The sequence below is a fragment of the Phacochoerus africanus genome, chromosome X, assembly GCF_016906955.1.
Source record: "Phacochoerus africanus isolate WHEZ1 chromosome X, ROS_Pafr_v1, whole genome shotgun sequence".
NCBI lineage: Eukaryota > Metazoa > Chordata > Mammalia > Artiodactyla > Suidae > Phacochoerus > Phacochoerus africanus.
This window is the reverse complement of record NC_062560.1, coordinates 55,621,150-55,877,526: the sequence shown is the minus strand read 5'-3', so window position 1 is coordinate 55,877,526 and position 256,377 is coordinate 55,621,150. Positions and strand designations below refer to the sequence as shown.

Sequence of the window (256,377 nt, the reverse complement as noted above, 5' to 3'; positions counted from 1 at the left end):
AGAGGGAAGTTTATAGCGATACAAGCCTACCTCAGAAAAAAGAAAAGTCTGAAATAAACAATCTAAAGTAACTAGAAAAAGAACAAACAAAACCCAGAGTTAGTAGAAGGGTATAATAAATTAGAGCTGAAATAAATGAAATACAGACAAAAAGCAATAGAAAAGATCAATGAAACTAATAGCTGATTCTTTGAACAGACACAAAATCATTAAAACTTTAGCCATATTTATCAAACCAGAGAGAGGGGGTCTAAATAAATATAATCAGAAATGGAAGTGGAGATGTTACAACTGTTAGTACAGAAATACAAAGAATCATAAGAGATTACTACATATAATTATATGTCAATAAAATGGATGGCCTAAAAAATGGATAAATTCCTAGAAACATAGTCTCATAAGACTGAATCAGGAAGAAATGAAAAACATAAAGATCCAAGTAGTGGAATTAAAACTGTATTGAAAAGCCTCCTAACAAATAAAAGTTTAGCACTAAATGATTTTACAGGTAAATTCTACCAAACATTTTAAAAATTTACCACCTCTCCTTCTCAAACTATTCCAAAAAATTCAGGAGGCAGCAATGCCTCCAATCTCATTCTATAAGGCCAGCATTACTCTGATAACAAAACTCAACAAGGAACAACATTAAAAAAGAAAATTATAGGCCTACATCATTGATGAATATAAATGCAAAAATCCTCAATGAAATATTAAAAAACCAAATTCAAAAATAAATTAAAAAATTCATACACCTTGAGCCTTTATCCCAGGAATGCAAGTATTTTTCAATAGGCAAAAGTAAATCAATATGATATACAAATTGAAGAATAAAAATCATATGATCACCTCAATAGATGTCTAAAAAAACCTTTTGACAAAATTTAACATCTGTTTATGATAAAAACTTTCCAGAAAATGGTATAAAGGGAATATACTGCAACAATAAAATGGCCTTATATACCACTACAGCCAACATTATACTCAACTGTGAGGACCAGAAAACATTTGCTTTAAGATCAGGAACAAGATAAGTTGGCCCACTCTCACCATTTTTATTCACATAGTATTGGAAGTTCTAGCCACAGCAATCGTACAAGAAAAAGAAATTAAAGTAATCCAAATTGGAAAGGAAGAAGTAAAACTTCTTGCAGATGACATCATGCTATATATAGAAAACCCTAAAGACCCCACCAAAACCAAAAACTATTATAAGTGATAAATGAAAAAATTTGTAGGATACACAGCTAATATACAGAACTCTATAGCATTTCTATACATTAAAAACCATCTATAAGAAAGAGAAATTAACAAACAATCCCACTTACAATTGCATCAAAAAGAATAAAATACCTAGGAATAAATTTAACTAGGGCAGTTAAAGATGTGTACTCTGGAAATGAAGACATTGATAAAAGGAATTGAAGACAGCACACAAAAAATGGAAAGATATAATTTGTTCATGGATTGGAAGAATTAATATTTTTAAAATGTCCATACCACAAAAACAAAGCTACAGGTAAAATGCAATCCCTATCAAAATACAAATGTGGTTTTCATAGAAGTAGAACGAATTTTAAAATTTATATGGAACCATGAAAGGTCCTGAATAGCCAATGTGATTTTGAGAAAGAAGAACTAAGCCAGAGATAGAATGTTCCCTGATTTAAAACTATACTACAAAGTTATAGTAATTAAAACAATAAGATATTGGCAAAAAAAAGACACATAGATCAAAAGGACAGAATAGAGACCCCAGAAATAAGCCAATGCTTATATGGTTAATTAATTTATGACAAGGGAGATAAGAATATATAATGGGGAAAGACAGCCTCAACAATAAATGGTGTTGGGAAAACTGGACAGCTGTATTTAAAAGAATCACACTGGATAACTTCTTACACAATATACAAAAATAAATTAAAAATGGATTAACAATTTAAGTGTAAGACCTGAAACCATAGAACACCTAAAAGAAAACACAAGCAGTATGCTCTTTGACATCAGTCTTAGCAACATTTTTTTTCAGATATGCCTCCTCAGGCAAAAGCAACAAAAGAAAGTAAACAAATGGTACTACATGGGACTAATAAGTGCTTGCACAATGAAGGAAATTATAAGCAATGAAATAGCAACCTACCAAATGGAAGAAGATATTTGCAAATAATATCTCTTCAATAAGAGCTTAATATACAAAATGTATAAAGAATTCATACAACCAAATAACAATCCCCAAACTTTATGATTAAAAAATGGTCAGAAGTCCTGAATAGGCATTTCTCCAAAGAAAACGTATAGATGTACAACAGATATATGAAAAGATGATTATTTCATTAATAATCAAGGAAATGCATCAAACCCACAATATCACCACACCCCTATTAGAAAGGGTATCTTCAAAGAGACAACAAACAATAATACTTGGTGATGATATGGAGAAAAGGAAACCCTCATGCACTGCTGGTGGGAATGTAAATTGTCACAGCCAATATGGAAAATAGCATGGAGGATCCTCGAAAAATTAAAAATAGAATTACCAGCATTTCTACCTCTGGATATTTACATGAAGTAAGCAAAACCTCCGATTTAAAAAGAATATGGGAGTTCCCGTCGTGGCACAGTGGTTAACGAATCCGACTAGGAACCATGAGGTTGCGGGTTCAATCCCTGCCCTTGCTCAGTGGGTTAACGATCCGGCATTGCCGTGAGCTGTGGTGTAGGTTGCAGACGTGGCTCGGATCCCGTGTTGCTGTGGCTCTGGTGTAGGCCGGTGGCTACAGCTCCGATTGGACCCCTAGCCTGGGAACCTCCATATGCTGTGGGAGCGGCCCAAGAAATAGCAAAAAAAAAATAATAATAATAAAATAAAAAAATAAAAATAAAAAATAAAAAGAATATGCACCCCTATGATCATTGTAGCATTATTTACAATAACCAAGCTATGGAAGCAATTTAAGTGTCCATCAAAATAGGCGAATGGTTAAAAAAAGTGTGATACACACACACAATGGAATATTATTCTGCTGTAAAAAAGAATTAAATATTGCCTTTTGAGACAATACAGATGGACCTGGGAAGCATTATGTAAAGTGAAATAAGTCAGACTAAGACAAATATTGTAAATTACACTTGTGTATCTAAAAAGCTAAAAAATAAGGCGTTCCCATTGTGGAAACAAATCTGACCAGCGTCATGAGGATACAAGTTTTATCCCTGGCCTCGCTCAAAGGGTTAAGGATTTGGCATTGCCGTGAGTTGTGGTGTAGGTTGCAGACACGGCTCGGATCTGACATTGCTGTGGCATAGGCCAGTGGCTATAGCTCTGATTCAAAATCTTTCTTTCTTTCTGCCAGGTAAATTTTCCAGGTATGACACCATATTCTTCTCACTAAAGCTGCACTCCACTCCTCAAGAGGACTTCAACATTACTATTTGAAAAATATCAGGCACCCCATCTACTGGGAAGACTGGAAAACTGCCGCAATTGCTTTCAAGCAATTTAAGCTGGCTATAAGGCTCACAGATAGAGACATGCTCTAGAAAGTGAAAAAAGTTTGTGGACATTCATGAATTGTATCTGCTGCCTCTTTTAAACATAAGACAAGACACCATAAAACACCTAGAAGAGAACATAGGCAAAACATTCTTTGACATCAACCATACAAAAGTTTTCTTAAGTCAGTTTCCCAAAGCAATAGAAATAAAAACAAATATAAACCAGTGGGACATAATCAAACTTACAAGCTTTTGTGCAGCAAAGGGAACCATTAAAAAAATAACAAGCCACAGAAGAAGAGAAAATATTTTCGTCTTTTTAATACTATTTTTTTTGTCTTTCTGCCATTTCTTGGGCTGCTCCTGCGGCATATGGAGGTTCCCAGGCTAGGGGTCCAATCGGAGCTGTAGCCACCGGCCTACACCAGAGCCACAGCAACACGGGATCCGAGCCACGTCTGCAACCTACACCACAGCTCACGGCAATGCCAGATCGTTAACCCACTGAGCAAGGGCAGGGATTGAACCCGCAACCTCATGGTTCCTAGTCAGATTCGTTAACCACTGCACCACAACGGGAACTCCGAGAAAATATTTTCAAATGATGCAACTGACAAAGGCTTAATCTCGATGCTATAAAATTTGGTTGTGATGATTGTTATACACCTATAAATGTAATAAAATTCCTTGAGTAATTAAAAATAATAAAATAAAATAAAATATATAAACAAATTATACAACTGTACAGCAAAAAAAAAAAAAAAAAAACCCAAACAACCCAATTGAAAAATGGAAATAAACATTTCTCCAAAGAAGACATATGGATGGCCAAAAGACACATGAAAAAATGCTCAACATCACTAATTATCAGAGAAATACAAATCAAAACTACAATAAGGTACTACCTCACACAGGTCAGAATGGCCACCATTAGTAAGTCTACAAATAACAAATGCTAGAGAGGGAGTGGAGAAAAGGGAACCCTCCTACACTGTTGGTGGGAATGTAAATTGGTACAACAACTGTAGAAAACAGTACAGATGTACCTCTGAAAACTAAATATAGAACTACCATATCATCTACCAACCCCACTCTTGGGCATATATCTGGACTAAACTTTCACTGAAAAAGATACATGCATGCCTATGTTCATTGCATTACTATTCGCAATAGCCAAGACATGGATAAAACCTAAATGTCCTTTGACAGATGAATGGATTTAGATGATGTGGTACATATATACAATGCAATGTTACTCAGCCATAAAAAAAAACTAATGCCATTTGCAACAACATGGATGGACCTATAGATTCTCATACTAAGTGAAGTAAGCCAAAAGGGAAAAGACAAATACCATATGATATCATTTCTTTGTGGAATTTAAAATATGGAACAGATGATCATATCTAAAAAAAAAAAAAAACAGAAACAGATCATGGCCTAGAAGAACAGACTTGGGGTTCCCAATGGGGAAAGAGGAGGTAGTGGGATGGATTGGCATTTTGGGTGGTTTTTTTGGATGCAAACTGTTATATTTGGAAGGATGGACAATGGGATCATACTGTACAGCATGGGGAAATTTGTGTGATTGGGTCACTTTTTTCTACAACAGAACTTGATTAAACATTATAAATCAACTATACTTTAATAATAATAGTTAAAAAAAAGATGTGGTACATATACACAATGGAATACTACTCAGCCATAAAAAGAACAAACTAATGCCATTTGCAATGACATGGATGGAACTAAAGACTCTCATACTAAGTGAAGTAAGTCAGAATGAGAAAGACAAATACCATACGATATCACATATCTGGAATCTAGTATATGGCACAAATGAACCTATCTGCAGAAAAGAAACCAACTCATGGACATGGAGAACAGACTTGTGGTTGCCAAGAGGGAGAGGGAAGGAGTGGGAAGGACTGGGAATTTGGGGTTATTAGATGCAAACTATTGCATTTGGAGTGGATAAGCAATGAAATCCTGCTTTATAGTACAGGGCACTGTATATCTAATCAGTTGTGATGGAACATGATGGAGGACAATGTGAGAAAAAGAATGTATATATATGTAAGACTGGGTCACTTTGCTGTACAGCAGAAATTGACAGAACATTGTAAATCAACTATAATAAAAACTTTTTTAAAAGAAGAGAATTAGGGGCAATTTTATTTTTAAACCACTCTTCTAATTTGTATTATCTGTCCCTGCAGTTTTGAGTTCTAGTATGGTCAAAGTGTTTCTGATACTTTGAGATTTGGTTTCCTCATGTGAAATGAGGATGAGGATAGTTACTTCATACAATAAGGATTACAAAAAATGAGTAATAAAGTGCCTAGAAAAGGGAGCAGAATATAGTAGGTCCTCAATATATGTAAAGGGTACAACAGACACCACCAGGAGTTTGATTTCTTAAAAAATAAGATTAACAGTGAGGCAAAGCTGTAGACATGAGAGCATTGACAAGCTCTTCAGATAGCAGCTGTGCTCAGAAATATGAAACCAAACTATCTTTGTAACTAGTGTACTAGCGTTTTCCAGTTACAGTTCAATTTTATCCATATAAACAAGAATAAAATTTATCAGGGAAGTTCCCATTGTAGCTCAGCAGTAATGAGTCTAATATCCATGGGGATGCATGTTTCATCCCTGGCTTCTCTCAGTGGGTTAAAGGATCTGGCATTGCCATGAGCTGTGGTGTAGGTCACAGGTGTAGCTCAGATCTGGCATTGCTGTGGCTCTGGCATAGGCTGACAGCTCCAATTTGACCCCTAGGAACTTCCATATGCTTCAGGTATGGCCCTAAAAAGAAAAAAAAAAGGCCATTTCCTTTGTAATTTCCATGTTTACTATCTGACTTGCATTTTATTCTCTTCAAAATAATTTCCTGTGCATATAGAAAATTGAAAAAAATTTCCCCTGAATTTGTTCAAAGCTCCAAAGCCAACTAAAACACCTATTTATAAGAATAAATATTTTCTTGGCAAATAAGAGGTACATGTAAAAGAAAAATTTGACTGCTCTGAGCAAGCAGACTTAATGTCTAATTATTACTGTGAAAGTTTCCCTCTTAATAATACTAAGGTAGAAGAGAAATTAATGGCTTAGCACACATAAACTTGAATTTACCTTTCAAAGCTTTAAACTAGTTTTTAAGAGAAATGTTGGTCCTCTGCCCTAAAACCTACATAGGTGTGTAAGTGTTGAATGTTTTTTGTTTGTTTTGTTTTACAATGAAAACTTCTTGAAGCAAAGATAGTAGGAATGTCTTTTCATTCAAAAGAACAGTCACTGAGTGCCAGAGACTGACAAAACCAACTCTAAGAGAAACCAGAACTGATCCTGTCTCCAAAGAACACTCAAACTAACTAAAAAAATTGATTAGAAGTGGCTCTAAGAAATGTTAAAATGTAATTATACAGAGGATGCTCATATCAATTATTGTCCAAGTTGAGACACTTTTGAGAATGAAAGAGTATTGCTAATAATTATGTCAGGACAACAGGAACAAACTGAGGATGTCCCAGGCAAAGGTAGATATGTGTTGGTCCTTCAAGTTACTTGAAATTTTTCCATTGACTTACAGAAGTAGGACTGCTTGATTATATCAGTAGGTTGGGAGATGGGGGAGGTGGTTGAAGAAATTAGGAATAATTCAAGAAAAATATAATATATAGAAAAATTTTCTGATTTATTAATTAACTAAAATTTACTTAGTGCTGATTGTGCCAGGAAACATGTTAGCAGCTGGGACATAAAAACAGACATGAATTATAATCTCATGGTGCTTATAGAGGTGGTGGTGGGAATGGAGATAGACAATAATCAAATAATTATTTAATTCATAATGAAAAATTGTGACAAGTGATTAACTCTTAAAAAGTATAGGGATGTATGAGTTGAGCCTTAAAGGAAAGAGTAACAATTGCTGGATAGGGAAGAATTTTTAAATTATATGTATATATATAATATATATAATATATTATATAATATTTAAATTATATATTATAATTATATAATTATATATAATTTTATATAATCAAAAAATCATATATATATATATATATATATATAGCTCAGAAGTAATAAGCCTGACTGGTATCTGTGGGGTATAACTATATAATATATAATTAATTATATATTAATTCCATAATACAATATATACTTTTATATAAAATTTTAAAATTATATATAGATAAATATATATAGAGAGAAGATGAAGATGATATTCACATGTCATGCTTAATATTACTGGTTAGGATGGCTAAAGGAAAATAATTACTTTTGCTGAAAATGAAGGTGACTGGGAGGAAAAGTTTCAAAGATGATGTTCTAGTTGTTCTTTATAACAGGTGTTGAAAAGAGATTTTTATCTTCCATTGTACTGATTGAAAAAAAAAATCAAGAATATTGGCATATTTTGGAAAATCACATTAGCCAGAAGAAATTATAGGACTGGAGGTAATTTGTTTTAATTAGTTAATGGCTTTATCACCAGATAGCCATGTGTTACAGGTACAGAGCTTTTCTATAATTTGCTTAAGAATGTAATTAAACAAATGATTGCAAACTTGCATTCAAATCTAAAACAGCAAAGAAACAAATGCAGGGGAAAGCTGTTAAGAGTGACAAGGGGAAGAGGCAAGATGGCAGAAGAGTGGGGGATGTGCTCTCCCTCTCCCACAAACACAACAAAAAAACCACCTCTACCATAAAACAACTCGCACAGAACAACTGAATGCTGGCAGAAGAACTTAAACCTCTAAAAATGGCAAGAATATCTTGACATAACTGGGTAAAATAAGAGAAAAGAGGAGAGAGCAAGATGGGGAATCAGGACCACACTGGCACTCCTGAGAGGGAACTGTGAAGGAAAAAAGGGAAACTACACCCTGGAAAGTCACCTGACGGAAAAATCAACTGAGTCAGAGAGATCTCCAGACTCCAAGAAAAGTGCAGCAGCAGGTCTGATATCTAAAAAGCAGAGTAAGAGCTGCACAGATCATCTGAACCACTGGCACAGACGCCAGTAACTGAGATGCTCTGGTGGGGGCTGGGCACCGAGACCTAGGCCCTTGAGGTTAGTCCCTGGAAGTGGCCTAGGGTTGACAGTGTGGAGACAGCCTGAGGGATTAGGAAGTGGTGTGTCATGGGTGGAGGGACCAATCCCCTAAGGGCTGGGGAGTGGAAAGCCACAATAGAGGAAACCTGGGAGAAGGTCTGGGCATGCAGGAGAGATAAGGCTCCAGTGTTGGGGAGGGGAGAGGAGGATGGGCAGGTCACCATAGAATACTCCTTATGCCCCAGCCTGCACACTTGCCCACCAGCTGGCAGAGAGCAGATCTTCCCAGAGCATCCCCCTCCCCCACCCCACATGTGCCTGGCCAGAAGCCACCTGCTATCCCGGCAGATTGGCCTCACCACCCTCGGGAAGCCATCCACCACCACGGATTCCTCCAGCCAGCCTTCCTGCACACAGGAAGTGCCCCACTCCTGTGGAGCAAGCCACATAGCACTGCTTGCCCTCAGGAAGAGCTCCACAGCCCAGGAGTGCCAAGGCAAACCCTTCCCAGGCATGGGAAATGTGCTTCCAATGCAGTGCACACCTGCCAGTCCTGCCCATCCTTGGGAAGTGCTCCTTTGCCTCAGACCAAGCAGGTTAGCACTGCTGGCCCTTGGGAAGTGCTGCACTCCCATGGAGCAAGCCTCTCAGCACCATCCAACTTGGGGAAGAGCGCTGCATCCCAGGAGCACCAGGGCAAGCCCTGCCCAGCCACAAGAAGTGCATGTACACTGCAGTGCACACCTGCCAGTCCTACCCACACTTGGGAAGTGCTCCTTCACCTCGGAGCAAGCAAGTTAGCCCCACCAGCCCTCAGGAAGCGCTGCACTCCTGCTTGCTTTGCCTCCCAGCACCGTCTGCCCTCAGGAAGACCTCCATGGCCCAGGAATGCCAGGGCAAGCCCTGCCCAGCCACAGGGAATACACCTCCAACATGAAAAAGAAAAACACAAGCAAAATGAAGAAGCTTAGAAGCCATTCACAGTTAAAGCAACAGGAGAACTCACCTAAAGCAGTCAACAATGAAACAGACCTCTGCAGTCTCATAGACTTTGAGTTCAAAAGGGAAATAGTGAAAATACTGAAGGAATTAAGAGAAGATATGAACAGACTCCCTCAAAAAGGAACTAGAAAATATAAGGAGAAGCCAAGAAAAACTAGAACATTCATTTGCAGAGATACAAACAGAGCTAAGTGCAGTAAAAACCAGAATGAATGATGCAGAAGAACGAATCAGTGATATGGAAAATAGAATAATGGAAATCACCCAATCAGGTCAGCAGACAGAAAACCAAATCAAAAAACCTGAAAGCAATATAAGACACCTATGGGATAATACAAAGCAGGCCAATCTATGCATCATAGGAATTCCAGAAGGAGTAGAAAAAGATAAGGGAATGGAAAATATATTTGAAGAAATTATCAATGGAAACTTCCCAAATCTAAAGGATACTGAGTTCAAGATACAGGAAGCACAGAGGGCCGCAAACAAGTTGAACCCAAATAGACCCACACCAAGACACATCATAATAAAAATGGCAAAAATTAATGATAAAGAGAGGATCCTAAAGGCAGCAAGAGAAAAGCAAAATGTTACCTAAAAGGGAACTCCCACAAGGCTATCAGCTGATTTCTCTACAGAAACTCTACAGGCCAGGAGGGAATGGCAAGAGATATTTAAAACTCTGAAAGGAAAAAATCTGCAACCTAGAATATCCAGTGAGATTTAGAATAGAAAGGGAAATAAAAAATTTCTCCAACAAAAAAAAAGCTAAAAGAGTACAGCAAAATGAAACCCATTCTAGAAGAAATACTGAAAGGGTGTCTCTAAGTTAAAAAAAAAAAAAAAAGAGGGAGTTCTTGTCGTGGCTCAGCGGTTATCGAATCCGACCAGGAACCATGAGATTGCGGGTTCGATCCCTGGCCTTGCTCAGTGGGTTAAGGATCCGGCATTGCCATGAGCTGTAGTGTAGGCTGCAGATGCGGCTCGGATCCTGTGTTGCTGAGGCTCTGGTGTAGGCCAGCGGCTATGGCTCTGATTCGACCCCTAGCATGGGAACCTCCATATGCCAAGGGAGCAGCCCCAGAAATGGCAAAAAAAACAAACAAAAAAAAAAGAGGAAGAATTGAGGAAACCACAGAGAGCAGTCACTCAAATAAGCCAGCATACAGATCTGATCATGAAGATGTTTAAAATAAAACAAAATTTTAAAAAAGACATCAAAATCATAAAACGTGGGCAAGGGAAGTAAGGAAATGAATAGATTATTTTTTTTCTTATTTCTTGTTTTAAATTTTATTATGGTAATGAAGTGTTGGGACATACAGGACTATGGGGTTAAGACACACAATAATAGGAAGGGGTTAACATACTTAAAAAACAGGGCAAGCACAAATCAAAACCTAGCATAGCATTCTCAAATAATGAAAAGAAAAGTACTCAAGCAGAAAATAATTGGAGACCATCCAACCAAAAAAGAAAAGAAGAATGGAGAATCATAGAATCAACTGGAACATGAGGTTAAAAATGGCAATAAATAAACATCTATCAATTATCAGCTTAAATGTCAATGGACTGAATGCACCAATCAAAAGACACGGAGTGGCTGATTGGATAAAAAAGCAAAAACCTTCAATCTGCTCCCTACAAGAAACTCAACTTAGGGCAAAGGACACATATAGATTGAAAGTGAGAGGATGGGAAAAGATATTTCATGCCAATGGAAACGACAGGAAACCAGGAATTGCAATACCTATATCAGACAAAATATACTTTAAAACAAAGGCCATAAAGAAAGACAAAGAAGGACACTATTTAATGGTTAAAGGATCCACTCAAGAAGAGGATATTACAATTGTCAACATATATGCCCCAAATATGAGCACCCAGATACATACAACAAATATTAACAGACATAAAGAGAGAAATTGATGGGAATACAATCATAGTAGGAGACTTTAATACCCCACTCACATCAATGGACAGATCCTCCAAATGGAAAATCAATAAGGCAACAGAGTTCTTAAAGGAAACAATAGAAAAGTTAGACTTCATTGACATCTTCAGTACACTACATCCAAAAAAATCAGAATACACATTCTTCTCAAGTGCACATGGAACGTTTTCAAGGATTGATCACATCCTAGGGCACAAAGCTAACCTCAACAAATTTAGGGAGCATAGAAATTATTTCAAGTGTCTTCTCTGACCACAATGGCATGAAACTAGAAATCAACCACAGGAAAAGAAAAGAGAAAAAACCTACTACATGGAGACTAAACAACATGCTACTAAAAAACCAATGGGTCACTGAGGAAATCAAGAAGGAAATTAAAAAATACCTTGAGACAAATATAATGAAGGCACAACCTCTCAAAATCTATGGGATGCCACAAAAGCAGTGCTTAGAGGGAAATTCATAGCAATAGAGGCCTTCCTCAAAAAAGAAAGATCACAAATTGACAACTTAACCCAACACCTAAATGAATCAGAAAAAGAAGAATAAAAAAGACCTAAAGTCAGCAGAAGGAAGGAAATTATAGAGATCAAAAAGGAAATCAATAAAATAGAGATTCAAAAAAATATAGAAAATTAATAAAACCAAGAGCTGGTTCTTTGAAAAGGTAAACAAAAGTGACAAACCTCTGGCTGGACTCACTAAGAAGAGGAGAAAAAGAGCCCAAATAAAAAAAAAGGAAATGAAAAAGGAGAAATCACAACAGATACAGCAGAAATACAAAAAAACATGTGAGAATACTATGAACAACTGTATGCCAACAAATTCGACAATCTGGAAGAAATGGACAGCTTTCTAGAGACTTACAGCCTGTAGAATCAAGAAGAAATAGACCAACTGAACAGAGTGATCACTAGAAATGAAATTGAATACATCAGAAAAACACCCCCTACAAATAAAAGTCCAGGACCAGATGGCTTCACAGGCAAATTCTACCAAACCTACATAGAGGAAATGGTGCCCATTCTCCTTAAGCTTTTACAAAAGGTAGAAGAAAAAGGAACACTCCCAAAGATATTCTATGATGCCACCATCACCCTAATTCCAAAACCAGAAAAGATACCAACAAAAAAGAGTACTATCAGCCAATATCTTTGATGAATATAGATATGAAAATTCTCAACAAAACTTTAGCCATCTGAATCCAACAACGTATCAAAAAGATCGTACACCATGACCAGGTGCGATTCATCCCAGGTTCACAAGGATGGTTCTACATACACAAATCAATAAACATCATACACATTAACAAAAGAAAAGTCAAAAACCATATGATCATCTGAATACATGCATAAAAAGCATTTAACAAAGTCCAACATTCATTTATGATGAAAACTCTTGCCAAAGTGGGTATAGAGGGAACATTCCTGAATATAATCAAAGCCATTTATGACAAACTCACAGCAAATATCATACTCATCAGAGAAAAATTAAAAGCCTTCCCACTAAAATCTGGAACAAGACAGGGATGCCTACTCTCACCACCACTGTTCAACATAGTATTGGAAGTCCTAGCCACAACAGTCAGACATACAAAAGAAAAGTCATCCAAGACGGAATAGAAGAGGTAAAACTATCACTGTATGCAGACAAGATCCATTAACAATGAAATATTAGAAAAGGAATAGAGAAATATAATACCCTGTAAAATTGCACCCCAAAAAATCAAATACCTGGGAATACACCTGACCAAGGAGGTAAAGGACTTATATGCTGAGAACTATAGAACATTAACCAAAGACATTAATGAAGATGTAAAGAAATGGATAGATATCCCATGTTCCTGGATTGGAAAAATCAATATTGTAAAAATGGCCATGCTACCCAAAGCAATCTATAGATTCAATGCAATCCCTATCCAATTACCCAGGACATTTTTCACAGAACTAGAACAAACAATCCAAATATCTATATGGAACCACAAAAGACCCAGAATTGCCAAAACAATCCTGGGGAACAAAAACCAAGCAGGGGGCATAACTCTTCCAGACCTCAGGCAATATTACAAAGCCACAGTCATCAAGACAGTGTGGTACTGGTACCAAAACAGACAGACAGACCAATGGAACAGAATAGAGAACCCAGAAATAAACCCTGACACCTAGGGTCAATTAATCTTTGACAAGGGAGGCAAGAACATCAAATGGGAAAAAGAAAGTCTATTCAGCAAGCACTGCTGGGAAACCTGGACAGCTGCATGCAAAGCAATGAAACTAGAACACACCCTCACACCATGCACAAAAATAACCTCCAAATGGATGAAAGACTTAAATATGAGACAAGACACCACCAAAATCCTGGAAGAGAACATAGGCAAAACACTCTCGGACATCAACCTCATGAATATTTTCTCAGGTCAGTCTCCCAAAGCAACAGAAATAAGAGCAAAAATAAACCAATGGGCCCTAATCAAACTGACAAGCTGTTGCACAGCAAAGGAAACCCCCCCCCCAAAAAAAAACCCAAAAAGACAACTTACAGAATGGGAGAAAATAGTTTCAAATGATGCAATGGACAAGGGCTTAATCTCTAGAATATACAAGCAACTTATACAACTCAACAGCAAAAAAGCCAACCACCCAATGGAAAAATGGGCAAAGGACCTGAACAGACATTTCTCCAAGGAAGATATACAGATGGCCAACAAGCACATGGAAAAAATGCTCCACATCCCTGATTATTAGAGAAATGCAAATCAAAACTACCATGAGATACCACCTCACACCAGTCAGAATGGCCATCATGAATAAGTCCACAAATAACAAGTGCTTGAGCAGGTGGGGAGAAAAGGGAACCCTCTCGCCCTGTTGGTGGGAATGTAAATTGGTACAGCCACTATGGAGAACAGTTTGGAGATACCTTAGAAAGCCATCCATAGAACTACCACATGACCATGCAATCCCACTCTTGGACATATATCAGGACAAAAGTTTCCTTAAAAAAGACACATGCACCCGCATGTTCACTGCAGCTCTATTCACAATAGCCAAGACATGGAAACAACCCAAGTCCGTTGACAGATGATTGGATTAGGAAGAAGTGGTATATATACACAATGGAATACTCCTCAGCCATAGAAAAGAACAACATAATGCCATTTGCACCAACACGATGGAACTGGAGACTCTCATCCTGAGTGACATAAGTGAGAAAGACAAAGACGAATACCATATGATATCACTCATATCTGGAATCTAATATACAGCACAAATGAACCTTTCCGCAGAAAAGCAAATCATGGACTTGGAGAATAGACTTGTGGCTGCCCAGGGGGAGAGGGAGGGAGTGGGAGGGATTGGGAACTTGAGGTCAATGGATGCAAACTATTGCTCTTAGAATGGGTTTACAATGAGATCCTGCTGTGTAGTGCTGAAAATTATGTCTAGATACTTACAACGCAGTATGACAATGGGAGAAAAATTTATGTATACACGTATGTGTAACTGGTCCCCATGCTGTACAGTGGGGATAAAAAAGTGTGTTGGGGGAAATAACAATAAAAAATAAATCAAAAAACAAAAAAGTGACAAGGAATTTCCTCCAAAGTGAAAAATATGTTTTCTTTATATTTCAGTCTGCCAAGTCCACTTTCCTTCTCTAATCTTTTCCAATCCTTTTATTATGAAATAAAATTCATTTGTTTTACTTTTACACAGAATAATTTTCCAATATAAAATCAGGTTCTGCTACAAACCCCAGTTCATCTTTTCCATAATCTGCTAAACAACAATCTCTATAGAGACAGAAACATCTGGCTATGTCTACTGAGCCAAAACCATTGGAAGTATTCAAAAATATCCAATAACCAGAGATATCAAACAGTAGCCAAATCAAGAACAGAAGAGTAAATTATCAATAATCTACATGTGGGTAAACCACTTTGTTATTTTTGGAGCTGTTAAATCTGAAGCTGTGCCCTGAGAAGAATGTTCTGACAGACTTAGGGATTTCTAGTTAGACAACTAACTGCCCACTCCTTTCCCTTCTAGCAATTTTTTCATAATAGGTATTCTCAAAGTAAATACCCATATCAAATTAAAAAAAACCCATAGAAATACAATGGATCATAAGAGACTACTATGAATACCTATAAGCCAATAAAATGGACAACCTGGAAGAAATGGACAAATTCTTAGAAATGTAAATTCTCCCAAAACTGAATCAGAAATAAATAGAAAATGTGAACAGAATAATTATCAGCAGCAAAATTGGATCAGTAATTAAAAAACTCCCAACCAACAAAAGTCAATGACTAAAAGGCTTCACAGATGTATTCTACCAAACATTTAAAGAAGAGTTAATTCCTATCCTTCTCAAATCATTTGAAAAGAATTACAGAGGAAGGAATACTTCTGAACTCATTCTAAGAAGCCAGCCTCACCCTGATACCAAAACCAGACAAAGATGTTACAAAAAAGAAAATTATAGATCAATATCACTGATGAGCATAGGTGCAAAACTCTCAATAAAATATTAGCAAGCTAAATGTAACAATACATTAAAAAGATCATACACCATGAATAAGTAGGATTTATCCCATGGATGCAAAGATTTTTCAATATCCCCAAATCAATCAGTGTTATACACAAAATTAAAAAATTGAATAAAAACATATGATTATCTCAATAGGTATAGAAAAAGCTATTGTCAAGATTCAACACATATTTATAATAAAAACTCTCCAGAAAGGGGGCATAGAGTGAATGTACCTCCACATAATAGAGGCCAGATATGATAAACCCACAGATAACATCATACTCAATGGTGAAAAGCTGAAAGAATTTCTTTCAAGATAAGGAATAAGAAAAAGGTGCCAGTTTTTGCCACTTTTATTCACATAATATTGGAAGTTCTAGCCACAGCAATGACACAGGAAAAAATAAATAAAAGGAATCCAAACTGGCACGGAAGAAGAAAACAGTCACTGTTTATAGATAACATGATAGTACAGACAGAAAATCCTAAAGATGTTACAATAAAAATACTAGAGGTAATAAATGAATTTGGAAAAGTTGTAGAATATATGTTAATGCACATAAATCTCTTGCATTTCTATATACTAAAAGTGAACTGTCAGAAGAGAAATTAATGAAACAATCCTACTTATCATTGCATCAAAAATAATAAAATACCTAGGAATAACCCTACCTATGGAGGTAAAAGACATGTAGGTAAAAGAAAAGTATAAGACAATGATGAAATAAATTGAAGATAACACAAACAGATGAAAAGATATATTCTTCTTCAATTGGAAGAATCAATATTGTTAAAATGATGATACTGCCCGAGGCAATCTACAGATTCATGGCAATCCTTATCAAAATACCAAGGGCATTTTTCATAGAACTAGAAAAAGTAACTTTAAAATTTGTATGGAAACACAATAGACCGTGAATAGCCAAAACAGTCTTGAGTAAGGAAAGTTGGAAGAATCATGTTCCCTGTCTTCAGACTATATTATGAATCTACAAAACACTATGGTATAGGCTCAAAAGCAGACACATAGATCAATGGAATACAATAGAGAATGCAGAATTAAGCCCACACACTTATGGTCAATTAATCTGACATAGGAGGCAAGACAATGCAATGGAGAAAAGATCATCCTTTAGAGAAGCGATTCTAGGAAAAATGGACAGCTATGTATAATAGATAAAATTAGAACACTCTCTAACACTATATACAAAAATAAACTCAAAATGGATTAAAGTCCTAAATGTAAGACTGGAAACCATAAAACTCCTAGAGGAAAACATAGGCAGAACACACTTTGAAATAAATTGCAGTGATGTGTTTTTGGATTTGTCTCCTAAAGCAAAGGAAATAAAAGTGAAAATAAACAAATCAGACCGAATTGGACTTAAAAGTTTTTTCACAGCAAAGGAAACCATTGACAAAATGAAAAAACACCTACTGAGTGGGAGAAAATATTTGCAAATGATATGACTGCTAAGGGGTTTATATCTAACATATAGAAACAGCTCATATACCTCAACATAAAAATAAAACCAAACTACCCTATTTTAAAAATGGGCAGGAGAACCAAATAGACATTTTTCCAAAGAGGAAGTGTAAGTGGCAAACAAGCACACACGCAAAAAACCATGTTCAACATCATTAATCATCAGGGAAATGAAAACCAAGACCACAATGAGATATCACCTCACACCTGTCAGAATGGCTATCATCAAAAAGAACACAAATAACAAACGTTGGCAAGGATGTGGAAAAAGGAAATCCTGGTACACTATTTGTGGGAATACAAATTGGTGTAGCCACTGTGGAAACAGTATGGAGTTTTCCCCCAAAAAAATTAAAAAAACTAAAAATACCACTACCATTTGCCAAAGAAAATTCACTCCTGCAACTAGTTGAAAAAGACAAATTCACCCCATTTTTTAGGGCCACACCTGTGGTATATGGAGGTTCCCAGGCTAGGGGTCAAATCAGAGCTGCAGCTGTGGGCTTAGACCACAGCCACAACAATGCCAGATCTGAGCCACGACTGTGGTCTACACTGCAGCTCATGGCAATGTCGGATTCTTAATCCACTGAGCAGGGCCAAGGATCCAACTTGCATCCTCATGGATACTAGTTGGGTTCTTAACACACTGAACCACAATGGGAACTCCACCCCCATGTTCATAGTGGCATTATTTGCATTTCCCAAGATATGTAACCAACTTAAAAGTCCATCAACAGATGAGCGGATAAAGAAGATTTGGTGTGTATATATAAATACATACTCATAGAATTCTGAAGTTTGGCTGATCAAAATTATAAAAATGATTTTGTCACAAGACATGTTTCTACAATATTTTCTTAGCCTCTTTGCTTCTATTTTCTATGCTGAAAACTCCATCTTGTCCTGCTTTACTTTACCCCATCTTCCTGCTTGAAAAACAGTCGCAGTGCTGGCAAATGACTTAAGCTTACGAACAAAGACCTAAAGGCCTGTTATTCACATGATCAACTGAATGAGGACATAATGCATTGGTCTAGGCACACCAGACCTGTGCAGATAGCCATGCTATTTGCACAGCATGATATATCCTCTAAAGAATAAGAGGAAGATAAACCTCAGGGCCCCAAGGAGTTTATGAGGAGTCGTTAGCAGTATATGCATTAGCAAGGAGAACTGAGGTGCAAACCTAGGCATGCCAGGTTGCTGCAGATAGGCAAGCCATCTGCAGAAGCACAGTGGTGATTCTCTAGATGTTATGCATAGATAGCTGACACCAAGCTTCCTTAATGCTAATGATTGTTAAGTGCCTAAAGATCAGAATAAAAACTTAACCAGCTAGCGGCTATATGACTTTTGAAATAATAGTAAAAGAACCATATGCTGCACCTGCAGCCCTCTCCTCACTTGAGGTAATCCTAAAGAGCACAATAAAGCAGTGTGACTTCTTGAGGCAGGGCTCTTGGTCCCTGAGACCTTGAGTCCCCCAGTTCCCACATTTAATTAAAATAAATGTCTCTGTGTCTTGTTTTATGTTAAATTTTTCCTTAAGTTTCATGGCACCATTCTTTAGCCCTAACCTGCTGAGCTGCTCTTAGCACTATTTCACTTTTTATCAGTTATATATGGCCCTGACTTTCACCTAAGTGATGGTGAGTTGTGTTAAAATAATTTATTGTGAGTCACTCATTATTTAGGGGTTATTTACTTTAAAATATGACTATAATTGACTTTGTATTTCAGTAAACATTAATGCTAATTGCTAGGAAAGCACTTTTTTCATAGTAGAGTTTAAAAATAGTGAAAACAATGTACAGCAACAACTCTCCAAATCTCATGTATTTACATTTATGCCATAAGATCTTTTGATAATTTAAATACTACCTATGGGTAACATCAACAGGAATGGTAGAAAAAGGAACTCCAAAAACTACTTGTTGATAAAAGCAATGAGAAAAAAACAGAAATTGTTAAAGTCAACTCTTCCCAAATTCTGGAAATTAACAAAAGTCTTGCAATAAGCCAGGGAGTGTTTATTCTCAATCAAAACCAAAGCCAAAACACAAAAATAAACTGGCTAAACCATGGTAAAAAGAAAATGTGACTTTTTAATTTTCCCTATTCCCATCTCCTCTCTCCAGATTCATAGAGGCCTTAAAGCTAACAGCTTCACAATTACAGTAGTCATTAGAGACAACGGTCCAGAAGACAATATATGGATTAGAATGTTTAGAGGTCCTCCAAAGTACCATCCCCTTGGATTCATCATTATCTGATCTGTCTGGCATCATTATCTGATCTGATCTGTCTTCTCTGGCAATCTTGACTCATAAGGCTTGCTTTATTTGGCCTAACTTACTGCTTGGCATTGTGAAATCATTTTCCCTTGATATCAAAAATATTTAGAGGCTATTTAACATTGCAGAGTTCTTTAGTTATAATAACTGTTAAGGCAAACAAGAAGCTAACAAAAAAAACTTATGTCAGAAAATAGATGTCCATATGGGACATTGAAAACTCCCATGTATTCCTGAGGATATAGAAAGAGATGTGCATGTGCAGGGTTGTGTGTGTGCTGGGAAAAGAGACACTTACCGCTCACCTCTGACTGACCCTAATGCTTTGTGCAGAAGGAAGTGAAGGTTAAGGCAAAGTTATTAAAAACCTCATAGAGTTTTAAAAGTGTGTCCCAACATGCACACAACATCCCTCGGCAAAGGGAGGGAAATTTATTTCAAGACATTTAAGAAAATCTCTGTTGAACCTTTAGTTAACAACTAAGCTATTTCAAGCAGAGACCTCAGTGATTATTGATTATATACAACAAAGAATACAAACTTTACAGAATTCTTCATAAGCACTAAATAAAAAACCCTGAGAAGAGGAGAACACCTTATTTTCAAAATGGCCACATTATATCTTTTAAAATGTCTGGTTTTCAACAAAAAAACTATGACATTCAAAGAAACAAGAAAGCATGGCCTAAGTGATGCAAGCAAGATTGGTGGAATACAAAGTCCCTGCTTATATTCCCCACCCCCTCAGCGACAATAATTTGACAACCATCCATGAACAAAAATACCTTTGTGGGAGCTTTGGGATTCAGAGAGGATATTGTGAAAATTCGGTGGAGCCCAAGGCTGATGAGGGCCATTTTGAGAAAGCAGATCTGTACACACATGGGCTGATTCACCAACCATGTCTACAGCTACAGACATGGAAATAGCTCTATCCTGCTGTGGACATCACTATGGCCAAGTTTGACCTGGACCTGCCACCATTACCATACACCAAGGAACCCAGGAGGACTCACATTTGCCCATGCCTCAAGCAACAGGCCTACAGAACTTGTTTCTGGTTGTGGATCCCAAAGTGGCCCATGACCTGATTTCAGCTCCTTCAGCCATTTACTGGGAGCCCTTGCAGACAAGTCATTGAGTTGAGTCCAAGTGTAGATCCTGAATCAGTCCTGCAACTGGGCTTCAGGTCCTCCCAGCATCAGTCTGGTAGCAGTCCTCCCAGGAACCCATGGGGAGACATGCCCATTTTTGCCTCCTAATATTCTAAAATGGTCCTAAAACTCTGCTCCTGCCCTTCTAGCCATTATCTGGAAGCAGTTCTACCATCCCAGAGTCCTGACAGGAGACATACTTGTCTTCATCCCCAAAGCTGTAACTCAGCTCCAGGCCCTCCCAGCTATTGTTAGGGAGCACCTCTGGTGCCCCTGGCATCAGGCCAAACAACCTTGGTCCAACAGTAGAACCTAAAACAATCCTCTAATTCAGTTCCATCCCTATCCAAGCTTCATTCCATGAGCAGTCAGGCCTTCCCAGGGACCCAACACCTGTATATGCACCCAAAGGGAAGCCAGTAGACTACAGTTCAATTGTGGATTCTGAAAATGTCCTATAATTCATTACAGTCCCTCTCAATAGCAATCAGGGAGCACTCTTGCCTGCCAAGAGAATTTGTGGGAGCCACATCCATCTGTGCCTCTGGAGCCAGGCCTGTAGACCTGTCTTGGCTGTGGCCTCTGAAGTAACTCTAGGATTCAATTTTGGCCCATAAAAGCCACAGTCTAGGGTCAGTCCTGCCTGCCAAGTGATCCGTCCAGTGACCTGGCAGGAATCCTACTAGGGATCTGGAAGGAGCCAAACCTGTCCATAAACCTGGTAATAGGCACACTGTCTGCAGACACTACATGGATCATAAGGTGGATCCTTGTCTCAGTGTAAATCTTACTAAACAAAGTCATGAAGGTAGTAATATTCAACAGCTAGACAGGATTCATGCCCAGCTGAGCCTCTGGTAAAAGGACCACCAGCTGGGGACCAAACTGCAGACTAATAAATAGACACATAATCCAGCTCCAACCTAGCTTGATTGCAGTTCTAGAGGTAAATCCATAAATCTGAGGAACAATGGGAAAAAGACCTTACCTGCCAAAAACAGTCTGTGAAACCCAGGAGAGGTGTCTGCCTCTTCAAATGTACACATAAATGCAAGCCTACATGGATCACAAAACCAACAAAGAAAAAGCTCTAGTAATTGACCCAAAATAAATGGAATCTGAGTTGCCTGAAAAAGAAATAAAAATAATCTTCCTAAAGAAAATCAATGAAATGTAAGACAACACAGAAATGAGGAAAACAATCTATTAACAAAAAGAGAAGTCCAATAAAGAAATAGAAACCATAAAAAAACAACAAAACAGAAACCCTGGAGCTGAAAAATACAATGACAGATTTGAAAAATTCAAAAGAAAGGTTCAACAAAAGACTCATTCATGTAGAAGAAAGAATCAGCAGACTCAAAGTTCATTTGAAATCGTCCAGTTGGAGGAACAAAAAGAATGAAGGAGAATGAAGAACTCCTACTTGAATTATGGGAATAGTATTAAGTGAATTAACATTTATATCATAGGACTCCCAGGAGAAGCACAAAAAGAGCAGAAAGCATATTAAAATAAATAGTAACTGCTAAGTTCCCAAATCTTGAGGTAGAGATATGGATTTTCAAGTACATTAAACCCAAAGGACCCCAAATAAGGTCAACCCAAAGACTACCCTGAGACACATTATAATCAAAATGTTAAAAGTCAAAGATAGAATTTTGAAAGCAACAAGAGAAAAATGACTCATCATATACAAGGGAACCCTCATAAGTTTATGAGGAGATTTCTAGCAGAAAACTTGCAGGATAGAAGGGAATAGAATTATATATTAAAGGTGCTGAAAAAAATTGCAAACCAAGGAACTATACCTGGAAAAACCATACTTCAAAGATGAAGAGATAAAGACATTCCCTGACAAAAAAAGGTGAGGAAATTAGTCACCAGTAGTCCTGACTTGCAAGCAACACAAAGAGAGTTCTTCAAGTTGAAATGAAATGATGCTAAGTAACAACATGAAAACATATGGAAGTATAAAACTCACTAGTAAAGGTAAATATATGATCAAATTCAGAATATACTAATACTTGTTTTGAAGAAAGAATGATCTAAAATTCCAAAATTTGATGAAAAACTTTAATCAAATTTAAGATCAATGAGCTCAAAATTGGATAAAACATCCACACATAGATATAACATAATGAAACTGTGAAAAGTCAATGGCAATCAGATGCAACAAGAGAGAAGCAGATCATCAAGTACAAGGAATACTCAATAAGACTAATAGAAATTCCTCATCAGAAACCATGGAGCCAAACGGCAGTGGGAAGCGAAATTCAAAGTACTCAAGAAAAAATACTGTGGATTACAAATTTTACATCCAGCAAAACTATTCTTTAAAATTAAGAGAAATTAAGAAATTCCAGGGAGTTCCAGTCATGGCGCAGCAGAAATGAATCGACTAGGAACCATGAGGTTGCTGGTTCGATCCCTGGCCTTGCTCAGTGGGTTAAGGATCTGGCATTGCCATGAGCTGTGGCGTAGGTTAGATATGTGGCTCAGACCCTGCATTGCTTTGGCTGTGGAGTAGGCTGGCAGCTATAGCTCTGATTAGACCTCTAGCCTGGGAACCTCCATATGCTGCAGGAGCAGCCCTAAAAACCAAAAAACAGAAAAATGCAAAAATTCCCATACAGGGATTTCCCATTGTGCTGCAGTGGAGACAAATCTGACTAGTATCCATGAGGATTTGGGTTTGACGCCTGGCCTCGCTTAGAGTGTCAGGGATCCAGCATTGCCATGAGCTGTGGTGTAGGTTTGGGATGTGCCTTGGATCCTACATTGCTGTGGCTGTGGCATAGCCCAGCATCTTTAGCTCCAATTCAACCCCTAGCCTGGGAACTTCCATATGCTGCAGGTGCAGCCCTAAAAGGCAAAAAAAAAACAAAAATAAAAAAAAAAGAAATTCCAATACAAATAACTGAGACAATTTGTCACTAGAAGACCTGCCCTGCCAGAAATACTAAGCAGTTCAAAAACAGACACTAAATGGTATCTTGAATACACATGAAGAGTTAACCTGTACCTTAAAGATATCCAAAAAGGTAAATATTAAAGAAAATACATAAATATTTTTGGTTTGTAATTATTTTATTTCCGCTGAATTTAAAAGACCATTGCCCAAATGCAATAATTATTAAATTGTGTTGATGTGCTCATGACATAATTTGAATGTGAAATAGCACAAAGAACAAGAAGGGGAGGAATCAGAGCTATATAAGAGCAAGATATTTGTGCACTATTGTAATTAATTTGGCACTAATGCGAAGTAGATTGTTACAAGTTGTTTATTGTAACACTGAGAGAAATCTCTAGGAAAATAACAAAAGTAGAAAAGAGAGGAGTTCCCTGGTTGCCTAGTGGTTAAGGATTCAGTGTTGTCACTATGGTAGCTTAAATTTGATCCCCAGCCTTGGAAATCCTGCATATCCTTGGAACAGCCAAAAAAATAGTAAAGGAGAGAACAAAGAAATTAAAATGATATACTATAAAGTAGCTAAACCTCAAAAAATTAGTAATGGAGTAATATAATAATAAAAAACCCCATATAACTCATATAGAGAATGAACAGGAGTTCCCATTGTGGTGCAGCAGAAACCATTCTTTCTAGTATCCATGAGAAAGCAGGTGTGATCCCTGGCCTCTCTCAGTGGGTTAAGGATCTGGTATTGCTGTGAGCTGTGGTGTAGGTTGCAGATGTGGCTTGGATCTGGTGTTGCTTTGGCTGTGGTGTAGGCCAGGGGCTACAGCTCCTATTTAAGCCTTAGCCTGGGAACTACCATATGCCCTGGGTGTGACCCTAAGAAGACAAATAAATAAATTAAATAAATAAATAAATAAATAAATAAATAAATAAATAAAGAACAAACTGACAGAAGTAAGTCCTTTTTTTTGCTGTATTTAAATTTTTTGGTATAAAAATATATACAAAGATTCTCACTTTTTCATTTCCTAGTCTCCCTACCTTTCTAACATAATGGGCAATACTACTACCAGTTTCCCAATCCCTTTAAGAGGTGTTCCAAACTATGCAGCATACATGTGTATAGATGTCATCCTACTAAGTCAAATGGTAGCATTCTATATTCACTCTTTTGCCAACCCTCTGGCTCTTGATTCTATATTACTTATTATAAAATGATTAAGAGATTTTTTATTTTTAAAAATTTTATTAGAGTATTGTTGACTTACAATTATTTGTTTTTTAGGTGTATAGCAAAGTGAATCATTTATAATTGTGCATATACCCATTCCTTTTCAGATTCTTTTATCACATAGATTATTATAGAGTACTGAGTAGATTTCTCTGTGCTATACAGTAGGTTCCTGTTACCTATTTTATATATAGTGGTGTGGTTAATCAAAATGTCCTAATTTATCCCCACACCAGGACATTTTTCTTTTGGTAACAAGTTTGGTTTCAAAATATTTGAGTCTGTTTCTGCATTGTATATATGTATTTTTGTATCATTTTTATTAGATTTCACATATTAGTGATCTCATGTGATACTTGTCTTTCTCTCTGACTTACTTCACTTAGGATAATAATTTCTGTGTCCATCTATGTTGCTGCAAATGGCTTTATTTCATTATTTTTATGGCTGCGAAATATTCCATTGTATATATGTACCACATCCTTATCCATTACTCTGTCAATGGACATTTGGATTGCTTCCATGTCTTGGCTATTGTAAATAGTGCTGCAACGAACATTGGGGTGCATGCATCTTGTCAAATTACGGTTTTCTCTGATTATATGCCTAGGAGTGGGATTTCTGGATAATATGGTAGTTATATATTTAGATTTTTAAGAAACCTCCATACTATTCACCATAGTGGCTGCAACAGCTTACATTCCCACCAACAGTGTAGGAGGGATCATTTTCCCCCACACCTTCTCCAGAATTTATTGTTTGTAGACTTTTTGATGATGACTATTCTGACAGGTGTGAGGTGATAACATTGTAGTTTTGATTTGTAATTATCATTATTTCTCTAATAATTGGTGATGTTGAACATCTTTTCATGTATTTTTTGGCCATTTGTCTATCTTCTTTAGAGAAATGTCTATTTAAGTCCTGTGCCCATTTTTTGACTGTTTGTTTTTTTTATTTATGTAAAGCTGCATGTAGTTGCATGTAAAATTGACTATAAGTAAAAGTTTTACATGTAGCTGTCAAGATTTCTGAGCATCACTTATTGAAGAGATGGTTTTTTCTCCATTGTATATTACTGCCTCCTTTGTTGTAGATTAGTTGACCATATGAGTGTGGGTTTACTTCTGGGCTTTTTATGTTGTTCCACTGATCTATATTTCTGTTTTTGGGGCCAGTACCATAATGTTTTGATTACTGTAGCTTTGTCCTATAGTCTTAGTTCAGGGAGTCTGATTCCTCTAGCTCAATTTTTCTTCATTAGGATTGCTTTGGCTCTTCAGTTTCTTTTGTGTTTCCATACAAATTAAAATTTTTTTGTTGTTGTAGTTCTGTGAAAAGTGCCTTGGTAATTTTTTAGAGGATTGCCCTGAATCTGTAGATTGCCTTGGATAGTATAGTGATTTTTGACAATATTGATTCTTCCAATCCAAGAGCATGGTATACCTTTCCATCTGTTTGTATCACCTTCAATTGCCTTTATCAATATCTTACAGTTCCAGACTATAGGTCTTTTGCCTCTTTAGGTAGGTTTATTCTTAGGTATTTTATTTTCTGATGGGTTGGTCAATGGGATTATTTCCCTAATTTCTCTTTCTGATCTTTAATAATTCTCATTGTATAGGAATGCAAAATATTCCTGTGTATTAACTTTGTATCCTGCAACATTATCAAATTAATTGATGAGCTGTTTTCTGGTAGTGTCGTTAGGATTTTCTCTGTGTAGTATCATGTCATCAGCAGTGGCAGTTTTTCTTTTTTCCAATTGGATTCCTTTTATTTCATTTCCTTTTCTTCTCTTATTTCTGTGGATAGTCTTCCAAGACTATGTTGAATAACAGTGGTGAGAGTGGATCTCCTTGTCTTTCTCCTGATCTTGTCAGAAATTCTTTCAGCTTTTCACCATGGAGAATGATGTTAGCTATGGGTTTGTCATATATGGCCTTTATTATGTTGAGATAGGCTCCCTCTATGCCCATTTTTCTTGAAAGTTTTCATTAAAAATGGGTGCTGAATTTTGTCAAAATCTTTTCTGAATCTATTGAGATGATCATATTGTTATTATTCTTTAATATATTTATATGGTACATCACATTGATTTGCAGATACTGAAAATTTCTTGTGTTTCTGGTATAAATCCCACTTTGAAAAAAGTGTATGAACCTTTTAATGTATTGTTGGATTTGGTGTGCTGGTATTTTGTTAAGAATTTTTGCACCTATGTTCATCAATAATATTATCCTATAATTTTTTTTGTATGTTTTATCTTCAGGTTTGGTATCAGGGTAATGGTGTCCTCAAAGAATGTGCTTGGGAGTGTTTCTTCCTCTGCACTTCTTTGGAAGAGTTTCAGAGGAATAGGTGTTAACTCTTCTATAAATGTTTAATAGAATTGGCCAGTGAAGCCATCTGGTCTTGGATTTTTGTCTTTTAGAAATTTTTAAATTATAGTTTCACTTTCAGGACTTTTGATTTGTCTATGTCTATTTTATATTTCTTTCTTGTTCAGTCTTAATATCGTACCTTTCTAAGAATTTGTCCATTTTTTTTCTTGGTTGTCCATTTTATTGGCATATTGTTGCTTTTAGTAATCTCTTATGATCCTTTGTATATCTGTAGTGTCAGTTGAAATTTCTCCTTTTTTTTTTTTTTTTTTTACAATTTTCTTGACTTGAGCCTTCCTTTTGTCTCTATTTCACTTGTTTCTGCTCTGATCTTTATGATTTGTTTCCTCCTACTAACTTTGGATTTTTCTTATTCTTCTTTCTCTAGTTGCTTTAGATGTAAGGTGAGATTGTTTCTTTAGGATTGTTCTTGTTTACTGAAGTGACATTGTATTACTATAAACTTCCCTATTAGAACTGCTTTTGCTGCATCCTATAGGTTTTGGATCATCGTGTTTTCAGTGTCTTTTATTTTTAGGTATTTTTAAATTTCATCTTTGTTTTCTTCAGTGATCCATTTTTTTTTGTTTGTTTAGTAGTACATTGTTTTGTCTCCATGTGTGTGAGGTTTTTCAGGTTTTTTCCTTGTGGTTTTAGTTTCATAGTGTTGTGGTCAAAGTAATTTATGGTATGATTTCAAATTTAAAAGTTTACTGAGGCTTGTTTGTGGTCCAGCATGTGATCTATCCTGGATTATGCCCTTGAGAAGAATGTGTATTCTGTGCTTTTGAATGGAATGTTTTATAAATATCAATTAAGTCCAACTGATCTAATGCTTCATTTAAGGCCTGTGTTTCTTTATTGATTTTCTATTTGGATGACTTATCTATTGATATGAGTGGGGTGCTAAAATCCCCCAATATTTTTTATTACTGTTGATTTCTCCTTTTATGGCTATTAGCATTTGCCTTATATAGTGTGGTACTTCTATGTTGGGTACACATCTATTTACAATTGTTATATCTTCTTCTTGGATTGATCACTTGATCATTAGGTACTGTCCTTTATCACTTATTTCATTCTTTAGATAAAGTCTATTTTATCTTATATCAATATTGCTGGTACAGCTTTATTTTACTTCATTTTTTTAATGGCCACACTCATGGTTTATTGAAGTTTCCAGGTAGGGGATTGAATCCAATCTGTAGCTGTGACCTATAACACAGCTTGGCCACTCCAGATCCTTTAACCCACTGCACCAGGCTTGGGACTGAACTTGTGCCCCCACAGCCATCTAGGCCACTGCCATTGCGTTCTTGACCTACTGTGCCATAGTGAGAACTCTGATCCAGCATTATTTTGATTTCCATTTGTATGGAATATCTTTTTCCATCATCTTACCTTCAGCCTGTATGTGTCCGTAGATCTGAAGTGGGTTTCTTGTAGAAAGCATATGTATGGGTCTTGCTTTTTTATCTATTCAGCTAGTCTATATTTTTGGTTGGAGCATTTAATCCATTTACATTTAAGGTAATTATCTACATATATTTACTTATTGACATTCTCTTAATTATTTTAGATTGTTATTGCTGGACTTTTTCCTCTCCCTTCCTCTTTTGTTCTCTTCTCTTGTGATTTGTTGACAGTATTTGATGCTGTATTTGGATTCGTTTTTCTTTTATATAAATGTATCTATTGTAGGTTTTTGGTTTGGAGACCCCATAAGTTTTTATATAGCAATATATATATTTGTTTATTCATTTATTTATTATTTTTTATTTTTTTCATTATAGCTGGTTTACAGTGTTCTGTCAACTTTAAGTTGCAGGTCTCAATTTCAAGTGAATTTTCAATATTCTGCATTAGTCCTCTCTTCTTTTCATGATTGCCCTTTTTGATATCATATTTGTATGGGGATGATTTCCTTCTTTTATGTTTGTCTTTATTATTGAGCTTTCCTTTTTGTAATTTCCTTGTATCTAATTTTGGCTTTTTTTTCTGCCTAGAGAAGTTCCTTTAGCTTTTATTGTAAAGCTGGTTTGGTGTCACTATATTCTTTTAGTTTTGCCTTTCTGTAGAGCTTTTAATTTCTCCATTGAATCTGAATGAGAGCCTTGTTGAGTAGAGAATTTTTGGTTTTTCCCTTTCATCACTTTAAATAAACCATGCTATTTCCTCTGGCCTGCCGAGTTTCTGCTGAAAAAAATCAGCTGATAATTTCATAGGGTTTCCCTTGTATGTTATTTGTTGCTTTTCCCTTGCTGATCTTAATATTTTTCCTTGTATTTAATTTTTGTCATTTTTATTAATGTGTCCTAGCATGTTCCTCCTTAGGTTTATCCTATATGTGATTCTCTGCACTTCCTGGATTGAATATTTCCTTTACCATATTAGGACAATTTTCCACTTCAATCTCTTCAAATATTTTCTCAAGCCCTTTCTCTCTTCTCCTTCTGAAACCCCAATGATGCAAATGTTGGTACTTTGCATGTTGTCCTAGAGGGCTCTTAGACAGTCCTCTTTTCTTTTTATTACTTTTTCTTTATTCTCTTCCACTTCAGTGATTTCCACCACTCTCTTTCCCCCTCACTTTTTTATTCTTCTGTTTCAGTTATTCTGCTATTGATTCCTTCTAGTGTATTTTTCATTTCAGATATTGTATTATTCATCTTTGTTTGTTTAATCTTTAAATCTTCTAGCTCTTTGTTAATCATTTCTCATAACTTTTTGTTGTTGTTGTGCCCATGGCATGTGGAAGTTCCCAAGCTATGAATTGAACCTGCACCACAGCAGTGACCTGAGCTTTTGCAGTGGCAACATCAGATCCTTAACCCACTACACCACAAACTAACTCCCATTCCTTTAACTTATTTATCTGTGCCTTTGTTCTTTTTCCAAGATCTTGAATCATCCTTACTTATCATTACTCTGATTTCTTTTTCAGGTAGATTTGTTATCTCCTTGTAATTTAATTTTTTTGTGGCTTTTTATCTTGTTTTTTTATCTAAGACACATTTCTTTGTCATCTCATTTTGTCTAACTTCCTGTGTTTGTGGTCTCCTTTCAGTAGGAGCTCCTTTTAGCTCCTCTTGCTTCAGGTGTTTATCCCCTGCTGAGTGGAACAGGGTCTTGTCCCTCTAGTGGGCATGGCTATGTCAAGATTTTTGTGTAAAGGTGGCTGTGGCCTCAGTACAACTTTAGGCAACCTGTCTGGGGTTAAATTTTTTTGGTACAAGAGCTGTTTTTTGTTTGGATGACTGCTACCTCTTTCCTCAGTGTATATTGGACCTTATCCCCTTGATAGAAAATGTGACTGATGTGTGGTGACCAGAGCCTGCACTTGATATAGAATGGGACCTCTTATTTTCTCTGTGCTGGCCGTAGTACTATAAGAGACAGGGTCTACACCCTATTTGTTGGAGCAGGAACCTCCCAAGTCTGTTTCTGAGCAGAATTTCTGATCTGCAGTGTGAGGTAGGAGGGATTGTAGCATTTCCACCAGGGGAGGAGCCACTGAGTATTCCTCTTCTGGAGGTGTTCACCTTGAGTGTGCTCCATTGTGTCACCTTTTACCCATTGTCTGGGCTCACAAAGTAAAGCATTCTTGGTACTATTCTTGGCCTCACATTAACCATAGGTATGTCAGTAATTTTCCATCTTTTGACTTCCCAACTATTTATGTATTTTAAAACTTATAGTGTGTCTCATGTATATAATGTATAGTGGGATCATGATTTTTTAATTCATTTTGCCAATCTGTGTCTTTTAAATGGAGGGTTTAATTTGTTTACTTTTAACTTAATTACTGATAATAAAAGACATCTTGTAGGATAAAGATGGTGGAGTAGGACAAGGAGTTCACCTCTTCTGACAGATGCATTAACAAATAGAACAATTCTCACAGGACATTAACTGAACACTAACATAACTTAAACACCTGAAAGGACAAGAAGAATATCCATGCAACTGGGTGGGACAAAAGAGAAAAAAAAATAAAACAGGCAGAATTGAGTCAGACATCATTAATGGAAAGACTAACTCAGCAGAATATCAACAAGTAAATAGATTGTTTCAACGTCATTATAAATAACTGAAATCTATAGGATTTCACCCAACATTCTTCATGTACACATTCTTCTCAAGTGTACATGAAACATTTTCCAGGATATGCCATATGTGAGACCATAAATGTCTAAGTAAATTTAAAGTATTGAAATCATATAAGGTATGTTCTCTGTGCAATGGAATAAAATAAAAAATAAGTAGCAAAAAGAAATTTGGGAAATTCAAATGTCTATGGAAATTAATCAAATACTCCTAAATAACCAATGATTTAAATTAGAAACCATGAAGGATATTAGAAAATACTTTGATATGAATCCAAAAAATGGCAACATTCCAAAAGTGTGGAAAGTAACATATGTCTTTTCTATCAAAGGAAAACTTGGTTACTCCATTTTGCTCCAGTTTTGGCTGAAACGCCTTCCTGTGACTCCCCTCCCTTTCCCTATTCTCCCAGTAACAATTTGTTTCAAATTAGCCAACTGAGAAGTATGTGCACCCTGACCTGACCAATAGGAAGGGGACAGGTATATCACCTGCGTTAGGGATAAATAGGGAGGGTCTTTTCTTCTTTGCATGTGCTTTTTCAGTACCCATGCCCTTCTGCAGGAGTAAAGAGCCTTGCTGAGATCTCCCCATGTTCATGTGTCTCATTTTCCAATACTGGTGATCCAAGCCATCTCCCCAACAGATTTGGGAGCTTGTCTGGGATTTGGGGTCCACTGGACTGCAGACTCTCGAGGAGGAGAGATGTGTCCCACAGCCCTGTTGTGGTGGCCCTGAATTGAGAAGTCTGTGCCTGTGATCTTCAAACCTGTGGAGGGTTCTCAACAATGCAGTAAATCTCATGACAACCAGGCAACTTCCCTTAATGGACCAGGCTAGGAAAGATCATGGGGGTGAATGAGTATCTCCTTGGTGGTTGGGGAAGGGGGTCAGTAAGCCTCAAAGGGTCTTGGGTGAGACCTTGGGTCTCTGGTGATACCAGTGATTTGGGGTGAAATTGTAAAATCAGAGCATGATCCTCAAAGGTCTCAGGTAAGACTGGTGGTCTTGGGTGAGACCGGTGATTTTGGGAGAAATTAAAAGATCAGAACATGATCCTGGGAAATGGAAAGTTAGTCTTCCCAACTTGTACCTCCCGTTGGAGGATCAAATAGGAGGGACCAAATTCCTCCAGACAGTTCCTCCAGATTAATGTTAAAGTATCGGTGTGATAATCTATGGACGAAGGACAAAAAGAAGGGAAGAATGATTAAATATCATTGTTTTATCTGGACACAGACACCTATTCTCGCCCCATCCATCTTCTGGCCAAAGTTTGGATCGGGCAAGGATTGGGTCTGTCAGCTTCTCATTCAGTTTGTCCAGGACAAGTCACGGGGGTCTCCAGAGGAAATTTATTATGCTTTCTGATGCTGCCACCTTACAATCCCCAAAATGGCACTGGCCCCCCTCCAGCCACAGCTGCCACTGCTGTCACTGCCATGGGAGGGGGAGGGGTGCAGAGCTCACCACCCAGGTGCAAGGGCGCTGCCTCTGCCTGTGGAGTTAACATGGGAAGGGGAGGGGGCAGAGCCTCACACATGCACAAGCTCCCCAGCAAGGGGTTGTTAGTGAGGAAACTAAGTTTCCCAACAAGGACCCCAGCTGGGACAAAAACAATGCTGTCCACTGGGGGCATATCATGGACTTGAGAAATCTCATAATTCAGGCAATTAGGGATGCTGTGCCTCAGACTCAAATATATCTAAGGCATTTGAAGTAGAGCAAGGTAAAGGAGAGTCCCCCACGTGGTGCAGTGGAAGTGAATCTGACAAGGAACCATGAGGTTGTAGGTTCAGTCCCCAGCCTCGCTCAGTGAGTTAAAGGATATGGCATTGCCATGAGCTGTGGTGTAGGTCACAGATGCAGCTTGGATCTGGTGTTGCTGTGGCTCTGGCATAGGCCGGTGGCTACAGCTCTGATTAGACCCCTTGCCCAGGAACCTCCATATGCCACAAGTGCAGCCCTCAAAAGACAAAATAATAAGTTTAAAAAAAAGAGGATTGGAAAGATAAACCATTAGAGAACTTACTAAGAAAGACATAAAAGCTATATATGAGAAGGAATGAGTAATGGGATTCTATTTTATCAAGGGAAAATAAGAGTAAGTGTCTTCTAGCTTGTTGTTTTTAATGGAAAATAGGGGACAAACTAATTGATACAGAAAGTGCTGGAAAGTTTGTGGGAAGTAGACATTGAGAGAAGGGTTATACATTGTCAGAACTAAGTTTAAAATAAGTTTAATTCAGTAAATTAATTTTAAAATAAGCTGGTACATAACTTGAACTTGGCTTTTCTTTGTTAAGAAAAGAAACTTTCCTTGGAATGCTACTTTGATAATGTAAGGGAAAATGATCCAACAAAAAGGTCAAAAGGAGATGCCCCAGCCATGATGACTAAGCAAAATCCAGCCAAACTGCCCCTAACCAATCAACTACCTCTAACCACCCCTCCCCTACACATTTGCTTCTGTAAAACTCACTCCTATGTCAATTACTTCACCGGTTCTCACTCTGGTCCACCAAGCATGGACCTGGAAGAACTAGCCCATAAAAGCCTTGTGAAACCCCTCTTCGGGGCTCAGACTTCGGAGAGCGATCTCCTCTGAGCCTGCCGGCGTAATAAACCTGAGTTCTCCAACTCTCCGAGTGCTTGCTTGGTTTCTCGCTGGGTGAAAGAGCTGCTGGAGCTGGTACACTGTGGCCACAGAGCCGCTGGAGCTGGTACACTCCGGCCTTGGGCTGCTGGCAGCTGCCATAACAATAACAGATTATATAATGTTCTTCTAAGCGATCTCTTGTATTTGCTTTTGAGATCTCTTGTAACTTTGGTTAAGTAAAAAGTATTATCCACAGCGACCTATGATTGTATCTGACCAAATTAAACAAAAAATTTATTTATAAACACTATCAAATTCTAATTAAAGTACTTTTAACTCAGCTAACTGTAAAATACTTCACAGGATCATTGAGGCATTCAAAAAAACGTTAAATTTACTAGGATTATTTGGAATGTTTAAAATACATAGAGAGCATTATCAAATGAGTGATAAGCCTCAGATTATATAGATGAATAGATGCTTTTAATATAGATATTATAGAACTTTTACAGTTTCTAAAATTTGGATATATACTGGTACTATGATATATTTCTTTTTTTTTTTTTAGTTATTTCAAATTGTTATATGTCACAACAGTTACCAAGTTGTGGTAACTATTACCAAGTTGTGGTAACTTGGTAACACAACAGTTACCAAGTCAATTTGCATGGCAATCAGATTTAAAATGTGCCTTAAGTCTTTTGTCACAGTTAGTTAATGGCTTTGCAAAAATGTTTCCTTTTCTAGAAGATCTATAGAAAGAATTTTTTTAAGAAATACAAGTTTATGACATCCAGACCTTAATGTTGAGCTAAGTAAGAAATTAAAAAAAATTCTAAAAGGGAAATTGATGATTTCATGAACAGTTAAACAAAATGGATTGGTTACATTGGACTGCATGAACTGGTAAATATGATTATAATTTTATGGTTTCTATTTGAAATAATACTGGCTTTTAATCTGTTTTTTCCAGGTATAAAGAAATTCTCCCCAAGAAGCAATTTGGTAAAATATACCTTTGTAAGCAGAACTGAAACATTTCTCTCTTCTCTACTTGATTTCTTCAGAGAATGGAAATTCTCAGGTTCCCAGAAGCTTTATCAGGTAATTAGGAAGGCCACCTTGTATATAGCCTGTAAAAACATCAAGGTATCTGAGATCTTTAAAAGTTTAGTCTAAGATTCCTCATAAAGTTCTAACAAAGCCAATTAAAAAAAAAAAGCCTATATGATCAATTTTATTCACATAAATCATCAGGCAAAGGTTGTTGACACCAGACTTAATTGGCAAATAAATTAGTCTTGGTTTGGCTAATATTTGATAAAAATGAGAGTAATTTTAGAGAGAAAGAGATGTTTCAAGGAACACTTGCTAATTCTGTTAATCTCATTCTTTTAATTGTGGTCAGTATCACTAAGACTTACCTCCTAGATAGTACTTTGCTATTATGTTATATTGCTACAAAGTTTAACTGAGCTTCTAAAAGAACATTCTAAGCTTGTTTCTAAAGTTTATCTCAGTAATCCATTTTTGGACAAAGATCAGATGCCTCAAAGCCTGCAACAAGGGGACTATGCATACTAAAAAGGACATAATACAAAAGGATTATTTCCAAGCTTGTAGAGGAAGACCCCTATCCCTTACTATGGAGCCAGGAGGAGGTACAACAACTTAGGGATTTAAGAGAGGTGCTGATGGGTGCCCCTCTTCTGGCTCTACCATCCTTTTGAAAAACTTTTTCATTTATTTGTAAGCATGGGCCAAGGAATTGCTCTAGATGTCCTCATACAGAAACATGGGGGAAGCCACCAGCTGGTGGCCTTCCTTTCCTGTCTTCTGGACCCTGTCACCAGAGGATGGCTGAGTACATACAGTCAGTAGCCACCACTATCCTATTAACTGAAGGAAACAGAAAACTCACCTTTGGAGAAAGGCTGACTGTGAGGATAAAAACAGGATATGGGGACACAAATGCCTGGTTGAAATGGATAAAATATTCTGCGGACACACTGCACAAAGGCAGCTGCTACAACTTGTGCCACAGGGAGACTGGAGGCCCAAGTGATTCCCTTTCCTCTGGGACGGTCATCAGACCGACAGGGTCTTGAATGTGTGATGGCCCTCTTCCAAGACAAAACAGCTTGAAATAATGAGTCCAGTTGGATTTTGTACTGCTATTCCCTGAGGTCAAAATTTCTGTGGGTCAGCCCCTGAGAACTGTTCAGCAGCCAAATGAAAACATCAACTTCTTGTGCCTAAAATGACAAGAGGCAAAGGCAACTTTCTTAGGCAACATGACCAGGTGAAGTGAAAGCCAGTCCTGCATCACCCTAACAATAAATCCCAGTTCCAAATGCCCAGAGCAGTTGTCTAGTGGTATTGTGGGAGTCCACTAATTGTCATCCTTCTGGAAAATCAAATGACAGCTGTACTTTGGTGCAATTGGCCATCCCTTTCACCCTGGCATTTAGTCCCCAATATCAAATTCAGCCAATCCTGAGGAAATGAGACATCACCTCCCCACCCAGAGGGGCGTCCTTTGACCCCCAGTTCTATATTGACTCAGTAGGTGTTCCAAACAAATTTAAGGCAAGAAATCAGGTAGCTGCTGGGTTTGAATCTGCTCTCTTTTGGTGGTCAACCATAAATAAAAATGTTGATTGGATAAAGTACATCTATTACAATCAACAAAAATTCATTAATTACAATAGAGATGCCATTAAATTAATAGCTGAACAGCTATGGCCAACTAGTCAAATGGCATGGGAAAATTGACTTACTTTAGACATGATGCTGGCAGAAAAGGGTAGAGTCTGTGTAATTATTGGTATCCAGTGCTATACATTCATTCCCAACAACACACCCCAGATGGCACCATCACCAAGGCCCTACACAGGTTAATGACCTTAGCAGATGAGCTTTCAGAGAATTCTGGTATTAATGACCCCCTCAGAGATCTTTTAGAAAATTGGTTTAAAAAAATGGGACTAATAGCTTCAATCTTGACCCCTCTAATTGCTGTAGCTATTGTCCATGTCTTAGTTGCATGTTGTATGATTCATTGGGGCAGGGGACTTATTCAAAGATTAATAGAAACTGCCCTAACAAAGCAACTGGGATGCCCTCCCCACAAAGCCAATATACTCATGATGGACAAAATAGAACATGAGAGCCAAACAATGCTCAAAGAGTTTGAAGCAAAGAATATTTGATACAGAAATAAAAGGAGGGAATTGTGGAAAGGAACATGATGTCTTTTCTATCAAAGGAAATCTTGGTTACTCCATTTTGCTCGGTTTTGGCTGAAACATCTTCCTGTGGCCCCCTGCTCCTCTTTCCCTTTTCTCCCAGAAACAATTTGTTTCAAATTAGCCAACTGAGAAGTATGTGCACCCTGACCTGACCAATGGGAAGGGGACAGGTACATTACCTGCATTAGGGATAAATAGGGAGGGTCTTTGCTTCTTTGCATGTGCTTTTTGAATACCCACATCCTTCTGCAGAAGTAAAGAGCCTTGTTGAAGTCTTCCTGTGTTCATGTGTCTCATTTTCTGATACTGACAATCTGAGCCATCTCCCCAAAAAACTAATGGGATGCAGCAAAAGCAGTACTTAGAAAAATTTCACCTTAAATGCCTACATTAAAAAATAAGAAATATCTCAAATTAATAACTAAATAGTCCACTAAAGAAACTAGAAAAAAGAACTAAACCCCAAGTAAGATGCAAGAAATAATTAAGAAGGAAATAAATCAATAGAATAAAATAATCTGAAAAACTAAATGTAAATTCTTTAAAGAGGTCAACAAAATTGACAAAATATGGCTAGATTTACCAAGAAAAAAAGAATAAACTCAAATTTCTAAGGGCAAGAATGAAGGAGATATTACTGCTAATCATGCAAAAATAAAAATGATTTTAAGAAATTCTATGAACAATAGTTTGCCAAGAAATTAGATAATTTAGATGAAATTAACAAATTCCTAGAAAGATATAACTCCTAAAACTGATTCAAGATCAAATTGAATATCTTAATAGATCTATAACTAGTAGAAAGATTGAATTATTAATCATTTAAAAGCTCATATAGAAAAATCAACTCAGATATCTCCACTAGTAAATACTACCAAATGTCTTAAGGACTCTTCCAAAAAATAGAATAGAAGGAAATACTTCCCAAATATGGGACTGGTATTACTCTGATACCCAAAGCAGACAGAGATTTCCAAGAAAAGGAAATTACATACCAATGATTTTTTTATGAATACAGATGCAAAAATCCCCAACAAAGTACTAATAAAATGAATCCAAGACATAAAAAAATGCACACTATGAAAAATGGGAATCATCTCAGGGATCTACAGTTTATTCAACATATGAAAATCAATCAATGTAATATACCATATTGATTAAAGGACAAAAGTTACAGGATAATATCATAGACATATAGAAAAAACATTTGATAAAATTTAACATTCTTTCACGTTAAAATTAAACAAAATAGGAAAAGATGGATGTTTCCTCAGTTGATAAAGGAAATCTAAGAAAACCCCACAGCTAACATCATATGTAATGGTGATAGGCTAAAAACTTCCCCTAAGACAATGAAGAAAACAAATATGAATACTTATGCTAATTCTCTTCAACATTTTTATTAAAATTATAGCCAAGAAAGTTATGCAAGCAAGAGAAAGAAAAGACATCCAAGCTGAAAAGGAAAAAATAAAACTATTTCCACTTGCAGAGGGTGTACTTTGTAGAAAAATCTAAGGAATCCTTGAATGACTGATAACAACTAACAAATTCAGCAATGTTGCAGGATATGAGATCAGCACATAAACATTTTATTTCCATATACTAACAATGAAAAATCTCAAAATGAAATTAAGAAAATTCTGTTTATAATAGCTTCAAAAATAATAAAATACTTAGGAATAAATTTAATGAGTAAGTGCAAGACATGGACGTATAAAATTACACAACTTCATAGAAAGAAATTAAAGACATAAATAAATGAAAAGACATCATATTTTCATGGATTGGAAGACTTAAGATTGTTAAGATACTACTAAAAGGATCTACAGACCCAAAGCAATTCCTACAGACCCAAAACAAACACATGAGTATATTTTGCAGAAACTTATCAGCTAATACTAAAATTTATATGGGAATGCAAGCTTGAATAATTAAAACAATGTGAAAAAAACATAAAGATCTGTTATTAAAAAGCTATAAGTCCTAATTATACTTATTAGCTGTGAAAATATTAGAAATTTACTTAGGCTCTCTGAGCTTCACTTTTAATACATCTAAAGTGGGGATAATATTATCTCATGGCAGAGATTAAGTAAAACAACACACGTAGTGAACTTTACAAATTACAAGTTAGTTTAAAATTTGCATAAATATTTATGAGATACTTGATATAGGCCATGTATTATCTGTTATACAAAGATGCATAAATAGTCCCTGACTTCAAAAACTATAAAAAATTAATGAATCATTATAAGTAGTGTGGCAGAGTGCAAAGAGCTATAGTCAGAGATCTATGTTCAAGTCTTATTAGTTCTACAATTTCTCAGTCAAAATATCTTATACAATTCCTGAAGTTTCATTAAGCTTTAGTTTCTTGATGTTAGGTAGAGATAATGATAATTTCCCTATATTATGAAGATGATTCTTATGAAGGTAATATGATATAAACTGTAAAAATAAAACCATTTTTTCATGAAAGCTAGATAGCATATTCTGACCTACCTACCTACACAAAACTACAAACCTATACCAAACTGTCACCCTGTCTTCACATACATAAAAGCAGTAGGTATAGTTATTGATATTGACACTGTATATTCAATATTTTTTATAAAAGGAGGTTTATTGAGATATAATTCACATACCTTACAATAAATTTATTCAAATTATTCAATTTAATGACTTTGGTATATTCGCTGATATGAGCAAACATCATCAGTCAATTTTAGAATATTTTGTCACCTTAAAAAGAAACTCCACAGATTGGAAGACAATATTAAGACATAAATACTCCTCAAAGTGATCTACAGATTTAAGGCAATCCCTATCAAAATTCCAATGGCTTTTTGTGGCCATGCCCATGGCATGTGGAAGTCCCTGACCCAGGTATTAACCCTGAGCCACAACAGTGACAATGAGCCACAGCAGTGACAATGCTGAATACTTAGCCACTAGGCCACCAGGGAACTCTCTTTTCCCCCAACAGCATTTTTTTCTTGCAAAAATCTTTTCTAACATTTATATGGAATCTCAAGGTACCCAGAGTAGCCAAAACAAACTTGACAAAGAAGAAAACTGTTAGAGGTATCATATTTCCTGATTTCAAAACTTATTACAAAGTTTTAGTAGTAAAAACAATGTGGGAGCTCCCTTGTGGCACAGTGGATTAAGGATCCAACATTGTCACTGCAGTGCCTTGGGTTGCTGCTGTGGTACAGGTTCAATCCCTGGCTTGGGAGCTTCCACATGCTGTAGGTGTGACCAAAAAGTTAAAAATTAAAAGCAAACAGAAAAACATATGGCACTGGGATAAAGACAGACATATAGGCCAATGGAATACAACAGACAGCCTAGAAATAAACCCTAACATATCTCATCAAATTATTTTCTACAAGGCAGCCAAGTCCATTCAATGGGATAAAAGACAGTCTTTCTATCAAATGGTATTGGAGAAACTGGATATCTACATACAAAAGAATGAAATTGTACCCCTACCAAATGACTTATACAAATGTTAGCTCAAAGTGGACCCAAATGTAAAAGCTAAAACCATAAAACTCTTAGGATAAATTACAGGAGAAAAGCATTTGATATTTGACAATGATATCTTGGATATGACACAAAAAGAATAGGCATCAAAAGTAGAAATAAATATATTGGAGTATATGAAACTTAAAAACTTCTGAGCATCAGAGGACACATTCAATAGAGTGAGAAATAACCTATGGAATGGAATAAAATATTTGCAAAACACATATCTGAAAAGATTTTAATAGCCATAATATATAAAAATTCCTAAAGCTCTGCAAAAATAACAACTAAAAATGGACAAAAGATGTGAATAGACATTTCCCCAAAGATACGGACATGGCCAATAAGCACAAAAAAAAGATGCTCAACATCACTAACCATTAAGGAAATGCAAATCAAAATTATAATGAAATACCACCTTACACTCATCAGGATAGACACTATTTTAAAAAAATACAGAAAATAGTAACTATTGACAAGGATGTGGATAAATTGCAACCATATGCACTATTTCTGGGAATGTAAAATGGTGCGGCTACCCTGGAAAACAGTATGGAGGCTTCTCAAAAAATGAACAATAAAATTATCATATGATCCAGCAATTCCACTTCTGGATATATACCCCCCAAAACTGAAAGCAGGGTCTCAAATCATATTTATACACCCATGTTTATTGCAGCATTCTCACAATAGCCAAAAGGTGGAAGCAATCCAAACATCCAACAGTGGATGAATGGATAAACATGCTGTGGTATACCCATACAATGGAATATTTGACCTTAGCAGGGAAGAAAATTCTGACACCTGTGACAACATAGATGCAACTTGAAGGCATATGCTAAATGAAACAAGACAGTCACAAAAAGACAAATACTGCGTGATTCCACCTACATAAGGTATCTATTTTATTTTTCATTTTTGGCCAACCCGCAACATGAGGAGTTCCTGGGCCAGGGATCTGATTCAAGCCACAGTTGTGACCTACACTGTAGCTGCAGCAACACTGGATCCTTTAATCTGCTGTGCCTGGCCTGGGATGGAACCTGCATCCTGGAGACACGGAGATGCCATTGATCCCCCAGCACCACAGTGAGACATCCAAGATACCTAAAGTTGACAAACTTTTAGGAACAGAAATTAGAATGGTGATTTCCGGGGACTATGGGAAGGGGGAAAAAGGGATTTGTAGTTCAACTGATATAGATTCAGTTCTGCAAGATGAAGAATTTCTAGAGATCTATTGCACAACAATGTGTTTATGAGTAATAGAACTTAATATCTAAAATTGGGTAAGATGGTAAATTTTATGTTATTTTTAATATAAATAAATAAATGAATACATAAATATTCCCAATGCATATGGCTTTTTATGACAGGATGAGGAGATAGTCTGTTTAAAATTAAAAAAATGGTTAAGATGGTAAAATTTGTGTAATATGCATTTAACCACAACTAAATATAAACATTATACCCTGAAGCTTTTGCCTTTCACACACCTATCCCCAAATCCTCACCCCCAAACCCTAAATATTCTCTAATCAACTTTCTATCTCTATATATTTTCCTTACTTTCATATGAATATGATCACATAACATCTGGTCTTCATTGCATAGCTTCTTTCATTTAGTGTAATATTTTTGACTCATCCATGCCATAACATGCATCAATACATCATCCTTTCTATGGTTGAATATGTGTGGATATTCATATTTCATTGTTGTATGTAACACATTTTGCTTACCCACCTGCTAATGGACATGAGTTGTTGCCAATTTTTGGCTATTAAACATAATACTACTATAAATATTCACATACATGTGTCTGTGTGAACATGTTTTCATTTCTCTGGTATAAATATATGAATGGAGTTGCAGAGTTACATGGTAATTCTATGTTTAATCACATGTAAACATGCCATACTATTTTCCAAAGTGACTGCACCTTTTAACATTCCCAAAGGCAGTGTATAGTCTGTATTTTTGCCTTTTATCAGATTAATTTCTTTCTATTCCAAATTTGTTGAGTGTTTCTGATTTTAAAAAAAGTCTTTGATTTTGTCAAGTGCTTTTTCAAGCACTCAAGTCTATTGAGATGATCATGTGATTTTAGCTTTTTTATTTTATTGATATGATGTATCATATTAATCAATTTTTTATGTTAAACCAAATCTAAAATCTGGATAAATCACAATTAATCATAGTGTATTACTCTTTAAAAATATTTCTGGATTTTGTTTGCTGGTATTTTGTTGAGGATTTTTCTGTCCATATTCCTAAGAGACATTCATCTGTAGTTTTCTTCTTTTCTTTTTCTCTTTTTATAGCCATACCTGCAGCATATGGAATTTTCTGTGCCAGAGGTTAAATCAGAACTGCAGCTTCAGGCCTATGCCACAACCACAGCAACACCAGATCTGAACTGCCTCTGTGAGATAGACCATAGCTTGTGGCAATGCTGGATCCTAAATCCACTGAGTGAGGCCAGGGATTGAACCTGCATCCTCATGGAGACTTCTGTGTTCTTAACCTATTGAGGCACAATAGGAACTCCTGGTCTGTAGTTTTCTTTTCTTGTGAAGTGTTTATTTATGAGGGTGATACTGGTCTCATAAATCGGGTTGTAAATTGTTCCTTTCTCTTCTTTTTTTTTTTGGAAGTTTGTAGATAATTGGTTTTAATTCTTCTTTGAGTGTCTGATAAAATTTATCCATGAAGCCATCTGCGCCTGGTGTTTTTGTCATGGTTAGTTACTATTATGATGATATTTGATATTAATATTATTATTGCTGATGAAATCTCTTCACTTGTTAAATTCTATTTAAATGGTCTTTTTTTTAGCTGGTTTTTGTAATTGGTGTCTTTGTAGAAATTTGTTCATTTAATATGTCATCTGATTTTTGCAACTACAATTGTCATAAGATTCCTTTATAATCCATTTTTATTTCTATAAAATTGACTGCAATAGTCTCTCTTTCATTGTTGATTCTAGTAATTTGAGTATTTCTTGGTTAAACTAGCCAGGGTGTTGGTAATTTTTTTGTTCTTTACAAAGAATCAGCTTTTGGTCTCACTGATTTTCTCTATTGTTATTCTATTATTTATTTCATTAATTTCCACTATAGTCTTTATCAAATAATTTCCTTTCTTTTTCCTGATTTTGGTTTAGTTTGTCATTTTTTTCTTCAGTGTCTTAGGTAGAAAGTTAGATTATTGATATGAGATTTTTCCCAAGAGCATTTATGGGTAAAATATCCCCTCTAAACGTTGTTTTAGTTGCATCCTATAGGTTTTGGTATATTGTTTCTTCCTTTTCATTCACCTCAAAGCAATTTCTGATTCCTTTTTATTTCTTCTTTGACTCATTGGTTAAGAGTATGCTGTTGAATTTCCACTTATTTGAGGGTTTCCCATTTTTTTTCTTGTTATTGATTTCTAATTTCATTCCTTTGTGGTCAGAGAACATATTTTATATTATTGTTTACGGCCACAAATATAGTCTATTCTGAAGAATGTTCTATATGCATTTGAAAAGAATGTACTTTATGTTGTTGAGTGAAATATTATATTATCTGCTAGGTCTACTTCACTTTTTATGTTGATCTTCTATTTATTATTGATGTCCTATTTAGTTCTTCCATCCTTACTGAAAATAAGGTGGATTTTTCTATTCTTCTTTCATTTTTGTTTATGATTTATGTATATTCATGTTCTACTGTTATATCTTCCCTATATATTGATCATCTCATCATTATAAAATATCCCTTTTTATCTCTAGTAACTGTTTTTTTAAAAGTCTGTATTTTGTTGTATTATTATAGCCAATCAAATTTACCTGTGGTGCAGTTTGCCTGAAATATATTTTGCATTTTTTTACTTTAAAACTCTTTGTGTCTTTGATTTTAAAGTGTGTTTCTTTTTGTCCAGAAATAGTTGGATTATGTATTTTTATCTGGTCTAACCATCTCTCCCTTTTGATAGAATTGCTTAATTCATACACATTTAATGCTTATTGATATAGTTGTATTTATATTTGCTATTTTACCTTTTGTTTTCTATATGTCATGTCTTTTTTCTTTATTCCTCCTTTACTGCTTCCTTTTGCATTTACTGAAAGTTTTTAAATGTAGCATTTAAATATCATTAATGATTTTTCACAATTAAATACTACTATATATAAAATAGGTAAAAAGGACTTACTGTATAGCATAGGGACATTTATGTAATAAATAATGCAATGTGTAATAATCTATATAGGAAAATAATCTTAAAAGGAATGGATATATGCATGTCTTTAATTTATGTTCTTTTTTGTATACCTGATATTAACACAACTTTGTAAGTCAATTATATTCTAATAAAATTGAAAAAATAAAAAATATCTAAAAACTGAAATTGCATTTTTACTGGCTATTCTAGGACTTAAGATACACATCTTAACTTATCAGAATATACTTCAGATTTAAACTAGCTTATACCCAGTGATATATAGAAACTTTACTCCTATACGGCTCTATTTCCTTTTCCTCTCTTTTTTGGGGGTATCATTGTTATATATATTACATTTGTAAATTTTATAAACTCAACTATACATTACTATAATTATTACTTTACCATCTGTATTTATTTCCTTTTATCCCACCCATCTCCTTTGTACTGTTATTGGTGAATACACTACACATATTTTATATTTGTACTTGTTATGGGCCCACTGATACATTCTATACATATTATCTATACTTTTACATTTTATTTTTATTTTTTTTATTTTTATAATTTTTTTATTTTCCCACTGTACAGCAAGGGGGTCAGGTTATCCTTACATGTATACATTAAAATTACATTTTTCCCCCACCCTTTCTTCTGTTGCAACATGAGTATCTAGACAAAGTTCTCAATGCTATTCAGCAGGATCTCCTTGTAAATCTATTCTAAGTTGTGTCTGATAAGCCCAAGCTCCCCATCCCTCCCACTCCCTCCCCCTCCCATCAGGCAGCCACAAGTCTCTTCTCCAAGTCCATGATTTTCTTTTCTGAGGAGATGTTCATTTGTGCTGGATATTAGATTCCAGTTATGAGTGATATCATATGGTATTTGTCTTTGTCTTTCTGGCTCATTTCACTCAGGATGAGATTCTCTAGTTCCATCCATGTTGCTGCAAATGGCATTATGTCGTTCTTTTTTATGGCTGAGTAGTATTCCATTGTGTATATATACCACCTCTTCTGAATCCACTCATCCGTCGATGGACATTTGGGTTGTTTCCATGTCTTGGCTATTGTGAATAGTGCTGCAATGAACCTGCGGGTGCACGTGTCTCCTTTAAGTAGAGTTTTGTCTGGTTAGATGCCCAAGAGTGGGATTGCGGGGTCATATGGAAGTTCTCTGTATAGATTTCTAAGGTATCTCCAGACTGTTCTCCATAGTGGCTGGACCAGTTTACATTCCCACCAACAGTGCAGGAGGGTTCCCTTTTCTCCACACCCCGTCCAGCACTTGTTATTTGTGGATTTATTAATGATGGCCATTCTGACTGGTGTGAGGTGATATCTCATGGTAGTTTTGATTTGCATTTCTCTTATAATCAGCAATGTTGAGCATTTTTTCATGTGTTTGTTGGCCATGTGTATATCTTCTTTGGAGAAATGTCTATTCAGGTCTTTTGCCCATTTTTCCATTGATTGATTGGCTTTTTTGCTGTTGGGTACTTTTACATTTTAAATCAGGCACAAGAAGACTGGAGGAAAGTATATAGTGTCTTTTACAATTACATAATTACATTTTCTGTTGCCCTTTGTTCATGTAGATTCAAATTACCTTTGTGGATCATTTGCTTTCAACCCGAAGAATTTCCATTAGTATTTCTTATAAGTTTTTTTTCCCTAGCAACAAATTCTCTAAGTTTTTGTTCACCTGAGAAAGTTTTTTTGTTTTCCTTCATTTTTAAATGATAGCTTTATTGGATATAAAATTGCCAGTTATGGTTTTTATTTAATCTATTTAAATATGTGATACCATTATCTCTTACCTTATTTGTTTCTGCTAAGTCAGTCATAAGGCTTTTTGTTCTGATGTGTCATTTTTCTCTTGATGCTTTCAACATTTTCTGCCTTGACATTCAGCAATTTTAGTATGATGTGTTAGTTTATGAGTCCTTCTTAGAACTTATTGAACTTTTGTATTTGTACGTTATCATCTTTCAATAATTTGTAAAAATTTCAGCCATTATTTCTTTGAATATTTTTCTTCTTCTTTATATTCTGTCTCCTCTCTTTCTAGTAGTCCCATTGTGTTCATATGGTGTGCTTAATGGTGTCCTGCATTTCTCCTCTGTCCATTTTTCTTTATTTTTTTGGCTTGCATTTTTTCTATTGATCTATTCTAAAGTTTGCTAATTTTTCTTCTGCTAGTTCAAACCTGTTGTGCTCCTTTAGTGAATTTTTATTATAGTTATTTTATATTTAACCTCTACAGTTTTTATTTTATTCTTTTAAAAAAATTCTATCTTTATCTATATTCTCTATTTGTTGCATTATACCTTCCTCTACTTTTTAAATCATGTTTTCCTTAATTATATGAACACATAAAAATGTGTTAGTTTCCTGTGACTGCTGAAACAAAGTACCACAAACAGAATCACTTAATAGAAATTCATGGTCTACAATTATAGTCTGGAAGTCTGAGATTAAGGTATTAGCAGGGCCATGCTTTCTCTGAAGGTGCTATGAATGTATCTGTCCTGGACCTATCCTCCTCCTCCTCCTACTCTGGTAGTTCCTTGGTTTGTGGCAGCATGACTCCAATCTTCACATGAAATTCTCTTTGTCTGTCTCTTTGTCCAAATTTCCCTTTATATAGGGACATGAGTCATATTGGATTTGGGGTGTATTCTACTATAGTATGATCTCATCTTAACTAATTTCATATTTAATGACCCTATTTCCAAATAGTCACATTATGAAGTAGTGAGAGACTTCAATATATAACTTTGGGGGGAATGTAATTCAACTCATAATAAATGGTTACTTTGAAATATTTTTCTGTTAAATTCAACATCTGATTGTTTTAACTGGCAGTTTCTTGATTGTGTGTTTGTGTGTGTGTGTGTGTGTGTGTGTGTGTGTGTGTTTGGGACACAATTTTTGTATGCCTAATTTCTGTTGCCAACTGGACATTTTAGATAATATATTGTGGCAACTCTGGATTCTGGTGTCCTCTCTAGGGGCTTTTATTTGTATTTCCTTATATATTTTTAAATGACTGGCTGGATTATTTTGTTGAAGTCTATCCCCTCACTCCAAATGTCAAGTCTCTAGTGTTATTCCTTAGGTAGACACAGCTTTTGGTATACCCACAGTCACCCTGGGATAGTAGTGGTACTAGCAGGGTTCTCTTTTCCTCTTTTCCTGACTACACCCAGTCGTTAGACTCCACTAATTGCTGGCTGATTGTCTTATTGTTTTCAACAGCTCCCTGAGGTATAAATTGCTTTACAAATCCAGTCAAGTTGTAGCTCTTTTGATGGAATAGTGCCTGAGGTTGATATTTGTTCTCATACTATCAGGCCTTTTAGCTGTCTTACCCCATTTTCCTCCTCATGAAATTATTGGCCTATAGGTTAGCTTATATTTTTATTAGGTGTGCTATAGCAGACAGGAAGTTAGGCATGAGCAGAGAAAGGGGGCATGGAGTTGGATGGCAGGAAATTACACATCATGCAAACAGCAAGGTCCTTGGGCAGACAAAGAAAATCTGGAACCTCCAGACTGACAGGAAATCACACATTTTGGGGTGATAATTGCCCTGGAGGCAGACAAAGAAAGGTGGAAAAGGACTAAAATTTCCAGTGTCCAAATGTAACCTGTTATTCATTATGCCCTTATTATAATAAAATTATAATAAAATTAGCTATGCAGATAAGAAGTACCCATAATAACTGATGCCATGACACTTCTGAGAAACACTGAATGATAAAAAATTCCTCCTCCCTTTGGGAAGGTGGATCTGGGATGAAAATTAAGAAATATGACCCCCAAACCCCACCTTCCCAGTGAATAACCCACCATACAATTAAATACCCCTCATAACTGGTATGACAGAAAAACACAAGGCAGCTGCTTGGCCTCTCTGCCCACCTCCCTTTAAGAGGTATATTTCTCACTTAAATAACCCCTCACTTTCCTCAATTTCCTTGTTTTGATTCCTTCTATGATGAGACAAGTACTTAATCTTTGGGAACAGATCTACATATTTTCTTCTAATTATCTTTCACCAACCACCACTGTTGTTGAGATTACCTTCAGGTTTAAACTTGTCCTCACTTTGTTGAAAATGAAGTTAGTTCCTTTAGGAAAAAAATGCAAGCCATCTGTTTTATGGCAATATCTCTGTGCCAGGGCTCTAGAACTGGGGTGGGGAACAATGGTAAACTTCTTTTGAAATGACATTCTCACTCTAATAGCTGAGTACTTAGTGAAGGCAGGGCAGGAGACTGAGGTCTTTTTGGCTTGCCCCTCCTCCTGTGGACACTACCTCCTGAGCTGCCGAATGGCTATCAGAGTTCCCTTATTCTTAGTGCATCATTTCCAGGTAAAGCTTCTGTTCCATGAGTGGGTTGGGTAGGAGAGCCCACATCTTTTCTATTGTACTTGCCTAGGACTTAGCCTCAACAAATGGATAGCTGGGGACAGGATGGGGAGAACTGAGGTCCTGCTTTTCCCAGGAGGAAAGCCCTCTTACTGGAAACCAGGGAAGAGGGAGACCTGTTTTTAGTTGCAGAGTCTGGAGGAGCCTCTGCTTCATTGAGCTGATTGGGGTGGAGGAGAGAGAGAGCAATCTTGGATCAAATATCATAGAATCTCTCACCTTTCTTAATAAATTTTTATAGATTTTCTTGGATAGATTTTTTCTTAATTTACAGTTTGCTCTTTGGACCATTTCTAGAGATTTGAAATGGTTGTTTTTAAAAAGTTTTCACAGTTTCACTGGGAAGGTCAGCAAAGCTCCTCACACTATTATGCTGGAAATTGATTTCTTGAATATTCAATGTTGGTTCACATTTATTAAAATGGCTATTTTCTTACATATCTGGAGACCATGCTAAAATATCTAGTAGAACTCCTTCAGTATCTATCCTTTTTGTATGTTAACAACAAAGTATATCCAATGAACTTGCTGTATAAATGGCAATTATACTTTTCAAGCAATAGAATCATAACTCCTGCAGCTAATAATTTGGACTTACGATTGATTTTTTTTGTGACTGTTAGGAGCTGACCTTTTAATATTTTGAGTCAATATTTTACTCAAAAGAGTCAAAATAATTGTAGAAAATTAAAGCAGGCTTAGATCTCAAGGATATCTATTTAGGAACAGAGGTAGATTAGAATCCAGGTGTCTAGATGTTCAGCCTTTTGCCCTTTGTAGGGGAACATAATGCATCAATCAATAATGAACAGATTGTACGTGCTTGAGAGTTTATGAAATGTTTTTATTTGTGGTGTGTGATCTTCAGAACTCAGGAAGGGGGTCTGAGCAGTATACTATTATTATTATTTTGCATTTTAGGGTGCACCCATGGCATATGGAGGTTCCCAGGCTAGGGGTCCAACCAGAGCTACAGCTGCCAACATATGCCACAGCCACAGCAATGCAGGATCCAAACGGCATCTGTGACCTACACCATGGCTCATGGCAACACTGGATCCTTAACTCACTGAGCGAGGCCAAGGATTGAACCCACATCCTCTTGGATCCTAGTCAGGTTCATTAACCACTGAGCTAGGACAGGAAATCCTACTATTATTTTTATTTCACAGATGAGGAAACTGCACTTCAAATTCCCAAATCACAGGTAAAATGACTTACATGGTTATCTAACTCCAATATCCTGTTATTTCCATTATACCAGCTTCAAGTGAAGTGCCCCAGTTGGAGCACAAGCTCTCAACCTTGAGACTCAGAGACTAAGATAATATTAATTCAGAGGCATGAACTGAATTAAGAAATTTGACACTTGAGGCAAGGTTTTTAACCATATTCTCTCCTAAGTCCCTGCCACTTATGACCTGATGCTTGTCTCTTCTTTCCTTCTATCCTTCCTCCAATTGATATTTCATGTTTTTCTATGTCTCCTTTGTTACATAAAAATAGAGTCATTAAGGCAATGCAGCAGTGGGAGATTGGTGTCAAGTCAGAAAGCATGCTCTGGGCTTCTTTATGATACCTACTTGTGCTCAAGCCCTTTATCTACTTGAGGAAACAAAATATTAAAGTATGTTATATTCAGGAAAAAAATCTTGGGATGCAGCATATTTTCCTTGTAATATGGTGTAAATATACTACAAAGGATGAATTCATCTTGAACCTAGTCAGTTAAGTATATTTCTTACATATCACACTTTGCTATACAATCAAAAACTAATACACAGTTTGTGAAATGCTTAAAAAACATTGCAAATGGCTGAATAAAAAATAATTCAGCCTGTAATGTACACATGAATTCTTTGCTTTCCTTAACTTGATGTTTGAATTATTTTTAATCATATAGACCTTTATTTCAACTTTTGACTCTACCACTTTCTACTTGTGTAACCTGCAGCTTTGGGCTCATATAAGAATAATAAAACTTACACCAAAGTGTTATTTTTAGAAGAAAATGAGATAATATATAAGAAGGAACTATTGCATTGACTAGAACACTGTAGACATTCAGTAGATGTTCTTTTTCTTTTCTTTTATAATCACAGTGAAGAAATTAGTAACCACATAGCTCTCAAAACAATTCAATCTATTCCATGGTATTGATTCTATGTAGGAAAACATTCAGAAAAGACAAATCAGTGAGAGGATTGCAATGATCAGAGAAGTCTTCCTGAAGAAGGTGGAATTTGAGTTTGTCTCAAAGGGATGGTCCAGCATATCTCAAAACCCTTCATTAGAGGACTAGAATTATGAAAAATGAGGCCAGGGTGTTCTACTATGTAACTAAAGTAATATTAATCATTTATCAATTTTTAAAACTATTAAGATAACACTATCTCAACTTGAAATTTTTCTTTCCACACATTTCTTTACTTCTTTGACACTTGCTACAGCTTCTCTAAACTAAAATACAGAAAATATAAAAATAAATTTAGCACAATCACAGAGTCAGCTATTTTACATTTAATAAAGCTATTTTGTGATATTCTACAAAGAGAATTATGGCTTTGGGTGCTCTGCTATCTGAACACATTTGAGACTCATTGGGATGGGTGAAAAAGATGAAGGAGGTGGGGAAAAAACATAAAGAAAGCATAAGAATAAGTATCCAATGGTACAGTGAGCAGATCCACCTGGAGTGGACAGTATCTGTCATGGATTAATTAAAAAATAATGGTTAGGTAATACTAAAATATAGCACTATCCTGAGTTATTTATTTATTTATTTATTTATTTATTTATTTATTTATTTATGGCTGAACTTATGGCATAATTCCTGTGCCATGCCACAGCAGCAGCCCAAGCCAGTTGTGCCACAATAGAACTCCAATGAGTATAGTAATTTATAATTTGCAGATGTTACACATATTTGAGTTCATCTTCATAACACTTTTGTGAAATAAAGAGGCTGGTAGTCATGTTATCATCAATAATCACATCTTCTAATGATTGAGCACTTACTATGTACCAGCTAGACACTTTATATATACTATCTTTAATACTCACAACAATGCTGTAATATAAGTGTTATTATCCTAATTCCACAGTTGAGGCTCAGAAAATATAAGTTATTTCCCTAGGCCATATATCTAAAAAAGAGCTGATGCTTAAATTTGCATCTCAGGACTGTCTGATCCCAGCTCCACTTGACTATTATAACAGCATGAAAATTAGAGAGGAAAGAAGTAAAAAGGGAGGGTGCAGTAACAAGTGCATGACATTATAGAATATGTAACAACCCTAAGGTTGGATTGTACAGAAAATAAACTAAATTATTTTTTAAGTCCATTTTATAAAAAAAGCTTCAGCTCTATCAATCCTGAAAATCAACAGACCCTATTTTGGAAAGACCAATTTTCATTTTGAAGTATTTTGGAGACACTAGTTTCACTTTAGAACTCATGATTTGGAGTCATATATTTGACTGCAAATGGGAGAAATAAAAAGCTTTCTGCATTAACATTATTTACCATTTATTTGCATATTTCTTCCTGTGGGGATGCCAGTAACCAACACAAGCTCCCTGTGCAATGGGAATGTTTAAAGTTATTCAAAGGTGAAGCAGAAGGAGTTTCCATGACTGGCTCTCTACCAAGGAATTTCCTTTATTTAAGGAGAGGTCCAGAGATGGCCAAAATGACAAAATAGCATGAAGGCCTGTCTCAGAACTTTATTCCCTCTTGAAAGGATAAAACATTAGGGTGCTCATTCAGAGGGATCAACTTGTTTACCTGTGGGAAAAGGCTTGGATTATCAACAAATACTATTGAGGGAGGAGATAAACTCTCACACTAGAGTTTAGACTAGAGAAAGGGCTTAGCTCCAAAGGGAATTATGTCACCTGTCATAGAATTTTGACCTTCAAAATGAAGGGAAGCTTTGTCACTTCTTTCCTACTGGAGGTATACTTAAGACACAGAGGGACAGGTTAAAGTCTTCTGAGAAGACTGAGAAGGTGACACTGAGCCTAGAAACTAAAGCTCATACAACTTTATTCATAGGAGAGTTCCTCTATTCTGTACCTAAAGCCAATTAATGCATATTGTATGATTAAAACAACTCATTTTTTTAAAATTTAAAAAGTGTAAATAAGTACCCTTGAAACATTTTATTTTAAGGGAAATGGTTTCTTTTGCAAAAACAAGGAAGACATTTTTTATTTATAGAAAAATTCTAGGTTAAAAGCATTTGAAAGCAAAATAAAAACACTTATAAAGCACCTATTATATAAGGTTCTAGGGCCTTACTACTCAAATGTGGCCCATCCACCAACAATATAGGTTTCATTTGGGAGCCCATTAAAATGCTGAACTCCAGACCTATTAAATCAGAAAATATATTTTAACAAAATTCCTAGGTAAATTCAAGAAATACAAGTTTAGTCTTGCAAAATGTTTGTCTAAGCGTGTCTTTTGACTACTTTCATCAGAATAATCTGGGTTATTGATTTAAAAATTAAGGCTCTTATTTGCTATCCCAGACCTACTAAATCACATCTCTGAGTGGGACCTGGGAGTGTGCATTATGAACAAATGTAATAGGACAGTATATCTCAAACTTGAACATACCTCAGAATTACTTGGAGGGCCTGTTAAGGCACAGATTACTAATATGTACCCCCAGAGTTCTCTGAATCAGTCTGGAGTGGGTCTGGAAAGTTTGCATTTCTAACATGTTGACAGAGGTTGACACTACTGGTACAAGGACCACTATGGAAGAACCACTGCATGAACATAATTTTAACAAATGAGAAATAAAATAATTTCTGCCATATCAGTAAACTAAAGGTGTCATAGTCATCAGCAATTTCAACCACCTCCAAGGGTGAGCAGGTGAGCCTAGAGCCTAGAGCCTGGAAAGGAAAAAATAATACCTATGATGTAGCAGTCATTAGACTATAGCCACTCCCACCTGGGCACCTGAGGAAACTCAGGATGTGAAAATATAGGATACTGTCCCCAGATAGCTGAGGTGCATATCAAAGGATTGATTTCACTGAGCCCAGACCTTGCATCTTCCCATACATAAAAAAGTACTAAATTCTTTAACCTGAGGGGTCTAGTTTTCTGTTACCAACAGAAACTATCCTTTGTTCCTATTACCAGCCATTTGTTGCTAAACTCCTATATATTCTAGCTCCCCTCTCACCACCTAGAAGTGTTTTTTTCAGGGTTACCTGAGGTGCTGTGGGCTTAAGTCCTCATTTTGCTCCCAATAAAATTAACTCTAAACTTTTAGGTTTTGCGTATATATATATATTTTTTGTCTTTTGTCTTTTTGTTGTTGTTGTTGTTGTTGTTGCTATTTCTTGGGCCGCTCCTGCAGCATATGGAGGTTCCCAGGCTAGGGGTCCAATAGGAGCTGTAGCCACCGGCCTACGCTAGAGCCACAGCAACGCGGGATCCGAGCCACGTGTGCAACCTACACCACAGCTCACGGCAACGACGGATAGTTAACCCATTGAGGAAGGGCAGGGACCGAACCCGCAACCTCATGGTTCCTAGTCGGATTCATTAACCACTGCGCCACGACGGGAACTCCTGCGTATATTTTTTAATCAACACAAGTTTAGTTATCTGGTTATCCAGTTTAGATTAGTAAGACCAATTAGAAGGGGAATAGTCAGAGGCATCATACCAACTGCAGCAAGAAGCCACATCTGAGAATGGCAGGAAATAACTATAAAAAAGACACATAAGAAATAAACAAATATACTTTCTGAGACTATTGAATGTAATGCCAAGAACCTTATGTGTCTCACTCCCACTCCTCTCCCATGACTAACAGTCTCCTAGTCCTTGAGGGTTATCATTATATCTTATGATAGTAATGTGACATGAGAGAGGTTAATAATGACCTTGGGTCATCCATAAGATGTTTAATTCTGTTTACTGTTTAAGCAGGTCTAGAATTGTATAATATATTTTAGAAATATTTCAATGGAGAGTCCACTTTTAAACACTAATGCTTAAGTTGTCTGATAAAATCACTTTTGGAAACAAATCTAAAATGCTGAAGGATAAATGAGGATTATCTAACACTGGTAATACAAAGGTGATAGTGACAATATTTAACATTTAAAAAAATTTATTTTTTCATGTAATACAATAATAAGTTTAGACACATTTTCACCATTTCTTAGAGGATGACTATCTAATCTAAGATTCAGCTAAGTGAGTCAAATTGAGATCATACAGGTAGTTAACTTGCAGTAGGACTAGCTTTGAATTTAGGTCTATCTGATTCTATTTCTCTATATTATTCTATTTTCTTTACAGAGGAAAACAAGTTCAGGCTGAGAAGCTGGATATGTAGACAGTTCTCCTGGGTTTCTGCAGGCCATACTCCTTGTAGAGCTTCCTGTAAGACAGGTATCCAAACTTTATTAGCATGAGCAGTTTCTTTCACTTACAGAAACCACAAGAATTCCCTTAATGTTTCATGTGCCATAACTTAAAATATTCCATTTCTTTATCCTTTACCTTTTTGCATTTCACTGTTACCCAGAGCCACTCCCAACTCTTCCTTCACCTAAGCTGTCTTTCCCATGGCTCCAATTCTTCAGTGAAATCACAAAGGGGTTAGTGGGGATAGGAGAGGCAATCAGAGTCAAGGAGAGAGAAAACTTTAAAGGCCTGTGTAGCTCTTTATCCTCTCCCATTACCCTATTTATCCAGTGCTTGGACTGATTTTCATATTCCTCACAACTTCATCATGCTGCTATGATAAGTGCATCAAACATTGAAGTTGGTTGTCCTCTGGAGTGCAGGTGCTCATTTATCTATCCAAGAATTCAGGCCCTACCATTCACACATATGCACACATTCAGTTGTTCTGATAGGGCTAAATGAGTTGGATGCTTTGGCATAGGAACTATTTATTTATTTATTTATTTATGTACATATTATTTTTATGACCTCAAGTGCAGTGTATGGATGTTTCTGGGCTGAGGGTTGCATCAAAGCTGCAGCTGCAGCAACACAAAGGCCATGGCAATGCCAGAATCTGAGCCACATCTGTGACCTATGCTGTAGCTTTCAGCAACACTGGATCCTTAACCCACTGGGCCAGGCCAGGAATTGAACCTGCATCCTTACAGATACAATGTTGAGTCCTTAACCTGCTGAACCACAATAGGAACTCCAGAATAAGAACTCTTTAATTCTCTGTTTCTTGTAGTTATTGGCAGTTGGTATTTTTCAAAACCTCCAAAAGAGAGGTGTGCTTGCTTCATTCAGAATGGGCAACTGAGATGAATAATTATTTTCTTCCATAGTGAGTCTCAAAAGAAAGAAACTGGGAAAAATAAAGGAAGCAGAGGTTTTGTGTGCAGCATACCTAGATAATATTCTTATCACTGACACTCACAATTGATGACTTAGAACATCATTTCTTTTACCTGAGTTATAAAATGAAATAATGATGCCTGTTATTATTACCTCACAAAGTGGTTATGATAGTCTGATGTGATAACAAATATGCAAATGCTCTGAAAAGTATAAAGGAAATATGTGGATATAACTTTTGCTTGCTAACACAAGTCTATATTCCTGACATTTCACATGTTTCTATGTAATCACTGTTATTACCCAACAGAGTAATGCAAAGTGTTCATATCTATTTTACCTAACTTGCAACTTAGATTAGAATAGTGGCAGGCATAATTTGAAAGAATTATAAGTGTGGTCAAAATATTATAGTTCAAGATTTTAATTACAGAGGGAGAGGTATCAAAATCCTGTGCTCATCATCTCTCAGAGGCACACTGAATTAGAGAGAGATATATATAAAACAGTTTCCTTGGGGGAAAAACAAAAACTAGTGAAGTGACCCAATCACATTGGGCAAATAAGGGGAAAAAACACATTAAAGCAGATAGTAAAGGCTAATAATCTTGCCCTTAAACCCCACCCCTGGTGAGGCAACTTTCAATCAGGAGAAAACTCAAAGCCCAGAGTTTCTCCCTGAGGAGAATTTTAAGACCAACTCCTGGAGTTCCCATTTTGGCTCAGTAGGTTAAGGACCTGAAATAGTGAGGATGTGGTTTTGCCAATAACTATAAGAAACAGAGAATTAAAGAGTTCTTATTCTGGAGTTCCTGTTGTGGTTCAGCAGGTTAAGGACTCAACATTGTACATGTGAGGATGCAGGTTCAATTCCTGGCTTTGCTCAGTGGGTTAAGGATCCAGTGTTGCCATGGCTGTGGCTTAGGCCTACAGCTGCAGCTCCAATTTGACCCCTAGCCCAGGAACTTCCAAGTGCTACAGATGCAGTTGTAAAAAGAAAAAAATAAAGAGACCAACTCCTGATCCATTAGCCCCCAAAACATTAACTTTGGAAACTCATGCCCATGAGACATGTTACTGTAGTGAACTGAGAAATGACTCTTAAAATGTTTATGCACAGATTCACCTGCCCCAGGAAGTGGCCCTCTGAAAATTGCCCAGACCTTATATTAGAGAAACTCATTTGATAATTTTAAAGCTTTGGTTTGAAGAGCAGGAGCCTGCTGGAATACTTTCTGGGGATGGAAGCTGGTGAGAATTTCCTTCCTGCTCTACATCTGCCTTTATAAATCCATCAGGCATCATCTTTTAATTTTTCTCTCTAGTGAGTGCCATCTTTTTGCTCTAGCTTGTAGACACCATCTTCCATTCTCTCCCTCTGCCTTGCTAAATCTGGTTGGTGTCATTTTTTTCTTCTTTTTAAAATTAATTTTTCTTTTTATTCCTCTCTCCTTTCTCTCTCTCTCGCTCTTTGTAAGTACCATGTTTGTACTCCCTTCTAACTAACTCCTCTCAGTGGGCACCATTTTCACACTCTCCCACTACTGTGCTCCATAACACCACTATCTAACAGAGGGAGGCTTCTACAGGCATCTAGTACCCCTGTTTACACCCGGTGACCTGTTTCTTTCAGCTGCCACCCAGGGGACACACCTTGATTACCTGATTATGAGGGACAAGGGGCATGTTTTCCTGGGTTCCATGGGTTTGTAAAAATTGGAAAGACAGTTCTAGGCAGGCTACAATCCCCAGATCACTACACAGGCAGCAGACTGAAACTTATACTCCAGGCCTTTCTCTGAAAGAGGCCTACTTGAATGTTCATGGGCAGGCTTCTGGTTTGGTACACTTATAACAGCTTGTGGAGGTATTCTCAGAGAATGCAGGCTATTGGATCCAATTTTTGCACTTTCCTTCTGCCTTAGTCCAACTTGCTGATATCTTCCAGAACAGAGCTTATACCCTATACTGGTGCCCTGTTTTTTGTGGCTGCTTCCAGAAGACACATATATATTGCCTGGTCCTGGTGCCTCTGCAGTTTACATTTGTAAGTCTCACAGGACAGTAAGCAATTGCAAAAGTGTTCTCAAACAGCTACCACCCTAGGGGCAATAGTCCAAGGAGCTCAGTCTTAGTGTGAAAGCGGCCTATTAGTTTACCTGCCAGCCCAATGTAAGCTTTCTATTAAACGTGCATGTAAGGGCTGAATATAAATCATTCCCAAGATGTTGGAGGGAGGAACTATCTTCATGCTCTCCCTCTGCCCTGATACAGATGCTCAGCATCTTTCAGAGAGAAGTTTTGTATATGTCTAGTGCCCCAGTTTTTATGTCTGGTGCCCTGGTTTTTCTGGATGCTTCCTAAGGGGTAACCCTTGATCACCTGGCTCTGGTGGCCATGGGACTTGGTTCCTGATTCCCACAGGACTGTAACCAATAAAAGAAACAGTTGTTGGCAGGCATCAGCCCCAGGGAACTGCACAGAGATTGAAACCTCCAAGCCTTTCTGTGAAAGAGTCCTACTTACTTGTTCTGAAGCTTCAGCTGTAGGGGAAGGCATCTGGCTTGGTACACACCTTGACTATGGAGGTGTTCTCAGGGAATGTAGGCTGGGGACACCATCTTTGCACTCTCCTTTAGCCTCACTACAGTTCATTGGTATCTCCAAGAAAGGAGACTGGACTCCTAATTTTTCAGACCCACCCAGGGAATACTTCTAGATTGCCTGGCTCTGGTGGCTTGTGGGATATATGCTTCAAGTCCCACAGAACTGTATGCATTTGCATTCTTCAGAAGCTACTGACTGAGGATCTGGTTTCCAATCAATTTGAATCTAGATATGGACTGAAATTCTCCACATTCAGACACTAACAGGTCTTGGCATACCCTCAACTATTGAAAGCCACTAAAATAAAACAGGCTAATTAGAAAACCACAAAGGCTTGAGACATAAACAAAAGCTAGGGCAAGGATGAATGATAAGTTTCATTTCCAACACAAGGCTAGTACTTCAAGACTGAGAGAGGTGGTAGTTTCATCTATGGCATAATTTGACACAGAAAATCAAGCAAAACAAAGAAACAGAGGCATATTCTTCATATGAAAGAACAAGATAAAACCTCAGAAAGCCTTAATGAAAAGGAGATAATTATTTACCTAATAGAATTCAAAACAATGGTCATTAAAAAAGCTCAACAAACTCAGTGGAAGAATGGATTAATATAGTGAGAACTTCAACAAAGAGAATATATGAGAGTATCAAACATAAGTCACAGAGCTGAAGAATACAATAACTGAACTGAAAAATGCATTAGAGGGATCCAATTGCAGAATAAATGAAAGAGAAAAAAAGCTCAATGAACTTGAAGACTGTGCAGTGAAAGTCATATAATCAGAGCAGAAAAAAGAAAGAATGGAAAAGAGCAAAGATAGCCTAAGGGACTACTGGGACAATATCAAGTGGATCAACATTTAAATAATGGGAGTTCCAGAAGGGGGAGAGAGAGAGAATGGCATAAAACTTATTTGAAGAAGTAATGGCGGAAAATATCCCTAAATTAGGGAATGAAACAGACATACAAATCCAGGAATCCTCAAAAGTTCCAAAAATGATGAATCTCCCAAGCACACACCAATACATATTATAATTAAAATGTCAAAAATTAAAGACAAGGAGAGAATCTTAAAAGCACCAAGAAGAGGAAAAACTTGTATTACATAATAGAACCCCCATATGAATATCAGCAGATTTTTCAGCAGAAACTTTGTAGGTCAGAAGGAAGTGGTATGATATATTTGGAGTGCTGAAAGAAAAAAAAAAATAAGCTTCATGACAAGAATACTTTCCTCAACAAAGTCATAATTTAAAAATAAAAAAGTGATATTTTTCCAGACATGCAAAAAAAAAAAAAAAACTTCCTTACCACTAAAATGGCATTATGAGAAATTTTAAAAAGAATTTCTTTAAGCTAAAGATAAAAATTGCTAATTAGTAATAATAAAAAATATGAAAGTGTAAATCTCAATGGTAAAAGTAAATATATAGTAAAGGTAATGAATTAATCACTTATACAGCTAGTATGAAGATTAAAAGACAAAAATAATAAAATAACTGTAGTTATAATAATTAGTTAAAGAACACACAAGATAAAAAGTTGAAAAGTGTGACATCAAACATATAAAATGTGGGAGGGCATAAAAATTTAGCAATTTAGAATATGTTGTTCAAATTTAAGTTGTAATCGACTTAAAGTAGAGTGCAGACTGTTAATGCAAATTGTTATACGTAAACCTCAATGTAACCACAAAAACAAAAACCTATAGTAGATACACAAGAGATAACAAAGAATCTAAGCATACCACTTAAAATAGTCATAAAACCACAAAGGAAGAGGGTAGGAGAAAAGAAAGGAACACATAAACTACAAAATAGCCAAAAATTTTTCAAAAAATATTAGTAAGTACATGCCTATCAATAATTACTTATGATATTCCTTCTGTGGTGAAATGGGGTTGGTGGTGACTCTGCAGCACCAGGACATAGGTTACATCCTCAGCCCAGCATAGGGGGTTAAAGGATCTGGCACTGCTGCAGCTGCAATGTAGGTCAAAACTTCAGCTCAGGGAGTTCTTGTCATGGTGCAGTGGAAACAAATCCAACTAGGAACCGTGAGGTTGTGGGTTTGATCCCTGGCCTTGCTCAGTGGGTTAAGGATCTGGCACTGCTGTGAGCTGTGATGTAGGTTGCAGAAGAGGCTCAGATCTGGCCTTGCTGTGGCTCTAGTGTAGGCCACAGCTACAGCTCCATTGGAACTCTGGTCTGGGAACCTCCATATGCCATGGGTGTGGCCCTAAAAAAAGGACAAAGGACAAAACAAACAAACAAACAAAAAACAAAAAAAAAACTGCAGCTCAGATCTGATTCCTGGCTCCGAAACTCCATATGATGTGAGGGAGGTGGTCAAAAAAGAAAAAAAAATATGATGCTTTAAATGTAAATGGCTTGAGTTCTCCAATTAAAAGACATAGAGTAGATAAGGAGATAAAAAGAAGACATATCTACATGTTACCTGCAAGAAAGTCACTTCAGATGTACAGACACTTACAGACTGAAAGTGAAATGATGGAAAAATATCCAAAAATGAATGGAAATGAAAAGTAAGCTGGGTCAGATATATTTATACCAGAAAAAATAAACTTTAAAACAAAGATTATAAGAGGAGATGAAAAAGGGCACTGCCTAATAATAAAGAGGTCAATCCAACAAGAGGATATAACATCTGTAATTATTGATGCACCCAACATAAGAACAGCTAAATACATAAAACACATATCAACAGACTGAAATAGAGAAATAGACAGCAATAAAATAATATTAGGAAAATTTAATGCACAACTTATATTAATGGATAGATCATCCACACAGAAATTCATGAAGAAAACATTAATCTTAAATGACACATTAGATCAGATGGACTTACACATAGACAGAACATTCCACCCAAAGGCAGTGAAATATAAATTTTTCTCAAGTCCACCTGAAACATTCTCTGGGATAGATCATATGTTAGGCCACAAAAGAGATCTTAACATATTTAAGAATATTGAAATCATGTAAAGCAGTTTTTCCAACCACAATGGTATAAAACTGGAAATTAATTACAAGAATAAAAATGGAAAATTCACAAATATATGGAGATTAAGCAACATGCTACTGAAAAACCAATGAGTCACCAAAGAAATCAAAGGGAAATAACTAAATAAGAGACACATAAGAATGTAAATGCATCCTAAGAAGGAGGTCCATAGTGATAAAAGCCTATCTCAAGTAATTTTAAAAATCTCAAATAACAACCCAAATTAACAGCTTAATGAAATAGAAAAGATTAAAATTTTGACCCAAAGATAGTAGAAAGAAGGAAATAACAATGGTCAGAGCAGAAATAAATAAAATAAAAACTTAAAAGACATCAGGGAAAAAAAATCAATGAGACCATGGTTGGTTCTTTGAAAAGATTTAAAAGGGGGGAAAGAACTCAAAAAATAAAATCAGAAATGAAAGAGGATACATTAAAATTGATACCAAAGAAATGAAAAAGGATCATAAGAAACTGCTTTGAACAATTATTAGTAATCAAATTGGACAATTTAGAGAAAAATGGAAAATTACTAGAGACTTACAACTCACTGAGATTAAATTATGAAGAAATAGAAAATCTGAACAGACTGATTACTACTAAGGAGAAGGAATGAGTAACATAAAACTTCCCAACAAATGAAAGTCTAAACCTAGATGGCCTCACTGGTGAGTTCTACCAAATATGCAATGAAAAATTAAAAATAACTTTCCAAAATGTACAGAAAAGGGACTTTCAAACTCTTTTTATGAGGTCAGCATCACCCTGAAACAAAAGCAGACAATGACATCACAGGAAAGAAAAATACAGGCCAATATCTCTGATGAATGTAGATGAAAAAATCCTCAACAAAATGTTAGCTAACTGATCATACGCCATGATCAAGTGGAATTTATTTCAAGGATGCAAGATGGTTCAACATCTGCAAATCAACCTATGTGATATACCACATTAACAAATTGAAGAAAAATAAATAAAATAAAATAAAATAAAATAAAATAAAATAAAATAAAATAAAATTAAATTAAATTAAATTGAGTTCCTATTGTGTTAATTACAAGAATAAAAATGGAAAATTCACAAATATATGGAGATTAAGCAACATGCTACTGAAAAACCAATGAGTCACCAAAGAAATCAAAGGGAAATAACTAAATAAGAGACACATAAGAATGTAAATGCATCCTAAGAAGGAGGTCCATAGTGATATTGGTGCAACATATTGTGGTGCAACAGAAGCGAATCCAACTAGGAACCATGAGGTTGTGGGTTTGATCCCTGGCCTCAGGGTGTTAAGGATCTGGCAATGCTATGAACTGTGGTGTAGGTTGCAGACTCAGTTCAGATCTGGCATTACTGTGGCTGTGGTGTAGTCTGGCAGCTACAGCTCTGATTAGACCCCTAGCCTGGGAACATTCATATGCTGTGGGCATGGCCCTAAAAAGACAAAAGACAATAAAATATAAAATAAAATAAAATATAAAATAAGAATCTAGTAATAAAAAAATTAAGAAAAAGCCTATGACCATTTCAATAAATGCACTTTCAAAAGTGCATAAAAAGATTTTGACAACATTTACATCTATTTATGATAAAAATTTTCAACCAAGTTGGTATAGAGGGACATACTTCAACATAATAAAGGCCATGTATAACAAGCCCACAGCTCACATCATATTTAATGATGAAAATTTGAAAGATCTTCCTCTAAAACTAGGAACATAATAATGATGCCACTCTCGTCACTTTTATTCAACATAGTATTTGAAGTCCTATAGAGTTTAATTAGGCAAAAAAAGATATAAAAGGCATACAAATTGGAAATCAAGATGTAGTTACCAGTCCTTGCAACTAGCATGAAAAATTTATATATAGAAAAGACTAAAGATGACATAGAACCCGCTAGAACTGACATATGAATTTACAGAAGTTGCGAAAGACACAATCAATATTTTAAAAATCTGTTATATTTCTATACACTTATAAAAGACTATCAGAGAAAGAAATTAAGATAATTCCATTTACAATTTCCTCAAAAAGAAAAAAGTATATAGGAATAATTTTAACTAAAGAGGCAGAAGACCCACACACTGAAAACTTCCAGACATTGATAAATGATAAAAGAAAGTGAACAAGATGAAATTAAATGAAAATAGATAACATGCTTGTTGGTAGGAAAATTTGTAGTTAAGATGTGCATACTACCCAAAGCAATCTACAGATTCAATGTAATTCTTATCAAAATCCCAGTGGCATTTTTCATGGAAGTAAATCAAACTATCCTAAAATTTGTATGGAACCACAAAAGACCCTGAATATCCAAAGTAATTTGTGGGAAAGAAGAAAAAAGTTGGAGGCATCACACGATTTGAAATTATATTACAAAGCTCTAGTAATCAAAATTGTATGATATTGACATAAAACAGACATATAGATAAATGGAACAAATAGAAAGCCAAGAATATATAATGTGTAAATGCCCACCTAGTCAATAAATAATGCCTGCAAAAGTAGGCAACCATATGTATAAGTAAGAAACTGGACCACTGCCTTACACTACTCATGAAAGTTAACTCAAAAATAGATTAACAATTTGAATGTAAGACCTGAAGCCGGAAAAGATCTAGAAGAAAACATTGACTGTAAGCTACTTGAAATAAGTCTTAGGAATAATCTTTTGGATTTGACACACACAAAAAAAGGCAATGGAAACAAAAATATACAAGTGGGACTAAAACAAAACTAAAAAAAAAATGCACATGAGAGGAAATCATCAACAAAATTAAAAAGTGACCTACTAAATGGGAGAAAATATTTGCAAGTCACATATTTGATAAGTAGCTAAAACAAATCAATACTTAAAAAAACAATATCATTAACATATAAGTAGAGGATATGAATAGATATTTTTCCAAAGAAGATACACAAAAGGCCAACAGGTACATATGAAGGTGCTCAATATTGTATTATCAAGGGAATGCAAATCAGAACCAAAAGAAGATATCACCTCACATCTATTGCAATGTATCACCAAAATGACAAATAGGAAGTGTTGGTGAAGAAGTAGAAAAAAAGGAATTCTTGTTAATTGTTGATGGAAATGTAAATTGGTACATAAACTATGAAAAATATTATGGATGTTTTTTAAAAATTGAAAAAGGAAGTACTGTGCAATTCTACTTCTGAATATTTACTTAAACAAAACCCTAACCTGAAAATATATGTGCACCCTCATATTCACTGCAGCACTATTTACAATAGTCAAGATATGGACCTGACCTACTGTTCATTAATGGATGAATTGATAAATAAGATATAGATAATGAAATATTCAGCCATAAAATGAATGAAATCTTGCCATTTGGATCAACGTGGAAGAACATTTATGACATCATATTAAGTGAAATAGTCACACAGTGATGGGTAAATACCATATGATCTCACTTATTACTTAAAAATGTAAGCTTATACATAAAGAGAAAAGATTGGTTGTTGTCAGAGGTGTATGGTGGGTGAAATGGGTGGGTGTCTAGAGGTACAAACTTCCAGTTAAAAAGCAAGTCAAATTGAGGAGTTCCCATCGTGGCGCAGTGGTTAATGAATCCGACTAGGAACCATGAGGTTGCGGGTTCAATCCCTGGCCTTGCTCAGTGGGTTAATAATCTGGCATTGCCGTGAGCTGTGGTGTAGGTTGCAGACGTGGCTCAGATCCCACGTTGCTGTGGCTCTGGTGCAGGCCAGAGACTATAGCTCTGATTAGACCCCTAGCCTGGGAACCTCCATATGCTGTGGGAGCGGCCCCAGAAATAGCAAAAAGACAAAAAAAAAAAAAAAAAAAAGCAAGTCAAATTGAAAAACTTATGGTCTCTGGAGGAGACAGTTTGGGGGGTGGGGGATGTGTTTGGGCTGTGGGATGGAAATCCTGTGAAATCAGATTGTTATGATCATTATACAACTACAGATGTGATAAATTCATTTGAGTAATAAAAGCAAGTCAAGGTATATAATGTGCAGCATGGTGAGTAGGGTTAATAATATTGTTCTGCTGTTTGAAAGTTGCTAAGAGAGTAAATATTAAAAGTTCTAATCACAAGAAAAAATCTGTAAATTTGAATGTTAATGGATATTATCTATGATCCATTTAATCATAGATCATTTTGCAATATATACAAATATGAAATCATTATATTGTATATGTGCAACTAATGTTGTCAATTATACTTCAAGTTTTTAAGAAGACTATAGTTGAAATATACTATAGACTGCCTGCAGGCTGAGAGATGCTGAGGCAAAACTTTCTTTGTGTAATTAAGGCCATCAAAAGTGTCTCTGTATTAGGGAAATTTTTCAAATCCTCATGCATGCCAAAGGCAGAATACAAACTGAGAATAGACCATAGAAGACCAAAAGCCTTCACCTCTGGTTCATCTCTGTGCTCAGTACAAGGGGAAAGTAAAGGGTAAGGCAGAGCTGTATACAGCCTGGGTAACTGCTAAGGGAGTGCCCAGTACTGAGTCAGTTTGCAAAGACTGAGATAAATGTTTTATTTATTTATTTATTTATTTATTTATTTATTTTATTTTTAAATCTTGGAGTTCAAGGAAATCTTTGGGGAAATTCAAGCTGAACATAAGCTAAAGTAACAGAGACTTTGATAACCTAACATTACATGGAATATAGTCTTTGGTTTGGAAAATTGAATAAAGAGACAATTTCAGCTTTCAACAAACAAAAACAGCAAACCCTAGACACAATTTCTGATTTACAGTTAGCACAGTATAATATACAAATTATAGTGCATTCACTGGAGAAAAATGAACAGAAACCATCCTTAAGGAAGTCTAGAGGTAGGATTTAAGATTTTTAAATCAACTGTCTTAAATATGCTCATTGAGCTAAAGGTAAGTTATGCACAAAGAAGTAAAAGGATCAGGGAATTACAAATAAAAAAAAAAGAGGTAGAATTTTTTTTAAAGAAAAAGTCTGGAGCTGAAAAATACAACTAAAAGGAAAAAAATCACTGGAGGTGTTTATCAGCACATTTCAGCAGGACAAAGAAAGGATTAGAGAACTTGAAGACAGGGAAATTAAATTCATTGATTCTGAGAACCAGAAAGAAAAAAGAATAAAGAACTTGAAGAGAAATTATGGGAACTGTGTAACTTCATCAAACATACCAACATACACATTATGAAAATCTCAGATGAAGAAGAGAGAGAGAGAAGGGTAGAAAGAATATATGCATAAATGCTGGCTGAAATTTACCCTAATTTTATGAAATATATTAATCTACCCATCCAAGAAGGCTGACAACTCTAAGAATGATGAGCTCAAAGAGATCCACACCAAGCACATAATCCAACTTATGAAAGATAAAGAGAATCTTGGAAGTAACAAGAGAGCTGCAACTTCTCACATACAGGGTTCTTAGTAATATTAGTAGCTAATCAGAAAACAAGGAGTCTAGAAGATAGTAAGATGGCATATTTAAAGTGATGAAAGAAAGAAAAAAGACTATCCTCAGAAAATCATCTGGCAAAACCATCCTTCAAAAATGAAGGAGAAATTAAGATGTCCCAGATAAACGAAACCTAAAGGTATTTGTTTCCAGTAGACTAGAGTGTCCTAAAAGGAATGATAGCATTTTTCACTTTGAAATAAAAAGAAGATAGTAGGTTGAAGCCATATGAAGAAATAATATTCAGCAAAGTTACCACATAGGTAAATGTAAAATGCAGTATTTTTTTTTGTTTTTACTTTTTCTTTTTTTTTATAGCCGCAGCTGCACCATATTGAAGTTCCTTGGATAGGGGCCAAATCAGAGCTTCAGCTGAGGCCTAAACCACAGCCATGGCAACACAAAATCTTAACCCACTGAACAAAGCCGGGGATCAAACCCTCATCCTCACAGAGAAAATGTTGTGTTCTCAACACACTGAGCCACAACTGAACTCCAAAGCCAGTCTTATTTCAATTTTTGTTTGAATCTGCACCATTTATTTCCTACATATTTAAAAGAAAAAAGCATAATAATAATTATAAACCTAAGACATTGGGTACAAAATATATATAAAGGTATAACTTGTGTCAACAATAATATAAAGAGGAGGCATAGATGTATAGAACTAAAGTTTTTGTATGCTATTAGAGCTAAGCAGATGTCAGCTGTTATCAATTTAAAATATTAATTTTAATATATGTGGCAATCACTAATAACATCTAAAAAATACAAAGGAGGAAGTGAGAAGTGGATCATAGTGATCCACCTCAAAATCTCGATTAAACAAAAGGAGGGTAGAAAGGATGGAGGAAATGCAGGACAAGAAGGTATAACATACATAGAGAGAAAAAAAGCAAAAATGATAAAAGTAATACTTCCTTATTAGTGACTAATTTTAGTTGCAAATGGTTTAAACTATTTAATCAAAAGGCTGAGACAGACATATTGGATAAAAAGACATGATGCAGCTACATGTTTACTGCAGGAGATTCACCTTAGATCCAAAGACAGGAATAGGGTGACAGTAAAGGGACAGAAAAATATATTTTATGTAAATAATAACCAAAATATAGGTGTAATGAGTATAGTACTCCTAAACAAAATAGACTTTAGGTGGAAGCATATTACAAGAGACAAAGATGGATATTATACACTGATAAGAGTAATTATACACTTATAAATATATATGTACCAATAAAAGAGCTTCAAAATATATGAACCAAACATTTACATAAATGAAGGGAGAAATATACAGTTGTACAGTAATAATTAGAGATTTTAATGCTCTAATAATGGAAATACAACCAGAGAGAAGATTATTAAGGAAACAGAGGGCTTGAACAACATTATAAACTAATTGGGGGGGAGAAGAAAGACGGCATGGGAGTAAGAGATCATGTTCAACTTCTCCCACAAAGACATCAAAAAAACACATCTACATGTAAAATGACCCACACAGAACATTAACTGAATGCTGGCAGAAGACCTTAAACCTTCAAAAAGGGCAAGAAACTCTTGATATAACTGAGTAGAATAAAAGAAAAAAGAGAGAGAGAGAAGGAATCAGGATGGCACCAGCATTCCCAAGAGGGAGCAGTGAAGGAGAAAAGGAACCCACATCCTGTGAAGCCACCTAACTGATAGAAAGATTGGCCAAGTCAGCAGGACCTCAAAGTCTCTGAGAAAAGCAGAGCAGCTTGACTGAGAACAGCAAAGCAGAGTGAGAGCTGCAGATATCATCTAAACCACCATCCCGGACACCATGGCCTGAGATGCTTGGGCAGGGGCTGGATGCTGAGACTCAGGCTCTGGAGATCTACCCCAGGGAGGGGACTGGGGCTGGCTGTGTGGGGACAGCCTGAGGAGCTAAGGAGCAGTGCACCACTGGCAGGAGTGGTATGCCATGGGCTGAGGAGGGGAGCACCACAGCAGAGGGACCCCAGGAGAAGGCCTGGACCCAAAGGAGAGGCCCAGCACCATTGTTGGAGAGGGTGAGGGGCAGACAGCCATAGGAAACTCCCTGCACAAGAGTGTTCACATGCCAGAGGGTGGGGCGGCTCTGGAGCAGGCTGCAGGCAGTGAGAAGCCTCTTGCTCCTTTAGGGGAGATTGGACATTCCTTGTGTAGGCTACAGATGGCCTGGTACCTCTTGTGTAGGCTAAGGGCATCAGGGGGATAAGTGCAACGTGGTGCCTCTTGCATGATCTACAGGTGGCAGAACAGACCTTGGCAGTCATCTCAGAGGCCAGAGGGAGGCTTGGCTTTCCACCACTGGGGGCCTGTGTGTGGGCTCCACCTGCAACCCCAGTCACCTCAGGGGTTGGAAAAAAAGAAAATAGATGGCACTGCAATCAAGCACCATATGCTGTTGCTCTCACTCCCCTGGGAACACACCCACCCTCCACCTGCCACTGCCAAATCTCTGGGCAGTGCCAAGACACTTGGTCACTGTCCCCTCCCAAGACCATACAACTAGGAGCAGCTGGTACAGCACCTCCTTCATGGGCTAAGCGGTACAGGGTACTTCTTTCGTGGCCTGCAGGCAGCAGGGGAAAACCACCACAGTTATCTCTGGCTACAGAGATGGGAGTGGCTCACCACAACTAGGGGTCTGTGAACAGACACCACTTGCAGTCCCATTCACTTCAAGGGCACCACAGAAGAGGGCATTGTGACTGAACACCAACTGCTGGTGTCCTCCCACCACTGGGAACACACCCACACAGCTGCTGCCACTGCCAAACGTTGCAGGCAGTACCCACATGCCTGATCTCTGTCACTTCCCAGGATCCTGAATCTAGGAAAATCCTGTACAACACCTCCTATGTGGGCTAAGTGAGATGGGTTGCTAAATGCATGGTCTCCAGGTGGTGGGGGCAAACCACCACAGTTATCACTGACTCTGGAGATGATAATGGCCAACTACGACTAGGGGTCCCTGAACAGGCACCGCCTGAGGTTCCAATCACCTCAGAGGAGGGCATTGCAATCAAACACAAGCTGTTGTTGCTCTCACTCCCCTGGTAACTCATGCACCTTGCTGCTGCTTCTGCCAAATTTGGTCACTTTGAAGATCTGCCTAAAGCTTATTACCAATTCCCAGGGCCCTGCAACTAGGAGTAGCCTCTGTCACCATCCTGTAGGACCTTTCAGCTGTTGAGAGCCCAACAACCAGACACTGACTGCTGGCCCTACCCATTGCCTCTTTCTCCCTGAAAACACACTGAGCATCCTGGGAATAACAGCCTGCTGACACTGAAGAAAGAGACAGCAAATATTCAAACTCCCAAACCAAAAATAAGTAGTAACTTCCCCCCAAAATAAAAATGGGCATTCCTGCATAGAAATAGGCCTACAAGACTACAGTTTGGCTTCCCCAAACTCACTGAAAAAGAAAAGCACAAGCAAGATGAAGATGCTCAGAAACCATTCCTAGTTAAAGCAATAGGAGAATTCACCTAAAGCAATCAACAATGAAACAGACCCCTGCAGTCTGACAGACATTGAATTCAAAAGGGAGATAGTGAAGATACTGAAGGAAATAACACAGGATATGAACAGTAATGAAAATTCCCTCATAAAAGAACTAGAAAATATAAGGAGCCAAGAACAACTAGAAAATTATTTTGCAGAGATACAAACTGAGCTAAAGGCAATAGACCAGAATGAATAATGCAGGGGAATGAATTAGATTCACGGAAGATAGAATAATGGAAATCACCCAATCACGACAGCAGACAGAAAACCAAATGTAAAAACATGAAAGCAATATAAAAGACCTATGGGATAATAGAAAGTGGCCAATCTACACACAATAGGTATTACGGAAGGAAAAGAAAAAGAAAAGGGGATTAAAAATGTATTTGAAGAAATTACGGCTGAAAACTTTCCAAAACTAATGGATACTGATAATAAGATACAGGAAGCACAGAGGGCCCCAAACAAGTTGAACCCAAACAGGCTCACACCAAGACATATTATAATAAAAATGGCAAATGTTGAAGAGAGGATTCTAAAGGCAGCAAGATAAAAGCAAAGTGTTAATTATAAGGGAAACCCCATAAGGCTAACAGCTGATTTCTCTACAGAAACACTATGGGCCAGAAAGGAGTTGCAAGGTATACATAAAGTGCTGAATGGAAAAAATTTGCAACCTAGAATACTCTACCCAGTAAGAATGTCATTTAAAATAGAAGGAGAAATAAAGAATTTCTCCAACAAACAAAAGCTAAAAGAGTACAGAAATACAAAACCCATTCTAAAAGAAATACAGAAAGGGCTTCTCTAAATTAAAAAAAGAAAAAGAAAAAAAGAAGAATTAGCATGGAGGAAACCACAATTGGAATGCAGTCACTTAAATAAGCTACCATACAGATCTAAACATGAAGCTGTCTTTTTTTTAAAAAGACATCAAAATCATACAATGTGGGGAAGGAAAGTAAGAAAATGCAGATCCTTTTTTCATTTTAATGATGTGTTTGAGCCTATATGACTATCAGGTTAAGCAAGCAGATGTAGGAAGGGGTTAACATACTTAAAAAACAGGGCAAGCACAAATCAAAACCAAACATTACAATCACAAAAATGGAAAAGAAAAGTACTCAAGCATAAAATAAATGGAAACCATCCAACCAACAAAAAAGAAAAGAAGAGACACATAGAATCAACTGGAAAACAAGGTTTAAAATGGTAATAAATACATATCTATCGATAGTCACCAAATATCAATGGAATTAATGTTTCAATCAAAAGACACGGAGTGACAGATTGGATAAAAACACAAAAAGCTTCAAAGCGCTGTCTACAAGCCACTCACCTTAGGGCAAAGGACACTTATAGATAGAAAGTGAGGGGATGGGAAAAGATAATCCATGCCAATGGACAAGACTGGAAAGCAATAGAAGCAATACTCATATCAGACAAAATAGACTTTAAAACAAAGGCCATAAAGAAAGACAAAGGTCACTATTTAATGGTTAAAGGATCCATTCAAGAAGAGGATATTACCATTGTCAATATATATGCCCCTAATATAGGAGCACCCAGATACATCCAACAAATACTAACAGACATAAAAGGAGAAATTGATGGGAATACAATCATAGTAGGAAAGTTTAACACTCCAGTAACATCAATGGAGAGATCCTCTAGACAGAAAATCAATAAGGCAACAGAGATCCTAAAGGACACAATAGAAAAGTTAGATTTAATTGACATTTTCAGGACATTACATTCATAAAAATCAGAATACACATTCTTCTCAAGTGCACATGGAACATTCTCAAGAATTGATCACATATTGGGGTATAATTCTAACTTCAACAAATTTAAGAGTATAGAAATTATTTCAAATATCTTTTCTGGCCACAATGGCATTAAACTAGAAATCAACCACAGTAAAAGAAATGAGAAGAACCTACTACATGGAGACTAAAAACATGCTACTAAAAAACCAATGGGTCAATGAGGAATCAAGAAGGAAATTAAAAAATTCCTCAAGACAAACGTTAATGAAGACACAACTACTCAGAATCTGAGGGATGCCACAAAAGCAGTGCTTAGAGGGAAATTCATAGCAATACATGCCTTCCTCAAAAAAGAAGCAAAATCTCTAACAACGTAACCCACCACCTTAATGAATTAGAAAAAGAACAACAAACAAAACCTAAAGTAAGCAGAAGGAAGGAAATCATAAAGATCAAAGAGGAAATCAATAAAATAGAGATTAAAAAAATTGAAAAAAAATCAATAAAACCAAGAGCTGGTTCTTTGAAAAGGTAAACAAAATTGACATACCTCTGGCTAGACTCGCCAAGAAGAGAAGAAAAAGAATCCAAATAAAGTAAGAAATGAAAAAGTAGTCAAAAAGGATACTATGGAAATACAAAAAACCATGAGAATGCTATCAACCATTATATGCCAATAAATTTGATGACCTAGAACAAATAGAAAACTTTCTAGAGACTTGCAGCCTGCCAAAACTGAATCAAGAAGAGATACATCCACTGAACATACTGATCACTCAAAATGAAATTGAATACATATAAACACACTCCCTACAAATAAAAGTCCAGGACTAGATGTCTTCAGAGGGAAATTCCACCAAACATTCAAAGAGGAAATTATACCCATCCTGCTTAATTTTTTCCAGAAGGTTGAAGAAGAAGGAACACTCCCAAAGACATTCTATGATGCCATCCTCACCATAATTCCAAAACCAAAGATACCACCAAAAAAGAAAACTATATGCCAATATATTTGATGAATATAGATGCAAAAATTCTCAACAAAATTTTAGCCATCTGAATCCAACAATATATGAAAAATATCATACAACATGACCAGGTTGGATTCATCCCAGGCACACAGGATGGTTCAACATATGCAAATCGATCAATGTCATACACCACATTAACAAAAGAAAAGTCAAAACCACATGAATATCTCAATAGATGCAGAGAAATCTTTTGACAAAGTCCAACATCCATTCATGATACAAACTCTTACTAAAGTGGGTATAGAGGGAACATACCTTAACATAAGAAAAGCCATTTATGACAAACCCACAGCAAATATAATACTCATGGAGAAAAGCTGAAAGCCTTCCTACTAAAATCTGGAACAAGACAAGGATGCCCACTCTAACCACTGTTATTCAACATAGAATTGGAAATCCTCACCACAGAAATCAGACAAACAGAAGAAATAAAAGGCATCCATATAGGAAGAGAAGAGATAAAACTGTCACTGTATGCAGACGACATGATAGTATACATAGAAAACCCTAAGGACTCAACCCCAAAACTACTTGAACTGATCAACAAATTCAGCAAAATAGCAAGATATAAGATTAATATTCAGAAATCAGTTGCATTTCTGTATACTAACAATGAAATATTAGAAAAGGAATACAAAAATACAGTACCCTTTAAAATTGCACCCCCAAAAATCAAATACCTGGGAATACACCTGACCAAGGAGGTAAAGTCTTATATGCCAAGAACTATAAAATATTAATCAAGGAAATTAAAGAAGATGTAAAGAAATGGATAGATATTCCACGTTCATGGATTGGAAAAATTAATATTGTAAAAATGGCCATACTACCCAAAGCAATCTATAGATGCAGTGCAATCCCTATCAAATTACCCATGACATTTTTCACAGAACTAGAACAAACAATCCAAACATTTATATGGAACCACAAAAGACCCAGAATTGCCAAAGCAATCCTGAGGAACAAAAACCAAGCAGGGGGCATAACTCTTCCAGACTTCAAGCAATATTACAAAGCCACAGTCATCAAGACACTGCAGTACTGGTATCAAAACACACATACAGACCAATGGAACAGAATAGAGAACCCAGAAATAAACCCAGACACCTATGGTCAATTAATCTTTGACAAGGGAGGCAAGAACTCAAAATGGGAAAAAGATAGTCTTTTCAGGAAGTATTGCCTGGAAACCTGGTTTCATATCAGTGAAACTTGAACACACCATCATGCCATGCATAAAAATAAACTCAAAATGGCTTAAAGACTTAAATGTAAGACAAGACACCATGTTTATTTTTATTTTTATTGTCAATATACTAGAAAGTGGATCTGAATAAATATTGCTGTGTTTTTTGTCAGTCAGACACCAGTCAGACACCCATCCCTGAATAACAAATGCTAGAGGGAATGTGGAGAAAAGGGAACCCACCTGCACTGTTGGTGGGAATGTAAGCTGGTAGAACCACTATGGAGAACAGTATGGAGGTACCTTAGAAAACTAAATATAGAACTCCATATGACCCAGCAATCCTACTCTTGGGCATATATCCAGACAAAACCTTGCTTGAAAAAGACATGTGGACCCAAATGTTCATTGCAGCACTATTCACAATAGCCAAGATATGGAAACAACCCAAATGTCCACAAACAAATAATTGGATTAGGAAGATGTGTTATCTATACACAATGGAATACTGCTAAGCCATAAAAAAGAGCAAAATAATGCCATTTGCAGAAACATGGATGGAACTAGGGACTCTCATCCTGACTGAAGTAAGTCAGAAAGAGAAAAACAATTACCATATGGTATCACCTATATCTGGTATCTAATATATGGCACAAATGAACCTTTTCACAGAAAAGAAACTCATGGACTTGGAGAATTGATTTATAGTTGCCAAGGGGGAGGGGGAGGGAGTGGTATTTATGGGGAGCTTGGGGTTAATGAATGCAAACTATTGCTTTCAGAATGGATTAGCAATGAGATCCTGATGTGTAGCACTGGGAACTATGTCTAGTCACTTATGATGGAGCATGATAATGGGAAAAAAAAGAATGTATACAGGTATGTGTAACTGGATCACCATGCTGAACAGTAGAAAAAAAATGTATTGGGGAAATAATAAATTTTTTTTCAAAATAAAATAAAAAGTAAACTAATTAGATTACATAGACATATATAGAAGACTCTCAACCAAGAAAAGTTCATGACTAGATGGCGTCAACTGGTCATATGTACAAAATATTCAAAAAGAATTAATTTCAGCATTTCTCAAGCTCTTAAAAATAGAACACTTCCTAATGTACTCTATGAGGCCAATATTTCCCTGACACCAAGGCCTGACAAAAATTGCAAGAAAAGATTATACCCCAATATTACTTGTCCATAGAAAAGCAAAAATCTTTAACAAAATACTGGTAAATCAAACCTAACATCATATTACAGTAATTATATGCCAGCAATGAACAATATAAAAATAAATTAATAAAATGATTCATTTGCAATAGCATCCAAATGAATCAAAAACATATGAATAAATTTAACCAAGGAGTAAAAAACTTATGGTGAAAGCTAAAAATCATTGCTGAACAAAATTAAATAATACCTAAATAAATGGAACAATATCCTTTATTCATGGAATAGAAGACAATATTGTTGAGATGGCAATGCCACCTAAATTGATTTAGAGATTCAATAGAATGTCTATCAAAATTCCAAATTTCATTTTTGCAGATATGAAAAAGCTGATGCTAAAATTCATATGGAAATGCAAATGGACCTTAATAGTTAAAACATTGTGAGTATTGGACAATGTAAATTTACAAATGAATATATAAAGACAATATGTTATATATACACCTTGGAATATTAGTCATACTTCAAAAAAGGGGAAAATTTGCCATTTAGAACAACATGAATGAACCTTAAAGTCCCATGTTAAGTGACATAAGCCAATAACAAAAGGACAAATACTGAATGATTCAACTTATCTGAGGAATCTAAAACAGTCAATCTCGTAAGAGTAGAGAATATAGTAGTAGCTGGTTGGGAAAGGGGGAAATTGGAAATTATTTTTCAATGGTAAATTTTCTCTTATGCAAGTTGAGTAAGTTCTAGAGTTGTACTGCATGACATAGTTCCTATAGTTAATGATAAGTATTGTTCACTTCAAAATACATTAAGAAGATAGATCTCATATTACTTTTTCTTCCAAAAAATAAACAAACCCCAACCACCCACAAAAAAAAGAATAGTTTTTTCGATGTGATTGATATATTTGCTACCTTGAAGTGTTGTGATATATATGCTTAAGTCCAAATTCATCAGGATAATAAACTAAATGTGTTAAAAAAATTTGTGTATCAATTATACCTAAAAATGCTAAAGACAAACACACACAATGATATGCACACACACACACACACACAGAATTTACATTTCTTGATTTTAAACCTTGATACAAAGACATTGTTATCAAAATAGGGTGGTAATGGTATAAGGGTAAGCATATTCATGGATGGACTAGAAATGAGAACCTAGAAATAAACCCATTTACCTAAGGCCAAATGATTTTTTATTTATTTTTTATTATAATTGATTTACAACATTATGTCAATTTCCACTGTACAGCAAAGTGACCCAGTTATACATACATATATATCTGTATACTCACACACACAATGTTATGTCAATTTCCACAGTACAGCAAAGTGACCCAGTTATACATATATGGGTATACTCACACACACACACACACACACAAACATATACACACACACACACATTCTTCTTCTAATATTATCTTACATCACGTTCCATCACAAGTGATTGGATAGTTCCCTATGCTATATAGCAGGACCTCATTGCTTATCAACTCCAAATGCAGTAGTCTGCATCTAATAACCCCAAACTCCCAGACTCACACCCACTACCTCCTCCTTGGCAACCACAAGTGTGTTCTCCATGTATATGAGTTTGTTTCTGTTCTGTGGATAGGTTCATTTCTGCCATATTTTAGATTCCACTTGTAAGTGAGGTCACATGGTATTTGTCTTTCTCTTTCTGACTTACTTCGCTTAGTATGAGAATCTCTAGGTCCATCCAGATTGTTGCAATGGCATTATTTTGTTCTTTCCTTATTGCGAGTAATGTTCCATTGTGTATGTGTACCATATCTTAATCCATTCATCTGTCAATGGACATATAAGTTGTTTCAATGTCTTGGCTATTGTGAATAGTGCTGCTATGAACATACAGGTGCATGTAACTTTTTATGTTTATTATTTTTAATTTTTTTATTTTTTCGGTCTTTCTAGGACTGCATCTCATGGCATATGGAGGTTCCCAGGCTAGGGGTCCAATCAGAGCTGTAGCTGCTGGCCTATGCCATAGCCACAGCAACACAGGATCTGAGCCACGTCTGTGACCCACACCACAGCTCATGGCAAAGCTGGATCCTTAACCCACTGAGCAAGGTCAGGGATTGAACCTGAAACCTCATGGTTCCTAGTTGGAGTCATTAACCACTGTGCCACAACAGGAACTCCTGCATGTATCTTTTTGAATGAACGTTTTTTTTCTGGATACATGTTCAGATATTTGCTAGATCATATGGTAGTTCTATATTTAGTCTTCTGAGGTACCTCCATACTGTTTTCCACAGTGGTTTTACCAATCAACATTTCCACCAACAGTGTAGAAGGGTTAGCTTTTCTCCACACCATATCCAGCATTTGGTATTTGTAGACTTATTAATGACAGCCATTCTGACCAGTGTGAGGTGGTACCTCATTGTATATTTGATTTCTATTTCTCTAATAATCAGGGATGTTGAACATATTTTCATGTGCATGTTGGCCATCCATCCACATGTCTTCTTTAGAGAAATGTCTATTTAGGTCTTCTGACCATTTTTCAATTGTGTTGTTAGGGCTTTTTTTTCTGTTATGTTGTATAAGTTGTTTGTATATTTTGGAGATTAATCCCTTGTCAATTGCATTATTTGAAACTATTTTCTCCCATTCCATAGGTTGTCTTTTTGTTTCTTTTTTTATGATTTCCTTTGATGTACAAAAGCTTCTAGGTTTCATTGGTCCAATTGGTTTATTTATTTATTTTTTATTTCTGTTGCATTGGGAGACTGATATAAGACAATATTTTTATGGTTGCTGTCAGAGAATGTTTTGCTGATGTTCTCTTCTAGGTTTATGATGTTTTGTCTTATGTTTAAATCTTTAAGCCATTTTGAGTTTATTTTCTGTATGGTATGAGGGTGTGTTCTAATTTCATTGATTTGCAGTCAGGTGTCCAGTTTTTCCAGCATCACTTGCTAAAAAGTCTGTCTTTTTCCCATTTTATATTCTTGCCTCCTTTGTCAAAGTTTCATTGACCATAGATGTCTGGGTTTATTTCTGGGTTCTCTATCCTGTTCTATCAGTCTGTATGATGTTTTGCTATCAGTACCACATTGTCTTGATAACTGTAGCTTTGTAATACTGTCTGAAGTCTGACAGTTATGCATCCTCCTTGGTTTTTTTTTCCCCTCAGGATTTCTTTGTCAATACTTGGTCTTTTATGGTTCCATATAAATTTTTGGATTGTTTGTTCTAGTTCTGTGAAAAATGTCATGGGTAATTTGATAGGGATAACATTAAATCAGTAGGTTGCTTTGGGTAGTATGGTCATTTTGATGGTATTAATTCTTCCAAACAAGAAGCATGGAATATCTTTCCATTTATTTAAATCCATTTATTAAATTCCTTGATAAAATTTGATATTTCTCAGCATGTAAGTCTTTCACCTCCTTGGTCAGCTTTATTCCAAGGTATTTAATTATTTGGGTTATGAATTTAAATGCTATTGCATTTTTATATTCATTTTCTAATATTTCATTGTTAGTATAGAGAAATGCAATCAATTTATGAATGTTAATATTGTATCCTAATAGTTTCCTGAATTCATAGATCAAATCGAGTAGTTTTTGTGTGGAGTCCTTAGGGTTTTCTATATATACAATCATGTCATCTGCATATAGTGACAATTTTTCCACTCTCCTTCCAACTTGGATAACTTTTCTTTTGTTTGTCTCACTGCCATGGCTAGGAATTCCAGTACTATGTTTAATAAAAGTTATGAGAGTGGGTATCTTGTCTTGTTCCAGCTTTTAGCAGGAAGGCTTTCAGCTTTGCTTCATTGAGTATTTTTGTGTATGCATGTTTGTTTTTTTTATGATTTTTATTTTTTCTGTTATAACTGGTTTACAGTGTTTTGTCAATTTTCTACTGTACAGCAAAGTGATCCAGTCTCACACACACACATAAATATATACATATATATAATATATATTCTTTTTCCTCACATTATCCTCCATCATGTTCCATTACAAGTGACTAGGTATAGTTTCCTGTGCTATACAGCAGGATCTCACTGCTTATCCACTCCAAATGCAATAGTTTGCATCTATTAACCCCAGACTCCACATTCATCCCACTCCCTTCCCCTCCACCTTGGCAACCACAAGTCTGTTCTCCAAGTCTGTGAGTTTCTTTTCTGTGGAAAGTTTCATTTATGCCATATATTAGTTTCCAATAATAAGCGATATCACATGGTATTTATTTTTCTTTTTCTGACTTACTTTATAGTATGAGAGTCTATAGCTCCATCCATGTTGCTGCAAATGTCATTATTTCATTTTTTATGGCTGGCTGAGTAGTATTCTGTTGTGTATATATACCACTTCTTCTTCACCCATTCATCTCTCGACGGACACTTAGGTTGTTTCCTCCATTGAGTATGATATTGGCTGTGGTTTTGTCATAAATGGCTTTTATTATGTTAGGGCGTGTACCATCTGTATTCAATTTGGTATTTTTTTTTCATGAATGGTGAATGGGTATTGGATTTTGTCAATTGCATTTTCTTCATTTATTGAGGTCATCATATGATTATTGACTTACCTTGTTAATGTGGTCTATGACGTTGACTGCTTTGTGTGTGTTGAACCAGTCTTGAGAACGTGGAATGAATCCACTTGGTCGTGGTGTATGATCTTTTTTTATGTGTTGTTGGAATCAGTTGTCTAAAATTTTGTTGAGAGTTTTTGTGTCTATATTCATCAAAGACATTGGCCTTTAATTTTCTTTTTTGGTAGTGTCTTTTCCTGGTTTTATATTAGAATGATGGTGGCTTTATAAAATGTCTTTAAGAGTATTCCTCCTTCTTAAACCTTTTCAAAAAGTTTAAGAAGGATGGGCATGAGTAAATCTTTGTATGTTTGGTAGAACTTTCCTGTTAAGCCATGGTACCAGACTTTTATTAGTAGGGAGTGTTTTTATTCTATATTCAACATCATTTCTACTGATTGGTCTGTTCAATTGATCTATTTCTTCTTGATTCAGTTTTGGCAGGCTATATGTCTCTAGAAAGTTTTCCATTTCTACTAAGTTGCCAAATTTGTTGGCATATAATTGTTCATAGTGTTCTCATGGTTTTTTTTTTTTTTTTTTTTTTGTATTTCTGAAGTATCCATTGAGATGTCCCATTTTTCATTTTTTAAAATTTTGCTCATTTTGTTTCTTTTGCTCTTCTTCTTGGTGAGTCTGGCCAGAGGTGTGTCAATTTTGCTTACCCTTTCAAAAGAGCCAGCTCTTGGTTTTTATAATTTTTTTTTCTACTGTTTATTGAATTCTATTTTATTGAATCCTCTCTGATCTTTATAATTTCTTTCCTTCTATTGACTTTGGGGTTTTTTTTATTCTTCCTTTCTAATTCCTTTATGTGGTAGGTTCAGTTGTTGATTTGAGATTTTTCTTCTTTTTTAAGAAAGGCCTGAGGACAAGATGGTGGAGGAGTAGGGGGACACGCTCGCCCTCTCCCACAAACACAACAAAAAAAAGCATATCTACAGAATAAATGACTCGCACAGAACAGCAACCAATCGCTGGCAGAAGAACCTAAACTCCAATAATGGCAAGAAGTTCGTGACATTATGGGGCAGAATGGGAGAAAAGAGGAGAGTGAGAGAAGGTGAATCCGAGCGGGATGGGCGCTCCCAAAAGGGAACTGCGAAGGAGAAAGAGATCCCGAACCCTGGAATGTCACCTACATGGGGGAAAGATCAAACGAACCGGAGGAATCTCCAGATGCAGAGAAGAGTGTAGCAGTAAGTTGGAGTATGGAAAAGCCGATCAAGAACTGAACGGACCATCTGAACTATGGGCACAGTCAACAAAAACTGAGATGCCTGGGTGGGGGCTGGGCACCGAGACCTAGGCTCCAGAGGTTCGGCCCTGGGCTGGGGGGGTGGGGCAGAGCGGAAACTGCTTGGGAGGTCTAGAAACCATTTGACGGGGCAGAGACTGCCTGGGAGACTAGAAAACAAAGTTGTCGCAGAGGAAGGGAGCAATACTCTAGGGGCAGGTAAGTGGAAAGCTGCATCAGAGGGAACCTGGGAGAAGAGCCTGGTCTGCGCCCATGCTGGAGAGGGGAGAGAAGAAGGGGTGGGTCCCCATAGAATACCCCCCACACGACAGCAAGCTTACAGGCCCACTAGCTAGCTGAAAGCTGTGCTTCTTAGTGCATCCCCTCCCCCCACCCCTGCCACCCCCTACACTGTCACCGGACCTGGGGCTGCCTGCCATCCAGGAGGGCTGGCCTCAACAATTGCCTGAAGCCTACCACCACAGGGGCTGTCCCTGCACAGGCCTGCTTGCCCTTTGGAGGGGCTACAATTCCGCAGAGTAACACCAAACACCAACAGCCCTTGAGAAAATGCCGGCAGCCCAGAAAAGCTAGAACAAGCCTAGCCAGGCAGTGAATAGATCTGCCTAATTCCTGGACGGTTTTTCTGGGTCAGGCTCCCCTGGGGAGGAGCCTCTTTGGTTTCCAATGGCCCTGCTACCTGCCCTAGCCCCCAGGGGGTGCCCTAGTGGATCAGCTGCATAGGACTGCCAGCTCCAGGTGGGACCCCCTGCAGCCCAGAAAAGCTGCAACAAGCTCAGCCAAGTCAGGAAAAGATCTCAGACGGTCTTTCTGAGTCGGGCTGCCCTGGGGAGGAGCCTCTTGGGTTTCCAGTGGCCCTGCTACCCGCCCAAACCCCCAGGGGGTGCCCCAATCCTGCGGAATAGCTGCTCAGCACCACCAGCCCCCGAGAAGAGCCCCTGCAGCCCAGAAAAGCTGCAACAAGCTTGGCCAGACTGTGAAAAGATCCGCCTACATTCGCAGGCCATCCTTCTGAGTTGGGCTGCCCTAGGGAAGAGCCCCTTAGGTTCTCAGTGACCCAGATAGCTGCTCCAGCCCCCAGGGGGTGCTGCACTCCTGAGGAACAGCTGCCCAACACCGCCAACCCCCTGCAAGAAACCCACAGCCTAAAAACACCAGAGCAAGCTCTGCATGACCAAGTGAAATCTGCTACCATCGTGGTGTGGACCTCCCAGTCCTGTCTGCCCTCAGGAAGTCCTCCTTTGCTTCAAAGAGACCCTGTTAGCCCCATCAACACTCCAGAAAAGCCACACTGCCTCAAAAAAGATTGACCAACAACGCCAGCCCTCAGGAAATATTCCACGGCAGTGACAAGGCAAACACTGCCCGATCACGGAGAGTACAACTCCCTCAGGAGAAAGAAAACAACAAGCAAGATGAAGAAGCTGAGAAACCACCCCCAGTCAAACCAACAGGAGAACTCACCTAAAACAGTCAACAATGAAAAAGATCTCGGCAGTCTGACAGACCTGGAGTTCAAAAGAGAAATAGTAAAATACTGAAGGAATTAACAGAAGATATGAACAGTAATGCAGATACCCTCAGAAAGGAACTAGAAAATATAAGGAGGAGCCAAGAAAAACTAGAACATTCATTGGCAGAGATGCAAACTGAACAAAGGGCAGTAAAAACCAGAATGAATAATGCAGAACGAATCAGTGATATGGAAGATAGAATAATGGAAATCACTCAATCCGGTCAACAGACAGAAAACCGAATCCAAAAACTGGAAAGCAATATAAGAGACCTATGGGATAATATAAAGCGGGTCAATCTACGCATAATAGGAATTCCAGAAGGAGTAGAAAAAGATAAGGGGATGGAAAATATATTTGAAGAAATTATCACTGGAAACTTCCCAAATCTAAAGGATACTGGGTTCAAGATACAGGAAGCACAGAGGGCCCCAAACAAACTGAACCCAAACAGACCCACACCAAGACACATCATAATAAAAATGGCAAAAGTTAGTGATAAAGAGAGGATCCTAAAGGCAGCAAGAGAAAAACAGAATGTTACCTACAAGGGAATCCCCATAAGAATATCAGCTGATTTCTCTACAGAAACACTACAGGCCAGGAGGGAATGGCAAGAGATATTGAAAGTGCTAAAAGGAAAAAATATGCTACCTAGAATACTCTATCCAGCAAGAATATCATTTAAAATAGAAGGGGAAATAAAAATTTTTTCCAACAAACAAAAACTCAAAGAATACTGCAGCACAAAACCCAGGTTAAAGGAAATATTGAAAGGGCTTCTCTAAACCAAAAAGAAAGGAAGGAAAGGGAAGAAAAAAGAAAAGAAAAAAAAAAGAAGAAGAAGAGGAAGAACTAGGACTGAGGAAACCACAATCAGAGAGCAGTCACTCAAATAAGCCAGCATACAGATTTAATCATGAACAGGCCTCAAACAAAATAAAATTAAAAAGAAAAAAATAAAAAAGAGTCATCAAAGCCATAAAATGTGGGCAAGGGATGTTAGGAAGTAAATAACCCTTTTTGTTTGTTTGTTTGTATGTTTCTCTTCTTAATTTTAATATAGTAATGAAGTGTTTGAACTTACAGGACCATCAGGCTAAAACACACAATTATGGGAAGGGGTTAGCATACTTAAAAAACAGGGCAACCACAAGCCAAAACCCAATATTGCATTTGCAAAAAATGAAAAAAAAATACACCCAAGCAGATAATAACAGGAGACCATCCCACCAAAAAAAAGGAAGGAAGAATGGAGAACTATAGAATCAACTGGAACACGTGCTTCAAAATGGCAATAAATAATCATCTATCAATTATCACCTTAAATATCAATGGACTGAACGCCCCAATCAAAAGACACAGAGGGGCTGAGTGGATAAAAAGGCAAAAACCTTCAATATGCTGCCTACAAGAAACTCACCTTAGGACAAAAGATACATATAGATTGAAAGTGAAAGGGTGGGGAAAATATTTCACACCAATAGAGATGACAGAAAGGCAGGAGTCACAACACTCATATCAGACAAAATAGACTTTAAAACAAAAGACATAAAGAAAGACAAAGAAGGACACTACTTAATGATTAAGGGATCCATCCAAGGAGAGGATGTTACTATCGTCAACATATATGCCCCAAATACAGGAGCACCCAGATACATACAACAAATATTAACAGACATAAAGGGAGATATTGATGAGAATACAATCAGAGTAGGAGACCTTAATACCCCCCTCACATCAATGGACAGATCCTCTAGACAGAAAACCAATAAAGCAACAGAGATCCTAAAGGAAACAATAGAAATGTTAGACTTCATTGATATCTTCAGGACACTACATCCAAAAAAAGCAGAGTACACATTCTTCTCAAATGCTCATGGAACATTCTCAAGAATCGACCACATATTGGGACACAAAGCTAATCTCAATAAATTTAGGAGCATAGAAATTATCTCAAGTATCTTCTCTGACCACAATGCCATGAAATTAGAAACCAACCATGGGAAAAGGAAAGAGAAAAAACCTACTGCATGGAGACTAAACAACATGCTACTAAAAAACCCAATACGTCAATGAGGAAATCAAGAAGGAAATTAAAAACTACCTTGAAACAAATGATAATGAAGACACAACCGCTCAAAACCTATGGGATGCTGCGAAAGCAGTGCTCAGAGGGAAATTCATGGCAATACAGGCCTTTCTCAAAACAGAAGAAAGATCCCAAATTGACAACTTAACCCTCCACCTAAATCAATTAGAAAAAGAAGAACAAAAGAGTCCTAAAGTCAGCAGAAGGAAGGAAATTATAAAGATCAAAGAAGAAATCAATAAAATAGAGACTCAAAAAACAATAGAGAAAATTAATGAAACCAAGAGCTGGTTCTTTGAAAAGGTGAACAAAATTGACAAACCCCTGGCCAGACTCACTAAAAAGAGGAGAGAAAGAACCCAAATAACCAAAATTAGAAAGGAAAAAGGAGAAATCACAACGGATACTGCAGAAATACAAAAAAACATAAGAGAATACTATGAACAACTCTATGGCAACAAGTTTAACAATCTGGAAGAAATGGACAACTTTCTAGAATCTTACAGCCTGCCAAAACTGAATCAAGAAGAAACAGACCAACTGAACAGACCAATCACTAGAAATGAAATTGAAGAGGTCATAAAATCACTCCCTACAAATAAAAGTCCAGGACCAGATGGCTTCACAGGTGAATTCTATCAAACATATAAAGAGGAATTGGTGCCCATCCTCCTGAAACTCTTTCAAAAGGTGGAAGAAGAAGGAATACTCCCAAAGACATTCTATGATGCCACCATCACCCTCATTCCAAAACCAGACAGAGATACCACCAAAAAAGAAAACTATCGCCCAATATCATTGATGAATATAGATGCAAAAATTCTCAACAAAATCTTAGCCAACCGAATCCAACAACATACCAAAAAAATTATACACCATGACCAGGTGTGGTTCATCCCAGGTTCACGAGGATGGTTGAACATATGCAAATCAATCAGCATCATACACCACATTAACAAAAAACAAAGTAAAAAATCATATGATCATCTCAATAGATGCAGAAAAAGCATTTGACAAAGTCCAACATCCATTCGTGATCAAGACCCTCGCCAAAGTGGGTATAGAGGGAACATTCCTGAATATAATCAAAGCCATTTATGAGAAACCCACAGCAAATATAATCCTCAATGGGGAAAAACTGAAAGCCTTCTCACTCAAATCTGCAACAAGACAGGGATGCCCACTCTCACCACTGCTCTTCAACATCGTTTTGGAAGTCCTAGCCACAGCAATTAGACAAACAAGAGAAATAAAAGGCATCCATATAGGAAGAGAAGAGATACACCTGTCACTGTATGCAGATGACATGATACTAGACATAGAAAACCCGAAGGACTCAACACCAAAACTCCTTGAACTGATTCATAAATTCAGCAAAGTAGCAGGATATAAGATGAACATTCAGAAGTCAGTCGCACTTCTGTATACCAGCAATGAAATATATTAGAAAAGGAATACAAAAAACACAATACCTTTTAAAATTGCACCTCACAAAATCAAATACCTTGGAATACACCTGACCAAGGCGGTAAAGGAGCTATATGCCGAGAACTATAAAACTTTAATCAAAGAAATCAAAGAAGTTGTAAAGAAATTGAAAGATATTCCATGTTCCTGGATTGGGAAAATCAATATTGTAAAAATGGCCATACTACCCAAAGCAATCTACAGAGTCAATGCAATCCCTATCCAATTACCCAGGACATTTTTCACAGAACTAGAACAAACAATCCAAACATTTATATGGAACCACAAAAGACCCAGAATCGCCAAAGCAATCCTGAGAAACAAAAACCAAGCAGGAGGCATAACTCTCCCAGACCTCAAGAAATACTACAAAGCCACAGTCATCAAGACAGTGTGGTACTGGTATCAAAACAGACAGACAGACCAATGGAACAGAATAGAGAACCCAGAAATAAACCCAGACACCTATGGTCAATTAATCTTTGACAAGGGAGGCAAGAACATCAAATGGGAAAAAGAAAGTCTATTCAGCAAGCCTTGCTGGGAAACCTGGACAGCTGCATGCAAAGCAATGAAACTAGAACACACCCTCACACCATGCACAACAATAACCTCCAAATGGCTGAAAGACTTAAATATACGACAGGACACCATCAAACTCCTAGAAGAAAACATAGGCAAAACACTCTCTGACATCAACAGCATGAATATGTTCTCAGGTCAGTCTCCCAAAGCAATAGAAATGAGAGCAAAAATACACCCATGGGACCTCATCAAACTGAAAAGCTTTTGCACAGCAAAGGAAACCCAAAAGAAAACAAAAAGACAACTTTCAGAATGGGAGAAAATAGTTTCAAATGATGCAACCGACAAGGGCTTAATCTCTAGAATATATAAACAACTTATACAACCCAACAGCAAAAAAGCCAATCAATCAATGGAAAAATAGGCAAAAGACCTGAATAGACTGTTCTCCAAAGAAGATATACAGATGGCCAACAAACACATGAAAAAATGCTCAACATCGCTGGTTATAAGAGAACTGCAAATCAAAACTACCATGAGATATCACCTCACACCAGTCAGAATGGCCATCATTAATAAATCCACAAATAACAAGTGCTGGACGGGGTGTGGAGAAAAGGGAACCCTCCTGCACTGTTGGTGGGAATGTAAACTGGTCCAGCCACTATGGAGAACAGTTTGGAGATACCTTAGAAATCTATACAGAGAACTTCCATATGACCCTGCAATCCCACTCTTGGGCATCTAACCAGACAAAACTCTACTTAAAAGAGACACATGCACCCGCATGTTCATTGCAGCACTCTTCACAATAGCCAAGACATGGAAACAACCCAAATGTCCATCGACAGATGATTGGATTAGGAAAAGGTGGTATATATACACAATGGAATACTACTCAGCCATAAAAAAGAACGACATAATGCCATTTGCAGCAACATGGATGGAGCTAGAGAACCTCATACTGAGTGAAATGAGCCAGAAAGACAAAGACAAATACCATATGATATCACTCATAACTGGAATCTAATATCCAGCACAAATGAACATCTCCTCAGAAAAGAAAATCATGGACTTGGAGAAGAGACTTGTGGCTGCCTGATGGGAGGGGGAGGAAGTGGGAGGGATTGGGAGCTTGGGCTTATCAGACACAACTTAGAATAGATTTACAAGGAGATCCCGCTGAGTAGCATTGAGAACTTTGTCTAGATACTCATGTTGCAACAGAAGAAAGGGTGGGGGAAAAATGTAATTGTAATGTATACATGTAAGGATAACCTGACCCCCTTGCTGTACAGTGGGAAAATAAAAAAAAAAAAAGAAATAAAAGAAAAGCATTGCATGCCTCCCAACTAAGGGACCTTCTACAAAGTACCAGATGAGTACTCTTCGAAATTCTCATTTACATCAAAAAGAAGGGCCAAGAACTATTGAGAAAATACTGTGAAGTAGATCATGGTGTCTTATATGAGCCCTGGAAGGAAAACACAAAAAGGACATTAGGTAAAAGCTAATGTCTGGTCTTGACTTAATAACAATGTATCCTTTTAATTTATTAATCTCAAGAAATAAGTCATGTTAATATTCTATGTTAATAACAGGGATAATACAGTGTGGGTATATGGAAACTGAACTATCTACATGATTTTTCTGTGAAAATTAAGTCTACAGTAAATACTAAAACATTAAAATGTTGGGAATTTCAAAATCAAAAAAAAAAAAAAAGAAAGGCCTGTATTGCTATAAACTGCTTTTTTTGGTATCTCATAGATTTTGAATGCTTGTATTTTTACTAATATTTGCCTACAGATATTTTTAAATTTCCATTTTCATTTCCTCATTAACCAATTGGTTTTTCAATAGCATGTTGTTTAATCTCATGTAGCCAGTTTATTTTCCATTTTTTCCCTTTGATTTCTACTCTTGGCATTGTGGTTAGAAAAGATGCTTGAAATGATTTCTATACACTTTAATTTGTTGAAGTTATTTTTGTTCCCCAGTATGTGGTCAGTCTTTGAGAATGTTCCACGTCCACTTGACTTCCATTTAGGATCTCTGTTACCTTTTTCATATTACTATCCTTACTATTATTGTGTTCTGATCAATTTCTCCTATATCTCTTAGTATTTGTTGTATGTATTTGGGTGTTCCTATATTAGGGGAATATATATTGATGAGTGTAATATCCTCTTCTTGAATTGATCCTTTTATTAATAAATAGTATCCTTCATTTTAAAGTATATTTCATCTGACATCAATATTGCTCTCCCTCTTTCCTGTCTTTTCCATTCTAATGAAATATCTTTTCCATACCCTCACTCTCTTTTTTAATATGATTTTTATTTTTCCATTATACTTCATTTACAGTGTTCTGTAAATTTCTATAGTAAAGTGACCGAGTCATTCATACACACACACACACATATATATATATTTTTTCACATTATCCTCCATCATGTTTCATCACAAGTGACTAGATAATGACTAGATAAAATTCCCTGTGCTATACAGCAGGATATCATTGCTTATCCACTCCAAATGCAAAATTTTCCATCTATTAACCCCAGGCTCCCAGTCTATCCCACTCCCTCCTCCTCCCCCTTTGCAACCACAAATCTGTTCTCCAAGTCCATGAGTTTCTTTTCTATGGAAAGATTCATTTCTGCTATATGTCAGATTCTAGACATGTGATATCATATGGTGTTTGGCTTTCTTTTTCTGACCTACTTTACTTAGTATGAGAGTCTCTAGTTCCATCCATGTTGCTGCAAAAGGCATTATTTTGTTCTTTTTTATGGCTGAGATGTATACCATTGTGTACACATACCACTTCTACATTCATTCATCAAAAAGAAAAAAAGGAAAACACAAGCACATAGTAACAAAGGGTTGGCTTTGGTTTTTGTTTTTCTCTCTTATTTCTCCCTACATTATTGTTTTTTGAATTTCAGTGTCTTGGCTATTGTGAATAGAGCTGCAGTGAACATAGGAGTGCATGTATCTTTTTCAATGAAATGTTTATCTGGATATATACCCAGGATACAGATCGCTGGATCCTATGGTAGTTCTATATTTAGTTTTCTGAGGACCTTCCATACTGTTTTCCATAGTGGTAGTACCAATTTACATTCCCACCAAAAGCACAGGAGGGTACCCTTTTCTCCACATTTTCTCCAGCATTTGTTATTTGTTGACTTGTTAAAGATGGCCATTCTGACTGATGTGAGGTGGTACCTCATAGAAGTTTTGATTTGCATTTCTCTTAGAATTAGTGATGTTGAGGATTTTTTCTTGTGCTTGTTGCCCATCTGTAGTCTTCTTTGGAGAAATGTCTATTCAGGTCTTTTTCCCATTTTTCAATTGGGTTGTTGTTCTTTTGCTGTTGAGATGTATAAGTTGTTTGCATGTTTTAGAGATGAAGCCCTTGTCAGTTGCATCATTCGAAACTATTTTCTCCCATTCTGTAGGTTGTCCTTTTTTTTAATGGCTTCCTTCTTTGTGCAAAAGCTTGTTGATTCATTTAGTCCCAGTGTTTTATTTTTGCTTTTATTTCTGTTACCTTAGGAGAGTGACCTAAGAAAACATTCATAAGGTTTATGTCAGAGAATGTTTTGCCTAATGTTCTCTTCTAGGAGTTTGATGGTATCTTATGTTTAAGTCTTTGAGCCATTTCGAGTTTATTTTTGTGCATGGTGTAAGGGTGTGTTCCAATTTTACCGATTTACATGTGGCTGTCCAGTTTTCCCAGCACCACTTGCTGAAGAGATTCTTTTTTCCCATTTTATATTCTTTCATCTTTTGTTGAAGATTAATTGAGTGTAGGTGTCTGGGTTTATTTCTGGGTTCTCTATTCTCTTCACATACATTGGTCTGTATGTCTGTTTTGGTATCAGTACCACACTATCTTGCTTATTGTAGCTTTGTAATATTGTGTGAATTCTGGGAGAGTTATGCCTCCTGCTTGGTTGTTGTTCCTCAGGAATTCTTTGGCAATTCTGAGTCTTTTATGATTCCATAGGAATTTTTGGATTGTTTGTTCTACTTGTATGAAAAATGTCATGGGTAATTTGATAGGGATTGCATTGAATCTATAGATTGGTTTGGGTAGTATGGCCATTTTTATGATATTAATTCCTCCAACCCAGGAGCATGGAATATCTTTCCATTTCTTTAAATACTCTTTAATTTCCTTGATTATTGTTTTATAGTTCTCACCATACAGGTTCTTCAGCTCCTTGGTTAGGTTTATTCCTAGGTATTTCATTTTTGGGTGCAATTTTAAAAGGTATTGTATTTTTGTATTCCTCTTCTAAAATTTTAGTGTTAGTATAGAGAAATGAAACCTATTTCTGAATGTTAATCCTGTATTCTGCTACTTTGGCTGAATTTGTTGAACAGTTCGGGTAGTTTTTTGTGGAGTCCTTAGGGTTTTCTATATATACATATGTCTCTGTATAGAGACAATTTTACCTATTCTCTTTCAATCTGGATACATTTTATATCCTTTGTTTGTCTGATTGCTGTAGCTACATATTCCAATATTATGTTGAATAAAAGTGGTTAGATAGGCATTCTTATCTTATTCCATATTTTAGCAGGAAGGCTTTCAGCTTTTCTCCATTGAGTATTATATTTCCTGTGAGTTTGTTATAAACGAACCTGTTATGTTCCTTCTATATCCACTTTGGTAAGAGTTTTTATCATGAATGATGTTAGACTTTGTCAAATGCTTTTTCTTCATCTATTGAGATTATCATGTGGTTTTGAATTTTTTTTTGTTAATATCTCCTCACTTTCAATTTACATCTGTCCTTTGCCCTAATGTGAGTCTCTTGTAGGTAGCATATTATAGGCTTTTGTTTTTTAATCCAGTCTCTGTCACCCTATGTCTTTTGATTTGAGCATTTAGTCTATTGACATATAAGGTAATTATTGATATATATGTATTTATTGCCATCTTAAACCTTATTTTCCAGTTGATTCTATGTTTATCCTTTGTTCCTTTTTTTCATTTTTTGGTTGGATGATTTCTTTTTATGCTTGAGTCCTCTTAATTTTAGTTTTTGTGAATGTAATATTTGGTTTTGATTTGTGGTTGCCTTGTTTTTCAAATATATCAATCCCTTCCTATTTCTGCCTTCTTTAGCCTGATTGTCATAGAGGCTCAAACACACTCTGAAGAAAAAGATTCTAGATTTTTCTGACATTCCTTTCCCACAGTTTGTGATTTTGACATCCTTTTTTTTTTTTTAACATTTTAATGTTTGTCTTTTGGCTGTTCCTTATGTTTATTATAACTTTTACAGTAGCTTTTTTTCATTTTAAATCAGTATACTGGATTATTTAAGTGATTACTTTCCAATTGTGATATCCTCCATACTATTTCTTCTTATTTCTTTTGTATTTAGAGGAGCACTTTCAGCATTCCTTTAAAGTGGGTTCAATATTGCTATAACCTTTTAGTTTTTAAGAAATTCTGTAGTTCTTCTTTGATTTTAAATGATATTTTTGCTGGGTAGAGTATTCTAGGCTGAAAAATTTTCCCTTTTAGAAATTCAAATATATCTTGCCACTCTCTTATGGCCTTTAGTGTTTCTATAGAGAAATCAGCCTATAGCCTTATGAGGGTACCTTTTCAATTATCTATTATTTTTTCTCTTGCTGCCTTTAGGATCCTCTCCTTATCTTTTAGCTTTTGCCATTTTTATTATACTATGTCTAGGCGTGGGCCTGTTTGGGTTCAACTTGTTTGTGGCCCTCTGTAGTTCCTATAACTTGATATCTGTTTTCTTTAGATTTGGAAATTTTCAGCCATATTTCTTCACATATATTTTCATCCCCCTTTTCTTTTTATTCTCCTTCTGGATTGCATAGTTTGGCCCACTTTACGTTATCCTACAGATCTGTTATGTTGCTTTCATGTTTCTTCATTTGGTTTCCTGTTTTCTCTCTTGATTTGGTGATTTCCATTATTCTATCTTCCAAGTCACTAATTCATTCCCTTGCATTATTCATTCTGCTCTTCAGTGCCTTTAACTCAGCTTGAGTCTCTGCAAATTAATTTTCTAATTTTTCTTGGCTCCTTATAATTTCTTGTTCCTTTCTCAAGTAGTCTGCATTACTGGTCATATCCACTCTTAATTCCCTCATAACTACTTTTAAGCCCTTCAGTATTTTCACTATCTTCTCTTTAAACTCAGTGTCTTTTAGACTGCAGAGGTCTGTTTCATTGTTTGCTCCTTCAGGGGAATCCTCCAGTTTTTTTAACTGGGAAGGGTCCATGAGCTTCTTCATTTTGCTTATATTTCTCTTATTCTATGAGTTTAAGGAAAACAAGTACTATATCTTGGGGGCTATTTATATGAAAGAGCTTTCCTGGGGTTTTTGTGATTTTTTTTTTTTTGCATGAGGAATTCTTTTGGATTGGATGCTTGCTGTTTCTTTCTTTGGTTTGTTCAAGCTATCATCCCATTCATATGGAGTGTTCTAGTGTATGGCTTATGCATGCTTCCAGAGAGATGGAGGCAATGGGCAGGGCCTATAGCCATTGCCTGGTTTCTGGGCCCTTGAAAGTGATGAGGACATGTGGGGAGATGGCACATACTGGTCCTTGTTGCAGGGACCTGCGAAGAGTCAGTGAGTCTCAGGCAATTGTAGGCAGTGCTCAGAGTCTTTGGAAGTGGAAACAGTAGTGCATATGAGTTCCCAGGGGAGTGAGAACAACAATGGGTGGTTCATGGTTGCAGTGACCTCCTCTGCAATGACCCCTGAGGTGATCTCTGGTGTAGTGCCTGTTCACAGACTCATAGTGGAGGCCATCCACATCCTCCTCAGGTGTCTGAGATGGCTGAAGTGGTTTGTCCCCACTGCCTTTAGACTACTCAACAGGTGCCCCACTGCTCAAGAACCCATGAATGTGCAGAGAAAGATATTCCTATGGCAGTACTGCCCTTGTCCTCTTGCCCTCCCCAACAATGGCACTTTGTTTCTCCTGCAGGCCCAGGAGTCATTCCATTCTCCCTTGACTATGAAGCTCTGTTCCCCAGCCTGTATCACTCTGTTCCCTAGCCACTCAGGCTGTCCCTTTACAACCGACTCTAGTCCTCTCCTCAGAACTGACCTCTGGAGCCTGAGTGTCAGTGCCCAGTCCCCTCCCAAATGTTTCTGACTGTGATGTGCATGGGTAGTGGTACTGATGGTTTGTGTGGATCTCTCTCTGCTTTGCCCTCTGCAGTCTGCCTGCTGGTTCTGTCCTGATTCCCTTTTTTCCCCTCAACTCCTTCTCTTTTATTCTTTTGTTTTACCCAGACATGTGGAAAGTTTCTTGCCATTTTGAAGGTTTATAGTCTTCTGCCAGCATTCAGTAGATATTACCTGTAAATCACTCTACATGTACTTTTTTTATTGATGTGTTTGTGGGAGAAAGTGAGCACCATGGTTTACTCCTCTGTCATCTTCATCCTATTTATGGCCAACTGATTTTTGACAAGATTGAAAAGACTATTTGATTCATAAAAATTGTTGCTTTAACAATTTTTCCTGGGACAACTGGATATCAACATGAAACAATATGAAACAAAATGAAGGTTGACCCATAATTTATATCATATAAAAAATTACCAAAAAATGGTCATTGGCCAAAATGTGAAATCTGTAGAATGCTTGTGTTTATTGTCACTTTTACAATGGATTTTTGTTTGTTTGTTTGTTAGGTTTTTTTTTTTAAGATCTCTGTAGTGGTTTATGTCTTTCCTTTGTTCCTTTCTGATTTTGGTTGGATGATTTCCTTTTATTTTATTCTTGTGTCCTCTTCATTTTAGTTCTTGTGAATGTATTTTTGGTTTTGATTTGTAGTTGTCCTATTTTATCTGCTTGTTTTTACCTGATAGTCATATAGGCTCCAACACTACGTTAAAAAAAAGGGTCTAGATTTTGTGACATTCTTTCTCCACAGTTTATGATTATGATGTCCTTTTTTAGCATCTTCATTATTTATCCATTTGCTGTTCCTCATGTTTATCATCACTTTATTTTTTTCCCTATTAGATCTGTCTAATCTAATTTAAATTTGGCTCATTTAAGTGATTACTTTCCCATTATGATTTCCTCAATCCTATATTTTATTACTTCTTTTGTATTTAGAGGAGTCCTTAGAGCATTTCTTTTAGATTGGGTTTAGTATTGCTATATTCTTTTAGTTTTTGTTTGTTGGAGGAATTCTTTATTCTCCATCAATTTTAAATGGTGTTCTTACTAGGTAGAGTATTCTAGGCTACAAATTTTTTGCTTTTTTATTTTTTTTATTTTCATTTTTTAGGGTCATACCCATGGAACATGGGAGTTCCCAGGCTAGGGGTTGAATCAGAGCTACAGCTACCAGCTTACACAAAGTCACAGCAACACAAGATCTGAGCTGCCTCTGTGAACTACATCAGAGATCACAGCACCACCAAATCCTTAACCCAATAAGCAAGGCAAAGAATCTAACCCACATCCTCACAGATCCTAGTCGGGTTTGTTAACTGCTGAGCCAGGAAGGGAACTCCCAAAAGTTTCCCTTTTAGAACTTTGAATATGTCTTGCTGCTATCTTCTGGCATGTAGTGTTTCTTTTGTTTACTTTAAGATTTTTATTTTTTCCATTATAGTTGATTTACAAAGTTTTGTCAATTTCTGCTGTACAGTAAAGTGACCCACTCATACACACACAGAGACATGCATGCACATGCACACACACACACACACACACATACACACACACACACACACCCTCCTCTTCTCACGTTATCCTCCATCATGTTCCATCACAAGTGACTAGATATAGTTGCCTGTGCTATACAGCAGGATCTCATTGCTTATCGACTCCAAATGCAAGAGTTTGCATCTACTAACCACAAACTCCCAGTCCATCCTACTCCCTCTCCCTGTCCCTTGGCCACCACAAGTCTGTTCTCCAAGGCCATGAGTTTGTTTTCTTTCTGTAGCTTGGTTTATTTGTACCATATATTAGATACAAATATAGATTATAGATATAAGTGATATATAGGGATATATATCTTTCTCTTTCTGTCTTACTTATTTAATATGAGAGTCTTTAATTCAATCCACGTTGCTGTAAATGACATTATTTTATTCTTTTTTATGGCTGAGTAGTGTATCATTGTTTATACCACATCTTCTTGATCCATTCATCTGTCAATGGACATTTAGGTTGTTTCTATGTCTTGGCTATTGTGAATAGTACTTCAATGAAAATAGGGGTGCATTTATTTTTTAAATGAAAGTTTTTTTCTGAATATATACCCAGGATTGGGATTTCTGTGTCAGATGATAGTTCTATATCTAGTTTGCTGAGGTATCTCCTTGCTGTTTTCCATAGTACAAATTTACATTCCCACCAACAGTGAAGGAGGTTACCCTTATTTCTACATGCATTTGTTATTTGTTGACATTTTATATGATGGCCATTCTGGCTGGTATGAGGTTTTACATAATTGTAGTTATGATTTGCATTTCTATAATTTTTTTCATTATTATTATTATTTTTAATTTTTAAATAATTATTTCCCCAATACAATTTTTTTTCTACTGTACAGCATGGTGACCTGGTTCCACATACATGTATACATTCTATTTTTGCACATTCTTGTCCTCCATCATAAGTGACTAGACATAGTTCAAAGTATTACACAACAGGATCTCATTGCTAAACCATTCCAAAGACAATAGTTTGTATCTATTAACCACAAGGTCCCAATCCATCCCACTCCATCCCCCCTCCCTCTTGGCAACCACAAGTCTATTCTCCAAGTCATTGAGTTTCTTTTCTGTGGAAAGGTTCATTTGTGCCATATATTAGATTCCAGATAGAAGTGATATCATATGGTATATTTCTTTCTCTTTCTGACTTCACTCAGGGTGAGAATCTCTAGTTCCATCTATGTTGCTGCAAATGGCAAAATTTCATTCTTTTTTATGGCTAAGTAGTATTCCGTTGTGTATATATACCACGTCTTCCTAATCCAATAGTCTCTCAATGGACATTTGGGTTGTTTCCATGTCTTGGCTATTGTGAATAGAGCTGCAATGAACCTGCGGTGCATGTGTCTTTTTTAAGGAAAGTTTTGTCTGGATATATGCCCAAGAGTGGGATTCCTGGGTCATATGGCAGTTCTATGTATAGATTTCTAAGGTATCTCCATACTGATCTCAATAGTGGTCATACCAGGTTACATTTCCACCAACAGTGCAAGAGGGTTCCTTTTTTCCACACCCCCTTAAGCACCTGTTATTTGTGGACTTATTAATGATGGCCATCCTGACTGGTGTGAGGTGGTATCTCCTGGTAGTTTTGATTTGCATTGCTCTAATAATCAGGGATGTGGAACATTTTTTTATGTGCTTGTTGGACATTTGTATATCTTCCTTGGAGAAATGTCTATTCAGGTCCTTTGCCCATTTTTCCATTGGGTGGTTGGCCTTTTTGCTGTTGAGTTGTATAAGTTGCTTGTATATTCTAGAGATGAAGCCCTTGTCAGTTTCATCATTTGAAACTATATTCTCCCATTCTGTAAGTTGTCTTTTTGTCTTCTTTTGGGTTTCCTTTGCTATGTGAAATCTTGTCAGTTTAATTAGGTCCCATTGGTTTATTTTTGCTCTTATTTCTGTTGCTTTGGGAGACTGGCCTGAGAAAATATAGACCAATGGAACAGAATAAAGAACCCATAAATAAACCCAGACACCTATGGTTAATTAATCTTTGACAAAGGTAGCAGGAACATAAAAGTGGAAAAAAGTATTTTCAGCAAGTATTGTTGGGAAACCTGGACAGCTGTCTGCAAATCAATGAAACTAGAACACACCCTCTCACCATGCACCAAAATAAACTCAAAAATGGCTTAAAGACTTAAATATAAGACAAGACACCATCAAACTCCTGGAAGAGGGCATAAGCAAAACATTCCCTGACATCAACCTTATGAATATTTTCTCAGGTCAGTCTCACGTTTCTCTAATATTTAGTGATGTTAAGCATATTTTCATGTTCCTGTTGGCCATCTGTATATCTTTGGAGAATTTTCTATTCCAGTCTTTTGCCCATTTATCATTTTTTGCTGTTGAATATATAATTCTTTGTATATTTTAGAGATGTAGCCCTTGTGTGTTGCATGATTTGAAACTATTTTCTCCCATTCAGTATGTTGTTAATCTTTTTGTTTTATTTATGGTTTCCTTTGCTGTGCAAAAGCTTGTATGTTTGATTAGGTCTCTTTGGTTTATTTTTGTTTTTATTTCTGTTGCCTTGGGAGACTGACCTAAGAAAACATATGTATTGTTGATGTCAGAGAGTGTTTTGCTTATGTTCTCTTCTAGGAGATTTATGGTGTCTTGTCTTACATTTAAGCCTTTAAGCCATTTTGTGTTTATTTTTGTGCATGGCGTGCATGTATTCTGGTTTCATTGATTTACATGCAGCTGCCCAGTTTTCCCGTGACGACCTTCTGAAGAGACTTTTTTCCCCCCATTTTATAGTCTTCCCTGTTTGTCAAAGATTAATTGAACATAGGTGTCTGAGTTTCTTTCTGGGTTATCTATTTTGTTACATTGGTCTATATGTCTGTTTTAGTACCAGTACCAAACTGTTTTGGTTTCTGTAGCTTTATACTATTGCCTGAAGTCTGGGAGAGTTATGCCTCTTGCTTCTTTGGGTTTTTTTTCCCCTCAGGATTGCTTTGGCAATTCTGGGTCTTTTATGGTTCAATATAATTTTTTGGATTGTTTTGTCTAGTTCTGTGAAAAATATCATGTGTAATTTGATATGGATTGCATTGACTCTATAGATTGCTTTGGGGAGTATAGCCATTTTAATGATATTACTTCTAATCCAGGAGCATAGAATATCTTTCCATTTATTTGAATCCTCTTTAATTTCCTGGAATAAAGTTTTATACTTCTCAGCATATAAGTCTTTCACCAATTTAGTCAAATTTATTCTTAGGTATAAAGGATAACTAAGAATAGTATGGGTGGGTGGGATTTTTTAAAGTTTTTGTATTTTAATATTCCTTTTATAATATTTCATTTTTAGTATACAGAAATGCAGCATATTTCAGAATGTTAATCTTGTATCCTGCTACTTGATCAGTTTGCATAGTTTTTGTGTGAAATTCTTAGGTCATTCTATGTATAGTATCATCTCATCTGCATGCAGTGATAATTTTTCCTCTTCCCTCCCAATTTGCATACATTTTATTTCTTCTGTTTGTCTTATTGCTGTGGCTTGAATGTGCAACACTATGTTGAATAAAAGTGGTGAGAGTGGGCATCCTTGTCTTGTTCCAGATTTTAATGGGAAGACTTTCAATTTCTCTCCTTTGAGTATTACATTGGTTGTGGATTTTTTTATAAATGGCTTTTCCTTTGTTAAGGTATGGTTCCTATTACCCACTTTTGTAAGAATTTTTACATGAATGGATGTTGGATTTTGTCAGATACTTTTTCTGCATCTATCGAGATGATCATGTGGTTTTTCACTCTTCTTTTTTTAATGTGGTACAGGATGTTGATTGATTTGTGTATGTTGAACCATTCTTTTGAACTTGGGATGATTCCCAATTGGTCGTGTTCTATGGCCTTTTTTATATGTTACTGGATTTGGTTGGATAAAATTTTGTTGAGAATTTTTGTATCTATATTCATCAAAGATATTGGCATATAATTTTCTTTTTTATTAGTATCTCCATGTGGTTTTGGTATTAGGGTGATGGTGGCTTCATAGAATGTCTTTGGGAATTATTCCTTCTTTTTCAAATTTGGAAAAGTTTAAGAAGAATGAATATAAGTTCTTCTTTGTATGTTTGGTAGAATTCACATGTGAAGCCATGTGGTCCTGGACTTCTGTTTGTACAGAGTATTTTTATTACCCATTCAATTTCATTTCTAGTGATCAGTTTGTTAAACTGATCTATTTCTTCTTGATTCAGTTTTTACAGTCTGTATGTCTCTAGAAGGTTGTCCATTTCTTCTAGGTTTTCAACTTTGTAGGCATATAATTGTTTATAGCATCCTTATGGTTTTTTTGTATCTCTGCAGTATCCTTTGAGGTTTTTCCTTTTTCATCATTTTTTAAATTATTCAATGAATTTTATTACATTTATACTTGTACAACCATCATCACAACCAAATTTTATAGCATTTCCATTCCAAACTCCCAACCCATCCCCCAACGCCACAACCTGTCTCATTTGGAAACCATAAGCTATCAAAGTCTGTGAGTAAGTACCTGTTCTGCAAAGTTCATTGTGTTCTTTTTTAGATTCCACATGTAAGTGATAGCATATGATGTTGGTGTCTCACTGTCTGACTAACTTCACTTAGCATGATAAATTCTAGGTCAATCCATGTTGCTGTAAATGCCATTATTTCTTTCCTTTTAATGGCTAATATTCCATTGTGTATATGTACCACATCTTCTTGATCCATTCATCTGTCGATGGACATTAGGTTGTTTCCAAGTCTTGGCTATCATATAATGTGCTTCAATGAACACATTTCGAGTCATGGTTTTCTCTGGATAGATGCCCAGGAGTGGGATTGCTGGATCAAATGGTGGTTCTATTTTTAGTTTTCTGAGGAATCTCCATACTGTTTTCCACAGTGGTTGCACCAATTTACATCCCCACCAACAGTGTAATAGGGTTCCCTTTTCCACACACCCTCTCTAGCATTTATTGTTTGTGGACTTTTGGATGATGGCCATTCTGGCTGTTGTAAGTGCCACCGTATCATGGTTTTATTTGCTTTTCTCTAATAATGAGTGATGTTGAACATCTTTTCATGTGTTTTTTGGCCGTCTGTGTGTCTTCTTTGGAGAATTGTCTGTTTAGATCTTCTGCCCATTTTTTGATGTGTTTGTTTGTTTGTTTGTTTGATATTGAGCTGCAGGAGGTGTTTATAAATTTTGGAGATTAACCCCTTGTCAGTTGCCACATTTGCAAATATTTTCTCCCATTCTGTGAGTTGACTTTTCATTTTGTTTAGGGTTTCTGTTGCTGTGCAGAAATGTGCATGTTTAATTAAGTCCCATTTGTTTATTTTGGTTTTTATCATCGTTACTCTAGGAAGTGGATCTGAAAAGATATTGCTGTGGTTTATATCAGAGGGTTTTTGGCCTATGTTTTCCTCTAAGAGTTTGATAGTATCTGGTCTTATATTTGGGTCATTAATCCATTTTGAGTTTATTTTTGTGTATGGTGATAGGAAGTGTTCTAATTTAATTCTTTTACATGTGGTTGTCCAGTTTTCCAAGCATCACTTATTGAAGGAGTTGTCTTCTCCATTGTATATTCTTGCCTCCTTTGTCATAGATTAGTTGCCTGTAGGTTTGTGGGTTTAATTGGGTTTTCTATCCTGTTCCACTGATCTATATTTCTATCTTTGTGCAAGTACCATTCACTTTTGATGACTGTAGATTTGTAGTATAGTCTGAAGTCAGGGAGCCTTGATTCCTCCAGCTCTGTTTTTCCTTCTCATGATGGCTTAAGCTAATCTCAGTCTTTTGTGCTTTCAAACAAGCTTGAAAATATTTTGTTCAAGTTCTGTGAAAAATGTCCTTGGTAATTTGATAGGGATTGCATTGAATCTGTAGATTGCCTTGGGTAGTATCATCATTTTGATAATATTGGTTCCTCCAATCCAAGAGTATGGTATGTCTTTCCATCTGTTTGTGTCATCTTTGATTTCTTTCATCAGCATCTTATAGTATTCAGAGTACAGGTCTTTTGTCTCTTTAGGTATGTTTACTCCTAGGTATTTTATTGTTTTAGATGCAATGGTAAATGGGATTGTTTCCCTAATTTCTCTTTCTGATCTTTCATTGTTAGTATATAGAAATGCTGTTGATTTCTGTGTATTAATTTTGTATCCTGTGACTTTGCCAAATTCATGGATGAGCTCTAATGGTTTTCTGGTAGTGTCTTTAGGATTTTCTAGGTATAGTATCATGTCATCTGCAAATAGTGATAGTTTTACTTCTTCCTTTCCCATTTAGATTCCTTTTATTTCTTTTACTTCTCTGATTGCCATCGCTAGGACTTCCTAATCTATGTTGAAGTGTAGTGGTTTGAGTGGACATCCTTTTCTTGTTCCTGATCTCAGCGGGAATTCTTTCTGCTCTTCACCATTGAGAATGATGTTATCTCTGGCTTTGCCATTTATGACCTTTATTATGTTGAGATAGATTCCCTCTATGCCCACTTTCTGAAGGATTTTTATCAGAAATGGGTGTTGGATTTTGTCAAAGGCTTTTTCTGCATCTATTGAGCGGATCATATGGTTTTTACTCTACAGTTTGTTAATGTGGTGTACCACACTGATTGATTTGCAGATACTGAAGAACCCTTGCATCACCGGGATAAATCCTGCTTGATCACGATGTACAATCCTTTTACTGTATTGTTGGATGTGGTTTGCTAGTATTATGTTGAGGATTTTTGCATCTATGTTCATCAGTGAAATTGGCCTGTAATTGTTTTTTTTTGTGTGTGGTGTCTTTGTCTGGTTTTGGTATCAGGGTGATGTTGGCCTCATAGAATGAGTTTGGGAGTGTTCTTTTTCGCTCCAATTTTTTTGGGGAATACTTTCAGAAGGATAGGTGTTAGCTCGTCTCTAAATGTTTGATAGAAATTACTTGTGAAGCCATCTTGTCCTAGACTTTTGTGTGTTGGAAGTTTTAAAATCACAGTTTCAATTCCAGTACTTGTGATTGGTCCATTCTTCTTTTCTATTTTGCCTTGGTTTAATGTTGGGAGATTGTACTTTTCTAAGAATTTGTCCATTTCTTCTAGGTTTTCCATTTTATTGGCATATTGTTGCATATAGCAGTCTCTTATGACCGTTTGTATTTCTGTGATGTCCATTGTAACTTCTCCTTTTTCGTTTCTAATTTTACTGATTTGAGTCCTCTCTCTTTTTTTTCTTGATGAGTCTGGCTAAGGGTTTATCAATTTTGTTGATCTTTTCAAAGAACCAGCTTTTCATTTCATTGATCTTTTCTATGGTTTTTATATAGAGTCTCTCTCTCTCTCTCTCTCTCTCTCTCTCTCTCTCTATATATATATATATATATATATATATATATATATATATACACACAAGATTGTTTTAAGTTGTTGGTTTCTTCATTGCAAGTGCATCTCCCTTGTCCTGTATTTGTACCCCCCTCTTCCCACAATTTCTGATTTTGGTAGCATATTTGTGTGTGGATGATTTCCTACCTTTACTGTATATATGCCTTTACTGTTGAACCTTGTAATTTGTGGTATTTTTCTTTTCTGTTGTGGCCTTTATTTTCTGCCTAGAGAAGTTCCTTTAGTACTTGTTGTAAAGCTGGTTTAGCGTTGCTCTATTCTCTTAGCTTTTGCTTATCTGTAAAGCTTTTGATTTCTCCTTCAAATCTGAATGAGAGCCTTGCTGGGTAGAGTAATCTTGGTTAGAGGTTTTTTTCCTTTCATCACGTTAAGTATATCATGCCACTCTCTTCTGGCCTGCAGAGTTTCTACTGAAAAATTTTCTGATAACCTTATTGGGGTTCCCTTGTATGTTATTTCCTTTCCCTAGCTCCTTTCAATATTTCCGCTCTGTCTTTAATTTTGGTCAGTTTGATTAATGTGTGTCTTGAGGTTTTCCTCCTTGGGTTTATTTTATATAGTACTCATTGTGCTTCCAGGATTTGAGTGAGTGGTTCCTTTCCCATGTTAGGGAAGTTTTCAGCTATTATTTCTTTGAACATTTTTTCTGTACCTTGCTCTCTCTTCTTCTGGCACTGCTATAATACGGATGATGGTGCGTGTGTTTAACATTGTCCAAGAGTTCTCTTAGACTGTCTTCTTTTCTTTTCAATCTTCTTTCTCTTTTCTGTTCCACATCAGTGATTTCTACTAGTTTTTCCTCCACCTCACTTATTCATTCTTCTGTCTCCTGTATTCTGCTGTTGGTTGCTTCTAATGAATTTTTTAATTTCAGTTATTGTATTTTGCATCTCTGCTTGCTTAAGTTTTCAATCTTGTATTTCTTTTCTCAGTTATTGCTGTAAATTATCAATCTCAGTCTATTTCCAATGTCTTATATCATCTTCAGCATCATCAGTCTAAAGTCTTTTTCATGGGGGCTGATAATCTCCAGATCACTTGGCTGTTTTTATTGTTTTTTTTTTCTTGTTCCCTTATCTGACTAGAGTTGTAGCCTCTCTTACTTCAGATGTCTGCCCCCTAGACTGAAGTTGGTACCAGGGCTTGCCTTAGGCTTCCTGATGGGAGGGACTGGTGCTTGCCCACTGGTATGTGGGGCTTATTTCTATCCCTCTGGCGGGTGGGGCTTTGTTTCTGGGTGAGATTAGAGGCAGCTGTGTGCCTGGGGGGTACTCTAGGCAGCCTGTTTATTGATGGGTAGCACTCTGATCCAACCTGGATTATTGTTTGGCCTGGAGCTTCTCAGTGGTGATGGGTGGGGCCAGATTTTCCTAAAATGGCCACATCTAGAGGAACACATGCTGATGAATATACCTGAGAACTTTGCCTCCAATGTCCTTCCCTCAGAATGAGCCACAATCACCCCCTGTTTTCCCAAGAGATCCTCCAAGAACTGCAGTCAGATCTGACCCAGATTCCTATGGAGATTTTGCTTTACCTTGGGACCCAGTACACATGAAAACCTATGTGTGCTTTTCAGGAATGTTGTCTCCTTTACCCCCACTCCTGTGGAGATCCTGCACACAAGCCCCATGGCCTTCAATGCCAGTTGCTCCAGGGGATCTTTCCCCCAATCCCAAATCCCCAGGCATCAGGAACTGACGTGGGGCTCAGAACTCTCACTCCTGTAGGTGAATCTCTGTGATGCAGTTACTTTCCAGTCTGTGGTCTTCCCACCTGTCTGGTATGGAGTTGCTTATATCATGCAATTGCCCCTCCTACCATCATATTGTGGCCTCTTCTTTGTCTTCTGAAATAGGATATCTTTATGAAAGTTTTTGAAAACTTCAACCATTTGGTTGAAGGTTGTTTACCATTTGGTTGTAATTCTGTTGTTTTTATGAGAGAAGGTGAGCTCTAGTCCTCATGGTGAAGACCTTTGAATTCACACACTCACCACGGGCATCAAGGACCAGTCTGACTTCACTCATTTTGCTGATGTAAATTCCCCAGCCACAGTTGATTGATCCAAGTCACAATGTGTCACAGGTGGGCCAATTAGCCCTTCTCTTCAGGACTAATCATCTGGGCTGCACACAGATTCCATGTGCCAGCAGCAGCCCTCTGCCCCATCCCACTAGCACTGCAGAGCCCCAAGAGTGTTCAATGTGGAGCTCTGCCAGTCTGCCACAAGAGCCAGGGAGTGCTCCCTTTTCATTTATTTCTTTTCTTTGAGTATTTCTCCCTTCTTCTTGATAAGTGTGGCCAGAGGGGTGTCAATTTTATTTACCCTTTCAAATAATCAGCTCTTGGTTTTAGATTTTTTTCTATTGTTTTTTGAATCTCTAATTTATTGATCTTATCTCTGATCTTTATGATTTACTTCCTTCTGCTGACTCTAGGTTTTTTTCTTCTTTTTCTAATTCTTTTGGGTGGTGGGTTATGTTGTCAATTTGAGATTTTTATTCTTTTTGGAGGAAGGCCTGTATTGCTATGAACCTTCCTCTAAGCACTGCTTTTGCATCATCCCATAGTTTTTGAATGGTAGTGTTTTCATTATCATTTGTCTCTAAGTATTTTTAAATTTTCTTTTGATTTCCCCGTTAACCCATTGGTTTTTTAGTAGCATGTTGTTTAGCCTCCATGTAGTCAGTTTTTTCTCATTGCTTTTCCTGTGGTTGATTTCTAGATTCATGCCGTTGTGGTCAGAGAAGATACTTAAAGTAATTTCTATACTTTTATAATGGTTGAATTAGTTTTGGGCGCCCATATGTTGTCAGTCCTTGAGAATGTTCCATATGCCTTTGAAAACAAGGCATATTCTGATTCTTTTGGATATAATGTCCTGAAAAAGTATTTTAAATCTAAGATTTCTATTATGTCATTTAGGATCTCTGTTGCCTTATTGATTTTCTGTCTAGAGGATCTGTCCATTGATGTGAGAGGGGGCTTTAATTTTCCTGCTGTCATTGTCTTCCCATTAATTTCTCCTTTTATATCTGTTAGTATTTGTTGTAGGTATCTGGGTATTCCTATATTAGGGGTATATATACTGACAATTGTAATATCCTCTTCTTGAGTGGATCCTTTTTTCATTAAATAGTGTCCTTTTTGTCTTTATGGCCTTCATTTTAAAGTATATTTTGTCTGAAATGAGTATTGCAACTCCTGCTTCCCTGTCTTTTTGATTCACATGAAATCTATTTTTCCATCCCTCATTTTAATTTTACATCTGTCCCTTGCCCTAAAGTGAGTCTCTTAAAAAGTGAGTCTCTTGTAGACTTTTGTAGTACTTTTGTAATATTTTTGTAGACTTTTGTAGACGTTTTGTACACTATTGTAGGCTTTTGCTTTTTTATCCAGTCTGTCTCTCTATGTCTTTTGCTTGGAGCATTCAGTCCAATGACATTTAAGATAATTATATATATATATATATATATATATATCCATTTAAACCTTATTTTCTAGTTGATTCTAAGCTGTGCTTTAGTGTTTCTCTAGAGAAATCCACTTATGGCCTTATGGGGGTTCCCTTACAATTAACTTTTGTTTTTTCTCTTGCTGCCTTTAGAATCCTCTCCTTACCTTTAACTTTTGCCATTTTTATTACACTATGTCTAGTCGTGGGACTGTTTGAGTTCAACTTGTTTGGGGCCTGCTGTGCTTCCTGTAGCTTGACATCTATATTCTTTATATCTGGAATGTTTTCAGCTATAATTTCTTAAATATATATTTTTTTCCATTTCTTCTTTCTTTTTTCTTCTTTTTCCCTTTTCTTTTTCTTCTTCCTTTCTCTTCTTCCCTTTTATTTTTCTTCTTCTTCTGGATTGCATAGTTTGGCCTGCTTTTATGCATAGATTGGCCCACCTTACATTATCCCATAGATCTCTCATATTGCTTTCAAGTTTTGCATTTGCTTTCTGTCTGCTGTCCTGATTCAGTGATTTATGTTAGTCTATCTTCCAAGTCACTAATCATTCTTCTGCATTATTCATTCTTCTCTTCAGTGACTTTAATTCAGCTTTTATCTCTGTAAATGAATTTTCTAATTTTCTTCACTCCTCCTTATATCTTTCCTTTCTAAATTAATCTGCATTCCTGTTCATATCAACTCTTAATTCCTTCATATTTTTTTCTTCATTCCTTCTGTATTTTCACTATCTCCTTTTAGAACTCAGTATCTATTAGACTGCAGAGGTCTGTTTCATTGTTTTCTCCTTCAGGGTAATCCTCCAGTTCTTTTAACTAGGAAGGGTTCATGAACTTCTTCATTTTGCTTATATTTCTCTTTTTATGTGAGTTTAGGGAGAACAAATACTGCAATCTTGGGGGCTATTTATATGAAAGAGCTACCTTTGGAATTTTGTGAGAGCTTGCTTTTTATTTTTAGGCTGCTGTGCATGCTTCCAGGTTGATGGAGGCAATGGGAAGTTCTAGTAGTTAGTGCCTGTTTTCTGGGCACTTGACAGTGGCAATGACCCATGGGAAGATGAAGCAGACTGCTCCTAGTTGCAGGGCCCTGGTAAGTGACAGTGATCAGGCAGGCATAGCTTTTGCCTGTAGCATTTGCCTTTGGCATCAGCAGGATGTGTGCTTTCCCAGGGGTGTTAGAGCAACATGGCTAGTGCTCGGTTGCACTGCTCTCTTCTTAGCTGATCTCTGAAGTGACTGGGGCCAGGGGAGGTGCCTGTTCAAAGGCCCCTAATGATGGCAGGCCACACCCATCTCTGGTGTCTGAGATGACTGCAGTGGTTTACTCCCACCACCTGTAGACCACATAGGAGGTCCAACGTCACCCTTAGCTCCCTGCTTACCTTATCCTGGCCACCCATAGCCTGCACGAGAGGCACACTGTTGCCTGCAGCCCACACAAGTGGCACCTCACCACCTGTAGTCTCTGCCAGAGGTGCCCCACCCTCTAAGAGTCTGTACGTGCACAGGGAAATAGATTCCTTTGGTGGTCTGCCTTTCCTCCTTTTGCCCTCCCCAGCAGTGGTGCCTTGCTTCTGTGGGTGTAGATTGGCCCACAGACCTCCTCACAGGTTCCCTTGGCTGTGATGCTTGGCTCCACTGCCCGTGGCACAATGCTCCCTAGCCCCTCAGGTTGTCTCCACATGGCCAACCCTAGTCCTCTCCCCTGAACTGACCTCTGAGTCCTGAGTCTCAGAGCCATGCTCCTGCCTGAGTGTCTCAGGCTGTGGTGTCTGGGGGTACTGGTGCATATTTTCTGTGCAACTATCACTCTTTTTCCCTCTTCAGTCGTGATGATCTACTTTTCTCCGTGACTTCGAGATCCCTCTGTCTTAGATGATTTCCCTGTTAGTTAGGTGTCTTCCCAGGGTGTGGGTTCATTTTCTTAGGAGTGCTAGTTATGTCCTGATTCCTTTTCTCTCTATATATATTTTTTCATTTTGTTCTACATAGTTATGTGGAGGTTTCTTGCCCTTTTTGCAGGTTTAACGTCTTCTGCCAGTGTTCAGTAGGTTTTCTGTGAGAATCATTCTATATATAGATTTTTTAATGTGTTTTGGGGAGAAGGTGAGCCCCACATTTTACTCCTCTGCCATCTTGATCCTTTTCTCTGGCCTGTAGTGTTTCTGTAGAGAAATCAGCTGATAGCCTTATGCGGGTTCCCTTATAATTAACTCTTGTCTCTTCTCCTGCTGCCTTTAGAATCCTCTCCTTACCTTTAATGTTTGCCTTTTTTATTATACTATGTCTTGGTGTGGGCCTATTTGGGTTCAACATTTGGGGGCCCTATGTGCTTCCTGTATCTTGATATATGTTTGTTTTCTATAGATTTGGAAATTTTAGGCCATAATTTCTTTTAATATATTTTCAAATCCCTTTTCTTTTTCTTCTCCTTCTGGGATCCCTATTGTGTTGATTGGCCTTCTTTATATTATTCCATAGATCTTTTTTATTACTTTCATGTTTTTTCATTTGGTTTTCTGTCTGCTGTCCTGATTCAGTAATTTACATTAGTCTATCTTCCAAGTCACTAATTCCTTATTCTGCATTATTCATTCTGCTCTTTTGTGCCTTTAACTCAGCTTGCATCTATGCAAATGAATTTTTTAATTTTTCTTGGCTCTTCCTTATATCTTCTCTTTCCTTTCTAAATTAATCTGCATTCCTGTTCATATCAACTCTTAATTTCTTCATCTTCCTTCTTCATTCCTTCAGTATTTTCACTGTCTCCTTTTTGAACTCAGTATCTTTAGACTGCAGAGGTCTGTTTCATTGTTTGCTCCTTCAGTGGAATTCGTCTGTAGTTTTAACTCTGAATGGTTCCTCAGCTTCTTCATTTTGCTTATATTTTTCTTATTCTATTTGTTTAGGGAAAATAACTCATATAGTCTTGGAGGGCTATTTATTTATTTTATTATTATTATTGCTTTTTAGGGCTGCATTTGTGGCATATGGAAGTTACCAGTCTAGGGGTCAAATTGCAGCTATAGTTGCTGACATACACCACAGCCACAGCAACTCAGGATCTGAACCATGACTGTGGACTATACCATAGCTCGCAGCAACTCTATATCCTAACCCACTGAGCGAGGCAGGGATTGAACATGAATCCTCATGGATCCTATATGGGTTCATTACTGCTGAGCCATGAAAGAAACATCCTTGGAAGGCTATTTATATGCGAGAGTGCCCCTTGGTGGCTTCTAAGGCTTACTGTTTATTTTTGGAGTGAGGGTTTTGATGCTTATGGCTTTTCGTCTCTTTCCTTAATGTTTTCAGGCTGTTATGTCCTTGTGCTTCCAGGGAAATGGAGGCAATCATCATGGCTAGTAGCCAGTATCTGGTTTCTGAGCTCTTTACAGTGTCAAGGACCCTCAGGAAAGTGGTGCAGGCTTCTCCTTGTTCCAAGGCCCTGGGAAGTGGAAATGACTCTCAGTTAAGTTTAGGCAGCACTTGGAGCATTTGGCAGTGGCAGTGGCAGGGAATTTGCATTCTTAGGGGTGTAAGAACAACAACATGTGGTGCGCTGTCCCAATGCCCTCCTCTGTGCAGACCTCTGAGGTGACTGGGGCCACAGGTGGTGCTTATTCATAGACACATAGTGGTGGGGAACTATGCCCATCTCTGGCTGGTTGGCACCCCTTGACTTTAGAACATGCAAGAGTCATTCCATCACACTTAGTCTCAGCAAGAGTGGTCCATTGCCTGTACCCATGTAAGAAGCATCTAGCTGCCATTAGCCCCACACTCCAAAAATCTGCAAGTGCACAGAAAAAGATATTCCTATGGTAGTCTGCTGTTCCTCCTCTTGCCCTCCCCAACAGTGGTGCTTTGCTTCTCCTTTGGGCGCAGACCTCCTCCCATGTTCTCTCTGCTATGGTGCTCCACTCCCCAGCCTTTGTTACACTTCTCTCTAGCCCCTCAGGCTGTCTCCACATAACCAACCCTTGGCTAATTCCTGAAACTGTCCTCTGGAGCCTAAGTCTCAGTGCCCAGCACTCTTCCAAGTGTCTCAGTCTTGTGGTGTGCTAGGATGTGATATTGATAGTCTGTGCAGTTCCCTCTCTGCTTTGCCCTCCTCATTCATTCTGCTGCACTTTTCTCCAAGGCTTTGGGGTCCCCTCATCTCTGCTGACCTCCCTGTGAGTTAGGTGGCTTCCCAGGGTGTGGGTTCCTTTCCTCTTTCATCATTCCTTCTCAGGAGTTCTGGTCCTGTCCTAATTTATTTCTGTCCTTCTCTTTCTTTCTCTTTCCCTCTCTGTCTTTTCCTTCGTTCTACCCAGTTATGTGGAGGGTTTCTTGCCCTTTTTGATGGTTCAAGATCTTCTACCATCATTCAGTAGATGTTCTGTGTGAATCATTCTACATGTAGATGTTTTTTTCTAAATATGCTTGTGGGAGAATGTGAGTGCCATGTCCTACTCCTCCATCATCTTGATCCCCTACCCTGGCCTCTTAATTTTAAATGCATTTTCAATATCCTGAATCTTTCCTCTCTTCTCACAATTGCTGGTTACGATATCATAATTTTGTGTTCATGATCTCCTTCCTTTACTCTATGTTTGCCTTTAGTATTGACTTTCACATCCATAACTTTCTTGTTTTTAGTTGTGGCTGTTTCTTTTCAACCTAGAGAAGCTTCTTTAGCATCTCTTGTAAAGCCGATTTGGTGGTGCTGAACTCTCTTAGTTTTTGCTTGTCTGTAAAGCTTTTGATTTCTCCATTGTATCTGAATGAGAGCCTTGCTAGGTAGATTGTTCTTGGTTGTTGGTTCTTCATTATTCTAAATATATCTTGTCCCTCCATTCTGTCTTTCAGGGTTTCTGCTGAAAAATAAGCTGATGTTCTTATGGAGTTTCCCTTGTATGTTTTCAGTTGCTTTACCCTTGTTGCTTTTAATATTTTTTTGTATCTAATTTTTGTCACTTTGACTTGTATGTGTCCTGCTGTGTTTCTCCTTGGGTTTATCCTGTGTGGGATGCTCTATGCTGTCTCAATTTGAGTAAGTGTTTCCTTTCCTATGTTAGGGAAGTTTTCAGTTATTATCTATTCAAATAATTTGTCAGGTCCTTTCTGTCTCTTTTCTTCTTTTGAGACCCCTCAAAATGTTTGTATATTTAATGTTTTCCCAGAAGTCTCTGAAGCAGACTGCATTTCTTTCCATTATTTTTTCTTTATTCCGTTACATGGCAATAATTTTCAGCATTCTATATTCCAGCTCATTTATCTGTTCTGTCTCATTTATTCTTCTATTGATCTCTTCTAGTGTATCTTTCATTTTAGCTATTGTATTGTTCAACTTGGTTTGATTTTTTTCTTTTTATGGCTGCACCTCCAGCATATGGGAGTTCCAAGGTTAGGGATCAAATCAGAGCTGAAGCTGCAAGCCACAGCCACAGCAACACTGGATCCAAGCTGCATCTGAAACCTATGCCACAGATTGTAGCAACGCCAGATCCTTCACCCATTGATTTAGTACAGGGATTGATTCTGCATCCTCATAAACACTATATCAGTTTCTTAACCCATGATGGTAACTCTGGTTTGTTTGCTCTTTAAGTCTTCTAGCTCTTTGTTAAACATTTCTTGTGTCTTCTTTTTCTGTGCCTCTGTCCTTTTTCCTGAGACCTTGGATTATCTTTACTCTCATTACTCTTAATTCTTTTTAATGTTGATTGTCATTCTGCACTTCATTTGTTCTTTATCTTGTTCCTTTGTCTGGAACATATTTCTTTGCCATCTCATTTTGTCTAACTTTCTGTGTTTATGATCTCCATTCTGATGGCTAAAAGATTGTAGTTCCTCTAGCTTCTGGTGTCTGCTTCCAGGTGGGTGAGGCTGTTTTAGAGGCTTGTGAAAGCTTTCTGTTGGGAGAGACTGGATACTGCCCCCTGGTGGTTGAATATGTGTCCTGTCCCTTTGGTGGGTAGAGATGTGTCATGGGGTTTATTTTAAAGGTGGCTGTAGGCTCAGGAAAACTTTAATTAGCCTGTCCACTAATGGGTCAAGCTATGTTCCTACTCTGTTTGTTGTTTGTCCTGAGTTCCTAGTGCTGGATCTTTCAGACTGTTGTTTGGGGGCCAGCTTGATTCCAAAATGTTGAACTCCAAGAGAGCTCATGCTAATGAATATTCCCCAGTGTCTCTGCTGTCAGTGTCCTTGCTCCCACAATGAGCCACAGTTGACCACTGCTTCACTTGAAGGCAACAGGTAGGTCTGTCTCAGACTCCTGTGGAGTCACTGCTTTTCCCTGGGTCCAAGTACTGGTGAAACCCTTCATGGACCCTCCAATAGTAGAGTATTTGCTTTTCAATCCTGTGGAGCTCCTGTACTCAAGTCCTTCTGGCATTTAAAGTGAGGGCTTTTCTTCCTTATGCCAACACCTAAGATGGGAGCCTGATCTCTGATTCCTGTGAGATATCCTCTGCAATATGGTTATTTTCCAGCTTGTGAGTCACCCACCCAGCAAGCATGAGATTTGACAATATTGCAGAATTTCCCCTTCTACTGTCTCATTACAGTTTCTTCCTTGCCTCTGGATGTAGAATATCTTTTTCTAGTAGGTTCCTGTATTTGATGTCAATAGTTGTTTAAAAGTTAGTTGTGATCTTGATGTTTTTGTAAGGTAAGCTTTAAAATTTTTTTTCTAGTCCCTTGTTAAAATTCTCATAGTATCCATCTATTATTTTTCCCTAGTTCAGTTAACATTCTTATTACTAATGCCTTGAATTCTTTATCTGGTAACATTTTAATTTCTGTTCTGTTAGTTATTTTTAGGGTTTTTCTCTTGCTCTTTCAATTGAGACAAATTCCTCTGCCATCTTATTTTTGTTAACTTTCTCTGTCTCTATGAAGTTGACTGAAACAGTTACCTATTGTGGTCTTGAGGGGATGTCCTTATGTGGGATCATCCCTATATATTCTACGAGTTCCCAGTGGTTTTGGTGGGAATGCTGTGATTTATGTGAACACAATTCACATCCTTCCCCTGGGTGTGCTGGCTGCTATTATTTTGGGTAGTAGGTGGTGCTGGAGATGGATCAGCTAAGGCCAGAGCTGGATGTGAGCTAGGGCTTCCCCTCTACTCTGTGTCTTTCTTCACCCTATTGTGGGTGGGTCAGGTCCCAAGTTGATAGAGGAGAAGCCCTATGGGTCAGCTCCAAGATGGATCATTCTTTTTAAGTATATGTTTTCCCTCTCCCAGCACTAGCACTCTTAGTCCAGAGAGGAGCAGTGCTGTAGCAAGAGGGGGCTGATGTGAACACTGCATGGATTGGGGTGTTGACTGTGGTGGTCCCTTAACAGAGATTAAGAGTGCTTCTAATGTACTGCCTGTGTAAGCACCAGCAATGACTGTCTCTACCTTGCTAGATCCCACTTTGGCTCTGAGCCTTCTTTGTCCTGTGCAGTTGTGTTTGCCTCTTGACCTCTGCTGCCCTTACCTTGGTGTGAAGCCGGGCCACAGAGGGGGTGGAGCCTCTGTAGGCTCTCCACACGAGGTGGTGCAGGTGCTGTGGAAGAATGACCATAGAGAGAGATAGGGGTTACATCTGATGTGATGCCTTTCAAACACCAATAGTGTCTTCACCCACCCTACTTAGATGACACTTTGGGTCTGAGCCACCTCAGAGCCAAGATCTCTCCTCAGCCATGTCAACCCTTGCCCCAGTGTATAGCTGTGTTATGAAACAAATGGGGCTGCAGTGTTTGTTTGGCTGAAGCTGGGGCTTGCCCCAAGGTGGTTGTAGGAAACCAGCCGGCCACTCCTGCAGTCTCAATTCACCTTTTCTAACCTGCTTCATGACCAAGTAGGCATGTGCACACTCCTTAGGAGTAGAGACTTCCCATAGCCCTAGTGTTAGTCACACTTGCCCGCAACCAGCCAAAGGGGCTCATCTTTTTTGTGTGGGACCCAAGGCTGGTATGCTCAATATGTGGCTCAAATCATTCATCCCCAGGGAGGTGCTCCACCCATGTAATCTTCCATTTCCTCTGAGAATCTTCCTAGGGCACAGGTCTCAACCTGATGGCTTCTCATCCCTTCCTACCTGATTCTGTATGGATCTTTCCTACAGCTTTTTTTTTTTTTGTGTGTGTGTGTGTGTGTAAGGGTCTTTCTTTCAGTTTCCACTTAGTTTTCAGTGAGAGTTGTTCACACATGTAGATGTATTTTTGATGTATTTGTGGGAGGAGGTGAGTTCCATGTCCTCCCACTCTGCAATATTCATCTATTTCTTGCCACAATGAGTATTACTTCATACTCACCAGGATGGCAATAATGATAACGATGATGAGGAGGAGGAGGATTTAAAAATGTGTTGGTTTGCATTTCTCTTATAATCAGTGATGTTGAGCATTTTTTCATGTGTTTGTTGTCCATCTGTATATCTTCTTTGGAGAAATGTCTATTCAGGTCTTTTGCCCATTTTTCCATTGGTTGATTGGCTTTTTTGCTGTTGGGTTGTATAAGTTGTTTATATATTCTAGAGATTAAGCCCTTGTCGGTTGCATCATTTGAAACTATTTTCTCCCATTCTGTAAGTTGTCTTTTTGTTTTCTTTTGGGTTTCCTTTGCTGTGCAAAAGCTTTTCAGTTTGATGAGGTCCCATGGGTTTATTTTTGCTCTAAATCAAAACTACCATGAGATATCACCTCACACCAGTCAGAATGGCCATCATTAATAAATCCACAAATAACAAGTGCTGGATGGGGTGTGGAGAAAAGGGAACCCTCCGGCACTGTTGGTGGGAATGTAAACTGGTCCAGCCACTATGGAGAACAGTCTGGAGATACCTTAGAAATCTATACAGAGAACTTCCATATGACCCCGCAATCCCACTCTTGGGCATCTAACCAGACAAAACTCTACTTAAAAGAGACACATGCACCCGCATGTTCATTGCAGCACTCTTCACAATAGCTAAGACATGGAAACAACCCAAATGTCCATCAACAGATGAGTGGATTCGGAAGAGGTGGTATATATCCACAATTGAATACTACTCAGCCATAAAAAAGAACGACATAATGCCATTTGCAGCAACATGGATGGAGCTAGAGAACCTCATACTGAGTGAAATGAGCCAGAAAGACAAAGACAAATACCATATGATATCACTCATAACTGGAATCTAATATCCAGCACAAATGAACATCTCCTCAGAAAAGAAAATCATGGACTTGGAGAAGAGACTTGTGGCTGCCTGATGGGAGGGGGAGGGAGTGGGAGGGATCGGGAGCTTGGGCTTATCAGACATAACTTAGAATAGATTTACAAGGAGATCCTGCTGAATAGCATTGAGAACTTTGTCTAGATACTCATGTTGCAACAGAAGAAAGGGTGGGGGAAAAAATGTAATTGTAATGTATACATGTAAGGATAACCTGACCCCCTTGCTGTACAGTGGGAAAATAAAACAATTATAAAAATAAAAATAAAAATAAAAATGTGTTGGTGACAATGTGGAGAAATTGTGACCCTCAACACTTTGCTGGTGGTGGTGGGAATATAAAATGGCTCAGTCACTATGGAAAAAACTTGGCAGTTTCTCAAACAATTAGAGTTCTATTAAGTAATTAAAACTATGACCTTGTAGCTCCCATCATTGGCTTATAATCAAAAGAACTAAACCATGTACTTAAATAAGTGCATGGAACACATATCATTGCAGCATTATTCACGACAATCAAAAGGAGGAAACAGCTAAAATGTTCATCAAAGGATGAATGAAGGAACAAATGAACATTATTTAGCCAATAATCTGAATGAAGTACTAAGATATGCTACAACATGGATGAAACTCAAAACAATTAAGTGAAAGAAGCCAGATACAGTGTATTATCCTATGTAGGTGAAACACTCATATTATATAGGGAATATTCAGTATAAATACATAGGTACAGAGCACAGATTGGTAGCTTCCAGGGGCTAAGGGTAGAAGGGAATTGGAGAAACTGATTAATAGGTAAAACACCTTAAAGGGGTATTTTTCAACTAGGTAGAAATGGTCATGAAATATTGTGAGAATACTAAATGTCAATGAATTGCCCAACTTTAAAATGGTTTATATTATGTTATGTGAATTTATTTAGGTGAAACTCAATAAATCATTAAAAATATACAAATAATATATGCTTGCTATAGAAAAATATGAATAGAAAAAAGCACACAAACAAGAAAATGAATGTCACTTGTTTTCCCCATCTGAAGATAATTAATGTTTTGGTTGACTACATTTATAATGTTGTATCCTTGAAAGTTATGTTTAGAGTTACAAAAAAAAATTGATTAACATTACATTAGTAATTACCCATATATACTGAAGGGTGCCTTGAAATAATTACCTACTATAAAGCCCAACCTTATTTAAATTATTGGGAGGGTCTTCCCTGAGATTAATTAGCATCCAGGTAGAGATTCACATCCAGATTAAGTGAGCTGAATGATAAAGCTGTAGGTTCTTCTCTCCCTTTTCTGTGCTTTGGGCTAGAAACTCTTCATCAAGAAATCTGGGTTTTTATTTAGGCATTAAAAGACCCTGGATTCTGCTTTTCAGAGCATGATTCAGAAACAATGAGTAGAACTAAACAGACTGCCTTCCTATCTTCCAGTTTCCACATTTTTGGAAGATGGTAATTAGAAAAATAAGGAATCATCTCCATTGAAATAAACACAACACTTTTACTTCAATCAACATTATTAAATTATTTAAAAGAAAAGGTGAATTCAAGTCAACATATGAGTCTGATGAAAAGATCTGCAAAACTATTTTTTAAATTAACAGAAATTGGGAGAGAAATGAGTATATGAAGATACAGATAAGTTCCTTTCAAGGATACCGAATTTTTTCTTTGCCAGATTTCTTTTTTACAAAGTTGTTAGATCAGACGACCTTTGAGGCTGGCCCTTACCCTAAGATTTTACAGTACTCTGAGTTGGTAGTGGGAGAGTTATCCATCCTTAAAATAGTATCCTCACTATCATCTCTATACACACATCACATGATTTACACTTTCATGCTTTAGCAAATAATAATAATATTTTACATTGTAATGATTTGCAATTTGCTAAGTTCTCTTACAAGTGCTATCTTATTCAATCATAGCAATGGTACTGTGTGGTGGACTGTGTCATCCTTGTTCTACAAATGAAAAAACAGACCCAGAAAGAGGGTTGTTCATTCCCCCATTTTCTCTAATTAGACAATCTGGTATATATTTTTTATGAGGAAAATGGACTAATATCCAACTTGAATTCAGATCATCCTTTTATAAATTCCTATTGTACTTAAATTATGTTCTATATATTTTGCTACTATGGTGTTATTTGTTCTTCATATATCTCATTCTGTGTGTTGTGCAAAGAAATGTATAGATTTTGCAATCAATGGGCTTGAATCCTGACCTTGCCACATAGTAGCTGTGTGATTTTGAGCAAGTTGCCTTAGTTCTCTTAATCTGAGTCTTCCTATCTGTATAATGAGGAAAACCTGCCTCACGAACTACTTTTGCTTATCAACAAGATAACAGATGTGAAGTATTTTTCCATGTCCCCCATCAAGGTATAACCCCCAGGAAAGAAGTGCCTGTATCTTGAACCTCTGTTGCTTCCCCAACAAAGTTGAGTTCATAGTAAATATTAGAAACCTAGTTTTCAATGCACTAAAAAGAGTTGGAATGCATGGTTTTGGAAGAATGGGCTTCTTCATAATGCATATAGGCTCATCTTCCAGAGACTTTTAATCTAATATTCCTAAAAGTTTTTTGCTGGATCTGATTAAAACTTTAGCATGCTAATTAGAAAATTAATTGCTTCCACATTTACAGACAATTTACTCATCACATAAATGGGATCTCTCTAATTTATTGCCCCCCCCGAAACTGCACCTTTTTCTGAAATCAGTAGTATTAATGATTGTAGATATTGAAAAAGAGCAGAATATATGACCTCAAATAATGCCATTTTGACATGTGGATTATTTTGAGCTAAAGGCAATCAAGACCAAGCTGACTTAAGAAAAAGTTACATTTGTCTTAATTGCCTAAAATAATTTAGATAGAGGGCTGGCTCAGAGATAGAGCTATTATAAGAGGTAACTTTTATCTGACTTATCTATCTGTATATGGGGTAAAATATCTAATCTGCTCTTCTTACTGTCCTATGAATTACACTCCTCCCCTTTGAAGCACCAGGCCCCTATCTCATTCCTTATCTTTGGATGGCATATAAGCCTCAACTCCCAGACTTGCTCTTGGGTCCTATAGAAAATACTTTTCCTCCCCCACAATATAAACTCTCCATTGGTGGCTTATGTTGTTGCTATAACACCAATAACAAGCAGCCACTCTACTCATTGACAGAGATAACTCACTTTAAACTCCTTAAAGCCTGAATTATATTTATTTGTGTAGGTGGTGGAATGGAAGGAGAATGGGAAAGTAAAAGTAGTGAGTATAGCTGTTTCACTAGGACAGTAAATGTGATAGATGATCCCTGGATAAATGGATAGTTTCTTACATACCATCATTTATTTCCCTTTCAGTTGAATTTTGGATGGCAAGAGCTCTAAATATTATATTTAAATAGCCATTTTATTCTATTGATCTTAAAGTATGTTACAAATACTAATCTTTAATCTTCTAAAATCCATAAATCTCTGAAAGATACATTATATTGTATATGCAATTGCTGGAATGTGGTTAGCAGTTTCAGTACCAAATATGACTAATTAAAAATTATCTTAATTCTTTACTTTTATTGTACATGAAAAACAGTAATTATTTCTTTAAATTCATTTTCTAGATCCATTCTACTTATTCAAAGCCTAGAAAAATCATTTAGGTGGCTTTGTGTTGTAGAAAAAACTTTAGTTTTAGAGACAGACCATATCTGGATTTCTATTGTGTAATAGCTATGTGACTTTGTGCAAACCTTTGAGTCTCAGTTTCTTAATTTATTATGTGAAGATAAATGATGAAATCCCATCATTATTTTGAAATTCAAATGAGATTATAGATCTTAAACATTTTAAAAATATAAAGGTGCACATTAATTATATCCCAATAAACTTACTAATATAAGGAAATGTTTATTATAACACAATGCAGAAACAATTTGTGTAATTTTTCTTTTCCCTTTGAGGTATAAGATGATCTTTAGAGCTAATCTGGTCCATTCCACATCATTGTATAAAGGGGAACTTTGGCCCACAAGGGAAAAGGGACTTGCTTTCAATTATACTATTAGTCAGTACTGGATCCAGAATTTGAAACCTGGTCCTCTTTCTTCCAGCCCAGTGCCTCATCACAATGGTCCTTTGGGATTTTGTTATGAAATTACTTCCATCCCCAAATTTCCCTTTATTGGCCTGAATCAAGATATTGATGTGCATTGTTGTGAAGGATTCTCCTTGAAGAAAGATCACTTTTCATGAAGAAAGTGACCTAGGAGGCAATTCTTCCATACATTTTTTAACCTTCCTGCAAGTAAATTGGTAACTCCTGCATGGATCCAGGAGCAATAAATAGGAGCCAGGAAAGGTAATCCAACTGGGGGCATGCTACTCTTTCTCCATGATATGTAGGTCTTGGTCTTTCTGGGAGCAACAAAGTGAAAAAAGTTACTTACTGGCACAGTGGTAAGTGTTCCTTTAATGTTTATTTAATTACATTTCCCCCGATGTTGCAATAGAATTTTATTGTCTACAAAATATGTTTACATTTGTTATCTCAAATTATTTTCACAAAAACTATATGAGGTAAGGATTATTATCCCCATATTATAGATGAGAAAATTCAGGCTAAGAGAAATTAGATGGATTACTCAAATTTACATGGTGACAAATAGGCAGAGCTGAGAATTTAACTCAGATTCTCTGGCTTCAAATCAAAGATCTTGCCCCTATATTCTAGCTGCCTAAAATTCTAGCATACTTAATGATTCTGAAAGATATAATTAAAGTTAATGAATACCACATGGAAGAAGTCCTAAAAGCTATAACTTAAAAACTATTATTTCCACCTTTCTTTGAAGCTACTTAAACATTTCTTTCTTTCTTTTTTTTTTTGTCTTTTTAGCTATTTCTTGGGCCGCTCCGGCAGCATATGGAGGTTCCCAGGCTAGGGGTCGAATCGGAGCTGTAGCCACCGGCCTATGCCAGAGCCACAGCAACGCGGGATCCAAGCCGCGTCTGCAACCTACACCACAGTTCACGGCAATGCCGGATCGTTAACCTACTGAGCAAGGGCAGGGATCGAACCCGCAACCTCATGGTTCCCAGTCAGATTCGTTAACCACTGCGCCATGACGGGAACTCCCTTAAACATATCTAAATTGTAAAAATAAAAGAGTTAAATTCATTAGACTGATCAGGTGTGCAAATTATGTGACATGAATCTAGAAGCAGCCATAATAAAGTGCATTTATACTTTAAATAAATTAAACAGATCTCAAAATGGAAGGTTTCATTTCTACACATAGAAAGGATATACCTGCTTTGGAAAATTTCATTTCTATTCACATAACATATGCGAAATGCAGAAGAAAAAAGGAAAAAGATTCACAACCACAGCTGTTTCATTATTGAGAATGGTGGCTTCTTTATGTAATGCTAATTTTTCTTCAGTTGCATATATTGGAGATGTTGAAGCATTTTCTGAAAACTTTCCTTGGAGAGCTAAAATGAAGTGTAGGTACAATTCTTCATGAGCAAAGAATTAAATGGTATAAGTATAGTTTTATCTTAGGTATTTAGTCCTCTCTAAATTCAGTGTTAGAAGTCAAAGAAACCTAGATCTAAAACACAACACTGAACTTAGTAGCTATATGACTTTGGGCAAGTAAAGTAACCTGGTCAAGATTGTTTTCTATGTGTAAAATTGAGATGATTGTTGTATGTATATCACAGGATGGTTATGAGAATTAAAAGGGATAACACATGTAAAGTTCTTAGTACTTGATTCGTAAAGCTCAATAAATGACAGTGCCTTTACTCTCACCCCCTCTTTCACTGATTTCCTGTTACAAAAGACTACTTTTTTCAACCTGGAAGATAATCTTTTTTTTCTTTTTAGGGCTACACCTGTGGTATATAGAAGTTCCCAGGCTAGGAGTTGAATCAGAACTGCAACTGCTGGTCTACACCACACCACTGCAACCCCAGGTCTCAGCTATGTCTGTGACCTACACCATAGCTCATGGAAATGCTGAATCCCTAACCCACTGACTATGGCCAGGGATCAATCCCATGTATTCATGGGTACTAGTTGGTATCATTACCATTGAGCAGGAACTACTGAGAAGATAATCTTATTAGGTGTATTGTTCAGAATTTAATTCCTGTTTTGATAACACAACATATCTGAAAAAAAGCTTAATTTATAACAGTAGCCTCAGCTTTTCATATTACACAGATCGTGATGATCTTCTCATTATACTCTATTCTTTCCAAAACACATATACACACACAAGTCACCTCAACAACAATAAACACCAAAGAACTCACCTCTTGACATCTTAGACATTTCCAATATCTGGCACAGATCCTCAGCAAGCTCAACTGTTCTTTAGAAGCCTGTAGTCCATATTTATATTTCTCACTTGTGTGCTATATCCATCACATCACGATTTTTATCCTCTGTTGCTGAGGCAGGAATGTCGAGTTCAAAGCCTTGAGAAAGGGAGATTCCAATAGAGTTGCATAAGGAGAAGGTAAACCTATGGTGAGAACTCAATGTTCTCCTCCGAAACACATTTTACCCATTTAAATTTCAGTACTATAGTCAGGGCAAAAAGAGATTTGGATCTATAAATGTTGATAATTATTTTCAATAATTACTCTCATATATATTGACACTCAGTATCTTCCCCAGCCCTAAAAGAACTTATCTCATGACTATGGATAAGACTCATTCTAAAAAACAATAGCTGAATTATGTGTATGCACACACACACATACATATTTTTTAAAAAGAAAAACACAGATGAATAGTGAACTTTTTTAAAAGCTACTTTATCTAGACTTTTCATTAAGTAGAATAATGTTTCCAGATAAATTCTATGTACAATTTTCAGATTACCTATGACTATTTCTTCTTGAGAATCTTCCCTGCAAAACAAAATAAGATCACAAATCTTAAAGAACTACAATTTAGAAAAAGTTCCTAATGACTTTATATAGAATTTCTACCTTGAAGATATTCTCTATCTTTTAATTCATTCACAGTCCAATTAACTAAAAAGTCACACGTGCAGTTAACAAAGTTAATGGAAACAAGAAAAACACTTAGAAAAGACAAGTCTTGAACCTTCTACCCATCCCCTTCTCCCTCACTCCCAAAGAAATGAATGAATATATTTTTGGAAATTTTAAAATGCTAAAACACTATGGTAATAACCAGTTACCATCTTATAATATTAAGTGTTTCAAGACATGCTTCCATCTAGAATTCAAAGCATTAAAATATGGTCAAGGAGTAAAGTATGATCTAACAAAGATTTGTGGAGATTTTTTTATCATCATCCCCACATCTTAGCTTTAGGTACTTTTCCCACTTACTAAATATTACTATAAGCAGTATGGTGACTATATTTTTCAATTTCAAAATGGATCATTAAAATCTGATAAATGAAATTTGTGTTGCTTCTTGGTGTCAGATGATATCCAGAAGATATAACTTTAATGTTGAAAATATTAGAACTTCTGGAATGGTTTGGAAAGATAGCAGGAAGGAATGTTTGAAATTAAGAATGTCTCTTCTATGAAGCCATCATAACCCTAATACCAAAACCAGACAAAGATACCAACAAAAAAGAAAATTATAGGCCAATAACTTTGATGAATATAAACTCAAAAATTCTCAACAAAATTTTAGCCAACTGAATCCAATAACACATAAAAAGATCATACACCACAACCAAGTGGGATTCATCCCCAGTTCAAAAGGATGGTTCAGAATATGCAAATCAATCAATGTAATAAACCCACATTAACAAAACTAAGAAACCACATGATTATCTCAATAGATGCAGAAAAAGCATTTGACAAAATCCAACATCCATTCATGATAAAACTTTTACCAAAGTGGGCACACAGGGAACATATCTCAACATAATAAAAGGCATTTATAACAAACCCACAGCCAAAATAACACTCAATGCAGAAAAGCTGAAAGCTTTCCTGCTAAAATCTGGAACAAGGCAAAGATTGCCCCTCTCACCACTTTTATTCTATTTAGTATTGCAACACCTAGACACAGTAATCTGACAAACAAAAGAAATAAAAAGTATCCAGATTGGAAGAGCAGAGGTAAACTTGTCACTATATGCAGATGACATGATAATACATATAGAAAACCCTAAGCACATGAAACTATTCTATCTGATCAATGAATTCAGCAAAATTACAGAATATAAGATTAAGATTCAGAAATAAATTTCATTCCTGTATACTAACAATGAAATAGTAGAAAAGGAATATAAAGAATACATTTTAAAATTGCAACAACAACAAAGAGCCTAGAAATAAACCTGACCAAAGAGGTGAAAAACTTATACTCTGAGAACTATAAACATTAATCAAGATAGAATGCTGTAAACCAGCCATAAGGGAAAAAATAAAAATCATTATATATATACATATATACATATACATATAAAGAAAATTAAAGAGGAGTCAAAGAAATGGAATGGCATCTCACACTCCTGGACTGGAAAAATTAATACTGTTAAAATAGCACTCAAAGCAATCTACTGATTTAATGTGACCCCTATCAAATTACCCATGATATTTTTTTCACAGAAGCAGAGCAAATAATCCAAAAATTTATATGGAACCATAAAAGACCCAGAATTGCCAAAGCAATCTTGAGAGAAAAAAAGCAGGAGGCATAAGTCTCTCCAAATTCAGAAAATATTACAAAGCAACAGCAATCAAAAAAGTGTGGTACTGGTACAAAAGCAGACATACAGATCGATGGAACAGTATAGAGAGCCAAGAAATAAACCTAGACACCTACAGTCAATTAATCTTTTACAATGGAGGTAAGAATATAAAATAAGAAAAACACATTCTCTTCAGGTAGTGGGGCTGGGAAACCTGATCACCTGTATGTAAATCAATGAAAGTAGAACACACTCTAAGCCCATGCAAAAAAATAAACTCAAATGGCCTAAAGACTTAAATATAAGACAAGACAGCATCAAATTCCTAGAAGAGAACATAGGCAAAACATTCTCTGACATCAATCATACAAATGCTTTCTTAGGTCAGTCTCCCAAAGCAGTAGAAATAAAAACCAAAAATAAAGCAGTGGGACCTAATCAAACTGACAAGCTTTTGCACAGCAAAGAAAACCATTTGAAAAAATAGAACATACAGAATGAGAGAAAATAGTTACATGATGTAACCAACAAGCATTTAACCTCTAAAATATCCAAAAAAAAACCCTCATAACAACTCAACAACACAAAAACAAGCAACTCAATCCAAAAATGGGCAGAAGACCTAAATAGACATTTCTTCAACAGAGAGATATGGATGGTAAATAGGCACATGAAAAGATGCTCAACGTCACTAATTATTAGAGAAATGTAAATCAAAACTACAATGTTACCACCTTACACAGAACAGAATGGCCATCATTGATAAATCTACAAATAACAAATGCTGGAGAGGGTATGAAGAAAAGAAAAACCTCCTTCACTGTTGGTGGGAATGTGACTTGGTACATTCTATTGGAAAACAGTATGTATGTTCCTCAGAAAACTAAATATACCATATGATCCAGAAATCCCACTCCTGGGTATATATCTAAACACATCTATAATTCAAAAATATATATGCACCCCAGTGTTCACAGAGGCACTATTCATAATAGCCAAAGCATGGAAACAACCTAAATGCCAATTGACAGATGAATGGATTAAGAAGATACAATACATATAAACAATGAAATACTGCTCAGTCATTACAAAGAATGAATTAATGCTATCCGCAGCAACATGGATGGTCCTAGATATTCTCATGCTAAGTGCAGTTTGTCAAAAAGAGAAAGACAAATACCATATGATATCACTTATAAGTGGAATCTAAAATATGGCACAAAAGAACCTATCTACAAATCAGAAACAGACTCACAGACATAGGGAACAGATTTGAGGTTGCCAAGGGGGAAGGGAGAGGGACTGAAATGGATTGGGAGTTTGGAGCTAGTAGATGCCAACTATTACATTTAGAATGGATAAGTAATGAGGTTCTACTGTATAGCACAGGGAACTATATCCAGTCTCCTGGGATAGACTATGATGAAAGATAATATAAGAAAGGGAATATATATATATATAAATGACTGGAGTCACTTGGCCGTACAGTGGAAGTTGGCACAACATTGTAAAACAACTATACTTTAAGAAAAATTTTTTGAAGAAGAAAGAATGTCTTGGAAATTTTTGTTACAGCGTGAATGGGACATCTGAGTCAATGATATTGAATAGATGAATAAAATGAGTTTAATGTCAAGAGAAGAGAAACTGGCAATAGTATTTAACCTTCCTCAAGGTAGGAAGAATTAGCCTGACTTTCCAAGGTTTGCTGTTTCTCTGAAACAGCTGAAATAGCAGCTATTTTCTTGAATTGACTCATAGGCAAGCAGGATAGGAAGCAATGGTTTGAAGCAGGAGATTCACACAATAGTGCAGATATGGCTATGTCTTGAAGGAAATTTTACAAACCTTCTTGTGTGCCCAGGATGAAGGAGATAGGTGGCACATTTCCAAATGCCACCTATGAAACTCATGGTCCTTATAAGAACCAGTAGTGTATTGCAACATTCTATTTAGGCAACTTCCTTGTAAGAAGAAGCACAATTGGTGACTATATTTATTCACAAATTATATATATATATGTGTGTGTGTGTGTGTGTGTGTGTGTGTATTCCCCCTCAAGAATGAAATCTTGTGAGTATAGATGGTAGTGGAGGGAGTTAAGATAGTGTGTCAGTCTTCTCTGGGTTTCCAGAAATCTAATTTTCACAATGGTATGACTGGACAGAATGAGAGAGAGAGAGGTAGGTAGAGAGGCAGGGAGATAGAAGAGCAAATCAAAATAAATATGACCTAACAATAGCAAAGAGCAAATACATACACAACAGGATCATAACAAATTTCTAAATTTCATGAGCAAGTTAAAGAGCTACTTATTAGGACAGATGACCACCACAAGAAAGAGGCAAGGCTTTATTATAAGAAGCATCCAAATCAGTAAACTTTTTCTCCTATTTCTACCATTTGGAAAGAAGAATAACTCCCCTTTTTACAGCTGATAAATCAGAAACCTTTTTTCCCAAATGAGAAAAAAAAAAGCCCATTTTCTTTCTCACATAAAAATATATGTATATATGTATACATATACTTATTGTGTATATATGTCAAATATATATTTTTTCATATATACCAATGATTATATCACTGAAATCATCTATTAGAAAATAATTACTTTAGATTAAGCCAATAAGAGCCAAACAGATCCAAATCGAGACTAATTAGTCTAATGATAAACTTATTTCTGTATATTCTTTGTTGGAATTAGATTTGTACAGTTTGTTTTACGTTCCCACACTAATATTGCTAAACCAAACAGAGAGTAGAAGTCTGCACTTTTGGAGTCAAACTTAGATGTGTAAGTGACAATCACATTTTCTCATAATAAACTCCACTGGGAAGACTTTAGTGTGTTTGGCCATGCAAGAGTAACATATGGACCACATATTTTAGTGTCCCAAATTTCTTACTGGCATCCAGAAGCCAAGCAAAATAATTCAAAGATTGAGAATAAATAGTTTTCTTTAAAATTTTTTATTATACTTGATTTACAGTGTTCTGTCAATTTCTTCTGTGCAGCAAAATGACCCAGTTATACATACATATATATATATATGTGTATATATATATGTATACATTCATTCGTTTTCTCACATTATCCTCCATCACGTTCCATCACAAGTGATTATAGTTCCCTGTGCTATAGAGCAGGGCCTCATTGCTTATCCACTCCAAATCTTAATCCATTCATCTCTCAATGGACATTAAGTTTGTTTCCATGTCTTTGTTATTTTGAATAGTGCTGCAATGAACATAGGAGTGCATGAATTTATTCAATGAAAGTTTTGTCCAGATATATGTCCAGGAGTGGGATTGCTGGATCATATGGTAGTTCTATATTCAGTTTCTGAGGCACATCCATACTATTTTCCATAGTGTTTGTACAAATTGACATTTCCACCAACAGCATAGGAGGGTTTCCTTATTCCACACCCTCTCCAGCATTTGTTATTTGTTGACTTGTTCACTAACGATGGCCATTCTGACTGGTGCAAAGTGGTACATAATTGTAGTTTTCATATACATTTCTCTAATAATTAGTGATGTTGAGCATTTTTTCATGTGCTTGTTGGCCATTGGTGTATCTTCCTTGGAGAAATGTTTATTCAGGTCTTCTACCCATTTTTCAGCTGGGTTGTTGATTTTTTGCTGTTGAGATGTATGAGTTGTTTGTATGTTTTAGAGATGAAGTCCTTGTCAGTTGCATAATTTGAAAATATTTTCTCCCATTCTGTAGGTTACTTTTTTATGGTTACTTTTGCTGTGCAAAAGCTTCTCAGTATGATGAGGTCCTATTGTTTTATTTTTTGTTTTTATTTCTATTGCTTTGGGAGACTGACCTAAGAAAACATTTGTAAGGTTGATGTCAGAGAATGTTTTGCCTAGTTTCTCTTCCAGGAGTTTGATGGTGTCTTGCCTTATGTTTAAGTCTTTAAGCCATTTTGATTTTATTTTTTGCATGGTGTGAGGGTATGTTCTTTTTTCAATTTTTTTTATTGTTATTTCTCCAATACAAATTTTTTCTACTGCACAGCATGGTGACCCAGTTACACATACATGTATACATTCTTTTTTCTCCCATTATTATGCTCTATCATAAGTGACTAGACTCTAGTTACATTGATTTACATGCAGCTGTCCAGTTTTTCCAGCATTAAATTCTAAAGAGACTTTTTCCCATTTTATATTCTTGCCTCCTTTGTCAAAGATTAGCTGACCATAGGTATCTCAGGTTATTTCTGAATCCTATATTCTGTTCCATTGGTCCATATGTCTGTTTTGGTACCAGTACCACACTGTCCTGATTACTGAAGCTTTTTAAAAAAATTATTGATTTATTATTTGTTGTGATCTTTCTTCTACAAAAAATATTTATTAGCATCATGTCTCACATTCCAAAATCGGTTATCAATAGGAGATGCACCGACTAGACCAGAGTAGAGCCCACAAGGCAGCCTGGGAATCTATATTTCACTCTTAACCAGTTATTTTATATATATATATATATTACTGAAGCTTTGTAAAATTGTCTGGAATCTGGGAAAGTTATGCCTCCTCCTTGTTTTTATTCCCCCTCAGGATTTCTTTAGCAATTCTGGGTCTTTTATGTTTCCATATAAAATTGGGGGTTGTTTGTTCAAATTCTGTAAAAAATGTCATGGGTAATTTGATAGGGATTGCATTGAATATGTAGATTGCTTTGGGAAGTATGGCCATTTAAAAAATATTAATTTTGCCAATCCAGGTTCATGGAATATCTTTCCATTTCTTTGAATCCACTTTCATTTCCTTTATTGATGTTTGATAGTTCTCAGCATATTAGTATTTAATCTATTTAGTCAGGTTTATTCCTAGGTATTTAATTGTTTTAGTTGTGAATTTAAAAGGTATTGTATTTTTTTTTCCTTTTCTAATATTTCATTGTTAGTATATAGAAATGCAGCCACTAATCTTGTATCCTGCTACTTCACTGAATTCATTGAGAAGTTCACATAATTTATGTGTGGAGTCCTTAGGGTTTCTATATAGTATCATGTCATCTGCTTAGAGTGACAATTTTACCTCTTCCCTTCCAATCTGTAAAACTTTAATTTATTTAGTTTGTCTGATTTCTGTGGCTAGGACTTCCAATACTAACTTGAATAAAAGTGGTGAGAGTAGGCATCCTTGTCTTGTTCCAGATTTTAGCAGGAGGGCTTTCAGCTTTTCTGCATTGAGTATTATATTTGCTGTGGGTTTGTCATAAATGTCTTTGAGTATGTTAAGGGATGTTTCCTCTATACCCTTTGTAAGAGTTTTTGTCATGAATGGATGTTGGAATTTGACAAATGCTTTTTATGCATCTATTGAGATGATCATGTGGTTTTCTACTTTTCTTCTGTTAAAGCAATGTATGTCGTTGATTGAATTGGATATGTTGAACCAACCTTGTGATCTTTGGATTAATCCCACTTGGTCATGGTGCATGATATTTTTTATATATTGTTAGATTCAGTTGACTAAAATGTTGTTAAGAATTTTTGAATCTATATTTATCATAGATATTGGCATATAATTTTCTTTTTTTCTAGTATCTTTGGTTATGCTATTAGGGTGAAAGTGGATTCTTAGAATGTCTTTGGGATTATTCTTTCTTCCTCAACCTTTTGGGAAAGTTTAAGAAGGATGGGTATAAGTTCTTCATTGTATGTTTGGTAGAATTCACCTGTGAAGCCATCTGGTCCTGGATTTTCATTTGTAGGGAGTATTTTTATTACATATCCAATTTCATTACTAGTTATCAGTTTGTTGAATTTATCTACTTCTTCTTGATTCAGTTTTCGTGGGCTGTGAGTCACTAGAAAGTTGTCCATTTCCTCTAGGTTGTCAAATATGTTGGTATATAATTGTTATAGTGTTCTCTTATGGATTTTTGTATTTCTGTAGTATCCACTGAGATTTTTCATTTCTTATATATTTTTTGAGATTTTCTATCCTCTTCTTGGTGAGTATGGCCAGAGCTTTGTGAATTTTGTATACCCTTTCAAAGGACAAGCTCTCGATTTATTGATGTTTTTCTATCGTTTCTTGAATCTCTATTTTATGATTTCCTCTCAGATCTTTATGATTTCCTCCCTTCTGCTGACATTAGGCTTTGTTTGTTTTGTTTTTTCCTATTTCTTTTAGGTGGTGGGTTAAGTTGTCAATTTGATATTTTTGCTCTTTTTTAAATTTTATTTTTATTTCTTTATATATATAGGCTATATATATATATATATATAGACTATACAGCATGGTGACCCAGTTACAATACATGTATACATTCTATTTTAGCACATTATTGTGCTCCATCATAAATTGCTAGACATAATTCAAAGTATTACACAGCAGGATCTCATTGCTAATCCATTCCAAAGGCAATAGTTTTCATCTATTAACCCCAAGCTCCCAATCCATTCCACTCCCTCCCCCTCCCCCTTGGCAACCACAAGTCTATTCTCCAAGTCAATGAGTTTCTTTTATGTAGAAGGTTCATTTGTGCCATATATTAGATTCCAGATAGAAGTGATATCATATGGTATATTTCTTTCTCTTTCTGACTTCTTTCACTCAGAATGAGAGTCTCTAGTTCCATCCATGTTGCTGCAAATGGCAAAATTTCATTCTTTTTTTATGGCTGAGTCATATTCCATTGTGTATATATAACACATCTTCTTGACCCAATTATCTATCGGTGGACATTTGGGTTGATTCCATGTCTTGGCTATTGTGAATTGTCAATGAACATGCAGGTGCTTGTGTATTTTTTTAAGGAGAGTTTTCTCTGGATATATGCCCAAAAGTGGGATTGCTGGGTCACATGGTAGTTCTATGTATAGTTTTCTAAGGTACCTCCATACTGTTCTCAATAGCAGTTGTACCAGCTTCCATTCCAACCAACAGTGCAAGAGGGTTCCCTTTTGTCCACACCCCCTCCAGGATTTGTTATTTGTGAACTTATTCATGATGGCCATCCTGATTGGTGTGAGGTGGTATCTCATGGTAGATTTGATTTGTATTTCTCTAATAATCAGGGATGTTGAGCATTGTTTCAAGTGCTTGTTGGACATTTTTATATCTTCCTTGACATTTTTCACAGAACTAGAAAAAACTATCCAAAAATGTATATGGAACCACAAAAGACCCAGAATTGCCAAAGCAATTCTGAGGAACAAAAACCAAGCAAGAGGCATAGCTCTCCCAGACTTCAGGCACTATTACAAAGCCCCCGCAATCAAGACAGTATGGTACTGGTACCAAAACAGACAGATGAATGGAACAGAATAGAGAACCCAGAAACAAACCCTGACACCTACAGTCAATTAATCTTTGACAGAGGCAAGAACATAAAATTTGGAAAAGACAGTCTTTTTAGCAAGCATTGCTGGGAAACCTGGACATCTGCATGCAAATCAATGAAACTAGAACACACCCTCACACCATGAACCAAAATAAACTCCAAATGGCTTAAAGACTTAAATATAAGACAAGATACCATCAAACTCTTGGAAAATAAACTAGGCAGAACATTCTCTGACATAAATCTTACAAATGTTTTCTCAGGTCAGTCTCCCAAAGCAACAGAAATAAAAGCAAAAAATAAACCAATGGGACCTAATCAAATGGACAAGCTTGTGCACAGCAAAGGAAACCAAAAAGAAAACAGAAAGACAACTTACAGAATGGGAGAAAATAGTTTCAAATGTTACAACTGACAAGGGCCTAATCTCTAAAATATACAAACAACTTATACAGCTCAACAGCAAAAAAGCCAACAACCTAATTGAAAGGTGGGCAAAGGACCTGAATAGATTTCTCTTCTTTTTTGAGGATGGCCTGTATTGCTATGGACTTCCCTCTAAGTACTGATTTTGCAGCATCCCATTGATGTTGAATCGTTGTATCTTCATTATCATTTATTTTGAGGTATTCTTTTTATTTTCCTTTTGATTTCCTTGCTGACCCATTGGTTTTTAGTAGCATGTTGTTTAACTTCCATATAGTCATGTTTTTCTCATTTCTTTTCCTGTGGTTGATTTCTAGTTTCATGCCATTGTGATCAGAGAATATACTTGAAATAATTTCTATACTCAAATTTGTTAAGTTTGGTTTTGTGCCCCTGTTTGTGGTCAATCCTTGAGAATGTTCCACATGCCCTTGAAAACAGTGCGTATTCTAATTTTTTGGGGTGTTATATCCTGAAAATATCAATTAAGTCTAAGTTTTATATTGTGTCATTTAAGATGTCTGTGGCATTATTTATTTTCTGTCTAGAGCATCTGTCCGTTGATGTAAGTGTGGTGTTAAACTCTTCTACTATTATTGTATTCCCATCAATGTCTCCTTTTATGCCTGTTTATATTTGTTGTATGTATTTGAGTGCTCCTATATTAGGGTCATATATATTGATGATTGTAATATCCTCTTCTCAAGTGGATACATTCTTCACCAAATAGTGTCCTTCTTTGTCTTTCTTTATGGCCTTCATTTTAAAGTGTATTTTGTCTGATATGAGTATTGCAACTCCTGCTTTCCTGTCCTTTCCATTCACTTGAAATAACTTTTTCCATCCCCTCACATTCAATTTATGTGTTTTTTGCCCTAAGGTGACTGTCTTGTAGGTGGCATATTGTAGACTTGTTTTTTTGTTTTGTTTTGTTTTCATTACTCAGTGAATTTATTACATTTATAGTTGTACAATGACCATCAAAATCCAATTTTATAGGATTTCGATCCCACAGCCCCAGTACTTCCCCCACCCCACAAACTGTCTCCTTGGGAAACCATAAGTTTTTCAGAGTCTGAGATTCAGTATTTGTTCTGCAAAGAAGTCCTTTCTTCAGATTCCACATCTCAGTGAAAGCATTTGATGTTGGTGTCTCATTGTCTCACTGACTTCACTTAGCATGATAATTCCTAGGTCCATCCATGTTGCTAAAAATTCTGGTATTTCATTCCTTTTAAAGGCTGAGTAATAGTCCATTGTGTATATGTACCACATCTTCTTGATCCACTCCTCTGTCAACGGACATTTAGGTTGTTTCCATGTCTTGGCTATTGAAAATAGTGCTGCAATGAAAATCGGAGTACATGTGTCTTTGTGATTGCTCTGGATAGATGCACCAGTTTTCTGAGCAAACTCCATACTGTTTTCCACAGTGGTTACACCAATTTACAACCCCACCAACAGTGTAATAGGGTTCCTTTTTCTCCACACCCTCTCTAGCACTTAATGTTTGTAGACTTTTGGATGATGGCCATTCTGGCTGGTGTAAGGTGCTACCTCATAGTAGTTTTGATTTGCATTTCTCTAATAATGAGTGATGTTAAACATCTTTTCATGTGAATTTTGGCCATCCATATGTCTTCTTTGGAGAATTGTCTGTTTAGAATTTCTGCCCTTTTTTTTTTTGATATGGTTGTTCTTTTTTTTTTTTTGATATTGAGCTGCAGAAGGTGTTTATAAATTGTGGAGATTAATCCCTTGCCAGTCACTTCATTTGCAAATGTTTTCTCCCATTCTGTGGGTTCTCTTTTCATTTAGTTTAGGCTTTCTTTGCTGTGCAGAAAACTAAGTTTAATTAAGTCCCATTTGTTTATTTTTGTTTTTATTGTCATTACTCTAAGAGGTGAATCTGAGAAGATGTTGCTGTCATTTATGTCAGAGAGTGTTTGGCCTATGTTTTCCTTTAAGAGGTTTATAGTATCTGGTCTTATATCTAGGTCTTTAACTCATTTTGAGTTTATTTTTGTGTATGGTGTTAGGGAGTGTTCTAATTTCATTCTTTTCCATGTGGCTGTCTGGTTTTCCCAGCACCACTTAATGAACAGGCTGTCTTTTCTCCATTGTATACTGTTGCCTCCTTTGTTATAAATTAGTTGGCTGTAGGTGTGTGGGTTTAATTCTGGACTTTCTATTCTGTTCCAATGATCTATATTTCTGTCTTTGTGCCAGTACCATATGGTTTTGATGATTGTTGCTTTGTAGTATAGTCTGAAGTCTGGGAGCCTGATTCTTCCAGGTCCATTTTTCTTTTTCAGGATGCCTTTGGCTATTCTGGGTCTTTTGTGCTTCCAAACAAACTTTAAAATATTTTGTTTGAGTTCAGTAAAAAATGTCCTTGGTAATTTGATAGGGATTGCATTGAATCTGTATAATGCCTTGGGTAGTATTGTCATTGTGATAATATTGACTCTTCCAATCCACGAGCATGGTATGTCTTTCTTGTTTTTTTTTTTTTTTTTTTTTTTTTTTTTGCTATTTCTTGGGCTGCTCCCACGGCATATGGAAGTTCCCAGGCTGGGGTCGAATTGGAGCTGTAGCCCCTGGCCTACACCAGAGCCACAGCAACACAGGATCCGAACCATGTCTGCAACCTACACCACAGCTCACGGCAACGTCGGATCGTTAACCCACTGAGAAAGGGCAGGGACCGAACCCGCAACCTCATGGTTCCTAGTCGGATTTGTTAACCACTGTGCCACGACGGGAACTCCCCTGTCTTTCTATCTATTTGTGTCATCTTTGATTTCTTTCATCAGTGTCTTATAGTTTTCAGAGTACAGGTCTTTTGTCTCTTTAGGTATGCTTACTACTAGGTATTTTATTCTTTTGGATGTGATGGGAAATGGAACTGCCTCCCTAATTTCTCTTTCTGATCAAATGCTGTTGATTTCTGTGTATTAGTTTTGTATCCTGTGACTTTGCCAAATTCATGGATGAGCTCAGTTTTCTGGTAGAGATTTTAGGATTCTCTAGGTATAGTATCATGTCATCTGCAAATAGTGATAGTTTTACTTCTTCCTTTCCAATTTGGATTCCTTTTATTTCTTTTACTTCTCTGATTGCTGTAGCTAGGACTCCCAAAACTATGTTGAATAGTAGTGGTTTGAGTGAACATCCTTGTCTTATTCCTGATCTCAGTGGGAATTCTTTCAGCTGTTCATCATTGAGAATGATGTTAGCTGTGAGTTTGTCATATATGGCCTTTATTACGTTGAGGTTGAGGTAGGCACACTTTCTGAAGGGTTTTTATCACAAATGAGTATTGGATTTTGTCAAAGGCTTTTTCTGTGTCTATTGAGAGGATCATATGTTTTTTATTCTTCAGTTTGTTAATGTGGTCTATCACACTGATTGATTTGTGGATATTGAAGAACACTTGCATCCCTGGGATGATCATTATGTACAACCCTTTTAATGTATTGTTGGGTGAGATTTGCTAGTATTTTGCTGAGGATTTTTGCATCTATGTTCATCAGTGAAATTGGCCTCTGGTTTTCTTTTTTTGTGGTATCTTTGTCTGGTTTTGGTATCAGGTGATGGTGGCCTCATAGAATGAGTTTGGGAGCATTCCTTCCTCTGCAATTTTTTTGGAATAATTTCAGAAGGACAGGCATTTTTTTTAATCCAGCCTGCCACTCTATGTTTTTTGATTAGAGCATTTGGTACATGGATATTTAAGGTAATTATTGCTGAATAAATATTTAATGCTATTTTAAACCTTGTTTTCCAGTTGATTCTGTTTCTCTTTGGTTCTTTGTTTTTTTTATTGTTGTCTTTTTGTCTTTGTAGGGCCACACCTGTGGCATATTGCGATTCCCAGGCTAGGGGTCCAATCTCAGCTATGGCTTCTGGCCTACTCCACAGCCACAGCAATGCAGGATCCAAGCCAAACTTGCAATCTACACCACAGATCACTGCAACACCAGAACCTTAGTCCACTGAGAGAGGCCAGGGATCAAACCCACAACCTCATGGTTCCTGGTCAGATTCATTTCCACTGTGCCACAACAGGCATTCCCATCCTTTGTTCTTTTCTTCTCTTTTCTTTTTTTGGTTGGATGATTTCCTTTTATTTTATGCTTGTGTCCTCTTCTATCTAGTTTTCCTGAATGTAATGTTTGGTTTTGATTTGTGCTTGCCTTGATTTCAATTATGTTAATCCCTTCCTACATCTGCCTGCTTTAGCCTGATAGTCATATAGGCTCAAACGCAATCTAAAGAAAAAATAATCTAGATTTTCTTACTTTCCTTTCCCACATAATATGATTTTGAAGTCCTTTCTTAACATCTTCAAGTTTATCCTTTTGCTGTTCCTTGTGTTTATCATAACTTTTACAATAGACTTTTTTTCTTTTAGATATTTATACTGGCCTATTTAAGTGAATTTCTCCATCCTATTTTTTTTTTTATTTTCAGGATCCTTTTCATTATATCTTATAGAATGGATTTAGTATTGTTGTACTCTTTTAGTTTTTTGTTTGTTAGAGAAATTCTTTATTTCTCCTTCAATTTTAAATGATATTCTTGCTGGCTAGAGTATTCAGGCTGATACATTCTCCCTTTTGGAAACTGAATATATCTTGCCACTCTCTCTGGTATTCAGTGTTTCTGTAGAGAAAATAACTGATAGCCTTATGGGGGTTATAACTGTAATTAACTTGCTTTTTCTCTTGCTGCCTTTAGAATCAGCTTTTTATCTTTAACTATTTCCATTTTCATTATAATACGTCTTGATCTGGACCTGTGTGGGATCGACATGTTTAGGGCTCTCTGTGCTTTCTGTATCTTGACATCTGTTTCCTTTAGATTTGGAAAGTTTTAGGCCACAATTCCGTCAATTATACTATATTGAAACTATTTTCTCCCATTCTGTAAGTTGTCTTTTTGTCTTCTTATTGGTTTCCTTTGCTGTGCAAAGCTTGTCAGTTTGATTAGGGCCCATTGGTTTATTTTTGCTCTTATTTCTGTTGCTTTGGGAGACTGACCTGAGAAAATATCCATGAGATTGATGTTGGAGAATGTTTTGCCTATGTTCTCTTCTAGGAGTTTGATCATATCTTGTCTTATATTTAAGTCTTTCAGCCATTTGGAGTTTATTTTTGTGCATGATATGAGGGTGTGTTCTAGTTTCATTGATTTGCATGCAGCTGTCCAGGTTTCCCAGCAATACATGCTGAAAAGACTGTCTTTTCCCAATTTTATGTTCTTGACTCCTTCAAAGATTAATTGACCTTAGGTGTCAGGGTTTATTTCTGGGTTCTCTATTCTCTTCAATTGGTCTGTATGTCTGTTTTGGTACCAGTACCACACTTTCTTGCTGACTGTGGCTCTGTAATATTGCTTGAGGTCTGGGAGAGTTATGCCTCCTGCATGTATTTTTGTTCCTCAGAATTGCTTTGGCAATTCTGGGTCTTTTGTGGTTCCATATAAATGTTTGGATTGTTTGTTCTAGTTCTGTGAAAAATGTAATGGGTAATTTGATAGGGATTGCATTGAATCTGTAGATTTTTTTGGGTAGTGTGCTCATTTTTATGAAATTAATTTTTCCAATCTAGGAACATGGAATATATTTCCATTTCTTTACATCTTCTTTAATTTCCTTGATTAATGTTTCATAGTTCTTGGTACATAGGTCCTTTGCCCCCTTGGTCAGGTGTATTCCCAGGTATTTGATTTTTTGTGTGCAATTTTAGGAGATATTGTGATTTTGTATTCCTTTTCTAAAGTTGCATTGAGAGTATACAGAAACGCAACTGATTTCTGAATGTTAATCTTACATCCTGCTACTTTGCTGAATTTTTTGATCAGTTCAAGTAATTTTTCGATTGAGTCCTTAGAGTTTTCTATGTATAGTGTCATGTCATCTCCATTCAGGGACTGTTTTACCTGTTCTCTTCCTCTTTGTATGCCTTTTATTTCTTTTGTTTTTCTGATTGTTGTGGCTTGGACTTATAATACTATGTTGAACAGCAGTGGTGAGATTTGGCATCCTTGTCTTGTTCCAGATTTTGGAGGGAAGGCTTTTAATTTTTTCTGCATTGAGTATTATATTTGCTGAGGGTTTGTCATAAATGGCTTTGATTATGTTAAAGAATGGTCCCTTTTTACCCACTTTGGAGAATTTTGATCACTAATGGATGTTGGACTTTGTCAAATGCCTTTCTTGCATTTATTGAGATGATCATGTTTTTGACTTAATTGTAATTTTCAGGACATTACATACAAAAAAATCAGAATACACATTTTCTCAGGTGTGCATTCTCATGAATTGGTCACATAATGGGGCACATAGCTAACCTCAACAAATTTAGGAGTATAGAAATTATTTAAAGTATCTTCTCTGACCACAGTGGCATGAATCTAGAAATCAACCACATGAAAAGAAATGAGAAAAAACCTACTACAAGGAGACTAAACAACATGCTAACAAAAAACCAATGGGTCAATGAGGAAATCAAGAAGGAAATTAAAAAATACCTCAAGACAAATGGTAATGAAGACACAACTTCTCATAATCTAGGTGATGCTGCAAAAGCATTGCTCAGAGGGAAGTTCGTATCAATACAGGCCTTGCTCAGAAAAGAAGAACTCAATGACAACTTAACCCACCACCTAAATGAATTAGAAAAAGAAGAAGAACAACAAAAAACCCTAAAGTCAGCAGAAGGCAGGAAATCATAAAGATCAAAGAGGAAATCAATAAAATATAGATTCAAAAAATAATAGAAAAAATCAATCAAACCAAGAGCTGGTTCCTTGAAAAGGTAAATAAAATTGAGAAACCTCTGGCTATACTCACGAGAAGAGGAGAAAAATAACCCAAATAAACAAAATAACAAATGAAAAAGGAGAAATCATGATGGATACTGCAGAAATACAAAAACCATAAGAGAATACTATGGACATTTGTATGCCAACAAATTTGACAATCTGGAAGAAATGGACAACTTTCTAGAGTCTTAAAGCCTGCCAAAACTGAATCAAGAAGAAATAGATCAACAGAAGAGACCAATCACCAAAAATGAAATTCAATATGTCATAAAATCACTCCATACAAATAAGAGTCCAAGACCAGATGGCTTCACAGGCAAATTCTACCAAACATAGAAGGAGGAACTGGTGCCCACCCTCCTTAAACTTTTTCAAAAGGTTAAAGAAGAAACACTCCCAAAGACATTTTATGAAGCTACCATCACCCTAATTCGAAAACCAGACAAAGATACCACCAAAAAAGAAAACTATTGACCAATATCTTTTATGAATATAGATGCGAAAATTCTCAACAAAATTTTAGCCAACTCAATCCAACAACATATCAAAAAGATTGTACACCATGACCAGGTGGGATTCATCCAAGGTTAACAAGGATGGTTCAACATACGCAAATCAATCAACACCATACACCACATTAACAAAAGAAAAATCAATCCCCTTTTCTTTTTCTTCTTCTGGATTATATGGATTGGCCCACTTTTATGCATAGTTTGGCCCACTTTACATTATCCCATAGATCTCATATTGCTTTCATGTTTTCCTTTTTTTTCTGTCTGCTGTCCTGATTTTGTGATTTTCTATATTCTAGCTTCCAAGTCACAAATTCATTTCTCTGCATTATTCTTTGTGGTCTTCATTGCCTTTAACTCACCTTGCATCTCTGCAAATAAGTTTTCTAATTTTTCTTGGCTCCTCATTATATTTTCTATTCCGTTTCTCAAGTAATCTGGTTTGCTCTTCATATGCACACTTAATTCCTTCAGAATTTCCACTATTCCCTTTTTGAACTCAGTGTCTCTTAGACTACAGAGGTCTGTTTCATCATTTGCATCTTCAGGGTTATTTCTCCTGTTCTTCTAACTTAGAATGGTTCACAAACTTCTTATTTTTGCTTATATTTCTCTTATTCTATGAGTTTAGGAGAAACAACTACTGTAGTCTTTGGGGCTATTATATGTGATATAACCCCAAGTAATTTGTGAGGCTTACTGTTTACTTTTGGCTTGAGGGTTTGGATGCTTGCTATATCTTTCCTCAGTGTATCAGGCTGTTATTGTCTTGATAGCATGCTCTGTGTGCTTTCGGGGAGATGGAGGCAATGAACAAGGCTAGTAGCCTGTGCCTGGCTGCTGGGCCCCCAGCAGTGGCAAGAAATAGAGGGAAGGTGGCACAGGCTGCTACTAGTTGCTGGGCCCTAAAAATGGCAATGAAATTCAAGGAAGTTTAGGTGGCACCTGGAGCATTTGTCAGTGGCAGGATGCCAGATGTGTTTGTTCCCATGGGAGTGAGAGCAACAATGTGTTTGCTCAGTTTCAGTGTCCTCCTCTGTGCCAACCTCTGAGGTGACTTGGGCCACAGGTGGTGCCTGTTCATGGACCGTTAGTGGTGGCAGGCCACACCCACCTCTGGAGTCTGAAATGACTGCATTGGTTTGCCCTTACTGCCTGTATACCATGCAAGAGGCACCCCATCATCCTTATCCCATACATGAAGCACCTTGCTGCCAGTATCCCTGTCCTCTGAGAATCCAGGCTTGCACAGAGGAAAATATTCCCATGGCAGTTCACCCCTCCTTTTTACCTCCCCAACAATGGTGCCTTGCTTCTCCTGTGGGCTTTGACCTCATCCCAGTTTCCCTGGGTTGTAGCAATCCTCTCCCCAGTCCCTGGCACACCACTCCCTAGCCCCTCAAGCTATTTCCACACAGCCAACCCTTGGCTTCATCCTGGACCCGACCCCTGGAACCTGTGTCTCAGAGCCCAGCCCCCATCCAAGCATCTCAGGATGTGGTGTGCCAGGAGTGGTACCAGTGGTCTGTTTTGATCTCTCTCTGCTTTTCCCTCCTCAATCCAGCTGCTGCACTTTTCTCGAGTCTTTGAAGTACTTCCATCTTGACTGAGCTGCCATCATTTAGGTGGCTTCCCAGTGTGTGAATTCCTTTCCTCTTTCACAGCTCCCTCTCAGGAGTTCCAGTCCTGTCCAGATTCCTTTCTCTCTATATATATTTTTTTCTCCTTTTATTCTACCCAGTTATTTTGGAGGTGTTTTTTTTTGTGTAATTTTTGGAGGTTTAAAGTCTTCTGCCAGCATTAAGTAGATGTTCTGTATGAATCATTCCACATGTTGATGGTTTTTTGCATGTGTGTTTCTGGGAAAAGGTAAAAACCACATCTTACTCCACCACCATCTTGATCTTGCCTCCCCCAAAAAACAGAGATCATAGGCTGCACAGCTGTGGAGGGAGAACCTGGAGGGAGGAGCTACTGGCAGGAAAGTTGAGCAAGCACGGAGCTCATGAAACCAGAGTAAAGCCATAAATATTGTTGATGTGCTAAAAAGTATAGAGTTGTGACAAAGTTGCCACTTCTTATCAAACACAAATCCACTTTCCAAAAATGTCAAATGATCAATTATTATTTAGCACTTAAAAAAGCTCTCAGGCTATAACCTTCTTTCATATGTAAAACATTAGAAGAAATTAAAATTTCAGATAATGTATTTTCATAGATTCAATCACAAAAAGAAGTTTAAAAGTGAGTAAAATATATTACAAAACTTAGTTTAGCAAAAATTCCATGTATTTATCTCATTTGTGTTTTAGAACTAACAAATTAAATTACAAAGATGTATATTATTTCCCCCGTTGCCTAAATGAGAATACTGAAGCCCTGAAATATTATGTGGCTTAGTTTTATGTCATAAAACTCCACACTGGTAGAGCTAGACCTGGAACACAGATCTTATGACCCCTAGAACATTTTTTTCTTTTGCCTTCTCGACCACTGTTGTATATTATTCCACTGTACGGATCTACTAGAATATATTTATTCATTTACCTTTTGATGAACCTTTGGGTTATTTCCAGTTTTGCAACTAAAGCTGCTATATGTGTATATAAATCTTACATTTCTCTTGGTTAAATTACTAAGAATGACTGGATCATATAAAGATAGTTCTATCTTTAATTTGAAGAAGCTGCCAAACTGTTTTCCAAAGTAGTTGTATCAATTAACGTTCTAACCAGCAGTGTGTGTATGACTTATAGTTTTACTAAATCCTTGCTAACACTTGATGTGGTTAAGTTTTCTTTCTTTCTTTTTTAAAATAATTTAGTTATTCTCATAGGTATGTGGTTTTAATTTACATTTCTCTAATGGTTAATGACATTGTACATCTATCCCTGTGCATATTTGCAACCAATAGCTCTTTTACGGTGAAGTGTTTTTTCAAATATCATACACTTTTTAAAAATTAGGTAATTTTGTTTTTTTGTTAGTGAGCTTTTATTTCCATTTATTTATTTTTAAAGGCAAGAGTAAATTATACTTTAATTCAAAGATTTTACAAACCTGTAAACTATGAATTTGACACTATTACTACAGATAACTGTAACTATGCATTAGAGTCTAAATTTATACATGACAAAATCAAATGATAATAATAAAATTGGAAGCAAACTAAAAATATTCAAAAAATACAAAAATGAAATATATGTGAACAAAACACCTTTTGGTTTGTGTCTAAAAATACCTATGTTCAAAAATGTCTTCACAGGTATTAGTAAGGGTAAATTGCCCAGTTTGAAATAATTGAAATTTACTTATGTATATATATATCCTCCTTACCACAAAATCAGTATAGAATCAGAAGCTTCTCTTTGCTGCTGGAGAAAATAAACACAGAAACACAGGGGGAGGGAGTGTGAGGGATCGGGAGCTTGGGCTTATCAGACAAAACTTAGAATAGATTTACAAGGAGATCCCGCTGAATAGCATTGAGAACTTTGTCTAGATACTCATGTTGCAACAGAAGAAAGGGTGGGGGAAAAATGTAATTGTAATGTATACATGTAAGGATAACCTGACCCCCTTGCTGTACAGTGGGGAAAAAAAAAAAAAAAGCTGGCCACTTAAATATCTTAAAAACGCAAGCCACGGAAATATCTTGTAGTTTTAAACCTAAATTTTCTTAATCAGTTACTATTCTAATATCATACATGAGCATGTTTCATCTTAGATGCATTAACTTATTAAAGCATCAAATATAATTAATAGTAAAAAAAAAAACACAGTATTAACTCAATAATGAAACAACTAACACATGTTGTTTCTTAAGACAGAACCTTCTTAAAAATATATTATTTGTGAGTTCCCGTCGTGGCGCAGTGGTTGGCGAATCCGACTAGGAACCATGAGGTTGAGGGTTCGATCCCTGCCCTTGCTCAGTGGGTTGACGATCTGGCATTGCCGAGAGCTGTGGTGTAGGTCGCAGATGCGGCTCGGATCCTGTGTAGCTGTGGCTCAGGCATGGGCCGGCAGCTACAGCTCCGATTAGACCCCTAGCCTGGGAACCTCCATATGCCTCTGGAGTGGCCCAAGAAATAGCAAAAGGACAGAAAAAAAAAATATATATATATTATTTGCATTCATTTATGATTAACTTTTCTCTCCTTTACACAGCATTTTATTTATTTATTAAACAGTGTTTTATTTTGAATAGTACTATATTTTATTTTTTATTTAAAATTTTTAAAAACTTCAGCATTTTACTGAGTATCAAGTATTCTATTAGACAATCCTATACACTATTTTATTTAAAATTCCCATCAAATTCTGAGCTATTCATTCAATTTTAATTTAATTTTAATTAAAGATCTTTTTGTTTTGTTTTTATTTTTAATTTTAAAAAAATTATACAATTTTTAATGGTTACTTTCCGTTTACAACTATTATAATATATTGGCTTTCCTTAGCCCAAATATTTTTCCTTATTTTTCTTGTTAACATAGATGTAGATTTTGCACTTTTGTTTATTGTGTAAGGTAAGAGTTAAGGGTTAAGTTTCCTTTACTTAGTTTTTTTTCTTTGGATATGGATTTCTAATTATTCCAGCAACTTGTGTTCAGAGATTCACTTTTTTCCCCCTTAAATAGCCTTTACGTCTTTAGAAAAAATCAATTGACTATATATATGTGGGTCTATTTCTAAACTCTCTAATCTGTCCCACTGACTTACTTTCACCATTAATTTACTTTCACTATATTGCTTACTGCAGCTTTATAATAAGGATTGATATCAGGTAGTGAGTCTTCCAGGTTTTTTTTAAAGTCTTATGTTTTTATTTATTTATTTATATTGCTTTTTAATTTTTTTCTTTATTGCTGGTGAGATTTTTTTCTCATTTTATTGAAGTATAATGAGTTACATTATTATATTAGTTTCAAGGGTACTACATGATTCTACATTTTTACATTATAAAATAATCACCACAATAAGTTTAGTTACCATCTGTCACCATACAACTTATTACAATTATTATTGACTCTTTCCTATGTTGTACATTACATCCCTGTGACATTTATTTTATAACTGGAAGTTTGCACCTCTTAATCTCCATAACTTCACCTCATCTCCCATAGCCATTCCCTCTGGCAATAACCAATTTGTTCTCTTTATATATGTCTTTTTGTTTTGTTATGCTTGTTTGCTTGTTTTGTGTCTTAGATTCCACCTATAAGTACAATCATATGGTATTTTACTTTGACTTATTTCACTCTGCTTAATAATTTCCAGGTCCATCCATGTTGTCACAAATGTAAAATTTTACTGATACTTTTGGCTGGGTAATATTCCATACATACACACACCACATCTTCTTTATTCATCTATTGATGGACACTTAGGTTGCTTCAATATCATGTCTATAGTAAAAATTACTTCAATGAACATAGGAGTACATATCTTTTTGAATTAGTGTTTGTTTCCTTTGAGTAGATACTCAGAAGTGAAATTGCTGGATTTCAGAGAAGTTCTATTTTTCATTTTCAAAGAAATATTCATAATGTTTTCTAGAGTGGTTGCATAAATCTTCATCCCCATTAAGAGTACCATAGCTTTCTTTACATTTCTAAGTACATGGAATACCATTTTCCATTCCATCACATTCAGTCTGTGTATACCTTCAGTTCTGAAGTGAGTGTTGTGTAGGTAGTGATTTTTTAAACTTTGAGTACATATTAAAAACTGATTTCTATTATTTATGTTCAATAATTGTGCTCTGTATACAGAAATAATTCATATTTGTTGTAATTATATTGAAACCTATAATTTTCTAGTCTAAATTTTAACTTGAAAAGAAGCATATTTATCAAATTCAAAGATTCTTTTTTCTTTTCAAATGTTTTTATTAAAGTACAGTTAATTTACACTGTTATGCCAATTTTTGCTCTAGAGCATAGTGACCCAGTCACACACACATACATTTTTTATCAAAATTATCTTCCATCATGTTCTATCCCAAGAAATTGTGTAGAGTTCCCTGTGCTGTACAGTAGGACCTCATTGCTTATCCATCCTAAATATAATAGTTTGAATCTATTAACCCCAAACTCCTCATCCATTCCACCCCCTCTCCTCTACTTCTTGGCAACCACAAGTCTGTTCTCTATGAGTCTGTTTCTGTTTTGGAGGTAGGTTCATTTGTGCCATGTTTTACATTCCACACATAAGTGATATCATATGGTATTTGTCTATTTCTGACTTACTTCACTTAGTATGAGAATCTCTAGGTGGATTCATGTTGCTGCAAATGCCATTATTTCATTCTTTACGGCTGAGTAGTATTTCATTATATATATGCACCACTTCTTATTAATTCACTCATCTCTCAGTTTACATTTAACTTGTTTCCATGTCTTGGCTATTGTGAATAGTATTGCAATGGACACAGCGGTGCATTTATATTTTTGAATTATAGATTTGTCTGGATATATGTCCAGGAGTGGGATTGGTGGCTCATATGGTATATTTATATTTAAGTTTTTTTTTGTCTTTTTTTTTGTGTGTGTCTTTTCTAGGGCCGCTCCTGTGGCATATGGAGGTTTCCAGGCTAATTGGAGCTGTAGCCACTGGCCTACACCACAGCCACAGCAACGTGGGATCCGAGCTGCATCTGCAACCTACACCACGGCTCATGGCAATGCCGGATTCTTACCCACTGAGCAAGGCCAGGGATCAAACCTGCAACCTCATGGTTCTTAGTCAGATTCATTAACCACTGAACCATGACAGGAACTCCTATATTTAAGTTTTCTGAGGAACCTCCATATTGTTTCCATAGAACTTATACCTATTTATTTTCCCACAAACAGTTTGGAAGAGTTCACTCTTCTCTATACCCTTTACAGCATTTATTTGTTGAATTGTTAATGATGGCCCTTCTAAGTGGTGTGAAGCAGTATCTAATTGTAGATTCAATTGGCATTTCTCTAATACTTAGTGATGTTGAGCATCTTTTAATGTGCCTACTAGTCATCTGTATGTCTTTTGCAGAAATGTATATTTAGGTCTTCTGCCTATCTTTAAATATTTTTTTTTTTGGCTATTGTTGTTGAGCTCTTGTTTGTACATTTTGGAAATTAAGCAATTGTAGATTGTTTGTACATTTTGGAAATTAAGCAATTGTAGGTTGCATCCTTTGCAAAGATTTTCTCCCATTCTGTTTTTTTTTATGGTTTCATTTGCTCTTCAAAACCTTTTGAGTTCAATTAGGTTCCATGGGTTTATTTTTATTTTTATTGTCATTATTCTAGGAAGGGGATCTAACAAAATTTTGTTGTGATTTATGTCAAAAGAGCATTCTACCTATGTTTTCCTCTAGAAGTTTTATAGTATCTGGAGTTATGTTTAGGTCTTTAATATATTTTGAGTTTATTTTTGAGTATGGTATTAGAGAGTTTTTTAATTTCATTCATTTACATATAGCTGTCCAGTTTTCCCAGCACCACTCATTGAAGGGACTCTCTCTCTTCCCTTGCTTCCTTTGTCATAGATTAGTTGACCATAGGTGCTTGGGTTTATTTCTGGGTTTTCTATCCTGTTCCATTGATCTATATTTCTGTTTTTGTGCCAGTACGATACTGTTTTGATGACTGTATCTTTGCAGTATAATCTGACGCTAGGGAGCTTGATTCCTCTTGTTCTTTTTTTCTTTTTCAATATTGTTTTGGCTATTTGGGGTCTTTTGCATTTCAATACAAATTTTAAAAATTTTTGTTCAAGGTCTATGAAGAAGGTCATTGGGAATTTGATAGGGATTGCATTGAATCTGTAGATTGCCTTGGTTAATGGTCATTTTGACAATAATGATTCTTCCAATCCAAGAGTATGGTATATCTGTTTTCTTTTTCTTTTTTTTTATCAGCGTCTTATACTTTTCAGAATACAGGTCTTTGTTTGTTTAGGTAGTTTTATAGCTAAATATCTTATTTTTTTTATGCAATAGTAAAGGGGATGGTTTCCCTAATTTCTATTTCTGATCTTTCATTGTTAGTATACATAAATACAATCGATTTCTCTGTGTTAGTTTTGTGTCCTGAAAATTTACCCAATACATCGATGAGCTCTAAGATTTTTCTGGTAGTGTCTTTAGGATTTTCTAGGTATATTATCATGTCATCTGAAAACAGTGATAGATTTACCTCTTCTTTTCCAATTTGGGTTCATTTTATTTCTTTTTCTTCTCTGATTGCCATGGCTAGGACTTCCAAAATTATGTTAAACAACATTGGTGAGAGTGGGCATCCTTATCTTGTTCCTGATTTTATCAGAAATCTTTTCAGTTTTTAATCACTGAGAATGATGTTAGCTATGGGTTTGTCATATATGGCTTTTATTGTATTGGTGTTGGTTCTTTCAATGCCCACATTCTGAAGAGTTTTTTTCAGAAATGAGTGTTGAATTTTGTCAAAAGCTTTTTCTGCATTTATTAAGATAATGTGGTTTTTATTCTTCAGTTTTTTTAATGTGTTACATCACAGTGACTGATGTGCAGATATTGAAGAATATTTGCATCCCTGTTTAGTCACTGTGATCCCACTGTTATACCAGTTGATCATTGTATGTGGTCCAATATTGGTGGATTCATTTGTTAGTATTTGTTGAGGATTTTTGCAGCTATGTATATCAGTGATATTGGCCCTTAATTTTCTTTTCCTGTGGTCGGACATACCAGCCTGAATGCATACAAACTCCTCTGTAGGTAGGGATCTGAAGTGAATCTCCTGTAGGTAGATTCTATGTGGGTATAATTTTAATTAAGTCAAGTTTTATATCTTTTGAATGTGATATTTCTTCCAATTATATTTAAATAAATTAGTGATAGGTATTAATTATTGCCATTTATTAATTATTTTATGTTTTTGTTCTTTTTCTCTGTTCTTTCTCTTTTATTTTCTTTCATTGAGGTTTGATGATTTTTTAACTTGAAGTATATGTAATTTACAGTTTTGTGCTAGATTCAAGTGCACAGCAGAGTGATTCAGTTATACATACATAGACATACATGGATGTGATATGGGTATATATTAGCATATATATTCAAATTCTTATACTTTAGAGATTTTTTTTCCAGGTGTCATTTAGGGATGCTTAAACATTTATTTTTTATTTATTTTTTAAGATTTTTTATTATATTTGATTTACAATGTTCTTTCAATTTCTACTGTATAGCAAAGTGACCCAGTAATACACACACACACACACACACACACACACACACACACACACACGTTCTTTTTCTCACATTATTCTCCATCATGTTCCATCACAAGTGACCAGATATAGTTCTCTGTGCTATACAGCCAGATTTCATTGCTTATTCACTCCAAATGCAATAGTTTGCATCTACTAACCACAAATTCCCAGTTCATCCCTCTTCCTCCCTCTCCACCTTGGAAACCACAAGTCTGTTCTCCATGTATATGAGTGTGTTTCTTTTCTGTAGATATGTTCATTTGTGCCACATATTACATTCCAGATATATTATATCATATGGTATTTGTCCTTTTCTTTCTGTCTTACTTCACTTAGTATGAGAGTCTCTAGTTCCATCATTTGTTGCTGCAAATGACATTCTTTTGTTCTATTTTATGGCTGAGTGGTATTATTCCATTGTGTATATATATCACATCTTCTTAATCCATCCAACTGTCAATGGATACTGAGGTTGTTTCCATGTATTAACTACTGTGAATAGTGCTGTAACGAACATAGGGGTGCAGGTACTTTTTCAATGAAAGTTTTGTCTGGATATATGCCTAGGAGTGGGATTGCCGGGTCAGATGGTAATTCTTTATGTTGTTTTCTGAGGTACCTCCATGCTGTTTTCCATAGTGGTTGTACTAATTTACACTCCCACCAAATGTGAAGGAAGGTACCTTTTCTCCATACCCTCTCCAGCCTTTGTTATGTGTTGACTTGTTAACGATGGCCATTCTGACTGGTATGAGGTGGTACTTCATAGTAGTTTTGATTTGCAATTCTCTAATAATTAGTGATGTTGACCATTTTTAAATGTGCCTGTTGGTTATTTGTATATCTTGGAGAAATGTCTCTTCAGGTCTTTTTCCCATTTTTCAACTGAGTTGTTTGTTTTTTGCTGTTCAATTTTATAATTTGTTTGTATATTTTAGACATTAAGCCCTTGTCATTTGCATCACTTGAAACTATTTTCTCCCATTCAATATGTTGTCTATTTTATTTTAAGGTTTCCTTTTGCTGTGCAAAAGCTTGTCAGTTTGATTAGGTCCCATTGGTTTGTTTTTGGTTTTGATTCTGTTGCCTTTGGAGACTGACCTAAGAAAATATTTGTATGGTTGATGTCAGAGGATGTTTTGCCTATGTTCTCTTCTAGATTTATGGTGTCTTTTGTAATGTTTAAGTCTTTAAGTAATTTTGAGTTTACTTTTGTGCATGGTGTGAGGGTGTGTTCCAGTATCACTGATTTACATGCAGCTGCCGAGTTTTCCCAGCACCACTCAGAAGTGATTCTCTTTTTCACATATCATATTCATTCTTCCTTTGTCAAATATTAATTGACTGTAGGCTTCTGGCTTTATTTTTGGGTTCTATTTTCTTTTCCATCAATCTCTATGTCTGCTTATGTACCAGTACCACAATGTCTTGATTACTATAGCTTTATAATCTTGTCTGAAGTCTGTGAGAATTATGTCTCCTGCTTGATTTTCCCCCTCAGGATTGCTTTGGCCATGCTGGGTCTTTTATGATTCCATAGGAATTTTTGGATTGTTTGTTCTAGTTCTTTGAAAAATGTCATGGGTAATGTAATAGGGATTGCTTTGAATCTGTAGATTGCCTTGTGCAGTATGGCTATTTTAACAATATTAATTCTGCCAATCCAATAGCATTAATATCATTCCTTTTTTTGAATCCTTTTTAATTTCCTTGATTACTGTTTGATAGTTCTCAGCATATAAGTCTTTCACCTCCTTGGTCAGGTTTATCCCTAGGTTTCTAATTCCTTTAGTTGTGAATTTAAAAGTTATTATATTTTTCCCTTTTCTAGTATTTCATTGTTAGTATACAGAAATGCAACTGATTTCTGAATGTTAATCTTGTATCCTGCTACTTTCCTGAATTCATTGATGAGTTTGAGTAGTTTCCACTTGCAGTCTTTAGGTTCGTCTATGTACAGTATCATGTCGTCTGCATAGACTGACAATTTTACCTCTTGTCTTCCAATTTGGATACCTTTTACTTATTTTGTTTTTTGGATTGTTGTGGCTAGGACTTCCAATACTCTATTGAATAAAAGTGGTGAGAGTGGGCATCCTTGTCTTGTTACAAATTTTAGCAGGAAGGCTTTCAGCTTTCTTTATATTGGCAGTAGATTTGTCATAAATGGCTTTTATGAGGTAAGGTATGCTCCCACTATACCCACTTGGTTAAGAGTTTGTATCATGAATGGATGTTGGAATTTGTCAAAAACATTTTTCTGCATCTAGTGAGATGGTCATGTGGTTAACTACTTTTTTTAATATGGTGTATGATGTTGATTTATTTGCATATGTTGAACCACCCTATGAACTTGGGATGAATCCCATTTGGTCGTGGTGTATGCTTTTCTTTTATATGTTGTTGGACTCGGTTGACTAAAATTTTGTTGAGAATTTTTGCATCTACATTAATCAAAGATATTGGCCTATAATTTTTTGGTAGTATATTTTTTTCTGATTTTGTTATTAGGGTGATGGTGGCTTCATAGAATGTCTTTGGGAGTGTTTATTCTTCAACTTTTGGAAAAGTTTAAGAAGTATGAGTATAAATTCTTCTTTGCATATTTGGTAGAATTCACCTGTGAATCCATCTGGTCCTGGACTTCTGTTTGTAGGAATGTTTTATCACATATGTAATTCCATTTTTAGTGATTGGTCTATTCAATTGATCTATTTCTTCTTGATTCAATTTTGGTGGGCTCTATGTCTCTAGAAAATTGTCCATTTCTTCTAGGCTTTTTCAAAATATTTAGTATTGTTACCTCTGCTATATATTAGGTCCTTGTCGTCTATCTATTTTATACATACTAGTCTGTATATATTAATATCAGACTCCTAATTTGTATCCACCTTGCCTTGTTCCTGTCCCCTTTGGGGACTATAAGCTTATTTCCTATGTCTGTGAGTATATTTCAGTTTTTTAAATAAGTTCATTTGGATTTTTTTTTTTAGATTTCAAATATAAGCAATATCATATGATATTTGCCTTTCTTATTTTGACTTACTTCACTTAGTATGATAATGTCTAGGTTCATTCATGTATCTGCAAATGGCATTATTTCATTCCTTTTTGTCTTGGTAATATTCCATTGGGTACCCACACACACATACACACACAGATACACAGAAACACACACATATATTTATTCAAACTTCTCTTGATGAAAATTTATTTTGCTTCCATGTTTTGGCTATTTTAATAGCGCTGCTATGAACATTGTAGTTACCTGTATCTTTTGAATTATGGTTTTCTCTGGGTACATGCCCAGGAGTGGTATTACAGGGTCATAGGGTAGCTCCATTATTTGTTTTTTAAAGAAACCTCTATACTGTTGTCCATAGGAACTCTCCTAATTTACATTTCTACCAACTATGTAGGAGGGTTATTTTTTCTCCACATCCTCTCTAGTATTTATTATTTGTAGAATTTTTTTTTGGCCATGCCTGTAGCATGTGAAAATTCTCAGGCCAGGGATTGAACCAGTGCCATAGCAGTGACCCAACCTGATACAATGACAATGCCAGGTCCTTAACTCGCTGAACCAAAGTGAAACTCCTAAACTTTAAAATATTTATGGGCATTCTCACTGGTATGAAATGATACCTCATTGTACTTTTGATTTGAATTTCTCTAATTAGTGATTTGAGCATTTTTTAAAATGTGTCTGTTGGCCATTTGTGTGTCTTTTTTGGAGAAATGTGCATTTGGATCTTTTGCCCATTTATAAATTTTTTTGATATTGAGCTACATGGGCTGTTTGCATATTTTGGTTTTTTCTTCATTTTTCAAAGTTTTTTTGAAGTAGAGCCAATTTACAATTTTGTCATCATTTCTGCCTTACAACAAAGTCATTCAGTTATACATATACACACATCCCTTCTTTTTCTTTTCCTATATAGATTATCACAGAATATCGGGTAGCTATACAGGGGATCACCATTGGCCAGTCCTTGCCATATACCATAGTGTGCATATGCCAATCCCAAACCCAAAGTCAATTCCCCCCACACCTATCACCTTTGGTAACTATAAGTTTGTTTTCAATGTCTGTGAGTCTGTTTATGTTATGGAAATAAGTTCATTATATCTTTTTTAGAGTCCATATATAATATTATATGATTGTGTTTCACTGTTTAACTTCACTTAGTATGATAATCTCTAGGCCCATCCATGTTGCTATGAATGACATTATTTCATGTTTTATGGATGAGTAGTATTGATTTTATATATGTACCATATTTTCTTTATCCATTACTCTGTTGATGGACATTTAAATTGCTTCCATGTCTTGACTACTGTAAATAGTGCCAGAGTGAACATCAGGATGCGTGTGTCTTTTCAAATTATGATTTTCTCCAGATAGTTGCCCAGGAATGGGAGTGCAGGATCATATGGCAGTTCTATTTTTAGTTTTTTGAGGCAACTCCATACTGTTTTCCCTAGTCATTGTACCAATTTACATTCCCACCAATGGTGTAGGCAGATTCCCTTTTCTCCATACCCTCTCCAGGATTTATTGTTTGTAGACATTTTGAAGGTGGCATTTCTGGCTCTTGTAATGTGGTACCTCATAGAAGTTTTGATTTGCATTTATGTAATAATCAGAGATGTTGAGCATTGTTTAATGTGGGTTTTTACCAATCTGTATATCTTCTTTGGAGAAATGTCTATTTAGATCTTCTGCTCATTTCTTGTTTGAGTTGGATTTTTTACTATATTGAGCTGCATGAGTTGTTTATATATTTTGGGGATTAATCCCTTGTTGTCACATTGTTGGCAAATATTTTCTCTCATTCTGTAAGTTGTCTTTTCATTTTATATGTTCCTTTGCTGTGCAGAAGCTTTTAAGTTTAGGTCCCATTTATTTTATTTCCATTACTCTAGGAGAGAGAAGAAATATTGCTGTGATTTATGTCTAAGAATTTTTTGTTGAGGATTTTTGCATCTATATTAATTAATGATATTGGCCTATAATTTTCTTTTTTGTATGGTATCTTTGGTTTTGATATGAGAGTAATGGTGGCTCATAGAATGAGTTCGGAAGCCTTCCTTCCTCTGCAATTTTTTGGAGTAGTACTAGAAAGACAGTTGTTACCTTTTATCTTAATGTTTGATAAAATTTACCAATGAAGTCATCTGCTTCTGAACTTTTGTTTGGAGTTTTTTGAATCAAAGATTCTATTTCAGTACTTGTAATTAGCCTGTTCATATTTTCTATTTCTTCCGGGTTCAGTCTTAGAAGATTATACCATTTAAAATAATTTCCCCATTTCTTTTAGTTTGTTAGTTTATTGATGTATAATTGCAGGTAGTAATCTCTTATTGTCCTTTTCATTTCTATGTTGTCTGTTGTAACTGATCCTTTTTTATTCATAATTTTATTAATTTGAGCCCTCTCTCTTTTTTTCTTGATAAGACTGGTTAAAGGTTAATCAATTTTGCTTAATCTTTCAAAAAACCCAATTTTCAGTTTCATTGATCATTGCTGTAGTTTTCTTAGTCTCTATTTCAATTAAATTCTGCTTTGATTGTTATGATTTTTTTTCCCTTTTATAACATTGGGTTTTGTTTGTTCTTCTTTCACTAGTTTCTCTAGGTGTAAAGTTAGGTTGTTAATTTGGGATTTTTCTTGTTTATTGAAGTAAATTTTCATTGCTTATAAACTTATAAACTTACCTCTTAGAATTACTTTTTCTTCATCCCATAGGTTTTAGATCATCATGCTTTCATTTTCATTTGACTCTAGGTAGGTTTTGATTTCCTCTTTGATTTATTCAGTAATACATTGGTTGTTTAGTAGCAATTTTTAATTCTTTATAAGTTTGTAATTTTTTGCAGTTTTTACTTATTCCTTGTTTTTAATCTCTGTGGTTGGAAAAAATGTCTGTTATGCTTTTTTGATTTTTTTTTGGTCTTTTTGCTATTTCTTGGGCCACTCCCACGGCATATGGAGGTTCCCAGGCTAGGGGTCCAATCAGAGCCATAGCCACCAGCCTACACCAGAGCCACAGCGATGTGGGATCCGAGCCACGTCTGCAACCTACACCACAGCTCACGGCAATGCCAGATCCTTAACGCACTGAGCAAGGGCAGGGACCAAACCCGCAACCTCATGGTTCCTAGTCGGATTCGTTAACCACTGCGCCACGATGAGAACTCCTGTTATGTTTTCATTTTTCATAAATTTACCAATGCTTTTTGTTGTTGTTGTTCCAGCATTTGGAATTTATTTTTTTAATTTAATTTTTAAATGATTTTATTTTTTTCCATTACAGTTGGTTTACAGTGTTCTGTCAATTTTCTATTCCATGGCAAAATGACCCAGTCACACATATACATACGTTCTTTTTTCACATTATCCTCCATCATGTTCCATCACAAGTGACTAGATATAGCTCCTTGTGCTATACAGCAGGATCTCATTGCTTATCCACTCCAAATGCAATAGTTTGCATCTATTAACCCAAAACTACCAGTCCATCCTCCCCCCTCCCCCTTGGCAATCACAAGTCTGTTCTCCATGTCCATGCATTTCTTTTCTGTGGAAACGTTCTTTTGTTCTGTACATTCGATTCCAGATATAAGTGATATCACCAATGATTTCTTTGTGGCCCAGTATGTGTATTATTCTGGATAATGTGCCATGTGGACTTGAAAATAAGGTGTATTTTGCTGCTTTCAGAAGAAATGCACTATAATATCAATTAAGTCCTTCCTTTCTATTGTGCCTTTAAGGCCAATGTTTCAACTTTGATATTCAGTCTGGATAATCTGTTCATTGATGTACACAGGGTGTTAATATCCTCTAATATTATTGCAGTGCTGTTAATTTCTAATTTTATATCTTTTAATATTTTCTTTGTATATTCAAGTGCTCCTATGTGAGGTGCATATGTATTTACAATCATTCTCTTTTTCTTTTTTATTGTTTTACTGCCCCTTCTTTGTTTCTTGTAAGAATCTTGGTTTTAAAATCTCTTTTGAATGGGATGTATTGGGAATTTGGGGTTAATAGATGCAAACTATTGCCTTCGGAATGGGTGAGCAATAAAATCTTGCTGCATAGTACTGGGAACTCTATCTAGTCACTTTTGGTGGAGCATGATAATGTGAGAAAAATGAATGTATACATGTATGTGTAACTGGGTCACCATGCTGCACAGTAGACAAAAATAATGTATTGAGGAAATTAAAAAATAAAAAAAAGAATGTATATATGTATGTGTAACTGGGTCACCTTGCTGTACAGTAGAAAATTGACAGAACACTACAAACCAGCTATAATGGAAAAAAATAAAAATCATTATAAAATAAAAAAATCTCTTTTGTCTGTTAATAGTATTGTTACTCCAGTTTTCTTTTGATTTCTATTTGCATGGAATACCTTTTCCCATTCCCTCACTTTTAGTTTGTATGTGTCCCTAGATCTGATGTGTGTCTCTTGTAGACTGCATAACATATAGGTCTTGTTTCTATATCCATTCCATCAGTCTTTGTATTTTGGTTGAAGCATGTATTCCACTTACATTTAAAGTAATTTTTGATATATATGTTCTTATTTCCATTTTGTTAATAGCTTTGAATTTTTTTAGGAGTTTTTTCTTCTCTTGCGCCTTTGTTCTCTGTGATTTGATGACTATTTTTAGTGCTGTGTTTGAATTTTTCCTTTTTTGTGTGTATTCCTATTAAAGATTTTTAATTTGTGGTTACCATGAGGTTTGGAAATAGCATTCTCTGTGTGTGTGTGTGTGTGTGTATATATATATATATATATATATATATATATGATTGCTTGAAGTGGTTGATCTCTTAATTTCAAATTCATTTCAAATATCCTTCATTTTTACTCTCCCCTTGTAATTATTACTGGTTTTGCTATAATTTACATCTAATTATTATGCATATTCTTTAATTTCTTATTGTGGATTTTATTATTTTATCTTTTAATTTCTCAACTAGTTTGTGTTTCCTATCTTTACTGTACGTTTATCTTTGATGGTGAGCTTTCCCATTTGTAATTGTCTTCTTTATAGCTGTGGTTTCTTATTTTCCACCTAGAGAATTTTCTTTAGCATTTATTGTAAAACTGGTTTAGTGCTGTTGAATACTTTTACCTTTTTTTTTTGTCTTAAAGATTTTCATTTCTCCATTAAATTTGAATGAGATCCTCACTGGGTAGAGTATTCTTGGCTGTAGATTGTTCCCTTTCATCACTTAAAATATATCATGCACTCCCTTCTGACCTGCAGTATTTCTGCTCAAAAATAAACTGATTGCCTTATGTAGATTCTCATTTATGTTATATGTTATTTTCCCTTTTGCTTTTAATATTTTGTCTTTATTTTTAATTTTTGTCAATTTGATTACTATATGTTTCAGTATGTTCTTCTTTGGGTTAATTCTTTATGGAACTTTATGCTTCCTGGACTTGGGCAACTCTTTCTTTTTCTGTGTTAGGGAGTTTTCAACTATTATTTCTTTGAATACTTTCTCAAGGTCTTTCTCTATTCCCCATAATGAGGACCTTAGTTCACTTAGTGTTATCCCAGAGGTATATGAAGCTTTCCTCATTTATTTTCATTCTTTTTATTCTTTATATGTTCCATGGCAGTGTCTTCCAGCCTACTGACCCATTTTTCTGCTTCATTTATTCTGCTATTTATTTCTTCTAATGTATTTTTCAGTTATTTTATTCTTCAACTTTATTTGGGTTTTCTTTGTGTTTTCTACCTCTTTGTTTAACATTTATTCTAACTTATTTCTTCATTCCTCCATTATTTCCCTGAGAACTTGGACCATCTTTATGACCATTACTCTCTTTCTTGGGAAGACTGCCTATTTCTATGTCCCTTTGTTGTTTTATCTTGGAGTTTTACCTTGTTCCTTCATTTGGAACTTATTCTTAAGCCATATAATTTTTTTCTAAATCTCTGTTTGTATTTTCATGTATATAGTAGGCTTCTCAATGTTGGAGAAGAGGCCCTCTGTAGGGGACATCCTATGTACCCCAGCAGTACAATGCCCTCTTGACACTCATGGGCCTAGGACCAGTGGTCCTAGGGTAGAGTCCAGCCTGCATTTGCTTTTGTTGTCTTCTCCCTGCTGGGTAAGGCTACTCTAGATAATTTTGTAGGCTTCCAGATAAGAGTAGCTGGTGCCTGCCCACTGTGAGTGAAACTTAGTCCTTGTCCTCTAGTTGGCATGGCCATGTGGAGTATGTCTAAAAGTGGCTATGGGCTCAGGAAGTCTTTAGGCAGACTGTCTGGTGATGGGTAGTGCTGAGTACCTGCCTTGTTGGTTTTTTGGGCTGAGGCATTCTAGCACTGAAGCTTATAGTTTGTTGGGTGGTGTTGGATATTGGTGCCAAAATATCTTCTTCCAAGAGAGCTCAGCCCAATGAATACTTTTCAATACCTCTGCCACCAGTGTCCTTGTCCTTTGAGTGAGCTACAGCCACTTAATTTGTGCTGATTTTAAGGCAGTCTTTGGGCTGGTTCCATAGGTTATTTGTTACATGGTATTATCATTAATGCATCTATAGGGATTGGAAAGAATATGAGTCTAATATTTGTTATGACTATATACATTTTCCATTCCTAATAACAGGATTCTTTTCCAGAACCATAACTTCTGATAGTCAGCAATGAATTATAAATAATCTTCAATATAATTTACTCAGAAGGAAGACAGTCCAGAAAAACTGAGTAATCTCTTAAGTCTTCATGGAAAGTGTCACTAGACTTAAATTTCACTTGCAAAGCCCACAGGAAAAAAAGTAGGAAACATCATGAACTCATACAATGTTCAAATGACTATATCATCACCTCATTAAATATAAAATATAAGCTCAATTTCCAGTTGCCTGGAAAGTACTTAAAAAGCCTTTCAGTTTAAGCACACAGAATCCAGGCCTTTGCTTTGAAAATAACTAACATGCAGAATGATAAACAATAGTTGATATTAATGGTTAAGAAGATCATGTTTTAGAGAGAGACTTCTTATTTTTAAAAACGGAAACTTTAAAACAAGAATAGTTTATGAAATAATAAAGGAACTTCCTTTATATTTAAATATAAATGTATACATTATCTTTAAAAATTGCTTGTGAGAAGCTTAAATAATGTTTCATTGACTGGTAAGCTAATTTAGGAAAATATGGAGACTTATTCGAGGAAAAAACAGACTATATCTTATTGGTTATTCTACTTGTAGTAACCATGACTATGTTCTATCTTTAATGGGAAAAAAGTTTATTAACTTACTAAGAAATACATTGTATTATTTATTTATAATAAGATCTTCCACAAGTCTTATATACTTGTCCTCAATTGCTGTTCTGAGCCAAGAAAGTAGTTACAATTTTAAATTAAGATTGATAACATACAAGATTTGCTGTGGTACATGGTCCTTATGTCCTTATATTTTTTGATAAAGTGATAAACTGCAGATGAAACAGAAAACTATATAAAGAATTATATATACACTAAAAATTTTATTAGATTAGGCTTTACTTACAAGCACTATTGATAAAAGTAATAAGGTTTTGCTCTAATTATTAATTGTGGGGCAGAAAGAATCTCCTTCAATAGAAAGAAAAGAAACATTGTATTCACCTAAGGAGAGCAATTCTTTGTTGGTTAAATATTGGTTAGAAAAGTAGTTTCCAAAGTGGGGCATAAAAGGCAATCCAAGAGTATATGTAAAGATTTATAATAGAGCTTTTCAAAACAATTTATTTTATTTAAAACTTTTTAAATTACAGTTGATTTACATTGTTCCATCAATTTCTGCTGTACAGCAAAGTGACCCAGTCATATACCTATACCTCTCTTTCTCATATATAATAGAACGTTTTGCATTTATATTTAAGTTCATTCTTTGAACATGACTATTTTGCATATGTTTTATAATATATATATATTAGTATGGTGGTATATGTATATAGCAAATATAAATAAACATATATATGTAATTATATAAATATTTATGTATATTTATAAATGTGCACTATTTTTATAAATATATAAAAAGTAAATATTAGGGCACATATTAAACATTTTTTTAGAGTTTTGATTTTATTTTAACAAAGTATCTTTTATATATAAAATTGTATATGTATATATATCTAGCCATTTTAAATTTTAAAATTATTTCTTATAGTTCTGTGAAAAAGTCATGGTTATTTTGATAGGGATTCCATTAAATCTGTAGACCATTATGGGTATTACAAACATTTTACTAACAATATTAATTCTTCCAATCAATGAGCAAGGTATATCTATCCATGTTTTGTGTTGTCTTCAATTTTTTCATCAATATCATTGTTATCAAAGCACACGTCTTTCACTGCCTTGGATACATTTATTCCTAGGTATTTTATTCTTGTTTCAGTTGTAAATGGGATCATTTGTTAATTTCCCTTTCTAATAGATGGTTTTCAGTGACACTAAGGATTTTGGTATATAAATTTTGTACCCTGAATCTTTACTGAATTCTTTTATCAATTCTAATAGTTTTTTTGGTGGAGATTTTAGGATTTTCTCTAGATAGTATCGTCATCTGCCAAGAATGACTGTTTTACCCCCTCACTTCCAATTTAGATGCCTTTTATTTCTTTTTCATTTCTAATTGCTCTGACTAGGACTTCCTATACAATTTTAAATAAAAGTGGTGAGAATGGGCATCCTTGAATTTTTCTGATTTTAGCTGAACAAAAATACTGCTCTTTCTAAGACTAGACCAAAAATTGACGAGGCAAGAACATTTCTACACTCATTGTAAAAGACCAACATTACTCTTATACAAAAATCAGAAAAAGACACTAAATAAACCAGGAAATTATGGGCGAAATATCTGATGAACAAAGATGGAAAAATCCTCAACAAAATATTAGGAAAACAAATTTAAAAATACACAAAAGTATTATACATCATGATTAAATGTGATTTATTCCAGTGATCCATGCACGGTTTGATATCAACAAATCAAGCAACTTGATGGACCGTATTGACAAAATGAAGCATAAAAATCACATGGTCATTTCAATAGATGCTGAAAAACCATTTGACAAAGTTCAATATACATTCATGATAAAAACTCTCAACAAAGTTGATATAGAGTGAAACACATCTCAAATAATAAAGGCCATTTTTTACAAACCTAGAGCTAATATCAAGTTCATTGTTAAAAAGATAAAAGCTTTTCCTCTAAGACTAGAAAAAATAAAATACTCAAATCTTGCGACTTCTGTTTAAAAAAGCAATCAGACAAGAAAAATAAATAAAAGCCATCTAAGTTGGAAGGGAACAAGTAAAACTGTCATGACTTTCAAATGATATGATACTATGAATGGAAAATCCTGGGAGTTCCTGTCATGGCACGGCAGAAGCAAATCCAACTAGGAACCATGAGGTTGTGGGTTCAATCCCTGGCTTTTCTCAGTGGGTTAAGGATCTGGCATTGCCATGAGCTGTGGTGTAGGTCACAGATGTGGTTTGGATCTGGTATTGCTGTGATGGAGGTGTAGGCAGCAGTTGTAGCTCCAATTAGACTCCTAGCCTGGGAACCTCCACGTGCCACAAGTGCGGCCCTAAAAGCAAAAAAAAAAAAAAAAAAAAAAAGAAAGAAAGAAAGAAAGAAAGAAAGAAAACCCTGAGTATGCCACTGAAAATTATCATGACTAAGAAATGAGTTCAGATACAAGATTAATATATAGAAAGTTGCTGTGTTACTATACACTAAAAACTATCAGAAGGAAAAATCAAGAAAATAACTCCATTTAAAATTGATTATTGATTCAAAAATAATAAAATACCTAGGAATAAATTTAATCAAGGAGATGAAAGACAAATATCTTAAAACTGTAAGACATTGATGAAGGAAATTGAGGGTGATATAAACAAATGGAAAGATATTTCATGATCCTGGATTGGAAGAATTAATATTGTTAAAATATCCTTATTTCTTAAAGAAATCTACAGAATTATTGCATTCTCTATCAAAATACTCATGACATTTTTCACAGAACTAGAAAAAATAATTCCAAAACTTTTTTATTGATGTATAATTGACTTACAATGTGCCAATTTTTGCTGTACAGCAGTGACCCAGGCATGCACATATATTCATTACTTTTCTCATATTATCTTCCATCATATTTTATCCCAAGAGATCAGATATAATTCCCTTTACTATACAGTAAGGTCTCATTGCTTATCAATTCTAAATGCAATAGTTTGCATCTGCTAACTGTATACTCCCAGTCCATCCCTCTCCCTCCCTCTTCACCCTTGGCAACCAAAGTCTATTCTTTATGTCTGTGAATCTGTTTCTTTTTTTAGTTAGATTCATTTGGCTGTATTTTAGATTCCATATATAAATGGTCTGTTTTTCTTACACTGTATGTCCTTGCCCCCTTAGGGTTAACTTAAATCAGTTGGCCTTAGGTGCTTGGATTTACTTCTGGGTTATCTATACTGTTCCACTGATCTATAGTTCTGGTTTTGTGCCAGCACCATACTGTTTTGATGACTGTGGCTTTATAGTATAATCTGAGGTCAGAATTCCTCCAGTTCCATTTTTTATTGACCTAAAAAGACCCTGAACAGTGAAAGTAATCTTGAGGAAAAATTAACAAAGCTGGCGATATCATGCTTCCTGACCTCACAGAGCTACAGTAATCAAAGCAGCATGGTATTGGCACAAAAAAAGAAACATAGATCAATGGAATAGAACAGGGATCTCAGAAATAAACCAATACAAACATAGTCAATTAATCTATGAAAAAAGAGGCAAGAATATACAAGGAAGAAAAGACAGTCTTTTCAATAAATGGCAATTGGAAAACTGAACAACTAACTGTAAAAGAATGAAATTAAAATATTTTATCATACCATACAAAAAAACAAACTCAAAATGGATTAAAACTAACCATAAGACTAAAAACCATAACGCTCATAGAACAAAGTATAGCAAAAAATCATAACATTCATAGAATAAATTGCAGTCTTTGATATTGGTTTTAGCAATACATTTTTTGGGCATTTCTCCTCATACATGGAAATCAAAAGAAAAACCAAATGGGATCCAGTCAAACTCAAAAGCTTTTGCACAGTGAAGGAAACCACCAACAAACAAAATGGTACTTATTGAATGGTAGAAGATATTTGCAAGTGATGTTTCCAATAAGAAATTAATATACTAAATGCATAAACTGACATGACTCAGTATTTTAAAAAACCAAGCGACCAAATTACAAACTGTGCTGAGGAAATGAATAGGATTTTTTTTTCCAAAAAAGACATACAAATGCCCAATAGACACATGAAAAGATACTCAGCATCACCATCAGAAAAACATGAATCAATACCACAATGATGTCATCTCACATGTCAGGATGTCTATCATTAAATAGTCCACAAATAACCAGTGTTGGTGAGGATATGGAGAAAAGGGACATTTGTGTAACTGTAAATTGGTAATGGGACTGTAAATTGGTAAAACCACTATGAAAAACTGTATGAAGTTTCCTCAAAAAATTAAAGATAGAACTACCACATGATCCAGCAATTCCACTCTTGTGTATTTTGTGTATTTTTCTGGAGAAAATGAAAATACTAATTCAAAAAGATATAAACACTCTAACGTTCATAGCAGCATTATTTACAATAGCCAAGATATGGAACTCTCCTTACTGTTAATCAACAGATGAGTAGATAAAGAATATATTAATATGTATGTGTATTACACAATGGAATATTATGCAGCCATAAAAGAATGAAATTTTGCCATTTGCAAAAATATGAATGGACTTAGAGGGTATCATGCTTAGTGAAATAAGTATGACAATGAAAGACAAATACTTTATTTTTCATTTATGTGTGGGAAAATACAACAAATTAAAGAACATAATAAAATATAAACAGACTCACAGATACAGACCAAACTTGTCATTACTAGAGAGGAGAGGGGTCGAGGCTGGGGGGGATTATGTGAAGAGGATTAAGAGATATGAATTACCAAGTGTACATTAAATGAGTTATAAGGATTGCACAGTAGAGGTAATAAAGTCAACATTTTATAATAGTTTTAAATAGTGTATATTCTATACATATAACAAATACTATATTTTAAACTTGAAACTAATATAATATTGTAAGTCAATTACACTATAATAAAAATAGAAATGCAAATTCAAAGTAACAAAAATAAAATTTTAACTTGAAACTTGATTATGAATGGACTGTATGCACTTGGGTTAGTTTCCATTACATTTCAAATACGCACTTTTTGGTGTTTATCCCAGAATTTTCTATTACTCAGATTGGCTATATATTAAAAATCTGAATACCCTAATATTAACATCTATTATTTATTTATTTATTTATTTATTTATTTTAAATTTATATAGCCACACCCATAGCATATGGAAGTTCCCAGGCTAGGGGCTAAACTGGATCTGTAGCTGCTGCCTACACCACAGCCACAGCAGGGCTTGATCTGAGACACATCTGTAAACTGAACCACAGCTTGTGGCAATGCCAGATCCTTAACCTACTGAGTGAGGCTAGGGATCAAACCCATATCCTTATGGACAATAGTTGGGTTCTTAACCCACTTAGCCACAATGGAAACTCCTATTTATTCTTCCTTTAGACCATAACCTCCCATCTGTCCCCACAATTATCCTTTGACTTTATAGATATCTCCAGTGCCTGGGTGTATTTTTCCAAGTAGGCCTGGTTATCCCTGCATTTTTTAGAACTTAAGACCATTTTTTCATGCTGTATGCTCTACCTAGAATGCCTTTATGTGCCTACTCATCTTTAAGTCCCAGTTACAAACCTTCTCAATGAGGCATTCACTATCCTTACTAACCGTCCCTTTTCTGTGATACCTAGCAGTTTTAAAATATTTCACTCTCACAGCTTTAATCACAATGTATTATAAATGTGTTGGTTGCCTCTGTTAGTCTGTGAGTTGTTTAGTGATAATTGCTAATACCTCCATTTGTCAAGTGATTATCATCTGTCAACCACTGTGCAATAAATCCATATACATCTTATTTCATTTATTCTTAGGTTCACAAAATTTGTTAGAAAGAATATTGCACCTATTCTTAATATTAGAGAATAAAAGCTTAGTGAAGTTAACAAACTTTCCCAAAATCACACAGTAAGAGCTAGGACCTGAACTCAGGTTTATATGACTTCAAAAATGATATTCTTGGCCACTATGCAATACTTTATCAAGTATGTGAACCATGTTTAATTCTATTCTTTATTCCTTATTTTATTAGCACACAGTAGATATTATATTAATAAAGTGAATAAAATAATGATGATAATTTCTAAATATAATAGACTCTTTAATGAGGAACAAAAACGATCCTACTTAACAAGCATTGTGACCTTGAACAAATTCTTTCACCAACTGAAGCCCGCATTTTTAACTCTAAAAAAGATAACCAATATTTTTCTTACAGTGTTTTAAGGATTATAAAAGATAATATAAAAAATGCCCTTGTCCATTGCATCATTTGAAACTATTTTCTCCCATTCTGTAGGTTGTCTTTTTGTTTTCTTTTGGGTTCCCTTTGCTGTGCGAAAGCTTTTCAGTTTGATTAGGTCCCATGGGTTTATTTTTTCTCTTACGTCTATTGCTTTGGGAGACTGACCTGAGAAAATATTCATGACGTTGATGTCAGAGAGTGTTTCGCCTATGTTCTCTTCTAGAATTTTGATGGTGTCACCGTGCACAAAAATAAACTCCAAATCGCTGAAAGACTTAAATATAAAGTCACCGTGCACAAAAATAAACTCCAAATCGATTTCAGCGATTTGGAGTTTATTTTTGTGCATGGTGTGGGGGTGTGTTCTAAAGGGCTTAATCTCTAGAATATATAAGCAACTTATACAACTCAACAGCAAAAAAGCCAACAACCCAGTTGAAAAATGGGCAAAAGACCTGAATAGACATTTCTCCAAGGAAGATATACAGATGGTCAGCAAACACATGAAAAAATGCTCAACATTGCTGATTATAAGAGAAATGCAAATCAAAACAACCATGAGATACCACCTCACACCAGTCAGAATGGCCATCATTAATAAGTCCACAAATAACAAGTGCTGGAGGGGGTGTGGAGAAAAGGGAAGCCTCCTGCACTGCTGGTGGGAATGTAAACTGGTACAGCCACTATGGAGAACAGTCTGGAGATACCTTAGAAATCTATACATAGAACTTCCATATGACCCTGCAATCCCACTTTTGGGCATCTATCCGGACAAAACTCTACTTAAAAGAGACACATGCACCCGCATGTTCATTGCAGCACTGTTCACAATAGCCAGGACATGGAAACAACCCAAATGTCCATCGACAGATGATTGGATTCGGAAGAGGTGGTATATGTACACAATGGAATACTACTCAGCCATAAAAAAGAACAACATAATGCCATTTGCAGCAACATGGATGGAGCTAGAGACTCTCATACTGAGTGAAATGAGCCAGAAAGACAAAGACAAATACCATATGATATCACTCATAACTGGAATCTAATATCCAGCACAAATGAACATCTCCTCAGAAAAGAAAATCATGGACTTGGAAAATAGACTTGTGGCTGCCTGATGAGAGAGGGAGGGAGTGGGAGGGATCGGGAGCTTGGGCTTATCAGACACAACTCAGAATAGATTTACAAGGAGATCCTGCTGAGTAGCAGTGCGAACTATGTCTAGATACTCATGTTGCAACAGAACAAAGGGTGGTGAAAAAATGTAATTGTAATGTACACATGTAAGGATAACCTGACCCCCTTTCTGTACAGTGGGAAAATGAAAAAAATAAATAAATAAAAAGAAAGAAAGAAAAGAGTATAACTCTTATGCTTCTTCTCCTCAGATTATAAATTGATTATATGAGTAGCTAAGCTTCCTGATTTTCCTAGGAAACCCATGATACATGAACATTCACGGTTATTATCCAGCTTCAGTAATTCAATTATTGTTCTCTATGGAGGAAGATCTGTTTATTCTAAACATTATTGATTACAGGGAGTTCTGCAGTGTGCTTATCGGATTTACATGGAGATTATCTATATATCTTTTTATATATAGAGAGAGAGCAAAGAGATATTAATTTATTCACTTAGGGTTGGAATTAATGCAAAGTAAAATTTTAATCACAAGAAATATCACATTATTCCTGTTAGAATGGTTATCATCAAGAACACAAGATAACAAGTAATCTGATAATGTTGTAAAAAGGGAACCCTTGAGCATTGTTGATGGGAATGTAAATTGGATCACATTATAGAAAAAATATGGAGGTTTTTCAAAATTAAAATGAAGATATATGATATGATCTAGTAATTGCTCTTCTGTGTGTACACCCACAGGTATATATTGGTATATACAGAATATTGAAAATTTATATGCATTCTCATGTTTATTGTAGCATTATTCACAATAGCCAAGATATGGAAACAACTTAAGTGCCCATCAATGAATGAAAGGATAAAGAATGTGGTATATATTCAAAATTAAATATTATTTAGCCATGAGAAAAGATATTGTGCCATTTGTGACAACATGGATGAACTTTGAGCATATTAGGCTAAATGAAATAAGTTAGGCAGAGAAAGGCAAGCACTGTGTGATATCACTTATATGTGGGACCTAAAAAAGTCAAACTTGTAAAAACAGAAAGAAAAAAGTTGTTACTAGATGATAGGGTGGGGTATAGACAGATGTTGTTTAAGGTTACAAAATTGCAATGAGTAGTAAATAAGTCTTAGAAATCTAATGTACAATAGAGAGAATATAGACAGTAATACTGTATAATCAAACCTGCTCAGAGACTAGAGCGTAATGATTCTAACCATTAAGAAAAGAATAATTATGTAGACTTACTAATTATCACTGTAATAGTAATAATGTCACACTATATAAATATATCAAGTAAACATGTTGTACAACTTAAGTTGGCACAATGTTGTATGTATTTCAATACATTTAATGTTAAAGGCATTTTAATAAGAAATACTTAAACATTACCATTTGCATTTACTCTGTTGAAAAGAAATCTAGTATTATCTAAGTTGTACACTGGAAAAACATCTAAAAGGAAACACCTAAAAAAGCAAGAAGTAAAAGCACAAATGACTGGTATTTTTGATTATTTAATATTTTAATAGGTATTTTTAAAATAAAGGCAATATTTAAGAATCATATAAAGTAGGAAAGACTGATTATTAATATAAAAAATCCAGGCAAAAAATAGTCTACTATCCAGCCATCTTATTTAAACAAAGAGAGTAAATGAAACTTCAGCTTAACTAGGCAGAGAAAAGGAAAAGAACGAAACTAAAAATCTCTGCATGGGTGAGGGAACAAGGTCCTTGATAATATTTTTTAAAAATGAGATCCTTCTGTATAGCACTGGGAACTCTATCCAGTCACTTAGATGGAGCATGATAATGTGAGAAAAAAGAATGTAAACATGTATGTGTGACTGGATCACCTTACTGTACAGTAGAAAATTGACAGAACACTGTAAACCAACTATGATGGAAAAAAATAAAACTCGTTTAAAAAAAAAAAACAATAGCCAAGACATGGAAACAACCTAAATGTCCATCAACACATGAATGGATTAAGAAGTGTTACATATATGCAATTGAATACTACTCAGTCATAAAAAAGAACAAAGTAATGCAGCAACATGGATGCAACTAGAGAATCTAATATTAAGTAAAATAAGTCAAAAGGAGAGAGAAAAATATGATATCACTTATATGTGGAATTTAAAATATGGCACAAATAAACTTATTGGCAAAACAGAAACACACTCAGGTATACAGAACAGACTTGTGGTTGCCCAGCAGGAGAGGGGAGGTAGTGGGATGGACTTGGATTCTGAGGTTAGTAGATGCAAACTATTACATTTAGAATGGATAAGCAATGAGGTCCTACTCTATAGCACAGGGAACCATATCTAATCTCTTGGGATAGAATATGATAGAATATAATATGAGAAAAAGAATGTAGATATATATGTACACCTGGATCACTTTGCTGTACAGCAGAAATTGACTCAACATTTTAAATCAACTATAATAAAAATAAGTTAAAAATAAAGTATGCATTATTTTCAATTCTAATAATGTAGGAAAGAGCTGCCAATTTTTTCTAGAAAAAGGAGCCAATTTTCATCCTTTGGCAAGAATATGTGAAAATTTGGAAGATATTTATTCTAGACAGGATATTCCTAGGTCCACAGTGAAATTAAAACATCTAGGAAGAGAAGTCCCCACTTCCAAATATAGATACACCAATAGAAGATGTCATGGCATAGGTTCAAAGATTAAAGAGAAATTTTAGATATACTTAAAATGAAGGTTGATTAACATAACAGCAAGGATTTTTTTCCTTTATTTATCCTTAATTTATTTCAGGGCTAGAAAATTAGACTCAGATGAATTTTGATACCTGATTTTATTTTAATCTGACAATGAGTTAGAACAAAATAAATTCTTTCTTATGTATGATACAATTAAGCCTACTACCATCTGGGCAAAATGCTATATAGAATATGATGGAAGTAGTATACTATTCAGAAAGTGATGGAAGTATGACAGATAAACATGAAGAAATTAAAAAGCCCTAAAAGTTATTGACATCACATTCCAAACTATTCTAATTTTAATCACTCATGACTTAAACTTTACTCACTCAAATATTCAACTAGTCATTCATTAATTATAGAGCTATAAATGATTTATTAACATCAAGATATCTTAACTTGACTACAGAGTGTCAATATTAATCTTTTCTCCCTACATGTATGACTTCTTTGAGGTAAAAAAAGCTTAAAAAGAGATGAATTAAGGAAAAATAACAAAATAAATCTATTACAACAGCATTCATCAAAGATTTCTTAGTAAGTAGGATTTCTTCCATTATATTTCAGAGTTTTATAGACAACTATCTACTTTAAAAGGGAGGATAGAGAAACAGAGCTAAAGTACCAGGAGGATACTTCCAAATAAAAATAAACCAAATTGAAAGCAAGAGTTCTATAAAATCATAAAGTAAGATTTATGTTTAGTATATGAGGCATACACCTGCTTTACAAAGCCATGTTGCAACAAAATACTTCAGTCCACATAAGTCAAAAAGATTATATAAAATTAAATGAGTAGAAAAGTGTTTAAGCAAAAATTTTGGGGGTGTTTAATATGTGCTAGATACTATTCTGGAGGATTTACTTATGTTATATATCTGCACAGAGTCCTTATTAAATAAATATTAATAAGTATACTTAGTAGAAGAGGCATAGAGACTCAAAAAGATTATGGGATTTGTTCATACTTTTGGAGATGAAAGATATATTTATGGCATAGATTTTAGTGATTGTTTCATAGATATATAATTATCTCCAAATCTATCAAGTAGTATATACTAAACATATACAGTTTTTTTATGTTAAACACACCTCATTAAAGTGGCTTAAAAAAGAAAAACTTTCCAAATTATAGCAAAATAAGAAGCAGAGCCAAAATTATAGTCTTGCTATGTTTAAACTTGTCTCCTCTATCAATTGTTCTAATTAATACTAACATCACCTTTGTATTTAGTTCCCCAGTATAACATCATTCAACTGCCTTTTCTTCAAAAGCTTAATGTATCTTTCAGGTGTTCAAATGTATGTCTTCCATTTTGCTCTAAGCTTTCTTAGGATAGACAGTATTTATCCAATCTAACCATTCATAACTACACCAGGAAAAAAAAGGAAACTTCTCAGTGAATCAGAATCTATGACATCCTTGAAAGAAAACAAACAAGATCAGATTGAGAAAGAAATACAGTCCAATTCTTATATACGAGCTAGAAAAATCATAGCGTCCCAGGATTGGACAAATAATGTAAAAAATGCTCAAATAATATGAATAGACAAGTTACATAAAGGAAGCCCTCAAAGTCAAATAAATGAGAATATATGTATATACAATAGATAACCATCAAGGACCTACTGTATAGCAAGGGAAATATACTCAATATTTTGTAATAACCTATAAAAGAAAAGAATCTGAAAAAAATAAACATATATATATATATATATATATAGACACACATACATACACACACATATATCTGAATCACTTCGTTGTGCAACTGGAAATAACACATTATAAATAATCTGTACTTCAATTAAAAATACAATAAATTAAATTTTAAAAAGAGACTATGTTAAAAAAATGAGAAGCTATTCGATATTATTAATCAGAAAAATACAACTTTTAAATAATTTATAAAATTTTATGCCCATTGGACTAATAAAAATATAAATAAGGTAATATATGCACTGACGAAGTTGGGGGAAATGGGAACTCTCATGCTGCAATTGTGAAGTATAAATGAATATATCTATCTTGGAAATTAACTTGGCATTCCTTAGTGAAAACAAGCATGGAATATCTCATTATCATTCCACTCCTGGATATGTGCTCCAGGAATTTTTTCCATATGTACAAATACACTCATTTTTGCTGCAGTGCTGTATATAACAGAAAAGACCTGGAAAAAACCGGAAGTAAATTCATAAGAGAAGGGTTAAAAAATATGGCTCATATAAAGAACAGAAGAACAAACTAGATTTACATAAATCAACATACACAGTTTTTAAGACATAATGTTAGAGAAGAAATTCTTCTTGTAAACAACAGTGTAATCAAAATTTATAGCCTTCAGTAAAATTTTCCCCTCAAATTACTGAGGGATAATTGAGAAATATAATTGTATATATTTGAAGTATACCATGTGATAATTTGATAAACATATACATTTTGGAATGATAATCAAAATCAAGATGATTAATAATCCATAACCTCACATACTCAACAATTTTTTGTGTGGTGAGAATACATAAGATCTACTCTTAGGTACTTTCAAGTTTCCAGTATCATATTAACTATAGTCCCATGCTGTATTCTAGGCCCTCAGAACTTATTCACCTTGTAACCGAAAATTTCTTCACTTTGACCTACATTACACTATTTCTCTCTCCTCCCAGCCACTGGCAACCACTATTTTACCCTCTGATTGTATAAAATTAAATTTTAAGAGTTACATATAAGTGATATAACACAGTATTTGTCTTTCTGTTAGTAAATCATCACACTTCATATAATTCCCTCAAGGTGCATACATGTAAAAAATGGCAAAGTTGTCTTCTTCTGAATACTATTTCATTATATATATATATGTGTATATATGTGGTGTACATATACACCACTTTTTAAATCCATTTATCTTCTAATGGGCATTTAGGCTGTTTCCATATCTTGGCTATTAGTAATAATACTTCAGTGAATATGAGTTTGTAGATAAAGTTTTGAGATACAGATTTCAGTTTCTTTGGATATACTTCCAAAAGTGGGATTACTGGGTCATATGGAAGTTCTAATTTAAAATTTTTGAGTTACTATCCTACTGTTTTCCATAACATTGGTACCAATTTACATGTCCAACGAAAGTGAATAAGTGTTCCCTTTTCTCCACATCCTCATCAACATCTGTTATCTCTTGTCTATTTACATTTATTTAAATTTATTTTTATTTTTTATTTTTGGCTGTGCCCACAGCATGTCTAAGTTCTGGGCCATGGATCCAAACTGCACTACTGCAGCAATCTGAGCCACTGCAATGATAACATCAAATCCTTAACCCACTGCACCACAAGGGAACTCCTCTCTTCCTTTTTTATAATAACCATCCTAATTGGTGTGAGGGTATATTATTGTGGTTTTGAAAATTTCCCTGATCATTAGTGATATTGAGCAACTTTTGTTGTTGTTGTTGTTTGCTTTTTAGGGCCTCAGGTGTGGCACATGGAAGTTTCCAGGCTAGGGGTCAAATTGGAGCTATGGCTATTAGCCTATGCCACAGTCACAGCAACGTGGGGTCTGAGCTGCATTTGCAAGCTCTACCACAGCTCATAGCAATGGTGGATCCTTGATCAGCTGAGTGAGTCCAGGGTTTGAACCTACATCCTCATGGATACTAGTCAGATTCGTTTCTGCTACACCACAACAGGAACGGCAGTTGAGCAACTTTTTATATACACTTTGGCCATTTGAACACCTTCTCTGTAAAAATGTCTATTCAGGTCCATGGCCTGTTTGTAAATTGGATTTTTTTTTTTTGCTATTGAGTTTTATGAATTATTTTGAATATTAATTCCTTATTAGATATACTGTTTGAAAATATTTTCTCTCATTCTGTAGGTTGCCCTTTCAATTTATTGATTGCTTCCTTTGCTGTGTTTTTGATTTCTTATCCAAGAAATCATTTCCAAGATCAATGTCAAGGACCTCTTTACCAATGTTTTATTCCAGGAGTTTTACAGTTTTAGGTCTTACATTTAGCCTTTGATTCATTTCGAGTTAATTTTTATGAGTGGTATCAGATAGGAATCTGGTTTTATTTTTCTGCTCATTGATATCCAATTTTTCCGGTGTCATTTATTGTGTTTAGGCCAGTTCAATTCAGTTTTAATTACTAGCTTCCTAGTATAGCTTGATATCAGAAAATGCAAGGTCTACAGCTTTGCTCTTCCTTCTGAAGATCATCTTAGCTTCTCAGTGTCTTTTGTGGTTCCATAAAATTTTAGGATTTTTTTTTTATATTTCTGAGAAAATGTCATTAGAATTTTGACAGCGGTTGTATTGAATTGGTAATAACTGTAGGCAGTATGAACATATTTGTTATATTAATTCATCCAAAGAACACAAATATCTTTCCATTCATGTGTGTCTTCTTCAATTCCTTTCATCAATGTCTCATAGTACTAAGTGTACAGATTTTTCACCTCCTTGGTTAAATTTATTTCTAAGTATTTTATTGTTTTTGATGATATTATAAATGGGATTAATTTAATTTAATTTCTTTATTTCTCTTTCAGATAGTTCATTGTACAGAAACTGATATTTGTATGTTGACTTTGCATCCTACAAATTCACTGAACTTATTTATATACACATATATTCTCAGTTTATTCGGTGGAGTCTTTAGGGTTTCTAAATCTAGTATGGTGTCATCTACAAACATAATTTTACTTCTTCCTTTCTAATTTGGATGTGGCATACTACATTTTATTGTTTTGCATTTTGAACAATAACTGCATCCCAGGGATGAAATCTCACTTCATCATGGTGTGATACATTTAATGTACTCCTGAGTTTTGTTTGTTTCCAAGTATTTTTTGATAATTTTTGCATCTATTTTCATCAAGGATGTTGTTCTATAAATTTTTTTCTTGTAGTATCCTTGCTTGGCTTGTGATGCCATATGGTTGTGAGTTTTTTAGGGGAGGAGATTTTTTTTATTATTGATTTAATAGCTTTGCTTGTTATTGTTCTGATTTCCTATTATTCATGATTCAGTCTTGGTTAGTTTTATGTTTCTAGAAATTTTTAAATTTCTTGTAAATTTTCTATTGTTGGCATATAATTGTTTATATTTGTCTCTTGTATTTCTGTGGTGCCAGTTGTAATTTTTCTTCTTTTGTCATAATTTTATTAATGTGAATCATATCTTTTTTCTTAGTCTAGCTAAGGATATATCTATTTTGTTTACCTATTCAAAAAACAGTTTTTATTTTGATTTTTTTCTATTGTCTTATGAGTCTCCACTTTTGCTGTAATATTTTGTATTAAATAATATTTTGTATTTCTTAAACATTTTTTTCTTTTTTTCTTTTCTTTTCTTTTTTTTTTTTTGTCTTTTTAGGGCTGCACCAGTGGCATATGGAGTTTCCCAGGTTTAGGGTTGAATCGGAGCTGTAGCTGCTGGCTGCCACCACAGTCACAGTTATGTGGGATCTGAGCCGCATCTGTGACCACAGCTCATTGCAATGCTGGATCCTTAACCCACTGAGCAAGGCCAGGGATTGAATCTGCATCCCTATGGATGCTAGTTGGGTTCTTTACTGCTGAGCCATGAAAGGAAATTTCTTTTTTTTTTTAAAAAATTGAACTATAGTTGGGTATGTGGGTTCTAGTCATATTTGTTTCTGCTGAGCCATGACAGGAACTCAAATCTTTTTTCTTTTTAAAATTTTTATTGAAATAGTTGATTTACTATATTGTGTTAATTTCAACTGTGTAGCAAATGATTCAGTTTTATTTATATGTATATATATTATGTATACATATACTCTTTTAAAGATTATTTTCACTTATAAGTTATTACAAAATACTGAGTATATCTCCCTGTGCTATACAGTAGGCCCTTATTGATTACCTATTTTATATATAGCAGTGTGTATATTTTAATCCCAAACTCCTAATTAATTCCTCCACTGCCTTTCCCCTTTGCTAACCATAAGTTTGTTTTCTATGTCTGTAATTCTATTTATGTTTTGTAAATAAGTTCATTTGTATCATTGTTTTAGATTCCAAATATAAATTGTATCATATGATATTTTTCTTTGGCTTATTTCACTTAGTATGGTAATCTCTAGGTCAACCTATGCTGAGGCAAATAGTCTTTCTTTCTTTCTTTCTTTCTTTCTTTCTTTCTTTCTTCCTTTCATCTTCTGACATGTGAAGTTGTTTGTTTTAGCATTGATAGCTCCTTTATATATAAGATTATGTTATTTGAGTTCTTTTCTTTTCACTTAATTTAGGTGTTTATTACTATAATGAACTGAGTTTGCTGCATAATATAAATTTTGTTATGTTCTTTTTAATATTTGCTTATCTCAAGATATTTTTTGATTTCCCTGTTCATTTCTTTTTTGGCCCATTTGTTTGTGAGAAGTGTGTTAATTTCCATACATATGTGAATTTTCTAAGTTTCCTCCTGTTACTGATTATGGCTTCATACAATTGCGGTTGGAAGAAATATTTGATATGATCTGTGTTCTTATATTTGTTGACTTCTTTTGTGAACTAATATATGATCTTTCCAAGAAAATGTTCCAAGTAAGTTGAGAATAATGAATACTCTATTGCTGTTTGATTAAATATTCTGTATATGTGTGTTAGATTCATTTTGTAAAAGTGTTACTCAAATCAATATTTTTCATTATTGATTTTATATCTGAGGATCTATCCATTGTTAAAAGTGGGGTATGAAGTTTACTATTATTGCTTTGCTATGTATTTTTCCTTTCAGAATGGTTAATAATTCTTTATCTAGGGGCTCCAGTATAGGGTATAAGTATACTTACAATTTTATACCACATTGAACTGACCACTTTATCATATATACTGATGTTCTTTTTCTCTTATTATAGCTTTTGACTTGAAATCTATTTTGTCTGATGTAAGTATAGCTACCTTGTCTTTTTAAATTCCATTTGCATGCAGTATCTCTGTTCATTGCTTTACTTTTAGCCGAGTCTCCTTAAAAATTGAGTGAGTTTCTTGTAATTAGCATATAGTTAGGTAGCATATTTTTATCCATTTAGCTACTCCTTTTCTTTTAACTGGAAATTTGAACCATTTGTAATTAAAGCAGTTTTCAAAGTTAATAACTATCATAATTTTGTTAATTGCTTTCTTATTGATTTATAGTTCCTTTCTTCATTTCTACCTTTGTGAATCAATGGCTTTTTGTAATGGTATGCCTAGATTCTTCTCTTTACCATTTGCGCATTTATTGTAGGTTTTTACTACATGGTGACCATGACATTTTCATAAAATATCTTAGAGGCTTTTAAACTTACAACTTACCTTCAATTGCATATAAAAGTTCTGTGTTGTTTTACTGTTACATTTCATTTTGTTGGCATTACAAATTACATAATTTTATTTATTTACTTTTTTATTTTGCTTTTTAGGGCTGCACCTGTGGCATATGGAAGTTCCCAGGCTAGGGGTCCAATCGGAGCTATGGTTGCCAGCCTACACCACAGCCACAGCAACTCAATATCTGAGCCACGTCTGTGACCTATACCACAGCTCACAGCAATGCTGGATCTTTAACCCACTGAGCAAAGCCAGGGATTGAACCCACATCCTCATGGATCCTAGTTGGGTTCATTACCACTGAGCCATGATGGGAACTACCTACATACTTTTAAAATATGGAAAATATTGTTCGCAAAAACCTTTTTATATTAACCTATATGCTAGAGTTCAAAGTGGTTTACACACAAATATTTCCATATTAAAATTATTTTGCATTTGACTATATATTTGCCTTTACCAGTGAATTATACACTTTCATATATTTTTATGTAAATATTAGTGTCCTTTTGTTTTACCATGAAGAACTCCCTTTAGATTCTTGTGGGGTTAGTCTAGTGATATACTATCTCAGGGTTTTTTTTGTTGTTGTTTGGGGAAGTTTTTATCTCTCAAATTCTAAAAGACAATTTTGGGAGGTAAAATAATCTTCATTAGAGGTTTTTTCTTTTTTTAATTTATTTTTTATTGTTATTTCCCATAACACACTTTTTTTCTTCCCACTGTAGAGCATGGGGACCCAGTTACACATGCATGTATACATAATTTTTTCTCCCATTGCCATAATGCATTGTGAGTATCTAGAAATAGATATCAGTGCTACACAGCAGGATCTCACTGTTAGTCCATTCCAAAAGCAATAGTTTGCATCCATTAACCTCAAGCTCCCAATCCCTCCCACTCTCTCCGATCCCCCTGGGCAACCACAAGTCTATTCTCCAAGTCCGTGATTTTATTTTCTGTGGAAAGGTTCATTTGTTCTGTATATTAGATTCCAGATATAAGTGATATCATATGGTATTTGTCTTCATCTTTCTAACTTACTTCACTCAGGATGAGAGTCATTAGTTCCATCTACGTTGCTGCAAATGGCAAAATTTCATTCTTTTTTATGGCTAAGTAGTATTCCATTGTGCATATTTACACCATCTTCCTAATCCAATCATCTGTTGATGGACATTTGGATTGTTTCCATGTCTTGGCTATTGCGAATAGAGCTGCAATGACCATGTGGGTTCATGTGTCTTTTTTAAGGAAAGTTTTCTCCAGATATATGCCCAAGAGTGGGATTGCTGGATCATATGGTAGCTTTATGTATAGATTTCTAAGGTACCTCCATACTGTTCTCCATAGTGCTTACATTCCCACCAAGAGTGTAGGAGAGTTTCCTTTTCTCCCCACCCCCTCCAGCATTTGTTATTTGTGGACTTATTCATGATGGTCATTCTGACTGGTGTGAGGTGGTATCTCATGGTAATTTAGATTTGCATTTCTCTAATAATCAGGGATGTGGAGCATTTTTTCATGTGCTTGTTGGCCATCTTTGGAGAAATGTCTATTCAGGTCTTTTGCCTATTTTTCAATTGGGTTGTTGGCTTTTTTGCTGCATAACTCTCCCAGACCTCAAGCAATATTACAAAGCCACAGTCATCAACACAATGTGGTGCTGGTACCAAAACAGATATACAGACCAATGGAACAGAATAGAGAATGCAAACAAAAACCTGACACCTATGGTCAATTAATCTTTGACAAAGGAGGCAGGAACATAAAATGGGAAAAAGACAGTCTATTCAGCAAGAATTGCTGGGAAACCTGGACAGCTGTGTATAAATCAATGAAACTAGAACACACCCTCACACCATGCATGAAAATAAACTCAAAATAGCTGAAAGACCTAAATATAAGACAAGACACCATCAAACTCCTGGAAGAGGGCATTAGGCAAAACATTCTCTGACATCAACCTTATGAATATTTTCTCAAGTCAGTCTCCCAAAGCAACAGAAATAAAAGCAAAACTAAACCAATGGGACCTAATCAAACTGTCAAGTTTTGCACAGCAAAGGAAACCAAAAAGAAAACAAAAAGACAACTTACAGAATGGGAGAAAACAGTTTCAAATGATGCAGCAGATGAGGGCTTAATCTCTAGAATATAAAGCAACTCATACAACATGACATTAGAGGTTTTTTCATTGAGCACTTTATATATATCATCTCATATATATTTTAGAAATTATTCCCTTGTTGGTTTCAAAGTTTGCAAATATTTTCACATGTTCTTTATGTTGCCTTGTCATCTTTTTATGTTTTCCTTTACCATGCAAAAATCTTTAAGCTTAATTAGTCCCCTTTTGTTTATTTTTGTTTTTATATCTGTAGCTCTAGGAGATAGATCCAAAAAATATATCTCTTGGAGTTCCCCTTTTGGCTCAGCAGGTTAAGAACCTCATTAGTATCCATGAGGATATGGGTTCAATCCCTGGCCTCACTCAGTGTGTTAAGGATCTGGCATTGCCATGAACTGTGGTGTAAGTCACAGACATGGCTCTGATCCCGTGTTGCTGTGGCTGTGGTGCAGGATGGCAGCAGCAGCTCCAGTTCTACCCATATTCCAGGAACTTCCCCATGCCAAAGGTGTGGCCCTAAAAAAAAAAGAAACCCAAAAACATATTTCTGAGATTTATTTGACTTTCTAAAGAGCTTTATTTTTTTATCCTAAATGGATGTGGTATTCTATCAAAACCTTTTTCTGTATCTATTGAGATGATAATATGGTTTTCATTCTTCAATTTGTTAATGTGATGTATCATACTGATTGATTTGCAGATATTGAAAAACAATTGCATCACTGGGGGGGGGAAGATACTTGATCATGGTATGTGGTCATTTTAATGTATTGCTGGTTTTGGTTTGCAAGTATTTTGCTGAAAGTTTTAGCATTTATGTTCATCAGTGATGTTGGTCTGTATTATCCTTTTTTTGTCATAGCTTTGGTTTTGATATCAGGGTGATCATGGTTTCAGAGGATGAGTTTGGGGGTGTTCCTTTCTCTGCAATTGTTTGGAAGAATTACAGAAGTTAGGTATAAACTCTTCTGTACATGTTTGATAGATTTTGCTTATGAAGCCATCTGGTCCTGGACATTTGCTTTTTGGAAACTTCTAAATCACAGTTCTAATTTTAGTACTTGTGACTGCTCTATTCATATTTTCTATCTCTCCTGGTTCCATCTTGGAAGGTTGTTCATTTGTAAATATTTTCCCATTATTTCTAGGTTGTCCAATTCATTGGCATATATTTGTTGAGAGGAGTCTCTTATGACCCTTTGTATTTCTTTTGTGTTATGTATTAATTTTTAATTAAAAATTATTATTTAAAAATTTAAATTAAATTTCAAATTAAATTAGTTTTTATTAATTTTTAAATGAAACTCAAAAATTTTGTTTTTTGTAAAAGATTAATTGACCATAGGTGTCTGGGTTTATTTCTGGGTTCTATATTCTGTTCCATTGGTATGTATGTGTGTTTTGGTACCAGTACCACACTGTCTTGATGACTGTGGCTTTGTAAAAGTGCCTGAAGTCTGAGGGAGTTATGCTTCCTGCTTGGTTTTTGTTCCTCAGAATTGCTTTGGCAATTCTGGGTCTTTTGTGGTTCCATATAAATTTTTGGATTGTTTGTTCTAGTTCTGTGTAAATTGTCATGGGTAATTGGATAGGGATTGCACTGAATCTGTAGATTGCTTTGGGTAGTATGGCCATTTTTACAATATTAATTTTTCCAACCCAGGAGTATGGGGTATCTTTCCATTTCTTTACATCTTCTTTAATTTCCTTGATTAATGTTTTACAATTCTCGGCATATAAGTCTTTTACCTCCTTGGTCAGGTGTACTCCCAGGTATTTGATTTTTTGTGTGCAATTTTAAAAGGTATTATATTTCTGTATTCCTTTTCTAATATTTCACTGTTAGTATACAGAAACGTGACTGATTTCTGAATGTTAATCTTATATCCTGCTATTTTGCTGAATTTGTTGATCAGTTCAAGTAGTTTTGGGTTTGAGTCCTTAGGGTTTTCTATATATAGAGTCATGTCATCTGCATACAGTGAGAGTTTTACCTCTTCTAGTCTTATTTGGATGCCTTTTATTTCTTCTATTTGTCTGATTGCTGTGGCTAGGACTTCCAATAATATCTTGGATAACAGAGGCAAGAGTGGGCATACTTGTTTTGTTATATATTTTGGTGGGAAGGCTTTCAGCTTTTCTCCATTGAGTATTATATTGGCTGTGGGTTTGTCATAAATGGCTTTAATTATGTTATGTTCCTGCTATACCCACTTTGGTAAGAGTTTTCATAATGAATGGATGTTGTACTTTGTCAAATACTTTTTCTTCATCAATTGAAATGATCATGTGGCTTTTGACTTTCCTTTTGTTAATGTGGTGTATGACATTGATTGATTTGCATATGTTGAACCATCCTTGTGAACCTGGGATGAATCTGACCTGGTCATGGTGTATAATCTTTTATATATGTTGTTGGATTTGATTGGGTAAAATTTTTTTTTGTCTTCTCTAGGGCCACACCTACAGCATATGGAGGTTCCCAGGCTGGGATCTAATCAGAGCTGTAGCTGCTGGCCTATGCTATAGCTACAGCAACACCATATCCAAGCTGCATCTGCTACCTACACCACATCTCATGGCAATGCCAGATCCTTAACCCACTGAGTGAGGCTAGGGATCAAATTCACAACCTCATTGTTCCTAGTCAGATTTGTTAGCCACTGAGCCACAATGGGAACTCCTGGTTGGGTAAAACTTTGTTGAGCATTTTTGCATCTATATTCATCAAAGATATTGGCCTATAGTTTTCTTTTTTGGTGGTATCTTTGTCTGGTTTGGGTATTACGGTGATGGTGGCATCATAGAATATTTTTGGGAGTGTTCCTCCTTCTTCAACCTTTTGGAAAAGTTTGAGGATGGGTATAAGTTCTTTTTTGTATGTTTGGTAGAATTCATCTGTGAAACCATCTGGCCTTGAACTTTTATTTGTAGGGAGTGTTTTTATGACATATTTAATTTCATTTCTAGTGATTGGTCTGTTCAGTTGATCTATTTCTTCTTGATTCAGGTTTGGCAGGCTGTAAGTCTCTAGAAAGTTGTCCATTTCTTCTAGGTTGTCAAATTTGTTGGCATACAATTGTTCATAGTATTCTATCATGTTTTTTTTTTGTATTTCTGTAGTATTTGTTGTGACTTCTCCTTTTTCATTTCTTATTTTATTTGTTTTTTTCTCTCCTCTTCTTGGTGAGTGTAGCCAGAATTTTGTCAATTTTCTTTACCTTTTCAAAGAATCAGCTCTTGGTTTTATTGATTTTTTTCTATTGTTTTTTGAATCTCTCTTTTACTGATTTCCTCTTTGATCTTTATGATTTCCTAAACTCCTGGAAGACTACATAAGCAAAACTTTCTCTGATATCAATGTTACAAATGTTTTCTCAGGCCAGTCTCCCAAAGCAACAGAAATAAGAGCAAAAATAAACCAATGGGACCTAATCAAACTGACAAGCCTTTGCACAGCAAATGAAACCAAAAAGAAAACAAAAAGACAACTTACAGAATGGGAGAAAATAGTTTCAAATGATGCAATGGACAAGGGCTTAATCTCTAGAATATTCAAACAACTTATACAACTCAACAGAAATAAAGCCAACAACCCAATGGAAAAATGGGCAAAAAACCATTTCTCCAAGGAAGATATACAGATGGCCAACAAGCACATGAAAAAATGCTCAACATCCCTGATTATTAGAGAAATACAAATCAAAACTACCATGAGATACCACCTCATACCAGTCAGAATGGGCATCATTAATAAGTACACAAATAACAAATGCTTGAGGGAGTGTGGAGAAAAGGGAACTCTCCTGCACTCTTGGTGGGACTATAAGCTGCTACCACTCTATGGAGAACATTATGGAGATACCTTAGAAAACTATACATAGAACTACCATAGGACCCATGAATCCCACTTTTGGGCATATATCCAGGCAAGACTTTCCTTAAAAAAGACAAATATACTCACATGTTCATTGTAGCACAATTCGCTATAGCCAAGACATGCAAAAAACCTAAATGTCCATCCATAGATGATTGGATTAGGAAGATGTGTTATATATACAAAATGGAATACTACTCAGCCATAAAAATAACAAAATCATGCTATTTGCATCAACATGGATGGAACTAGTGACTCTCATCCTGAGTGAAGTAAGTCAGAAAGAGAAAGACAAATACCATATTATATCACTTCTTCTGGAGTCTAATATATGGCACAAATGAACCTTTCCACATAAAAGAAAATCATGGACTTGGAGAATAGAATTGTGGTTGCCAAGGGGGAGGTAGAGGGAGTGGGATGGATGGGGAGCTTGGGGTTAATAGATGCAGACTATTGACTTTGGAATGGATTAGCAATGAGATCTTGCTATGTAGTATTGAGAACTATGTCTAGCCACTTATGATGGAGCATGATAATGTGAGAAAAAAGAATGTATACATATACATGTATGTGTGACTGAGTCACCATGCTATACAGTAGGAAAAAAAATAATGTATTGGAGAACTTTAAAAATTTATTAAAATAAATAAATTTGAATGCTTTATTCTTTAAAAAAGTTAGTTTTACTGATTTTATCCCAACCCATTTTTTTCTTGATTATTCTGACTTAAGGTTTATCAATTTGGTTTATCTTTTCAAAGAATCAGCTTTTAGTTCATTGATCTCTATTGTTTTCTTCATCTGTACTTCATTTATTTCTGCTCTGGTCTGATATTTTTCCTTATACTAACTTTTGATTTGTTTGTCCTTCTTTCTGTGTTTGTTTTAGCTGTAAGTAGGTGTTTTTTTCTTATTTTTTTTCTGAGGTAAGCTTGTATTTTTTATAAACTTCCCTCTCAGAACTGCTTTTGCTGTGTCTTATAGGTTTTGGATCATTGTGTCTTCATTGTCATTTGTCTCTAGGTATTTTTTCGATTTTCTCTTTGATTTCTTCAGTCATCATATGGTTGTTTATTAACACATTGGTTAGCCTCCCGTGTATGTTTTTTATAGTTTTTTCTTATAATTTATTTCCAATCTTACAGAATTGTGGTCAGAAGTGATTCTTGATATAATTTCCATTTCCTTAAATCTACCAAGACTTGATTAGTAGCCCAAGATGTGATCTATCATGGAGAATATTCCATGTGCACTTGAGATGAATATGTATTCTGTTGCCTTCAGATGGGATGTTCTATAAATTTCAATTCATATATTGTGTAATGTGTCATTTGAAGCCTGTGTTTCATTGATTTTCTGTCTGGATGATCTGCACATTGATGTAAATGGGGTGTTAATGTCTCCCGCTATTTTTGTGTTACTATAAATTTCTCCTTTTATGTCTGCTAACATTTACCTAATATATTGAGCTACTCCTATGTTAAGTGCATATTTATTTACAATTGTTATATCTTCTTCTTGTAATAATCCCTTGATCATTATGCAGAATACTTCTTTGTTGCTTGTTAAAGCATGTATTTTAGTCTATATTGTCTGATATGAGTATTCCTACTCCAGATTTCTTTTGATTTCCATTTGCATCGAGTGCCTTTTTTCCATCCCCTCACTTTCAGTCTGTTGGTTTCTCTAGATCTGAAGTGAGTCTCTTGTAGACAGTGTCTATATGGGTCTTGTTTATGTACCATTCCGTCTATATATGTCTTTTGGTTGGAGCATTTGTTCCATTTACATTTAAGGTAGTTATTGATATGTATGTCCATATTGCTATTTTCTTTCTGTGATCTACACCACAGCTCACGGCAATGCCAGATCCCCAACCCACTGAGCAAGGCCAGGGATCGAACCTGCAACCCCATGGTTCCTAGTTGGATTTGTTAACCACTGCACCATGACGGGAACTCCTATTTTCTTAATTGTTTTATTGATTTGGATTTGTAGTTCCTTTTTTTCTTTCCTCTTTTGTTCTCTGGTGATTTGATGACTGTCTAAAGTGTTGTGCTTGAATTAATTCCTTTTTCTGTTCTGTGTTTATATCTAATATAGATTTTTGGCTTGCATTTATCATAAGTTTTTGATATAACTCTATCAATCTCTCTCTCTCTCATCTATCTATCTATCATCTATCTATCATCTCTCTTTCTATAGGGTTAAGTTGCTGATCTCTTTATTTCTAATTCATTGCAAATATCCTGCATTTATATTCTCCTCTCAAAATTACTGGTTTATGTATGATATTTGTGTTTGGCTGATCTCCCAACTTTACTGTATATTCCACTTTATTGGTGAGCTTCCACACTTCATAATTTTGTTTCTACTTATGGCCTTTTCTATTACCTAGAGAAGTTCATTTAGCATTTGTTGTAAAGCTGGTTTGGTGGTGCTGAATTATTTTAGCTTTTTTTGTCTTAAAGCTTTTAATTTCTCAACCACATCTGAAAGAGAACCTTACTAAGTAGAGTCTTATTTGTTTTAGTTTTCCCTTTCATAACTTTAAACTATATCATGATACTCACTTCTAGCCTACAGAATTTCCTCTGAAAAATAAGCTGATAGCATTATAGGGATTTCTTTGTATGCCATTTTTTTTTATCTTGTTGCTTTTAACACTTTCCCTTTCCCTTTTTGTTGATTCAATTACTATGTATCTCAGTGTGTTCATCCTTGGGTTAATACTGTATGGTAGGACTCTCTGCACTTCCTGGACTGGGTGACAGTTTCATTTCCCATGTGGGAAATTTTCAGCTTTTATCTTTCAAAATATTGTCCCAGGCATTTTCTCTCTTTTCTCTCCTTCTGGAACCTCTATAATGCAGATATTGGTGCATTTGATGTTGTCCCAGAGGTTTCTTAAACTTTTCTTTATTCTGTGCTGTGGCAGTGATTTTTACCACTCTATCATCTAGCTCACTTATCTGGTTTGTTGCCTCATTTATTCTGCTATGGATTCCTTCTAGTTTGCTCTTCATTTCAGTGATTGTCTTATTCATTTCTGTTTTGTTATTTTTTATGTTTTATCTTTGATAAAAACTTCTTGTAACTTCTTGCTCTGTGTATACATGCTTTTCCCAATTTCTTGAATTATCTTCATGCTCCAAACTCTTTCTTGGGTACTCTTTCTTGCCTATCTCTATGTCACTTATTTGTTCTTTGGGGTTTTAAGTTGTTCCCTTGTTTGGAATATATTTTTTGTGCTATTACATATTGTCACAGATTGTCTAAATTTCTGTTTGTATTGTAGATGGCTATGTTTCTTGATTTTGGTTGGAGAAGTAGCCCTCTGTAAGGTATATCCTATGTGTTTCAGTGGTACACTGCCATCTTGTAACCCAAGGGCCAGGGACAAATTTGTCCTAGTGTAGGTTCTCAACTGTGTTTGCAAATTTGGTCCTCCAGGCTGCTTGATTGTAATTTCCTTGCTTCTGGTATCTGCCCCCTGGTGATTGAGGCTGGTCTAGAAACTTGTGGAGGCTTCCTGACGGGAGGGTATAATGCCTGCCCATTGGTTGATGGAGCTGTCTTGCCCTTTTGGTGGGAAGGGATCTGTCAAGGGGTATATCCAGAAGTATCTGTGTGCTAAGAACTTCTTTATGCAGCCTAAATGCTGATGGATGGGGCTTTGTTCCTGTCCTGTTTATTGTTTGGCACATGGCATCCCAGCAGTGGATGGGGCCAGGCTTAGTGCCACAATTAGGCCTCCAAAAGAGCTCACAATTATGAATGCTCTCTGACACCTCCACAACCAGTGTTCTTGTAACCACAATGAGCCATAACTGCCTCCCCTATCTCTTCAGGCTATCCTCCAGGAACAGTACATAGGTCTGGCCTAGGCTCCTATGATGTGACTGTTTTGCCTTGGATCTTAGTGTGTATTAGACCTTGTGTGTGCCCTGGAGTCTCTGTTTCCCCTGGTCTTGTGGATCTCCTGCACTCAAGCCCTATCTAAAGCCAAATTCTCTGGAAGCTCATTCTCCCAATGCTCCCTAGGCAGGGGAGCCTGACATGGAGTTTAGAACTCTCACTTCTTTGAGAGAACTTCAGGGATATAATTTTTCTCCAATTTGTGAGTTGCCCACACAGTGGGTATGGGTTTTTATTACATTGCAAATGCACCTCTCCTACCATCTCATTGTGGTTCCTTTTTTAACATATTTAGTTATAGAATGTATCTTTTGGTAAGTTACAGTCTTTTAAATCAATGGTTTTTCAGCAGTTGGTTGTGATTCTTTTTTGTGCATATAAGATCATAGGAGGAGGTGAGCTCAAAATCCTTACATTCTGCCATCTTGTCTGGAGAAATTCATTACATAGTTCTTCTTCTTCTCCATCTCCTTTTTTATTCTTTGCTGCAGCCATAGTATGTGGAAGTTCCCAGTCCAAGGACTGAACTTGTGCTACAGAAGTGACCCAAGCTGGTGCAGTGACCCAATGCCAGATCCTTAAAACCCCCTGTGCCACAAGGACCACTGTAAAGGTTTTATGCTTGAATTTATTAATCTGGTGTATCACAGTGATTTATTTGTGGATATTGGAAAATCTTTGCATTTATTTCAAAAAAATCCCATGAGATTATGGTGCATATCATTTTAATGTATTGTTACATTTGGTTTGCTAGTATTTTGTTGAAATTTTTACATTTATGTGCATTGGTGACATTGAACTACAATTGTATTTTTTGTGATATTTCTGTCTGGTTTTGGTATCAGTGTATTGGTTACCTTATAGAATGAATTCAGAAGTATTCCTTCAGCTATGCAATTTTTTGGAATAGTTTCAGAAGTATAGATATTAACTCTTCTGTAAATATTTAGTAGGATTCATCTATGAAGTCATCTGGCCTTGTATTTTTGTTTGTTGGGAGTTTTTTAATTGATTCAAATTCAGTATTGGTAAACCATGTTTTCATATTTTCTATTTTATCCAGGTTCATTCAAGAGATTGTGCCTCTCTAAGAATTCATCCATTTATTCTAGTCAGTCCATTTTATTGTTTTATAGTTGCTCATAGTATCTTATGATTCTTTGTATTTCTTCTGATGGTGTCAGTTATAAGTTCTCCTTTTTAATTTCTAATTTTATTGAACTAGGTCTTCTCCCTCTCTTTCTTGATGAGTCTGGATAAAGTTTATTAATTTTAAAAATCTTTTCAAATAATCAGCTTATAGTTTCATCAATATTTTCTATTTTTTGTTTCTATTCCATTTATTTCTAATTTTATCTTTATGGTTTCTTTTCTTCTACTAACTTTATGTTTTGTTTGTTCTTTTTTTCTCTCATTGTGTTAGGTGTAAGGTTAGATATTTTGAGATTTTTCTTGTTTCCTGATGTAACCTGGTATCACTATAAACTTCCCTTTGAGATCTGCGTCTGCTGTGTGCCATATGTTTTGACTAACAGTGTTTTTGTTTCCTTCATCTCTAGGTGCTTTTCGATTTCCTCTTTGACTTCTTTAGTGATCCATTAGTTTGTTTAGTAGTATACTGTTTAGCTTCCACGTGTCCGTGTTTTTTGAAATTTTTTTCTTCTAATTGATTTCTAATCGAATAGTGCTGTGGTCAGAAAAGATGTTCAATATGGTTTCAATTTTCTTCAATTTACCAAGTCTAGCTTTTTGGTCCAGTATGTGATCTAACCTGTAGAATGTTCAATGTACACTTAAAAGTAAGGTATATTCTGCTGCTTTCACATGGAATGCTCTATAAATATTATTTAATTCCATCTTTTCTAATGTGTCACTTAAGACGTATATTTTTTTCAATACTTTAAATATATTGTGCCACTCATGTCTGGACTGTAGAGTTTCTGCTGAAAAATTAGCTGTTAGCTTTTGGGAGTTCCTTGTATATTATGCATTGCTTTCCTTTTGCTACTCTTACATTTTCTCTTTATCTTTAATTTTTGTCATTTTGGCTACAATATGTCTTGGTGTGTTCCTCCTGGGCCTAATCCTTCATGGTACTCTCTTGCTTCCTGGACTTGGGTGACACTTTCCTTTCCCAGACTAGGAAATTTTTCAGCAAAGAGCTGTCCAAGTATTTTCTCTGCCCCCTTTTCTCTCTATTCTACTTCTGGGTCTGTAAAATGCAAATATTAGAGCTCTTGATGTTGTCTCAGAAACCTCTTAAACTGTCCTAATTTCTTTTCATTCTTTTTTCTTTTTTTCTGTTCAGTGGCCATGATTTGCCTTACTCTGTCTTCCAACTCACTGATCTATTCTTCTGAATCATTCAGTCTACTATTAACTCCTTCTAGTGTACTTCGTTTCTGTTATTGTGCTTTTTATCTCTGATTGTTGTTTCTGTTTACAATCTCTGTTAAAACCCTTTAACTTTTCATGATGTGCATCCTTCTTCTCTCAATGTCTTGAATCATCTTTATGATCACTGCCCCTTCCCTTTCTTGGGTAGGTTGTGTATTTCCACTTCACTTAGCTCTTCTCCTGGGGTTTTACCTTGTTTCTTCATCTGGAACATATTCTACTATTGCTGCATTTTGTCTAAGTTTCTATCTATATTTTTATGTATGATGCAAGTTAATTATGTTTCTCTACCTTGGAGATGGGGCTCCAAATAGGAGATCTCACGTGCATCCCAGCAGTGCATTCCCACCTCATAACCCAAGCTATATATTCTAAGGGTTCCCCCAAGAGGGATGCATAGATTCTTCTGTTGTGGCAGAATGAGTATATGGATGGTAGGCTTACATGGCCACTAGTCTGGCTGGTTTCCAGGTTATGCCTTGTGCAGATGTTGTTGGCTACTGTTTAGGAGGGCCTGGTCACCAGGTGGCTGGTTGTAGAATCCTAAGTTGTCTTAGGATTAGTGCTGGCTCAGTAGATTCAGGGTCAGTAGATTCAGGGTCATTTTAGACTCTCGGGCTGTTTCCCATCCACCAGAAAGTGTAGCTATATTCTGAGGTTAGTGTGGGACTATTGGAAGGCAGAGCTGGTTCATGGAGTCTTGTTTCAGGGCCCAAGGATCTCAGAACTACAGGTTGTTGGGTGGGGCAAAGGGTTGGCACTACTTAGCCCATATGACAGCCATCAGGAGATTTCATTGAATGTTCAACAGTATGTCTGCCACTGATGTCTATGTCCCCAGAGTGAACTTCAGCCACCCCCCTGATTCTCTAGGAGACTTTCTAAGACTAGCAGGTATGTCTGGCCCAGGATCCTATCAGTTTATTGCTTTTGCCTTGGGTCCCAGCACATATAAAACTTTTGTGTGCACCCTTTAAGAATTAAGACTCTATTTTCCCCAATCCTGTGGGGTTTTGCAATTAAGACCCATTGACCTCCAAGCCAAATGTATGGGGGCTTGTATTCCTGATGCCAGAGTCCCAGGCTTGGTAGCCTGACATAGGGCTCAGAACTATGACTCTTATAGAAGATGCTCTGCAATGTAATTATTCTCCAGTTTTTGGGTAACCAGCCTGAGGTTGTGGGATTTGATTGTATTGCTACTCTACCCTTCTTAACTGTTTCATTGTGGTTTCTTCTTTATGTCTTTAAGTTGCAGAAGATCTTTTATGATAGGTTCCATTATTTTTTTCAATGATGGTTGTTCTGCAGATAGTTTTGATTTTGGTGTGTTCATGAGAGGAGGTTAGCTCAGGGTTTTTCTACTTTGCCATCTTCCAAATGGTAAAAATAATTGAGTTCCTTTAAAGGTAACTTACAGATCTCTATTACTTTGGTGTAAGTTATTAGAAAATTGTTGTTTTCAAGTGGTGGGATAATATTATCTTACATTTTTAAATTTCTGATTGCTTTGCATTGATATTTGCTCATTTGAGGGAGACCCAATCTCTTCCAGCCTTTTTGGACTGGCTCTTGTGGAGAAATATTTTTGCCTGGGGGTGGCTCTCAGAGCTCTGGCTGGATGGGGTTCAGTGTCTCTAATCGTAGAAGACACAGCATCATTGTATCAGTTCAGTTCCATTAGCTGAAATGAACATTGGTAAGGACTGTGTGTGTCTCCCATGGCCCAGAATATGTAGGTACAGTAGCAATAGTGGTAAGTGAACTACTGGAGTCCTCAGAGATAAATACTACTGTGATTTCACTTTTGCCCATAGGGGTAAGTTTTAGCCAATGGGGAAATCTTTTGGTGCCAAATTTGGTGAGTTAGCAGTCAAAGCAAGAGTGCAATGAGATTCCTGGGATCAGGGACACACAGAACTACCACAGTGTCTGGGTCCTAGGGCAGGGTAAAGTTGCTGTGGCAGTGGTGTTGATGTCTGAAGTAGAAGTGTATGCAGCTCTTCTGAGAAACCAGGATATAGGCCCCTGTCTTGAAACAATGACTTTCACTGTATATGGAAGAGAGCAGTGGTGTGTACTCTGGGATGACAAGATTCAGTGGTGGCCTTTGTTCAGGGTGGCAGGGTTCAGGAGCAGCATGGCCCATGAACAGTAGGTTAAAGTCCCAACTCTTCCCGAAGTGTGCAGTTGCAGAACAACAGTGGCATGTCCCTAGCCATGGCCCATTAAAGTGTCATGTTGGGAGCCAAGGGGAATGATGCAGAGTAGCATTAGCCCTTTCCCAGCAATAGCAGGCCAAAGTCACAATCTGGTACCCAGGAGTGGGCCTCAGAGCAATGGCTGTTCAGTCCCCAAAATGAAAGATCTAATTTCTGACCTGGGATCCCAGCTCCAGCTGCATAGATGGCAAGGAACTATGGTGTTATAAACCTTGACAACAGGGAACAGTAGTGATTACAGTCCTTAAGAGAAGGTCTCACCATAGTAGCAACACCAGCTTCAGGGGGATATATCACAATGGGGACTCTGGGAAGCTCCATCGGCTAGGATCAGCATTGATAAAGACTGTGGAAGTTCTCAGGAGCAAAGGCTACAATATCCACCGCAATGAGACTTGCTGGAGTATTTTAGATTAACATTCTCCCATGGGATGAAATATCTCCAAGGGGATCCCTCCTGGCATCAAACTGCTCTTGACTGGGGCATTGTATGATACAGGTAAAATCTTCCTATGCCTTCCTGAGGTTTTGAGTTCAGATTTTGAGTACTTGCTGGTTATTCATTATAGTCCAGAGTTTCCCCAGAGATATTTTCATTGGTTTATAGGTTTTATTTATTGTTTTGTTGTTTTTGAAGAGATGAATGTCAGTACCTCCTGGCTTTATATCTTAATGATGTCACTCTAGGGAACTTTTTAATCAAAAAAATTTATCTGAACCTCAATAAGAGAACTTTGTGGCATCTAGACTTACCCTGGCCTCAAAACCCCACCTCCACCACTGTGACATAGTTTTGTGTCCATCTTAAAGACAGAAACCTATATTCTTGGTGCATGATCCTAGTAATGGGGATGTCAGTACAGCTCTTATTCTAAACGAATTGAGGTTATTGTTTTTGACTTATAGCTCCTTGAACATCCAGCTCAAAGGTCTTGCTTTTATTTTGTGTAATTTAGAATTCTAAAAGGGCTTAAGTAGTGACCCAGGAGACATTCCTCTAAAATATTTAAAGACAAATGTACTAGCTACTGAGTCCTGGAGAAAGGTATAAGAGCTGAGGAAAGCAATATAAAAGCCAAAATTCTTGAGAACAAAGGGTAGTGAATGAAACACTTTGTGGAATAAAGGCCTTTAAAAGCCCCAACATATTTCTAGAAATGAAGAAAGACACAAGAAAGCCAAGAGGCAAGTCCCTGCTCAAAAGACCTACAAAAATCTTAAGCTCTCACCTATGGGCTGATATTCAAGCTCCTAACCAGGAGGAAGTAGAAGCTATGGAAGTGTTGTAAACTGCTTAGCTGAGTAAGGAGGATGTATTCCAACATACACAAAGAGGCTACCTGCAAAGACTGGGAGAGTTATTTTTATTTTTTTGGTTTCAGGCATAAGGAAATCACTACTGAATCACTATCTGACTTTTAAGCTAATGGAATATAAACTTCAGTGTCTACACATGACAAATATATAAAACTTGCAAAAATAGTTCAGAAAATTTACCAAAGAACAACTATTAAAACATACATTAACAAGAAACTCCAGGGAGGAGGAAAATTATAATTTCAACACTTGATATAGTATAACATAAAATATTTAGTTTTCAACAAAAAAATTACAAGGTATACAAAGAGAAAAGAATGTATGGCCCATACATGATTAAAAAATTAACAGAAACTGACCCAGAGGAAGCCCAGATATTGGGATTGCTAAACAAAACTTTAAATCAACTATTTAAATATACACAACAAACCAAAGGCAACCATGTATAAACAACTAAAAGAAACCACAAAATGTCATCCCATAAATAGAAGCTATCAATAAAAACAGCAATTGTAAAAATAAACCAAAAGGAAATTAAGAGACTGAAAAAACATAACTGTAATAAAAACAATTAGCTAGAAAGATTCTACTGCAAATATAAGCAGGCATTATAAAGAATCAGCAAGCATGAAGATAAGTCAATTGAAATAATCCCGTCTGAGGAGCAGAGATAAAAAAATGAATTAAAATGGAAAGAGCCTGAGACATTTCTGGGAGACTGTCAAACATACCAACATATACATACCTGGAGTTGCAGAAGGAAAGAAGAGGGAAAAGGGAGTAGAAAGTATATTTGAATAAATAATAATCTAAATACCCAAATTTGATAAAATACATGAATCTACAAATTCAAATAGCTCAATGGAATCCAAGCAGGATAAACACGAAGAGATTCACAAGAGACAGATTTTAATTAAATTGTTGAAGGCAAAACACAAAGAGAGAATTTAGAAAGCAGGAAAACATATTTCACTTATCAAATATAATTGGGTGTCAGTAAGATTATCAGCCAACTTCTCTATAGACATGGTGGAGGACAGAAAGAAGAGGGATGGCATATATATATATTTTAATTAAATTAAGAAAACAATAAAGAAGATCAATGAAAGCAAAAGTTTATTATTTGAAAAGATCAACAAAATTGATGAACTCAGCCAGACTCATCAACAAAAAAAGGGGAGAGGATTCAGACCAATAAAATTAGAAATGAAAAAGGAGAAGTTAAAACTAACACCACAGAAATACAAAGGATCAATGAAATGGACAACCTAAAAGAAATGGACAGATTCTTACAAAGACTGTACCCTGTAAGAAATAGAAAGATAGACCAATCACAAGTACTGAAATTGAAAATGAGATTAAAAATCTTCCAAAACAAAAAAGTCCAACATCTGATAGCTTTAAAGGCAAATTCTTTCAAACATTCAGGGAAGAGTTAACACATATTCTTCTGAAAATCTTCCAAAATTGCAGATGAAGAAATACAAGCTCATTCAATGAGGCCACCATCATCCTCATATCAAAATTAGACAAAGATAACATCAAAAAAGAAAATTGGAGAGAGGACAAGATGGCGGAGGAGCAGGGGGACACGCTCGCCCTCAACCACAAACACAACAAAAAAAGCACATCTACAGAATAAATGACTCGCACAGAACAGCAACCAATCGCTGGCAGAGGAACCTAAACTCCAATAATGGCAAGAAGTTCGTGACATTACGGGGCAGAACGGGAGAAAAAAGGAGAGTGAGAGAAGCTGAATCTGAGCGGAACGGGCGCTCCCGAAAGGGAACTGCGGAGGAGAAAGGGATCCTGCACCCTGGAAAGTCACCTACTTGGGGGAAAGAGCAAACGAACCAGAGGAATCTCCAGATGCAGAGAAGAGTGTAGCAGTAAGTTGGAGTATGGAAAAGCCAATCAAGAACTGAATGGACTATCTGAACTACGGGCACAATCACCAAAAATTGAGACGCCTGGGTGGGGGCTGGGCACTGAGACCTCGCCTCCGAAGGTTAGTCACCGAGAAAGGGCCGGGAGGCCCTGTGGGGGGGGGGGGGGCGCTGGGCACCGAGAACTCGGCTCCAGAGATTAGTCCCCGGGAAAGGGATGGGGGATGCCTGGATGGGGGCTGGGAACCGAGACCTCGGCTCCAGAGGTCAGTCACCGAGAACGGGCTGGGGGGGCAGGGCAGAGCGGAAACTGCTTGGGAGGTCTAGAAACCATTTGACCAGGCAGAGACTGCCTGGGAGACTAGAAAACAAAGCTGTCCCAGAGGAAGGGAGCAATACTCTAGGGGTGGGGAAGTGGAAAGCCACATCAGTGGGAACCTGGGAGAAGAGCCTGGTCTGTGCCCATGCTGGGGAGGGGAGAGAAGAAGGGGTGGGTCCCCATAGAATACCCCCCACACCACAGCAAGCTTACAGGCCTGCTAGCTAGCTGAAAGCTGTGCTTCCCAGTGCATCCCCTCCCCCCACCCCCGCCACCCTCTATGCTCTCCTGAACCTGGGGCTGCCTGCCATCCAGGAGGGCTGGCCTCAACAATTGCCTGAAGCCTACCACCGCATGGGCTGTCCCTGCACAGGCCTGCTTGCCCTTTGGAGGGGCTACACTTCCACAGACCAGCACCAAACACCACCAGCCCCAGAGAAAAGGCCTGCAGCTCAGAAAAGCTAGAACAAGTCTAGCCAGGCCGTGAATAGATCTGCCTAATTCTCGGATGGTTTTTCGGAGTTGGGCTGCCCCGGGGAGGAGCCTCTTGGATTTCCAGTGGCCCTGCTACCCGCCCAAGCCCCCAGGGAGTGCCAAGCTCTAGAGGATCAGCTGCATAGGACTGCCAGCTCCAGGAAGGACCCCCTACAGCCCAGAAAAGCTGCAACAAACCTGGCCGAGTTGGGAAAAGACCTCAGATGGTTTTTCTGAATCAGGCTACCCCAGGGAGGAGCCTCTTGGGCTTCCAACGGCTCTGCTACACGACCAAGATGCCAGGGGGTGCCGAGACATAGTAGATCAGCTGGATAGGACTGGCAGCTCCAGGCAGGAAACCCTGAAGCCCAGAAAAGCTGCAACAAGCTTGGCCAAGCTGGGAAAAGATCTCAGATGGTCTTTCTGAGTTGGGCTGCCCTGGGGAGGAGACTTGTGGGATTCCAGCGGCCCTGCTACCCGCCCAAACCCCCAGGGGGTGCCCCAATCCTGCGGAATAGCTGCTCAGCACCACCAGCCACCTGGAGGAACCCCTGCAGCCCAGAAAAGCTGCAACAAGCTTGGCCAGACTGTGAAAAGATCCGCCTACATTCACAGGCCATCCTTCTGAGTTTGGCTGCCCTAGGGAAGAGCCCCTTAGGTTCTCAGTGACCCAGATAGCTGCTCCAGCCCCCAGGGGGTGCTGCACTCCTGAGGAACAGCTGCCCAACACCGCCAACCCCCTGCAAGAAACCCACAGCCTAAAAACACCAGAGCAAGCTCTGCATGACCAAGTGAAATCTGCTACCATCGTGGTGTGGACCTCCCAGTCCTGTCTGCCCTCAGGAAGTCCTCCTTTGCTTCAAAGAGACCCTGTTAGCCCCATCAACACTCCAGAAAAGCCACACTGCCTCAAAAAAGATTGACCAACAACGCCAGCCCTCAGGAAATATTCCACGGCAGTGACAAGGCAAACACTGCCTGCTCACGGAGAGTACAACTCGCTCAGGAGAAAGAAAACAACAAGCAAGATGAAGAAGCTGAGAAACCACCCCCAGTCAAACCAACAGGAGAACTCCCCTAAAACAGTCAACAATGAAACAGATCTCGGCAGTCTGACAGACCTGGAGTTCAAAAGAGAAATAGTGAAAATACTGAAGGAATTAAGAGAAGATAGGAACAGTAAAGCAGATGCCCTCAGAAAGGAACTAGAAAATATAAGGAGGAGCCAAGAAAAACTAGAACATTCATGTGCAGAGATGCAAACTGAACAAAGGGCAGTAAAAACCAGAATGAATAATGCAGAAGAACGAATCAGTGATATGGAAGATAGAATAATGGAAATCACTCAATCCGGTCAATAGACAGAAAACCGAATCCAAAAACTGGAAAGCAATATAAGAGACCTATGGGATAATATAAAGCGGGCCAATCTACGCATAATAGGAATTCCAGAAGGAGTAGAAAAAGATAAGGGGATGGAAAATATATTTGAAGAAATTATCACTGGAAACTTCCCAAATCTAAAGGATACGGGTTCAAGATACAGGAAGCACAGAGGGCCCAAACAAACTGAACCCAAACAGACCCACACCAGACACATCATAATAAAAATGGCAAAAGTTAGTGATAAAGAGAGGATCTAAGGCAGCAAGAGAAAAACAGAATGTTACCTACAAGGGAATCCCCATAAGAATATCAGCTGATTTCTCTACAGAAACACTACAGGCCAGGAGGGAATGACAAGAGATATTTAAAGTGCTAAAAGGAAAAAAAATATGCAACCTAGAATACTCTATCCAGCAAGAATATCATTTAAATAGAAGGGGAAATAAAAATTTTTCCAACAAACAAAAAATCAAAAGAATACTGCAAACAAAACCCAGTTAAGGTTAAAGGAAATATTGAAAGGGCTTCTCTAAACCAAAAAGAAAGGAAGGAAAGGGAAGAAAAAGAAAAAGAAAAAAAAAGAAGAAGAAGAGGAAGAACTAGGACTGAGGAAATCACAATCAGAGAGCAGTCACTCAAAAAAAGCCAGCATACAGATTAATCATGAACAGGCCTCAAACAAAAAAAATAAAATTAAAAAAAAAAATATAAAAAGAGTCATCAAAGCCATAAAATGTGGGGGCAAGGGATGTTAGGAAGTAAATAACCCTTTTTGTTTGTTTGTATGTTCTCTTCTTAATTTTAATATAAGTAATGAAGTGTTTGAACTTACAGGACCATCAGGCTTAAAACCACAATTATGGGAAGGGGTGAGCATACTTAAGAAACAGGGCAACCACAAGCCAAAACCCATATTGCATTCACAAAAAAATGAAACAACATAATACACTCAAGCAGATAATAACAGGGAGACCATCCCACCAAAAAAAGAAAGGAAGAATGGAGAGAACCATAGTATCAATTGGAACCAAAGGTTCAAAATGGACAAAATAATCATTTCATCAATTATATACCTTAAATGTCAATGAAGGAGACGAAAAGACAAGAATCCAAAAGACACGAGGGCTGAGGTGGATAAAAAGGCAAAAACCTTCAATATGCTGCCTAAAGAACTCACCCTTAGGACAAAAGATACATTAGATTGAAAGTGTGAAAGGGTGGGGAAAAATATTGTCACACCATAGACATGACAGAAAGGCAGGAGTCACAACACTCTATCAGCACAAATAGACTTTAAAACAAAAAAGACATAAAGAAAGACAAAGAAGGGACACTACTTATGATGATTAAGGGATCCATCCAAGGAGAGGATGTTACTATCGTCAACCATATATGCCCCCAAATACGGAGCACCCCAGAACATACAACAAATATTAAATAGACATAAAGGGAGATATGATGAGAATACAATCAGAGTAGGAGACCTTAATACCCCCCTCACATCAATGGACAGATCCTCTAGACAGAAAACCAATAATAAAGCAACAGAGGACTAAAGGAAAACAAATAGAAATGTTAGACTTCATTGATATCTTCTTCAGGACACTACATCCACAAAACAAAGCAGAGTACACATTCTTCTCAAATGCTCATGGGGAACATTCTCAAGAATCGACCACATATTGGGACACAAAGCTAATCTCAATAAAATTTAGGGCATAGAAATTATCTCTCACAGTATCTTTCTCTGACCACAAGGCCATGAAATTAGAAACCAACCATGGGAAAAGGAAAGAGAAAAAACCTACTACATGGAGACTAAACAACACATGACTAAAAAAACCATGGGTCAATGAGGAAATCAAGAAGGAAATTAAAAACTACCTTGAAACAAATGAATAAAACAATGTGGAGAAGACACACCGCGCAAAAACCTATGGGATGCTGCGAAAGCAGTGCTCAGCAGGGAAATTCATGGCAATCCAAGGGGCGGCCTTCTCAAAAAAGGAAGAGAAAGATCCCAATGGCACAACCTGTAACCCTCCACTAAATCAATTAGCAAAAAAGACGAACAAAAGCGTCCTAAAGTCGCAGAAGGAAGGAAATTATAAAGATCAAGAAAGAAATCAATAAAATAGAGACTCAAAAAAACAATAGAAAAATTAATGAAACCAAGAGCTGGTTCTTTGAAAAGGTAAACAAAAATTGACAAAACCCCTGGCCAGACTCACTAAAAGAGGGAGAAAGAAAGAACCCAATAACCAAAAATTAGAAAGAAAAGGAAAAAGAGAAATCAAACGCATACACGCAGAAATACAAAAAAAACATAAGAGAATACTATGAACAAATCTATGGCAAACAAGTTGACATCTGGAAGAAATGGACAATTTTCTAACTCTTACAGCCTGCCAAAAACTGAATCAAGAAGAAACAGACCAACACAATGAACAGACCAATCACTAGAAATGAAATTGAAGAGGTCATTAAAATCACACTCCCTACAAATAAAAGTCCAGGCCAGATGGCTTCACAGGTGAATTCTATCAAAAAAAAGAGGAAATTGGTGCCATCCTCCTGAAACTCTTTCAAAAGGTGGAAGAAGAAGGAATACCCAAAGAACTTCTATGATGCCACCATCACCTCATTCCAAAAACAGACAGAGATACCACCAAAAAAGAAAACTATAGCCAATATCATTGATGAATATACATGCAAAAATTCTCAACAAAATCTTAGCCAACCGAATCCAAACAACATACCAAAAAAAATTATAACACCATGACCAGTGTGGTTCATCCCAGGTTCACGAGGTGGTTCAACATATGCAAAATCAATCAGCATCATACACACATTCATTAACAAAAAACAAAGTCAAAAATCATGGAATGAATGTAGAAATGTGGAGAGGAGAAATACCGAAGGAGCAGCTCAATCGAGCAGAAAAAAGCATTTGACAAAGTCCAACATCCATTCGTGATCAAGACCCTCGCCAAAGTGGGTATAGAGGGAACATTCCTGAATATAATCAAGCCATTTATGAGAAACCCACAGCAAATATAATCCTCAATTGGGGAAAAACTGAAAGCCTTCTCACTCCAATCTGCAACAAGACAGGGATGGCCCACTCTCACCACTGCTCTTCAACATCGTTTTGGAAGTCCTAGCCACAGCAATTAGACAAACAGAGAAATAAAAGGCATCCATATAGGAAGAGAAGAGATACACCTGTCACTGTATGCAGATGACATGATACTAGACATAGAAAACCCGAAGGACTCAACCCCAAAACTCCTTGAACTGATGAATAAATTCAGCAAAGTAGGCAGGATATAAGATGAACATTCAGAACTGGTCAGTTGCATTCTGTATACCAGCAATGAAATATTAGAAAAGGAATACAGAAATATAATACCTTTTAAAATTGCACCTCACAAAATCAAATACCTCGGAATACACCTGACCAAGGAGGTAAAGGACCTATATGCCGAGAACTATAAAACTTTAATCAACGAAATCAAAGAAGATGTAAGAAATGAAAAGATATTCCATGTTTCCTGGATTGGGAAAATCAATATTGTAAAATGGCCATACTACCCAAAGCAATCTACAGAGTCAATGCAATCCCTATCCAATTACCCAGGACATTTTTCACAGAACTAGAACAAACAATCCAAACATTTATATGGAACCACAAAAGACCCAGAATCGCCAAAGCAATCCTGAGAAACAAAAACCAAGCAGGAGACATAACTCTCCCAGACTTCAAGAAATACTACAAAGCCACAGTCATCAAGACAGTGTGGTACTGGTATCAAAACAGACAGACAGACCAATGGAACAGAATAGAGAACCCAGAAATAAACCCTGACACCTATGGTCAACTCATCTTTGCAAGGGAAGCAAGAACATCAAATGGGAAAAAGAAAGTCTATTCAGCAAGCATTGCTGGGAAACCTGGACAGCTGCATGCAAAGCAATGAAACTAGAACACACCCTTACACCATGCACAAAAATAAACTCCAAATGGCTGAAAGACTTAAATATATGACGGGACACCATCAAACTCCTAGAAGAAAACATAGGCAAAACACTCTCTGACATCCACAGCATGAATATGTTCTCAGGTCAGTCTCCCAAAGCAATAGAAATTAGAGCAAAAATAAACCCATGGGACCTCATCAAACTGAAAAGCTTTTGCACAGCAAAGGAAACCCAAAAGAAAACAAAAAGTCAACTTACAGAATGGGAGAAAACAGTTTCAAATGATGCAACCGACAAGGGCTTAATCTCTAGAATATAGAAACAACTTATACAACCCAACAGCAAAAAAGCCAATCAATTCATGGAAAAATGGGCAAAAGACCTGAATAGACATTTCTCCAAAGAAGATATACAGATGGCCAACAAACACATGAAAAAATGCTCAACATCGCTGGTTATAAGAGAACTGCAAATCAAAACTCCCATGAGATACCACCTCACACCAGTCAGAATGGCCATCATTAATAAATCCACAAATAACAAGTGCTGGACGGGGTGTGGAGAAAAGGGAATACTCCTGCACTGTTGGTGGGAAAGTAAACTGGTACAGCCACTATGGAGAACAGTCTGGAGATACCTTAGAAATCTATACATAGAACTTCCATATGACCCCACAATCCCACTCTTGGGCATCTATCCGGACAAAACTCTACTTAATAGAGACACGTGCACCGCATGTTCATTGCAGCACTATTCACAATAGCCAGGAGATGGAAACAACCCAAATGTCCATCGACAGATGAGTGGATTCAGAAGAGGTGGTCTATATACACAATGGAATACTACTCAGCCATAGAAAAGAACAACATGATGACATTTGCACCAACACGGTGGAGCTGGAGACTCTCATCCTGAGTGACATAATTGAGAAAGACAAAGACAAATACCATATGATATCACTTATAGCTGGAATCTAATATCCAGCACAAATGAACATCTCCTTAGAAAAGAAAATCACGGACTTGGAGAAGAGACTTGTGGCTGCCTGATGGGAGGGGGAGGGAGTGGGAGGGATCGGGAGCTTGGGCTTATCAGACACAACTTAGATTAGATTACAAGGAGATCCTGCTGAATAGCATTGAGAACCTTGTCTAGATACTCATATTGCAACAGAACAAAGGGTGGGGAAAAAGTGTAATTGTAATGTATACATGTAAGGATAACTTGATCCCCTTGTTGTACAGTGGGAAAATAAAAAAAAATAAAAATAAAAAAAATAAAATTACCAATGTGGAAGCAAACAAAAAAAAACAAATAAAAAATGATACAAAAGCACTTATTCACAAAACAGAAACTGACTCAAAGATTGTGAAACCAAACTTATGGTTACCAAAGTTGGAATGTTGCAGGGAGGAAGGAATTGGGAATTTGAGATTAACATAGGCATACTAGTATATATAAAAGAGATTAGTATCAAGGACTTACTGTAAAATGCAGGGATATCTACTCAGCACTGTTTTATAACCTCTGTGGGAAAAGAATCTGAATATATATATATATGTATATATGCATATATATGTAATATATCTGATTCATTTTGCTGTACACCTGAAACTAACACATTGTAAACCAACCATATTCCAATAAAATTTTTAAAAATGAAATAAAAAATTAAACTTTAAGATGTTAATTAAAAAATCCTAGCAAGAGTCTTCATAAAGATAGACAAGATTATTCTAAAATGAGTATGAGAAAAGAATGGTGCTAGGAGATCTAAAATAATTTTGAAAAATAAGAATAGAGTGGGAGAACTCATACTACCTATTTTTAAGGTGAATTATGTAGCCTCAGTAATCAAGAGTAAGTGGTAGTTGCAGAGGTATAGACACAGATCAAGGGATCTTAACAGAGAACCCATAAATGGCCAAATTAAAGACAGTTTTTTCAACAAATGATTCTGGAGCAATTGGTTATTTAGCAACCAAAAAATTAGATGTACTTCCATATAAACCTCACACTTTATACAAAAATGAACTCAAAATAGTTAATAACTCAAGAGGTAGAAAAATAAAAAAAGAAAAATAAATCATAGATTTAAATGTAAAATTTTTTGCTCTGCAAGGAAAAAAAAAGGACAAGCTACAAACAGAAAATATTGGCAAAATTAGGTCTATACAGACAGGTGAACACAATTTTTCACACAGTTTCATTCATAATAGCCCCAAAATAAAAACAACCAAAATATCCTACATTAGATAAACAGTTAAAAATACCATTATACCTCTGTATTATAGAATGCCACACAGTAACAAGAAGAGATAAATTACTGAACACAGAAAAACCTGGATGGCTCTTAAAGGCATTATGTTGGCTAAAACAAAGTCAGTCTCAAAAGATCACATATTGCATGATATACAAAATATGGTAGTAATGAAAAAATTATAGAAACAAAACATTGGTTAGGTATAATAGGAAAATGGGAGCAAGGAGGGTAAGTTTCACTATAAAGAGATAGCAAGAGGAGATTCTGGTGGTCTAATGTTTTTGTTCCTTGACTGTGGTGGTGGTTACATGAATCTACACGAGATAAAATAATAGAGATGAATAAACATACTTTATATTAATATCAATTTTCTGGTATTGATATTATACTATAGTTAGATAAAATGTATCTGATAAAACAAAATAAGTGAAGGGCGTATATAATCCCTCTGTACTGTGTTTTCAAGTTCCTATGAGTCTAAAGTTACTTCAAAAGAAAATCTTTATGAATAAAGCAAAGTAACTATTCTGTTGGTAGACTAAGTAAATTCAGACAGAAAAATTAGACTCATATCTTTGTACTCACAGTACCTAAAACAATGCCTTCTACCTGGTTAGTAAATGTATCTGGTCAGTAAATGCCAGTACTGTGGATAGTAAATGTTTCTTGGTGAAATGAAAATAGAAAGTGACAGAGATCCTAAGTAAAATCTAAAGCCTCTGCAGATATTATATTTATTGTGAGATCCCCTTGTGATGGTCATGAAAGACCAGATGAAACAAAAGTTAGTACGGAATTTGTAAGAGCAGTCAGTCTTTCTCTAATCCATTTTGCTCCTTCATCCATGGGCAAACAAAAATTAGCACATAAATGATTTCAAAATGATGTGAATTAGGTCATGTCAGCAAGATGGTGGAATAAGAAAATAAGATCCAAGCCCTTGTTCCCCCACAGAGACATTAACAAAAATATAAGAACCAAACTTCTTTTATAACTGTAGAAACCAGTTAAGAATCTGAAGCAAACAAGCAAAGGCAAAACCAAGAAAAACTGCACCAAAAAGGTAAATGTATGGCATTTTTTTTAGCCTTTGCCCCCCCCCCCAACCACCACCTAGGTCAGCACTGCATAATTGGGAGTAAGCTTCCTAATTCATAGACCACTCTTGAGACGTAAAGAACAGAACTTGCATTCAAATTTCTGGCTCATCTTAGAGCTTCCCAAGGGTCTGGTTTCTCTTTTGTCTGAATCAGGAACCAATGAGTAACAGAAGGATATTTGAATACCAGATTAAGGACTGATTGAAAGAAACATAAACATGGTGTTGGACTTATTATAATAGCAAGGAATCTACAGTTCAGGAGATAGGTACCAGGCAAGCAAGAGATAACAGACAAAGACATACAATACAAACTGAAACCAAAACCTCCTGAGAAGGAGAATCAGTTAGCCTCTCAGGGAAATTAAGAAAGATAAAGGCAGCTGTATATCCTGGAACAAAAATACATGCACAAATACAAATGGGACATATCCCTAGAAAAGATTGGAGATATTTCAGAACCTCTAGCTGGGCTGACTTCAGAAATTCTTTACCTGCACAAAACCAACTGTAAGGATGGAAGAGGTGGAGGTTTTTATGAAATGCCAAAAACAAAAGATCACAAGGCAAAGAAATGAAGAAATGGCCCAATTCAAAGGAACACAATAATTCTCCAGAAACAGATCCTAAAGAACAGTAGATCTCTAATTTACATGACAAAAATTTAAAATAACCATCTTAAAAATGAGCTAAATGATAATACTGATAGACAACTAAATGAAATCAGGAAAATGGTAAATGATCAAAATGAGGCTATCAACAAAGATAGAAACTATAAAGTAGAACCAAACAGAATTCTGGAGCTAAAAAATACAAAAGCTGAATTGAAAATTTATTTAGAGTTCAACAGAAGCCTTGATTAGTCAGAAGAAAGAATTAGCAAACTTAAATAAGAGTTATTTATTTAAAATTATCAAGTCAGAGGAGCAAAATGAAAAAAATAAAGAATAAAGAAATGTGAATAAAGAAAGCCTAAGGAACATATGTGCTACCATCAAGTAGGTTAATACATACAATATGGGAGTCCCAGAATGATAAGAGATAGAGAAAGGAGCATAGAGCTTATTAGAAACAATAATGATCAAATCTGAGGAAAGAAAGGCATGTAAAAATTCAATAAATTCACAAAATTCCAACCGGGATAAACTCAGAGACTCATGCCAAGACACAAAATCAAACTCTCAAAAGTCAAAGACAAACATAATCTTGAAAGCAACAAGGGAAAAGCAATTTGCCACAGAAAAGGGGGTGTCTCTAAGATTACCAGAGGATTTTCAGGAGAAATCTTGCAAGCCAGAAAGCAGTGAAATGGTATATTCTAAACTCAATAAAAGCTTATCAATGAAAAATACCATATCCAATAAAACTGTCCTTCAAAAATGAAGGGGAAATTATGACTTTCCAAGATAAGTAAACATTAGTCCTACAGTAAAAAAAAAAAAAAGAAAGAAAAGCTAAAGGGCTTTTCTAAAGTTGAAAGGAAAGGACGGTAAACAGCTATATGAAGTTATGTGAAAATATAAAGTTCTCCAGTAAAAGTAAATACATGAATAAATATTGATACCTATGTTATTGTAATTTTGGTGTGTAATTTCTCTTTAATTCTTTTACAGAATTTAAAAGACAAAAGTATAAGAATAAGCATAAGTCTATGCTAATGGGTACACATTCACACTATATGACTATATGAAAATGTATTTTTTGTCATAAATAACAAAGTAGGGAGCAGAGCTGTAAAGGAGCAGTTTTGTAGGCAATCGAAGTTAAATTGATATGGTTCAAACAGACGGTTATAACTTTAAGTTGTTTTACATAATTACATGGTGACCACAATGAAATTATCTTTAAAATATACACAGAAAAAATGAGAGGAAATGAGTAAAAAAGACAAAAAATATACATGACAATAGTAAGTAATTTCCTATTAGTAATTAAATCTAAATGAATTAAACTCCCTGATCAAAATACATAGATCAACTGAATGGATAAAAACAGAATTCAATTATGCGGTATCTAAAAGAGACTCACTTTAGAGCGAGGGCCTTCTTATTCCAAGAAAAAGTATTTGTTTCCAGTATGAAGTATCAGCAGTTCATTATCTTCAGACCCAGTCGAGTCTTGTACAAAGATTCCAGGGTCTCTCTTTACCTGTGCACTTAAGAGCATATTTTACAATATGGAATAAGCTATTGGAAATGGTAACTGAAGATAAAGCTAAGTCTACAGAGGAAAATGCATCTACCTAGTAACTTCCTCAATTTAAATATGTTTAGTAAGTTAAAAGTTTTCTATGTAATGTTTATGCATGCTTATAAAGATTAACTATCTTTTCCTCCGTAAGATTTGTATTGATGCTTACTTTCTTCTTTCTCTAAAGGATGAAACAGCTAATGTTTACAATAAAATTTTACACAGAAAAAAATAAAAGAGACTCCCTTTAGATCTTAAGGAGACATATACACTGAAAGTGAAATGATGGAAATAGATATGCCACATAAATGGTAACTAAAAGAGAGCAGAGGTGTATACACTAATATCAGATAAAATACTTTTAAGGAAAAAACTACTGCAACAAAAGATAGACATTATATAATAATGAGTCAATTCACCAGGAAGATATAATTATAAATATATGCACCAAACATTAGAGTTCCTGAACATTAAAAAAAACAGACAGTAGTAATCAAATTTATATGGAAAGAAAGTAAAAAGCCGGTTTCCTAGCACTACGGGAAGGGGAAAATAGGCAGTTAATATTTAATGGGTATAGAGTATGGGTCTTGCAAGATGAGAAAATTCAGGAGATCTGTTGCAAAAGGTAATATGCTTTCACACTGCCGGAGAGGATGTAAGAAAATAGCATAGGTTTAGAATCATGTGAACTCTGGCAGAATGCCACCTAGGCCTCTCAGGCAGAATGCCACCTACAGATTAAGAATAGACTTGGGGCTTGGCCAAATGCCATCAAGCCTCTTGCAGAGATTGATTGTACTAGGGGAACAAACAGGAAATTGACCCCATTCTGGTGGTTTAGAAAAAAGACCTTTGACCAGAACATCTTGCATATGAGGGTATGGTGACTGTTACAAACCCTGTAGTTTATAATCCATAGCTATTTCCATTTGATCGTATCTGTTTAACCTTTAACTGGGTGCAGGGCTACGGGAACACGTAGGCACTTGTAAGATTCTCAATAAAAGAAGGGCCTAAAAGCCCATTTCGTGCTTGGGCTTCTGAGCACAGAACTCAAGTCTCCTCTCTTTTTTTTTTTTTTTCAGTTGCAGATGTTTCCATGCTGGACATGGAATAATAGTATTGTTGGGGATGCATTCCTTGACATCACACTACTGAACTATACACTTAAAAGTGGGTAATATGGTAATTTTTATATTATGTGCTTTTTACCCACAAAAACACATATGATTTTTAAATGATGGGGGTGCTACTTAGATAGATGGATACTGTATGTTAGAATTGGTATTTGATAAATAAAATAAGAAATGAAAAAGGAGAAGTCACAACGGATACTGCATAAATACAAAAAGCCATGAGAGAATAGTGTGAATAATTAAATACAAACAAATTTGAGAACCTAGACATACAGATTGCCAAAACTGAATCAAGAAGAAATAGATCAACTGAACACACTGGTCACTAGAAATGAAGTTCAATATGTCATAAAAACACTCCCTACAAAGTCCAGGACCAGATGACCCCACAGGCGAATTCTACCAAAAATACAAAGAGGAACTTATACCCATCCTCCTTAAACTCTTTCAAAAGGTTGAAGAAGAAGAAGGAACACTCCCAAAGACATTCTTTGATGCCACCATCACCCTAATTCCAAAACCAGACAAGATACCAGCAAAAAAGAAAACTATAGGCCAATATTTTTGATGAATAGATGCAAAAATTCTCAACAAAATTTTAGCTAACCGAATCCAACAGCATATCAAACAGATTGTACACCACGACCAGGTGGGATTCATCCTAGGTTCACAAGGATGGTTCGACATACTCAAATCAATCAATGTCATACACCACATTAACAAAAGAAAAGTGAAAAACCACATGATCCTCTCAACAGATGCAGAGAAAGCATTTGAAAAAGTCCAACATCCATTCATGATACAAACTCTTACCAAAGTGGGTATAGAGGGAACATACTTTAACATAATTAAAGCCACTTATAACAAGCCCACGGAAAATGTAATGCTCAATGGAGAAAAGCTTAAAGTCTTCCCACTAAAATCTGGAACAAGACAAGGATGCCCACTCTCACCACTGTTATTCAACATAGAACTGGAAGTCCTAGCCACAGCAATCAGAAAAGCAAAAGAAATAAAAGGCATCAAAATTGGAAGAGAAAAGGTAAAATTGTCCGTGTTTGCAGATGACATGAAAGTACAAATAGAAAACCCCAAGGACTCAACCCAAAAACTTCTTGAACTGTTAAAAAAATTCAGGAAAGTAGCAGGATATAAGATTAACTTTCAGAAATCAGTCACATTTCTGTATACTAACAATGAAATATAGGAAAAAGAATACAAAAATACAATACCTTTTAAAATTGCACCCCCTCAATAAATCAAATTCCTGGGAATACACCTGACCAAGAAGATGAAAGACCTATATGCTGAGAACTGTAAAACATTAATTGAGAAGATGAAACATGATGCAAAGATGGAAAGATATTCCATGCTCCTGTGTTGGAACAATTAATATTGTAAAAATGGCCATACTACCCAAAGCAATCTACAGAGTCAATGCAATCCCTATCCAATTACCCAGGACATTTTTCACGGAACTAGAACAAACAATCCAAACATTTATATGGAACCACAAAAGACCCAGAATCGCCAAAGCAATCCTGAGAAACAAAAACCAAGCAGGAGACATAACTCTCCCAGACTTCAAGAAATACTACAAAGCCACAGTCATCAAAACAGTGTGGTACTGGTATCAAAACAGACAGACAGACCAAGGGAACAGAATAGAGCACACAGACATAAACCCAGACCCCTATGGTCAATTAGTCCTTGGCAAAGGAGGCAAGAATATAAATTGGGAAAAAGTCTTTTCAGCAAGCCTTGCTGGGAAACCTGGACAGCTGCATGCAAAGCAATGAAACTAGAACACACCCTTACACCATGCACAAAAATAAACTCAAAATGGCTGAAAGACATAAATGTAAGACAAGACACCATCAAACTCTCAGAAGAAAACATAGGCAAAACACTCTCTGACATCCACAGCATGAATATGTTCTCAGGTCAGTCTCCCAAAGCAATAGAAATTAGAGCAAAAATAAACCCATGGGACCTCATCAAACTGAAAAGCTTTTGCACAGCAAAGGAAACCAACAAGAAAACAAAAAAGACAACTTACAGAATGGGAGAAAATTGTTTCAAATGATGCCACTGACAAGGGCTTAATCTCTAGAATATACAAGCAACTTATACAACTCAACAGCAAAAAAGCCAACAACTCAATGGAAAAATGGGCAAACAACCTGAATAGACATTTCTCCAAGGTAGATATACAGATTTCCAACAAACACTTGAAAAAATGCTCAACATCACTGATTACTAGAGACATGCACATCAAAACTACCATGAGGTACCACCTCACACCAGTCAGAATGGCCATCATTAATAAGCCCATAAATAAATGCTGAAGTGGGTGTGTAGAAAAGAAAACCCTCCTGCAGTGTTGATGGGAATGTAAGTTGGTACAACCACTATGGAGAATAGTATGGAGGTACCTTACAAAAATATACATAGAACTACCACATAACCCAACTATCCCACTCTTGTGCATATATCCAGACAAAACTTTCCCACTCTTGTGCATATATCCAGACAAAACTTTCCTTGCAAAAGACACATGCACCCTCATGTTCATTGCAGCACTATTCACAATAGCCAAGACATGGAAACAACCTAAATGTCCAACAACAGATGATTGGATTAGGAGGATGTGGTATATATACACAATGGAATACTACTCTGCCATAAAAAAGAACCAAATAATGCCATTTGCAGCAACATGAATGGAACTCAGGACTCTCATGCTGAGTGAAATAATTCACAAAAAGAAGGACAAATACCATATGATATCACTTATAGCTGGAATCTAATATACAGCACAAATGAACCTTTCCACAGAAAAGAATATCATCAACTTGGAGAATAGACTCATGGTTGCCAAGGAGGAGGGGGAGGGAGCAGGATAGATTGGGAACTTGGGGTCAATAGATGGAGACTATTGCATTTGGAACATAAAAGCAATGAGATGCTGCTGCATAGCACTGAGAAATATGTCTCATCACTTATGATGGAGCATGATAATGTGAGAAAAAAGAATGTATACATGTATGTGTAACTGGGTCACCATGCTATACAGTAGAAAATTGACAGAATGCTGTAAACCAGATATAATGAAAAAAATTATATTAAATAAAAATAATTGGCATTTGAGCATAACTAAACCATTGCACATTCAAGCTCCATTAAGTAGGTTAATTTGTAGAAGACATATATTCAAAAGGTGGGTTCATTCAATCACTCTTTCTTTTCACTGAGCAATTCACATATAACCTAAAATGTGATCAACTATTATGTTTATGGAGTAATGTACACTGTTCAATTTTTTAAAATTAAAACTTCCCTGGCCTAATATTTATCAATGTCAAAAAACATCTAATTCAACATTTTTGCAAATAGTGGCCCTTTAGTTTTTGTTATTTAATCAAAATACTTAAGAGTTGTATTGATTTTTATTATCTGTGAACATCCTGATGAAGGTGAGCTGGTAATCAGTTTTTAAAATTTGACAATTTGTTCTGTCTTTTGTCTTTTTAAGGCCTCACCCATGGCATATGGAGGTTTCCAGGCTAGGGGTCTAATTGGAGCTTTTGCCACTGGCCTATGCCAGAGCCACAGCAACACCAGATCCGAGCCACATCCGCGACCTACACCACAGCTCACAGCAATGTTGGATCCTTAACCCACTGAGCAAGGCCAGGAATTGAACCTGCAACCTCATGGTTCCTAGTTGGATTTGTTTCTGCAGTGCCATGATGGGAATTCCTGATGATTTTTTGGATGTTAGTTTGTAAGGCTGAAAAAAGCCCATGGCCTATAACATAACAGTAGGCTGAGACCAATTACTATACAAGAACAGCAAAAATTACAAACATCTAAATCACGTGTAAGAGGGAATTCCAATGGTAAAGGGACTCTTATTTCCAGTTACTCAAGATAAAAATACATATACATGCATGCAAACACCAATACACACACACGTGCACGTGCACGCACGCACACACACACAAAATGCAATATATATCTCATGCCATATTTACCATTTGTAATTTCCATAAAGGCAGAGTCATTCTTGTCAGTTAATCAAAAATAACTGAATCTGATCATTGATTTACTTCCTTGTCTCCTCCTCTGTCTGAAAACAAGAAAACATATTAGCTTCACTCAGGTAAATGAAAATAAAATATGAAAAAAAATGATATGGTTAAGTGATGGAGAATTCCTGTACTGTTCTAATTAGTTTATTATTTGTGTTTCAACAAGTTTATAAATAAATGAACAGAATTTTAGTTCTACAAACAATTGACTTAAATGATGTTTATTATCACAGAAGCATTAAAATTGCCAAAATTTTACTTAATGTCTTCAATCTTTTCTAATTTTCAGAATGCCTTATCTTTCTTAATGTCTACTTCTTTTACATTAAATAAAAATTAGCAGACAGAAACTTGCAAAACCACAAACCTAAACATACACCAGTATCCCGAGATACCTAGAATAATGAAAATCAAATGTATAAGTAAATTTGATGAAGTAAAACTGATTCACAATGACAAAGTTCAGAGATGACCCCTTAGAAGTTTATGAGCAACATGCATCATTCCTGAAGACTGATAGGAAATAGCAATATGAAAATTTTAATTAGTCTGATAACTACTTAAAATTAATTGGTAAAATTATACTTGTTGATTATTGCTCTAGATAAGTGAAATGGATGACAGCAATTTTATAAGGAGCAGCATGGAGGAATTGGGATTATTCCGTTATAAAGTATTTGAACTATATATACGAGTATAGTGTTATTTCACATAGTTCATTTGAAAGAGTTAATTTTAAATTTATATTATGAACTCTAGAGAAACTCCTTAAACATAAAACAAAAATGAAAAGAAAATAAACACCTCAAGAATTATTGACATGCATGCTAAGAGATAATGCTCTTCTCTTTAATAAAACAACATTCTTCTCTTTACAAAAGCTAAATTAAAACCAGAAAAAGTAGAAAAAAGTGTGTAAGACTGAGAATAAACAATGAACAAGGGCAAGAAATAGAAAACAGTAATAGGAAGATATTAATCTAGTATGAATAATCACTTTAAATTGTCTACATACACCAATTAAAAGACATACTGTCATATAATATTGGATGCATTCAGAGTGATACGGTGAAATAGATACTAGAAAAAATTGAAAAAATAATGAAATAAAAAGTTTTTTAAATTATAAAACTGACAAAACTTTAGCTAGAGTAAGAAAAAAGAAAGAATACTAAAATAAATGAAATCAGAAATGAAAGAGGAGACATTACAAGTGATATTACAGGAATACAAAGGAACATAAAAGACCTACTATGAGCATTTACCTGCCAATGAATTGAATAACCTAGTATAAAGGGATAAATTCCTAGAAAGATATACTTTTCCAAGACTGAATCATGAATAAATAGAAATTCCAAACAGAACAATAATGAGTAAATAGATCAGTAATAAAAAAATAAATCTCTCCAGAATGAAAAGCCCAGGAACAGATATTTTCACTGGTTAATTCTATCAAACATTTGAAAAATTAATACCCATCCTTCTAAAACTCTTTCAAAAAATATGAGCACACATAGAACTTCTAAACTCATTTCTTAGGGTCAGCACTACTCTGATGACACAACTAAACAAAGACGGTATAAGAAAAGAAAATTACAAGCCAATATCCCTGATAAACATTAAAATAAAATACCTCAACCAAATATTAGCAAACATAATTCAACAGCCCGTGGAAAGTATCACACACCATGATCAAGTGGCATTTAATCCTGGGATGAAATGATAGTTCATCATACATCAATTAATAAATGTGACCTATCACTAACAAAACAAAAGATAAGAATCATATATCCATCTCAATAGATGCAGAGAAAGAATTTGAAAAAAATAACATATTTTCATGATAAAAATCCTTAACGATTTATGTATACATAGAACGTAACCCAACATAATAAAGGCCATATGTGACAAGACCACAGGTAACATTACACTCAAAGTTTTTTGGCCAGGATCAGAAACAGACAAGAATGTCCACTCTCACCACTTGTATCTGACATAGTAAGAACAATTTTAGAGCAATTAGAAATAAAAGGCATTCTAATTGAAAAGGGTGAAGTAAAATTGTCTCTCTTTGCAGATGACATGTTTTTATACATAGAAAATCATAAAGATTCCATAAAAAACTATTAGAACTTAATGAGTTTAGTAAAGTTGCAGGATATAGAATTAACATACAAAAATCAGTTGTGTTTCTACAACCTAAGAATAAACTATCTAAATATGAAAGTAAGAAACAATCTCATTTATAAAAGCATCAAAAAATACTTAGGATTAAATTTAATCAAGGAGTTGAAAGATCTAAATGTTGAAAGCTGTACAAAATTGATAAAGGGACTTGAAAAAGAAACAAATAAATAGAAGAATATCCCATGTCTGTGGCTTCAAAGAATTAAAATTGTCAAAATGTCCATACCACTCAAAACAATCTATAATCTCAAAGTAATTTCTAATAAATTCCAATGATGTCCACTGTGGACAACAGTATAAAGTTTTCTCAAAAAATGAAAAATAGGAGTTCCCGTTGTGGCGCAGTGGTTAACGAATCCGACTAGGAACCATGAGGTTGCGGGTTCGGTCCCTGCCCTTGCTCAGTGGGTTAACCATCCGGCGTTGCCCTGAGCTGTGGTGTAGGTTGCAGACGCGGCTCGGATCCTGCGTTGCTGTGGCTCTGGCGTAGGCCGGTGGCTACAGCTCTGATTGGACCCCTAGCCTGGGAACCTCCATATGCCGCGGGAGCGGCCCAAGAAATATCAAAAAGACAAAAAAAAAGAAAAAGAAAAATAGAATTACCATCTTCTGAGTATATGTGCAAAAGAAATGAAATCACTCTCTTGGGGATATAGCTGTACTCTCATATTAATTGTGACAATATTCACAATAGCCAAGATATGGAAGCAACGTAAGTAGATAAATGGATAAAGAATACATGATGTATACAATGGAATATTATTCAGCCATGATAAAAAAGGAAATATTATTCTAACAATACAGATGGACCTTAAGGGCACTATAATAAATGTCAGACAGATAAAGAAAAATACTATATGATAACACTTCTGTGTGAAAATTTTAAAAGCCAAACTTAGTCACTGCTGTGATTCATTGGGTTAAGAATCCAACTGCAGCACCTTGGGTTGCTGCAGAGCCACAGGTTTGATCCTTGGGCCTGTTCAGTGTGTTAAAGGATCAGGCATTGCTGCAGCTGCAGCGTAGTTTGCAGCTGTGGCTCAGATTCAGTCCCTGGGCTGGGATCTTCCATATGCCATGGGTGCAATCTCCAACTCCCTAAAAATAAAAACTTAGAGAAATAGTGGGAAGAGTGGTCATTACCAGATGGGGTTGGAGAACTGGAGAGATGTTGTTCAAAGAGTACAAAACTGCAGTTAGAATATGAATAAGTTCTGGAGAGCTAACATATACAATTGTGATTATAGTTAATGATACTGCATTACATTCTTCAAGGTTTGTGAGATGAAATCTTAAATGTTCTCATCACAAAAACAATGATAATTATGTTATACCACAGAAGTGTTAGTTAACACTATGGTGGTAATCATATTGCAATATATAAGTGTATTGAATCAATACATACATATTAAGCTTATAAAATGTTATGCCACTTATATTTCAGTTAAAAAAGGAGTGGAGAAAGTTATACAATTCTAAGATTTATACAAAGAAAACTGGACTAGCTATAATAACTTCAGATGGAGGATATTACAGAGTAAGAATTATCAGGATAAAGAAGAACATCATGTATTATTTAAGAGGTCAATTATTTAGGAAAACAGCAATCTTGAATATGTATTTATCTAACAATAACTCATCTAAATATTGAGGCAATAAGATATAATTTAATCTATTATTACTGGAAAAATAATCACCTCTCTATAAGTAGACAGAAAATCAGTAAGGATCTAGTTGATCTGAACAGTACTACCATTCAGCTAGATCTAATGTTCATCTATAGAATATTTCAAGAAACAAGCTTACACAGAATGGTCACCAAACAAATTGTATATCACTTTCAGATCACAAATGAATTAACTAGAAAGTAATGACAGAAAGATAAGTGAACAATCCAAAAGTACTTGCAGAATAAACAACAAAATTCTAAATAATACACTAGTAATGAAGTCTCAAGAACATGATGGAGGATAATTCAATATGTATATATATGAATGACTGGGTCACTTCACTATATGCTATACAGCAGAAATTGACAAAACGTTGTAAATCAATATAATAAATTTTTCTAAAAAATATTTTAAATATTTGACCTAAAAGAAAATGAAACTGTAACTTATTAGAATTTGTAGGATATGTAAACATAGTAATTAAGTGGAAATTTACAGCATTGAACACATACATTAGTAAACAAGATTTAAAATGAATAACCTGATCTCCCAATTTACAAAAACAGAAAAGCAAAAGGGAGGAGTGATCTTGATAGATGTTGGAGTAGGAGGATCCAGAACTCACTTCTCCCCATGAACATATCAATAATACATCTACATGTGGAATAATTGCTCACTGAAAACTAACTGGAGACTGGCAAAAAGGCTGTAAGAAACATTCACAAGGAATCAGGCAGGAATGGAAGAGAAAAAATAAAGTTGAGACCTGTGCCCCAGGGAAGGGACTCAGAGAATATGGGAGAGCACACAGGTGGATATTCTCCTTGAGGAGTGAACAGTTCAAACCACATATTGGGTGTCCTTGTCCTCAGGTTCAGCACTGGGAAGACAAATCCCTTTGGCTGGATGGAAGGTGAGGTGGACAAGTATGAAGGCTGTGGGAAGCCTAGACTCTACTATTGAGAAGCACGTGCATGCTGAATTACTCCTAAAACAAGGCAGAGAGTGAAGACTGAAACTGCACAGGTGGCTGGATGGTTTCCTGAAACCACCTGGTATGAGTCCCAGACTGAGCCAAGTGACCATTCCAGTACCACTTGCTTCACAAAGTAACTCCATACTGGCATAAGGGCTGCCACAGCCAAGGAGAAAGCTAAGTTTTGAGACACAAAATTATCTCAGACATGAGGAGTAGTCTGAATACGGCAAGGGCAAACATACTTTGCACGTTTAAAGGCACCATATCAGAAGAAGTCCTGAATTCTGTAACAACACTGACATAGTCAGTGCCCCAACCCATGCAGAGTCCACACAGTCCCCACCTTCCCTGTGTTCACACCAAGGTAGGGGTGACAGAGGGTGAGGGGAGAACTCAGCTGTGAGGAAAAAAGGAGGATGAGACCCAAGATAGTGGTATCTGAGCAAGGTGGGGCATCTGTTACTGGCATTACCATAGGGAGTACAGAAGCAGTCCCAATATCTCTTTGTGACTGAAAGCTAGGGCCCACACCCAGACTCATATAAAATGCCCAAAACAACTGTTCTTGCCAGAGCACTGTTCCCCATTGGGGCAAGTGTGCTGTTACTGGGAAGGGAAAAAGCACACACACACACAAAAGGTGGCCTTGTGCATTCCTCCCTTGGCAAACCTAACATTTGGTGCCAAACCTGGAAGGGAATGGTGAGGGAAAAGGAAGCAGGTAAGCAGTGACTAAAACTCCTGGATTTGCAACCAGGAGAGCTGCAGGCAGGGGCAGCTCTTCCTGGGCTAACCTCCAGATCCCACCCAGGTTTGGGCCCCTGATCTAGGCACTTCCCCACCAATCGTCTCAAGCCCAACCAGGAACACCAAACTGGGAACTTTGCCTTTCCATTACCAACTCCGCATCCAACAATGGCCTTCTAATTTTCCAGAACCTACCATGTCAAGCCACCTAGTACTTGTTCCCCTTAGCCAGCAGGAAGTAGCTACAGAAGAGTGGACCAACACCCCTATTTCATATTACAAAAGGCTGGAATGATAGGTTCCCAGGAGGATGGAGACAGACCCCCAACCCCCAAATGTGGCTGTTCACCTTGAAGAATTGCTGTGGACACCCTCTCCTAGAGTATGGATGCTCAAGTTGGGTAGCAAGAAACAATGGCCTGTGGAAAACAACTGCCTGCATAGATTAACCTCCTACAAGGATTAACTGTCCTCTGTCATGGGACTTGACCCCCCTACTGCTCCCTTGACCTTTCCCTTCTTCTTCATCATTCCTGCCACAAGTTCCCACCATGAACTCTATCCAGCCACAGATTCCTGCCACAGATCCTTTATAAGCCTAGTACCTCCTCATGATCAGAGCTGGTGCCATCTTGAGCTCAGCCCATCCCCCTCTGATGCCTTAGTAAATCTATCTTGTTTAAAAAAAAAATGGAGCCGACTCAGACCCAACACTTGTGGCTTCTGTTTCAGCAACTTTGTACCCTACCTCACACCTGATAGAATGCTGATGGCCACTGAGCAGATGGGGAAGCTGCAGCTCACACCTGGCCACAGGCAGAACACCTCAATCTACAGCACAACATTTTACCAAGGTGATGGCTGCTAGTACACTTTGAGGAAAGATGCTGTGTTCACATCAAATCCAGTTTTCCAACCAAAGTCATTGGGTACATTCTGACTATATAGGAATTCTTCCACATAAAGACACCACTTCAGTACTTTAATGAATGCTTGTTTCCTCTAATTTCATAGAGACATAGGAAATTAAGCAAAATGAAAACAGAATTTATTTCAACTGAAGGAGCAAAATAAAACCCCTTAAATACCCAAATGAAACAGAAATGAACTATCAGATAAAATCAAAGCATTAGTAATAGAATATTAACTGAATTAAGTGAAAGAATAAAAAAAACAGTGATAGGAGTTCCCATCGTGGCTCAGTGGTTAACGAATCTTACTAGGAAGGAACCATGAGGTTGCGGGTTCAATCCCTGGCCTAGCTCAGTGGGTCAAGGACCCAGCGTTGCTGTGAGCTGTGGTGTAGGCTGCAGACACTACTCAGATCCTGCGTTGCTGTGGCTCTGGCGTAGGCTGGTGGCTATGGCTCCAATTTGACCCCTAGACTGGGAACCTCCATATGCAGCAGGAGTGGCCCAAGAAATGGCAAAAAAAGACAAAAAAAAGTGATAATTATGACAAGGAATTAGAAAATACAAAAATGGGTTGGTCAGTAATAAGGATAAGATAACTGAAGTAAAAAACACCCTAGAATGAATGTACAGTGAACTAGGGTGATGCAAAAGAACACATAAGTATCTGAAAGAATAATGGAAATCACACAGTCACAACAGAAAAAAGAAAAACAAATTTAAAAAATGAGAATATTTTAAGGGATTTCTGGGACATCAAGTATACCAACATTCACATTATATGCATCCCAGAAAGAGATTAATAAGAGGTTTTTGAAAATGTATTTGAAGAAACTATACCTAAAAATTCCCAAATCTGATGAAGGAAACAAATACCAAGGGATAAGAAGTACAGAGAATCCAAAAGAATATTTACCAAACAGACCCACAGCAAGGCATATCATGATTAAAATGGCAAAAGTTAAACATAAAGAAATAATTTTAAAAGCAGTAAGAAAAATTCAAAGAATCATGTACAAGGCAACCAGTATAAGAATATAAGCTGACTTTTCTGCAGAAACTGCAGGCTATAAATGAGTGGCATAATATATTTAAAGGGATGAAAGGGAAGAACCTACAACCTAGGATACCCTACACAACAAGTTTATCATTTAGAATAGAAGGAGAAGTAAGGAAATTCTCAGACAATCAAAAACTAAAAGATTTCTGTTTTATGAATAAACTATTTTCTATAATTTTTATTATATTCCACAACAAATCTTAAGGTTAATATAGGTGAAACCATTGGGAGGAGGGAAGAATTAGGAGGGTGGGAATAACACACTACTGTATAAAATAGATAATTAAGGAGAACCTACTGTATAGCAGGGGGAAATATACTCCATATTTTGTAGTAACATATATGGGAAAAAAGAATAGATATATTTATAGGTATGGTTGATTTACTTTGCTGTACACTTGAAACTAATACAACATTGGAAGTCAACTATGGTAGGTATGGTTGATTTACTTTGCTGTACACTTGAAACTAATACAACATTGGAAGTCAACTATGGTCAAATTAAATTAAATTAAAAAAAGAATTTATCAATACTAAACCTACCCTAAAAGGAATGTTGAGTCTTCCCTAAGTGTTACAGAAAATTCTATAAAAGAAGTAAATAATTTATAGAAAAGAAAAACAGTCTGACTATTAACAGCAAATACATAACAATGTCCTGGGGTCAGCAATTTAAATAATGTAGTATAAAGATTAAAAGACAAAAAGAAACCTGTAAAATCAAATATAACTACCATAATATTAAAGGAAAAAACATGTATACTTGAAATATGACATCAAAAACACAAAATGTATGGATGGGATTTAAGAAAAGGTAGGACTTTTAGAATATGTTTGAACTTGAAGAAGTACCAGTCTAAAACAACTAGATATATATATATCTCAACACATTCAATCTCCATGGTAACTACAGATCTAAAATCTACAAAAGACACAGAAAACTAAAGATAAAAAGAATACAAATACACCACTAAAGAAAATCATCAAATCCACAAGAGAGGAAACTAAAAGAGAAGAAAAAAATGGAAAAGAACTACAGAAACTAGAAAATAAGTAACAAATGGCAATAAGTACATACCTATCAAAAATTATTTTAAATGTCAATGTGTGTAATGCTCTAATCAAAAGAAATAGAATACCTGGGAGTTCCCATCGTGGCTCAGTGGTTAACAAATCCAACTAGGAACCATGAGGTTGTGGGTTCAGTCCCTGGCCTTGCTCAGTGGGTTAAGGATCTGGCGTTGCTCTGAGCTGTGGTGTAGGTTGCAGACGCGGCTTGGATCCTGGATTGCTGTGGCTCTGGCGTAGGCTGGCGGCTACAGCTCCCATTCGACCCCTAGCCTAGGAACCTCCATATGCTGTGGCAGTGGCCCAAGAAATGGCAAAAAGACAAAAAAAAAAAAAGAAATAGAATGCCTAATTAGAAGGAAAAAATAACAAGACCTATATGCTGCTACCTAAATGCTGCTTACAAGAGACCCATACCAGAGCTAAACACAAAAGCTCAAATTGAGGGGATGGAAAAAAATATTTCATGGGAATAGAGATGACAAGAAAGTGTAGGTAGATAAAAGAGAGTTTAAAACAAAATATACAATAAAAGACAAAAATGTCATTATATAATGATAAAGGAATCAATACGAGAAGAGGATATTAAACTAATTAATATATATACACATAATACAGGAACACCTAAATATATAAAGCAAAGATTAGCAAACTTAGTGAGAAGTGGACAATAGTATAATAATATTAAGTCCCTCTCTTATATTATCCAGACAGAAAACCAATAAGGAAACAGTGGCCATAAACAACACTCAAAACAATAGATATCTACATGACACTCCACCCCCAAATATCAGAATGCACATTTTTTTTTCAAGTGCACTCGGTACATTCTCCTAGATAGATCTCACACTGGCCACAAAAGAAATATAACAAATTTAAGAGGTTGTAAATATTACAAAGTATTTTCTCTAATCACAAAGGTATGAAAGTAGAAATCAATTACAACAAGAAAAATGGGTAAAGCACAAACACGTGAATACTAAACAGCATGGTACTAAAAAATGAATGGGTCAATGAAGAAATCAAAGATGAATGCAGAAAATACCTTGACAAAAGGGAAAACAGACATGACTTTCCAAAATCTACAGGATGCAGCAAATGCCGTTCTAGTGATAGCAAATCTAGTGATAGCAGATCTAGTTCAGTTTATAGTGATACAGGCCTATCTCAAAAAACAATAAAAATCTTGAATAAAAAACCTAATCTAACATATAAAGGAATTATAAAAAAAAGCAATAAAGAAAGCCCAAAGTCAGCAGAATAAAGGAAATAATAAAGACAAGAGAGGATATAAATAAGATACAAGCCAAGAAAACAAAAGATCAAGAAAAGCAAGAGCTGCTTTTTTTTTTGAAAAAGAAATTAAATTGATAAATTTTCAGTCAGGCTCACCAGGTACAAAGAGAGAGGACTCAAGTGAACAAAATAAGAAATGAAAGAGGAGAAATTATAACTAATGCCACAGAGATAGAAAAACAAAATCATAAAGAGTACTGTGAATACTTATATGTCAAAAAACAGGAGAAACAAGAAGAAATGGAAAATTTTCTAGAAACATACAATCTTCATAGACTGAATCAAAAAAATGATAAACAGATGGATAAATAGTAAATAAATTGAATATGTAATTTAAAAAATCCCCAGCAAAGAAAACTCCAGGATCAGACAGTTTCACAGGAGAGTTCTAACAAACCTATAGTGAAGAGCTAATATATATCCTTCTCAAACTATTCCAAAAAAAATTGAAGAGGAAGAATGACTCCCAAATTCATTCCATGAGACCGTCATTAACCTAATACCAAAAGTGGACAAAGACAATGCAAAAAAAGAAAATTGCGGGACACTAATTCTAAGGAATACAGAGGCAAAAATCCTCGATAAAATATTAACAAACTGAATTCAAAAATATATAAAAAGGGTCAAATCCCTTGACCAAGTGTGATTTGTTACAAGGATGCAAGGAATCAATATGCACCAATCAAACAATGTGATGCACCATGTTAAGAAAAAGGGGAGTTCTCTGGTGGCTCAGAGGGTTAAGGACCTGGTGTAGTCACTGCTGTGGTGAGGGTTCAATTCCTGGGCTGAAAGCTGCCATATACCATGGGTGCACTGAAAGAAAGAAAGAGAGAGAGAGAGAGAGAGAGAGAGAGAGAAAGAGATAAAGAGAGAAAGAGAGAAAGAAAGAGAGAAAGAAAGAGAAAGAAAGAGAAAGAAAGAGAGAAAGAAAGAAAGAAAGAGAAAGAAAGAAAGAAAGAAAAGAGAAAAAGAAAGAAAGACAGACAGAAAAGAAAAGAAAGAAAGAAAGAGAAAGAAAGAAAAAGAGAGAGAGGAAGGAAGGAAGGAAGGAAAAGGAAAGGAAAAGAAAAGGAAAAGAAAAGAAAAGGGAGGGACAAAGGAAGGAAGGAGGATAAAAATCACATTATCATCTCAAAACATGCATTAAATGGCAAAATTCAACATACGTTAATGATAAAAACTTCCATCAAAGTTGATACAGAGGAAAACATCTCAACATAAAAAGGCCATTTATGACAAAACCAAAGTTAACATCATACTTAATGATATAAAGCTGAAAATATTTCCTCTAAAATCAGGAACAATATAATCATGCCCACCCCTTCCACTTCTGTTTAACATAGTACTGGAAGACTTCCATATCAATAAGACAAAGAAATAAAAGGCTTGCAAATTATAAGAGAAGATCTAAAACTGTCAGCTTTTGCAGATAACAAACTATATATTGGAAGGAAACTCAAAATGTTTCACCACAAGATGGCGGAGGAGTAGAGGGACATGCTCGCCCTCTCCCACAAACACAACAAAAAAAAGCACATCTACAGAATAAATGACTCACACAGAACAGCAACCAATCGCTGGCAGAGGAACCTAAACTCCAATAACGGCAAGAAGTTTGTGACATTACGGGGCAGAACGGGAGAAAAGAGGAGAGTGAGAGAAGCTGAATCTGAGCGGAACGGGCGCTCCCGAAAGGGAACTGCGGAGGAGAAAGGGATCCCGCACCCTGGAAAGTCACCTACTCGGGGGAAAGAGCAAACGAACCAGAGGAATCTCCAGATGCAGAGAAGAGTGTAGCAGTAAGTTGGAGGACAGAAAAGCCAATCAAGAACCGAAAGGACCATCTGAACTACAGGCACAGTCACCAAAAACTGAGACGCCTGGGTGGGGGCTGGGCACCGAGTCCTCAGCTCCAGAGGTTAGTCCCCGGGAAAGGGCCAGGGGATGCCTGGGTGGGGGCTGGGCACCGAGACCTAGGCTCCAGAGGATAGTCTCCGGGCTGGGGGGGCGGGGCGGAGCGGAAACTGCTTGGGAGGTCTAGAAACCATTTGACCGGGCAGAGACTGCCTGGGAGACTAGAAAACAAAGCTGTTGCAGAGGAAGGGAGCAATACTCTAGGGGAGGGGAAGTGGAAAGCTGCAACAGAGGGAACCTGGGAGAAGAGCCTGGTCTGCGCCCGTGCTGGGGAGGGGAGAGAAGAAGGGGTGGGTCCCCATAGAATACCAACCATGCCACAGCAAGCTTACAGGCCTGCTTGCTAGCTGAAAGCTGTGCTTCCCAGTGCATCCCCTCCCCCTACCCCCGCCACCCCTTACACTCTCGCCTAACCTGGGGCTGCCTGCCACCCAGGAGGGCTGGCCTCAACGATTGCCTGAAGCCTACCACCACAGGGGCTGTCACTGCACAGGCCTGCTTGCCCTTTGGAGGGGCTACACTTCTGCAGAGTAGCACCAAACACCACCGGCCCCCGAGAAAAGGCCTGCAGCTCAGAAAAGCTAGAACAAGCCTAGGTAGGCAGTGAATAGATCTGCCTAATTCCCGGACGGTTTTTCTGGGTCAGGCTGCCCCAGGGAGGAGCCTATTCGGTTTCTGACGGCCCTGCTACCCGCCCTAGCCCCCAGGAGGTGCCCTAGTGGATCAGCTGCATAGGACTGCCAGCTCCAGGAAGGACCCCCTACAGTCCAGAAAAGCTGCAACAAGCTAGGCCAAGCTGGGAAAAGATCTCAGATGGTTTTTCTGAGTCGGGCTGCCCTGGGGAGGAGCCTATTCGGTTTCCAGTGGCCATGCTACCCGCCCTATCCCCTAGGCGGTGCCCTAGTGGATCAGCTGCATAGGACTGCCAGCTCCAGGCAGCACCCCCTATAGCCCAGAAAAGCAGCAACAAGCCTGGCCGAGTCGGGAAAAGATCTCCGACGGCCTTTCTGAGTCAGGCTGCCCAGGGGAGGAGCCTCTTGGGTTTCCAGTGGCCCTGCTACCCGCCCAAGCCGCCAGGGGGTGCCCCAATCACACGGAATAGCTGCTCAGCACCACCAGCCCCCGAGAAGAGCCCCGGCAGCCCAGAAAAGCTGCAACAAGCTTGGCCAGACTGTGAAAAGTTCTACCTACATTCTCAGGCCATCCTTCTGAGTTGGGCTGCCCTAGGGAAGAGCCTCTTAGGTTCTCAGTGACCCAGATAGCTGCTCCAGCACCCAGGGGGTGCTGCACTCCTGAGGAACAGCTGCCCAACACCGCCAACCCCCTGCAAGAAACCCACAGCCTAAAAACACCAGAGCAAGCTCTGCATGACCAAGTGAAATCTGCTACCATCGTGGTGTGGACCTCCCAGTCCTGTCTGCCCTCAGGAAGTCCTCCTTTGCTTCAAAGAGACCCTGTTAGCCCCATCAACACTCCAGAAAAGCCACACTGCCTCAAAAAAGATTGACCAACAACGCCAGCCCTCAGGAAATATTCCACGGCAGTGACAAGGCAAACACTGCCCGATCACGGAGAGTACAACTCCCTCAGGAGAAAGAAAACAACAAGCAAGATGAAGAAGCTGAGAAACCACCCCCAGTCAAACCAACAGGAGAACTCACCTAAAACAGTCAACAATGAAAAAGATCTCGGCAGTCTGACAGACCTGGAGTTCAAAAGAGAAATAGTAAAATACTGAAGGAATTAACAGAAGATATGAACAGTAATGCAGATACCCTCAGAAAGGAACTAGAAAATATAAGGAGGAGCCAAGAAAAACTAGAACATTCATTGGCAGAGATGCAAACTGAACAAAGGGCAGTAAAAACCAGAATGAATAATGCAGAACGAATCAGTGATATGGAAGATAGAATAATGGAAATCACTCAATCCGGTCAACAGACAGAAAACCGAATCCAAAAACTGGAAAGCAATATAAGAGACCTATGGGATAATATAAAGCGGGTCAATCTACGCATAATAGGAATTCCAGAAGGAGTAGAAAAAGATAAGGGGATGGAAAATATATTTGAAGAAATTATCACTGGAAACTTCCCAAATCTAAAGGATACTGGGTTCAAGATACAGGAAGCACAGAGGGCCCCAAACAAACTGAACCCAAACAGACCCACACCAAGACACATCATAATAAAAATGGCAAAAGTTAGTGATAAAGAGAGGATCCTAAAGGCAGCAAGAGAAAAACAGAATGTTACCTACAAGGGAATCCCCATAAGAATATCAGCTGATTTCTCTACAGAAACACTACAGGCCAGGAGGGAATGGCAAGAGATATTGAAAGTGCTAAAAGGAAAAAAAATATGCTACCTAGAATACTCTATCCAGCAAGAATATCATTTAAAATAGAAGGGGAAATAAAAATTTTTTCCAACAAACAAAAACTCAAAGAATACTGCAGCACAAACCCAGGTTAAAGGAAATATTGAAAGGGCTTCTCTAAACCAAAAAGAAAGGAAGGAAAGGGAAGAAAAAAGAAAAGAAAAAAAAAGAAGAAGAAGAGGAAGAACTAGGACTGAGGAAATCACAATCAGAGAGCAGTCACTCAAATAAGCCAGCATACAGATTTAGCCATGAACAGGCCTCAAACAAAATAAAATTAAAAAGAAAAAAATAAAAAAGAGTCATCAAAGCCATAAAATGTGGGCAAGGGATGTTAGGAAGTAAATAACCCTTTTTGTTTGTTTGTATGTTTCTCTTCTTAATTTTAATATAGTAATGAAGTGTTTGAACTTACAGGACCATCAGGCTAAAACACACAATTATGGGAAGGGGTGAGCATACTTAAGAAACAGGGCAACCACAAGCCAAAACCAAATATTGCATTCACAAAAAATGAAAAAAATAATACACTCAAGCAGATAAAAACAGGAGACCATCCCACCAAAAAAAAGAAAGGAAGAATGGAGAACCATAGTATCAATTGGAACACAAGGTTCAAAATGGCAATAAATAATCATCTATCAATTATCACCTTAAATGTCAATGGACTGAACGCCCCAATCAAAAGACACAGAGGGGCTGAGTGGATAAAAAGGCAAAAACCTTCAATATGCTGCCTACAAGAAACTCACCTTAGGACAAAAGATACATATAGATTGAAAGTGAAAGGGTGGGGAAAAATATGTCACACCAATAGACATGACAGAAAGGCAGGAGTCACAACACTCATATCAGACAAAATAGACTTTAAAACAAAAGACATAAAGAAAGACAAAGAAGGACACTACTTAATGATTAAGGGATCCATCCAAGGAGAGGATGTTACTATCGTCAACATATATGCCCCAAATACAGGAGCACCCAGATACATACAACAAATATTAACAGACATAAAGGGAGATATTGATGAGAATACAATCAGAGTAGGAGACCTTAATACCCCCCTCACATCAATGGACAGATCCTCTAGACAGAAAACCAATAAAGCAACAGAGATCCTAAAGGAAACAATAGAAATGTTAGACTTCATTGATATCTTCAGGACACTACATCCAAAAAAAGCAGAGTACACATTCTTCTCAAATGCTCATGGAACATTCTCAAGAATCGACCACATATTGGGACACAAAGCTAACCTCAATAAATTTAGGAGCATAGAAATTATCTCAAGTATCTTCTCTGACCACAATGCCATGAAATTAGAAACCAACCATGGGAAAAGGAAAGAGAAAAAACCTACTACATGGAGACTAAACAACATGCTACTAAAAAACCAATGGGTCAATGAGGAAATCAAGAAGGAAATTAAAAACTACCTTGAAACAAATGATAATGAAGACACAACCGCTCAAAACCTATGGGATGCTGCGAAAGCAGTGCTCAGAGGGAAATTCATGGCAATACAGGCCTTTCTCAAAAAAGAAGAAAGATCCCAAATGGACAACTTAACCCTCCACCTAAATCAATTAGAAAAAGAAGAACAAAAGAGTCCTAAAGTCAGCAGAAGGAAGGAAATTATAAAGATCAAAGAAGAAATCAATAAAATAGAGACTCAAAAAACAATAGAGAAAATTAATGAAACCAAGAGCTGGTTCTTTGAAAAGGTAAACAAAATTGACAAACCCCTGGCCAGACTCACTAAAAAGAGGGGAGAAAGAACCCAAATAACCAAAATTAGAAAGGAAAAAGGAGAAATCACAACGGATACTGCAGAAATACAAAAAAACATAAGAGAATACTATGAACAACTCTATGGCAACAAGTTTGACAATCTGGAAGAAATGGACAATTTTCTAGAATCTTACAGCCTGCCAAAACTGAATCAAGAAGAAACAGACCAACTGAACAGACCAATCACTAGAAATGAAATTGAAGAGGTCATAAAATCACTCCCTACAAATAAAAGTCCAGGACCAGATGGCTTCACAGGTGAATTCTATCAAACATATAAAGAGGAACTGGTGCCCATCCTCCTGAAACTCTTTCAAAAGGTGGAAGAAGAAGGAATACTCCCAAAGACATTCTATGATGCCACCATCACCCTCATTCCAAAACCAGACAGAGATACCACCAAAAAAGAAAACTATCGCCCAATATCATTGATGAATATAGATGCAAAAATTCTCAACAAAATCTTAGCCAACCGAATCCAACAACATACCAAAAAAATTATACACCATGACCAGGTGTGGTTCATCCCAGGTTCACGAGGATGGTTCAACATATGCAAATCAATCAGCATCATACACCACATTAACAAAAAACAAAGTCAAAAATCATATGATCATCTCAATAGATGCAGAAAAAGCATTTGACAAAGTCCAACATCCATTCGTGATCAAGACCCTCGCCAAAGTGGGTATAGAGGGAACATTCCTGAATATAATCAAAGCCATTTATGAGAAACCCACAGCAAATATAATCCTCAATGGGGAAAAACTGAAAGCCTTCTCACTCCAATCTGCAACAAGACAGGGATGCCCACTCTCACCACTGCTCTTCAACATCGTTTTGGAAGTCCTAGCCACAGCAATTAGACAAACAAGAGAAATAAAAGGCATCCGTATAGGAAGAGAAGAGATACACCTGTCACTGTATGCAGATGACATGATACTAGACATAGAAAACCCGAAGGACTCAACCCCAAAACTCCTTGAACTGATGAATAAATTCAGCAAAGTAGCAGGATATAAGATGAACATTCAGAAGTCAGTTGCATTTCTGTATACCAGCAATGAAATATTAGAAAAGGAATACAGAAATATAATACCTTTTAAAATTGCACCTCACAAAATCAAATACCTCGGAATACACCTGACCAAGGAGGTAAAGGACCTATATGCCGAGAACTATAAAACTTTAATCAACGAAATCAAAGAAGATGTAAAGAAATGAAAAGATATTCCATGTTCCTGGATTGGGAAAATCAATATTGTAAAAATGGCCATACTACCCAAAGCAATCTACAGAGTCAATGCAATCCCTATCCAATTACCCAGGACATTTTTCACAGAACTAGAACAAACAATCCAAACATTTATATGGAACCACAAAAGACCCAGAATCGCCAAAGCAATCCTGAGAAACAAAAACCAAGCAGGAGACATAACTCTCCCAGACTTCAAGAAATACTACAAAGCCACAGTCATCAAGACAGTGTGGTACTGGTATCAAAACAGACAGACAGACCAATGGAACAGAATAGAGAACCCAGAAATAAACCCTGACACCTATGGTCAACTCATCTTTGACAAGGGAGGCAAGAACATAAAATGGGAAAAAGAAAGTCTATTCAGCAAGCCTTGCTGGGAAACCTGGACAGCTGCATGCAAAGCAATGAAACTAGAACACACCCTCACACCATGCACAAAAATACACTCCAAATGGCTGAAAGACTTAAATATATGACGGGACACCATCAAACTCCTAGAAGAAAACATAGGCAAAACACTCTCTGACATCCACAGCATGAATATGTTCTCAGGTCAGTCTCCCAAAGCAATAGAAATTAGAGCAAAAATAAACCCATGGGACCTCATCAAACTGAAAAGCTTTTGCACAGCAAAGGAGACCCAAAAGAAAACAAAAAGACAACTTACAGAATGGGAGAAAACAGTTTCAAATGATGCAACCGACAAGGGCTTAATCTCTAGAATATAGAAACAACTTATACAACCCAACAGCAAAAAAGCCAATCAATTCATGGAAAAATGGGCAAAAGACCTGAATAGACATTTCTCCAAAGAAGATATACAGATGGCCAACAAACACATGAAAAAATGCTCAACATCGCTGGTTATAAGAGAAATGCAAATCAAAACTACCATGAGATACCACCTCCCACCAGTCAGAATGGCCATCATTAATAAATCCACAAATAACAAGTGCTGGAGGGGGTGTGGAGAAAAGGGAACCCTCCTACACTGTTGGTGGGAATGTCAACTGGTACAGCCACTATAGAGAACAGTTTGGAGATACCTTAGAAATCTACACATAGAACTTCCATATGACCCTGCAATCCCACTTTTGGGCATCTATCCGGACAAAACTCTACTTAAAAGAGACACATGCACCCGCATGTTCATTGCAGCACTATTCACAATAGCCAGGACATGGAAACAACCCAAATGTCCATCGATAGAGAATTGGATTCGGAAGATGTGGTATATATACACAGTGGAATACTACTCAGCCATAAAAAAGAATGACATAATGCCATTTGCAGCAACATGGATGGAACTAGAGACTCTCATCCTGAGTGAAAGGAGCCAGAAAGACAAAGACAAATACCATATGATATCACTTATAGCTGGAATCTAATATCCAGCACAAATGAACATCTCCTTAGAAAAGAAAATCATGGACTTGGAGAAGAGACTTGTGGCTGCCCGGTGGGAGAGGGAGGGAGTGGGAGGGATCGGGAGCTTGGGCTTATCAGACACAACTTAGAATAGATTTACAAGGAGATCCTGCTGAATAGCATTGAGAACTTTGTCTAGATACTCATGTTGCAACAGAAGAAATGCTGGGGGAAAAATGTAATTGTAATGTATACATGTAAGGATAACTTGATCCCCTTGCTGTACAGTGGGAAAATAAAAAAATAAAAATAATTAAAAAAAATGTTTAACCAAAAAGCTATTAAAACTCATAAATGATAAAGTTTTAGAATAAAATATCATATACAGAAATCTGTTGCTTTTCTATATACAAAAATCTGTTGCTTTTCTATACATTAATAATAGACTCTCAGAAAGGGAAACTTTGGTAAGAAATCCCATTTAAATTCACATCAAAGATTATAAACTTAACCAACAGAAGTTTTGTCCAGATATATGCCCAGGAGTGGGGCTTCTGGATCACATGGTAGTTCTATATTTAGTTTTCTGAGGTACCTCCATACTGTTTTCCATAGTGATTTTACCAATTTACATTTCCACCAAAAGTGTAGGATGATTCACTTTTCTCCACACCCTCTCCAGAATTTGTTACTTTTAGACTTATTAATGATAGCCATTCTGACTGGTGTGATATGGCACATAATTGTAGTTTTGATTTGCACTTCTCTAATAATTAGTGAGGTTTAGCATTATTTTTTTTCATGTGCTGGTTGGATATCCACATGTCTTCTCTGGAGAAATGTCTATTTAGGCCTTCTACTCAGTTTTCAATTGGGTTGCTTGTTTTATTGCTGTTGAATTGCATGAGCTGTTCATATATTTTGGATATTAAGCCCTTGTCCATTGCATCATTTGAAACAATTTTCTGACATTCTATAGGTTGTCTTTTTTTATGGTTTCCTTTGCTAGGCAAAAGCTTCTAAGTTTGACTAGGTTCCATCAGTTTATTTTTGTTTTTATTTCTATTGACTGACCTACATTTGTATGGTTGATGTCATAGAATATTTTGCCATGGAGTTCCCGTCATGGTGCAGTGGTTAACGAATCCGACTAGGAACCATGAGGTTGTGGGTTCGGTCCCTGCCCTTGCTCAGTGGGTTAACGATCCGGCGTTGCCCTGAGCTGTGGTGTAGGTTGCAGACGTGGCTCAGATCCCTCGTTGCTGTGGCTCTGGTGTAGGCTGGTGGCTACAGCTCTGATTCAACCCCTAGCCTGGGAACCTCCATATTCTGCGGGAGCGGCCCAAGAAATAGCAACAACAACAACAACAATAACAACAACAACAAAAAGACAAAAAAAAAAAGAATATTTTGCCTTTGTTCTCTTCTAGTAGTTTAATGGTGTCTTGTCTTATGTTTAAGTCTTTAAACTATTTGGAATTCATTTTTGTGAATGGTATGAGAGTGTGTTCTACTTTCTTGATTTATATGCTTTTATCCATTTTTCCTAGCATCACTTGCTGAAGAGAGTATCTTTTTCCCATTTTATATTCTTACCTCCTTTGTCAAGATTAATTGACCATAGGTGTCTGGGATTATTTCTGGGATTTCTGGGCCCTCTATACTCTTTAATTGATCTGTATATCTGCTTTTGTGTTACTGTCTTGATTACTGTCACTTTGTAATATTTCCTGAATTTTGAGAGCAATTCTGGGTCTTTTAGGGTTCCATATAAATTTTGGGGTTATTTGTTGTAGTTCGGTGAAAAAGTCATGTGTAATTTGATACAGTTCATATTAAATCTGTAGATTGCTTGTGTGCTACAGTATGGACATGTTAAAAATATTGACAATTCCAATCCAAGAGTATATATTTGGAAAAAACATAATTTGAAAAGATACATGCACCTCTATGTTCATTGCATCAATATTCACAATAGCCAAGACATAGAAATAGCCTAAATGTCCATCAGTGGATAAATGGATTAAGAAGATATGGTACATATACACAATGGAATACTACTCAGCCATAAAAGAATAAAATTATGGCATTTGCATCAACATGAATGGAAGTAGAGACACATACTAAGTGAAGTAAGGCAGAAAGAGAGAGACAAATAACATATGATATCACTTATATGTGGGATCTGAAATATGGCCCCAAAAAAACATATCTAGAGAACAGAAACACACTCACAGACATAGAGAACAGACTTGTGGTTTCCAAGGGGGAGGGGGAGGGAGTGTGATGGACTGGGAGTTTGGGGTTAGTAGATGAGAACTATTAAATTTAGGATAGATAAGCAATAAGGTCTTGCTGTATATCACAGAGAACTATATCCAATCACTTGCGACAGAACATGATAGAAGATATATGAGTAAAATAATATATATATATATATGTGTGACTGGGTCACTTTGCTGTATAGCAGAAATTGACAGAACATTGTAAATCAACTATAATAAAAAATTTTAAAAATTAACCAACAAGATGAAAGATCTATACACTGAAAACTTTTTTTTTTCTTTTTAGGGCCACACCCATGGCATATGGAGGTTCCCAAGCTAGGGGTTGAATCAGAGCTGTGGCCACCAGCCTACACCACAGCCACAGTAATGCCAGATCCGGGCCATGTCTACGACCTACACCACAGCTCATGGCAATGCCAGATCCTTAACCCACTGAGCGAGACCAGGGACTGTACCTACAACCTTGTGGTTCCTATGTCACGATGGGAACTCCTGAAAACTTTAAAAACACAATGAAGAAAATTGAAGCTTATACAAAAAATGGAAAGATATCCCATGCTCTTGGACTAGAAATGTCAATATTGTTAAAATGTTCATACAACCCAAGGCATTCTGCAGATTTAATGCAATCCCTATCAAAATACCTACGATATTTTTCACAGAACTAGAATAAATAAAATCTAAAATTTATATGTAACCAAAAAAGACATGAATTGACAAAGGAATCCTGAAGAAAGAAAACAGACGGAGGCATCACACTCCCTGTTATTAGATTATATTACAAAGCCACAGTAATCAAAATAGCCTAAATCTGACACAAACACACACATACATAAATCGATGAAACAGAATAGGAAGTCTAAAGATAAACTATCACACCTATGGTAAATTAATCTACAACAGAGGAGGCAAGAATATACAAGGGAGAAAAGATTGTCTTGTCAATAAATGGTGCTGGTAAAACTGGAGAGCTACAGGTAAAAAAATTAGAACTTTCTCTACACCATATATAAAAATGAACTCAAAATGGATTAAAGGCCTAAGTTTAAGACTGGATACTGTAAAACTCATAGAGGTAAATTTATGTAGAACACTCTTTGACATAAATTGTAGCAATATTGTTTAGATGATTTCCTAAAGGAAATGAAATTTAAATGAAAATAAACAAAATGGGACCTAATTAAAAGTAAAAGATTTAACAAAGCAAAGGAAATCATTGGTAAAATTAACAGACAGTGTACTAAATTGGAGAAAATATTTTCAAGTATTACAACACATTAATATCCAAAATATGTAAATATTTCATAAAACTCAATATAAAAAATGAACAACTCAATTTAAAAATGGAAAGAAGACCTGATTAGACTTTTTCTTTTTTCAAAGAATGTATACAGATGTCCAAGAGGCACATGGAAAAAAAAGTTCAACATCACTATTGATCAGAGAAATACAAAATCAATCTTGGAAATGAGATATTACCTCACACTTGTTAAGATTCCTATCATGAAAATGACTACAAATAACAAATATTAGCAAGGTTGTGGAGAAAAGTAAACCCTAGTACATTATTCATGGCATTGTAAATTGGTGTAGCCACTATAGGAAACAGTTTGGAGGTTACCCAAAAAACTAAAAATAGAACTATCATATGTTCTGGTAATTCCTCTTTTGGATATATATCCAAAGAAAATGAAAGTCCTAATTCTAAAAGATACATGCAACCTAATGTTCACAGCAGTATTATTTATAATAGTTAAGATATGGAAGCAACTTAATTGTAATCAAGAGATGAATGGATAAAGATTATATAATAATCTTTATATATATAAAATGGATTATTACTCATATATTAAAAAATAATTTGCCAACTGGATGGACTTAGAGTTTATTACATTTAGTGAAATAAGTAAGAGAGAGCCAAATACTTTGTTATCACTTAAATGTGGAATCTAAAAAATAAAACAAATGAATGTTAATAAAATGAAACAGACTGAGATAGAGAAAATAAACTAGTTGTTACCAGTGGGAAGATGAAAGGTTAGTGGGGCAAGGTTAGTGTACGGGTTTAAGAGAGATGAACTATTTTGTATAAAATAATCAAGAAGGACATAATGTACAGCATAGGAAAATATAGCTATTACATTGTAATAAGTTTTCTTTTCTTTTTTGGCTGCACCCATGGCATATAGAAGTTCCCAGGCCAGGGACTGAAGTTGAGCCACAGCTGTGACCTACACCATAGCTGCAGCAATACCATATCCTTAACCCACTGTGCCAGGCCAGGGATAGAACCTGCAACTCAGCAGCTACTCGAGCTGCTGCAGAGACAATGCTGGATCCTTAACCCACTGCACCACAGTGGGAACTCCTGCAATAACTCTAAATGTAATATAATCTATAAAAATAGATTGACTCACTATGTTTCACACCTGAGATTAATATAATACTGTAAATCAACTATAGTTTAATAAAAATAAATAAAACTATTAAAACTTCATATATCAATCAAGGATTTTTACAAATATTGGTTAATTAAACCACTATATGACAATTCATTGTTTTATGTCATTCTACCTAAATTAAAAATATCCTTTCATAATTGGATATAAATAAAGGTATACTTTAATATTTTTAAAAAAACAAGAGCAATTAAATACAAAGTTAGCAGAAGGAGAGGAATAAATATTAGAGCAGAAATTAGTGAAACTGAAAATATGAGGTTAGTAGAGTAAGATCAATGAAACCAAAAGCTGCATCTTTGAAATAATAAAATTTATAAATTTTTAGCCAATTAACTAGGAAATAAAGAAGATACAATTACTAATATCAGAAACAAAAGAGAGGCCATTGCTACTGATTCCTTTTATTGGAATAATAATAAAAGGATATAATGAACAATTCTATTCTCTTCAAATTTAATTGCCTAGATGAAATTGATCAGTTCCTTGAATGACACAATGTAGTAACATTCACACAAAAAATAAGTAGATAATTTGAATGTGCCTATATCTATTAAAGTGATTGAATTAATAGTCAATAACTTTTTAAATCAGAAAGTACCGACACAGATAGGTTCATTGGAGAATTATACCAAACATTTAAGGAAGAAATTATTCAAATTCTCTACAACATGGAGTAGATACAGAGCAGAGGAAATACTCCCCAACTCACTCTTTGAGGCCAACATTACACTACTACCAAAAACAGACAAAGCTGTTAAAGAACAAAAAATTGCATGCCAGTACCTCATTAACATAGACACAAAACTCTCAAATGTCATTTCATCAATCAGTTCAACAATATGGAAAGAATTATACCACACTACTAAGTGGGATTTTTCCACAGTTATATAAGGCTAGTTGAATATTAAAAAAAAATATCAGTGACTGTAAACATCATTTTCCAGAGTAAAGATGAGAATTCATACGATCATATTGATAGATGCAAGAAAAAGCATTTGACAAAATCCAGCACCTATTCATGATAAAATCTCTCAGCAATCTAGTAGTAGAGGCAACTTCTCAACCCGATAATGAATATCTGCAAAACTTGATGCTTTCCCCCTAAGATGGGAACATACATTATAAAAGTAGTACTGATTCAACAAGCCAAGAAAAAGGAAAAGGAGTTCCACTTGTGGTGCAGTGGTACTAAACTACACTAGTATGCATGAAGATGAGGGTTTGATCCTTGGCCCTTCTTGGTGGGTTAAGGATCTTTTGTTGCCATGAGCTCTGGTGCAGGTCACAGACATGGCTCAGATCATGCATTGCTGTGGCTGTTGCATAGGCCGGCAACTGCAGCTCCGATTCACCCCCTAGCCTGGGAACTTCCATATGCCATCGGTGTAGCCATAAAAAGACAAAAGAAAGAAAGAAAGAAAGAAAGAAAGAAAGAAAGAAAGAAAGAAAGAAAGAAAGAAAGAAAGAAAGAAAGAAAGAAAGAAAGAAAGAGAAAGAAGGAAGGAAGGAAGGAAGGAAGGAAGGAAGGAAGGAAGGAAGGAAGGAAGGAAGGCAGGCAGGCAGGCAGGCAGGAAAGAAAGAAAGAAAGAAAGAAAGAAAGAAAGAAAGAAAGAAAGAAAGAAAGAAAGAAAGAAAAAATGTATAGAGATTTGGAAGGGAGACATAAAATGTCTTTATTTGCAGATTACATGATTGTCTATACAGAAAACCCCAAATAAAAAGAACAAAACCCTGAAAAAAAAAAGCACTCTTAGCAAGGTTATAGGATACAAGATTAATATAAAAAATTCATTTGCTATCTCAGCGCCCATCAGTAGACTGATAGATAAATGGATAAAAAGGATGATGTGTGTTTGTGTATAAATTCATATATATATATTCAGCCATATATATGGATACATATTGAATGTTATTCAGCATAAAAAAAAGGAATGGAATTTCCCTATTTGCAACAACATGTATGGACTTAGAGGATATTCTGATAAGTGAAATAAGACAGAGAAAGACACATACTATATAATTTCACTTATATGTTGAATCTGAAAAAAAAAAGAACAAACATCACAAAACAGAAAGAGCTATAGATACAGAGAACAAAATAGTGGTTTCCAGATGGAGGGGGCTGAGGAATGAATGAAACAGGGGAGAGATAAAAAGATACAAACTTCCATCTACAAAATAAGTGAGTTACAGGACTCAAATGTATATCACTGGAAATCAGTTAGTAATAATATATTTGTGTGCTGACAGATGGTAACTAGACTTACTGTGGTGACATTTCATAATCCATATAAATATCAAATCACTATATTGTGCACCATGAATTAATATAGCATTGTATGTCAACTATAAAAAACAAAAAACTAACTTAAAGAATAAACCTTACAAGAGGTGGGAGAAGAGGAGGGAAAATTGGATGAAGTTAGTCAAAAAGTATAAACTTATAATTATAAGATATATAAGTACTAGGAATATAACATACAATATGATTAATATAATTAATACTGTTATATGTTATATATGAAAGTTGTTGGGAGCAAACTCACTTCTCATTATAAGAAAAAAATTTATTTTGTATCTATATGAGATCATGGATGTTTGCTAAACTTATTGTGGTAATCATTTTATGATGTAAGACAAATTATTAAGCTGTGCACCTTTAACTTATACAGTGTAGTATGTCAATTATATCTCAATAAAACTGGAAGGAAAAAATTCAAGTCCTTTCCTAAATATCAGGAAAGAACAATTGAAATTTATAACAAAATATGACTTACACTATTACCCAAAAATATAATACCAATGTATAAACCTAAAAGCTTATTACAAAATCTATATAAGGAGAACTACAAAATTCTGATGAAAGAAATCAAATATGATCTAAATAAATGGGGAGATATTCCATGTTCATAGATCCAACAAAGTCTCAGCAATTTATTTGTGGGTATTAATAAATTTTCTAATTCTTATGGAAAGGCAAAATACACTGACAAGCAAATAAAATATTGAAGAAGAAAAAAATCAGAAAACTGATACTTCCATAAACTGGAAGATTATGTTATATTTAGGAAGAAGAGTATGCTGTAAAATAAAAATCTGAATTGAATTAACACAAAGATATATTACCTATATGTGGAATCTGAAAAAAGGATACAAATGAAACTATTTGTGGGAAAGAAACAGACTCTTAGACTCTGAAAACAAATTTGTGGCTATCAAAGGGGACAAGCTGGGGGAAGGATTAATTGGGGGTTTGGTATTGGCACATGCACACTCTGGTATATGGAATGATTGGCCAATGGGGAACTGCTGTATAGCACAGGGAACTCTACCCAATATTCTGTTGTAATCTACATGGGAAAAGAATCTTAAAAAGAATGGATGCTAGTATATGTATAATTGAATTATTTTGTTGTACAGCATAAATTATCACAACACTGTAAATCAAGTATACTTTAATAAAACTCTTTACATTTTAGCTAATATAATGTATCATTATTTGTTCATCACTTGTAACAAATGTACCATACCAATGGAAGATGTTAACAGGGAAAATTGTATGGTCGGGGAGAAGGGGGGAATATGGGCAATCTCTGTACCGAAAACTTAGCTAAAAATGTAGCGTGAGTATTCAATACAAGGTGGATGGCATGTGCAAGTACATAGTTTATATTCTGAGCAGTTCATATAGACTAAAGTAATGATGAGAGAGAATATTAGAAATGTAGCTTGAAGTCAGACTGTGGAAGTCCTTTAAAACTGAGAAAATGGAATTTGAGCTTTATTTTGTAGCTGTTAAAGACTAAAAAATAATTTGTCATTATAATTTTCTTCTATAAGGATGGTTTCTTTTGAAAGGACAAATTATTTAATTCAGACAATTTCCCTACAATATTAAACAGATTGAAAAAAGATATAAATACAACTTTACATTAAAAAATGACATAAAATAAAGTTACTAGGAAACTGTTTTTTCCAAGCCTAAAAATAAAGCTCTACTTGGATCATCTGTGAGCTCAAAATTTCCCAGTGAAATGGCTGTGAACAATTTCTATTTTTAAAAGCAACAAATATCAAGCATTTTTTGTTGCTCTTTGTAAAAATCTTACTTAACTATTCCATAGGCTGTGCGATGGTAAAAGTTAATCCAATTCAGATTTTTGTTTTACAGCATAATCTTGTTCCTTAATATAATATAACCTTCCAGTTCAGCCTCAATTTATTGTAAGATATTCCTCAAATACTTCATGACATTTTAATAACCTTAAACAGTATTTCCTTAAGGCTTATCTTTGTTTGCTAATTCTTTCATGTCCTCCATTCCCACCCCGTGATTTTGCTTGGCCTCTTATGTCACATGTTCAGTCCTAAACCAATCACTGTGGTCAGGGGAATGGATTAGTCTGATCATACACATGCAACTAATATTGCCTCTTCCAGCAGAGGGGAAAATGGAATGAACTGTACTAAAGCCAAATGAAAAATCTCAGTTCTCTACAGGAGATAATGTTTGTCCTTATTTTCCATAGGGACCCAAATTATAGGTCCCTATGAAGAATAAAGAAGCAAGTATAGTTATGATGAATAAGCTTAATTTAATTCAGCTTTTAAAGCATAATGCTCAGTAAAGAAGACAAGATTATGGAATCAATTATTAGCATATGGAAAGTGGTCAACATAAAGTAGTCAATTTATTCATTCAAGAAATAGGTATTGAGAACATAATGTATGAAGAGAGCTGCTGTAATTGCTATGAAGTCCAAAAAATAAATGACATGTCTTGCTTTCACAAAGTTTTATAATTTAGCTGAAGAATAAACAAAATTTGGCAAAAATAATTATGAAAATATGTGTAACTATGTACAAGAAAACATAATACAAACTATGTATCTGTATCATACTTTGTTCATTAGATATGTTCTTAAGGAATTATGTGCAAAACAATATATGCATATTGAGTCACTATCAATTAACTTATATTAGGACTTCAAAGATGTTTGTTCACACAAAAGATTTTGGCTTCAGCACACACACATATGAATCAGAAGAATTTAGATACCATGGAGCACAGGGTAAGAAAATATCAGATGGCTAGACCATATCCCCAGAGATTCTGATTTAATGAGTATGGGGTAGGCTTAGAATTTTTGAAAATATTCCCCTAGTGATTCTAATATGTAGTAGCCTAGGTTGAGACTATTGATCTAGTCTAGCCACTTCATTTTTCAAGTGAAGATAGGGAGGCTCAGAGAAAATATGTAATTTCCTCAAGACAATATTGATAGAGTCCAGTCTCCTGATTTCTGGTACAGATCTTTTGAGGATAATTCTATTTTTGTCTTTTAAATCCTTGTCTATTAAATTTGACATTATATTTTATAATACAAGTCAGATAGTAAAGCAATTCATAGGACCTTTAATGTTGCAATAAACTGCACACTTAATTACTTCATTAGAAGTAACCCAATGAATCCATTAGACTCAGCTATATTGTGTTACTTCTAGTATTTAATAGAACTGAATAGCTAAGAAAATTATTTTTTTAAGACAGAGCTCTGACTTAAATAAATATGATAAAGGATTTCTAAGAATCTCATGTGTGTTAATGTTGGATAAGTTAGCAGGAATATTTGAAGAGGGAAGGACAGAATTTCAGATGTGTAATGTAGAATGACCGGGATAGAAATTATTAACTACTGAAGTTTATTTGCAGTTTTGGTGCACTATGCCAATTGGAAACAGCAATGATGGGCAGTCTATAATCAACAAATAATTTAACATATGTGGAATTACGGGTTTACTATAGGTTTTCCTAGAGTTAAGTTTTGAGGAAAATCTCCCTGAAGGGACATATGTAAACTTATAGAAAAGATAAGAGCACTAGAATTTGTGGGGGAAGGAAAGCATAAGTAAAATTTGGACAGCAGACTACAAAGAGAACTGCTACTGTATCTCCCAACCCTAGATTAGTGGGAGCTAATTTAAATGTAATAACTGAAAATAGGGTTTTTGGAAGAGAAGAAAATATGTTGGTACCAGAGGATCTGTCTTCTGCTTTCTTATATCAATACACACTCTTAAGTGATCCTATCTTCCCATGCTTTGTTACCACATATACGTCAATGAATCTCAAAGCTCTAACTACTCCCTAGATACGCACTCTGATTTATACAACCATTTGCTGTATATATGCCAGTGGTTCATACTCAGGGGCAATGTTCCCCTCACAAAAGGCATTTAAAAATTTTTGGAGATATATCTGGATACCATGACTGGGAGAGGCATTGTAGGTATCTAGTAGGTAGAACCCCAAAATGCTGTGAAATATTGTACAATACACAGGAAAGCCCCACACAACAAAGTACTGTCTGGCCATCAATAGTGCTGAATTTGAGACAACCTGAGGTATATCAAGTTGGAATTCTCAAATATACATAAAATATAAAATGGTTCAAGTTTTTCTTCTACCTAAAACCTGTTTTTACATTTGAAATTTTTTATCTTAAATTTATTTTTGGATCATCCGTTGCTGCTGACACCTTTATAACCTTAATAATTCTTAAAATCTATCTACACTTTATTCTTTTTTAATGATTTTTATTTTTTGCATTATAATTAGTTTACAGTGTTCTATCAAGTTCAACTCTACAGCAAAGTGCCCAGTCATACACACACGCACACACATACATATTCTTTTTAGCACATTATCCTCCAACATGTCTATCATAAGTGACTAGATATAGTTCCCCATGCTATACAGCAGGATCTCATTGCTTATCCACTCTAAATGCAATAGTTTGCATCTACTAACTGCAAACTCTTAGTCTATCCCACTCTCTCCCCCTCTCCCTTGGCCATCACAAGTCTGTTCTTCAAGTTGATAAGTTTTTTTTCTGTGCAAAGTTCATTTGTTTGATATATTAAATTCCAGATATGTGATATCATATGGTATTTGGATTTCTGTTTCTGACTTGCTTCACTTAGTATAAGGGTCTGTAGTTCCATCCATGTTGCTGCAAAATACATTATTTTGTTCTTTTTTATGGCTAAGTATTATTCAGTTGTGGATATGTACCACATCTTCCTAATCCAATCATCTGTTGATGGACATTTAGGTTGTTTCCATGTTTTGGCTAATGTGAATAGTGCTGCAATGAACATACAGCTACAAGTATCTTTTTCAAGGAAAATTTTGTCTGGATATATGCCCAAGAGTGGGCTTGCTGGGTCATATGGTAATTCTATATTTACTTTTCTGAGGTACCACCATACTGATTTCCATAGTGGTTGTACCAATTTACATTCTCACCAACAGCGTAGGATGGTACCCTTTTCTCCACACCCTCTCCAGCATTTATTTGTTGACTTGTTAATGATGGCCATTCTGAACGGTGTGAGGTTGTAGTTTTGATTTGAATTTCTCTAATAATTGGTGATGATAAGCATGGTTTCATGTGCCTGTTGGCCATCTTTATATCTTCTTTCAAGAAATGTCTATTCAGGTTTTTTGCCTATTTTTCAATTGGGTTGTTGCATTTTTTTTCTATTGAGTTGTACTAGTTGTTTGTATATTTTAGAGATGAAGCCCTTGTCAGTCGCATCGTTTGAAACTATTTTCTCCCATTCTGTAAGTTATCTTTTTGTTTTTTTATGGTTTCCTTTGCTGTGCAAAAGCTTGTCAATTCAATTATGTCCTATTGGTTTAATTTAGCTTTTATTTTCTGTTGTCTTGGGAGTCTGGCCTAAGAAAACATTTGTATGGTTGATGTCAGGGAATGTTTTGCCTATGTTCTCTGGTATGAGATTGATGGTATCTTATCTTATGTTTAAGTGTTTCAGCCATTTTGAGTTTATTTTTGTGCATGGTGTGAGGGTGTGTTCCACTTTCACTGATTCTCATGAGGATGTCCATTTTTCCCAGTACTACTTACTGAAAAGACTACCTATTTCCCATTTTATATTCTTACCTCCTTTGTTGAAGTTTAATTGACCATAGGTATTTGGGTTTATTTCTGGGTTCTTTATTTTGGTCCTTTGGCCTGTATGTGTGTTTTGGAACCAGTAGTACCCTGTCTTGTTTACCATGGCTCTGTAATGTTGCCTGAGGGCTGGGAGAGTTATGCCTCTGGCTTGGTTTTTGTTCCTCAGGATTGCTTTGGCAATTCTGGGTTTTTTATGGTTCCATATAAATTTGGGGAATGTTTCTTCTAATTTTGTGAAAAATGTCATTGTTATTTTGATAGGGATTACATTGAATATGTTGATTGGTTTGGGTAGTAGGGCCATTTTTACGATATTAATTTTTCCAAACTGGGAGCCTAAAATATCTTTCCATTTCTTTGAATCCTCTTTAATTGCCTTGATTAATGTTTTATAGATCTCAGTATATAAGACTTTCACCTCTTTGTTCAGGTATATTCCTAGGTATTTAATTCTTTGGTTGAGATTTTAAAAGGTATTATATTTTTAGATTACTTTTCTAATATTTCATTGTTAGTATACAGAAATGCAACCGATTTCTGAATGTTAATCATATATCCTGATACATTGCTGAATTCATTGATTAGTTTGAGTAGCTTTTGGGTTGAGTCCTTAGGGTTTTCTATATATAGTATCATGTCATCTGCATACAATGACAATTTTACCTCTACTCTTCTAATTTGGATACACTTTATTTCTTTTGCTTTTCTTATTGCTGTGGCTAGGTCTTCCATACTATGTTGAATAACAGTGGTGAAAGTGGGGATCCTTGTCTTGTTCCAGATTTTAGCAGGAAGGCTTTCAGGTTTTCTCCATTGAGTATTATATTGGCTGTGGGTTTTTCATAAATGGCTTTTCTTATGTTAAGCTATGTTTCCTCTATACCCACTTTGTGTTTTTTATCATGAATGGATGTTGGACTTTATCAAAGGCTTTTTCTGCATCTATTGAGATGATCATGTGGTTTTTGATTTTCCTTTTCTTAATGTGGTGTAATTAAGAAATGTGGTGTTGATTGATTTGCATATCTTGAACCATCCTTGTGAACCTGGGTTGAATCAAACTTGGTCGTATTGTATGATGTTTTTTATATGTTGTTCGGTTCAGTTGGCTAAAATTTTGTTGAGAATTTTTGCATCTATATTCATCAAAGATATCGGCCTATAATTTTCTTTTTTAGTGGAATACTTGTCTGGTTTTGGTATTAGAGTGCTGGTGACTTCATAGAGTTTTTGGGAGTGTTCTTTTTCTTCAATTTTTGGAAAAATTTAAGAATCGGTATAAGTTCATCTATGTATGTTTGGTGGAATTCGCCTGTGAAGCCATCTGGTCCTGGACTTTTATTTGTAGGGAGTATTTTTATGACATATTCAATTTCATTTCTAGTGATCAGTCTGTACAGTGATCTGTTTCTTCTTGATTCAATTTTGGTAGGCTGTAAGAATCCAGAAAGTTGCCCATTTCTTCTAGGTTGTAAAATTTGTTGGCATATAATTGTTCATATTATTCTCTTATGTTTTTAGTTTTGCTATGGTATCCATTTAGATTTCCCCTTTTTCATTTCTTATTTTGTTTATTTGGCTTTTTTCTCTCCTTTTCTTGGTGTGTCTGGCTAGAGCTTTGTCAATTGGTTTATTTTTTCAATAAACCAGCTCTTGGTTTTATTGATTTTTCTATGTTTTTTTGAATATTTTATTGATTCCCTCTCTGATCATTGTGATTTCCTTCCATATGCTGAATTTAGGTTCTGTTTGTTTTTCTTTTTCTAATTCATTTAGGTGGTGTGTTAGGTTGTTGATTTGAGATTTTTCTTCCTTTTTGAGGAAGACCTGTATCACTATGAATTTCCCTCTAAGCACTGCTTTTGTGGCATCCCATAGATTTTGAATAGTTGTGTCTTCATTTTGTGTTGAGGTGTTTTCTAATTTCCTTTTTGATTCCTTCATTGACCCATTGGTTATTTAGTAGCATGTTGTTTAGTCTCCATTTAATCAGTTTTTTCTCTTTTTTTTTTTTTTCTGGGGTTGATTTCTAGTTTCATGCCATTGTGGTCAGAGAAGATACTTGAAATAATTTCTATACTCTTAAATTTTGTTTAGGTTAGTATTTTGCCCCAGTATGTGGTCAATCTTTGGAATTTTCCATGTGCACCTTTTAAATAATGTATATTCTGATTTTTTTTTTTGGATGTAATGTCCTGAAAATGCCATTAAGTCTAACTTTTCCACTGTGTCACTTAGGATCTCTGTTGCCTTGTTGATTTTCTGGCTAGAGGATCTGTCCACTGATGTGAGTGGGGTGTTAAAGTATCTTAGTATTATTGTATTCCAATCAATTTTTCCTTTGTGTCTGTAAGGATTCCTTGTATGTATCTGGCTGCTCCTATATTAGGGGCATATATAATGACGATTGTAACATCTTCTTGAATGGATCCTTTCATCATTAAATAGTGTCCTACTTTGTCCTTCTTTAGGTTCTTCATTTGAAAGTCTATTTTGTCTAATATGAGTATTACAACTCTTTCTTTCCTGTCTTTTCCATTGTCATGAGATATCATTTCCCATTCCCTCACTTTCAATCTATTTGTTTCCTTTTCCCTAATTTGAGTCTCTTTAGAAGATATATTGTAGGCTCTTGCCTTTTTATCCAATCTGCCACTCCGTGTCTTTTTATTAGAGCATTCGGTCCATTGACATTTAAGTTAATTATTGATAAATACGTATTTATTGCCATTTTAAACCTTGTTTTCCAGTTGATTCTATGTTTCTCCTTTGTTCCTTTATTTTTTTGGTTGGATGATTTTCTTTTATTTTATGCTTGTATACCTTTCTTCTTAGTTTTTGTGAATGTAACTGTTTGGTTTTGATTTGTGGTTGGCTTCTTTTTCAAGTATGTTAACCCCTCCCTATATCTGCTTGCTTTAGACTGATAGTCATATAGGATCAAACACATTATTTAAAAAAAAGAGTCTAGATTTTCTTACTTTCCTTCCCTACATTCTATGATTTTGAAGTCTTTTTTTAACATCTTCATGTTTGGCCTTTTGCTGTTCCTGTGTTTACTGTCACTTTTACAATAGTTTTTGTTTTGTTTTCTTTTAGATCTGTGTACTGGGTTATTTACATGATTGCTTTCTAATTGTGATTTCCTCCATCCTATTTCTTCTTACTTTTTTTTTTATTTAGAGAAACCATTTCAGTATTTCTTTTAGAATGGGTTTCATATTGCCATACTCTTTTAGCTTTTGTTTGTTGGAGAAATTCTTTATTTCTCCTATTTTAAATGATATTCTTCCTGGGTAGAGTATTCTAGGCTGCAAATTTTTCCCTTTTAGGACTTTGAAGATATCTTGCCACTCTCTTCTGTCCTGTAGTGTTTCTGTAGAGAAATCAGCTGATAGCCTTATGGGGGTTCCCTTATATTTACTGCTTTGTGTTTTTCTTGCTGCCTTTAGAATCCTCTCTTTATCTTTATCTTTTGACTTTTTGTTGTAATATGTCTTGGTATAGGCCTCTTTGGGTTCAACTTGTTTGGGGCCCTCTGTGCTTCCTGTATCTTGATATTTGTTTCCTGTAGATTTGGAAAGTTTCAGACATAATTTCTTCAAATATATCTTCAATCCCCTTTTCTTTTCCTTCTCCTTCTGGAATTCCTACTATGCAGATCTTGGCCTGCTTTATATTGTCCCATAGATCTCTTATATTGATTTCGTGTTCTTTTAATTTGGTTTTCTGTCTGCTGTCCTGATTGGGTGGTTTCCATTATTCTATCTTCCAAGTCACTAATTTGTTCCTCTGCATTATCCATTCTGCTCTTTAGTGACTTTAGCTCAGTTTGCACCTCTGCAAATGAATTTTCTATTTTTTTCTTGTCTCCACCCTATATTTTCTAGTTCCTTTATAATCTGCTTTACTGTTTATATCCACTCAATTCCTTGATATTCAGCCTTAGTTCCCTCAGTATTTTCACTATCTTCCTTTTGAACTCAATGTCTGTCACACTGGAGAAGTCTGTTTCATTGCTGCTTCAGGTGACTTTTCCTGTGGTTTTAGCTAGGAATGGTTCCCAAACTTCTTCATTTCACTTATATTTTACTTTTTATGTGAGTTTAGGGAAACTAACTACTGTAGGCTTGGAGGGCTATTTCTATGCAAGAGCACCCACTTGTATTTTATGAGGAGTTATTATTTATTTTTGGCATGGGAATTTGGATATTTGCTGTGTCTTTATTTGGTGTAAGCAGGCTGTTAGACCCCTGAGAGTGTTTTCAGGGAAAAGGAGGCAATGGGAAGAGCTAGTAGTCAATGCCTGGTTGCTGGGCTCTTGAAAGTAGGAAGGACCCAAAGGAAGGTGGAACAGGCTACTAGTTGCAGGGCCCTGGGAAGTGGTAATGAGCCTCAGGCAGATTTAGATTGTTCTGTTACATTTGACAGTGGCAGTGGCAAGGGTGTATGAGTTCCCAGGGAAGTGACAGCAACAAAAGGTGGTTCACACTCCCTCCTCTGTGGTGCCATCTGATGTGACTGGGGCTGCAAGTGATGACTGTTCATGGATTCTGAGTGGTGGGTGGCCACACCCACCTCTGGAATTAGAGATAATTGTGGCAGTTCGTCACCACAACCTGTAGAGCATGCATGATGCACCATATCCTGCTTAGCCCACACAGGAGGTTCTGCACAGGTTGCTCCTTGTTTTAGGGTCCTGGGAAGTGACAGTGATCAGGCATATGTGGGCATTGCCTGTAGCATTTGGCAGTGGTAGAAGCAGGGCGTGTGTGTTCCCAGGGGAGTGAGAGCAACAACAGATGGTGCTCAGTTGCAGTGCCCTCTTTTTTGCCAACCTCTGATGTGACTGGGGCCACAGGTGAAGCCTTCTAGTAGAGCCCTAGTGGTGGTAGGCCACGCACTCCTCTGGTTTCTGTGATAACTGCTGTGATTTGTCCTGGCTGTCCGTAGATCACACAAGAGGTGGCAGGTCTCCCATAGATCAAGCAAGTTTCCTCTTGCCACCCATAGCCTGCACCAGAGGTGCCCTGACCTCTGAGAGTCCCTGCATGTGCAGAGAATGAGATTCCTATGTTGGTCCACCCCTCCTATTCTCACCCTCCCCAACGATGGTGGCTTGCTCCTCCTGTGGGCCCAGACTTCCTTTCAGGTTCCCTTGGCTGTGGTGTTCCATTCTGCAGCCCATGGCACAGTGCTCCCTAGACCCTTAGGCTGTCTCCACACAACCAACCATAGTCCTCTTCCTAGAACTGAACTCCAGAGCCTGAGTTTCAGTACTCAGCCCCCACTCAAGTGTCTCAAGCTGTGGTATCCAGGGCGGTGGTGTAGATGATCTCTGTGGCTCTCACTTTGCTTTGTCCTCCTCAGTTCAGCTGCTGTGCTTTTCTGCATGACTTTTAGGTCCCTCCAACTTGGCTGATCTCCCTGTCATTTAAGTGGCTTCCCAGGGTGTGGGTTCCTTGGCTCTTTAACAGGTCCCTCTCAGGAGTGCTAGTCCCATCCTGATTCTCTCTCTCTCTCTTTGTTCCACTTTGTTCTACCCAGTTATGTGGAGAGTTTTGTGGCCTTTTTGGAGGCTTAAGTTCTTATGCTAGGGTTCAGTATATGTTCTGTGTGAATCGTTCTACATGCAGTTGTATTTTTTTGAGGTGTTTGTGGGAGAAGGCGAGTATGATGTCTTACTCCTCAGCCTTCTTGATCTTTCCCCCAACTTTATTCTTTTAAAAAATTTATTGGAGTGTAGTTGACTTACAATGTTATGTTAGTTTCAGGTGTACAGCAAAGAAGTCAGTTATAAATATACACACACCCATTCTTTTTCGGATTCTTTCCACACATATGTTATTATAGAATATTGAGTAGATTTCCTTGTGTTATACAGTAGATCCTTGTTACTTATGTATTTTATATATAGTAGTGTGCATATGTTAATCCAAATCTCCTAATTTATACCTCCTCAAACATTTCCCCTTTGTTCACCAGTAGTTTGGTTTCTCAATCTTTGAATCTTTATGTTTAGTAAGTTATTTTGTATCATTCTTATCATATTCCACATATTAGTGACCTCATATGATATTTATATTTTTCTGACTTCCTTTAGCATAATTTCTAGGTCCATCCATATTGCTGCAAATGGTATTATTTCACTCTTTTTTATGGCTTAATAATATTCCATTGTGTATACATACCACATCTTCGTTATCCAGTTCTCTGTTAATGGACATTAAGCTTGCTTCCATATCTTGGCTATTGTAAACAGTGCTGCAGTGTATATTGAAGTGAATGTATTTTTCCAATTATGATTTTCCCCAGACATATGCCCAGGAGTGGGATTGGTGGATCATATGGTAGTTCTATATTTAGTTTTTTAAGGAACCTCTTACACTGTTCTCCATAGTGGCTGTACCATCTTACATTCTGCCAACAGTGTAGGAGAGTTCCATTTTTTCCACACCCTCTCCAGCACTTATTGTTTGTAGACTTTTTAATTATGGCCATTCTAACTGGTGTGAGGTGATACCTCATTGCTGTTTTGATTTGCAGAGAATCCACTTTATTCTTGATGACTGTTTTTTAAGTTGTTTTTTTTTTTTTTTATATCTTCCCTGGGCTAATTTTCTACTAGTAGGCATAAAGTACCAGCACTTCATGAACTGGCCCCTGGGTATCTTTGAAGCTTCTTCTCCTGTCACCTCAGACACTACCCTGTGCTTCAGGCATCCAAACTTCATATAATTCTCCCAAAATGTCACCATATTTTTTGATGTCACCTAACTTTGCACAACCTGTTCTTTCTGCTTAAAATGTTCATTTCCTCCTCATTCCAAAACTCTTACTTTACCTACTCATTTTTTAAGACTAAGCTCTATATTTTCCTTCAACCAACTCAAATTCCATCTGTCCTCCCAGGGCTAGTTTGGAGTTACTCTCCTTAGTGAAGCCTTCCCTGCCCACTACAGATTTCACTCAACTCTCATGTTAGCACTTGAAATGCTCTCAGAATCTTATCATTGTTTCTATATCTTAATCACAAATGTTACTGCCTCCAACTATTGCTTCTATTTTATTTGCAGTTGTACTGTTTCATAGCCTGACAATAAGTTAATAGAAGGCAGAGACTTTGCTTTAAATTTCTTTGTATCCTAAAAATGCCTGGTACCTTTCCCAAACACCTTTCTCAACAACTGGCTGAGATGGTCTCAAATCTTCAAAATTAACCATTACACTTTCTATGACACATTGTATAATATGTAGATTTCTGTTATGGGACACCTTCACATCACTGAACCTAATGATATACTTAGCCATCTGTCCATGACACACTGTGAATTCCTCTAAGGTGGGAACCAAAGCACAGGCTTTAAAGTCAAACAACCCTGGAAGCAAAATTCTATCTCTTCTACTAACTAGTTGAATGAAGTTATAATCAGTAAAGATTAACAATACTAGCAGCAATAACAACCCTGCAATTTCAGTGATTTCAAAATTCTCTGCCAGCCAAATGTTGGTCTGTAGGGAATGGCAGGAGTTTCTGTTCTCTACCATCATTAAGGAACTTAGTGTCTTTCTAGTCTGTGAATACCCCATCTTCAAGCATAGATTATCTCTACCAAATGGAAGAGTAAACATGGAGGAACATGTAGGGGATTTTATTGCCTAGCCCAGATGTTATAGATATATCTTTTTCACTCATATCCCACTGGCCAGAACTCAGTCATTTGGCCCCAATATAACAACAAGAGAGCCTGAGAAATGTATTCTGTGTCCCCAGGAGAAAAAATGAACTAGGATTATGTCACATGTATAGTTGGCCCTTGAACAACACAGGTTGGAACTGTATAAGTCCACTTCTACATGCATATTTTTCTTTTTGTTTCTTTTTATGGCCACACCTGCAGCATATGGAAGATCCCAGGCTAGGTGTACAATTGGAGCTGCAACTGAGGCCTACACCACAACCACAACACTGGATCTGAGCCATATCTGCAACCTATGCCACAATTTGTGGCACTTCTGGATCCTTAACCCACTGAACAAGGGCAGGGATCCAACCTGCATTCTCACAAATAGTTGGGTTCATAACCTGCTGAGCCACAACAGGAACTCCATGGATATTTTTCAATAGTAAATACTATAGTACTGCACAGTCTGTGGTTGGTTGAATACACGAATGCAGATACAGAGGGCCTACTAAAAGTTACATGCGGATTAACCCCCAACCCCCACATTATCCAAGGGTTAACTGTATAGTATCTTCTCTTCACAGAAGTGGAAGGAGTCCCTTAACAGCTCTAAGCCTTCTTTTCCTCATTGGAAAAAATGGAATTACAGTTGACTCTTGAATTACACAGGTTTGAACTGTGCAGATCCATTTAAATGTGATTTTTTTCAATAAATACATTGGAAAAATTTTTGGATATTTGCCACAATTTGAAAAACTTTAAGACAAATCACATGGCCTATAAATATTAAAAAAATTAAAAAGTAGTATGTTTTGAATGTACAAAATATATGTAGATACTAGACTATCCTTGTATAAGCATAAAGTGAGTGATATTTAAATTAATAATGTTATTTTTCTTACTGTTTTCTAACTTTGTTTTCAAAGAATTAAGTTACCATACAGTATACCTCTCTCTCATATTTGGAGAAGCTCTGCATCAGCCTAACATCACTTTGCTTTTTAAATTGTAACAACATTTGCAATACTGGATTATGAATATAATACTGTATGTCATGAAATTTTATATGATTCAGAGTTCCTGTTGTGGTGCAGTGGTAACAAATCTGACTAGTATCCATGAGGATGCAGGTTTAATTCCTGGCCTCACTCAGTGGGTCAAGGATCAGGTATTGCTGTGAGCTAGGGCATACGTTGTAGATGTGGCTTGGATCCTACGTTGCTGTGGCTGTGGTGTAGGCCAGCAGTTGTAGCTCCAATCTGACCCCTAGCCAAGGAACTTCTATATGTTGCAGGTGTGGCCCTAAAAAGCAAAAACAAAATTATATGATTCACTTATTAGTGTTTAAGCTGGGCTTCCATAAGCAATCATATTGATTACACTAGGCTACCGTAAAGCAATTGTGTTGCTCCTTCTTCATTAATCAATTCATGAATTGTTATAACTGTAAATAATATACCTTTCTTTTTCACATCATCTTTTCATTTTTGTTGCCTAGTGTTCACAATACATACAACATCTACAGTGTTTTGTATCATATGAGACAAAATTAATGTAGCTACTAACATATGATTTATCTTGTATACAGACAAACTTCTGGTATTCCTTGTGATTTTTAATAACATTTTCTCTCTAGTATAGTCATATACTCTATTGTAAGAACATAGTTATAACTCCATACAAAATATGTGTTAATCAACTGTTTATGTTATTGTTAAAGTCTTTCAGTCTACAGTAGGCTATTTAGTAGTAAAGTTATACACAGATTTTTTTACTGTGCAGGGATTCAGTGCCCCAAACCCCTGCATTGTTGAAGGGTCAAATTTTTATCAGTTAGGATTAATCTGTAGTTGCATGTGATAAAAAACTAGAGTTTTATGCAGCTTAAAATCTTTTTTTTAATACACAAAAGTATGTTTGGAGTAGGTGGTCCACCAATGGTATAGTAACTGCACAAAATGGTAAGGGACTCCAAATCCTTACAGTTCTCTGCTTGTCCATGCCTCAAATATAGCTGTTATCCTCATGGTTCAAAATGGATCCATCCATCACATGCATTTTCTAAGAAGTGGGATAGAAGAAGGAGGCAAAAAAAGGCCTGCTCTTCTCTTTAAGAAAACTTCCTAGAAGACTTTATGACTACTCTTCTTAGATTTCATTAGCTAAATTTAGTTATATAGCCACACTTTTATGTGAGAATATATTTTGGAAATACATTTAGCTGACTAGGAAAAAATATATCCAGTTGGAACTCAAGGATATATTTCTAAAAGTAGGACAGAATGGATATTGAGGTAGGCAGCAAGCATTCTATGTTTCAGGGATGAGGATATTACTGGATTATTTTAAGTGTCAAATGAAATAATATATAAAAATGGTGGCCAATAAGTGGTAGTTACTGTAATTAGAAGCACAATTATTACCTGCATGACCAGCATACAGTCAATGCATGTTTGAAATAAGTACAATATCAATTAAAAAATGACTAAGCTCAAGTGATATTTTTTTTCTGAGAAAATGACCCTACTTCTCTATATCTGGGAATGCTTAACTACTTTTATCCTCTGGTTTACATGGCATATCTTCCCTACCTCTTTATACTCTGCTATTGGTTGTATATGTATCTGACTTCCCAACTACGTTATGAGTACCATGATGGAACGATAAGATCCTTACAAAAGGCCTAGTAACAAATCAGTATTTAATAAATGTTTGAATTCATATAAGGTTGCTTTCATTCACCTTTTCCATTCTGTTTTTTTAAATCGTGGTTAAAAAGAACACACAAATGCAAAAATTCCCATATTCATGGATTAGAAGACTAAATATTATAAATATTTCAATACTACAGAAAGCAAACTACAGCTTCAATGAAACCTCTATCACAATTTAAATAGCAAATTTTTGCACAAATAAAAAAGAAATATTAAAATTCATATAGGATCTCACATAGGAATCCTGAATACCAACCCTGAAAATGAAGAACAAAATTGGAAGTCTCACACTTTTTGATTTCAAAACTTATTGCAAATCTACAGTAATAAATACAGTGTGGTACTTGCATAAAGAATGACATATACACAAATGGCATAGATTAGAGCACCCACAAATAAGCCCTCACATAAATGTTCAAATGATTTTGACAAAGGTGCTAAGGCCCCAATTGGGAAAACGACAGTCTTTTCAAAAAATAGTGCGGGGAAATATGAATGTTCACATGTAAAAACATAAGTTCGACTTTTACCTAATATCATATACAAAAATTAACTAAAAAAATGTATCAAAGACATTAAACTTATAAGAAAACATAGTGAAAATCTTCATAACATATAATTTGGCAAGATTTCTTGGATATGGCTCCAAGGACACAGGCAACAAAACAAGAAATAGAAAAATCAGCCTTCATAAAAAATGTAAAATTGTTTAAAAGACAATACCAACAGAGTAAAATGATACCCATAGAATGGAAGAAAAATATTTGCATATATATTTGATAAGGGATTGTTATCCAGAATATATATAGAGAACTCCCAAAACATAATGGCAACAAAGCCAAATAATCCAATTCAAAAATGAGCAAAGAACATACAAATGGCCAATAAACACATGAAGATGCTCAACATCATTGATCATTAAGGATATGCAAATCAAAACTACAATGGGATACACCTATTAGAATGGCTAAATATATAAAAAAAAAACCCATGTTCATAGCAGCATTATTCACATTAGCTAAAACATGGAAGCAACCCAATTGTCTGTCAACATAAGAATGGGTAAGCAAAATGTGGTATAAACATGCAATGGAATATTATGCTGCCTTTATAAGTTCATTCATAATGTGGACAAACTATAAAGACATTTTGCTAAGTGAAATAAGCCAGTCACAAATAGGCATATATTATATCATTCCACATACATGAGATACTTAGGGTAGTCAAAATCATGGAGGCATAAAGTAAATCCTTTTTGTTAGGGGTTAAAGGAAGAGAGAAATGTGGAGGTATTTTATAATGAGTATAAGACTTTCAGTTTTACAAGATAAAAAGACTTAGGGGAAAGAAGGATGGAGGTGATGTTTGAACATTATGCAAGTATTTAATATCACTGGACTGTGTATACATAAAAATAGTTAATATGGTGTAATTTTCCACAATTTAAAAAAGAGGCATAAGATATCTATTCCATTTACAAAATATTTATGTGTACAGTATTGTTAGATTGTAAACAAAATGTTGAACAATAGATTTATGAAAATGTTTTCATCTTGCATGACTGAAACTTGATACCCACTGAAAAGCAGCTTCCCATTTCCCCCTCTTCCCAGAAACTGAAAATCAGCACTCCACTTTCTGTTCTGATGAGGTTAACTACCTTAGATACATCAAATACATAGAATCAGAGCAGTATTTATCCTTTAGATTCTTGCTTACAGTAATGTTCTCAAAGTGCACTCATGTAGTAGCATATATAAAGGTTTCTTTTTCATGACTGAATAATATTCAATTGTATGTATATGATATTTTCTTTATCCATTCATTTGTCATTGGACATTAAGGTTCTTTCTAACTGTGGGTTACTGGGGGCTTTGGGTTTTTTTTTTTCTTTTTGCTTTTTTTAGGGCTGTACCCATGGCATATGGAAGTTTCCAGGCTAGGTGTCAAATTGGAGCTATAGCTGCTGGCCTATGCCACAGCCACAACAACACCAGCAACCTTCAAACAG

General features: G+C 36.1%; 1 long non-coding RNA gene across 1 annotated transcript; it reads right to left on the bottom strand.

Annotated features, from left to right (window-relative positions):
- Nucleotides 1-55,860: 55,860 nt before the first annotated feature.
- LOC125118514 (uncharacterized) lies at nt 55,861-212,634 on the bottom strand. Its single transcript, XR_007132837.1, has 3 exons — nt 212,545-212,634; nt 123,399-123,563; nt 55,861-56,081 (listed from the first exon to the last, which is right to left on the bottom strand). It is a non-coding gene; the product is annotated as an uncharacterized LOC125118514 (long non-coding RNA).
- Between the last annotated feature and the right edge of the window lie 43,743 nt (nt 212,635-256,377).